Source organism: Micromys minutus (genome assembly GCF_963924665.1).
Source record: "Micromys minutus genome assembly, chromosome: 26".
Taxonomy (NCBI): Eukaryota; Metazoa; Chordata; class Mammalia; order Rodentia; family Muridae; genus Micromys; species Micromys minutus.
In genome coordinates this window covers 658,541-946,898 of record NC_137961.1, presented here as the reverse complement: position 1 = coordinate 946,898, position 288,358 = coordinate 658,541, and the positions used below count along the sequence as shown (strand labels likewise).

The 288,358-nt window shown below is 40.0% G+C and overlaps 3 protein-coding genes across 8 annotated transcripts; 2 read left to right on the top strand and 1 right to left on the bottom strand.

Annotated features, from left to right (window-relative positions):
- The first annotated feature begins 53,999 nt into the window (after positions 1-53,999).
- LOC308437368 (large ribosomal subunit protein uL6-like) lies at positions 54,000-54,668 on the top strand. Its single transcript, XM_080938479.1, has one exon. It carries the CDS (start codon positions 54,012-54,014, stop codon positions 54,588-54,590), a length of 579 nt encoding a protein of 192 aa, XP_080794605.1. The 5' UTR covers positions 54,000-54,011; the 3' UTR covers positions 54,591-54,668.
- Positions 54,669-95,803: 41,135 nt separating this feature from the next.
- Positions 95,804-230,814, bottom strand: JPH1 (junctophilin 1). 4 transcript variants are annotated; one of them, XR_013975565.1, is made up of 7 exons: positions 230,199-230,814; positions 224,266-225,025; positions 174,873-174,991; positions 163,796-164,436; positions 157,606-157,701; positions 97,093-97,296; positions 95,804-96,133 (listed from the first exon to the last, which is right to left on the bottom strand). XR_013975565.1 is itself a non-coding variant. In XM_080938693.1 (6 exons), exons 1-5 carry the CDS (start codon positions 230,575-230,577, stop codon positions 157,621-157,623), a joined length of 1,980 nt encoding a protein of 659 aa, XP_080794819.1. In that variant the 5' UTR covers positions 230,578-230,814; the 3' UTR covers positions 145,734-145,942; positions 157,606-157,620. The 4 variants fall into 4 exon arrangements, 3 of the variants coding, with proteins under 3 accessions (XP_080794819.1, XP_080794818.1, XP_080794817.1); XM_080938693.1 differs by lacking the exons at positions 95,804-96,133; positions 97,093-97,296 and adding an exon at positions 145,734-145,942; XM_080938692.1 differs by lacking the exons at positions 95,804-96,133; positions 97,093-97,296 and adding an exon at positions 155,149-157,176.
- Positions 230,815-259,414: 28,600 nt separating this feature from the next.
- Positions 259,415-285,010, top strand: GDAP1 (ganglioside induced differentiation associated protein 1). Of its 3 annotated transcripts, none has more exons than XM_080938716.1 (6): positions 259,415-259,540; positions 260,936-261,128; positions 278,046-278,219; positions 279,401-279,495; positions 280,784-280,898; positions 281,963-285,010. In XM_080938716.1, exons 1-6 carry the CDS (start codon positions 259,424-259,426, stop codon positions 282,343-282,345), a joined length of 1,077 nt encoding a protein of 358 aa, XP_080794842.1. In that variant the 5' UTR covers positions 259,415-259,423; the 3' UTR covers positions 282,346-285,010. The 3 variants fall into 3 exon arrangements, with proteins under 3 accessions (XP_080794842.1, XP_080794843.1, XP_080794844.1); XM_080938718.1 differs by having other exon boundaries at positions 259,504-259,540; positions 260,936-260,983; XM_080938717.1 differs by lacking the exon at positions 278,046-278,219.
- Positions 285,011-288,358: the final 3,348 nt, after the last annotated feature.

The following is a 288,358-nucleotide window of genomic DNA, read 5'->3' as shown; positions in this document are numbered from 1 at the left end:
TTCATTTCTGGGAATTGAGGGATTGAACCTGTGGTCTAACATGTGATTAGCAAGTAATAGGCTTTAAAGGCATGTTTTTATCTTATTAAATCTTCTATTTCCTATGTGGTAATTTAGATTATATGTAGATAATCCACCTGATCATGTTCTCATCTCTTTCTCCTCTTGGTTCCAGCCAAAAATATTTATTCTATTTCCCCACTTCCAGGGAGATCCATGTATACCCCTCTCTCCTAGTTCCTTTCTCGATGACTAGCCTCCCTAGGTCTACAAATTATAGCATATTATTTATTTTACGTATCAATATTTTATTTATATTCAGATATAAGTGAATACATACTATATTTATCTTTCTGTGTATGCGTTACCTCACTCAAGATGATTTTTCTAGTTCCATTCATTGCCTGCAAATTTCATGATGTATTTTAAAAGAGCTTAGTAATATTGCATTGTGTAAATGTACCATTTTCTTTATTAATTTTTCTACTGAGGAACATCTAGGTTGTTCCTAACTACTGGCTACTGTGAATGGAGCAGAAATAAACATGGTTTAGCAAGTATCCCTGTGGTAGAATGAAGTGTATGACCAAGAGTGGTGTAGCACGATCCTGAGGTAGATCAATCATTATCTTTCTGAGGAATCAACATACTGATTTCCATAGTTTCTCTAGGACTTTTTTTTTAAATCATGGAAGACTGTTGTATTTTTGTCAAGATGTTTCTTTCTGCATCCAATGAGATGATCATGTGGTTTTTGTCTTTCTGTTTGTTTATACAATAGATTGTACGTGTTAGTTTATGTATGTTGAATTATCCCTGCATCTCTGGGATGTTACCCTACTTGTTCTTGGATAATCTTCTTGATGTGTTCTTGGATTCATTTTGCAAATATTTTACTGAGAATTTTGGCATCTACATTCATAAGGAAGATTGCTCTGTAATTTTCATTCTTTGTGAGTCTTCATGTTATTTGGGAATCAGGATAATTGTGGCCTTGTAAAACCAATTGGCAATGTTCCTTCTGTTTCTATTTTGTGGAATAATTAGGTGAATTTGGCATCAACTCTTTAATAGTCTGGTAGAATTTTGGGCTAAATCCATTTGGCCCTGGGCTTTTTTTTTTTGGTTGGGAGACTTTCAATTACTGCTTTTATTTTACCTGAAGTTATAAGTCTGTTTAAAACACTTAATCTGATACATTGTTTTTCTTTTGTTGTTGTTGGTTTCTACTTTATTGATTTTAGCCTTGGGTTTTATTATTATTTTTTATTCATTGTTTGGGTTTAATTTCTTCTTTTTGTTGTAGAGCTTTCAGGTTTCTAGTAAGAGATGTCTCCAGTTATTTTTTTTTTAAGCAGGCACTTAGTGCTATGAACTTGCCTCTTAAAACTGCTTTCATTGTGTCTTATAAGTTTGGGTATATGTGTAATTATTTTAAATTTAGTTCTAGAAAGTATTCCATGTCTTTCTTAATTTCTGTTTTGACCCATTTTTGTTCAGTAGAAAATTGTTCAGTTTCCATGAGTTTGTGAGCTGTCTCTTGTTTGTGAGCTGTGTCTTGTTGTTGACAATCAGCTTTAATCTGTGATGGTCAGATAAGATGCAGGGTATTATTTTTATTTTCTTATATGTGTTGAGACATGCTTTGTGTCTGAATATGTAGTCAGTTTGGGAGAAAGTTCCATAAGGTGCTGAGAAGAAGGTATATTCTTTTATGCTTGGGTAGAATAGTCTGTAAATATCTGTTAGGTCCATTTGGTTTATAACACTGGTTACCTCTAGCTCACATGCATGCACGCATGTGCACACACACACACACACATACACACACTCATACACACATATAAAATATATAAAATTATTGGTGAGAATGGGTGTCTAAGTCTCTCACTGTCAGTGTGTGAGAGTTAATATGTTGTTTAAGATATATTAGTGTTCCTTTAATGAACTTGAATGCAGTATGCTTGTGGTATTGATATTGAGAATTGCATGTTGTGCTGGCTACGTTTGTGTGTAACGACACATCTGAGTTATCACAGAGAAAGGAGCCTCAGTTGAGGAAATGCCTCCATGAGATCCATGGAGGCCTTTTCTCAATTACTGATCAAGGGAGGAGGGCCCAGCCCATTGTGGGTGGAGCCATCCTGGGCTGGTAGACCTGGGTTCTATAAGAAGGCAGGCTGAGCAAGCCAGGGGAAGCAAACCAGTAAGTGACATCCCTCCATGGCCTCTATGAATCAGCTCCTGCCTCAGAGTTCCTGCCCTGTGTGAGTTCCTGTCCTGACTTTATTTGGTGACGAATAGCAATGTGGAAAGTGTAAGCTGAATAAACCCTTTTCTCCTCAACTTGCTTCTTGGTCATGATGTTTTTTTGTGTAGGAATAGAAACCCTGACTAAGACACATGTCCTTTGATGGATTTTTCTTCTGATAAGTAAGCAGTGTCCTTTTGTATCTTTTCTGCTTAGTTTGGCTTTGAAGTATATTTTGCCAGCTATTAGTAGGTACATCAGCTTGCTCCTTAGGTCCATTTACCTTGAATATCTTTTCCCATACTTTTATCCTGAAGTGATATCTTTGATGTTAAGGTGTGTTTCTGGATGCAGTAGACAGACAATTTCTGTTTTGACATCTATTCTTTTAGGCTGTGTCTTTTTTATAGAGAAGTTTTAGACCATTGATGTTAAGTGTATTAGTCAAAATTCTCTACAGGAACAGACTTTCATAATGAATCTCTCTTTATATATAGAAAAGAGATTTTATTAGACTGTTTTACAGGCTGTGGTCCAGATAATCCAACAATGGCTACCTAAAAATGGAAAGTCCAAGAATTCAGTAGTTGTTGCCTCCATGAGGCTGGATGTCTCAGCTGGTCTTCATTATACACTGAAATCCTGAAGAAGTAGGCTGCAGTGACAGTGAAGGGATGGAATTGCTATTCCATGGGGAATAAGAGCAAGTAAGTAAAGAGAAAACAAGCTTCCTTTCCTGTGCCTTTATACAGGCTGCCAGCAGAAAGGTGGTCTACATTAAAGGTGGATCTTCTCACTTCAAAGGATCTGGATTAAAGGTTTATCTTCCCACATCTTAGATCCAGATTAGAAGTTGTTCTTCTTATTTTAAATGATTTAATTAAGAAAAAAAAATCCCTTATATATATATATAGGTAGCCCAGTCATTTGGGCTTTAGTTAATTACAGATTAGCCAAAGTTAAATTGACAAGGAAGAATAGTCATCGCATTGAGAAATATCGATGAACAATGTTTGTTGATTCCTGTTATTTTGCTGTTGTTGTTGTTATGTGTATGTGTACGTACTTTACCTCTTTTGATTCCCTGGTCTTGGATTATTTATTTACACTGTTTTTTTTTTTTTTTTTTTTTTTTTTTTTTTTTTTTTTTTGGATGTAGTTAACCCCTTTTAGTTGGAGTTTTCTCCCTAGTTCCTTCTATAGAGCTGGGTAGATTTGTAGATGGATATTGGTTACATTTGGTTTTATCATGGAATGTCTTATTTTCTCCTTCTATTCTGATTGAAAGCTTTGCTGGTTATAGAAGTCTGGGATGAAATCTGTTATCTTTTAGTCTGCTGCAGATCTATTCAGGGCCTTCTGGATTTTAGAGTCTTCATTGACAAGTCAGATATTACTTTAATAGGTCTACTTTTATGTTACTTGGTCTTTTTTCATTGAAGCTTTTAATATTTTTCTTTGTTCTATACATCTAGTGTTTTGATGATTATATGCCAAGGAGACTTTCTTTTTTGTTATTGTCTATTTGGTTTTCTATATGCTTCATGTACTTTGTTAGGTATCTCCTTTAGGTTCGGGAAAATTTCTTCTATGAGTTTACTGAAAAACTTTTTGAAAATATTTTCTGTGCCTTTAACCTGGGGTTTTCTTCTTTTCTCTATTCCTACTATTATTACATTTATCTTTTCACAGTGTCCCAACTTTCCTGAATGCTTTGCTCCAGGGACTTTTTAGATTTAGCATTTTCTTTGACCAAGGTGTACATTTTTCTCCCATTATGTCTTCAATGCCTAAGATTTCCTCTTCTCTTGTATTCTGCTGGTGAGGTTTGACTTTGAAGTTCCTACTTGAGTTCCTAAAATTTCCATTTTTGGATTACTCTCAATTTGCACTTTCTTTATTGATTATATTTCCACTCTCAGGTCTTGAACTGTTTTATTCATTTCCTTCCATTGTTTGCTGTTTCATAGATCTTTTAGATCTTTCTTTTCTCTCTTTTTTAAACAACTTCAAACAGGGCTTTAATTCCAAATAGACCACAGACCCAGGTAGCCAGGAGAAAGCAGAACCAAAGCTGATGTTCTGACAAGGGCTTGGAGTGTTGAGTGGAGAATTCTGGAAGCTCCTGACCTACCGCTCTTCCTGACTAGGCCCTTTGATGAGCAACTTTATGTGGACAGGTTCTCCATGTGTTTGGGTTTAGGCAGTCTGACTCTAAGCAGTAAGGCCTCCTGGCACCACAGTCCTTGGTCTACAGATTTAATGCAATCCCCATGAAATTCCAACCTAATTTTTCACAGAGATAGAAAGAGCAATTCTCAAATTCATCTGATGATTTTTAAAATTTTCTTAGTTTCTATTGTTAGGTCTCCTTTTTCATTTCCGATTTTGTTAATTTGGATACTGTCTCTTTGACCTTCAGTTAGTTTGGCTAAGGGTTTATTTATCTTTTTGATTTTTTTGAAAGAACCAGCTCTTAGTTTTGTTGATTCTTTGTATAGTTCTCTTTGTTTCTACTTGGTTGACTTTAGCTCTGAGTTTGATTATTTACTCTTGGGTATGTTTACTTCTTTTTGTTCTAGAGCTTTCAGATGTGTTATTAAGTTGGTAGTGTGGGTTGCTTCATAGATTTTTTTAAGGAGTTCACTAATTTTTCTTTAAGAACCTCTATTATTTCCATAAAGGCTGTTTGAAAGACTGTCTTTTGTGCTTTGGGTATGTTAAAGTAATCAATGCCTGCTTTTGTAGGGTTTCTGGGCTCTAGTTGTGACATATTGGGTTTTAGGAATCGACACACAAACCATATAGACACTAATCGCAGTTAAGCAAGAATAGTGTATTGAATGCACACCCTGATACTGAATGTTCAGGATCACAAAAATTGTGGTATTAGTCTGCTCTCAGGATAGACTTTTTGTAGGGAAAGTCAGGTCCAAAAATCTAAATGGCAAAGAGGGAAGCAGTTGCCTACTAGTCAAAATATCATCAGCTAACCTTTAAGCTGATTGATTGGACTCTGAGCAAGGTAAGGGGGGGTGGATGGGTGGTGAACAGGGGAATTTCAGAACACTGACATAACAGAGCAAGGCTATACAAGAATAAGTTCTTAGCATTTGGTCAAGGATTATACCAAATAAAGCAGGCATATATTATTGTCTTCCTTTAAAAAATTTAAAATTATATTTATTTTGTGTTTGTATGTGAGCACATGCCACAGTTTGTATGTGGAAGGGGAGTTGGTCTTTTGCCATGTGGGTCTGGGGATTGAATTTAGGTCATCATATTTGAGTATCAGACTCATCTCCCTTGCTTAGGAGATTGCAGTGTCAGCCCATAGTATACCTGTCTTGACAGGATTAAAGACTCTAAAGAAACACTTGTGCCCCTCAGCTTAGCTATCAAACTATCAAGACAATGGACCCCAAGGGATTAGAATTTCTCAGAAGTTTCATGTTCGGGAGTGGAAAAGGTTGGGGCTCTGATTCAAGACAGCTTGTGTACTGGAAAGAGACTTCACAGTTCAGACAACTCATGAAACCACCTTGCAAGAGACAACAAATCAGTGGCTGGCAGGACCACAAAGTGATCATGTTTGATTAGTTATCTAGTACCACTTGACCTCTGTTCAAAGCTCTGTGTAGGAAGCACAGTGAGCTGTGTGTAAGAAGTACAACTTTAAGAAAAACTATAAAAGTGTTTCTGATTTTATTTTTAACCATTGTTTTTATTGTATTTAAAATATTTTATTATTTTGACAATCCCTGCAAGGGAGGTATAGTGGCTACTCCTGGTTGTCAGCTTGACTATATCTGGAATAAACTACAATCCAGAATTGGAGGGCTCATCTGTGATTCAGATCTCGAGGCTAGAAAACACAAGTTTCTGACTGGGATCTTGGCATAGAGATCTTGAGGCATAGTGGTTATGAAAAGCTTCGGTCCAGGCAAGGTAGTACACGCCTTTTTGTTCTCTGAGTTCAAGGTCAGCCTGGGAAAAAACAAGTCCAAAATTCAGGTGTGGTGGTACACACCTTTAATCTGGGCCACACCTTCTGCTGGAGATCTACATAAGGATATTGGAAGAAGGAAGATTTGCTCTTCTTTGTCTGCTTGCATTTACTTACCAGCATATCTGCTGGAATCTATCTACTTCTACAGAAGACCAGCTTAAACAACCAGTCTCATTGTACTGAGCAACTACTAGATTCTTGAACTTGCAATTCACAGCTGACCATTGTTGGGGAGCTGGACTGTAGACTGTAAGTCATTATAATAAACTCCCTCAATACAGAAAGACATTCCATATGTCCTGTGACTTTAGAGAACCTGACTAATACAGAAGTGAAGATTCTTTCTCTGATTCATCTGATCTGGATTTATAGCCAAGTCCCCTATAATAGAAGAAAGATTTACAAGAGAAGAGCATGAAAATTTATTTAATAGAACCCCGTTTTTTCTCTGTGGGTTGTGTGTGGCACAGAGGAACAAACCCCAGGACTTGTGCTTGTTATTTGTGAATTTTCCCACTGAGCTGCATTTCTATTCCGATCCAATATGCTTTATGTCACTTTGGAGCTTTTATAATAGAATATGGATCTAAAGACCACTTCTTTATGGTTATGTTTGTGTCTTTATGGTTATGTTTGAGCAGTAGACATTTATGGAGACATATAACTGGAAGGAGGGTATTATTAAACTGAAGGAAATGTAGCAGGAACTGGGATTTAGATTTCTCTCTGTGACTCTATGTCTTCAGAGGTAAAACTCTCTCCTTCCATAGGAACTGCTGAGATGGCTCTGTGGTTAAGAGGACTGGCTGCTCTTGCAAAGGATCTGGGTTTGATTCCCAGCACCCATGTGGCAGCTCACAACTATCTGTAACTGGTCCCAGGGGATCTTATGCCCTCTTCTGACTTTCAAGTGCACTAGGTACTCACATGGTACATATACATACATAAAGGCAAAACACACATATACATGAAATAAAAAGAAAAGAAGAATCTCTCCTTTATTTGTTTATAGAGGCAATCTCCAGTTAAGGTCATGTTCTGCTTCAGGGGAACATGCCCAGGGAAGCTGAGGGTGACTTCAAGAACTTGCTTTTACTATTTTAATACCAAAGCATTATATTTTGGGTAGCATACATTGAACCTTGTCTCCCCACAGGATGAACTTGAATCTAGTCCTAGTTTTTTAGGTGTAATTTTATATGTAGCTATCTATATCAATATAAAAATCTACAAATATAGATATATACAGTATACATTTCTACATACATATGTATATATATATATTATAGTATATGTCTTTAAAGAACTTTTTGAAAGGTTAACAATAATATGATTACCATAATAAAAGTTTAGCAATTGTTTCTTAATATCAAGTATTCAAACATTTAATTTAAATCATCTTTACTTTTGTAGTTCTGTCTGCATCAAGATTTTTCACAGAAGTTTTTATTAGCACATATTAACTTACATAGTAATGTTTCATTATAATATTTTCACACATGTATATAGTTTGATCACACTTACCCTATCACCCTTTCTCTTATTAACTATCTCTCTTCTACTTTCTTTGTTTTTAATCTAGTGACTTTAGTGTTACTTACAGGAGCACGAGTGAAGGGTTATTTACAGAAACATGAACAAATTATCAGTGGCTGTACCAGTGAGGACAATACCCCCCCTCCCGCTTTCCCCTCCCCCAGCAATCATTAACTTTCTATAGATCTTTAGGGAAAAGAATCAGATCCTTGTGAGCAAATTCCACTCCATGATTGAATGTAGTTGAGGTCAACCTTGTGTAAGGTAGTCTTAGCTACTGAGAGTTCAGACGTGCAAACTGTGTCATGCCTGAAAGACAGGGTCCCTCAGCACTCAGCATCCTAGCCTTTCTTCTTCTTCTTCTTCTTCTTCTTCTTCTTCTTCTTCTTCTTCTTCTTCTTCTTCTTCTTCTTCTTCTTCTTCTTCTTCTTCTCCTTCTCCTTCTCCTTCTCCTTCTCCTTCTCCTTCTCCTTCTCCTCCTCCTCCTCCTCCTCCTCCTCCTCCTCCTCCTCCTCCTCCTCCTCCTCCTCCTCCTCCTCCTCCTCCTCCTCCTCCTCCTCTTCCTCCTCCTCCTTCTCCTCCTCCTTCTCCTATTCTTTCTACTGCATCTTCTATAATGCAGTCTGAGTCTGAGTCCTATTGACATCCCATCAGGACTGAGCATTTAACGGTCACATATTCTCAGCATTTGAATCATTTATTTGTCCCTGCACCCACTGTAAAGACAATCCTCTCTGACTAGAAGTGCTGACCTATGAACATAAACATAAATGTTCAGAAGGCAATTTGACAGCTAAATCACACCCATTCATCAAGCAACACTAGCAGTCTTCCCTCTCCTCTCATTTGAACCCTCCCTGTGACTCAAGAACAAATTCAGGCTGTGCATGGTGGTGCATACCTACAATCTCAGCACTTAGGCTATGGCAGGATGGTCAATTTGAGGCTAACCCGGGCTACATAGCAAGTTTCAGGCAGCCTGAGGTATAAGACTCTCTCTTGGGACAGACAGACAGATGGACAAGCTCCTCATTCGACACAAACAATGACAAAAAGGAATAAAAAATTCAAAGTAGCCTTCAGTAAAACTCATCTACCTCAGGATTTTCCTTGGATTCCCAAAGACACTGTACAATACTGGTTTGTACTCACCGTGTTAAGTGGAGTAGGACTGGAAGTGTTACTTATCTACGTCTTCCTGTTTTCCTGATCCTTCAGCCTGTATTCATCATTCTGACTGCCCACTCCATCTTGCCAGCACTGCACACATAGGGCACTTTTGTAAGGAGCCAGCAGGGGGCAGCAGAGCACTCATGGTTCTTCCTAAGGTAACCAGTGTTGACCAGAAAGCACAGGCAAGACAAAGCATTTAACAATGCGGCAGATCCATACTGATACAGATGAGGATGCCTGCAACTAACCATCGGACTGAGCACGAGGACGCCAATGAAGGAGCTAGAGAAAGGACTGAAGGAGCTGAAAGTGTTTGCAACCCCTTGGGAAGAACAACATCATCAACCAACCAACCCCCCAAGAGCTCGCAGGGACTAAAGCACCAACCAACGAGTGCACCTGGAGGGACCCATGGCTCCAGCTGTGTATGTAGCAGAGGTTGGCACTGTCTGGCATCAGTGGGAGGAGAAACCCTTGGTCTCCTTTCCCCAGGGGAGGGGAATGCCAGGGCGATGAGGTGGGCGTGGGTGGGTGGTAGTGGGAGCATCTTCATGGAAGCAAGGGGGGGGGGAGGGAATAACATTTGAAATGTAAATACATAAGATATCCAATAAAAAAGATTAAAGAAAAGTTTCCTTATGTTTCGGCTCTGCTCTTTCTTCACTTTGTGCCAGCACCCCTGAGCCTCCACTTTCCTGGCTCAGCCCCTCTATTCTTTCTTCATTAACATTTATGGTCAAATTTCAGAACATCTCTCCACTATTTACTGATGTGGGACCTGTCTGGCTATTTAAAATGGAAGCTAATCTAGAAAAGTTTGTTTTGAAACTAAAGGGTTATTGAATCTGAATGTTTCCTACCCCGAAGAGAACAGCATAGCTCCTGGACTCCTTTCCTTAAATGGCGGTTTGGGGACATTCGCTCGCTGAGACTCGTTAGAGGGGTTGTACATCTTGTAGACTGAACTTTCTTCATCCTCTTTACTCACACATCTTTTGCTTCAAAGTATCAAAACAGCTCCAGCTACATCATATTTATAGGGCCAAGAACAAGAGGAAGACCCTTTACTGCCAAATTATTAAAACTCAGTAACTGACAGCATCAAACTAAGTACTAAGTACAGGACCCTTCTGAGCCTGTGAAGCCAACCCTGTCCCAAATTTCATGGAACAGGCTCTTCTTTTTCCTAGAATATGGGTTTAATACAAGGGTTTTCCACATATGGTTCCCTCCGTATCAGGAACCAGGATCCCAAAGAGTGAGAAGATACATAATAGAAGTGAGATTTTTATCCGACACATGGGCGGTACACACTGTTTTAGGCTCTGGCAATTACAAAGGAAACAAAATGACATCCCTACTTTTTATGGGGCTTGCACTTCGTTCGGCAGGACAACGGGCGAGCGCAGAGGCAGATTCCCGCTGACAGTGTGCCTGGTGATCTTGAGGAAAGGGAACAAAGCAGGGAGGATGTGTTTCCAATGTGGGACAGAGAGGCTTGAGATTCCGCTGAAGGATGTTAGGAAAGGCCACGAGTATAAAATTGGAGAAAAGGGAGTGAGTCGCCCATGTGTTTGAGGAGTGATCATCAAGGCAGAGTAGGCGTCCAGTGCGAAGGCCCTGTGACTTCTCATGTTTAAGGCTGGTGTGGTTGGCAGAGGTGATCTGGGGCTGTGAGGATGGATGAGGAGGAGGGGAAGGACAGATCTTAAAAACCAGGACTTTGGCTTTGGTTCCAGATGAGGATTTACAGCAGAAGAAGGCCCGGATCTCACTTTAAAGAGCTGCTTCTGTTGAGAAGAGGCTTGGAGACATCGTATTGAGAGCAGATGCACTGAAGGGGCTCCGTCAAGCATGCATGGCTTTTGACCAATCTGTTCCTGGTAGAGGCGACAAGACAGACAGAGTCTAGAAAAGCTGCACACCCCAAGAGGGCAGGTGCTGGGTCACTCTTGTCTCTCTGTAATTGTATTGTCAAAGGCATACTCCAGTATATGGAGGTACTAATTAATATGCATTTAATAAATCACCAGTCGTCAAGTGAGTGAATATACATAACTATAGGCTTTCTTATAATAATAGCTTTCTTAAGATAAGACACTAGGAAAGCAGGGTGCCTCGCGCGCAAGCTTTGGAGGCAGAACTGCAATATTCTGGTTCGAGAGTTTTGCACCGAAGCTGGACCCCAGGAGATTAAGCAGAAGACATGTGAAGATGGGGTCTCCTCCATTCAGAATGTCCTCGTCTACGTGGCCCTGTGTTGAGTCACTCCTATAAGGATTAAGGGTCACGTGAATACACGGCCTGAAGAATGTGGTGACGGTTTCTCCTCCTGTCTGCAGATGAATTGACCCAGTAAGAATGACTAAGTGAACATAAAAACTACTTGTTAAGAGCAAGTTGGGCTTTGGGAACTTATTCTCAACTCACTTCTATTAAATCTGCTATAACATTTAAGATCATTTTACATGAAACAAATTCTGCATCTCAATGATACATGAGTCTGAACATACGAACATGGACCACAAACTGTTTAAAATTTTTAAAATTACAGCAATTTATTTATTAGGTGGATAAAACCCAACACTACTGTTCTAAAAGATGTAGCAATAAAATATCTCCTAATGACATTTTGCTATCCTCGTAAATCAGCGCCTTATTCAGCCATCGTTGGAGAAGCTTCCTCTGACAACGGACGGGAATAAATACGAACATGCACAGGCAGACAGGACACAGAGCGAGAGGCGTTGGAGCACTCACTAGGATGTCTCCATCAAATCCCTCTTCTCAGAGCTCAGGGGTCCTTAAAGAAGAGGGAGTACAGAGTGTAAGAAAGAGAGAACTATGGACACCAAGAGAATAAAGCCCTCTGAATCAACAGAGCACAGATTGTGTGAACTCACAGAGCCTGAAGCATCGTGCACAGGGCTGCACTAGGTCCTTTGTGTGCATTTTTAAAAACCTTTCTTCCTTCCTTCCTTCCTTCCTTCCTTCCTTCCTTCCTTCCTTCCTTCCTTCTTTCTTTCTTTCTTTCTTTCTTTCTTTCTTTCTTTCTTTCTTTCTTTCTTTCTTTCTATAGCAGTACACTTCAGACACACCAGAAGAAGGCATCAGATCCCATTACAGATGGTTGTGAGCCACCATGTTGTTGCTGGGAATTGAACTCATGACCTCTGGAAGAGCAGTCAGTCTTAACTGCTGAGCCATCTCTCCAGCCCTTGTGTACACATTTTATGGCTTGCAGTTTAGTGTTTTTATGGAGTTACTGAGCGTGTGAATGAGTGGGCCTCTGATTCTCATGCCTTCTTTTGGACTCTTTTCCTTCCATTTGTCCTGTCCAGCTTTAATGTGATAGTTTTTTTTTTTTTTGTTTCATCTTATTATATTTTATTTTGTTATGTTTTAATATCACCTCTTTAGAAGACTGATGTTTTCTAATGAGAAACAGAAAGGGAGTAGATCCAGATTTGGGGGTGAGGAGATGAGGAAGAGCTGGGAGGGGTTGAGAGGGAGGAGACCATAACCAGGATATATTTTGTGAGAAAAACATCTATTTTTTGATGGAAGGGAAAAATAAAAAATACATTAATTTAATTTAGTGTGTGTGTGTGTGTGTGTGTGTATACAAGTGTGCTTGAGCATGTGCCATGCTGTGTGGCTTGAGCTGGTTCCCTTCTCTACTCGGGGCACAAGGATTCAAGTTCTCAGGCTTGGTGGCCACACGTTCTATTTCCTGAACCATTCCACTGGCCCCAGACTGTTTCTTTAATGTGTGGTATAGGTAATAGGTGCTATTTTTCCCCCTGTGACTTTGGCTCCTATAGGGTCTTAATAATACAGAATAACACATTAAGTGTACTTTTAACTGTAGCACATGACTGGCCTGTAAGAAATTAGATTAGTTTCTCTAGTAACATGTTAGGACTTTGGAAATTATGCATGTGAAACTGACATTTGAGAAAGTCATTCTTCCTTAAGCAGAACATTTAGATGTTATTTAAATAAAAATATGTCTCTATCCTGGAAACAGTGGTGTTTGCATGCTGTATGTGCCTTCAATGCTTGACCACAGTCTTCTTTGTTTCCTCCTCTGTGGGATTCTGGTCTATGCATGTATCTTGTATGTCTATTTGGTTGCTCACTGCAAAAAGACCACAAAGGGTGTGGTGGTTTGAATAGAAATGGCTCCCATAGACTCAGATGTTTGAATGCTTGGCCATAGGGAGTGGCACTATTAGGAGGGGTGGCTAGGTTGGAGTAGATGTGGCCTTGTTGGAGGAAGTGTGTCACTGTGGGGGTGGGTCGTATGTGCTCAAGCTATACCCAGTGTGGTACACAGCCTCTGCTGCCTGCAGTCAAGATGTAGAACTCTCTGTTCCTCTTCTAGCACCATGCCTATCTGCATGCTGCCATGCTTCCCATCATGATGGTAATGGACTGAACCTCTGAACCTGTAAGCCAGGACCAATTAAATGTTTTCCTTTATAAAAGTTGCCTTGGTTGTGATGTCCCTTCACAGCAATAAAACCCTAACTAAGACAAGAGGTATCATTAGATTTACTCTCTTATTGAGTTTATCAAGTGGGTTGGCAGGGCCAGCTGGAACCCTGTAGAGACAGAGGAATATGGGGAGATGCAGTTATATTTAGGAGGCCTAGAGGATTTGGGGTATTTTTCTGACTGTCTCTGCAGTTACCTGTTACAATTGTTACAGTCACAGTTACAGTTACTGTGAGGCCCTGTCAGCTGTTGGATGGGTCTTATTCCAGAAGATAACACCACTTTATACCCCTTGAAACCATGTGACTTACTGGCTCTTTCTTGTGGAAGACCAAACTTTTTGCTGTGGAATTAGTGGCTACAGACTCAATCTATTTTATACCCAGGCCAGAAGATAAAAAAAAAAAAAAAAAAAAAAAAAAAAAAAGGTCTGGTAGAGCCAGGACTTTCCTTTGAGTCAATGTTATCATTACATTATAAAAGAGTTCCCACAAGAGTCCTTAGATGAATCTCACAGCTGTGAATATCTTAGGATGCATACCTCCCATTCCTTCCCAATCTCTCTTGTATTAAAGATCTCCTAGATTTTGATGCTGTCTCCACTATCAGACCAATAAAAGTATCTAGGCTGGCACCTCTGCTTCAGATCACTTTTCTCTCCATGCCTTGTTTCTTTGTTCTTTTGGAATCTGGGGGTCTGTATCTTTGAAGAGCAGTTAGCTGGTTTTCTCTCCTGCTGTAGTTAGCACCTGTCCCCACCTCGCTGTGATGAGTGTAGTTGTCTTGTTCTTCCTCCCAGCCCCATGCTTCCAGAAATAAGGCTCATACTCAAGATATAGTTACAAATACCTTGGCCATATAAGCTAGGCTCTTCTCCGACTAGATCATAACTTAAATTAACCCACCATTCTAATAAAAATTCTACCATGTGGCTGGCTACCTGTGTTCAGGTACCATGTGTCCATCTCCTCACATCTTCCCAGGGAGAATCTCCTGCTCCTAGCTCTATCCCAGAATTCTCTCTGCCTCCTGTATGACCTGCCTTCTATTCTACCCTTTCCTATTGGCCATAAGATTTTTAATTGACAGGTGATGCATCCATACAATATACATGACATTCACTATTGGGGGAGACTTTTCTAACTGGCCAGCTTTGCTGTCTGTCTCAGCTCTGTCTACCCTGCTCTGCTGTCCTCCCCTTCACTGTGCACTCTGCTCCATGGCTTTTGACCAGCAAGTTTGAGGTACGTATCCATCATGTGCCAGCATTGTATGTGTACTTGGGACAGCATGGTACTGTTTGTAGCCCCAGTCTATCCTTAGAATAAATTCTCTCTGGGCTCATTTAGAGCCTGACTTTTCTCTGATATATGACCTTCTCCTGGTCTTTGTCTAAAAGTTCCCTTGAGGTAGGGATGGAAATTGGGACTTTCTTTTTACCTTGCTGCTATTATTTATATGGTGGCTGTTTGTCACCTTTCAGTGACAAGTTAGATCAAAGAACTAACAAACATTACTCCTTCATTCAAGGTTGGCAGGAGGATGGATGCATCAACTATTTTGAAGTGGAATTTTCTGGTTTCCTTGGAAACTCAGTTATGTTATATGATGTTTGCTGGGGCAGACCTTAGATGAGAGGATGCGTCATGTTTAGAAAAAATACAAAATGACCCCTTATTGGTTCACCTTACACTGAGTTGCTGATCCCTTGTTGTGACTTCATAGAGAGTAATATGCCAAAGAACTTTTTGGGATATTCTGGTGGCTTCTTGCTGCTTCTGTGAATTTGGGCCAATTGGCTGTTGGAATCTCGTGGTTCCTTCTGGATTGAACCACCATTGCTGATTCATGCTGGTGTTTGCTAGTGGACTGGACTGCTGATAACAAAGATTGGAACAACCCCAAAGAACTATTTCTAAACAGGTCCTGTTTCCTATTTACCTTTCTTTCCTCTGCTTCTGATGGGTGGTGGGCTAGAAGGGAGGTTGAAACCTTTAAGAACCTTTTTTAGGTAGGCTTTAAAAAATTAAAGGCTACAAACTATGTGCACTGTTTTACAAAGGAGCATGAGATTTCCAGAAGCTCCTAGCAGAGTTCTTTAAATCCTCACTGCTCCTCCACCTGGAAATGATACTGAAAAGTGTGTGTTTGGCTCCAGAGAAAGGGGTTTGGGAATGCTCTAGGGTCAGCTGTCTATGCACATCTGCCCCAAGGCATGCCTTGCTCTATGAGTATGTAAGCATCTAGGTCTTTCCAACACACTTGCTGACTCCAGAGGTGCTATCTCTCTTGTCTCTTGTCGTCATCTTACTGACTTTGACGGTGATTCTTGGCCTTAGCACTTGACCCCCACCCCTTGCATCTCCCCTTCACTCCTGTGTCCCCCCTCTACCCTCTGCATTCCCCCTTCATGGTCTTAGGCAGTCCACCTAAAGGCAAATACTCAGCCCATCTTTGCATCCAGACATGTCTTCTCCAGGCTACCCTCACTGCATTATGCAAAGTCTGTCTTTTCCAGCATTGTAATTGGTACCTCTGGACCCATGCTGTATTATTCCTCTTCTTCCTGAGTCCCAAGAGGACTAACTAGTCCTTGCCTCTTTTCTGTGCTGCTATAGTTCCATTCAAGTCCCAATTTCTCTGCCTATTCCAATCCGTTCTTAATGCCTGCCATAGTGATATCATTATATAATTTGATTTGACTGCTCTTCCTTGGCTAGAAGTCACTCAGTTTCTTATTGCTTCAGTATCAAATAAAAGCATGGCATTTGAAGTCCTTTCTGCCTTCTCGGGGGTGTTCAGCCTGATGACCTCTGTGATTGCCTTTGTCATTCCATCTTCTCAGTTTTTTAGCAAGCTCTCTGGGCTTTGGAGGTGTGAAGCTATTGCTTTCTGCTTTTCTTTATTAGCAAGCTTCTTCAGTGAGCCCAGCTCAATGCAAAGTTTTCAGTGTGGCTTTCCTCAAGGTCCCAGGCACAGCAGGCATCCATGCCACCTTCTTTCCTCCCATTGTATTCTTTGTGCCATATATTTCAACACTAATTCTTATATATGTGTCAGAACAAATGGCACACACCCGGTGACCCCAGCACTTGGGAAGCTGATATTGCAGAAGGAGCAAGAGAACATGGGTTCTCATACAGCTTTTATTCTTAATAGATACTTGCTTAGCATATATGAGGCCCTGGGCTCAATTCTGAGCACACACCACCACAAAACAAAAGTGAAAAGATCTCCAGTTTAGCTTTAGTGTTGCAGTGCCTGGCAGGTGCTCAATAGAAATACTTAATGAACATGTACTTTTTAACCATTGTGGATAGTAATGGGATAAAATTTCTGGATGATGTGTGTTTGGCACCCTTTGAACTGGTGGTACATCTGCATAATGAGGAAAACTTCAGAGAGCAAATGCTCGCCACTGTGTAGAGTTTTTCAGTTTCCAGGATGGGAGGTGGTGTGCATGAGTGGCTGATGTTTTTAGAACTACGCAGTGGCTCAGCCCCGTGGGAGCAGATTGCATGAGACAAGCACCCAGAATTGGGGGGAATGATGCCAGCCAATCTGTCATATTTCATCATCTGCTGGTCCTGGGCTGGGAAGATGCTTAATATATGCTTCGATCTTGTGAGGAGCTGCCTTCACATACCATCTTCTGCAGGTTGCTTACACAACCCAACATCTAAAAATAATATTTTGAGAAAGCATATTATTTATTTTGGGTTTTGTAAATGAATCTTGGTGTATCTTTTTTAAAGCACAGATTTTGATCATTTCTGTTCTGCTATAAATTTTACAGACATGGAGAAAAGACAAATTTCATAGGTTACTTGATACAACAAGAACCACTTTTTACTTTCATTTTATAATGCTGAAATTGCAATTATATAATTATGAAAAGGCAGGTTAGGGTGGAGTCTATTGACTCATGAACAGAGGCAGTTGTTATTGTAGACAGAAAGAAAAGATCAATGATTTTTATTTTCTCAAATCTGGGAAACCTGTTTACTGGTGAGGTATGGGTGTTGGCAAATAAAATGTGTGGGTTGGATGGTTATTTATATATACTTGCATGATGGTGTGTGTGTGTGTGTGTGTGTGTGTGTGTGTGTGTGTGAGAGAGAGAGAGAGAGAGAGAGAGAGAGAGAGAGAGAGAGAAGCTCAGCATTTACAACAAAAGCTCCTAAGTTTAGAAAACCAGTGGGAATGATATTGCAAACTCCTGAATAGCTGAGTAGTGCTAACATGACACACTGACGTTGCCTCTTGGAGTTGTCCCATAGGTGGTTGTCCTCAACAAGTAGATAATATTCAAGACACTCAATGCTTTGAGTTGTTGAAATATCTTCCCTGAACATTACCCTTTTCCTTATTATTACCATTATTGTTATCTGCAAAGCACTCTTTCCAGCCTGCTACAGAGGTCATGTTCAGTTACAGTTTCTTTTCTGTTGGCTTTCAAGCTCTGGGATTGGAGCAGAAGAATCTTTACAGAAACTTCTCTATCCTCTAGCTATGAGAGGCAATGGATGTCATTTCTATCAAGTGGAGACAAAGCAGGTCAGCCATTTAAATACAATGACCTAGGCCTGTATTTCATCTTCTGGTTTAACCAGGGAAACAGGACACTGGAGAAAGCCAATGTTGAGAGGGACTGTTGAGAATTTTTCTTTTTCAATGCAGACCTTCCATTTTTGAGTTAGAAAAGAAATTATTCTGATGGTTTTAAGTCTATCTTCTCTTCGGCATTCACATATGATTTTGTGTGAAAGACAGTTCTAAATGGGAAACTTGGCAGGAATGTTGGTGGTAGAAGATAACTTTACGGGAGACAGGCTGTGATGACAGAAAGAACACGCTTGGCCTTGACCTCAGATGTCTGGACTCCATAGACTGAATACTGAGACAGGGACAGCATTTCTCAATTTTGTTCCTAAGTCCAGGCCACCCTATTAAAAACCCCAATCCACTGCTGGAGCAATGTGTCATGGGCTGAAGAAGACTGTTGCAGGCATCCCTACATGTCACAGATTGAGTCCAGGTTTCATGTGAGTGAGGGCTTAATTGCTGGTAGGTGACCTTTACTCATTTCCTTAAACTTAAAAGATTAAGCTTGATGCTGGGCAGAGCTTGAGAATGAGTTAGTCACTTAGCCACATAATCTGTTGAGTCGTGAGAACATAAAGACTTAAGCATGCACTGAAACATTGAAGCCAGGCATCAGCCCCTAAATGCCAAAAGCACTGTCTTCTTTCCCTCCCTTAAGGCTAATGATAGTTATTTCCACGGGGTGGGAACAAAGCAGGTCAGCCATTTAAAGATGATGCCAGGCACAACACTTTTTTTTCTTCTTCTTACTGCTGATATTTCCTGTCCTTCCTGGAAGTAAAAAAAAAAAAAAAAAAAAAAAAGAAAGAAAAGAAAAGAAAAAATTCTGAAGGTTAACCCTGTCCTCTGCCAGACTGAATGCAAATCTTACCTCTCAGCTTCACCCTTGTGATCTCTCACCAGTAGCTGTTGCTGTTGCTCAGTCTTGTTCAGTAAACATCTTTCTTTTCCTCTCTTATTGCTAAGATGCCAACTTTCCTAGTTAGTCCACCTTCTCTTTCCTCTCAGAGGCTTGCTGCACCTTCCTTTTTCCATGACACACACAGAGCTCAGCCCCTGAAGTAAATCTGTGTCTCTCTTTGATTCCTCCTTTGGCCATTTCCTCTGCCCTCTTGGTTGTCTGTAATGGCCACTCCTGGTGTTCAAGTCTAGCTAACCATTGGGTCTGTCTCATCACATGTCCAAAGATGAGCATGAAGTGGAAACTTCTAGTTTCTTTGGAAAGTTAATTATGTCAAATGTTGTTTTGCTGGGGCACACAGGTGAAAGAATGTTTTCATAAAGCAAATACATGAAAGGATGGTTGATGAACGAGTATAAATATGACCCACAGACAGTGGGAGACAAGCACTGAGCATTGGTTTGGTTTGATCCGACTCACTCTTCTAATGTGGTAGGGACACACATGTATTGGTTCACCTTACCTTGTGCTGTTGAGCTCAACTTATGGCAATGCCACCATCAAGAGAGACCTGCCAAAGAACTACTCATGAGGCTCTTGCTGTTTCCATACGTTCACCTCAGTCTGGTTGGTGTTTGTGTCTGGTGTCTGCCTGCCTAGAGAACTGGTCTGCAACTGCTGAGTCATATTTGGTATTTGCTACAGAATTTCTGAGAAAGAAGACCTAGCTTTCCCCTAAAGAACTGTTGATGAACAGATCCACTTCTCTCACATCCTAATGACTTTTGTCTTCCATTACCTCTGCTGGATAGCAGGCTAGAGGAGCCGTTGAACCCTTATTAAAAGTAGGTTGTAAAAAATTTATGCCTACAGATGGAAGTTTGGTCCTTGCTCCAAGTTGGCATTTCTTGTACTCTTTTGCAACTTCATTAAAGATTGCTTCATTTTTCTGAGTGTGTGGCCAAACATCCCCTACTTCACTCTTTCCCTCATGCATATTTCATCCTTCAAAAAAATCTCTCATGTTTATAGTCTAGACTTCCTGCTGTCTCCATTGCTACTACCTTAGTGTGGTACCAGCTTTCCAACATGGATTATTACAGTTACCATTAGCTTGTCTCTAAGCTTCTATCTTTGTTCTCCACCTCTGAGGTGATAGGAAGTAGTAGTTCTTCCTCCTCATCATCACTGTCCTTGTCCTCATCTTCCTCCCCCTACTGTGTGGGGCTTGTCATTGAGTCCAGGGCCCCATGCATACTAGGTGAACATTCTTTATCTATGCTCCACCCTCAGCTCAATAGACTTGCTGCTTGACTCATCAGGAAAATCAATCTACTTCTCTGTTCCTAACTCTCCAGTGACTTTGTTTTAAACCCCATTGTAAATGTAAAGCCTGCAGACTGAGAGGTCCACATGATCTGTTCCTTTCCCCCATCTGTGTGTGATCTCGTTGGCTTCATCTCCCATCATGCAATACTACAGCCTCTTTGCTGTTCTTTAAGAGTCCAGACAAGTTTCCATTTTAGGATCGTCACACCTGATATTGTGTCTATCTAGAATGTGCTTCCCCAGACATGGTAGAATTAATTCCCACATACCAACCCTTTGCCCAGTTTTACCTTTTTACCATGGCGACATTGATGACCCTAGCTGGCACTGAAGTCCGAATATGATACGCAGACATACAGATATGCATGCAGGCAAAACCAAGCCATACACTAACTAACCAGCAAAGAAAGAAAGAAACCAAAAACTCACAATGAAACACAAAACCCCAAACTCAAAAACTACCTCAGTATAAGGTAGTGGTTAAGAACACAGGCTCTAGTTGAATTATCTGGGTACAAATCCTGCTGTTGACCCTTCCCTTCTGAGGGACCTCAGGATATTCACCTAACTTCTTATGTCTTGGTTTCTTCCTATGTATATCTGGGGCAATCACAGCACATATATCTGTAACAGTAACAGGGGTATTTAGGAAAACAAATCAGGAGTAGTTATATAGCACTTGGACATCTGCTATTCCAAGTGTGGTCTTGTGGTTGCTTGTGGGATCTCTGGCCAGTCACTGCATCCCTTTGAACTTCAGCTTGCTTCTCTGTGTTGAGAGAGTCAGAACGAGTGACCTCAGAAGTGGCTTGCCACTACTCTCTCGCTAGGATTCAATACTGTTCATCAATGCACACTTTACTAAGCAGGGTGTTAAAAATAACCAGAATTTCTTTTAGAAGTTGGATAAGAGAAAAAGGAATCTTAGAAGAATGTCCATGAACATCCTTCCAAATGAAAGCTAAGCAGGCCAGAACTGTAGGATATAAATAAAAATTTTATGAGTACATTTTTTTTTCTGCCATAGCATACATTTGGTTATGCTGTTTAGGGCCAGAAGGCCCCTAGTGCTCTATGTGAAGCTGCTCGGTCTAATTCAATCCTTCTAGAAGAAAAATTAAAACATTTATCAACCTACTCACTGTTGGTACAAAATGACAAACAGGTAATGGTGAATCCTGAGGATCAGCGTGACTGATTAGGGACCACCTAGAGAATTGGTAAAGCATACTTTTGGGTGCCTTTGTGGATTTTGTGGGAAGACTGGCAAGGGGGCCAGGGAACTGAGTGCAGACACCTGTCCTGATGTGGGAGGCATCATCATCTAATACACTGGCACAGGGATGAAAGAGCAGCAGAAAGAGCCTTGGGATCCTGCTCAGGGGAGCACTCCCCTGAACGGATTGTTGCCAAAGAACATCAGAATCCAGGTTCTTAAGCATTTGCACACACTGTCTCCCTAGTGAGGCCTTTGATCTTGAACTGGGGCCTGTCATTGTCTGACTCTTGTTCTGAGGCTTCACTTTTCTGGTTTTCCAAACTATGGACAGTAATTTACAACTCCTCAAATTGTGACCAATTCCTTCCAGTAAACACACTTACATACAAGCATATACACTCATATACACACTCCCACACAAGCACTCACATACATACACACACTTTTACTATCTTACACATATATACTTACTGACACACACACTCTCACACATATTCTCTTATGCATGCATACACTCACACACATACTTTCACACATATACACACTTATATGCAGGTATGCAGGCATGTATACACACACACATATGCAGCTATGTATACACACACAAATGTACACATTGTATTTTCTCATTTTTTAAAGAGAATGCTGACTGATACAGACTTTGTGTAGTAGGGTGAACAGTATAATTCTTACAGTCCATGGCTACTGAAAGTTCAGATTGTGGGGCAGTGGACTAAGCCATCAGACAGAAAACCTGGTATGGTCTAGTAGATTAGGGAATCCTGGCAATTCTCATAATTAAGAACAGTGAGCATTTAAATCTACTCCTGACCAAGTTTCTGTCCTGGAAACTGAACTGTGACACCCCATGGAGAGGGTTGTGACAATCAGTCAAATAGGGACAACACCTGAAGCCAGCTCTTCTGCTTGTAGATGAGGCATCTCATACCAAAGCATCTGCATTTAGATTCCAAGCCACTCCAATATGTTTATAAGACACTATCTACAAGGAATAAAGCACATGAGTTATTTCACTAAAGACAGTCTGAGAGTGCCTGTCTCTGAGAGTGCAGTAACACTTTAGGGAAGAGTGTTCTTTCCCTAAGTTTTAATCTCTAGAAGCTGCTTGATCCTACTGCAGTCATTTCCTGCTCAGTGGCCCCAACCTTGGCCCCTAGCTGCCTGCTGAGTCCTGCTGCCTGCCGCCTGATGGCTGCCACTGACTCCCAGGCAGTTGCCACCACGAAAGAGGCCTAGCAGGCAGCCTGCCTTGCTGTGGCTTCCCCTCTGCAAATCACTCTCAGGCCAGTGCCCCACAGACCCCCATGGATAGCACCCAGTGTGCACACCAGCATCAAATTATGAGCTTATTTGGAAACAGAGGCTCAGGTCAATGATCTCCTGGGGAGCAGAGAATGCAGCACCCCAGGGAAGGTGACCATATCAAGACAGAAACAAACAGCAGGAGCCAGCAGGAGCTAGAAGAAGCTAAAAAGGATTTTTGTCTAGAGCCTTGGAAGGTTCTTGCCTCTGCTGGTGCTGATTTTAGGCCCTGGGCCTCCAGAATTATGTTAGAACAAATTTCTGTGGTCCTTGGCCAACTAGGGTTGTAAACACTTACAAAGGGGATGTTGTGCAGACAATGGGCATTGTCTGACTCTCTTGGGGTCAGTTCTCAGGGACCCTGTGCTGCTTCCCTGAGCACAGAAATGTCCTCTACCAACTTTGAGTACAGCTTGTCCTTGCTCCAAGACTGTAACTCCCGGAAAAGGGGAGGATTATTGAGACAACATAGCATTTTCCACAGAGTCTTGGACAATGTGACCAGTTCACGGTCCCCAGAAATATCTTTAAAAAATTATTTTATTGAATATTCTCTGTATTTACATTTCAAATGTTATCCCCTCCCCAGTCCCATTTCCCCCTCCCCCTCTCATTGCCTCCATGAAGGTGCTCCCTCTCCCAATCAACCTCTCCACATCAGTGCCTTGGCATTTCCCTGCACTGGGAAAATTGCCTTCACTGGACCAAAGGCCTCTTCTCCCACTGATGCCAGACAATGCTATCCTCTGCTACATATGCAACTGGAGCCATGGGTCTCTCCATGTGTACTCATTGGTTGGTGTTTTAGTCCCTGGGAGTAGTGATGGGTTTAGTTGGTTGATAATGTTGTTTTTCCCATGGAGTTTTAAACCCTTTCAGCTCCTTCATTGGCGTCCCCATGTTCAGTTCAATGTTTAGCTGCAAGCATTCTTAGCTGTATCTATATGACTCTGGAAGAGCCTCTGAAGAGGCATCTGTATCTGGTTCCTGCCAGTAAGTGCTTCTTAGCATCAGCAATAGTGCTTGGATTTAGTGGCTGCATATGGGATGGATCCCCAGGTGGGGCAGAAATATCTTAATGGTGAACAGTTAGTTCTGAGGAACCTAGTTTGCCAAGGATAATAGTATCTACTTTTTCTTGGGATGAAAATGCTAGAGCCATGTTGTACGTGTGTGTGTGTGTGTGTGTGTGTGTGTTTTTCTAGTTTAATGACTGTAGAGGCAAACAACAGCATGTGAGAATTTCCCATACCATCAGTTTAGTGATTGTTTATTGAATTTTATGAGAAATTATATTATTGAAGGACAACAGTCCTGGTTTGAAACAAGGTCCTGCTTCATACTATTTGTGCTTAGTTGGATAAGATTCTCTCTGAAATTCAGTGTTGTTAGTAAAATGAGGATAAGATCCCAAGAACTACCTATCTTATGGATATATTGTGAAATGTCTATGAGGTGACCCTGGAAGCTACAGCAGCAGCAAGATTGTGACCCGGGTCAGCCATCGTCACAGTCACACACACAGGGCTTGTATTAGTTTTCCGCTATGGTAACAAATGCAGACATAACCAACTTATAGAGAAAGAGGTTTCCTGTGGCTCAGTTACTGGGGTGTTATAATAGCATCTTTTATTCGCCTGATGTAATTGTTGTTTCCAAACCTACTGCTTCAGTCCACTATACTAGTCGAAGTCCTGGAGGCTTCTAGACTCCATACAATTTAATCTAGGCTCAGAATGTTTTCAGCCTTACTGTTGAATAAGCTCACCCTTCTTAGTTCTTTCTGAACTCTGGCTGCCTGGTCAACTCAGCACTTCTGGCTCAAACTCGTCTCCATGCTGACTGATCCTATCTGGCTTCTTTCAGCTTCTCCCAGAATTGTCCTGCTTGGCCTCAAACTAATCTGTTCTAATCTTCTGGTTCCTTCTCATTTTGTGACTTATTTTCTCTTCAGCCTGTCTCTGTACAACCGTACCAGTAAAACTGCCTCCTTTCTGTCTGCCCTGCTCTCATCTTAAGTAGCTCCAGACCCTACGGTTTTGATGGGTTTCAGTTAGGGGGCTATATATTATGCCCTAGATCAGAGATGTTCACTTTTAAGGCAAGTGGATTGGGTGAAGATACCCAGGAGGAAAATAATAACAGTTCTTTAGTTCAGCTGGAAGAGCCAGAATGCATCTATGATGTGATTGCAAGATTGACAGCCGAGCTCCTGGGCCCAAGGCTAGTAACATGCCTTTTCTGGCCATCTAAGTACCGTAGATTTAAGGGATCTAGTTAACTTCAAGATGCACTTCGCTGTGAGCAGGATCACATGGTTGGCTGCATGAAAGAATGCTCTATTTGTAAAGGGAGTAAACACTGACAGGAACTCTGTTGAGAAGATTCTCAGACTCAAGCTTGTTTTACTTTACAGCAAACAACACTCAGTGAAAGATTTTGTAGCTGTGGCAAAGAGAATGCTCTTAAGGTTATGCTTAGCTAGAAAAAGAAGAGCTACGTCTTTAAATGACTTAGCAGGACATTTTTAAGTAACTCAGCGCTTGGCAGCTTTCACCTTGATGAGCAGGAACAGGTGGGTGGCTCAGGCTTCTCAACCTTGACTAGATGACCCCAGATGACTTTGTGCTTTCGTGATAGCTGCAAGAGAAAATAAAGGTTAATAAAGGGGCTTAGGGGAGGTATGTGTGTTGTTTAGGTGTCAGACGTGGGATAAATAGATAAACAGGAAGAGGTAAGTGTCGCAAAAGCTACATGTCATGGAGCCCAGGGAAGCAGGCAGGCAAAGGGGATTGGGGGTTTGTTGGGAACTCCAAATGCTTTTTTTGGTTCAGGAACAAGGAAGTAAAACTCTAGTGGTCCATGTGCTTACACAGCCGTGCATGCTTTTGTGATTCTGAACCAGAGCTCTCTTCCGTGTTTGGTGGGAAAGCTTGTGGGCCATCTTGTGGGTAGCACTCCATGCTGCCTTGTTCCATTTCTGAGATTGGGAGGCTTTTTAGGGGCTTTAAAGATGGAACTGGCCTGGAATTGTTTCTGGTTGCAAGCATTTTGACTCCATCTTTCACTCTTTCTCCTAAATCTGTTTTCCCCTTGTCCTCATTCTGCTTCTCTCTCTAATCCATGTCTCTGACAGTCTGGATAAAGTTTCTGGCACCTGGCATGTTTGCCAGGAAAATGACAACTGCGGGTGAAGGAGAAACCCTTTCCTGTTTGCTCCACAGCCTCAGGATCCTCATTCTCAGCCCCCGGGACCGCTGTAGTCTCCATGTTCATTGTCAGGGAAACGACTAGTTCATGCCTATTACTTGGGATGTATTCAGTCTCAGTTTTTATTTTTTTAATTTACATTTATTATTATTACTATTACTATGACTACTACTATGACTACTACTATCATTATTAAAGATTTGGCTGTATCTTGCCTATCTTTCTGTCTTCTAAATTCTTGTTTGGTCACTTAATTACGTTCTTAACCTTTTGAACCCGAGAGACTGTGATGGTGAGGAGAGAGCATGCTCTGATGCTTCTTGGGAAAAGGTTAGAGGTTGTAAAGTAATGGAACCTAGGCATCAGGGGAACCTTTGCATCAGGGGATGTGAAGAGTCACAGCTACCTTTCAAGTGGTTTTTAAGATGAAGAATTTGGTTTTGGATTTTGTTTACTTGTAACAAAAATCAGATAATCTGATGTTCAGACCTCTCATTGGGTTTATAAAAGTAAAGATTTGCAATCAAGAGTAAGGTTCATATATTTGTAAGTGTTTAGAGACAATTTGTTTTAAACAGTCTTAGTTTTAGAGTTGGAGAGATAGACCAGTGACAGCACCAACAATAAAAGTCCCTGGGTTTGGTTCCCTGTAGTTTAAAACAAAATTCCAGCCTGTGTTATCTTCCTTTTTCTTTCATAACATCTTCCATTGTTCTGACCTTTTTAGACATTTCCGTGGGTCCGTCTACATCTGTGAAATGAGAACTTAACAATACAGTGCTTTCTCTTTATCATGGGTTACAAATCCAGGTTCTGTATGCCAAAAGCCTCAGATTATACCAAACTCTATGAGCTCTATACATATACCCATAGCAAATGTTCGTTCTTTACTTAGAGGCTTAAAGCTTCTCGTGGGCATATCTAAACTATCAGTATTTGCTCTTTCTGCTCCTGTGGGGCAATATAAAGTATAATAAGGGTAACCCAGTCCCAAGCATGGTCATCCTACAGTATCTGATATGATAGCCAAGATGGCTCCTCAGTGACGAACAGGTCTATGTAGTGTGGATATGCTAGAGGAGGAATAATTCACATTCCAGGCAAGTTGGAAAAGGATGGCTGAGATTTTTCTCATGTTACTCAGAACAACATGCAATTTAAAATTTATGATTTCACTATTCCCGAAAAACCTTCCTACTTAGTATTTTTGGATTACTATTGACTATGAACAAGAGGAAGAGTAGAAGGTGGAATCAAGCATAAAGATGCTGTATTATTTTACATCACGGACCTGCAAAACACTTATGACTGACAGACTGGTGATGGGTTAAAGGTTATAATATCAGGTTTCTCAATTTTTTCTTTCTGTTCTCTTAAGTCATTGTCTTGCTACATAGCAGCCCTGGTTAGCTTAGAACTCATGATACAGACCTAACCTTCAATTCACAATAATTCTCCTGCCTCTCTATCCCAAATGCTGGGATTTCAGACCTAGGGCAACATATCAAGCTTCAGTCTTTAATTCCGCATTTATTTCTCTCTCTCAATATATGTGCACGTATAAAATAATACAATATTTTTATTAATATCATTTATTGATCAAGAGGTTTCTACTATGAAGTATCTTTCTCTTTACAATTAGGAAACAGTTTGTGGAGAAAAACCTCCTAATTATAAAAATGTTGTTTGTAATCAAACTTTCACATACACTGATAATTTTTAATGCCATCACATCAAGTAATAAAGGTAAAAGAAATGCTGGAGTTAGAAAATCAAAACTATTTTTATAGGCGATACTGTGTAGCATTCTCTTTTCTATTCTGGAAAGTATTTTGTAGATGCTAAAATTTACCCAAATATATCTTCAACTATAGCCCAAAGAATAAATGAAATGATAGTGCTTTGTGATTAAATGTACTGTGTAGTTCCATATATAAACTTCTTGGTACTTCTATACCAGAACAGCCATTGAAGGGTTGGGGATGTAGCTCAGTTGGTAGAACACTTGCCCAGAATTCACAGACTCCAGACTTTGGTCCTCAGCCCTGGATAAACCATCATTCCAGCCTTTGAGAGGCAGAAGGAGGAAGAACAGAAGTTCATAGTCATACTCAGCCACATAGCAAGTGTAAGGCCAGTCTGGGCTATAGGAGACCCTGTCTGAAAAAATAAAAATAAAAGCCCACATTAGGATTCTATGTAAGAGATCATACTGGTGGATAGCTGCTGTTGAGGTTATTCTAATGACACCCCAGGGATCAATGCTTTGACTTGCTGAGTGGTTTCAGAGCCACCTCAGAGTCAAGGTCCTATTGAACTTCTGGTGTCTCCCCTTTCTGTAAAGATGATTTTCAATGAAAAGAAATATAACCGAAATTTCATTAATCAGAGAAGACCCAGCTCACACTGGAGGAAGAAAGACACAGTGAGTCAACATACTTGGCATATACTGATGAGGATTCAGGCCACATCTCACTGTCTTTTATTTTGCTTTCATTTAGTATTCCACAGAGAATCACGCTCATCTTTCTGAAGGCCAAATAGACTTTGCCCCAGGCTATTACATGTTCTCCAACTTCATTGAATTACCCTGGACAAAAGTACCTATCCTCTCCTCCCCAATGAACAGGATGTTTATGCTCTCTTATCCCTGAGCTACACTCAATGTTCTTGCAGTATGCCCAAGATTGACAATTCTGAAATGTTGGTGTGAAGATGATGTCATTATGCTAGAAGGCAGGTCCAGGGCAAGGCCTGTCACTGGATGAGAAGAAAGAATGGGCGGGAACAAAGTTCTAGAAGGGAAGGAAGGAGGAGGCAAGATGGAGGAAGAGGAGGACTATCCACTGTGTGTCTCTGCATAGCTACAGGTTGTAATGAATATTTTATAAGGGATGGATTTCTATAGGATGATTTGTCATGTCCAGGTGGGAAAATTATACCCTATTATTTGGCTCTGAGTTTATGGTGTGGACATTTTGTGGAGTGTAAAATTTACTGGGAAAAATCTGAGATAAAGCCATTGTTAAATTACAAGTCTCTGGAGTTTTGAATTTGTTAGGCTGGTTGGAGTGTGGGGTAGGTAAAGTTCGTGGCTGGCCCTCTGCTGGAAGTGATGCCAGAGGGGTGAAGCCGCAGCTGAGATGAATTAAGGTAAATTCTAAATGGCCCACAGGTGCCAGAACGAACACAAGGGACCAGTGTGGTGCCACACTGGGGCAGCTTGTGGACCACGGTTCTGAGGCTTGCATACAGTCTAGGTCAGAAGCAGTGGGGCAGGAGCAGCATGAAGTGGTGACTTGCAGGAAATGGTCATGTCCTTTTTAAGCATTTACTGAAACATTGGTGTATTTAAAAAAGTGCAAGAAGTACTTAATCCAGGTGACCGTAATCTTACCACAGGCTGAGACAAGAGAAACAGGAATGTGCACATTGAGGGTGGTGCACACTTAAACGACAGTACTTGTGAGGCAGAGACAAGAAAATCTCTGAGGCCAGCTGGGTCTACGTATCAGGTTCCAAGACAGCTGATACTGATATGTGAGACCTGAAACAAGCAAATGGACAAGTAAACAGTTAGACAAACAAACAAATCCTTGGGTTTGAGCTATACAGAAAGACCCTGTCTCAAAAACCAAACCAGAAATGTTCTTTTAATTTACACTAAAGATATATAAATTTTTGATAATTATAAATAGATGTTTAATCTGTGTGAAAGCTGGGCAGAATGTTTGATATACCTCCTAAAATCTGGATATTTCATGTAGCACATCTTTGTGAGGTTTCTGTTGCTATGATAAAACACCATGAGCAAAAGCAACTTGGAGAGGAAAGGGTTTATTTCAGCTTATAACTCTCAGGTCACACTCGACCACTGAGGGAAGTGAGGGCAGGAACTCAAGGCAGGAACCTGGAGGCAGGAACTGAAGCAGAGACCATTGAGAAATGCTGGTTATTAGCTGATTCTCCATGGCTTGCTCATTTTGCTCTTTTATATACTCCAGGACCACCTTCCTAAGGGTGGCACTGCGCACAGTGGCCTAGGTTCTTCCAATATCAGTCATTAATCAAGAAAATGCCACACATTTTTGTCTACAGGTCAATCTGATATGGATGTATTTTCAATTGATAGCTCTGTACCCAGATGATCCTAGTTTATACCAATTTGACAAAACATTAACCAGGACCAGCCTGCTCATCTGACGTTTCTGATATGATGCACTAAATGTACTTGACATCTTTCAGTTTTCTAGATAATGAAATAACTCATGAAAATGTCCTAAAGCCCCTTGAGGTGGTTACACTGGTTAGAAAATATTGTCCTACACTTTCTCACAAACATAGAAACCTGTTCACTCCTGCTGCTCCAGCATGTCCTAGTAATTGCAATAGTAGTGATGATGACAGTAACAGTATCAGCATCAGCACAGATGCTAACTTTTCTCTTGGTGGTCCTAAGTAGTTTCTTCATCCTTTGTCTATTTGCCTTATGTCTCTTTAGTTTATCTAAATTGACCTGTGGGTGACCAAGGCTTGGATAATGTATTGAGTTGAGGATTAGGACTTTGGGAAAGTGTGAAGTACCTCAACCCCAGATATATTTCTCTGGCATGTATCTGCCTGCCTGCCTGTCTGTCTATCTATCTGTTCAGCTATCTCCTAGCCTTCCTGTGTACTGAGATTTCAGTCATGTACTACCATACCCTGATCTCCTAGGCTTATTTGAAATTGCTTATTCAGAGAAACTGCAGCCCCCTAAGGACACAAGAATGACTCTGAAAGTCATTTTATTAGAGAAATATACATATATTAAGGATACCTCTATTAGTAAAATAAATAGCCAGAAAGTCATAAGCACGATTTTCTATTTTATATCCACCTTTCTGCCTTGGAAAGATTTTTTTCCACAGGAAGAAAAGATTGGGATCTCTTACTTGACCTAGAGGTGACCACAGGTGGCTGTTACCTAGGAAACGTCATCTGTGTAATAAGACAAACTTCTGTGGCCTTCTCAAGCTCCTGCATCTTTGTTTAACTCTATATAAACATCAATTTCAAGATGTCCTTTGAGTCTTCCTTTGTGTATAGTATGTTCCTACACATGAATAAATTTGTTATGATTTCTCTCTTTGAATTCATCAGCTGTTACTTTGTTTTGTAGTCTAAAATTATTGAATCAGTGGGCAACAAGATATTTTTAAGCTCTAGTTTCTTTAAACATTTTTGCAATTGTATCCATTTATTTATGTGTGTATGTGAATATATGTGTTGGTGCATGGTGGTCAGGAACATGTGTACTATGGGTATGTGGGGGGGGGGTCTGAGGAAACTTGTGGGAATTGTTATTTCTTTCCACTATGTAGATTTATGGATTGAGCTCATATCATTAGATTTTTGTCTTTACTTACTGAATATTACACTGGCCCAATTTTAAATGTAGTTTTTGACAAATAAGTGTACATAATATATTTTGGCATATTTCTATTAATGTCTCTTATTCCTCTCACTCCCTCTGGACTACTTTTTCTTTCAAACAAGACCCCATTGCACCTCTTCCCAGCTCTTAAATGAGCCTTTGAATTTAATTAAGGTTGCTAGTGTGAGATTGGGTGGGGGTATATTTACTGCGGCATGGGTAATTCACAAGTAGCTACATCACTGAAGAAAATGACGCCCTTTCTCTCTGCAACCATCAGCTACCAATAACTACTTATTTGGCGTGGAGACCTTATAAACTCCTCTCAAATCCATTCTGGAGTGCAGACCATTGGGGTTGAGACCTTATAGGCTCCCTTCTGCCCTGCATACATTATGGAACATTGACTGGCTAGATCTTGTATGGATCTTGTGTATGTAGCAGTAGTTGAGTAAGTGAATGGGACAGCCATGTCATGGACAGCAGAAAGCTCATTCTGCAGTATTTCTCTCTGACATCATTCTTGCATACTTTGTGCTTCCTTTTGCATGATGTTCTCTGTGCCGAGAGGGTGGTACAAGTGTTCTGTTCAGGTCTGAGGACTTAACCATTGTACTGTCTGGTTTTGTGTCAACTTGACACAAGCTGGAATTATCATAGAGAAAGGTACCTCACATGAGGAAATGCCTCCATGATATCCAGCTATAAGGCATTTTCTCAACTAGTGATCAAGTGGGGAGGGCCCAACTCATTGTGGGTGGTGCCATCCCTGGACTGGTAGACCTGGGTTCTATAAGAAAGCAGGCTGAGCAAGCCAGGGGAAGCAAACCAGTAAGTAACATCCCTCCATGGCCTCTGCATCAGCTCCTGCTTCCTGATCTGCTTGAGTTCCAGTCTTGACTTCCTTTGGTGATGAACAGCAATGTGGAAATGTAAGCTGAATAAACCCTTTCCTTCCCAACTTGCTTCTTGGTCATGATGCTTGTGCAGGAATAGAAATGCTGACTTTTACAGCAGTCATCAATTCTCAGCACTTTGAGCAGTTACAAATTTTACCAGTTATGGCAAAACTATGCTTCTCTGACTAAGGTAGAGAATATCAGATCTATATATTTATCTATATATCTATATCTGTATCTGTATCTGTATCTATATCTATATCATCTATATCTATATCTGTTTATATCTATGTGTGTGTGTATAAATACTTAATTGAACACAATGTCTATTTAACAAAATAACAATAGTTGGTATTGTACCCCCACCTCAGCCAAGGCCTAGACTTTTTCAGGTTTACAGTACTAGGTATGAATTCCCTCTTCTGCAGCAGACGCCAACTCCAGTTGTTGTAGATAGGGTTTCTATTGCTGTGATAAACCACTATGATCTGAAACATCTTGGAAAGAAAAAGGCTGACTTCATTTTATAGCTTGTAATCCATCACTGAGAGAAATCAAGGCAGGAACCTTGAAGCAGGAACTGATGCAGAGGGTGTAGAGGACTGTTATTAACTGTAGAGTTATGGGTCCTGCGTCCACTCTGCCACAGGGTATGGCCACTGTAGGCAGGACTAGGGAAGTTTGACTGTGCTTATCCCACACCATCACTGGACAGGCGTTGGGCAGTAAGGAAGCTGCAGGACACCACCCCATCTGTGGGGAAGCACAGGCTGAGCAAGGGGGTCTCCAGGCCTGCAAGGAGGCCAGGGTCATCTGGTTCACAGGCGCTTGGACACCCTGGTGCCACTGGATGCTGCAGAAGAGTTGAGGACAGAGTCAAGGCCCACAGGTTGGAACTAGTCTGGGGCTAAGGGTGAAGAGAGGGGGAAGCTCTGTCTGGTCCCACAGGGAGGAGTCTTTGGCTTGACAGTTTAATGCCTGGGTTTGGTGGTGGCCATGGCTGGGAGAATAGAGAGGCCTTCTACAGGAGATTAGATGGCGGCTCTGTAGGTAAAGGTCTTCTTTGTGATTCCCCACAGTGCATCCATGAGAAGAGGCAGTCTATGGTTTCAAGACATTTATTGTCATGGAGGAAGGTGAATGAGTAAAACTTTATCCCCCTTCTCAGAGTGGCCTGAGACTAAATACCTTTTGCAGGGAGGAGTGTCTGGGAAGGAAGGTTCACTGACTAAGCCTCCAGGCATTTAGGTACCTCATTAAAATGGAGATCTGTCTTGAGCCTGTGACCTGTGCTCACATCCTCTATCTGTGGAGAGGCTTGGAACATTGCTCTTACATGACTAATGGCAACAAATCTGTGGAGGGCTGTGGCTAGTGACAGGGCCCCGGTGCCCTGGGAGTCAGGCAAAAATGCCTACTGTCCCTTTAGGGTCACCAGGGTTTCTAGCCTCAGCTCAACCAGGACCCAGGCGGCCTTTCATGGTCCTACAGCTAACTGGCTTCTTCCTCATGACATGCTTACCCTGCTTTCTTATAGCATGTAAGACCACCAGTAAAGGGATGGTACTGTCCACAGTGAGCTAGACCCTCCCACATTAATTGTTAATCAAGAAAATGTGCAACGGGCATGTGTACAGTCTAGCCTGATGGGAAAACTTTCTCAGTTGAGTTACCTTCTTTGCAAATGACTCCCTTGTGTCAAGTTTACATAAAAGTGGCCAACACCCAAATTAGAAAGGGGCTGCTTACTGATAAAATAGACTGCTGTTGTGCCTGTGGGCACATCTTGCCTGGCAAGTCAGTAATGGAGCAGATCAGGTCCACAACTGGGGAGGACTGCCAATTACTTTTTTTTTTTTTTTTTTTTTTTTTTTTTTTGTCAGTCTGTGAACTAGAGGGTATCCTCTGAGACCTCATCTGTGGAGACCTTTGGCCAGGCCCAGTGTGAGGTAAGAGTAGGGAGGAGGAAGTGGCCAGCTGGTGAGTGAAATGCAAAGGAGGTAAAAGCTTCAGGAGGGCTTTCCCTTCCCAGGCAGTGTTACAGCTCTTGTGACAGATTAGGTGATGGAGCAATTTTCACACACATTTATTCCTTCTGGATAGGATTTTATATACAATTTTGGGGTGGGTTGGGTCTGACAGCACATGCTTCTTATTGGCTTGGCATGAGATGCCTCATCATGAGGAAGGGGCTTGAGGGTGCTGCCCCTATGTGATGGATGGCCACAATTCTCTCTACTGGGGGGCTGTGGCTACTTGACAGGAGCCTGGTGCTGGGAGCAGGCGAAGCTCCTACCATTGGGTCCTCAGGGCTTCAAGCCTTGACCTGACCAGACTTCCTCTCACAGTCTGCCACCCCACAACTTTTCTCCTGCAGCTGACTGTATAGCACTTTTTGGTGCTATAAAAGCTAGCTACCACAGAGAAACTTCTTAGTTCAATTCCAGATTGATTTCTTTATGTACTACAATCAGCACCAGGCTCTTTCCACCTAGTTTTAGCCACTGTGTCAGTTACTTTTCTTGTTGCTGTGACAACTTAGGGAAGGAAGGGTTCATTCTGGCGTGCAGTTATAGGGAACATTCCATTACGGCCGGGATTCATGGCAGCAGGAGCTTGAGGTAGCTAGTCACATTACATCTATATTGAAGAGGCAGACACTTATGAGTGCTTAGGCTCAGTTAACTTGCTCCTTTTTATGTAGCCCAGGACCCAAACCTAGGGAGGGAATGATGACTCCCACCACCCCCAGTTTTAGAGTGGATCTGGTCACATCAGTGAACTAATAGAGATCATCCCTTATAGACATCACCAGAAGCTTGTCTCCTAAGTGATTCTTCATCTTGTCACAGTGAGAATATCAAACATCACAGTAATCAAGAGCAATGCTGATGACCTGTATGATTTTGTGGGATGAAGAGTAAATGTTAGCTTCCCTACAGAAGAACATTGTCAACTGCTATGATTTACAATGTGTGCCATTCTGTGGGAGGAAACATAAAGATTAACGACCTGTGGAGATGGAGAGATCACTCAGTGGTAAAGAGCACCAGCTTCTCTCAAGAGTCCAACTCACAGCTCTCTATGGCTGTAATCCCAGGGGATCTGATACCCTCTTATGGCTTCTGAGTGGGTACCATGTGGCACACACACATACATGCAGATTGCAAACAAAACACTCATTCACATACAATGAAAAATTTAAAACTATTTCAAAGTAAAAAAGATTAATGCCATCCTGACTGAGGTAACTCAGACCCAAAAGGACATACTTGCTATGTACTTACTTATATGTGGATATTACAAAAAAAGTATAGAATACTCAAGATACAGTCCATAGAACTCAAAAAGGTCAACAAGCTGAAAGGCCTAAGTGAGGATGCCTCAGTCCCACTTGGGACAAAAAAGAAAGCAACTACAAGAGGGGAGGGAGGAAGGGACCTGGGAAGGAAAGGGGATAGAGGGCGGAGGGGAACATGATCTGGTATTGGGTTGGGGTAAAGGACTGAAACCTAGAGGGCCAGCAAAACAAACAAACAAACAAACAAACAAACAAACAAACAAAAAAACAAAACAAAAACAAAACTGGTGACCTTGGGAAATAGGATGAAAAGAAGGTCCAGGGAAAGACCCAAAAGGGGATCCATCTCAAGGGGAGGTCCCAAGGCCTGACAGCTTTACTGAGGCTATGAAGCACTCACCAAAAGGGATCTATTATGACTATTATGACTGCCCCCCAAAAGACTCAATAAGCATCTGAAAGAGTCAGATGCAGATATTTTCACCCAACCATCCCACAGAAGCTGCTGACCCCTGTGGTTGAAATTAGGGAAAAGCTGGAGGAAGCTGAGGAGGAGGGCAACCCTGTAAGAGGACCAGCAGTCTCAATTAACCCGGATCCCTGAGATCTCTCAGACATCGGATCACCAATCAGGTAGCATACACCAGCTAATATGAGTCCCCCAAAACATATACAGCAAAGGACTCTCTGGTCTGGGTTCAGTCAGAGAAGGTGCACTTAACCCTCAAGAGATTGGAGGCCCCAGGGAGTCTAGAGGTCTGGTGGGGTGGGTGAGGTGGGGACATCCTTGTGGAGACGGGGTGGGTGAGCAAGGAGGAGGTATGGGATCTGAAGCAGTATGAGAGTGAACTGGGAACGGAATAAAATCTTAATTGTAAAAAAAAAAAAGTTAATGATCCCTCAGGTAAGACTAGAATGATGGGCATTTCCTAGTCTGCAAATGAGGCTCCACACCCACTCCAGCCTTCTCTCCCTCACAGTTGGAGATATCCCAAACTTCACTATAAAAGGTTTGGTTTATGAGACTCCTAAGTTTATATTAGAGTCTGCAACAGAAATGTAGTCAGATAATAGGAGTGTCTGTTAGAAAACTGTATTTCTCTACAAGGAAATAAGTATTATCAATAAACACTGTGGTGACCAGCAGTCCAGCTTTGGAGAATAAGCAAGACTGTTCCTGCTATATGCAATGGGATATACCTATGTAGTTCAGGCTACTCTAGAGGCAAGAGGATTGCTTGGATTTGGGAGTCTGAGGCAACCTAATGAGATTCTGCTTCAAATCAAGAATTTTATTTTTTTGTTGTTTATTTTTGAGACTGTATTTTAATTAAAACATTTCTTCCATCTCTTTTTCCTCCAAACCATCCCATGTACCCATCACTGCTCTCTTTAAACTCATGGTCTCTTTTTTCAACAGTCGATATTCTATGCATACATGTATTTATATGTATGTGTATGTGTATATATATATATATATATATATATATATATATATATATATATATATATATATATTCCCTAGTATAAACTGCTGAGTCCATATAATGTTACTTCTATGTATGTTTCTCAAATTAAGTCTTTTCTCAAAACAAGTATAAGAATTAAAATTATTCACTATATCTTATTAGATTATAATGGTATAAAAATAATACTAGACCACTGCAAAAGTTAGGAAGGAGACCCAGCATGGTAGTTCTAAAAGAAAATTTACAGCTATTAGAGTTTATGTTGAAACATCAGAGAGGTCTTAACCTAATGATACAGCTCAAGGTCTTAGAAAAACAAACCAAGAGCAATAGACTGTAAGAAATAACTAGATCAGGGCAGAAATCAATGAACCAGAGACCAAAGGAACAATGAATCAAATGACAAGGCACTTCTTTGAAAACATAACACTGATAAAATCCTAGATAAATTAACCATAAGAAAGGAATATGAGACTCAAATTAATAAATTTAAAAGATGAATAGGAAAATTAAAGCAGATTCTAGTGAAATTCAGAGAAACAATATTTTAAAAACTTCTTTAAAATAACAAACTGGAATTTATAAAAAATGAATAAATACTCCAAACCAAATAACCTGCCAAAACTAAATTTAAAACATATAAAGAGCTTAAATAGATTCATACTAGGCAATGAGACGTCTAATGTCTAAGGGGCAGAAGAAAGCATCTCACTTTATTCCACTCATGTTTCTAAGAATGACATGTAAGATTTTTATAGAATAGTGTATTGAGAACTTCACTCGTCTACCAGACACAGATGGAGCCTGACTTCTTCCTATGTTCTTTCATACTGCTTCATGGGATCCTCCCCTGTGGAGTCTTCTTCTCCAGTGTATTCTGAGATCCTTGATGGTGGTTCAGTTACTGCTGTGTCTTGTGGCAACATGATAACCTATCAGGACAGGGGGGTGAGTTAATTAGTTTGGCTCAGTGTCCTGAGTATTTCATTCAGAATACTAGGGAGGCAGAATGGAATATTCAGATGTCTCCTTGTTTCTTTGCAAGTCTGTTCTGCAGTTGTTTACAGATTTCCCTTTATGCACTGTAGCAGGAGACTGGGTTCCCATGGCTACCACAATGGCCAGTGGTTGTTACAAAGGACTTGGGATGTATAGTTAGATGCCTGGGTTCTTCTTCAGTGTTACTTCTTACCCACTGACATCTCCAGCCCTCAAACCCCTCAGGAATATCTATAGTATAGTGTGATTTTGATGGTCAACTGAAACAGGGCCAACAGAAACAAACAGAATCCTCTTCCAATTATAAATTCAAGAGGTGTTTACATGCAAAACTTTCTTGGAGCCCACATAGAAGAGAGATACATTTTAGTAGTTTGAAGCTCAGGTTTGAATTGGATAGTACATTTCCACTCTGTATTCCAGGGCAGCAAAAGTCTGGGCGTGACAAACAAGCCCTTGTACAAGGGCAGAATGGCTAAAAGCCCATTGCTTGACAATTGTCCAGCTGTCCCATTGTCTCTTCAACCTCAGAATGTTAGCATTTAACTCTTGGCTTTGGATTTGGGCCACCATTTGCTCTTCCCAGTCTTTTTCAGCTTTCTGAGGTTTATCAGTACAAAGCACCCCTATTCTCCCACACCTGGGTTCTGGTTGTCACATTGTCAGGGACAGACACAGAGCTAGAGTCAACATAGCTCTGGCTTCTTACATTCCCACAAATAAGCGCTCATTATTTTATTTATCAAATCTTCCAAGAATACAGGTGACTAATTAGAATAATTCAGGGTATTATCAGTGAACAAAAGTCCATGTCAAATGATAGAATTGGAGGAAAAGAACTGGGTTTGTGGGTCAGTTGATCCTGATAAAGTATGGGCTCTTGTCCTTTTCTTTAGGCTTTAGAAAAATGACTCTACCTATTTACAGTTCAGTTTGTTCATCTGAAAAAGCAAACAATGGTTGAAAAAGGGCAACAATGGTTGCTAAAGTCATATTTTAGGGCTATGATGAGAGAGAAGGTATGTTCGCTTCTCTATCTGTTGGCGCATTCCCCGTGATGCAATGCACACAGGGCAGGTTTGCACTGCCTTCTTAAGCAAAGGCAGCTGGAAGGAGAGTGGGATTTTATCTTACATATATACTTTTGTTTAATCTTCATAACAAATACCTGCCTCTGTGATGGCAATTATTATGTTTCCATACTTCTCAGAGAGATTAAGATGACACGCTGCTAGGTAGCCTTGCCAAAACTCAAGTCTAGGTCATTTGGAACTCTGGCTCTTTGTACAACACCTGCTCTCTCAGTTTAAGAGCAAGTGCAGACTTTGACTCTAGGTAGTTCATTAGTGGCTTCTCTGTTTGGATATGCAGATATAAAACAAAAAAGCTCCCCTCCCCAAATTTATCTTCTCTCTCTCCCCTCTTGATTCAAACAAGACATCTGTATTTGAGAAAGGAAAGGACACGCTTAGGGACAGTGTCAGAAAGAGTCAAAGCTGATGGTTCCTCAGACACCACATCTAAGTGGGTGTTTAATCCAGGAGCATTAGAAGAGTGACAACTGGCCAGACTGCCATGAGATTCCATAGGGACAGTGAATGTCCATCCCAATAGCCCTAAGCCAAAGCAAGTGCTATTAGCAGAAAGGCAGGCAGCTGAGCCTTTGAGTCCTGAGAAAGCACTGGCTCCTGAGAGACACCTTACATAGTTGCCTAGATTTAAAGGAAGCGGTTAAAGGGAAATCAGAGAGCCCAGGGAGCACTGTGTTGAGTGGAAATGTGGTACAAACTCTGTCCATTTTCCTTTCAGGTATTATGACAAGGCTTAAGAATATAAAAATTTCAGATATGCCAACTACCCAAATTGTAGGGAGATAGAAAATAAGTAAAGGAGATGTTTGGTAGGACTTGTTATTAAACTTAAGTTTTTAAAAATAGTTTCCAAACAAAATTAGCTCTAGGCATCTGCTGGAGCTTAGTATGTTTGTTGATTGACTTGTTCACTGTTAGAAAAACAACAGTCGACACATAAAACCAGTTTATCCATCAAAACCTTCTACCCCTGTAGCTTGTTGCAAAACCTGACATTCTTAATCTTTTCCCTAACCATGCTTGTACTAAATCATTCAAATAAAGAAAAATAATGTTTGATATCTTGAAAGAATGAGCCACTTTTTTTGGCTTATAGAATGTCTGAAAAAGGAGGAGGAGAAAGGATTATTATGATATATTAATTACTTTATAAAAGTTTTAAATTCCTGTGCCAATAGTAATATTATCACATGGCCAGACTCTGGAGATTCATGATTTTATTAGATGGGTTTACTGAATGTTCTCTGCTGTCATCTTGTTTATATAAGATCCTCATATCTAGACCTTTCAAGTGGTTCAGACATTTTGTTTCCATTTATGTGACATTCATTATGTGACTGAAGAAACACAGGTGATTAAATGAATAATAGTTAACAAATAACAAATAGCAAAAATTACATTATAAAGACTTTGGTGTTTGGCCATATTCATGGGCTTTTTACATCTCAGACCTTACCTCTATACTCTATTTATTGTTTTCATTTTTGTTTTGTTTGGTTTTGGTGATGTTGTAAATGAAGTGAGGTACTCACACACATTAAGTGAGCAATTTACTTTATCTACATCCCCAGTAGCCAGAAACCATATTTAATGTATTGTGCCCATCTCACAACCTCTAGCTTGAACTGGCCTTTAACTCACTCTTAGTCAGGGTTTCTATTTCTGCACAAACATCATAACCAAGAAGCAAGTTGGGGAAGAAAGGGTTTATTCAGCTTACACTTCCACATTGCTGTTTATCACCAACGGAACTTTATCACCAACATGACTGGAAATTAAGCAGGTCAGGAAACAGGATCTGATGCAGAGGCCATGAAGGGATGTTGCTTACTGGCTTGCTCAGCTGGCTCTCTCATAGAAACCAGGTTTACCAGTGCAGGGATGGCATCACCTACAATGGGCTGGGCCAGGGATGGCTCCACCCACAATGGGCTGGGCCCTCCCCCCTTGATCACTAGTTGAGAAAATGCCTTACAGCTGGATGTCATGGAGGCATTTTCTCAACTGAGGCTCCTTTCTCAATGGTAACTCCAGCTTGTGTCAAGTTGACACAAAACCAGCCAGTATACTATGTATATGTATGTATCTGTATGTATCTGGCTGTCAGTATGGCCACACATGGAGACCAGAAGATGGTGTCAGATTGCTTTACAACAATCAGTTGTGACCCACCTAACATAGGTGCTGAGAACCAAACTCATGTTGGCTATTGTTTGCTGTATATTGCTTTTATTATGTTTAGGTATGGGCCTTGGATTCCTGTTCTTTCCAAGACTTTTAACATGAAGGGATGTTGAATTTTGTCAAATGCTTTCTCAGCATCTAGTGAGATGACCATGTGGTTTTTTTCTTTGAGTTTGTTTATATGGTGGATTACATTGATGGATTTCCATATGTTAAACCATCCCTGCATGCCAGGGATGAAGCCTACTTGATCATGGTGAATGATTGTTTTCATGTGTTCTTGGATTCGGTTTGCAAGGATTTTGTTGAGTATTTTTGCATCAATGTTCATAAGTGAAATTGGTCTGACATTCTCTTTCCTTGTAGGGTCTCTGTGTGGTTTAGGAATGAGGGTTATTGTAGCCTCAAAAAATGAGTTAGGTAGTTTTCCATCTGATTCTATTTTGTGGAATAGTTTGGAGAGTATTGGTATTATGTCATCAATAAATGTCTGATACTATTCTGCACTAAACCCATCTGGACCTGGGCTTTTTTTGGTTGGGAGGCTTTTGATGACTGCCTCTATTTCTTTAGGTGTAATGGGATTATTTACATGGTTTACCTGGTCCTGATTTAACTTTAGTACCTTGTATCTGTCTAGGAATTCATCCATTTCCTCCAGATTTTCCAGCTTTGTTGAGTATAGGCTTTTGTAGTATTATCTGATGATTTCTTGACTTTTCTCAGTTTCAGTTGTTATGTCTCCACTTTCCTTTCTGATTTTGTTAATTTGGATACTCTCTCTTTGCCCTCTAGTTAGTCTGGCTAAGGGTTTATCAATCTTGTTGATTTTCTCGAAGAACCAGCTCTTGGTTTTGTTGATTCTTTGAATGGTTCTTTTTGTTTCTATTTGGTCGATTTCTGTCCTAAGTTTGATTATTTCTTGTGGTCTACTCCTCTTAGGTGTATCTGCTTCCTTTTGTTCTAGAGCTTTCAGCTGTGCTGTCAAGTTGCTGATGTATGCTCTCTCCAGTTTCTTTTTGGAAGTACTCAGAGCTATGAATTTTCCTCTCAGTACTGCTTTCATTGCATCCCATAGGTTTGGGTATGTTGTGTTTTAGTTTTCATTGAATTCTAGAAAATCCTTAATTTCTTTCTTTATTTCTTCTTTGACCCTGCTATCGTTTAACAGAGCGTTGTTTAGTTTCCATGTGTATGTGGGCTTTTTGTTGTCTTTGTTGTTGTTAAAGACCAGCCTTAGATCATGGTGATCTGAGAGGATGCATGGGAGTATTTCAATCTTCTTATATCTATTGAGGCTCGTTTTGTGACCAATTATGTGGTCAATTTTTGAGAAGGTGCCATGAGGTGCTGAGAAGAAGGTGTATTCTTTTTTTTAGGATGATATGTTCTGTAGATATCTATTAATTCCAGTTGGTTTATAACCTCTGCTAGTTTTACAGTATCCTTGTTCAGTTTTTGTTTCCCTGATCTGTCCATTGGTGAGAGTGGGGTATTGAGGTCTCCCACTATTATTGTGTGAGGTGCAATGTATTGTTTGAACTCCAGTAGGGTTTCTTTTATGAATATCGGTGCTTTTGTATTTGGAGCATATATGTTAAGGATTGAGAGTTCCTCTTGACAAATTTCCCCTGTAATGAGTAAAAAGTGTCCTTCCTTATCTTTTTTGATAACTTTTGGTTGGAAATCTACTTTATTCAATATTAGAATGACCACTCCAGCTTGCTTCTTGGGGCCATTTGCTTGGATGGTTTTTTCCCACCCTTTTACTCTGAGATAGTGTCTGTCTTTGTCTCTGAGATGAGTTTCTTGTATGCAACAAATTGCTGGGTTTTGTTTATGTATCCAGTCTGATAGCCTAAGTCTTTTTATTGGGGAATTGAGTCCATTTATGTTAACAGACATCAAGGAATAGTGGTTGCTGTTTCCTGCTATTTTTGCTTTTGGAGGTTGAATTGTACCTGTATGTGTTTCTTCTTTTGGTTTTCTTGCTTAGGAGTTTTCTTGTTTTTATTAGGATGTAGCTCCCCTCGTTGTAATCGGTTTTTCACCTATAATTCGTTGTAGTGTTGGGTTTGTTGTCAGATATTGTGTAAATTTAGTTTTGTCTTGGAATATCTTAGTCTCTCCATCTGTGGTGATTGAAAGTTTTGCTGGGTATAGCAGCTTTGGCTGGCACATGTGCTCTCTTAGGGTCTGCATGATGTCTGTCCAGGCTCTTCTAGCTTTCATAGTCTCTGTTGAGAAATCGGGTGTGATTCTGATTGGTCTGCCTTTATATGTTACATGGCCTTTTCCCCTTACTGCTTTTAATATTTTTTCTTTACTTTGGGCACTTGGTGTTTTGAGTATTATGTGTCGGGAGGAGTTTCTTTTCTGATCCAATCTATTTGGAGTTCGGTAGGCCTGTTTTATGCTCATGGTCATCTCATTCTTAAGGGTAGGGAAGTTTTCTTCTATGATTTTGTTGAAGATATTTACTGTGCCTCTTAGTTGATATTTTTCTCCCTCTTCTATTCCTATTATCCTTAGGTTCGGTCTTCTCATTGTGTCCTGGATCTCCTGGACATTTTGGGTTAGGAGCTTTTTGGTTTTTGCATCTTCTCTGACTGTTTTGTCTATGTTTTCAATGTTGTCTTTGGCCCCTGAGATTCTCTCTTCCATCTCTTGTAGTCTATTGGAAATGCTTGCATCTGTGACTCCTGATTTCTTTTTTAGGTGTTCTACCTCTAGGGTTATCTCTTTTAGTGTTTTCTTTACTGTGTCAATTTACGTTTTAAATTCCTTCTTCCATTCCTTCATCTCTTTGGTTCTGTTTTCCTCTAGTTCTTTGAGTTCTTTGAGTGTTTTTCTTGTTTCCTCTCTAAAAGCTTCTAATTCTTTATGCTTTTCCTCCCGTTCTTGTTTAAGGATCTCTATCATTGTTTTGAGGTATGATTTTAGGTCTGCATCTTCTTTTTCTAGTGTGTTTGGCATTCCGCTGTTTGCTGTGATGGTAGAGCTGGGTACTGGTGTTGCCAGGTTGTCTTGGTTTCCCTGGGGTATGTTCTTTCCCTTTCCTCTTGACATCTTGTTTTCAGTCTTTTGTCCCTGGATCACTGCTGGATCACTGCTGTTCCTGGTGGTGGGTGGTCTGAGTGTGCTCCATTTCCATTTTAAATTCCTTCTTCAATTCCTTCATCTCTTTGGTTCTGTTTTCCTCTAGTTCTTTGATTTCTTTGAGTGTTTTTCTTGTTTCCTCTTTAAAAGCTTCTATTTCTTTATGATTTTCCTCCCTTTCTTGTTTAAGTATCTCTATCATCATCTTGAGGTATGATTTTGGGTCTGAGTCTTCTTTTTCTGGAGTGTTTGGCATTCTGCTGTTTGCTTTGACGGGAGAGCTGGGTTCTGGTGTTGCCAGGTTGTCTTTGTTTCCATTGGGTAAGTTCTTTCACTTTCCTCTTGCCATCTTGTTGTCTGTGATTATACGTGGTCTTGTCAGTGATTGGTTCCTGTCTCTCTCATGTACCTGGCCTGTGTCCCTGGATCTCTGCTGTTTCTGGTGGCAGATGGCCTGAGCGTTTGTTCTGCACACTGTAACCCTCTTCTAAACAGGTGTGGTTTAAATGAGCCTAGCAGGACACAATTTGCCAAAAGGGCTGGTCTTATTTAAATATTTTTAGTGTGTGATTTCTCTATTGAGAAAAGTTACTTTGCCATGGAAAACTTAAAGTAAATATCTTTTAAAAAGATTTATGTTATTTTATTTTCATGAGTGCTTTGACTGTATGTATGTGCACCAGTGGAGGTCAGAAGAGAGTGTCAGATCCCTTGGAGATCCAGATAGTTGTGAGTTACCATGTTGATGCTGTGAACTAAATCCTGTTATCTGAAAGAGCAATGAGTTGTTCTTCACTATTGACCCATCTCTCCAGCCCCAAATAAATTATTACTTTTTAAATATGAGAGGCCTTGGTAATTCTTCTTGTACTACACAAATGCTACTGTGTTTAAATGATCACAAAAAGTATTTTTCAGTATTTCCTGTCAGCAATTGTAATGAAACTAGACTTAATGAATAAAAAAAAAGTATTTTGGTGAACTTAATCCATCTGTGATCTAGTTTATTGACAGCAGTCTCTGCTGTGCTTTGGCATAATTTATCTGCAATATTATTTAAGGATTGCAAGTGAGATTGAAGCATGTGGTTAGCTGTTTATTTCATAGAATAATGTGTCAGTTGATGGGGAAATTAGCTAAAGGTCTTGATAGGATTTTGTCACTGTGGGAACTACAAATAAAATATAATGTGATAAGAAAGTGCACACCATTGCGTTCTGTTTATTGTCAAAATGCATATATTGATTGGACTTATTTCAAAAGGGCACCAATCAGTTTAGGCTTTGGTGTGTTATACCCAGATCACTCTGGGTCTGTGGTGGGCAGAACATCAGGATAGAAGGACATGTAGAATAAAGTTACTTGTTACCTGACATCCAGGCAAGACCGTCTGGGAGGAAGGGGAGAGAGAGGAAGAGAGAGAGGTGGGGAGAACCGCATTTCCTTCTCCCATTTGGATTATCAGAACACTGTGTCTTTCCCCATTGGTTGCTGTTCCATCATCTCTAGATAGTCTCACCCAGACATTTACTTGATTAATTCCTTAGGTATCTCTTGATCTCACTGAGCTGATAACTAAGATTTGTCCACACAATCTTTAGAACAGCTTGGAGGCTATGTAGAGTAAACTGGGTCTCATAGTCTTTCATTGCTGAGTTTGGTCCTGTCTTTATACTACAATGGTCTTCCCTGTATTGAAAATATTTACATATTTCTTCACTTACTCAATGGATGTTTAAGAGACACACACTAAATATGAGGCTGTCTATTTGCTTTAAGTGATGAAGCACTGAGTGAGGCACAGACCTTGCCTTCGGAACTCATGCCTTCAGGAGTGGATGGATCTCAGCAGCAGGCACCAGACATAAGATAAATGGAAGAGCATGTAATAATAAAATTACTCGCAGGGTATAACTCACAAGGGACAAAGATGTATCCGGGAGCTAGGAAGAGTGGATGAAAGAATACTTTTGGAATAGATAATGATAGAGTTGGAAGAACAGAGCTAACTTCTTAAACAAGGGATACATGTGAAGATGGGGTGAGGTCAAAGTGAAGGAGGGGGCAGAAACTCCGAACACCACCAGGGGATGGAAGATGAGGAGGATCACTACTCTAGTTTTCTGAGGCAGGAGATGAAGTGGAGGAGGAAGCAGGGAATGTGAAGAGACAAGCAAGTTAAGCAGAATCCATTCCCTTCACCTCTATACCCACTTCCATCCTTTACATAGCCAAGTTCCTGTCCTAAACCAAGAAACATACGGCTCTCCATCTGTTCCCATATCCTTGATAGTATGCTACCAACTCATAACACACTCAGCTAAATGCTGGACTGTTAAGAATCATCACTATTCTTCATTTAAGGTGATGAGGGTCTGAGGGAGGAGGGTAAATAAAAATTTATTACCATAAAAGGTAGCTGTTACGTTTTCTTTCTGACTGATCTTAACAAGACTTACTTACTTACCTTATAATCACAATTGCTTTTATTCAGCAGCCATTTGCCTCAACTTCTGCTGGCACTTTCCCTGATGATTACAATCAAATGATTGTGCTCCCTGCAAGATTATGTGTTGAATCCCTACTTCATTGTGATATTATTAGGAGGTGGGGCCTTTGAGAAGTAATCAGGTTTAGGTGAGGTTCTGGCATCTTTATGAATGGTTTTATTGCCATTGTTCAGAGTAATGAAGGCAAATATTTCAGCTCCATGGTTTCTGCTACATAATGACACACCAGAAGTCTTCTAAATGTGTTGATGCCTGATTTTATTCTTGACTTTCCCCTTACAAGCCCCCATGCTGTTAGCTCCTGCCCACGATCACCATAGATGTACAATCCAATCATTTTCCCTTTCTTGGGAAGTGAGTGATCAGATGTATGTCTCAACGTTCTGCCTTGAGATTCACATTAACTAATGCTTTCCTGGGAAACCTGAAAACACACACACACACACACACACATACACACACAGACCCATTTGTTGCCAGCCCCAGGCATGTTTCTTCTGTTTTACCTTGTAATAGGAAATTTATAAGAAATCAAAGATGAACTGAGGAAGACATGGCAAAACATAAGTGGGTGTTGCAGGGTATTTGATCATACTGTGCACCCTGAGATTGTATTACTTACCTAAAAAAATGATTTTTAGTTGTGTATTGGCTCAGCCATAACATACATCTTTAATCCAAAAGCTTTCTGCTTGAATATTGTAAACAAGATTAAACAAAGTCAACAATAGGTCAAGAGGCCAAGCAAGCAACAAGTTGACAGGAAGTGAACATAGGATTATTAAGAACAAAAAAGATAGAGTAAGAGGAACCAAGAGGACAGACAGAGATGCACAGGATATAGAAGAGACGGACATTCAATGTGAAGGAGGTTTTTTGAGATCCTGTGAGAGAAGGGATTCTTTTTGGGACATCAGCTGGGGAGAAAGGTCAGGTGGGTGCTTTCTCTGTCTCTCTGAGCTTTTATCCTAGCATCTGGCTCCTCAGTCTTCATTGGTAAAATTGAATGATTGAGATTTTGTTAAAAAATAAGTACTAAGGACCTTCAAGCCTCCCTTCTATGCCTTCTGAATATGTTTGGTTCACCTCTGTTAGGCCATTTTTCACATAGAGTGCACAATCAATTTTATAATTTTTGATGTATCCTGTGGAATAAATAGCAAGTCAATATTATTAATTAAAATTTCAATGGAATGACCACTACTTATTTCCAAGACACAACTAATGACAGACATTTTAGGACAAGTCATCTGATGGCCCACATTTAGTTTACCAGGGCTAAGGAACAAAGTCAAGAGCCCCATTTCAACTGGTTGTTGACTTGTTGCTGACTTGTTAAAAGATCCTTTGTTGCATGGACTGGTGATGTCATCTGTGACTTCCTTTCTATAACAGAAAAGAACTGGTACAGACTTTGGAAGATTCACAGTTAGATGGACAAGTTATAGACCAGCAAAATCAAAGAGATGCAGAATAGAATCATGTGACTGAGATTTGGTGTTAATGGATTATGAGGTGGCTACTGAGGCCTTGAACTCAGTAAGGTACTCATTTTTTTCTTGGGAGAGGAATTGTCTAATATCTCTAAGGAAATATATTTGTGTGTCTTCTGGTTTCCTGCATAGTGCTTTGGCTTAGGATTTTATATATATGTTGAAATTAGAATTTTAATTGAAAGTATAATTAGTTACATACTGTATCATTTCTCATAGTAGGGTCATGATCTTTTCCTATCATTCCACCAATTTGTCATCACTGAGAAAAATGTCTTTTTTCAGACCAAGTATCTTTTCTATACATTTAGTTTATTTGCTCTTCTTTGAGTGTGTAGAGGCACTAAAGTAAGAATTGGCTTCTCTTTGGCTATTTGATTTTCATCTTTGAATTTTGAACCTATTTGGATTCTTTGTCAAACAACTTCCTAAGAAACATTCACCTCCTCAGTTCTTTGAATGAAATATTAATGCAGAAAAATCTTCCATCTGTTAACCTTCTATTTTCTTTCATACATATGAAAGTATCATGCCTAAGTTACACAATGTATTCCATAGATAATGAGCCTTGTGTTTTTCTAAGTGCAAGGTGGCTTTGAAACGTGTGAGATTCAGTTGCTAAAATATTTACAGTTTAGTCAACATACACAAACTTGAAGAATGGTTGGATGGTATCAACAGAGGGGAAATAAGATTATCTTATACAATGAAGTGCCATCCGTTGCAAGCCCTTGCTTCCATGTTTAGAAATGAGAAGTTTTGTTGTTTGACAAGAGCAGGGCATGCTACCAACCAAAAGTGCCATCTGGGCTCAGATCCCAGGGAGAGGGAAAGGCAGAACAAATGGCAGATCAAAAGTTTGGATCAAGATGGTGTGCCTTTGATTTCAAAGACTGCTTCGTGCCTGGATATGTTTGTAGAAGGTGGAACATGATGATCATGGGACTTTGTGACACACAGAGGAACACTGGGTCACCAGAGAAGGTAAGGTGATTAAATCTGAGTGGAAACTGACCATTACAGCTGAACTGAAATTCCCCTAGAAGCCCTGAGAAAATGCAGATGATATTCAACCATGGAGTGGGGATACGTTTGAGCCCCTCGGGAGCTGAGGCTTGTTATATTGTCCTCATGAGAGAGAAGGGGCAACTGTGCTGTTCACCCTCATCTTATTTTCTCACAGTCTAGAGAACTATATGGCTGCCAACTACAAAGGTGGCTGGCTGTCCAAACTTCATTTCTACCTGCAATAATATCACGATGAGCACATTCTACATTAGAAACACGATGTTAGTCTAAGAGTAAGAGAAAGTTCTGTCAGGAACATGAGTCAGGGGTTCTGTTTTCAAAACCAAACAGAGCGATGGCTAAGCATGCATCATGTTCTCCAGGCAGCATCTAGAAATATTGAGTAAGCTTGAATTACCAATTTTAAAATAGATGCTGGGTAAGGAGGTTTCTGTAGAGTTAGTCTAGCTCTTTCAGCATCCGATGAAGCATCCAGCCTTGTAACCAACAGTGCACTTAGAGGCTAGGGAAGGAAAAAAAAAAAACTAAGCTGTGCAAATATTCTTGTCAAGGGAAAGCCAGGATTCACCACTGTCAACTACTGACTACAGTGTCATTATTTTTGTTTCACTGAAGAGAAAAAAATTTTTTTTGTCACCATATCCATGCCCTGTGTACATGGGTATGGGGTTCTGCAGCCAAGTCAAAGTTTTAATTTTAGGTGCTTACAGTTCTGCTCATAAGGTTTAGAGATATAAAAAAACTTAATAACAATGTAAATAGTTAGAACTACCAACAAGAATGAACAGGCCCATATGCTGAATACATTTCATATTTTTTTCTTGTGTGTGTATGTGTGTGTGTGTGTGTGTGTGTGTGTGTGTGTGTGTGTGTGACTCAGAAGGATGGGTCTCGTCTTGAACACTTGGACCTCAGATCTCTGCTTCCAGAGTATTGCATCTCAGAGTGTACTACTATTTCCAGCTCAGCATCTTTTAAGAAAAGTCTTTTTGGAAAACTTTGGGTATCTTTAAACATTTTAGGAGTAAGATGATAGAAATTCTTCCTGTTAAAAATTACTATTATTATTATTTTTTAAGTGTATGGGGTATGCATGTACATGTGTGTGGGACTGTGAAAGGCAGCCTGCTTCCTGGTTGAGCTTAGGCTAGAAACCCTGGTGACCCTGAAGAGACGGTAGGCATTTCGCTTGACTCCTGGGGAACCAGTCCCCGTCACTAGTCTCAGCCCTCCATACATTTGTGGCCATCAGTCACATAAGGGCAATGTCCTAAGCCTTTCCAAAGGTAGAGGACGTGAGCACAGGTCATGTAGGCTCAAGGCATATCTTCATTATAATGAGGTACCTAAAGGCCTGGAGACTTAGCCAATTAAATTTCACAGTTAATCCTCCCTGCAAAAGGTATTTAATCTCAGGCCCCCTATGAGAAGTGGAGTACAGTTTTAGTCATCCACTTTCCACCATGACAACAAATGCCTTACAACCGTGAACTGTCTCTTCATTGAGATCCACCGTGGTGAGCCACGGAGAAGGCTCTTGCCTATAGAGCCACCGTCTAATCTCCCATAAAAGCTTCTCTGCACTCCCAGCCCCAGCTGCCACCAAGCTCAAACATCAAGCTGTCAAGCCAAATACCCTCCCTGTGTGACCAGCCAGAGCCCCCTCTTCCCCCCACCCCTCACCCCAGTCTAGAGGTCTAGATCCAGCTTCCATAACCCCCCTATCCCATCCCCTCTCCCTGCTTCTATGAGGGTGCCCTCACCCACCTACACTCTCCTGCCTCCCTGCCCTGATATTCCCCTATATGGGGGGTCGAGCCTTGATATGACCAAGGGCATCTCTTCCCACTGATGCCCAACAAGTCCATCCTGTGTTACATATGCAGCTGGAGCCATGGGTCCATCTATGTCTACTGTTTGGATAGTGGTTTAGTTGCTGGGAGCTCTGGTTGGTTGGTATTGTTCTTATGGGTTTCAAACCCCTTCAGCTCCTTCAATCCTTTCTCTAACTCCTCTATTGCAGACTCCACTCTCAGTTTAACGTTTGGCTGTGAGCATCTGCCTTTGTATTTGTCCTGATCTGGCAGAGCCTCTCAGGAGACAGCTATAACAGGCTCCTGTCAGCATGTACTTCTTGGCATCAGCAATATAGTCTGAGTTTGGTGGCTCTGTGTGTGTGTGTGTGTGTGTGTGTGTGTGTGTGTGTGTGTGTGTGTGTGTGTGTGTGTGTTTGGGTCACCTCACTCAGGATTATATTTTTTAGTTTCATCCATTTGCCTAAGAATTTCATAAAGACATTGTTTTTAATAGCCGAGTAGTGTAAAAGTACCACATTTTCTGTGTATTCCTTTGTTGAAGGATATCTGGGGGTTTTCAGCTTCTGGCTATTATAAATAAGTCTTCTATAAACATAATGGAGCTTGTGTCCTAGTTATATGTTGGAACATCTTTTGGGTATATGCCCAGGAGTGGTATAGCTGTGTCTTCAGGTAGTACTATGTCCAATTTTCTGAGGAACCTCCAGACTGATTTCCATTGTGGTTGTACCAGTTTGCAATCCCACCAACAATGGAGGAGTGTTCCTTTTTCAACAATGTAGAGTGTTCTCTACATCCCTCCAGCATCTGTTTTTGATCTTAGCCATTCTGACCGGTTTGAGTTGGAATCTCAGGCTTGTTTTGATTTGCATATCTCTGATGATTAAGGATGTTGAACATTTCTTTAGGTGCTTCTCAGCCATTTGATATTTCTCAGCTGAGAATTCTTTCTTTAGCTCTATCCCCCATTTTTAATAGGGTTATTTGATTCTCTGTAATCTACCTTCTTGAGTTCTTTGTATATATTGGATATTAGCCTTCTATTAGATGTAGGGTTGGTAAAGATCTTTTTCCATTCTGTTGGTTGCTGTCTTCTACTAATGAGTGTCTTTTGCCTTACAGAAGCTTTACAATTTTATGAGGTCCCATTTGTCTATTCTTTATCTTACAGCATAAGCCATTAGCATTTTGTTCAAGAAATTTTCCCCTGTGTCTATGTGTTTGAGACTCGTCCCAACTTTCTCTTCTATTAGATTCAGTGTATCTGGTTTTATGTGGAAGTCTTTGATCCACTTGAACTTGAGCTTTGTACAGGACAATAAGACTGGATTGATTTGCATTCTTCTACATGCTGACTGCCAGTTGAACTAGCACCATTTGTTAAAAATGCTATCTTTTTTTCCCATTGTATGGTTTTAGTGCCTTTGTGAAAAATCAAGAGACCATAGGTGTGTGGGTTTATTTCTGGATCTTCAATTCTATTCCATTGATCTACCTTCCTTTCTCTGTACCAATACTATACAGGTTTTTATTATTATTGCTCTGTAATACAGCTTGAGGTCAGGATGGAGATTCCCCCAGAAGTTCTTTTATTGTTGAACTGAAATTTCATGGGGGATTGCATTAAATCTGTAGATTGTTTTTGGTAAGATGGCCATTTTTACTAGGTTAATCCTGCCAATCCATGAGCGTGGGAGATCTTTTCATATTCTGTGATCTTCTCAATTTCTTTCTTCAGAGACTTGAAGTTTTTGTCATACAGATCTTTCACTTGCTTGCTTAGAGTTACACCAAGGTATTTTATCTTATTCGTAACTATTGTGAAGGGTGATGTTTCCCTAATTTCTTTCTTAGCCTGTTTATCCTTTGAATAGAGGAAGACTACTGATTTGCTTGAGTTAATTTTATATCCAGCCACTTCATTGAATTTGTTTATAGTTAACTATAGGAGTTCTCTGGTGGAATTTTTAGGGTCATTTATGTATACTATCATATCATCTGCAAATAGTGATATTTTGGCTTCTTCCTTTCTAGTTTGTATCCCTTTGATCTCCTTTTGTTGTCTAATTTCTCTGGCTAGGACTTCCAGTACTATGTTGAATAGGTAGGGAGAGAGTGGGCACCCTTGTCTAGTTCCTGATTTTAGTGGGATTGCTTCAAGTTTTTCTCCATTTAATTTGATGTTGGCTTCTGTTTAGTTGTGTATTACTTTTACTATATTTAGGTATGAGCCTTGAATTCCTCATCTTTCCAAGACTTTTAACATAAAGTGGTGTTGAATTTTGTCAAATGGTTTCTCAGCATCTAATGAGATGATTATATGTTTTTTTCCTTTGAGTTTATTTATATAGTGGATTATGTTGGTGGATTTCTATATAATGAACCATCCTTGCATCCCTGGGATGAAGTCTACTCGATCATGAAGAATGATTGTTTTAACATGTTCTTGCAGTTAGTTTTCTAGAATTTTATTGAGTATATTTGCATTGATGTTCATGAGGAAATTTTGTCTGAAGTTTTCTTTTTTTGTTGGGTCTTTGTGTAGTTCAGGTATAAGTAGTATACCTGAACTACAGGTAGTGTTCTTTCTGTTTCTATTTTGTGGAATAGTTTAGAAAGTATTGTTATAGCCCCCATCTACTGCGAGAATGAAGACCATTCTCAGCAATCAGACGGTCGACATTCCAGATAATGTCGAAATCACTCTGAAGGGGCGCACAGTCATTGTGAAGGGCCCCAGGGGAACTCTGCGGAGGGACTTCAATCACATCAATGTAGAGCTGAGTCTTCTTGGGAAGAAAAAGAAGAGGCTCCGTGTTGACAAATGGTGGGGTAACAGAAAGGAGCTGGCCACTGTCAGAAACATCTGCAGTCATGTTCAGAACATGATCAAGGGTGTTACACTGGGCTTCCTTTACAAGATGAGGTCTCTGTATGCTCACTTCCCCATCAACGTCGTTATTCAGGAGAATGGGTCTTTGGTTGAAATCCGAAATTTCTTGGGTGAAAAATACATCCGCAGGATTCGAATGAGGACAGGTGTTGCTTGTTCGGTCTCTCAAGCCCAGAAGGATGAATTAATCCTTGAAGGAAATGATATTGAACTTGTTTCAAATTCAGCGGCTCTGATTCAGCAAGCCACAACAGTTAAAAACAAGGATATCAGAAAGTTTTTGGATGGCATCTATGTGTCTGAGAAGGGAACCGTACAGCAGGCTGACGAATGAGACCTCAGTTTCCTAGCTCCAGAAACAAGACCCTGATCACAAGTACAATTTGGGGACAATAAAAAATTTAGATATTAAAAAAAAAAGAAAGTATTGTTATTAGGTCTTCTATGAAGGTCTGAGAGAATTCTGCAGTAAACCCATCTGGTTCTGTTTTTTTTTTTTTTTTTGGGGGGGGGGGGCACTTGATCACTGCTTGTATTTTTTTTAGAGGATATGGGCCTATTTAGATGGTTTATCTGTTCCAAATTTAACTTTGGTACCTGGTATCTGTCTAGAAAATTGTTTATTTCATCCAGATTTTCTAGTTTTGTTGAGTATAGGCTTTTGTAGTAGGATCTGATGATCGTTGGAATTTCCTTCGTTTCTGTTGTTATGTCTCCCTTTTCATTTCTGATTTTGTTATTTGAATACTGTCTCTGTACCCTCCAGTTATTCTGGTTATCTATCTTTTTTGTTTGGGTGTATCTATCTTTTTTGTTTGTACTTGGTAGATTTCATCCCTGAGTTTGATTATTTCCTGCTGTTTACTCTTCCTGGGTGCATTTGCTTCTTTTTGTCCTAGAAGTTTAGAAGTTTTAGGTGTTCTGTCAAGCTGCTAGTGCATTCTCTCTCTCTCTCTCTCTCTCTCTCTCTCTCTCTCTCTCTCTCTCTATTTCTCTCTCTCTCTCAGGTACTCAGAGCTATGAGTTTTCTTCTTAACACTGCTTTTATTGTGTCCCATAAATTTGGGTATGTTGTATCTTCATTTTCATTAAATTCTAAAAAGTCTTTAATTTCTTCCTTGCCCAAGTTATCATTGAGTAGAACATTGTTCAGCTTTCATGTGTATGTGTGTTTCTTGTTTTTTTGTTGTTATTGAAGACCAATCTTAGTCCATAGTGATCTGATAGGATGCATGGAATTATTTCAATTATCTTGTATCTATTGAGGCCTGTTTTGTGATTGATTATATTGTCAGTGTTGGAGAAGGTTTTATGAGGTGCTGAGAAGAATGTTTATTCTTTTGTTTTAGGATAAAATGTTCTATTGATAGCTGTTAAATTTATTTGTTTCATAACTTAGGTTCACTGTGTCTCTGTTTAGTTTCTGTTTCCATGATATGTCCATTGATGAGAGTGGAGTGTTGAAGTCTCCCAGTATTATTGTGTGAGGTGCAGTGTACTTTGAGCTTTAGTAAGGTTTCTTTTATGAATGTAAGTGCCCTTGCATAGCACAGATATTCAGAATTGAGATTTTATCTTGGCTGATTTTTCCTTTGACAAGTATGAAATGTCCTTCCTATCTTTGTTGATAACTTTTTGTTGAAAGTTGATTTTATTTGATATTAGAATGGTTACTCCAGCTTGTTTCTTGAAACCATTTGCTTGGAAAAAAATTTCCCAGCCTTTTACTCTGAGATAGTATCTGTCTTTGCCACTGAGCTGTGTTTCCTATATGCAGCAAAATGTTATATACTCTTTAGGTGTCTAGTCTGTTAGTCTATGTCTTTTTATTGAGGAATTGAGTTCATTGATGTCGAGAGATATTAGGGACCAATGATTGTTGTTTTCTGTTATTTTTGTTGTTAGAGGTATTGTTTGTGTGACTGTCTTCTTTTGGGTTAGTTGAAAGAAGATTACTTTCTTGCTTTTTTCTAGGGTGCGGTTCCCTCTTTGTGTTGGAGTTTTCCATATATTTTTCTTTGTAGGCCTAGATTTGTGGAAAGACATTGAGTAAATTTGATTTTGTTGAGGAATATCTTGGTTTCTCCACCTGTGATGGTTTGCATATGCTTGGCTCAGGGAGTGGCACTATTAGAAGGTGTGGCCGTGTTGGAGGAAGTATGTCACTGTGGGTGTGCACTCAAGACACTCACCCTACCTTCCTGAAAGTGAGTCGGCCATTAGCAGCCTTCAGATGAAGAAGTTGGTACCAGGAACTAGGATACTGCTGTGATAGGTCTGACTATGCTTTTGCTTGGAAGAATGTGGATTTGGGGACTTTGGATTTGGAAAGCTGTAGAAGGTTTTAAATGGAGCTTAATGGGCTATCCTAGAAAGAATATGGAAGACTTTGTCACTGAGAGTGATTTGAAATGCACCAACTTGTCCCAAATGGTTTCAGTGGAGAATTTTATTATGTGGCCTAGAGACTGTTTTTGTAATATTTTGGTGAAGAACATGGTGCTTTTTGCTCTTGTCCAAAGAGTCTGCTGAGGTTAAGGTAAAGAGATTTAGATTAATTGCTTCAAAAAAGGAAGTCTCAAAACAGCCTGGTATAAATTCTGCTGTATGGTTACTAAATTTCACTCTTATGAAGAGCATTTTAATGAAAAGGAGCAAGTTGAGAAAGGAAAAGTATAAAATTTATGCTTCGAGTATTAAAGGAACACCAGGAAGTGAAATGAAGCTAAATTCTATGTTCAAGAATATTAAACTGAATTAAGGGAGTAATGACCTTGGAGCAAGCTCCCACCCAGCTAAGTTAGCTCCAGGCAACTTAGTACAAACCTTTAATCCCAGGAGGCAAAGACAAACAGATCTCTGAGTTTGAGGCCAGCCTAGAACAGAGCAAATTCTAGGTGAAGAAAAGCTTAAATCCAGGTGTGGTGATATATACCTTTAATCCCGGGGGACAGGTATACAAATCTCTAAATTCAAGATCAATCTACAGAGCAAGATCCAGACAGCTAAGCTTAGATAGTGAAGGATTCAGAAATAAGGAAGCTAGTGATGATGTAATAGAACAAGGCGGACAGGTTCCAGCTCCTAGAAGCAGCAGAACTTGGCAGCTTCGGCCACGTGTCTCTGGCTTTATGTTCAAGAGGAGAAGGAGACTATTGGGACAATTGATGCTGGTTAGCCAGAGCTAAGAAAGTAGTGGTGATTAAGAAGAGACCAGCTACAACCACCCTAGAAATCAGTCTGGTGGTTCCTCAGAAAAATAACCTGAAGACCCAGTTATTCCACTTCTGGGCATATACCCCAAAGATGCTCCAACATACAATAAGGACACATGCTCCACCATGTTCATAGCAGCCTTATTTATAATAGCCAGAAGCTGGAAAGAACCCAGATGTCCTTCAGTAGATGAATGGATACAGAAATTGTGTTCTATTTACACAATGGAGTATTACTCAGCTATTAGAAACAATGACTTTATGAAATTCCTAGGAAAATGGATAGATCTAGAGAATATCATCCTGAGTGAGGTAACCCAGTCACAAAAGAACAGACACAATATGTAGTCACTCATAATTGGATACTAGCCTCAGAAAGCTCTGAATACCCAAGAAACAACTCAAAGACCATATGAAGCTCAAAAAAAGAAAAAAAAAAAAAAAAAAAGAAAAAAAAAAAAAGGTCAAAAGTGGAAGCCTCAATTGTCTTAGGAAAAAAAAAGTGTATAGCACTCTCTCAGAGTGGGGTACACCTAGACCTTAAATCATTAATAACTCAAGAGCTAAGAGGATAGCCTTGTGGCAATTTTTGGTAGTTAAAAATTATTATGTTTAATCTTTACACACCAAGAAAACTTTGACTATTTCCATGTTACGTTTTGTTTTACATATACTTTATGGTCTTAGTAAATAGTAAGATTTCAATGCACACTATCAAACCTTTAAAAAATCAAGTACTGACAAAAATATTCATGTATATTTATGCTAAAATGCTTTTAATAATCTGTACATGTATCTTTGTTTTCTAAAATAAAGTTGTAAGAAAAAATATTTAAAATAAAAATAAAAGAGAAGAGACCAGCATCACTGAGATGATATCTGGGAAATGTTTTTTGAGGGCACAAAAAGCTGTGTTCCAGAGACAGCCAAGGTTGTACCTCATGCTGCAGCTGTACTTGGTAATGTGTAAGAGTCACTCAGGTGGTACTGGTTTTGAAAGCATAAAGACATCATGAAGAATAGCTGAGACTTGGCACTGTGAGAGGCCACTGAAGGCCATTGGTGTGTAAAGTTTCAGTTGTAGTTGACAATCTAGGATTGAAGGGTCATGCAAAGGTGATAATTGGCACTATGAAGGGAACCAATGAGAAGCTATTGGTGAAGCCTAGTTGCAGTGGAACACCCCATTGTATTGGAGATGCCAGTACCATGGGATAATCACTAAGAACAGCAGCAACAGTGTAGTAGATCAACCTGAGCTTAAAGTGCTACAGAGGGCAGAGCTGGAGAAGTGACAACAGCCCTTTGGAGGAATGCAGAACATATGTGTGGATCCCAGACATTGAAATAAGAAGCTGTAAGACTGAAGTTGCCTTGAATACCCAAAGATGTTTAAGATGTCAGAGCCCTCAGATACCTGCCAAGGAAAGCTGCTAACAGGGAGTAGAACCAGTCAAGAAAAACAAGTTTGTTGCAGTCAACAAAGATGAAAAAGGAGATGAAAATCTGAAGGTTGCTTTAATATCAGACATGGAGATGGCAGAGTTTGGAGTTTGCCCAGCTGGTTGCCTGTCTTAATTTGGGGATTACAGTTAAGTGATTGGATGGATCTCAGAAGAGACTTTGAACTTTGGTCTTTTAACATTGTTGATACTGCTATAGGCTATGGGGACTTTGGAAGTTGGACTAAATGTACCTTTTTAATTATGCTATGTTTAGATATGGCCCCCATAAACTCATGTGTTTGAACAAGCCTATTGGGGACCAGGGAGTGGAATGTGATAGTTTGCAGATATTTGGCCCAGGGAGTGGCATAATTAGAAGGTATGGCCTTGTTGGAGGAAGTTGTCACTCTGGGGATGGGCTTGAGACACTCCTACTAGCATGCCTGAGGATGCTTAGTCTGTTCCTGGTTTCCTTCGGATGAAGATGTAGAACTCCCAGCTCTTCCAGCACCATGCCTGCCTGGATAATTACATGTTCTAGCCTTGATAATAATTGACTGAACCTCTGAACCTGTAAGCCAGCCCCATTTTATTGTTGTTATTTATAAGACTTGCCTTGGTCATAGTGTCTGTTCATATCAATAAAACCCTAACTAAGACACAATCTATGGTAATTGGAAGTTTTGCTAGATACCTGGGCTGACATTTGTGTTCTCTTAGGATCTGTATGACATCTGCACAAGATCTAGCTTTCATAGTCTCTGTTGAGAAGTCTGGTGCAATTCTGCTAGGTCTGCCTTTATGTGTTACTTGGCCTTTCCCCCCTACTGCTTTTAATATTCTTTCTTTGTTTTGTGTATTTGGTGTTTTGACTATTATGTGCCTGGAGGAATTCCTTTTCTGTTCCAATCTATTTGGAATTCTGTAGGGTTTTTTATGTTTATGGGCATCTCTTTCTTTAAGTTAGGGAAGTTTTCTTCTATAATTTTGTTGAAGATATTTACTTAGCTCTCTTCTATACCTATTATCCTCAGGTTTGGTATTCTCATTTTGTCCTTGATTTCCTGGACGTTTTGGGTTAGGAGCTTTTTGTATTTTAAATTTTCTTTGACTGTTGTGTCAATGTTTTCTTTGGTATCTTCTGCCCCTAATATTCTTTCTTCCATCTCCTGTGTTCTATTTGTGATGCCTGTGTCTATGACTCCTGATATCTTTCCTAGGTTTTCTCCAGGGTTGTCTCCCTTTGTGATTTCTTTATTGTTTCTATTTTAATTTTTAGATCATGAATGGTTTTGTTCAATTCCTTCACTTGTTCGATTGTTTCCTCTTTAAGGGTTTGTACCTGTTTACCTGTATTGTCCTGTATTTCTTTAAGAAAGTTATTCATAACCTTGTTAAAGTCCTTATCATCATGTGTTGTGATTTTAATTCAGAATCTTGCCTTTCCAGTGTATTGGGGTATTCAGGACTTGTTGTAGTGGGGGAACTGGGTTCTGATGATGCCAAGTGGCCTTGGTTCCTGTTGCTTAGGTTCTTGGACTTGCCTCTCACCATCTGCTTATCTCTGGTGTTAGCTGGTCTTGTTTATTCTAACAGTGGTTTGATGCTCCTGTGCTCTCAGGTTTTTCAGCACTTCTGTGGGACTAGTTTTCTCCCAGTGGGTTCTTGGTATAGAGAGCTATAGCACAGGGTCAGCTCCGGGTGCAGGCAGAAACTGGAAGGATTCTGTCCCAGACTGCCCCTCGGTTCCTGTGTTCTCAGGGCTCTCTGGATGGGTTCCTTTTGGACCAGGAATTTTCACAGAAGTGGTAGTCTTCCTGTGTTCTCAGATGTGTCAGCACTTCTATGAGACAGGTTTTCTCCCAATGGGGGAAGGTACAGAGTGCCCTGGCACCAGGTCTTCTCTGGGCACATTCTGGTGGAAACTGGAAGCATATGTTTAAAATACTTTTGTATTTTTCCACTGTTGAGCAGTGTCTCAGGACAATCTTTTAGGGTATCATCCAAATAAGTAAGTATTTTTTTTTGTCATCTTTCCTGCTAATCAGCACACTCAGTGCACTTATTTCAAAGACTAAAGTTCTGCTTCCAAGAGTCTCAGTTGTTGTTCTTAATAACTTGGTTTAATTAAAAGTACCTATTATATTTTCTTACTACTTAGAGGGTAACATTGAGCATGGTTTAAAATATCACTAGTTCCATTACATTAATTCCTCAAATGACTGTGTTATGGCAAGAATGGGAAATGTCCTCCACAGCTTATGTGTTTGAACACTAGGTTCCCAAACACTGGTACTATTTGGGAAGTGTGATGAGCCTTTGGGGGCTGGAGTCTTGCTTCAGAGAGTAGGTACTGGGGAAAGGGCCTTGTGGTTTTATAGCCTGGACATACTTTCTGTCTTCTCTCTGCTTCCCGACATCAGTTGCAATGACCAGTCACCTCCTGATTTTTTTCACCCTCCCTCCCTCATTCTGAGACACTGCAGCCCCTTAAACCATGAGCCAAAAGGAAGCACTTCCATCCTTAAGTTGTGGCTCATCAGGCATTTAGTCACAGCAACAGGAAACTTAACTAGTATAGCTAGTTTGCTCATATTGTGAGAATACCACCTCCTTTAGCACCTCATATCTCTGTTTTTGCTGCTGTTGGCTATGTGTTCATCTGGAACCTGAGCTTCTGCACTAGTCTCTGCTCCATCTGATTACCTGCCCTGTGTTGCAGTAAATAATAAAAATGGCTTATCATTTTACTGCCCGCCCCCCACCCACCATGGTCTTACTCCGCGATTGCCCGAGCACACACATGCAGTTTCCACACCACTTGGCACTCCAGGCCACCTCTAAGGTTCACTCCATCGCCCCTGTTGTTTCTGTCTGGGGTGGATATGACTGTCCCGGCATTTTCTTTCTTCCAAAACCCTCTATACAATAAGATTAAATCCAATGGACAAAGATACAAACTTCCCTTCTATATAAGATAAAAGACATATAGAATCCCTTAAAACATTCATATCTACCTAATGCCAATAAAGTCCACCTGGATCCAGATCACCCTTCTCAAGCTCCATCTTGATTTCTCCCCCTTCCCTCTCTACCCCATCTCTCCTTCTGCCCTTGCCTTTCCCCAACTATTTTTCTAATGTCCAATCATGTATCAACTTAACATAAATCTACAGCTGTTTCCAGTCTTCCAGGCTGTGTTGTAGCCTGTCGCCCCTTTGGAGGTAGAGGCTTCCTCTTTACCTGGATACTAGTGAATATTGTCTCAAGTTCTGAATTCAGGACACACATGGATGTACATTTTTCTACCTTGGGGCACAAACTTCTACTGGACCTATTGTACCAGAAGGAGGGAGGGACAAAGAGATCAGAGTTCTTCCATACCTGCTTCTACCTTGATCTTCTGGCTAATCTAGGTTCTCTGTTCTTATTTCTCTTTTTACCTCTCAGCCTGGAGCTGAAGACCGTTTACTCTCTGTATCAGAACTCTCTTACATCTGAGTTAACTATTATTCCTTTTTTTCCCCAAATAATATCATTTGCCTTTAATTTTTTCATGTGTATGTAATATCTGATTGTAGAACACATACATTCTAATGCTATTTCAAAAAATTGTCTTATTTATGGGGAGCCAAGATGAGAGATTTTTAGTTTACAGACTTGATCTTATCTCTGAATGAGTCATGATAAAGCACATTCAAGTAGCTTAAAGGAAGGACTTAAGTTCATCTGGCAAGTTACACTTGTTCCAAACATTGATACAAGTGAAAACTTGTGCTATGAGTGGATGTTAATCTATAGCAATACCTAGTCTACTGCTGCTGGGTCATGCTTTAATGTGACCCTTTAAGTCCTGTGGCACACACTTTATAAGATGGGGGGGGGCAAAGAAAACCTAAAGAGGTGATTTATTTTAGTCCATCAGATAGCAAGAGATAGCCAGGGTCTATCTCTCTGTATCTTACTATGACAGCAGCTGCCTTTCATTAAAAGGCATAAGGTAACAATAATTAGTATTGTCTTTACTGAGGGATATCAGCAAAATATTTTCAGCACTCCCATCAAATCATGACATCAATAACTACCAATTAAGAAGGATAAGTTAGCAACAAATCATTGAGCTGACTGGAGCTTTTCAAATTTCATTTTATTGCCTTGTCAATAAGATTTATTCTAGGAGCAATTTGTGAAGTGTTAGTGTATTTTTTTCAGTGGGCTGCACGCATAAATGGCATATACATATTGGTAAACATTTCACATTATTGGCAAGTTGTGGTTTCTATTTTGAATAGACTTTTCTTGTAGCTTTCAGCTGAGGTTTATTTTCATATAAGCGGTAATTATCAATAATGAGTTCCTCTGAAGGTGAATGTTGTTGCTGGTTAGAGAGAATCACATACATTATGTGGCATGCTTTGATTGCTTGCTAGAGTTATTTACAAAAATTATTTCCCAGTAATTATAATAATGTGGGATTCAAGGTCAATAAATGCACAGAGTAGAAATGGTTTAAGCTGTTGTAAAATCCATATTGTTTTGTGTAAGAAGCATTTGTTTTTAAACATACCATAATAAACAGTTGGGAATACATGAGTTCCAGAGGACTTAAAAATAACATGGTGTTGTCAGAATACAAGATGTTTTAAAGAAAGAGGCAGTGTGGAGTGTGTGCAGCAAGAGCAATGTATCCTTATAAACATGTCTTGTGATAGATGTTGTAGTAACAACCTGATAAACCCATTGTAACTTGAAAGATCACAAGTCAGAATTCCGTTGGATGTGCCAAACTGTCGCTACTGTCTCTGACCAGCAGAAAAGGAAGGACAACACAGCGTTCTTCTCAAAGCGGTTTATTCAGGAACCTTACAGCATGCCTTCTTTTGTCTCTTTCTTTCCCTCCGTCCCCATGCACAGTTCCTTTTATCCTCTCTCAACTCTACCTCCTCAGTCCATGTTGCATGGCTGCAGTTCATAGGTCCGCGTCATCTGGCCTGGTCTCCCGTCATGGGTGCGCCTGATCAGCTCGCTTGGTGTGAGTGGCTAATCTCGGGGCGGGGGCAGGAGGAAGTCAGGTGCTAGTCACAAGGCTTGGCCAGAGTCCCAAGCGCCATCTTGGGACTGCCGCCACACCTGATCTCCACACAAATTGAGCTCGTTTTCAAAAGTAAGCTTTGTATCTGACTTGAAGTTCTTTAGAAATGTATTGAGCACCCCAATATCTTTTTACTAAGCAATGTTTCCAGTTAATCAGCCACTTAACTTTTGCTGTTTATAACTAAAGGCTCCCTTCCCTTGGCCTTTGTTTTGTGTTGGGATTGAGCCCCTGACCTTCTACTAGCTCACTGAGTTATAACCCCAATTCCCACTGCCAGCTCTTGGTAGACAAATAATCTGCTGTGATTGAGCTCTTCAGCATGGCTCATTGTCAAAGAATAACTTCTCTTTCCCCATATAAATTAATGAAGAATTTAAGGCTGAATCAATCCACCAGGCAGCAAATATTATCATGTGTTTTTAGTGTATAAAGACTGCATTAGGCCCTGAGGTCTGAATAGAGATGATTCCTATCTCCAGGAATTTGAAGTCTTGCAGCCAAGCATTAGCACATAAACTTAATGTACTGTGTCAGAGGGATGAACCAGATCTGACCTCTGAGTGTGATTATAATTGACAAAATGCTGGCAGCCATTCCTGGCCAGCTGGCAGGACAGCTATGGGTAATTTATATTAGAGTGGTTTGACTTATGTAAGGAATCTCCATGTCCTCTTCTTTTTTTTTTTCTACCTTGAGACAGGATCTCACTATATAGCCAGATTAAGCCTCAAACTCATGATTCCACTACTTTGCCTTTCAAGTGCTGGGATTCTGGGCATGTGCCACCATGCTCAGCTGACAAGATTTTTCTTCAAAATAGGTAGGGACATAAGGAAAGTCCAAAGTCAGTCCAGACTTGAAGCTCACTATGTAGACCAGTTTGACCTCTGTACTTGATGGTTTTGTTTACTAACTTGATACAAGTTAGAGTCATCAGAAAGGAAGGAGCCTCGGTTGAGAAAATGCCCCCATGAGATCCTGCTGTAAGGCATTTTCTCAATTAGTAATCAACAGGGAGGGCCCAGCTCAAGGGGGCGGTGCCATCTCTAGGTTGGTGATCCTGGGTTCTATAAGAAAGCAGGCTAAGCAAGCCATGGGAAGTAAGTCCATTAGCTGCACTCTTCCATGGGCTCTGCATTAACTCCTGCCTCCAGGTTCCTGTCCTGCTTTAATTCCTGTCCTGATTTCCTCTTATGATGGACTATGCTGGAAGTGTAAGTTTAATAAACCTTTTTCTCCCGAACTTGTTTTTTGGTTGTGGTGTTTTGTAGCAGCAATCGAAACCCTAACTAAGGCAGCCTCATAGAAATCTGCTGGCCTCTGTTTCCCAATTACTGGGATTAAGGTTGGGCAATACCACCCCAATCTGACTGTTTTCTTGTCTTATATTTTTTTGGCAACTGGTATAGACAAGACACTAAGGCTTGTAGATGACTTGATACTGGAGAGGAGGCCAGAGTTAGAGTATGGATACTCACTTAATATTAATAATTATTTGACTATAGGATAAAAGAGGTACAGAAAACAAATTTAGGCTCCATAGTATTTGTTTGCGGGGGATGGGGGTGGGGGGCGATGTGGGCCTCATTTTGTGGTGCCAGCACCACGAATAGCTACTCCGAACTGGGCGGAGGCCTAAGGGTTTGAAAGAAAGACACAAGTCCATTATTTATGTTACCAGAAAGTTTACTCCATCTTGAACAGCAGCCTCTCAGGACTGCCTGCACACACACACACACACACACACACACACACACACACACACAGATTGTGGCCCCAACCCCACTCAGGTAATTACAGGAGAGGTATGCAAATTCCCTAGCTGAAGTCTGTAAGCTGAGGCAGCTGGAGACAGGGAGGCCAGGTGTGGAAATAGCCTTATGACTGGGCCAATTAGCATAGCAAAAGGGGGGCGTGTATCTCTCTGGGGTCTGGGCACAGCAAGCAGGCAGTATAGCTAACCCTAAGGGGATGGAGGGTTGGCAACATTTGTTGACTACCTGAAGCCCATCAAGCAGTGGTCCACAGGTTTTCTGAATACTGCTTGAACCAAAACCTCACTTTCTCCCTGGATATGTGTAGGAGTCCTTGAATTGCAAGTGGAAGAGGCAGAACTCAATTAGCATGAGCTCAAAGACTGTTGAGGCTCATATTTTAAAAGAAGCTTCTGTTTTAAAAATATTTTTACATTTATCATGTATGTATGTACACGACATGGTACATGTATAGAGGTCAAAGGACAACTTGTAGAAGTCAATTCTCTCAAGCATGTGGGTTTTGGGGCCCCAACTTGGGTCACCAGGCCTGGTACCAGTTGCCTTAGTAGCTAATCTATTTTGCTGACAAAGGAGTAGATTTGGCGGCAGAGGGGAGGTGGGGGGCGGGAGCAATGATTATATATTGCAGTCTATTCTTGAACTTTCTATGGAGATAAGTTGGCCTTGAACTTATGATCCTTCTGCCTCTAACTCTTGAGTCCTAACATTACAGTCTTAGAAAGGATTCTTGAGAATTTGTGTGTTTTCACCCTGGTACTATTTTCCTTATTGGTTTGAGTTTTTTGGTGTTGTTCCACCACAGAAGTTGATGAGATATCCAGTGTCATTTTCTATCAGACTGACACTAATAGAAGAGAACCTTTTTTCCAAGAATGAGAACAAAACCCAGGTTTGAGCCCAAGCCTACTAGGCAAGGACAGCTCTAGTTTTCATTAATTCAAGATATTAATGATATCAAATTTACTTTGCTTAGTGGTAGTGTTTAAATAAGATTGTTTCCTGTAGACTCATGAATGTGAACATGTATTACTCAATATGGTGGTTTGAATATGCTTGGCCCAGGGAGTGGCACTATTCATAGGTGTGCCCTTGTTTGAACAAGTGTGTTACTATAGATGTGAACTTTGAGACTCTCCTAGCTGCCTGAGAGGTTCAGTCTTCTCCTGTTTGCCTTCAGAACAAGAACTCTCAGCTCCTCCAATGCAATACCTGTGGATGCTGCCATGTTTCCCACCATGATAACAATGGACTGAACCTCAGAATCTGTAAGCCAGCCCAATGAAATGTCCGTTATAAGGATTGCCTTGACCATAGTGTTTCTTCACAGCAGTGGAGACCCTAACTAAGACACCTAGATAGTGGTCAGTGCATCTTTGCTGGAGGGAGTACATCACTGGGGCTGGCATTTGAGCATCTATATCTTGACCTCAAATTTTGATTGTTCTTTCTGCTTTTTGTGTAGTTGAAAGTGTGGCCAGCCAGCTTCCTGTTCTTGTCTGCTTGGTATGATTTTCCCACCATTATGGACTCTAGCCCTTTGGAACTGTAAGTCAAAATAAACTTTCTTAAAGTGATTATAGTCATGGTATTTTATCAGAGCAATAGAAAAGTAACTAATACATTGCTTAACTGCTCTATAGATATCATTGCCATTTCTCTTAGGCAATAGTACCAAACACCACACCTTAAGACAGTGTTTAAAAACAGAAAGAAGGAAGTCCTTACTTGGTGTCTTCTCTTGAGAATGCAGGAAAACTCTTCAGAAGTGACAATACGGCCTTTTAAAAACATCTCACATATCAGAGCTGTATTATAGTTTTGGGATGTAAAATGCTTTCCAAGGAGAATATATTCACCTGCATAGCTCTTTAGCTAGACTTACCAATATTTATATCTTAGGACTAGGTATGTACCATGCATGTTGCTCATGTCACTCAATAACTTAAAAAAATAAAGTTAAGTTTTTAGAAAAAAAAGAGTTAGTTGTTGGGTTAAGTGCCCAAATATATCTATTAAAGTCTCATGGGGGTTACTCAGCTTAAATATCCATTTCTGAATCATTCAGTGACCATTCTTACCTATAGATAGTAGTCATGGTGATAGGTTAAAACATCACATCAGTGTATTGAGAGCATGTGAGCTGGGTGTTTGCTTATGTATATGTCCCAAGGCAATTCTCATAACTTACAGAAACATAAAAATACTTTACAAGATTATTGCTGCCTCCCCTTCCTCCCCACCACCTGCAATCTTCACTTCTTCCTCTCCCCTCTCTTTCTCTCTTTTCGTCTTCCTTTATGTGGTGCTAGGATCAAACAGAAAACCTTTTGTGTGTCAGACAAAGGTTCTGCTGCTGAGTTATATTCTCACCACACAACACCCTTGACCAAGTTTTTAGCTTGGGGGGGGGATGTCTGTTTTTTCATTATATCTTTCTGTACAACAAAATGTATACTTTGGAGTTTCCATAGACAGAATTCTAGGTGGTCAAGGATAAAGGAAGGCATGGATTAAGTGGGAGCTATTATAAAAGACATATTAAAGGCTGCTCTGCAGAATACTGCTATTATAGGCCATCTTCAGGAACATGGATATAATATTTTATAGAATTATTTTTTTTCTTACCACTTTATTTTTTAAAAAAAGAGGGATACATATACAGATTTTTAAAGGCATTTTGGCATAACATTATATGAATATTTTTGTCAGTACTTAATTCTTTTAGAGGTTTGATAGCATGCATTGAAATCCCAGTAGTTACCGTAAGCATAAAGTACATGTAGGACAGAACATAACATGGAAGCAGTCAGTTTTCTTGGTGTGCATAGATTAATCTTTGAATACCAAAAATTACCACAAGGCTATATTCTTAGCTCTTGGATTATTAATGATTTAAGGTCCAAGTGTACCACACTCTGAGAGGGTGCTATACATTTATTTATTTTTCCTAAGAAGGACTGAGGCTTTCACTTTTTGGCCTTTTTTTTCTTGAGCTTCAAGTGGCCTGTGAGTTGTTTCTAGGGGTGTTTAGAGCTTTCTGGGGTTAGTATCCAATTATCAGTGACTGCTTATTATGTCTGTTCTTTTGTGACTAGGTTACCTCATTCAGGATGATATTCTCTAGATACATCCATTTTCTTAGGAATTTCATAAAGTCATTGTTTCTAATAGCTGAGTGGTACTCCATTGTGTAAATACACCACAATTTTGTATCCATTCATCTACTGAAGGACATCTGGGTTCTTTCCAGCTTCTGGCTATTATAAATAGGGCTGCTATAAACATTGTGGTGCATGTGCCCTTATTGTATGTTGGAGCATCTTTGGGGTATATGCCCAGAAGTGGAATGTCTGGGTCTGCAGGTAGGAATATGTCCAATTTTCTGAGGAACTACCAGACTGATTTCCAGAGTGATTGTACCAGTTTACAACCCCACCAACAGCGGAGAAGTGTTCCTCTTTCTCTGAATCCTCACCAGCATCTGCTGTCATCTGAATTTTTGATCTTAGCCATTCTGGTTGGTGTAAAGTGGAATCTCAGAGTTGTTTTGATTTGCATTTCCCTGATGACTAGGGATGTCAAGTACTTCCTTAGATGTTTCTCAGCCATTTGATATTCCTCAATTGATAATTTTTTGTTTAGCTCTGTACCCCATTTTTTAATAGAATTTTTTGATTCTCTGGTGTCTAACTTCTTGAGTTCTTTGTATACATTGGATATTAGACCTCTATTAGATGTGGGGTTGATAAAGATCTTTTCCCAATCTGTTGGCTGCCATTTTGTTTTCTTGACAGTGTTATTAGCCTTACAGAAACTTTGCAATCTCATTAAATCCCATTTCTCGATCTTTGATCTTAGAGCACAAGCCTTTGGTGTTCTGTTCAGGAAAATTTCTCCTGTGCCTATGTGTTCTAAGGTTTTCCCTACTTTCTCTTCTAATAGTTTCAATGTACCTGGTTTAATGTGGAGATCTTTGATCTACTTGTACTTGAGCTTTGTACAAGGAGATAAGAAAGGGTTTATTTTCATTCTTTTGCATGCTGAGTGCCAGTTGAGCCAACACCATTTGTTGAAGAGGCTGTCCTTTTTCCATTGAATGTTTATAGTTCCTTTGTCAAAAATCAAGTGATCATATGTGTGAGGGTTCACTTCTGGATCTTCTATTCTTTTCCATTGATCAACATGCCTCTCTCTGTACCATGCGGTTTTTAACACAATTGCTTTGTAATATAGCTTGAGGTCAGGGATAGTGATTCCCGCAGATGTTTTCTTGTTGTTGAGGATGGATTTCGATATTCTAGGATTTTCTTATTCCAGATGAATTTGCAAATTGCTTTTTCCAACTCTGAAGAATTGAGTTGGAATTTTGATGGGGATTGCATTGAATCTGTAGATTGCTTTTGGTAAGATGGATTTTGGTCATTCATACTGGTGAAAGATGAAATCTCAACGTAGTTTTAATTTTCATTTCCATGGTAAGTAAGTGTGTTAAATATTTTTTAAGTGTTTTTGAGCCATTTGTATTTCATCTTTTAAAAATGACTAATAAATGAATCCCATGAAACTTAATACTTCTATATGGACAAGAACACTATCATTTGAACAATTGTCTTAGTTAGAGTTTTATTGCTGTGAAAAGATGCCATGATTGGGGCTGGCTTATAAGTTTAGAGATTCTGTCCATTATCATCAAGGCAGGAGCATGGCAGCATCCAGGCAGGCATGGTGCAGGAAGAGCTGAGAGTTCTATATCTTCATCTGAAGGCCACTAGAAAACTGACTCCCAGGAAGCTAGGATGAGGGTCTTAAAGCCCACATCCATAGTGATACAGCTATTCCAATAAGGCCACATCTACTGCAACAAGGCCATGCTTCCAAATAGTGCCTCTCTCTGGGACAAGCATATACAAACCATCACAATGGTCTACAAATGGGATCCCCCCCACTGATTGTTCACAAAGTTGGCAAAACATTGAGGAGGAAGGGAATAAGGAAAACTTGAGAGGGACATGTTCTTTAGCTTACCAAGCATTGGGATTATAGGCTTTCATGTGCCCCACAACTACCTTATCACTCTTGAGTGATGAACTCTATTTCTTGAGGTCCTATTCTTTATCTCTAGCAATATAAGCCCATTCAGACCGCTGTCATCACCTATTCAGACTGTTGGAGTGGTTTTAAGTATATACCTCTTGTTTAGGGTTCATTCCTTTCAACCCACCATCTTGCCTGTTGACCAGAGAAGATAGCTTATACTACTCCTCTGCTGAAAAGCCACCATCCATTTCTACTTTTCTGCCATAAGAAAATCAGACTTCTTAGGTTTCAGTGTCATTATTGATCTATTTTAGCTAACTCCTAGCTATCTAGTTTTTTTTTTTCTGTTTAAAAGATATGCTTTAAAATTAAATTTTTTTTTTTGAAGAAGAAATAACACTAATACTCCTGCTTATTTCAAAAAATAGAAAATGAATGCACATGGTGCCTGTCTTGTGTAGCTCAGCAGCCCTGGAACTGCTAGGCAGTGGTGTTGGTCAGGGTACAGACAGTGCAGCAAAGGTATGACTCTGAATATGAAAATTACCATTTGTAAGTTTGTTCTTCATTGTTAACCTCTAGAAATGGGAATAACAATGGTTCCTCTCCCTTTGAACTGTCAGGAGTCTGCAGTGGCTGAATCTAGAAAAACTTTCATAGTAGTTCTTTGCAAGAATCTTGATAAAGATTCTTGGAAGTGCCATGTATTAAAGGCTTGGTTCCCAGTCCATGGTGTTGTTGTGAGGTGTTAAGATCTATAAGAGGCAAGTCTAAAGGTGTCAAACCTGTTGACATTGTGACATGATGTTTTCATTTGCAAATGTGTTGGGATGTATGAAACCCAGAGGCTGCTGATTGGATATCTGGTCATAGAAGGTCTTCTGGCCATGGAGTATGCCCTGAAAGAGAATATTTAGACCTTAGCCTCTTCTTTCTCCCGTTGTTTCTCAGCTGTGGTGGGAAAGATGCTCATCCCCAAGTCCCCTCCATGATGCTCAGATTGCAGGTCTTAAGCTAATAGGGTCAGTGCATGGTGGGGTAAAACCTCATCAACTGCAAGGCTTTTTCTTTTTATAAGCTGTCCTTATTATTTTGATTATTAGTTTTAGGGAAGGGAAGTAACAGATACATGTACCAGATGCTTGCAAAACATTCCTACTGTTTGGCTGCCCATTCCATTCTGTATACATTGTTTTGCTTGCTACTTGAGGGCCAGTTATTATTCAGTTGGCTGCAGGGGTATAGCAGAGGTGTGTGAGTAATTTGTTAGCAAAGCTCGTTTGAAATTAATTATATCCTCAAATTTCAAAATTATGATTTTGATAATGACTCTATTTATTATTAGTTTGCAGAATATGATGGGATTCATGGGCAGATGAACATTAGACTGATATAATAACTGGTGTTGTTTGGACTATCTATACTTCGAGATCATAAAATGATTAGTCTAGTCTGTTGCTAGAAAGATAAGTATCATGCATTCTTCCTTCTGCGCTGTAGACTGTCTCTGATGAACAGTACAGGTTTTATTTTTAATTCTCCCTTGTTATACCTGCTACGGACCAGCATTGTTCTGAAGGAGGAATTAGCACAATGTTGAGCTCTTCTGTGCCATGTTAAACTTTCAGAACCAACTAGAAGAAATGCAAAAGTGGCTGGCTTAGATTTGTAAGTTAATGTTAATTATGGAATGTCAGGGGCAGTATATTGAATGTCTTTAACCCATTTTTAAAAAGCAGGTCAGATTCAGCATCTAGAGAATAGCTTGTAATTTAGTTGGAAATAATTGAGCAAGTTTGACATGGAATGAAATAAAGGGGTCAGGGATATTCTATGTTTAAAATTTAGATAAGTTAACTTAGCCTAAGACTTTTGTGAGGTGTCCTTTCCCACTAAATACAAGAAGGTACCTGGTTTTTGTTTGTCTAGAACTCGTGTGTCTTGTTCAAGAAGACTGTGCTAGCTTAGCATGGTGGTACAGGACTTTATTCGCAGCATCCAGAAGGCAGACACAGGAAGATCTCTGAGTTCCGGGGTAGCCTGGTCTGCTTATCAAGTTCCATATCAGTCAGAACTACATAGATAGACCCTGTTTTGAACAGAGAAACACACGAATAAACAAACCAACTACACAAGAAGAAGGCTGATAAACCATCTATTTGGAAAGACATTGAAAAGTGGTGGTTTCTCCCATAACAGGTGAGATTGCAGAAGTGTTTCAGAAGAAACGTATACCATAGCATATGTTTGAGCTCACCACTTTGGTGAAGAAGAAAGGAATAAAATTATTTGTTTAAGTGGCATTTCCCAGATGTGGACTCAGGTTTAAGTCAATAGAATGTATTTATTAGCCAGCTGGCAAGTACACTGGGTGTTCAGAATCACAATGTAGACTAAGCCTTTCTTAGAATGAACTTTTAAGCATAAAAGCCATATCCTGGGTTGACAAGTCCTGAGTTTTCTGGTGGATACCAAAACCCCATGTGCCAGAGCTCTCAAAAGAGTGAGGGTGACCAGGGGTTCTCCCATCTATTGCTTGTCTACTCCAATTTACTAGTTCCCTGGCTACTTTGACTTCACAAGCACATATCCATATCTTTTCATTAACAAGAACGGTTAACCAGAAGTGGAACTAAAGCCAAAAGGCAAGGTTAGTACATTTGGAGACTTTCCAAGAACTATGACCTTTTATGTATTAGATCTTTGTTTTAATTTTGTCAGGTGGTACTTCTACATGTTGAGTTTTCTGCCTGAATAGTACTTCCGTCTTGGAGCCAGTCATGCTAAGGTTTGGGGGCTGTTATAGGCTGTGGGTCAGAGTTGTCCCTTTTATTTTCCAGTCCCTGTTAGCTATTGGCTAAGGTTGTAAAGGAAAGGGAAAAAAACTTTGGGTCCACAAAGCTCCAGAAACTTCAAGTATTCAATGATGCAAGCAAAGGAGATAGCAGATCAATAACAATCCTACATGTTAGATATTGAAGATAAAAGCCAGGAAAAGTCAGGGCTCCCTCAAAACGGAGAAAGGGGAGCTAAGAAGACCTGGGCAAAGCATAGAGAAGAACAAAGACTGAACCCAGGCTTCTCTGTTTTCTCCTTGCCTTCTCACCTTTGCAGTCAAAACTAGATGGGGTGGGATCCTAATAACATCTGCATATAAGGAAAACATAGGGTGGGCTACAAGCCTAGCTTTCACCAGAAAATGTCCAGCATGGTTAGGAATAGACTCATTGTCATGGGGTGAAGATTGAGTTTAGAGTCATTTCCTTTTTTTATATATACTGATTTTATTGGATACATTTTTATTTACATTTCAAATGTTATCCCTTTTCCCAGATTCCCCTCCATACCCCCATCCCATCATCCCATCCCCCTGCTTGTATGAGTGTTCACTCACCCACCTACCTCCTTCTGCCTCCCAACCCTGACATTCACCTATACTGCAGCATCAAGCCTTGGCAGGATCAAGGGCTTCTTCTCCCATTGATGCCCAGCACTGTTATCCTCTGCTACATGTGTAGCTGGAGCCATGAGTCTGTCCATGTGTACTCTTTGGGGAGTGGTTTAATCCCTGGGAGCTCTGGTTGGTTGGTATTGTTGTTCTTATGGGGTTGCAAACCCCTTCAACTCCTGCAATTCTTTTTCCAACTCCTCTATTAAGGACCTCGTTCTCAGTTCTATGGTTGGCTGTGAGCATCTGCCTCTGTATTTGTTATGCTCTGGCATAGCCTCTCAGGAGACAGCTATATCAGGCTCCTCAGAGTCATTTTCTGGTCACATTTCTGTCTGTGTAGCAGGAAAGATGTACAACACTGGTGGATTGCACTGGGTAGCTGGTCAATAGGGAGTCTATGGATCTCAGGTGTGCTCCGTGGTGCCTGCTGTGAGACCCAAGGGTGAGAAAACAAGCTGTTAGCCAGGGAAGGTTGTAAGGTCATAATGTTGGGGTCATGGGCACAGGTATGGGAGGCATGAGTAGACTATCACAAAGGCAACCTGGAGGTCTAGCTCCCTTCTTTCTTATATTACTGTCTTTTCCTTGTGGCTTTCTGTTTGTAAGGTTCTCTTAAAAGGACCTTAACTAATTAAATTTAATAAATTTTGTTTAGACTAAGCTAAAGGGGGGAAAATTATTTACAAATTGAGTAGCACCCAACATAACCTCAGTGTGTTCTGAGAACTCCAGCCAGAAACATTATTAGACAACATATAGACAATATAAGAAAGGATGAGAAATATATAGAACCTCACAGTTAGCTTCAGCTTACCTAATTAATTGTTTGTAGCTTTGTCACTTACTTGCTCTGGGGCCTCTGTAGCCAACCAGTGCTCAGAAAAGGTGTCAGGTTCAATTCTAAGACCCTCCAAATCTTAAGTGTTCTATTTTTTTTTAAAGATTATTTATTTTATGTATATGTTGTAGCTGTCTTCAGACACACCAAAAGAGGGCATCAGATCTCATTACAGATGGTTGTGAGCCACCACATGGTTGCTGGGAATAGAACATAGGACTTCTGGCAGAATAGTCAGAGCTCTTAAATGTTGAGCCATCTCTCCATTCCCAAATGTATTCTATTCTTTAGAACACAAAGGATTTGAACAAAATCTAGAGGACAGAAGCCAAGGAATGCTTTTACCTTAAATTCAAGGTAATGAAGTACACCTTTAATATCATAAGAGGAGAAAGCAAATCTAACCATAGTTCTAGATGAGGAGCCAATGAATCCAGCTGTAGGCTCTCTTTTCTAACCTGCTTTGAGGGCTACTAGGAGAGATGCCATCTGGAGGGAGGTGTTGGTCATTTTTATTGTCAATATGATATAAACTGTAGTCATCTGGAAAGACAGAACCTTAACTAAGTAGTAATTGCCTGTATCAGATTAGTTTATGGCTATGTCTATGGGGATCTGTCTTGATTATAGATTAATATAGCAGGGCCCACCCTACTCTGGGCAGACTATTGCTCAGGCAGGCAGGACTGGGATATATAAAAAAGCTATCCAGGGGAATGCCATGCTAAACTCCTGTCTGCAAGAACAACAGAGTATCATTAATAGTTTCAGGGATTGGTGCTTGCCCATGCATGGGATGAATCTCAATTTGGGCCAGTTATTGGTTGACCATTCCCACTGCCAAACAGTGGATGGAGCTTGGGAACTCTTTTGGAAGAATAGGAGGAAGAGTTGCAGGTACTAAAGGGTCTTCCACAGGAAAACCAACAAAGTCAACTAACCTAGACCCTCGGAGCTTTCAGAGACTAAACCACCAACCAAAGAGCATACAGGGGCTGGACCCAGGCCTCTCAACTCATATGTAGCAGATGTGCACCTTGGTCTTCATGTTAGTTCTGAATAACTGGAGTGGGGCTATCCCAAAAATTATTGCCTGTATGTGGATATGTTCTAGCTAGGCTGCCTTTTCTAGCTTCAGTGGGAGAGAATGTGCCTAGCCTTGAAGAGACTTGATGTGCCTGGGTTGGAAAGACACCCAGGGAGGCTCCCACCCACTCAGAGGAGAAGGGGACAAGATTGGAGGAATAAATTCTAGGAGGGGGACAATGAGTGAGATGTAAAGTGAATGTTTTTTTATAAAAAGCATCAGGAGTGAGCCAGTAAGCAGTATTTCTTCATTCCTCTGTGGTTTCTGCTTTAGTTAATGCCCTCATTTCCCTTAGTGATAAACTGTTATGGGAAAGTGCATGCTGAAATAAGTCCCTTCCTCACCAAGTCCCTTTTGGTGATGGTGTTTATCACAACAACAGAACCAAAACCAGAAGAATGGACAAGGCTGGCAGAGCTGTGGATGGAGTGAGTGGTAATGTCTCAATGTCTGCTTGTACAAAGCCATTTCTTTCCAGTTGTTTTTTAGATGACAATCATAAAATTTTGAACCATACTTTGTCTGGCTTCATCTCATGGAGAACTATTTCATCATGTCCCAAGTTATCAAATGTTCTATTTCCTTGGGGCTCTGATAGCAGCTGGCTGTCTCTCTGAATGATTAATGGGAGATATTAATCCATTCTCTCAAGTTCTTAGCTTAATGTGCTTCTGTTCCCAAGGCTGTTTCTAAAAATAATTAACTTCTTTAATTTTATTTTAGACAGTATCTTGCTATGTATACCAGATTGATCTCAAATTCACAACCTTTCAGCCATAGTCTCCCCAAATCCTGGGAATTACAGGCTCATATTTATTGTTTATTACTGTAAAAGTATCTCAGTCCTTTTGAAAAATACTTATGTAGGAAAAGAAAAAAAATGACCAGTAATTGTATGGTGCAAGGAAATCAATGTTTGTTTGGTTAGAGTTCTTCTTATCTATCTATCTATCTATCTATCTATCTATCTATCTATCATCTATCTATCTATCTATCTATCTATCTATCTATCTATCTGTCATCTATCTATCATCTACCTATCTACCAAGAAAATATTGATATACTAAATTTATTCCCACTTTAACAGTATTTTTGGAGATGTTGAAGTGAATATACTCCATTGAGGTTTGTGTTGTCCCTTCTGCTTGCTATGGAATCTTCCTTTTGGAAGAAAGGATCTTGGTCAATTAGCCAGAGGGTATGTTCTTTGTTTTGTTTTGGTAAATTGAGGTTTTTAGCCTCTGTTGCACACTAGGCTCAGATGTTGGTCATAGGGTTGACAACTCATATAGCACAGAGCACATTAAAAAAAGAATAAAAACAGAAAAGTGAAGTTTGACATAATCCTAGATTGGATTTCTAGTGGGTTTTGTTGCCTGGACAAGGAGTCTGAGTCAATTTGTGTTCCCTGAGGGCTGAAACCCACCAAATTTCTTTTGTTTACCTATTGAGGTCATGTAACCCCTTGTCTTTTTGTAGACATTTAAATTAAGTATAATCTAGTCACGGACTAAGAATGTATCACAGGTTCGTTTCCTGTGCTGGCTAGTGTTATATTAATTTGACATAAAGCAGAGGTTATAAATGTTTGGAGCAAGTGGTTCCATGTGCAAAATTGGGCTCTACATCTATGTCTTTCATAGACTATAGGGCAGACCAGTGAGTGGGTACAGGTGGTGGCCAAAGTTGTTCCAATTTAATTCATAGGCCTACTACTGTGCAGTTCTAGCAGAACACTTTTCTGATGGGCTCTGGATGTTGTCCTATTTAGATATTCTCTCCTCTAGAGAGGAGGCAGTGTCTTCGTCCTAGTCTGGCTTACTAGCTGCTGTGGCTAAGGACTTATGACAAATGTCTCAGTGATTCATGTTGAAAGGAGATAAATGCAATAGACAAGCTATCTGCAGAAGGTCTACCTGATGACTTTCTTAGGACTGTAGTTTATACCTGCTGGTCTGATAAAGTTAGTAATAGCTCTCACTTGCCTCTCCATGTGTCCCCATCTATATGATGAACACAATGGTCTCCATCATTAGAACTCTCATAGTTTTTTTTTTCCCTCCTTTCCTTCCTATTTCTCTTATTTCTTCTAGGGCAGAGCTTCCAACAATAATATCAGAAAATGGAAGGCCAGTTACTGCTGTTCCTGAAGGTCTGTGCCCTTGCTTATGTCAGGCTGATGCTGGCCATAGTCTCACTTCCTACCAAGTGGCTTTCCCTGGATGATGTTATAACAGTTTGCTTTGCTCGTCTCCACTCAGCACTCATTTCCAGAACACTCAAGGCACTGGAGAGGCATGTTAGAGAGGGTGTTGGCATCATAGTGTACAAAGAGCCATCAGGACACTGAAGTGCAATTGGATGATTAAAGACTTAAAAATAAATTAGGAAAATATTCATGCACTCTAAAAGCAGGACTAGTAATTCTGTCTTTTTGCAGAGTTAGGAGAATAGCACGTGGTGTTGTGTACAGAGCACAGAGCACAACACCAGGCATGCCATTAGCATAGTCAATGTTTTTTTTTCTTTCAGTAGCTATTTTCAGATTATCAGAAGCTCCTGGTGGTGATAATTGTGACCCTCAAATCTTAATCTGGGTTGTTTCATAACCAGTTCCTGAAGCCTACTAGATTTTTTCATCGGGTTCCAACTAATCTCATAGTCAACATCTTAATGAATTTCCCTCTCATTATTCCTCTCCTAAGTTCTTTAGTTACATCCTCCTAAATCAGACCTGCAATTATTTCAGTTTCCTACCTGGAATCTTCTGAGCCATCTTTCCTGCTCTTTCTTTTTTTACTACACAGATTCTGGGGGTTTTCACCACACCTGCCTGGTTGATTCTGTCTCTGGAAGCATTTCTTAAATATTATTCTTCTTTTCTTTATTTTGGCTTTCTCATTCTTTGTCAACTCTTTTGTTACTTAAGAGAAATCTCATCTAGCTTCCAGAAGAACTAAACTTCTCAAGGTGTGTGTATGAGAGAGAGAGAGAGAGAGAGAGAGAGAGAGAGAGAGAGAGAGAGAGAGAGAGAGAGAGAGAGAGAGAGAAGCAGAGAAATTAGGGGAGATTTGAGTTTTCTTTAGCTTCCAGCTCCCTCTTTTGCCAGATCCCCACCAAGCCTTGACCTATCCACAGTTCCACACACATTTGTTATTTTCTTCTGTAATTTTCTTCTACTTTTCTCATTTCCCTGTAAAATTTCCATAATTTCTAAAGGCAGTTAAAAGGCTCTGACATGTTATTTTATTTACACATAGCATTTAAAAACATTAAAGAATGTGTCATTACAAAGTAGGATGTGTTAATGCTAGATGGCACCATGAACTCTTGAGTTCACATACCACTCTTTGAGACTACTGGAAACCCAGCTCAGGCATCAGCATTCTTTTCCCACCTGCTATTTAAAAAAAAAGTCTCTTTTATTTATATAATTAAAACTTATTTTCAACAGTCAATTCTTATTGCATGCCAAGCAGTCACTGGCTTTGAATTATTTGTTACATATTTAGTTCAGAAAGTTCCAAACCACTGAGATGGTGACTTCCTTTTTTGCTTTAACTTTATTTTTAATTCATGTACAGCTGCAAATGTTTAGGGAGTATAATATGATATTTTGGCATACACATTTTGGAATAATCAAATCAGGATGACTAACATATCCATTATTCTCCTAATTTTTTTTGACAACTTGACACAAACTAGACATAATTCAGAACAAGAGATATTAGTGAAGAAAATACCTTTATAGCATTGCCCTATAGTTTAGATCTGTAAGACTTTTCTTGATTAATGATTGTTATAAATGAGATCCACAAACTGTGAGCCATACTATCCTTAGGCAGGTGGGCCTGGAGTATATAAGAAAGCAGTTTGAGCAAGCCAAGAGGAAGCCAGCAAGCCGCATTTTCCCATGACCTCTGTGCTGCCTTTTCCCAGTGATGGACTACAAGCTGTAAAGTTAAATTAAATCCTTTACTCCCCAGTTTTTTGTTTTTTGTTTTTTGTTTTTCTTATGGTGAGTTGTGGTTTGAGTGAGAATGGTCACCGTTGGTGCATATATTTGAATGCTTCAGTACTGGAATGGCACTATTCGAAAGAATTAGGAATTGAAGTCTTGTTGAAGTAGATGTCTTGTTAGAGAAAGTGTGTCACTGGTGGTGGGCTTTGAGGTGTCAAGAGTTCAAACCAGACCCGTGTGCCTCCTCTATGCCTCCCTACCATGATAACCATGGATGAAATCTCTGGAAATGTAAGCCAGCCTTAATTAAATGCTTTTCTTCCTGAGAGTCACTGTAGTCATGGTGTCTCTTTACAGCAACTGAATACCCACTAATAACACACTAATAGAAAAGTAACTAAGAAAATCATTAAAATCACATCATTTTGTGATAAAAAACATTTGGAATTTTCTCTTTCAGCTAGTTTGAAATATATAAATTTGTTTCTGATTTTAGTAAAAATACTTTGGATTTCTTTTAAGTTTATGGGGTTACTGTAAGCTGCCTTTATTATGTTGAGGTCCCTTGTATTCCTGGTCTCCCTAGGAGATTTATCATGAAGAGGTATTAGATTCTGTCAAAGGCTTTTTATGCACCAAATGAGGTGATTATGTAGTTTTTTGTCTTTCTGTTTGTTTATATGGTGGACTACACTTATTGGTTTATTTATGTTGAACCATCTCAGAATCTGTGAGATGAAACCTGCTTGATCATGGTGGATGATGTCTTTGATGTGTTCTTAGATTCAGTTTGCAAGTATTTTATTGAGAATTTTTTTATTCATGTTTATAAAGGAAATTGATTTAGAATACTCTTTCTTTCTTTGTTAGACCTTTATGTGGTTTGGTTATCAGGTTAACTGTGACCTCATAAAGTGAATTGACAATGTTCTTTCTTTTGTCACAAATGAAACTTTCAATACTGGTATTGGCTTACATCTAATTGAGTTGTTAGCCAAAGGGGCCTCACAGGGATCCCTAAACAACCTAAGCTTAGCCAAGCCTATAGATTGCTCTCTGCAAACCTTTATCTACAGTGGTGTATTATTGTAAGATATATTAGGACAAAAGTGGCACAAAGCTTGTGGGAGTACCATAACAATAACCAATTTGGGTTAAGACCTGCTCTACTAGATAGACCCATATTCAACACAGCTTGAGTGATACCAAACCAGAGACTAGATAGCCCAGAGAACCAGGGTGAAACCAAATAATACTGGTCTTTAAAGAAAAAAAAAGCAATGGTAAATGGATCCTAATGATATTCTGCTATACCCATATCCATAGATCAGTGTCTTGTTCAGTCATCTTCAGAGAAACTTCTCTGCCCCAAATGGGAACAACAACAACAACAACAACAACAACAAAAACCACAGCGAACACTTCTGGAACACTTATCTCTAAATGGGATGTCTCAATCAAATCTCTCCCCTAAATACTCCTAAGGAATAAGAAGCAGAAAGATTATAAGAATGGGAGCCAAGAAAACCAACATGACTAAAGCTCATATGAATTCTCAGAGACTGAAGTAGATGCATAGAGCTTGCATGGGTCTGCACCAGGTTCTCTTAGTATATATTATAGGCTTCAAGTTTAGTGTTTATATGGGATTTCTGAATATGCAAACAAGTGGGTCTCTGATTTTTGTGCTTTCTCGTGGACCCTTTATTCTGTTGGAGTCCATGAGAAAGCACAACTTTTATCCAACTTTGATATGATAGCTTTTGTTTTATTTTAGCTTTTATTTTGTTATATTAAAAAAAAAAAAGAAACCTAGCCACTCAGGTAAAGGTGAAGAAATGAACCATCACTCACTGCTGGAGTGGGAAAATCTGTGTTCTATTTGACATAAAGTAAACAATATGGGTAAAAGGTCTCTATGTTTTTATGCTAAACAACTAGATCAATTATATATTTTTTTAAAATTTCTTTTAGGAACAAAGAGTATGTAAATTAGCTCCAAGTGACAACATTTATTTAGAGCACAATTTTCACTAGAAGTATTTAGATAATAAACCCTAGAGTCTTGAATTTGAGTCTAGAGGCAACAGATTGACTTGATCTTTCATAGAATGTGTTAATTCTTTGGTGCTCCAGCAGATTGAATACTCAGCTTAGCAGTTAGAAATTGCCTGGAAGAACTTTGACTGAATATGTAACTAATTATTCTGTACTTAAACACATGGCCTTTAACTCTCATAGACTCAAGTGCTTAAGAAGATAATAAGGGTTTTATTTCTTGGGTATAGTAGGGGGAAGTCATCTGATTCCATACTAAAGTTTGTCTGCCTTTGTCCCAATTCAAGTCCCTAAGACCCAGGTTGGCTGACTTCTGGCCCTCAGTGCATGGCTTTGGGTCTATGTTTCTCTTATTTCTCTTCATTGTGTCTGATATGAAATGGCCAAATGTTCCATACTGCAGTCACCCGAGGATGTCTGTGGTGGTGGTATTTCTATATCTACAGAGGGAATTTTTACCAATGTGTAAGGCTAACAGAAGTACTAGGATATGTCTAGGAGCATCCCTCTTCTAATGACTTAATTTCACAGCTTCTTTGGCCTTTGGGTAGAAATAACCCATTCTGTGAACTCTCCCAGACTTTCTTGTATTTTCAGTTTTAAGTCCAGTTTAACAGCTGAGCTTTCATTCATTCTTTTGTTTTTTCTTCTTTCCTTTCTTTCTTTCTTCCTTTCCTTCTTTCTTCCTCTCCTTCTTTCTTCCTCCCTTTCTTTCTTTCTTCCTTCCCTTCTTTCTTTTTTATCTTGATTATTGTATTTGTTTTTATTATATTTCATATTTATTATATTTATATATATTATACTTATTAAATATTTATTACTTAAAACAATTTTACATTTAAATATATTTTGATCATATTCTGATCCTACTATCAATCCCAAGCCCTTCCAAATCCTTTCTCCTAGGGTTTCAGTGGAAGTACCCATGGAAGACATCAACTCATTGATACACTGACTTCAGATTCCCTTCATTGCCTCTTTTTAAAGCTCTCCTGTGCTATACCGGGAGACCCCCCAAGTGGGACACAAGAATGGAGTTCAGTGAAAATGCAAGAGTTTTTTTTTTTTTTTTTCCCAGTGCATCAGGGGTCGACCCTCAATCAGCTCCCTCTTGGTGATTGACTGGAAGGCAACCCCAAATGGCTATAACAAGCAGTTTTTATACTTTTTTAGGGGTACAGGTTACATCAGCAAGGTTACCATTTAAACTTATTGGCTAAGCATATTGACCTTTGAATCTATTGGCAATCAAGCACAAGCACATTATGACATGCATTCAAACTCTATCTGGGACCAGAGGGTCAGATAACTACCAGTCTGAACATTCTGTGGTTTTTCCAAGAATGTTCCTGCTCTTTCAGAGAACTGTGGGTAGAGAATGGAACTTGGCCTATCCTTGATCTGAGGTAGTGGGTGTAAGGTTGGAAAAAGCCCCTAGGGCCCTTTACTTCCTGCTCCCTGTGATTACTTCCTGCTCCCTGTGATTACTTCCCATAAACTTATGTATTCATTCATTCTTTGTCTCAGGTGCCCCTCCCTGGGATTCTAGTCTAAGGTTTGGTGTCAGGAGTAGTTGAGGGCTGCAAGTCCTTTGGATGATATCTTCAAGTTGAACACAGTAAGTTGGTTGATTGCTGCCAATGGCCATAAAAACTATACATGAAGATGGTTTATTCCAATGATCCAGTTATCAATTCCAGACAATATGTGAGAACTAGAATACCTTTAAGGAGGCCTCAGGGCTCATTTTCTTCAGTAATAAGACACCCTGTCATCAAAGTTCAGGGGAATCTCTGGTTGAATGATAGGGACACAAAAGGTAAAGATAATAACCCTAGAAAGCCCTCCCCCCATTCTAGAAAAAGGAAAAAGGGAACCCTTGAGATCTGGCATGCACATGTTTATGTGTGAACTTTGAGATGCCCCTGACATAGTCATGGGAATGAATATGTCCTACCATGTGTGTGTCAGGGCTGCATTTATGTGTTTCTACAACCCATGTAGCTTAAGACAGCAGAGATTTGGTCTCTCACAGCTGAGAAGGCAGAAGTCTGGATTCAAGTGTCTGCAGGGGTGCTTTGTTCTAGGGGCCTCAGTGATAGATAGGATTTGTGCCTGTCTCACACCAAGTCTCTGGTGGGTATTGTCACTTCTTGACTTAATGTGTCACCTTATTCTTTGTTTCTCTTGTCACATGACATTGTATCCTCTGTTTTGCATGTTCTTCTTTTCTTATAAAGACACAAGTCATATGAGACCAAGGCCCACTCTGCTCCAGAATGACTTCGTCCTTACTTATGCCTGCAAAGAGACTCTTTCCAAACAAAATCATATACCACATTTTTTTTTGGTCTTTAACTGTTAGTATTTGTATACATTCATGGGCACATGGACAACATTAGATACATATAATATCAAATAAGAGTAATTAGCATGTTTATTTTCTTAAACATTGAACATCTTTTCTGTTAACATGTAATAACTACATATTTATGGTGCACAGTGTGATATTTCAATAAACATATAATGTGTAATAGTCAAATCACCTTCTGTTTGGAGCCTTTGAAATCCTCCTAGTTATTCATAAAATATAGTTTATTGTGAACTTTTGTCAGCCCACTGTGCTATTTGTGTTGGCATGGTTGCATTTTGAAGAGACACAGTTCCATCTAACATATCTGGAGACCATGTTTCCAATGGGGACACACTTTCCCTATTACAAGGAGAAAAGGATAATTCATCAAAAAAGAATCTACATTTGGAGATTGACCTTGAGAGTCTGAGGAGTTGGAGGAATGAAAGACTAATAGGAGACAGTATATGAAATGGGAGAAGAATCTTCTACATTGGCAAAAGCAGTTAGAGCCAGGTTTCACTTGCTCCACAAACAGCTATGTGAAACACAGAAATCACTGTGCAGTAGCTGAGGTAGGTGTGACAGAATCGGAAGATAAAGATGTAGCACAGTTGGTAGAATGTGTGCCTAGAAATCACAAAGTTCTGGGTTAAATCCCCAGAATTTCATAAACTGTGTATGCTGGTATATACCTGTAATCTCAGCATATGGGAGTGGAGGCAGGAGGATCATCAATTCAAGGTCATGCATATGCTTGGCTTATTGAGATCCTTTGTTTAAAAAAAAGGCTTGGAAAGCTGAGTCTGTCTATTAATTAGAATGAGAGCTCTGATGTAGACATGGAACCTCATGAATGAAGAATGGAACAGCCTGTGGCCTGATGGGTTGTTCAGTGGTTAGAGGTGTTTGTACAGGCCTGAAAACACAAGCTTCATCTCTGCAGTGTTTATGTGCAGCACATGAGCACGCTCTCTCTCTCCCTCTCCCTCTCTCTCTCTCTCTCTCTCTCTCTCTCTCTCTCTCACACACACACACACATACACACACATTAAATTAATAAAATTATTAATTAATTTTTATTAATTAATAATTATAATTATTAAATTAATAAAGTGATTAAAATTTTAAAAAATAAGACTTAAGGTATGAAAAACTGCTAAGAGAAATGGTTTCTCTGCATTTAATTTGAGCTTTCCTGACATCATTATTATGAGAGATCATAGTTAATTTCTGAGCCAAGTTATAGTTAGAGCTATATATTACTTAAAGATACTCTTATGGCAGCTTCCTTCTGCCACCCACATCCCTGTTATGGTTTGGACAGGGATCTATCTTCTGGACCTGAGATCCTCCAGCTTTGTAAGTTTCATTGGAAGAGTGTAGCCAAGTTTTTCAGTTGTCTTTCACCTTGCAGTCAGGAGAGTTGTGTCCACTCTGTGCTATGGATTCTCAGTAAAGACTCTTGGCAAGAGGCAGCTCATCAATCAGGTATTCAGTTGGTTGGGCTCACAGGCACAAACCCACTTTCCACACACATTTTCCCCGAATTGCTAAATGCCTTTCAGTTGGCTTGAAAACAGCTACTTAGCTTTTTATCACATATGCAGACACATTTATTAAAACCTTAATTATATTCTGATCTCTATTAAGTGGTGGATTTGTAATTCACTGCAGAGAATCTTATTTTGCAGGAACAAATGTACCCAAAGTCATTTCTCTCCTATTTCAACTATAGTAAGGGGAATCTTCAGTTGCAGCATGGGACTGGCTGCAGAAACAAGCTCCTACTGTGAGAGCAGGAGGGGTACTGAAGCTCCTACTGTGAGAGCAGGGGACTGCTGTGGTGGCAGCTGAGCCACCCAGATGGGAATACTGACACTGCTTAATTTAACAATTGCTTCAGCAACTGGAGTTTTACATTTCCTTAACAAGACCATCAATTACCATAAAATCAGAACATACTGTGTTTCTTGCATTTGAAGCAATACTTAGCAATTAGGGGATGGGATCTATTGTGTTTGGAACTGAAGAAAAAAAAAAAAATAAAAAGGATAAAGCTCAAGTCCTGACTGCAACTTCAGTTCATTTTCTTGCAATATTCTTCCTTGGAAAACTGATTTAAACCTTGCTGCTATTCTGTGTAACTTAGGGAATTGGGGTGACACCTTTAGCTCTGACAGCTCCTTGCCGACCTCTCTGTTCTAGGAGTCGCACCTGTTTTGGCTGTCCTTTGGGATAGTATTCCCAGAGGCTTCTAAAGGAAAACTGCAGGAGGAGGTTGCATGTATAGCATTTAGAGGAGGTGCCTGAGCAGGGTGTGGAGCAGGTGATGCTTCAGAAAAAACACAGCAACTGATCCCTGCAGTTTTTATTAGGCATGAGGATCTGTTACATTCATGGTCACACATCTGGTTGGTAGCTCAGTTAGCATAAATTCTGTCCATCAGCTTTGATTTATGTTAGCTGTATGTGATTAGATTAAGAAGGGGCAGGCTGAGCACATGGCCTCTAAAAAGCATCCTATTGGGCTTGTACATGTGCCATTAGGCTGCGAGTGAGAAAATGCCGCCGTGTTATCATTTGTTGATGACTAAAGTGGGATCTGACCCATTGTCTGTGTTTGGAGGTATCATCACATTCAGACATACATAGAGACAGTGGATTTGTTGAATGTTTATCATGTACTTGGCATTGTATGGTCATTTAGAAACAATTCAATTCAGTTTTACATTGCCTAATGATGGATATACGGTCTATGAAACAGGTCATCAAGTCACTTTGTTCCCATAACACATACTATGTTTATGTTACTGGGGAAATGAGCCTTATTTAGGCTCACTAAGAACCCCATTTTCATTAATAAGAGAGTTTTAGAATAAACTCAATAGAAAGCTTGAAGAAATTTTATTAGAATTCAAAAGAAAAACATCAGGGTGGGCAAGCTGTAAGTCTGGTAGTAGCTCTTGGGATTCTGTAAATCCTACCCCCCAGTTACCTGGCAATAGCTAGGTATGCTCTGCCCCAGTTACCTGACATTATAAAAGGGGCTGCTTGCCCCCTCCTCTTGCTCTCTTGTGTTCCTGCTCTTTGTTCTTTCACTCTTGCTCACCCCCTTGTTCCTCCTCTCCCCATTTCCTACCCCACCCCTCCACATGCTCATGGCCTGCCTCTACTCCTCTACGTCTCTATTCCTCTCTTCTTTTTCTCTGCCTTTATTACCTCTTAACTCCCCCCCATGACCTGAATAAATTCTATTCTATACTATACTGTCATGTGGCTGGTCTCTCAGGAGGAAGGGATTCCCAACACAGGTCCCCCAGAGGTACCTTCCCCCCTTGCCCCTAGACCTTGCTGAATTTCCATGGGCCATATCCCCTTCCATTCTCTTCATCTTTTTCCTAACAGTAGCTGGTAAAAAAAAGATGGAAAAGAAGAAAGCAAACCATGCCTTTAGAGTTAGGGTCCAAGAAAGCCAGAAGGCTCAGTGGTGGGAATAAACAAGCAGCTGCTTCGTAGAAGCTGTTGTGGTGGTGGTGTTGGGAAGTTGTAGAACTAGTGAGAAAGCCCAGAATATCTGAGAATTTTGGTCATTATTCAAAAGGAAAAGAAGAAAGAGGAAAAGTTAAGCCATATTAAAAGTTATGACAATAGATAAAGTACAAGAGTTTAAAATGACTTGTTTATCAGGAGAAAGGGTTATTATAATCTCCCCAATCTACTGTTTGCTTTACCGTCCAAGATTAAAAAGATGTGTGAGCCAGGTAGAGCAGATATTTTGCAATAGAGACAGATGGACTGGACATATTCATATTATTTTTTTTCTTTTTTCAGGTAGAGAAGCCTTTGTTAAACATTTTTTTCCTTTTTTATTGCATATATTTTTACATTTCAAATGTTATCCCTTTTCCCAGATTCCCCTCCATAAATCCCCTATCCCATCACCCCTCCCCTTGCTTCTATGAGGGTGCTTCCTCCCACCTCCCTGCCCTGACTTTTCCCTACATTGGGGCATCAAGCCTTGGCAGGACCAAGAGCTTCTCTTCTCACTGATGTCCAATAAGGCCACCCTTTGCTACATGTGCAGCTGGAGCCATGGGTTCATCCATAGATAGTAATTTAGTCCCTGGGAGCTCTGGTTGGTTGGTATTGTTGTTCTTATGGAGTTGCATATTCAAGCACAGCACAATTGGTGAAAAATTTCCTGGTGATAATTAATTCAATCTTATGTGCACAATAAAGCCTAAGATGTGATTACATTGAAATTTATTGTAAAGAACATGTGACACCTTCCATGACAATAGGTTACATAGATTGACTACATGTGACACCTTCCATGACAATAGGTTACATAGATTGACTACATGTGACACCTTCCATGACAATAGGTTACATAGATTGACTACATGTGACACCTTCCATGACAATTGGTTACATAGATTGACTACATGTGACACCTTCCATGACAATTGGTTACATAGATTGACTACATGTGACATTTCCCATAATGGTAGGTTTTATAGATTGATGAGCCCATGCAAAGGGTCTGGAGGAGGATCCCATATGATCTAGGCCCCACAGGTGACCAGGCTATTAACCACATCTATTTCCAGCTTTCTGGGTATCTAACAGGTCATGCATCTCTCACTGTGAAAAGACAACCTAGTGTGTTTAGTATTCCTGGTTTCCCTAGTGCTTATCTGAGAACACAAGGTCCTCTGTGTCTCCCACATGTCCTGATTTCCCGACAAAGCACACATCTCTGAAGATTCAAAGCTAATATTTCCAAATAATAAAAAAATATGCAACATTTGTATTTGAGGGTATGGTTACCTCATTCTGAATGATAATTTCTAGCTCCATTCCCTTACCTGCAAATTTTATAATTTTGCTTTCATAATAGCTGAATAACATTCCATTGTGTTAATGTACCATTAATTAACGGGGGAGTAATCCAGTAGGGAGCACCCTCTATGGCATTGTGCAGGAGCTCCTACCTCCAGGTTTATTTCCTACTTGAGCTCCTGTCCTGACTTCTTTCGATGACAAGCCGTGATGTGAAAATGTGAGCCAAAATCCCCTTTTCTCTCCAAGTTGCTTTCTTTTTTTCTTTAGTATTCTCTGTATTTACAATTCAGGTGTTATCCCTTTTCGGCCAATCCCATTCCCCTCCCCATCCCATTGCCTCCATGAAGGTGCTCCCTCTCCCAACCACCCTCTTTCACCTCAGCACCTTGGCATTCCCCATACACTGGGAAAAGGAGCCTTCACTGGACCAAAGGCCTCTCTTCTCATTGATGCCAGAGAATATCCTCTGCTGCATATGCACCTGGGGCCATGGGTCTCTCCATGTGTGCTCATTTGTTGTTGTTTTAGTCCCTGGGAGCTGTGGTGGGTTTGGTTAGTTGATAAATTTTGTTCTACCAATGGGGTTGCAGACCCTTTCAGCTCCTTCAGTTCTTTCTCTAGCTCCTTCATTGGGGTCCCTGTGTTCAGTCTGATGGTTAGCTGCAAGCATGCTCATCTGTATCAGTATGACTCTGGCAGAGCCTCTGAGGAGGCATCCATATTAGCTTCCTGCCTGTAAGCACTACTTGGCATCAGCAATAGTGCTTGGGTTTAGTGGCTGCTAATGGGATGGATCCCCAGGTGAGGCAGTCTTTGGATGATCTTTTCTTCAATCCCTGCTCCTCTATTTTCCAAGTTGCTTTGATCATGGTGTTTCATCAAATAATAGTAATGCAAACTAAGACTACCTACTAGCAACTTTTTGAGGACTCTTTCCACTGATTTGCATAGAGAATAAAGCAGTTTATACTTGTCAGCAGTGAACAAGTGCTCCCTTTTCTCATATCACACATATGCTATGTTTTTTTGTTTTTGCTTGTTTGTTTTTGTTTTCTAATTCTGTTTGGAATAAGATGAAAGCAGTTTTTAATTTTGTATTTCCCTCATGAGTAAGGATGTTGAATATCTTGAAAAATATTTTTCAGCCATTTGTATTTCAACTTTTGATACCTTGGCTTAGTTCCGTGCCACAATTTAAAGTTGGCATTTCGATGCCCAGTTTTTTGAGTTCTTTGTATATTCTAGATGGCAAACATTCTCCCCACATTTGTGGGCTACCTTTTTATTTGAGTAGTGGTGATTTTTGTTGTAGAGCTTTTTAGCTCCATGTGGTCCATTTAGTTGTTCTTGGTGCCTATATTATCTGGGATCCTACTTAGAAAGTCTTTCCTGTGCCCCTGCATTTCCATCTGAAATAAATTTTTAAAAAATTTCTGTGAAGAATTGCACTGGAATTTTGATGGCAATTGTATTTAATTTTTAAATTGCTTTTGATGTAATGGCCACTTATATTAATCCTCTTAATCTATACATGTAGAAGATCTTTCTATCTTCTGATACCTTCAATGTTCTTTTCCAATGTTAAATTTTTTATTGTGCAAGTCTTTCACTTTTCTAATAATATTGCAAATTGATATTTCAAAACTCCCATGAAGTAAAACACCAACCTCTGTGCGCACTTTGAGAAACCTATTGATCCAGTTGCATATGTAGCTGAAGATAGCAGTGTGTGGCATCAACGTGAGAAGAGACTTTTGTTCCAGAGAGGGCACATTTTCCCAAAGTAGGGGAATGACAAGGCAATGGAGTGGAGAGGGGGATCAGAAGGGAGTGCACCTTTGTGAAGGCAAGTGGAGGGGGATGGGAGCGGGGTAGGGTAGAGGTTGGTTATATAGGCTGGTCTAGTCTCGTACTCACATTTCTCTTTCCTTATCCTTTCCAGTGCTGGGATTAAGGCATGTGCTAACAGATTCCACTTAAATTTTGCATCAGCATTTCTCCATTTTACACATGAAATGAAGGACTTGACCAGTTGTGTGAAAGCTTTGCAAGTAGCTATGGTTGACTTCCTAAGAGCTAGTTTAATTTTGATGACACAGAAAGTAATATTTGAAGCCAGTAGGTGAGAAATGGGAGGGAGAAGTCCCTTACATGGTTAGAAGACACAGTAATAGATCTGTAAGTGACTCTCACGCACACCTGTAACTTGATCTGCTGATGCAAGAAATTATGGGCTGCTCTGTGCTGGGGTGAAGCCCAGGACTTTGGAAACTCCCCAAGCTTTCACTGTTGTTTATTTGAGCAGCAGTTAGGAGAGTGAAAGGCTCTTAAGAAACTATAACCTCATGAGTTCATTTTATTTTATTTTTTTATGAGTTGATTTTAAAACAGCTGCCATGTCTGGAAGTAGCAGAACACCTTCTTTCAGCTTGTTCTTCATATGCTGGGAGAGCTAGGGCAAAAGACAGTGTTTCTAATATTTTTAAATTAAAAACTATATGTTATTTAAAATTATATCTTGACAAGCATGTGAAATTATTTTCTTAAAAGATGATTGGGGATTTCAAAGCTAGTGTCATTATGATAGTATCAAAGGAGTTCAGCAGTCATCAGCAGCTTGTTGTCTTTCAGTGATGGCATTGTCTGGAAAAACTTCCTAGGATGTCACTACTCTGACCTCTCACCAGGGTGTCCTGGCCTGGACTGCAGAGGAATAGCCTTCTCTCTGACCACATTGCTTAAGTTTGGGGCCCAGTAGATACGCCCCCTTCCGCATACTGACTTTGTTAATCATTAATCTCCTCCTGTTTTGCAAATCCAGAGGTTCTACTCCATTCTTAATTTTACAAAATGGTAGCAATTGGGACAGGTTTTTAGTTCATATTTTTGGGTTTCTTGTGAGAATCAATGAGAGAGATATTCAGTGTAGTACCAGATTAAGTGTGATGTTGGTAGTTAACCATAGGGGTTATTGGGTATTTTTAGACATCTTATTTTCTCATCCATAGGAAGAGTGCATTGTGTCTGTTTCTTCAAGCAGCTGACTAAATACAGCTTAGTATGCACAAACATGAATTGGTCCTTTTTACGACAGTGTTCTAGAGTGTATACTGAGTTCTAGTAGTTTGGGTTTTCTCCCACTGAACTCTCCTGGTTTTGTTTGAGACAGGGGTTCTCTTTGTAGACCTGATAGGCCTAGAATTCAGTATATAGACCAGCTTGGCCTCAAACTCATAGAGATGTGCCTGCCTCTGTCTCCCGAGTGCTGAGATTAAAGGTGTGTGTCCCCAAGTACTGCTGAACTCTGCTGTCTTAAATGTCTCAACTTGGACAAAAGAATGCTGACGAGCTCCATGGACCACAGGCAGAGGGAAGATGCTGACTGGTGCAGAAGCTGGAAGGATTCACACAGGACAGGCTCAGGAGTGACAGACTGTGAGTCTGCCAAAAAACAGTGCAGGGAGCTCCTTCCCTCACACTACTAAAAATACTGTTGGGAGAGTCAATTCTCTGGTCCTATTTTAGAAACCAAAGACAGATCCACCATATTTATGTTTGGATCCTGGTCAGCCTTCTGGTCTGAGTTTTAAATTCCAAGACAGATTTTTGTGGAAGAGACAGTTAAAATAGCCTATAGAGTTTGAAAATTCAATATGAAAATAAGTGTATGTTGATCATCATTTGGGAAATTACTAGTATTTTTGGAAGGCTTTATTAGAAATAGTCAGAGTGCCATAAAGAGAAAATCTTTTTAGCTATTGACCTGCCCATACATCTATGGTTGTGTGTGTGTGAGTGTGTGTACAACACGTGTGTTCACAGTCTTTCACTGTGGACTTTCATTCACTAACTTTCCCAAGCATTTATTGAGTTATTATTACCAAAAACACTGCATCAAGTCCTTGAACAGAAGTAGGAGAATATAGAGAAGTAACAAGAGATTCCTATTCTCAAGTGATTTTAGAGTGTTCTGGAAGACATGAGGCTTCAAACCCAACACAAGGAAACAGGTTGGGTTCAAGGCCTAGTCAGGGAGGTTGTGTGTCAAAACAGGCTAATAATGTAGGCTGGGGAGAGGGCTCAGCAAGTTCAAACAGTTGCTGCTCTTGCAGAAGACTAGTTCCAGTTCCCAGCACCCATATGATGGCCTACAATTGTCTGTAACTGCAGTTCTATGGAATATACTGCCCTTGTTTATTTGCTGCAACCACCAGACACACATAGGCAGTATATTTATATACACACAGGCAAAACACTCATACAATAAGACAAATAAGCCTTAATGACAACAAAAGAAACAGGTCAATTAACTAAACAGCAACGTGTCAAATCACTTCACCAATTACCAATTACTAAAAGACCAAATTAGCCACAATCAATTTGCCATTGGCCCAGGGCCACTGAGTGTTGCTATAGAAAGAATTTGCTTATGGGACTCTGTAAGAAAGCTTTTTATTAGTATTATTTAGTATTGTATTTGTATTAGTAAAGTGGTCATTTTAAACTTCAACCCATGTCATATTTTTGTGGTTGCCAGTCCTCTTGAGTTGGGCAATGGGAAAGCATTGTGCATAGCAGATTTCAGTAACCAGAAGTGTAGTTTGCTTAAGTGAATCAGACTACTTTAAGTATGCAGATGGACCAGTTTTGTTTTCAGTAGGAAACAGATGCCACTAAAGGAAAAGCTAGCTTTGTAATGGTGCATGTTCAGAAGTGTGGGAAGGATTATGGAAAACAACAATGGTGGTTACCACAGACGCAATTGTGAGAAGCCATGGCTGCATGGAAGGGATGGAATGGTGGCAATAACCTTCCACATCTCACCTCTAGCAGGTACCTCTCACTGCTCACAGCCAGTGATGAGCAGAGGTAAAGAACTGCTAGGCAGGAGGAAGGATCAGAGTAGATGCACATGGTGCTTGTCCTATAAGAATAGAGGTATAAGGCATAAGTCCTATAAGGTGGTTTTAGAGAATCTAATGGACCATCAGTTTGGCTTACTAAAACCCCTCTGCAGACCTCTTGAAACAGAGACATATATGCATTGGCTGCTGTGGACTTCCCTAAGGTTCAAAAAAACTTTTGTAGAGGACTGGGGTACAATGTATGGCTGAAGCTAGAATCCTGTTGGCTTGATTCCGACTCAGGAAAACTGTATCTTAGTGTATCAGCCTGAAGCAAGTGGGGGTGGGCACCACTGTTGATGCAGGTGTAGCTTACTGTGATCATTATATCCATACGTGACTGATGTTTAATATCACATCATGAGTGATAATAGCACATAATGGTGATAGGGTTGAGGCAGAGTACTCACAGCAATTTTATTTCTCACTTTAAGCCTGGGTTTCCTTTGGATTGAGTGAATCTCTGAGGTTCTCGGATAGTGAGAAGAGGTTATCCCCAAGCTGGAGATAGACTTCCCACTAATAAAGGCACACGGGTCTTTGGATGATTTAGTAGCAACTGAGATGCATGTCTTAAGTTGGTAAAGTAGTTAGTTCATACTTGGTACAAGACACTGTTGCAAGGAACAGAAAGGCTTGAAGTTCATTAAATACCATGGACCATCTTTTGAAAGCAGAGGCAGGAGCAGCAATTGCAAGGAGAGAAATATAAGAGCAAGACTAATTTATATTATAGCTATGCTACTTATGGTTTCTCTATACTCACAGTTTTCATAATTTGCCCCCCCCCCCAAGAGCCTTGTCTGAGGCTGCCCATGTTCTAGGACAGTGCCTATGCCCTGCTGTAACTTTAATCATTAGAGAGATCTCTGATAGGTTTACTCACCCAGCCTAGCCTTGCCCTTGTCTCTTTACCAGAATTATGAAGAGGGTCTGGGCCTAGGCAATCCTAACAAGCTAGACTGAGATGCTCATCCTTAATAGACCAACTAGTGAGACAACATATTAGTGAAAAGCAGAGAAAGGAGATGTATTGAATGTGGCCACTTTGGGAAAAGAAAGAAATAGAGAGGCCCAGTGGCCCCTCCAAGGCATCATTAGTGTTCTGTCATGAGGTTTCAGTTTACATAGAGGGCAAGAAGCATGCATAATGAAGCAATTTCTGAGAGCCCATTATTTCAACAGTCCAACAGCCAAAGGGAAACAGAAGGGTCTCTTTAGAATACTTTTATTACATGCTCTAATGAGTATATAGGCAATGCAGATTAAACTTGGTGTATTTTTTAGGGGTGGGGAGGGTGGACCTAGGAGAAATTGCAAGAGAGTGTGATCAAATGCATTGTATAAAGTTTCCAAGTTGTTAATAAAAATATATGTTGGGGAAAAAAAGAAAACAGCAACAAAGCATATCTTTATTCCTTCTGGGATTGTTAGAACACTGATCTATATTATAAATATCTTTCTGGTGGGTTGTTTCCTTTATGTACAGTTAGTTATCTGTACTGCTGGACTTCTCTTACTCACTTTTGAGGACTACAAAGGTCTGCGGATGGATGGAGATTACTCCATCTTCCCACTTTCTCCTGACTCGAGAAATTTGTCATTGGTTCATTTTATTCCACCATTGCAGAAAGTCTTCCAAACCCCTGTCTCAAAGCAGCTTCAGATAAAAAGCAGTTGTGTTCTAAGTCTAATTATGCTTCCAAGGCCAAGGTTCTTATGTGAAGCTCTTTTCCAGTTCATGATGCTCAGCTTCTCCAGAGGCAACTTTAGGTTCTCCCGACTTTGTCACTTAGCTGAGGTTCACCTAGAGATCGAACAGGTAATACTGCATTGTTACAGGATATTTCCCTGGACCTCTTTTCTTGCCTAGGGATGCCAGGAGGGTAGGAGGCAGAGAAGATAACCTTAGCTTTGGGTTGAGAAATCCCAAGGTAAGTTTGATATGTGTTTGCTGGACTAAAGAACCATGCAAATGAGGAAAACTTGTCTAAATAGAAGAGGTTTGAGTTGTCCCAGGTCACTGGACTGACACTAGTGTCTCAGGCCCTGGAGGGAAAGGGATATTTTTGAGCATATTCCCTCACCCAATGGGCTCTGTATACTGAGGTGGGGGAGGGGACATTATGTAAGAAAAGAAAAGAGCTGTTTTCTCACAACCTTTGAAATAACAGAACAAGGCAAATTGTCCTGAGAGTCATGCCATAGACTAACACAACAGGGAACAATGGAGTCCCATGGCCCTGGGAAAACTTATGTGGACTGAGGCTGTGGCACTTTGGTGGCTCCTATCTGTCAGTGATACCTTCAATTCCACTGGCTGCACAGCTGATTGCTTCTGAAGTGGCAAAATTGGAAAGGAGATGAAGAGAGAAAAGTGGATGAGAAGGCAAGGGGCAGGTGGGAAGCTTTAGAAATAATGGAAATGGTGTCCTTGGCACGGATACACATCCATTTCCCCTTAGGGAATCAGCTCCAGAACCAGACATACTGTTCTGTTCTGACCTACTATAATGGCTTAGGGTACATTCCTGCATCATTGACAACAGGTCATCATGTACCTATAACAGGAGTGTGGTCTCTACAGAGGGTCCTTTTCACATCTGACTCATGACTCACACCAAATGCAGACAGAAAGAGCTGCGTGAGCAGGGAAGAAGAGAGGAAGTCATTCTTAAGAACTTAAGATATGAAAATAATTGTGAAGGGAACTTTGCTGGGAATTAAACACTCAAGTTTAGGGGTCACACTTAGAATAATATTCACCTTTATACATGAGGACAATGGATGTATCGGTAGCATCTGTATGTACTTGCTTATAATTTATCAGAAGAAGAGGAGACAGGAAGACAGATGAGAAAACTTTCTGCAAGGAGAAGTCCTGGAGATTTGCTACAAATAAAAATCCCAACATGCTGTGGGATTGTAGGATGACATCTCTGGGCACAAAGTCGACATTTAAAAGATTTTCTGGAAAAAAAAAAAGAATATATTTTAATTAAAATAGAACTGTATCACATCCCCCTTTCCTCCCTACAGCCCCTCCCAGTTTCTCTCCTATCCCCTCAAATTAATACCCTCTTTTCCTATATTACTGTTACATATATACTTATGTGTATGTATATGTACCCACAAATACTTAATTACAACCTTAAAAATGTATTTGTATACTTTTATGAAAAAATCCTTAAAAATTTGTACATTTATCTTTGTTTTTTTTAAAATAAAGTTTTTCAATAAAAAATATACATACATACATAAATAAATAAAAAAACAAAAAATAGATTTTCTGGAATTACAACAGTTGCTCTAAGATGACACCATTGTCAGCTTTTCCTTGAGATGTCTATTTTCTTTTCTTTCCTGACAAGGTCTCATGTTTTCTAGGCTGGCCTCAAACTCACTGTGTAGCTAAGATGGTTGTAGACCCCAGCCACTACCTTCCTAGTGCTGGAATTACAGGTGTGCACCACAACAAGCCTGAGGCAACTTTCTGGAGGTGGGAAATTGATCATTTATTTTCAGTTTTGCCCATTTGATTTAGTGTCAAGCAACTAAAATGAGACATCAGAAATCTGGCATTCATAACTTCATGATTGTGGGTTTTTTTTTTTTTTTTTTTTTTTTTTTTTTTTTTTTGTTGTTGTTGTTTGTTTTTGAGATTGCGTTCCTTCATGGAGCCTTTGGTATCTTAGAGCTCACTCTGTAGACTAGACTGACCTTGAACTCATAGAAATTTGCCTGCCTCTGCCTCCTGAGCACTGGGACTAAAGGTGTGTACCACCACCACCCAGCTTGATTTTGTTTTCTTAATTGTTATAGGAAAATGTAATTCTAAAAAGAAGTGAAACTGTAATGAAATCCAGAAGACAAAAAATACTGTCACCAGAGATACTCTGAGTTGTCTTATTTTGGTGAAAGTAAAGGAACCAATGTACATTTTTTTCAACTGCTAGAGAATTCCACAAGATTACAGCTTCTGGCCAAAAATGAATGCCTACAGAAGTAGCAATGAATGCCCTAAAAGGGTTACTCTCGTTTCCCAGCAAGAATGCCCTTGGTGCCTGGTTGACTACTGATATTTGAAAGGTTCACTTACAATAACTAATACTGATGGAGTCATGACATATTTTAAAGTTATCCTTCATGTCTTTTAATTCACAAAGCAGGAAAGCCTGTGTCCTGAATGCTAAGAGGTACAGGGGCTAGTGGAGTGACACCTGTAGAACCCTTCAGATCCCCAAGCACTCTTTGAAGTGACTGAACGACTATTGCCTATACTATAGGGTCATCAGGAACTGAGAGGAGGCATGGCAGAAGATGTTTTAAATTATTAAATTATGGACACATTTAAAAGTGACTTGGAGTGTTTAATTGTATGAAGGGATTCATATACTTACATTAGTGCCTGGGGTCACAGCACTAAATGGTCTAGCCTTGCATTTTACCACACTGAAAGGTTTAGTCTGTTCTCCTCAGTGTGACCATCCCAAGTGTTTGGCTGTCTAATGGAGATAGCTGCCTTGACATCTGATCCTCTAGTTCACATCTATCCCTTACGACCCAGCACACACAAACTTTATCTCCCACTTCCTCCTTTTTTAGCTGTTGGTGAGAAAAAGGAGTCCTCTGCTTTTATCTTCTCCAGGCTGTCCCTGCTCTGTGAGCCATTCCTTAAACCTTTAGCTTTACCCAAGAGCTGCATTATCCTGAACCCTTTTGTCTAAATTCAGAAAATTCAGTGTTCTAGAGAGCATTTTCAAGGAAGAAATGAAGGCCAATGTTTTTGAATGGTTAGCTTTGTTGATTTATATCTTTTCAAGAGAATGAAATTATTGATTATACATGATAATGGGATTCATAGACTCAAACAAGATTCATTCCCATATGTTATTATTTTATTGATACCACTATTTTTGATATTGCCTAGGATGTGCCAACAACCATTTTATAAGTGAATTGTGATTTTGCTTGGATGACCTTTTCAATGGTAAAACTCATTAGTCACTACAGTAACTGGCAGTTTAACTACCCCAAGCTTTCTAAAGACAATGGTTTCTCTACCCAAACAATCATAAATAAATTACAAATGCAACTTGGCACCACCCTGAAGGAATTCTAGCTTCATACTGTTGGGAAATTTGACCAAGATGGCTTCAGCGTATACTAAGTTTATAGAGCACATAAAAAACAACACATTTATTCAACATCCTGATTATACTATTATGTTTAGTAATCAACAGCAGGGGTGAAAAGTTCTAAGATAAACTCTTTGTTGGAATGCCCTAACTTACCCCTGAATGGAAACTAAAATAGCCTGTTACACAATTACTCACAAACATGAATATTGTCTAAAACACATCTTCTTTGTAGCAGCTAGGCTGTGCCACAACTGTGCATGGCTGAGTTTACAAACCTGTGGTAACCTGTAGCTTCCCTGTCACTCTCTGGCTCTCTTCTGCCAAGCTTTGTTTCCTGGCAGTAATTAGAACTTCCTGCCACCATCACAGGGCAGCTGAGGCTGGACCCACCATAGCCACCTTGGTTTAGCAAAGCAATGGCTTCCACCTCTGTGAGGGCCATAGCTCCTGCCCCTAAAGATTTTTCCCTTTATTGTTCCAAATACTGTAGACTTTCTGCAATAATTGTCAAATTGTGGTTGCTTCTACCATTACTAGATCCATTATAGTTATCCCTATTGCCAACAGACATGTGCACTACAACCATGGTTACCACCAAGCCACCATGACCAATGACATTTCTTCCTCCACCAAAGTTGTCATTGCCACCAAAACCACCTCTCTGACCCCACACCAAAAGTTCTGGAACTACTTTGCACTCTTTAGCTGGACCAAGCCCCAGCCATCTTCTGCTTCTACAGGGCTATTCTTACTTCACAACTGTATGGCATTTCTCAGTTACAATCTTATTCAGAGAATCACGCTCATCAAAGGTAGAAATAAAGCCCCTCTTTTTGTCTCTGTCAGGCATGGTTTCAATCATTTCAGTTTCCCCATACTGGTGTTGTATTTTTCAGTCTCTTCTTTAAGACAACCAATAAAGATCTTTTTCATAGTTAAGATGACACCTGGTTTCTGAGACTCATCTCTTGACCCAGCCCTCTTTGGTTCCGCAACTTTCCATCTACCTTCTGTGATCTTACATTCATAGCTGTACCTACTTCCTCTGCGGTGGCATACTAGTCACTTTCCTCCTCTCATTGCTTGGTGTTTGGCTCTTTTATGACCACACAGTCCATGAGTGTTCCATATGCTCAAAATGGCTTCTCAGGTGCTCCTTCGTTGTTCCATAACTTAGCCTCCCTTCCAGAGCATCAGCAGCTGACCTGGCTCCTTAGGAGACTCTGACTTAGATGTCAGGCTGGTAGATAAGAACCTTCAGCCATGTTTCCTCCGCCAAACCGAGAGGCAGAGAGCATCACTTTAGATTTTGATTCTGGCTTATTCAAATATTTGCTTGTTCAGCATGATTTTAGGGCACCTCTTTCTAGAGCTTGTCTTGATTTCTTAGCTTTTTATTCCTCATAGGATCCTGGGAACCTGCTGCTGATCTAGGGAGAGGTAAGTACTTTATTGGGTGTTTGTTCAGATCAGGGAGATTTAACTACTTTGTTGAATAGTTATCCATATTTAAGTAGTTCCTATTTAGTTCCTCAGCTTGATTCTGTAATCCTATGGTTCTGAAGATAGCTATCTGCTTCTCTTTAAAAACAAAACAAGTAATGACCCATACTTTTCTTGATCACTCACTCTAAACCACATACTATATTGTATGCTAATATATAGAAAGAAATATGAATGTGAACCATAATTTATTTACTGCTTATGGATCATAAGGAATAATACTCAAATAATTGCAGTTGAATAGCACAGGAACATTTGGTAAAGTCTGGGGCATAACTATGCACATGTATTAATATCACTCAGGTATGCAGGAAGCAGGAGTTAGAGACTTCATAAGCCTCAGATGTAAAGCAAGTACCTGCTTCAAAGACCACCTAAACAAAGGCATTACCCCACACAATACCCCTTTTTTATCTTGAGAGTTTGCTGGAGGTTAAAAGTGCCGAACTGGACTTCCTCTGTTTTCATACAAACTACAGGGATTCTTTGATGGTCTTGGAATAACATACCTGAACATGCTCACCCAATCTAATGATCCTGTCTATAGTTCAATAGTCTAGGTTGAAAGAAAGTATCCAAATAACAACTATTGAAAAATATTTTAGAGACTGTGCCATCAGTACTGAGGCTAGACAATATATGGTGTGTGGTGTGAGTGTATGTGTGTGCTCATATTTTGTTTGAAATAAAAAACTTTAATATAGGAATTAGTAAGCAAGAGACAACAGAACACCCAGGGAGAGGGAGAAAATCCCAAGCTGGGAGCAGAACAGTGAAAGTTCCATTATAATTACCCACAGTATGCTGACTTGTCATAAAGTAGGTTACTGCCTTGGTCACCTATGAGCAAGTACCTACTGAAGAGTAGGGAGGAGGAGAGTGTCTGAGGTTTTGCTGGAGTGCCCTGGCAGTAAACAGAATTAAACAGGGGGAAAACTATGCACTCAGAAGTATGGTTGCTGATAAACAACTTCAGCAAAGTGGCTGGATACAAAATTAACTCAAACAAATCAGTAGCCTTCCTATACTCAAAGGACAAACTTGTGGAGAAAGAAATTAGGGAAAAGGTACTCTTCACAATCATCACAAAAACTATGAAATACCTTGGTGTGACTCTAAGCAAGTGAAGGACCTGTATGACAAGAACTTCAAACCTCTAAAGAAGGAAATTGAGGATGATCTCAGAAAATAAAAAGATCTCCCATGCTCATGGATTGAAAGGATCAACATTTTAAAAATGGCCATCCTACCAAAAGCAATCTACAGATTCAATGCAATCCCCATCAAAATTCCAACCCAATTCTTCATTGAGTTGGAAAGATCAATGTGCAATTTCATATGGAACAACAAAAGACCTAGAATAGCGAAACCCATCCTCAACAACAAGGAAACATCTGCGGGAATCACTATCCCTGACCTCAAGCTATATTACAAGGCAATTGTGCTGAAAACTGCATGGTACTGGTACAAAAATAGGCATGTGGATCTATGAAATAGAATAGAAGATCCAGAAATGAGCCCTCACATATATGGTCACCTGATTTTTGACAAAGGTGCGGTAAACATTCAATGGAAAAAGGACAGCCTATTCAACAAATGGTGTTGGTCCAACTGGCACTCAGCATGCAAAAGAATGAAAATAGACCCGTTCTTATCTCCTTGTACAAAGCTCAAGTGTAAGTGAATCAAAGATCTCCACATTAAACCAGATACACTGAAACTATTAGATGAGACAGTAGGGAAAACCTTAGAACACATAGGCACAGGAGAAAATTTTCTGAACAAAACACCAAAGGCTTGTGCTCTAAGATCAAAGATGGAGAAATGGGACTTAATGAGATTGCAAAGTTTCTGTAAGGCTAAGGACATTGTCAAGAAAACAAAATGGCAGCCAACAGAATGGGAAAAGATCTTTACCAACTCCACATCAGATAAAGGCCTAATATCCAAGGTATATAAAGAACTCAAAAAGCTAGACACCAGAGAATCAAACAACCCTATTAAAAAATGGGGTACAGAGCTAAACAAAATGTTCTCAGTTGAAGAATATCGAATGGCTGAGAAACATCTGAGGAAGTGCTCGACATTTTTAGCCATCAGGGAAATGCAAATCAAAACAACCCTGAGATTCCACCTCACACCAGTCAGATTGGCCAATATCCAAAACTCAGATGACAACAGATGCTGGCGAGGTTGTGGAGAAAGAGGAACACTTCTCCACTGTTGGTGGGGTTGTAAACTGATACAACCACTCTGGAAATCAGTCTGGTGATACCTCAGAAAATTCGACATAGTACTACCTGAAGACCCAGCTATTCCACTTCTGGGCATATACCCCAGAGACACCTTAGTACACAACAAAGATATATGCACCACAATGTTCATAGCAGCTCTATTTATAATAGCCAGAAGCTGGAAAGAACCCAGATGCCCTTCAGAAGATGAATGGATACAAAAATTGTGGTACATTGACACAATGGAATACTACTCAGCCACCAGAAACAATGACTTAACCAAATTCTTAAGAAAATGGCTGCATCTAGAGAATATCATCCTGAGTGAGATAACCCAGTCACAAAAGAACAGACATAATATGCAGTCATTGATAGTGGGATGCTTAGCCCAGAGGCTCGCACTGCCCGAGAAACAACTCACAGACTGTATGAAGTCCAAGAAAAAAAGAAAACAAACAAACAAAAAAAAAAAAGTCATGCTCAATCCTTATCCACCCAGAACACATTGACAAATTCCGGGTTGCACCCTATATTACATGTACTGTTTGCTCATTGTAAAAAAAAAAAAAAAATCTTTACATACCAAGAAAACTTTGACTATTTCCAGGTTGCATCTTGTTTTACATGTACTTTGTGCTCATTGTAACTAGTGGGATCTTGATCACACTATCAAACCTTTAAAAAAGAAAAAACCAAGTACTGACAAAAATGTATTGTATACTTTTATGCAAAAATGCTTAAAATCTGTATATTTATCTTTGTTTCTTAAAATAAAGTTGTTAAAAATAGTAATAATATAAAGTAAAAAAATAAATAAATCTATGAATAAAACAAAATAAAACAAAACAAACAAAAAAAGAAGTATGGTTGCTTGAATGTTACATAACCAGGCAGAGACCAGACAGACCCTTTTCATGCATGAGGGTAATGGGAAGAGGAGTGTGGTGATTTTCAGAGCCCTGAAGGACTATAATAAATGATGCACTCAGTGATTAGATATCAGTGAGTTTGATTCTCTTTGGGAGTCATAAGGGCCAAGAACATGGACCATAATTTGAAGAATCTGTCAATGTATGGTAATTTTTTAATTATCCTTCCTGCATATTAGAACTCAGTTGACAATAAGTCAGAGAAGAGACCATGGTAAATAAATGCTTCTCTAAAGGGTCTAATCTGAGGGTAGAACATTGAATGGTAGACTAAGCTACTTGTCTGAAGGCTCTTCTGCTCTATTTCTGTGTGAATCCAGTTCCTTTTGGTCTTAACTCTATCACATAAATCCCTTCATTGCTACCTGTTTTGGTCTTTAAACCTGTGAACAGGGTAAAACCAGAAAGAAGAAGCTGCCATGGCCAAGGATGGTGGACTTCGGTTCACTTAGACCATTGCATTCTAGAAAGTAGATGAGAAAGTGAATTCTGTTGGATTGCTTCCCAACCAAAGAGTGAGGAATCCAAATTTTATTCAGACAATTTGTTGGCATCTCTTTTGGAATCAGTGTACTTCCAACAGCTGAGGATCAGGCTAATTTTTCGCTTGATAAATATGAAGGAAAAAAAGCTGGCTTTAACAGCAGCTCACATCAAACTGATGTGCTAAAACCTTTTTAAGGAGGAGGAATTTAAAGCCCTAGGAAGCAGAATCATGTTTAAAGCTAATTTGCCCTTTTCCTCTGCTGCGGAAGGAATAGAGGACCCCCTTTTGAGAAATACATCTAGGACTGGAGCCCTGGATCATTCAAAAGCTTTCACATCCAGAAGGGATGATAGACATTCTATCATTGAAATTGGGCCTTTGATTTCAAAGTCAGGTCAAGATGAGGGGTTTGAAGAGGCTACACAGGGACATTTAATCCCAGCAAGCAATGCTTGAGCATACTTCCTGAAAGGTAGCTGTTGCTCTTTTTGGCCATATTGGTGATGGAAAGAAGCACTTATATGACATTTAATATCTTCTGAGTGTGCTTGTGCACCGGCAGTGCTATCATGCAGAGGCTTAGGAGGTTTGTTTTATGATGAGCAAAATAAAGCTAGAGGGATTAGGAAACTTGTCCAACAAAGTGGATGAATGGGTAGAACTAGAAGGCAGTGTTGTTGAGTAAAAAACACATTCTATATGTTCTCACTCACATATGGATGCTAACAAAGTTGATCTTAAGAGAATAGGATTGGTGTTGGAGAAACAGAAAGATCTGAGGAATGGAGGTCAGCTATTTACTAGGGCATCAAAACAAAATTTGATGGAGTTAAGAGTTCTAGTATTCTGCAGTATCATAGGGTGACTATAGTTTACAACAATCTATCACATACTTTAGAAAAAGAAGAGAATCATCTGAAAGCTCTAAACACAAATAATGATATATAAGGATACAGAATTATTAACTACCCCATTTGATCACTACCCATTCACATATGTAAATGTATAAAATTAGATTGTATCTCATCAATCTATACAGTTCTATGCCAATTAAATATGATAAACACATAAATGTAAAATAGCCCCTATTTTATTACAGAATTCTGTTTATTGTTTTAGGCATAGTGGTACATGTAGGTAATCCCAGCTCTTGGGAGGTGGAAATAGGAGGATTTGGAATTCAAGGTCAGCTTTAGCTTCATAGCAAGTTGGAGGTTAACCTGAACTACATGAGACCCTGTCCCAAGAAATAAAACATAATGCCTCCCCCAAGGAATTTGTTTAACACATTAAAAGTTGTTCAAGATTTCCCAGCTATCAAGTTATAAACCAAAGAGTCTAACCTTGTACAGTTGCCTCCTGGGTCCAGACTTTCCTGTACCATGCCTGATGTTGGAAGTGATCTGTGGCTAGATGTGGATTTGCTATGAAGCTTGAGTTCCTTTCCAAGGCCCTGCACTTGATCATATGGTCATATGTTTGATAAAATTTATAAAAAGATATCTAACCTGCAACTGTCTGTTCTCTCTGGGTATTCTTGATTTCTGATAGAATTTTCCATGTTGCTTTGAAAAGAACTGGGAATATCTGGGGAAATTGGGCTAAGTGGTGACTAATCTGGGTATATACTTAGTTTAGTTTTGTGGCACATGCCTTTGTAGCTTGTAGTAACTCTGCTAACTTTCCAGTGTTCTAATATTAAAGGCAACTGCATGGTTGTATATTAGTTCTACTCACATGTAACCATTAGTGTTCATGCCTGACAAAGGTAATACGTGGCTTGTATAGGAAAATGAGTTTTGATGTGGAGCCAGAAGGTACTCTATGAAAATCTTTTCCTACATCAGGTGTATGCAATTAGATGTAGATGGTTCTCTGATCATGAAAACATAGTTAAAAATCAAAGCTCCTTCTGTCAAAAACACACTTGATAGTATAACATATATAGGTACTTTTTTGACAAATGCATGGTTTTGAGGAGAGCAAACTATTGTTTACCAGAATCCCTGTGTTTCAAGAGCACCATTTGAGGTGACTATTTATGGTAAAACATGCTCAAGTAGAATTTTTTCCCAGACACAAGTAAATACAGAAGATTTATTTACCATTTAGCCTATGACTTCTTTATTGCCACAGTTTGGTGTGAAGCAGATGTTTGAACAAATTTCCTCAGTAGCTGCCCAGATGACCCAGAAGTGAGCCATACCTAGGGCTACGCTCTTGGGTTACTAAAATCAAGAACAAAAAGAAATTGGTAGAACAAATGGATGCATAATAGGATCTTGTGTACTAACTGGGATCACATAACTACTCTCTACACCTTGACACTGTTAAAATAAGAATGAAAAAAGTTACTTTTTATTCTTTGACTCAGAGTCTCATACTATGCCCAGTTTGGCCTTTACCTAGCGATTTTTATATGAGGACCACTACATTTTGTTAGAAAAATTGATGAAAGTTGTATTGAATATTGCTTCAATAATAAAACATAAACAAAGCAAAACAAAATGAACCCTTCTTTCTAGTTATGTTTCTACTCTATAACAGCACACCGGTGATAGACTAATGAAAAAAAAAAGGTTATTTAGATCCAGATTTGGAGGCCAAATGTTTGCGATCAGGCAGTTTTATCTATTTAGTGTCTGGTAAATTCCTTGTGTCAGATGCTAACAGAGTGGTAAGATTGGGAGACAGATTTGGTGAAGTGGTGGTTTGAATTGAAAATGGCTCCCATAGGCTCATATGTTTGAATGCTTGGTTTCCAGTGAGTTGAACTGTTTTGGAAGGATTAGGTGTGACCTTATTGGAGGAGGTGTGCCACTGGAGGTTGGCTGTAACACACACACACACACACACACACACACACACACACACACACACACACACACACACGTAACCTTATTGAGATTGGCTTTTTACTTTGACATTTCTATTTAGTATAAAGTACATCATCATAAAGCATCACTGAGTAACTTTGTCTTTGATAATTTGATGGGTAAAAATATTCTCACTTATTTTTTTCAGTTACCCAATATTTATAATGTAACATCTTTAATTTGTCATTAATTATAAATTTCTACTTTGATTCATCTAATTCTATGTCTGTTTTGAGATTATTTTGTTAAAATGTTTTCTACACAGAGGAAAAATATGCATGTTCAAATTGTTACATTTCTGTTAAAACGTATTGTTTTTTAAATTTTATATTTATTATTTACTTATTTATACAAAAAAAAAAAAAAAACAAAAAAACCAGCAAGCAGCTGTCTATACTTGCCTACTAGTTGTCCTCTTTCCTGGTCTTCTAGAAGTGTAAGTGCCATTTTTTGAAATTGGTTTGGTGTATTATTTTTAGAGGGTTTATCTTTACAGCTCAAGGGAAGTGAACTGTCTTTTAATCACAGTATGAATGGAAGTAAACATATGATTTAGTGAATATACATGTTGAAAGAACAGTGTTTGGCTTTTCAAAGCGTATCTTTGATAGATGTATAATAGGAATCTGCAATCTTTGGACAACTCATGAAGATGACTTTCTTAGTATACTAAGATAAGAGATAAAAGGAGCCACATCACTAGTGGCTTTCCTTGCCAAAGTGTGATAGTAGGATCTTATTTTTAGAGATCATTTGTGTAGACATAATCTTGGTTTGACTAGATAGTCTACTTGATATAGATAAGATGTTGGCAAGGATTTTTTTTTATGAAAGGCCAGATGGTAAATATTTTAGGCTTTGCTGGCCATCTATGGTGTGTTTCTTCCCTCCTTCCTTCCCCACTCTCCCTCCTGCTCCTCTCCCTTTACCCTCCTCTTCCTTCCCCTGCTATTCTTTACTCCTTCCCATCCTTTCCCGTTCTTTCTTCCCCCATTTTGCTCTCTCCTGCTTGCCCTTTCCTCCTCCTTCCTCCCACCTCTTTCCTCCTCTTCTCCATTAAAAGGTGGAAGTCATTTTCTTTTCATGCAAAAAGAGTCTGTAGGATGAATTTGGTCTATGAGATGTAATTTGCTAGCTTCAACTATAGATGCCTGTCAGTCAGGGTAATGTGGTATGCACTACAATTACAAGTTTTCTTTGTGAAGAAAACCTTGCTGTAACACATTGACTATTTAATGTACTCTTACAGGTCAGGTGAATTCCTTCTACTTTAAGCTATTGGTTCATGTGAGTAATAGGTTGGTTCTGATAGGATAAGGTTCTAATAGCTCAAAGCTCTGCCCCAGGGTTAGTGCTAAGGGAGGCTTTCATTGTCAGGTTCACAAAGGTCTGCTGTCAAACTGAAGGGGAGACCTGTGTGGGTCATATGGGGTTTTTCTCTTTGTAAGGTTTCACTTTTCAGAACAATCTTAATTGTAAAATAATTGAGATAACAGTGTAGGGTTCTAGAACCCTGTACTCCAGCCCCCTTGTTATCACCATCTTATGTTGTGAATACTTTTCTTGCTGCTTGGCCCAAATACATGACAAGAAGCAAGGTAAGGAAGGAAAAGTTTATTTGTCTGAGAGTGCACTGCACTGTAGGGAATAGATAAGTGACATCTTTAGTTAATGTGCATACAGTTGAGAGTGCCAGTCTGTGGGATGTTGCTGCTCACACTCAGAGTGAGTCTCCCTCCCGTTAGATGTTTTTAGAAACACCCATATAAACAAACCCAACGTGTTTCACTGGAGATCCTAAGTCTTGTCAAGACAGTCAAGACCAACCCATCACAATTAGTATGCTTATTACTAGCGAACATCACTGGTCTATACTTAGACTTCCTTGATATTTTAAGCCAAGGCTCTTTCTCTCTTTTTCTCCCCACTCTGCCACTCCTTCTCAAGGTAGGATCTCATGTAGTTCAGGCTAGATTTGAACTCATTGTGTAGCTAAGGCCGTCCTTAAATTCTTGATCCTCTTACCACTACTTCAAGATTGCTGGGATTATATGTGTGTGGTCCAACACCCAGCTCAGTATCCTCTTCTGATTCCAGGCTATATATTCATGCAGCCAACATGTCCCTTTGGCTCCATTTAACTGTGAAAGTTTCTCAGAGTTTTCCTTGTGTTGAAAGTGAGCTGGACAATTTAGTCTCATGAGGCAGTTTGGAAAAATGTTCTCCTGATGGAATATGGTGTTTTTTTTTTTAGTTACTATTTGTATATTTAGGGGATGAAGACTATGGAGGCAAGGTGCCATTTTATTACATCATATGAAGTCTATGTTCTATGAACACTATTTTTCAGGCTGACTTTGATCATTTAGTTGAAAGAGTATTTGTTAAACACTCTTCCCCATATTAGATTCTTTGGGTAAAGTCACTGTTGTGTCACCTTGACTTCATTAAGAAATATCTAAACAAAAACAGAATTCAACAAAAAAGAAACATCTGGAAATCTGATTGTTTTGGTGTATGTTGGTAAGAGTGTTTGCATAGATGATAGTGTGCATCTATCTGAGGGACTAGGTGAGGAAGGCCTCTCTTCACAGTATGCAGGCATTGTCTAATTGATGAAAGCAGAAATTGAAGAGAACAGAAATATGGAAGACTGCTGTTTCTAAATCATTAAGTCCAGGTCCCTACCTCTTCTGCCTTTGAATACCAGAACCCCACACTCTACAGTCTTTAGACTTGAGAGCTTACACTACTGGCCATATAGGTTCTCAGGCCTGAGGGTTATACCACTGGCTTCTCTGGTTCTGAGGACTTCACACTTGAGCTAGCCACACTACCACATTTTATTTTCTCCTAACTAATCTCTCATCTATCTGTCTGTCTTAGTTTAATTTCTCATTGTTGTGGTAACATACCCTGACTAAAGAGATGCAAAAAAGGCAGTTTTATTTGTTTCATAATCCCAGCACATCATTGTGGGAAAGGAGAGGTAGCAGGAAATTGAAGCAGCTGGTCATATTATATCCAGAGTCAGGAGTAAAGGGCAATGCCTTAGTGCATGCATACTAGGGCTTGGCTTTTTTTTCCCACTCATATAATCTAGGATACCTTGTCTAGGGAATGATGCCGCCACCTGCAGTGGCTGGATCTTCCCTCTTCAATAAGATAATTCTTCATAAACATATCCACAGGTTAACCTAGTTTAGTCTTTCATTGAAAATGCCTTCCTTCCCTTGTAATTCTAGATTTAATCAAATTGACACTAAAAGTAACCATTATAACTCTACTGTTTGTCAACTTGACACTGAAAAATATGACTTTAAGCCATAACTTCTACCCTTTGTCTTCAAAATCTCACATCTATCTCAATATGTAAAATACAGTCCAGCTTTAACAGCACAAGCCTTTTAAATCTGAGTACCTATAAAGTAAAAAAAGTTATATTCTTCCAATATACAACATCACATTAAGGCAAAACCAAAATCCAAATGGATAAACACCAAATCCTGCAGTATCTAGGACTTGCTTTGCTGCAACAGTGTTGCCATTACTATTGTTCCAGCATTGCCGCTTCTCCATAGAGCTTCTCTCTTACACTTGGACCAGATCTACTCCACACATCTATGGCTCTCATTGACAGATAGTCCATGCTTCTAGCATCTTCAATATCCTTGACTTTATATTGCAACTGAGGCTTTATCTTCATAACTTTTCACAGTGGCCTCTCATGTCTTCCCCGTAGGCACTTTTATCTTGCTATGCAATGTATCCTCCATGTATAATCTGGATTCAGAAAAATGAAAGACATATTTTTAATTACACAAAACGTAATTTAAAAAATCAACTGTTCCGTTTTGAGTAATAGGTCTTTCACTGTATTTTAGGCTCAGTTGAAAATGTCATGGTAATAATTTCTTTGTGCTTAGAACTAGGGAAAACATGCTTTCCATTCCCTAAGACAATGCTCCTCTAAATGCAGATGTCATTTGCGATTTAATATCACATCAACCTAAATTTTAGAGAAGTCCACAAAGTCTATCACTGTCGAATTTCTTTAGAGATCAGTATCTGGTCAAGTTTCTTTCATCTACAGCCATTTTTTAAATATTTGACATAGCTGTCATAAATATATTATGCATTCATATCATCAGTCAAGAACATGAACATATGATGTCTATTTCTGTTCCATCTTCAAACTGGAAGGAGAAAGATCCTCTTTTAATTCAGGTCTTCACAGTCCACTGTTTTGCTTTACTATGTGAGTCAAAATTGAAGCTCTTCTTTCACTTAGTGCCAGATGTGCTATCTATGCAAAGTCTTAATAGTCTTGAGATAACTATCTTAAATATAAAAAAACTTCAAATGATAACAACACAAGGCTAATCCAAGAAGCATTAACAGTTTCCTCTCCATCCACTACAAAGGGAAGCATTTATGTAACTAATTAGTTTACCATAGTAAATAATCCACTGACATTTATGAGAAACATTCCAATTGGACCCTGGAGTAAATATTATGTTACATGGTAAACTATAAATAGTGGTTCCAAGCTCAATTTTAAGATGCTATGGAAAACAAGTAAGCTGTCTGGGTAAAATGGGTCTTACTTGTCCTCTGCATAGAAGTCCTCAGCTGCCAGGCTCAGGTTTCCAGTAGCCCGCTGGGGAAATGTGATGATTCATCTCAGTTTCCAGCAAGATTCCTACTGGAAAAAAGCCAGGAACCCTCTCTCTTGGGAAGAAAAGAAAACAAAATTTGCAATTGATTGAAATGTGGGGGTTCCTTTAAGTTTTAAGTAAAGGAAGAACACTGTTTCTTTTTAAGATGAGATTTTAAAGTTTCTGCTTAGATGATTTGAAGATTTGAGATAATGAAAGCCTTTGTGTTTCTGAAATAGTGAACACAGCCTCCAAAGTTTCCAGATTTAGTAACTTTCTTCAAGATTGCAGAAATGAGTGACTAATTTTTTTTCTAAATAGAAGATAGGATTTTGAGTATTTATTTACCATAAAGGAATTATACATAATTGAGGTCATCAATATGCTGAATAGTCAGATTTGATCATTGAAGTGTGTGAATGGTGTGTGTGTGTGTGTGTGTGTGTGTGTGTGTGTGTGTGTGTGTATGTGTGTGTATAAGTAAAGAAACATCACACTCTTCTGTATAAATATTCAAAATAATTATGTGTCATTTAAAAACTGCTCATCAAGTGAAAAAGTAGTCTGGGGTAGGGGGTGGAAAATCAACAATAAAATGAAATCTCTACATGGAGAAAATTTCTTAAACCCCAAGATTTGGGTCAAGTGTGTGACCCAATTAAAATCTAATTCGAGCAGGGGAGAGCATTAGAAAGGGGGTGTGTCATGGGTTTAGTTCATCCAGACACAACCAAGAAAGCAGCTGCTTGTCAGGGATGTAACAGGGCCCCACAGAACTGTATTTGCTCCATTCCTCAAATTCCCACCAAGAGTAACATTTAATTAGATTCTTTTCAGTGAATGAAGCTATTTCTGTGTGTGACTGGCTACTTGTCTACTCAACCAATTATTCATTGATTGAACATTGACATGACCTATTGCTTGGCTTATAACCAAGTAAACTTTTGATATTTCCCACCTCAGTAAACTGAGCGTCGTCTATCAGAGAACATAAGAAAATAAGCAGAGGCTTTTAGTGTGGCAGGTGCTTTGATAGAGATGATTACAAGTGGTTGTTCAAGGGATGGGGAAGTGAGGACTGAGTCTATAATATGGGCGACTGCTTTTACACAAATACCTGTCTTCTAAGTTCTCAAGAAAAGCAGGCTTTACTCAAGTTCTCACCAGTGTAGCTACTGAGGATGCTGTAATCCATCCAGATTAGTCCATGTGCATCCACAAGGCTTGTGTTGCAGAGCTCCTGTTGTGTGAAGATGCTGGAGTTAAGCCAGTGGATAAGGCACATGCTGAATCTTGTCCTCAAGGAGCTGACAATTGTTTAGAAAATGAAGGATAGTGAACCACTGGAATAAGCTGAATCTCTTCTAAGACTATTCTATTAAAGCCTGACATCAAAGACAAATTGGATGCAATTGAAAGATAACCAGGGTTCCCTTTAAGAAACCTGAAGATTTTTATATTGCACTTATGTACTTCTATATGCTTTAACCTTGTACGAGTTACCTTTGTGATTATGAAAACAAAGATATGAATAATACATATATGTAATTTGTGCAACAAATAATATCACCATGATTTCTGCAAAGATAAAAAGTGGTACCTCTGTTTTCTGGGAAAGTGTGCTTTTTTTTTTTTTTTCCTCTGCTCACTGATGTTTAGGTCAAAGTTCTTTCCCACACAATTTTAAACATAACATGTCTTGAGACTTTCTGTTTCCTTTGATTCTATTCTTAGAATAGCTAGCAGGCATGACCGAACTAACTATATACTATTGGAAAACGTTTTTAATCCCTCACACAGGACTTTTCTGGTTAAAGCCATTTTGCTACTGCCATGGCTTCTTCAATGTAAGTCCTAATTTGTTCACCATTCACGGATTTGTGTTATGTGTTTTATGCTCTCTAAATAAAGATATGGTCAAGCAAACGTAGGGCATATTCATCAGTACTATGCTAGAGAAATATGAGGTGCCATAGAGTTATACCATACATGTCACGGTCTAAATGTAATTCATTCAAACCTAGTGAAGTGGAAATAACAGAAATTTAAAATATCATATATAGCTGGTTAAAGTTTAAAGCTATTTATAATTGAAATCATTTTCAGAGTTGCTGGAACACACATCATGTTGCCTATATGGACCTGTGCTCTGAGTATATTTTTGATTATATTTTCTAGATAAGACAAAAGTAGAAAGTTGTAGAATATTTAGCAAAGAAATAAAGCGAAATAGTTACTTCAGTGAAGCTCTTTGGATTTGAGTGAAAATAAAATCCTAAATCTGGGTCTGGACAGATGGCTCAGTGGTTAAGAACACTTCCAGGGGTCCTGAGTTCAATTCCCAGCAATCATACGGTGGCTCATAACCATTTGTAATGGGACCTGATATGTTCTGGTGTGTCTGAAGAGAGAAGCAGTGTACTTATATACATTAAGTAAGAAAATAAATAAATCTTTTAAAAATCACAAATATAACACAAACCATAATTCAAGGAGCACCACATCACATTAGACCTATGGCCCCCAATGCTTCTGGGGCTGGTTGGTTCTTAGGTGTACAAAGACCCCTTACTGGGAGATAGTCACTGAAAATCTCAAGGGAGAAGCTTTCTTTCCAGTTAGGCTTTCTTTGCCCTAAAGCTATGGAAGGGAGGCCATAGCAGCTCCTGATGACCTCAGTTGACATGACCACATTACCAATAGTCTTAGAAGAAATATGATTAAGGGTGACAGTAAAATCATGATAAATGGCCCTTCGTTAGAAGATTGGCTTCTCAAATTTTTGGAGAGCTTACATATCCACTTGGCTGAGGCTGCTTTGTAGCCTACTGTTTCCATCACCTGGAATCTTTCTGGGATGAGGAGGAGGCTAATAGTGGTCAGCTGCAGAGCCCCATGAGGATGTTCTTGGGAATCCCTTTATAATGAAGTCAGTGACTATTATTAACTTCTTACATTCGGAGGGCCTCAGGATGGGCAGGGTTGATACTTATACCCAGTGAACCTTTGCCTCTGACCACAGGCTCAGCCTTTAAGTCTCTGAGGCCACATTGGGACAAAGCATGTCTCTGAGGTGATTCAAGGTTGCGGGTACTAGAGAGTTCCATTCCTTTTTTGGTTCCTGCTGTCTAAGTACATCTGACTGGGTAGAGAGGCTGAGCCAAGATTCAGACTTCCAAGCAAGAATGCTGAGGGTTATTCTATACACAGTGGTTATTATGAATGCCACACTCTACCAATGCTAGGGATACAATGACTGAAACAGTGGTAGGTGAGGCCACAGAGAATCCTGCTGTGGGTTTGACCTGGCCTGCCAGTGTTGTGCTAGCTAACTTATTTTGCTACCTGCTTTGCACTCTCCAGGTTATGAAGGAAAAAATAAGCACACTATTTTCTGGGGAGTAAATCCAGTCACCTCACTGTTTAGGATGACTGAAGGATAGTGTTAGTTGCTTCCCAAGGGTTGCCATCTCACTTAGTATAGAAGCCAGATTTCTTACCATGGTCTTGATTGTTGCTATAGTCTCTGACTTATCATGCTGGCCTCTTAGCTGACCCCAGAGAATGCTAGTGGAGTCTTGCATCTTGCTTGGGCTTGCCATTCCCTCTCCCTGGGATATTTTTATGCGCCGTCCAGATATCCCTGCTTCCAGTTGAGAACTCCGATTCTGTGTTGAGGCTGGACTCCAACATTTATTCAAGCATTTAATCAAATGTTGTCTTCTCAGAGACCACTCTACCCCACAGACTACTCTTCTTTCCGTACCTCTTGCTCTCTACTCTCTTTTAGACTGTTATGGTTTAAAAATTAAGTGTTCCCCAAATCCCTATATTTAAGGCTTGGTAATCAACTTAATAGTGTGTAGGGAAAAGGCTTCATGTCTTAAAGGTAAGACCCAACAGAGAAAAGTTTGCTAATACTAAGAGATGTTTGTTGATGGTAAAGGTAATTTTTTCAAAAAAAGATAAATCTATTTTTACCATCTTGGCTTACTTACCCAGTACTCATTTTGTAGTAAATGACACTGACACTCTGTTGTTCTCAGCTTCTATTTGACTTGACTTTTCTAATACAATTTATGCTATGGAAAAGTATTTTGTAAGCCATGCCTTTGGTTCTTATTTCACTCACCATTTAGCACTTGTTTGATCCTAGATAATATATTTCACCTTTACTGGCTACAGTTAAATCAGAAGTCTAATAACTTACAAAAGTTTTCCAGGCATATTAAGTAAGAAAACATATTTAAAATTCTCAGTAGAGGACTGATCTGAATATATCATCAAAATTCAACAAATGTCCACTTTGTTCTATTTTTTTCTTCCTTTATCCTCCTGTGATTCTACCCGCTTCCTCACATTTCCTCCCATAGTTAGTAATTTCTTGGTTAATCTTTGTATATACATGTGTGTATATACATATATTCATGTGCATGTGTACATGTGGAGATTAGAGAACCACTCGGGGTTTCATTCTTCACCATTTACCTTGTTTTGAGACAATATCCCTTGTTTGCTGCTGTGTACACCAGTCTAGCTGGCCTGGAGACTCCCAGGGATTTTCCTGTCTCCTTTTGGCCATGTTGCCATAGGAGTGCTGGAATTTCAAACTTTTGCTATTGTTTCTGGTTCTGGGGATCCGAACTCTAGTCCTCTGCCTCTGAGGCAAGTGTTTTACATCTGCACTATCTTGCAGCCTTTCTCACCTCTTTATTTGCCCTGTCAATCCTTTGCACTGTTGTTATTTGTCAAACTTGTCCTCAGCTTTGTTCTCTTTTTCTGTTTGGGTGTGCTTTCTCAGTTCATACTTAATGAAAGCTACCATCTTACAATCCAGTTTCATTCCAGCTCTTTCTCCTGAAACCCTAACTCATTTCCTACCAACTACTGGCAACTCTATTCCCATGTCCTGTTGGCTTTCAAACTTTGTTTCAACTCAACTCAATACTTTCTATACAACCCTCATTTCATTGGTATTTTTCCAGCTTACTGGAAATCTATGTTTTTATTGTTTTTTTCTCTATATCTCACACAATTTCTGAATTACTTCTGATTTACTGAATTACAGACTTATTTAAGATGCATGAAGAACTTCCATAAATAGGTTAGTAGATTTCAGATTTTACTGTGGCTAATAATTTATAGATACAGAGTTACTATTTGTCTTAGTCACTGTTTCTATTCCTTTTCAAAACTTCATGACCAAGAAGCAAGTTGGGGAGGAAAGGGTTCTATTCAGCTTACATTGTCCACATTGCTGTTTATCACCAAAGGTAGTCAGGACTGGAACTCAAGCAGGACAGGAACCAGGAGCTGATGCAGAGGCCATGGAGGGATGTCACTGGCTTGCTTCCCCTGGCTTGCTCAGCTTGCTTTCTTATAGAACCCAGGTTTACCAGTGCAGGGATGGCACCACCTACAATGGGCGGGGCCAGGGATGGCACCACCCACAATGGGCTGGACCCTCCCCCCTTGATCACTAGTTGAGAAAATGCCTTAAAGCTGGATTTCATGGAGGCATTTCCTCACCTGATGCTCCTTTCTCTGTGATTAACTCCAGCTTGTGTCAAGTTGACACAAAACCAGTCAGTACACTATTGATTTTCTGAATTACTGATTTATTTACAGCTCGGTTTCATTAATTCAGTTTATAATTCTTTATCAGTTTATAATTCTTTATCAATTACTTGACTATCATTGCTTTAAACTTGTTGCAGTGAATATTAAAAATAAATAGCTTATCTTTTATTGGCCCCTGTGGTCTCACTCTGTGAGTACTGCTTAATATGGAGCCGTGTGCATGGACTCTGTCCCTTGATTCACATGATGCCCCCTCCACACAATTTCCTTCCCAAGTGGTTCACTTTGCCTGCCCTGGTGCTTCTGCCCTGGTATATTTCTTTACCTCACAGCCTGGCACAAACATTGACTCTAAGGCCTGAAGTTTTTCATCGGAGGTTAAATATATCAAACTCTCAATCCAGAAACCCTCTATACCATAAGATTACATCAAATGGACAAAGACACAAACTGCTCTTCTATATGAGATAAAATAACCTACACAAACCCTTAAAATATTCCTATCTACCTATTGCCAATTACAGCCACCAGGATCCAGGTCTGCTTTCCCTAGCTCCATCTTGATTTTTTTTTCTCTACATTCTCCTCCTCCTCCTTCTTCGACCTCTCTTTCTACCTTCCCTTCCTCTGCCCAATCATCAGCTCTCACCTTTAGTTTACAAATTAAAATGGGAAGAAGATTATGATGAGGTCACCTGAGTATTCAAGTAGGCAGGCCTTCTGGGGGAAGTGGAATTAGCATCAAAATACAAATCGCTGCAGGACAATCCACATAAACTAGTATCATTTGGTGTATGTTCTTCTAAATAATCATTTGGCATGAACTTTATAAGAAAAAAATATGGTCTCATTACTCCCATTTAAAAATAAAATCACTTAATACTTACCTGTCATCTTCAGGATCAGATTCCAAACTCTTTTGTAGGACAGGCATGACTTTCTGTAAATTGGTTCTATTCCAAGCTATAAATGAGGTTTTCCTGGTACATTGTGCAACTGCAAAAACCCCTGCCTTGGACCAAGCTGTTCCTATTGCTTAGATTGCTTCTCTCTTCCTCTCTTCCATTTGGCAATCTCCACATAAGCCTTGTAGGACTTAGTTTCAATATCACCTTCCCTTTGAAGCTGTGTTGACCTTTTCGAGATGGGGCAAGAGCCTTCCTTGGGAGTTCCCTGAGTCACAAATGCATTCTCAGATAAAGACTTACCACACACCTTAGTAATCCACCGCTTTTCCTGGGTCTTCTGCAGTCTCACAGGCTAGCACATCATGGATGCTCTCAGCTGGTATTCTCTAGGATTTTCTGAGGGTCCTCAGTGAATAGCAGTTGGTACAATGAAAGGCAAGATTAGTGTTTATTTAAGAAGAGAAAATTGGCAGTGGTCTAGCTCTCTTTTAAAGCATGGAAGCTGTTGGAAAACTTCTCTTTGAGTCTCCCAGATATTCTACCATTCATTACCCATTTGAACTACAGGTGAATTGGTTGGAACCTTGATGTAAACTTTGTCTATTTGCTTATATATTATTGTTGTTCCTTTTTAGAACTAGTTCAGAACATTGCCATTGAGTGGCTGTAGCTTCCGGCACAAGTCACTTAGCCTCTTTGATCTTCAGTATTTGTTTTTGTACAATGGAGGAAACATTAAAAAATATTATTGGGATCTGCACCCAAAGTTAGGATCAACCTACTAGGACACAAAACCTGACAGCAGAGAGTTGATGACCCAGGAAGGCTCTCACTCCTAAGTCCATAGATGAGATCTCACTTTCTCTCCACTGACTGTTCAATGAGAGACCTGCCAGGAGCTCACAGGGCACAGGAATCACTGGGCTGCCTGGAACTGGAATCTTCTGGTCTCTACCTGTGAACAGAGTTAGGGATGTCACACTGCCATTAGGACACAAAATCTGCCAGCAGAGGCCTGATCACCCAGGAGCATTCTCAACCCCTAAGTCCACAGGCTCACAGGAGGGACAAGCTTCAGTCAGAGACAGCAAGACAAAATAACATCACAGATAACAAGATGGCAAGAGGCAAGCACAAGAACCTAAGTAACAGAAACCAAGATAATATGGCAACATCAGAACCCAGTTCTCCCACCACAGCAAGTAGTAGATATCTCAACACATCAGAAAAGCAAAATTTTGGATTTAAAATTACATCTCATGATGATGATGATAGAGGACATTAAGAGGAACATAAATAAGGAAATATAGAAAAACACAGGTAAACAGGTCAAAGCTCTTAAGGAGGAAACACAAAAATCCCTTTCAGAATTACAGGAAAACCAAACAAACAGGTGAAGGAATTGAACAAAACTATCCAGAATCTAAAAACGAAAATAGAAACAATAAAGAAATCACAAAGGGAGACAACCCTGGAGATAGAAAACCTAGATAGAAATCCTAAGAGATCAGAAGTCTAGACACAAGCATCACCAACAAAATACAGGAGATAAAAGAGAGAATCTCGGCAGAAGACACCATAGAAAACATTGACACAGTAGTCAAAGAAAATGCAAAGAACAAAAAGCTCCTAACCCAAAACATTCAGGAAATCCAGGACACACTAAGAAGATCAAAACTAAAGATAATAGGTACAGAAGAAAGTGAAGATTCCCAACTTAAAGGGTCAGTAAATATATTCAAAATTATTGAAGAAAACTTTCCTAACCTAAAGAAAGAGATGTCCATGAACATAGAAGAAGACTACAGAACTCCAAATAGATTGGACCAGAAAAGAAATTCTGCCTGACAAATAAAAATTAAAAACACCAAATTCACAAAATAGAGAATATTAAAAGCAGTAAGGGAAAAGGTCAAGTAACATATAAAGACCTATCAGAATTACACCAGACTTCTCAAAAGAGACTATGAAAACTAGAGGATCCCAATTTGTTCTATGAATACCCAATTATGCTTATGACTAAACCACACAAAGACCCTACAAAGAAAGAGAACTTAAGACCATTTTTCCACTGTATGGTTTTAGCTCCTTTGTCAAAGATCAAGTGACCATAGATACGTGGGTCCAGTTCTGGGTCTTCAATTCTTTTCCATTAATCTACCTGCCTGTCTCTTTACCAATACCATGCAGTTTTTATCATGATCTGTAATAGAGCTTGACTTCAGGAATGATGATTCCCCCAGAAGTTCTTTTATTGTTTAGGACAGTTTTCACTATCCTGGGTTTTTTTGTTATTCTAAATGAATTTGATTTTGCAAATTGTTCTTTTTAAGTCTATGAAAAATTGAGTTGGAATTTGATGGGGAATTTCATTGAATCTGTAGATTGTTTTTGGCAATATGGCCATTTTTACTATATTAATCCAGCCAAACCATGAGCGTGGGATATCTTTCCATCTTTTGAGAACTTCTTCAATTTCTTTCTTCAAATACTTGAACTTTGTCATACAGATCTTTCACTTGCTTGGTTAGGGTCACACCAAGGTATTTTATATTGTTTGTGACTATTATGAAGGGTGTCATTTCCCTAATTTTGTTCTCAGTCTATTTATCCTTTGAGTAGAAGAAGGCTACTGGTTTATTTGAGTTAATTTTTTATTCAGCCACTTTGATAAAGTTATTTATCAGCTGCAGAAGTTCTCTGGTGGAACTTTTGGAGTCACTAAAGTATATTATTATATCATGTGTAAGTGGTGATATTTTGACTTCTTTCTTTCCAATTTGCATTCCTTTGACCTTGTTTTGTTGTCTAATTGCTCTGGCTAGGACTTCTAGTACTATAGGTAGGAAGTGAGTAAGGCAGCCTTGTACAGTCCCTGATTTTAGTGGGATTGCTTCAAGTTTTCACCATTTAGTTTGATGTTGGCTTCTGGTTTGCTGTATATTGCTTTTTCACATCATGTACCCCAATCCCACTCATCTCCCCCTCCCCTCCAACTCAGCCCCTACCCTTGCAACCTCCCCAACAGAGGAAAATAAATTCATGTGGAAGCTGTAGTGTATCACAGTGTGTCTTACAGTATATCCTTTTGCCCACACTTCTTGGCTTACAATTGTTCATGGTAATGATTTGTTGGCCTGTTATGAGGCCTCTGGCTTTTGCTACACTATCAATATTGGAACCTCACTGGAATTCCTCTCTGCTATCTTGTTGTTGTCCTATATTATAGAGATCCCGTAGTTTTGGATCTTTAGAACTGTCTTCTTTATGTATTCCAGCAGTTAATCAATGGGAGTAGATGTTAGAGTGGCCTATTCAAAGCCCTTGATCAGGGCCTCAGAAGTATCTGGATTGGTTAGACCACCAGCTCTCCCAGCCTCATGCCCATGGGAATAAATAGCTCACCAGCAATACCCCCAACTAGGGTCATCCCTAACTTGCTGCACGTCCTGCTCTCCTAAGTGCTGCAGCTGGTAAGGGGCAGAGACAGTTTTCTTGTTCTCACCACCCCAGGGTCAGCTCTTCCACTAGTAACAAAACACAAGGGTGGGAAGAGCATCTCTTCTTTGTCCATGCTTCCCAGTAGCAGACAAGTTGTAGGCAAACCCTTTCATAGTCACACCCTCAGGGATGGCTTACTCATACCCTTTCCATCAGGGTCAGCTCTACTGAGTGTTGCAGCAGGCGAGAGGAAAGAACAGGTCTCCTGCTCTCATGATCCCAAGCTGCCATGGAGGCAAAAGGGAGGGGGAGGAGAGCTCTCTGTCACTTATGCCACCACATAGCAGACAAGAGGTAGGGCTGGCTCTCACACACTTATTCCCTTTATGCCCTGGGGGCTGGCTCACCTGCAACCACCATATCTGGAGCTAGTTCCATTGTGATGCCCAGGTGAGGTGCAGGGCCTGCTCTTCCAAATGATGCAGCTGGTGAAGGGCAGGGACAGCTCTCTTGTTCTCCTATTCCCAGGGCCAGCTCTTCCATGTTGCCCATGTGAGGGTTGGGTTAGTTTTACACAGCCCTCAGACATCAAAATGGCCTTGGTTAGCACCACAGACTGTGGACATCACCTGGCCTTTGGTGTTAACAGAACCTTGCTACTGCAGGGCCATGAACCAGATATGGATGGTCCCAGGTCACATCACTGACTACACACACTAGGCTGTTCCTCACTATTCTCTAGTCTAGCTTTGCCTCTCTTCATTATCCACACAGCCTTCTTTTTCTTTTTCATTTTTCTATCTCTTACTTAGCACTCAGGGTCTCTGAGTGTCTGGGTCATCTCAGGAGTGGTCTCAGGAGTGCTGTGCCCCACTCGCGCATTATGGCTCTGGGTAGGGGTCACCTTGGACTCCGTCTGCTTCCCAGCCCCCAGACCTTCACAGTGCGAGACAGGACTGGTGCTCAACTCAGACTAGCTCCCTGTCTGGGTCCCATAGTGCTAGCCAGGTGTCTGTCTTGGGCACACTCTGCTGTGGATTCTGGGTCTGCCCTGGCATTGAACTGGTGGTTGTCCTGGGGCTTGATTCTTTTGAGGGAATGTCATTCTCCTAATCATTCAGATGCTCACAGGCCAGAGCACTGAACATAGACCTGGCATCTCTCTTCTCTGTCACCTACTGACCCACATGTGACACAGCAGCCACACCTGCAATGTTACTAGGAGAAGGCACTTTCAGAATCTTATTGCCTTAGATGGCATTACCTAAAGTAGAGTCTGAGGTGGGGAGTGAATGTGTTCAAGATTTATTAACAAGATTCCATTCAGTAAACTGATAGAGGTGGAGAGAGTCACACCAGAGTATAATGTCAGGTGAACCTGGCTTTTGCTTGATCTGCAAGGGAGCCTGGAGGGTAAACTGAATTGCAAAGTTTATGCCTTGAGGCAAATGTTGAGACTCTTATACTGAATCCCACCTGAGATTGGCCTGGGCTACCAAGGTTTGCTAAATCCCAAGTGTGTTTTGTAGCAGATGTCAAAAGGCAATCTGGAAAAGTCACTGACATGACAGATTAGTTTAGGAGTAAGACACTGGGGAGAGGGGTTCACCCATAAGTTATACACAGCTCAGAGGATGGGCACATCCATGAAACACGACCATCCCTGAGACTGGAGTGAGTTACCAACAGTGTGTGCTCCAGCCACCTCCTTTCCTCACCTGAATTTCCCCAAGTGAACCTTCGTGTTTATATGTATGATAGTTTAACTGTTCGGTCTCTTTTACTAGAATATAATCTCTCTGCAGGTAGAACTTGAACATAGGATATGGTTTCTATGGTGAAGGCTCAGGGCTTGTAGCTAGTTACTATTAGGATTAGTTGCTGAGTAAGTGGGTCAAATGAATGAATGGAATCCACCTCTGATTTAGATGACCACAGTCTCTTTACTTTCATATCTCCAAGCTTTTAGCTATATTATTCCCAACTGGTTTATAGAAGCTTTCCTTTCTGGCTTCCTTGAATTGCATTTATTTACCTCTACTCTAAGAGTCCTACATCTAAATGTTCACATTCCTTGAGTGTTTGTTCAGAGAACTGGGACCAGCTTGCCTTTGTAACAACCCGCAACTGCTGTGAGGCTTAAAGAAAGCATTTGAGTCTGCCACTGCTGCATGGCAAAGCCAGTGACCAAAGAGAAAGATTTATGGGTAAAGAAAGGGTATTTATTTGGCAGCCAAAGAATGGAGAACTGGGGACTCTACTGGCTGATTTTGTGTCAACTTGACACAAGCTGGAGTTATCAGAGAGAAAGGAGCCTCAGTTGAGAAAATGCTGCCACCATGACATCCAGCTGTAAGGCATTTTCTCAACTAGTGATCAAGGGGGGAGAGCCCCGCCCATTGTGGGTGGGGCCATCCCTGGCCCAGCCCATGGTGGGTGGTGCCATTCCTGGGCAGGTTGACCTGGGTTCTATAAGAAAGCAAGCTGAGCAAGCCAGGGGAAGCAAGCCAGTAAGTAACATCTCTCCATGGCCTCTGCATCAGCTCCTGCTTCCTGACCTGCTTGAGTTCCAGTCCTGACTTCCTTTGGTGATGAACAGCAATGTGGAAGTGTAAGCTGAATAAACCCATTCCTCCCCAACTTGCTTCTTGGTCATGATGTTTTGTGCAGGAATAGAAACCCTGACTAAGACCAGTACAGTGGGGTATTCCTGTGACAACATGACCATGTTTTGGGGGAGGACTGTGGAAGGACTTTGGAACTTTGAGCTAGAAGAGCCATTGGAACATTAAGAACTCTGTGGGATGTTCTGTAGGAGCTTGAAAGATAATGCTGAGAACAGTGCAGAAGATGGAGGCCTGGCTTGTGAAATTTCAGGGGGAAGATTAAAGACTCTTATCAAGGCGGTTGCTATTTTGTTTGTGAAGATTCTGTGGTTTCAGTTAGCTGGGGCTGAAGAATTAGTTGAAATTAACAAGCTACAAGAACTACTAAAGCAAAACTTTTGCATTACTGGGACTATTGATGCTGGTTAGCTGGAGCTAAGAAATTAGCAGCGATTAAAAAGAGTCTAGCATTACTGAGGTAAAATCTTCTGGGAACTGTTTTCTGAGAGCACAAAGAGCTATTCAGAGATAGCCAAGGTTGTATCTCGTGCTGTGGCTGGACTTTGTAATGTGTAAGAGTCACCCAGGTGGTACTGGTTTTGAAGGAATGAAGGGGTCATGGAGAGCAGCTGAGGCTCGGCACTGTGAGAGGCCATGGAAGGCCATTGGTGAAGGTGCAGCCTCAGTCGCAATTAGTGCCCCAGGACTGACAGTAGTGTTTTGGAGATGCCAGTACCATGAGATGACCACCAAGAACAGCAGCAGCAGTAGAAAACAGGCAGCTGGAGCCTAGAAGTCAAGGTGTGTGCTACAAAGGGCAGAGCTGAAGAAGTGACCCAAGCCCTTGGAGGAGCCCAGAAGCTTGTAAGTGGATTCCCAGACACTGGATGGTTAGAGATTGATTTTCCTTTTGATTGTGACTGTGCCCTGATATTTTTACCTCTTGAAGGAAAAAGTGGAGCCCACAGTTAAGAGACTTTGAGTTGTAAAAAGACTTTGATTTTTAAGAGACTAGATATTTTAAAGGGATTACAATTTTAATATGTAAGAATTTGTAAAGACTATGGGACTCTTAAGGTTATTTAGATCTTGGGGATGAACAAGAAAGTAAGGGTTGAGGCTTAATAGTGTTGTTTGTGTGTCCAGTTAACAGGGGGTCAATTGTATTGGCTGGTTTTGTGTCAACTTGACACAAGCTGGAGTTAATCACAGAGAAAGGAGCTTCAGGTGAGGAAATGCCTCCACGAGATCCAGCTGTAAGCTATTTTTTTCAACTAGTGATCAAGGGGGCAAGGCCCAGCCTATTGTGGGTGGGGCCATCCCTGGCCCAGCCCATTGTGGGCGGTGCCATCCCTGGGCTGGTAGACCTGGTTCTATAAGAAAGCAGGCTGAACAAGCCAGGGGAAGCAAGCCAGTAAGTGACATCCCTCCATGGCCTTTGCATCAGCTCGTGCTTCCTGACCTGCTTGGGTTTCAGTCCTGACTTCCTTTGGTGATGAACAGCAATGTGGAAGTGTAAACTGAATAAGCCCTTTTCTCCCCAACTTGCGTCTAGGTCATGATGTTTTGTGCAGGAATAGAAACCCTGACTAAGATAGGGACCTTGGTCTGCTCACAACTTAGCTTCCCCCCCCCTTCCCCAAGTCTGTTCAGAGTTATAGCTGTAATGAATGTCGAGGGAGAAGGAGATTAACAGTGGAGTTAAGTATTTATGTCTTTTTTTCTTGAAAATGGCAGGTATCTTTCACAAACTGCAATGAGCCCTCTTTTCTGTCTCTTATGGTCTGATTTGCCTGTCATGGTAGTTGGTAGATATCCTTAGCCCCAAGTTAAGGCTTCAAAAATATATACAATATAAAGACAGAATTTAAATCTTTTCATCTTGCCTGATTAGGGGTCTTCAACTCTCAGTGAGTAGTTGATATTTCATCCACAGGGGACTTCAAGTCCCTGAAAAGTAACTCAGGCAACGGTTACCATCATAACCCACACAACGAGGGCACTGTGTACAGCAAGGCTAGCAGGAGATGAAAAAATGTACTGTCTATGTGACCTCCAAAACTAAGGATTTTAAAATGTCAATTAGAAGTAAATGAAGCTAGAGGGTTTATTTTGGTTTTTATTCAACAACACTCAATATTCCTCTCTGGGTATTAGGAGAAACATTGGTAAATTACAATAATTTGTCATAGAAATTTTTATTAATTTCCAGTGAACCATTTGCTACTTATTACTTCCTGGCTTTATAACTATTTAGACTGTGAGAATTTAATTGTTTTAGAATACTTACTTAGTATTTGTGTGAACATGTGTGTAAGTATTACACACGTGAAAAAATATATATACTAACGCTTGTGTGTGTAGGTCATAGGACAGCTAATGAGAATTTATTTTCCCTTTAACTCCATGGGTTTGGGGCTTGAACTCAGGTCATCAGGCTTAGTAGCAGGCACTTTAACTCATGAAGACATTTTGTTGCCCACTGAAGAATTTTATTTTTCCTGACCTGTCCATTATTCATTGTTACATAGATTGTTAGGAAACCAGAAGTATATGTTTTATAATAGAAAAGTTTGAGGAAGCTTAAATGTGTTTTAGTAGGTTGACAGAATTGAGTAAATGGATAATATTCCAGAAAACAGAATATTTTGAAGCACACATAGTCTAAAATTCTAGGATTGGCTCTCTCTAGTGGATTAGGCAATATAATTTCAATTTACATTGCTTTGCAGTGTGTGTGTGTGTGTGTGTGCGCGCGCGCGCGCGCGTGCGCACATACCCCAAGATATAGATATTCTTGAATTTTACTATCCAAGCCTGCTCATAAAAGACATTCTTTTCTGTTTTTTGATACACTCTACCTTTTGATAAGTCACAATAGCATCTTTTCTTAGCTGTGGGCAGTCTCGTTGGGCCAAATTGAAAACTATGCCTTCCTGAGCCCATTTCGTTATTTATGAAACAAGAGGGTTGGAGTAAATGTTTCTAGTTATAAAATTCTCTGGGGACTTTATTGTGAGTCTATCATATGCTGGGTACCTTTGTGGTATGTCTCTACCAACCACGTTCATAGTGAATCTCTCTGGAGTTGCTATTATCCTTGACACATGGGAAAGGGTATTGAAGCTTTAGACATGGTCTTTCCCCATGGTCCCATATCAAGTTAGTGTGAGAACCAGTCATTAGCTATGACTTCAAGTTCGGTGCTATCAGCTCCCTTATTACAGCTGCTTCTCATCTTACTCCAGTCTCTGCCACCATCAACCCTGCAAAGTAACTCTGATGAGATTCATAAAACAAAGAAGGCAAAACTCATCTGGAATGGCTATTGATATTTTGATTTAAATCATTGCCTCTATCCACTATTCCACATTTATAACATTGGCCACCAGCATCAGAGGAGATGGGGAAGCCCTGGGTAGGGACACTGTGTGCATAGGATCATGTTGGGGTCCAGCCTCAACACAAGATCAGAATTCTTAACTGGAAGCAGGGATATCTAGAAGGTGCATAATAAATAAACACAGATTACTTTTTGGGTACAAACTGGCAGGCAATTTTTTAAGGCTCAAAATGACCGTCCCCCCTCTCTCTTCCGTCCCCCCTCTATCTTCCGTCCCCCCTCTATCTTCCGTCCCCCCTCTCTCTTCCGTCCCCCTCTCTCTTCCGTCCCCCTCTCTCTTCCGTCCCCCTCTCTCTTCCGTCCCCCTCTCTCTTCCGTCCCCCTCTCTCTTCCGTCCCCCTCTCTCTTCCGTTCCCCCTCTATCTTCCGTCCCCCCTCTATCTTCTGTCCCCCCTCTCTCTTCCATCCCCCCTCTCTCTTCCGTCCCCCTCTCTCTTCTGTCCCCCTCTCTCTTCCATCCCCCCTCTCTCTCTCTTCTGTCCCCCTCTCTCTTCCGACCCCCTCTCTCTTCCGTCCCCCTCTCTCTTCCGACCCCCTCTCTCTTCCGTCCCCCCTCTCTCTTCCATCCCCCTCTCTTCCGTCCCCCTCTCTTCCGTCCCCCTCTCTTCCGTCCCCCTCTCTTCAGTCCCCCTCTCTCTTCTGTCCCCCTCTCTCTACTCACTCACTGCTTGAGGCTGCACACACTCTGAATTCTCTTGCACTCTGCTTTTATCCTGTGAGCTTTTCTTGAATCCCACACTCCTGCACACCCCTGTCCACTCCGCTTTCACTCTCCCACACTCTTTACACACACCTTGAACATACCTCACACACACCACATGCACTCTCCTTTCATGCACCATACACACCTCACATTCTCTCTTCACTCACTCTTTACGTGCTCTTTACATGCTCTCTCCCTCTCCCCCCCACATGCTCACATATGCTCTCACACTTACTCACTAGCCTTTCTCTTGTCCCAGTCTTTTTTAATACTTCAAAAGCAGGTAAAAAAAGATATTGTTTAATCATTGCCAAATCAAATTCAAAAGAATAACCACATTCCACAAAGAAGTAAGAATCACAATTGTTCCCCAAAGCTTCAAGCTTTCCCTATTCCCAGGCTTGTGGCCAAAATAATAATAATTGCAAACTTATCATTATTTAAACTTTAACTTTTAACTTATTATACTTCAGATCCAAGAGCTTCAAGGTCAGCTACTTGCATTTTCCTGTGAAGCTCTAATGATAAATGACATGGAATGTTCAGAAGGAATCAAGTTAAGCCTTAATTCAGTAGTTCTGCTAGCTTTCTGTTCCTGCACATTGTACACAATGACTCTCCTAAGAATCCCAGTATTTTGACTGAGTTTTACTAGTATAAATTATATTCTAGTTTCACAGAATCCAGTAGAGCAGAAGGAGAAATAGGAAAGTCAGATGTAATAAAATAAGTGTGTAGTTGTCTAGGGCTAAGGTCAGGAGAAATGGGAACAACTGTTTTTTTTTTGTTTGTTTTGTTCTGTTCTGTTTTGTTTTATAACAAAGAGTTGCTCTGGGCTTCTAAAATGTCTCCATCCCAGCCTACTGCTGGCTGTCCCTGTCATGGTATGCTGTTCCCAGCAGGATCAGGATTTGAGAAAGAAGTGGCCATCCAAGCACAAGAAGTACTACAAACCTTAGGTTTGCTTAGAAAAGAACCTCTCTATGAAACATAATCAAATTGGGAAAACTATACAGAAGCAATATTAAAAGCTGTAAGAATCTGAGAATGGCAGCTAACTTTTGTAATTTCAGTGTTCTGGGAGGCTTTGAGTTTGAGGCTAGTCTGTGCTCTATATAGTGAGGTGCTGTCTTACATGTAATAAGAGCAAATGTATTGAGAAAAAATTAATTTCTTTATAAAGGCAAACTCTTCAGCATAATATCTAATCTGTCAACACACTCTAAAAACCAAAAAGAATAAAATGATATATTTTAATCCATGAAAATAAAAATTGCCAACTGAGATTGCTATACCTGACCATATTATCTTTCATAGAAGAATAATACTGTTTCAAGAAAAGTAACAAATGAAAGCAATTCATAATAATCAGAAGGATTGCTAAACATAAAGGAAAAAGGAACAACACTGAGCTAGGTAACAGTCAACAGGACAGCTCAGCCAAGCCCTGATATAAACTAGAGAAAAGAAAACAAAAAAACACAACCAACTAGAAAAATGAGTGTAATGGTTTCAATTTTTCAGTTAAAAGATGTAGGCTAATTGGATTAAAAGTAACAATCTCTATACAGGTGTGGCGATACACAGTTGTAGTTACAGCTCTCGGGAAGTGGAGATAGGAGTAGTAGGTATTCAAGGCCAGGCTAGGTTACTGTTCTGGTAAAGTTTTTCTGTCAACTTGACATAAGCTAGAGTCATTTGAGAAGAAGGAACCCCAAATGAGAAAATGCCAGCACCTGCTTTGCCTGTGAACAAACCTGTGGTACACTTTCCTGATTAATGGTTTATGTGGGAGGGTCTAGCTCACTGTACCTATTGCTACTCCTGAGCCGTTTTGCCTGAATGTATTAATGTGTTCCATGTGTACGTAGTGTCCACAGAGGCCAGAAAAGACTGAGTTACAGTATAACCTGCCATGTGGATGTGGGAATCTAGATCTCAGGAAGAGCAGTCAGTGTTCTTAACTGCTGAGTCATAGTTCCAGCCCCATAACAATTAAAAAAGAATCTTAGTAGATCATAGCGAAATAAAACTAAAAATTCAAAGGCAAGAGAAATGATACAAATGTATAGAGATAGAAAACTGCAGTTTTTTACAATAAGGGAGCATAACTGATTGTTTTATTTCAGGTAAAAAAAACTCAAACATTACTTTTAACACAGATACATTTCTTCTAATTATGAATGACCATTGATATTATTGAAATTAAATCCAATAAATTATCCAGTTTAAAAGTACATGAGTGCTTGCTACTCCAAAGCTTGTACAATGTTTTAACTTGAGCCTGATCTGTGGAGTTAGGTCTACCATGATATTATTAGAAAATATCAAACTAAAATTTTCATTGTAGGCCATTTAATCCATGGGAGGTGACAGTCCCTGGCCAGTGTGAAAATATTCTTGTTGCTTTGGTGAACTCTGATGTGAAAATTGAACAATCTTAAATGGTAGATGAGCCATTGGTAAAACCAGGGATGAAGTGAGCATGTTCCTAGAATCCTGTGAAAATGAAAGCATAACTAATCAGCATCTTTGGGAGATAACAAAGGCATGTCTAAGGAAATAGTTGTGGATATTTATAAAAAATCATAGATTTCAAATAAATCACTTATTGATGTACCTTAGAGCCTTAGATATCTAAGAATAAGCCAAATAAATTGATAAATAAAATGAGTGAAATGAAGACTAAAAGTATAAAGCAATGAATCAATGACACAAGGAGTTGGCTCTTTGAAAAAAATTAATAAGACAAATACTCTTAGCTAGACTAAACCAAAGAGAGATCCAACGTAGAAATGAAAACGTTACTATTGCAACAGATAACAGTGAAATTGTAAGGGTGATTAAGAAAGACTTTGTCATCTTCAATTTCCTGCAAAACCAGGAAAATGTGTAAAGGTTCTAGAAACATAGTACCTTGAAAAATTAAAGGAATATATATATATATATATATATCTTTCTTTTTAAAAATATTTATTTAATGCACATGAGTACACTGTCGCTGTGTACACCAGAAGAGGGCATCAGATCTCATTACAAATAGTTATGAGCCGCCATGTGGATGCTGGGAATTGGACTCAGGACCTCTGGAAGAGCAGTCAGTGCTCTTAACTGCTGAGTCATTTCTCCAGCCTGGAATATATATATATATATCTTAAACAGATCTAAGGTAAGGTTCAGGATGAACCTTTGCTCAATTACTGTGGTCCTAAGAGAAGAGCTGTTACTAATGCTTCTCAGTTATTTTATAAAATAGACTGGAAGAGAGTAACATCAAACTCATGTTATGAAGCTACTGATTCCAAGACAGATCAAGATACACATAAAAGAAAACTATAGATTAATTTCCCTGATGAACATAGTTGCAAAAATTACTTACAAACAAAATTTAAGAAAACGTCACACCTAATAATCAAATTGTTTTTATCCTGGTGATACAAGGATAGTTAAACAGACAGAGATCAATATATGTATTATAACACATAAATAGAGCCAGGGAAATAAAATCACATGGTTATTTTAATAGTTACAGAAAGGCCTTTGTCAGCATTCAGCATCTCTTTAAGATGAGGCCCTGAAGATATTAGGAGCAAAAGGGACATGCCTCAACACAGCAAAAGCTATAGATAGTAAATCTAGAGTCAACTAGTAAAAGTGTTGAAAAAGAAATCAGGTCCACTCTCTTAATTGTTATTTAATATAGCGATTAAAGTCTGAGCTGGAACAATAAAGCAAGAAGAACTAAAAGAGAGAAAAATAGGAAATAAATGAAATTATGCCCATTTGCCTATGTTCAACTAGAAAACTTTTAGACCTGATAAACTTAGTAAAGTAGTGGGATGCACAATATATAAAAATATAACTCTTGAATATACCTGTAAGAACTTAGAGAGAAGGAAACTAGGAAAACATTCTATTTGTCATAGCTTTAGAAAAAAAAAATAGCCAGAGATGAATTCAACTGAGGAGAAGGACTGCTCCTACTTTAATACACTAAGAATAGACTCTGAAGAAGACACTAGAAAATCCGAGGACTTCCAACACTCTTAAATTGGCTGTGCTAGTATTGTGAAATGGATATATTGCTGAAAGTGATCTACACTTTCAAAGCAATCTCCATTACTATTCCAATGACATCCCTTGGAACTAGAAGCAATAACCCTACAGTTCATAAGAATACAAAAGATGGCAAGTAGCTAAAACACTAATCTGAAAGTGAATAGAACACCAGATTGCAAAGTACAGAGCAAAGGCATAGTAACCATGGTGTCCACAAACATGTAGACCAGAACAATAGAATGGACTCAGAAATAAACCACTTTAAAAAAAATAGTGTCTTCAAAAAATGGTCCTGGGTAAATTTGATATACACATGTAGAAGAATGAAACTAGATATGTATCTTTCACTCACAAAAATCAACTTAAAATATAGTGATGACCTTAATTTAAGACCTAAACTAAAACTGCCAGGGGAAAATGCTTCAAGACATCGGCATAGATAAGCAAGGACTTTTTGAAACGGGCTCTGATAACTTAAGAAAATTTTGCAAGAATTAACAAGTGGGATTACATGAAACCCCAACCCTAACTGTACTTCTTCTGCACAGTAAGGAAAACAGAGAGAAAAGACAGTATACAGAAAGAGAATGGTCTTTATGCATCTGGCAGAGGGTTAATATACAGAATGCTTAAAGCTCTAAAAACATTCTGACTTGCCTTGGGCTATGCTCTCTAGCCACTGTGCTGGGGTCAGTGACAAGGAGTTCCTCACAGCATCCCAGGGCTGTGCTGATGATGGCAGTGGAGGTTAAAAGTAAACTAGGGGACACCCAGAGACCTGTTGACCACCATGTCATGTAGTGTGAGAGGGGTAGAAAGGAGGGGAAGGGGAGACACCCTGGACTCTCATCAGCTCTATAGTCATGATGACAGTGATAATTATTTCATCAGGATTAGTAAAGGTTGGATGACCTGGAAGGAGGCACAGCAGCAATACAAAGTGTTGACCAACACTTGTTTGATTTTGTTCTCTGTCCTGGCTTTCCTTGTTGGTGGATTTAAACAGTGAACAGGACACGGTCCTAAATGCTAAACAGTATTTTTTGGTGCCCTGGTAGCCAGAGCTGTTCTTGACTTGTGTGCAGGTCACAAAAAATTCTAATTCTTAATGCTCTGTTCCTCAAGATTAATATTACACAGAGAGCAAAGAGTTTATAAATGGAATAACGCATTTCCCTCTTGTAGAACTCCAACCTTCGGTTCATTTCCTCACCACACTGCATTTCTGACACCTGTACTGCACTGTCAATGACAGGGCACAGCCCACACTTGACTCGGGAGCCTGACTGACATAGACTTACAGTGTGAGTGTAGTAGACTGCTTGTAACAACTTTTTTTTTTTTTTTTTAAAGACAGAGTAACTCTATTATTCCTATGATGGTTCTGAGACAAAACTGTGTGATATGGAATGTATAATTTCTGGACTATTCCTTTGGGCCAGAATGTTGGCATAGTGGGAGAGGGTTATAGCAGCCATATCAGACTACAAAACAGAAGCTTCATGCTGATAATGGTAGAGTACCATTGAAAGAGCCTGTGTTCCTAGCCCCATGCAACCATCTTACAGGAGAAATCACTTCTAGTGTCCCATAGTAAATCAGCAACAATAATTACATATTCCCATATAGTTAGAAAGGAGGATTTTCATGCATCCAGTGGAGAGAAGTGATAAATGTTTGAGGTGGTACTTATGCTAATTGCCCTGATTTGATGATTATATATTACATATACATCTTAAAGACATCACACTATGCCACATTGGGTTGTGCAGTTATGGTGTGCCAGTTAAAACTTAGACCGATTCCACACTGACTGCTCTGTAAGGGAGGAGTTAGACTATACTTAGTTTTAGCTTCTGTTCTCTTCCACTGCACTTTTATTGGGGTAAGTCTCCATGAGGATGAATGGCTCCATGAATGAGAGAACCATTTTATGGAACCATCTGGTAGGGTTGTAAATTAGTGGGATAAGCTCAGTTGCTGTTATTGAAAGACTACTTTTGTATTGCTACATTATAATTACTAGGCAACGTGTTGACAACTTTGTCTCTATTACCTTATTTATAAAATAGTTCCATGCATGACAAAGCCCAAAGATACTGGAAATTCCCTTCTGTTGTTCTTCTAACTTATTCTTTGGGGTGAGTTTTTTTTATTAAGATAATGGTTTTTTATTAATTCTTGAGTATTTCATAGAATATATTTGGTCATGTAATTTTTTTCTCCTCCAACTCCTCCCAGGTAGTCTCTCAAGATGAGCATTTTAGTCCTCTTAAATTATTCTATTTAAAACAGGTCAATATGTCTTAATGTATGCTACTCTTGTGTCTAATATCTTACAAGCCTGAATTTATAGACATGGGTGTTTGGGGAAGATTGTAAGCATCTGTGTTGCCTCCGTAGTAGGAAGGGCGAGCCAGCCACAATCCCTGCTGTAGCAAGACCTTACATTCTAACAGGGAGATTACACAGTGAGTAAGTAAACACTACTGTGAAATTAGCAGCTGTGATATGACACCAGATACAGTATGTGCCTGAGCAGTTATTTAAATAATCATAACCATTTACAGATACTTTCCTTATTTACTTTTACCAAGGTTTACACATGCTTGGAGGAATTTCAAGTTTCTCACCTTTTTTTTATTTTTCTTTTATTTTTTTCTTTCATTGAAAATAGATTTTTTTCTCATATAATATGTCCTGATTATAGTTCAGAGGACGTTGTACAGACTCAAGTAGGCACTGTCCTTGTTGCTTTAGTCCCTGTGAGCTCATACGCTCTTTGCTTAGTTATTTCTTTGGTGTCGTTCATCCCCTCTGGCTTTATCTTAGCTTTCTGCCTCCCCTTTTCTGGGTTTCCCGGAGCTCTAAGGGGAGGAATTTGATGTCTGGTTGTGGGTCTCTGCATTGATTCCCATTTGCTGCCAGAGGAAGCCTTTCTGATATTGACTGGATAAAGCACTATGACTACAGAAGAATATCATTAAGAAACATTTTATTGATTTATTTAGAGCAGTCATGCTTGGTTTTACCTTAGGTCTCTGGGCTAACTAGTCTCTGGTTCTTGGTTACCTAAGTTGTGTCAGGCATGGAAAAGCCATGCTTGTAGAGTGGGCCTCAAATCAGGCATTGGTTGGCAATTACAACAATCCATGCCACCATTGTTCTAGTATATTTTGCAGGCAAGACAGATTGTAGGTTAAAGGTTTTGTGGCTCAGCTGATGTCCACAGTTCTATTTTGATAGACAGCAGAGTACCTTCCTGTACTAAAAAGACTGGAACATAAGGGCTACAGCTCAACTTCTCCATGTCTGATGAGTTGTCTGGGTGCTGTTCTCAGCAAAAGGGCCCCACTGTCAGTTTGTGGAGAACAACCATTGTTTTAGCAATGTCTTAGCATTGTCTTAGCTTGTTTGGGAATTTTCATTGGACCTCCTTGGCCAACAACTCAATTTATTGTAGCCCAGGCCTGTCACTGGAAGCCTTGCCTGACAAGAGGCAGCCAGCTGAGATTCTGTATCCATCATTACTAGGAGTCCTCATTAGGATCAGCTGCATTGATTCCAGGAAGCTTCTACTGCACTAGATTTCCACACCTCCAAATGCTCCCCAATTCCAGCTGCTTTTCCCCAAACTAGCTCCCTCTTATCTGTTCCCTAGCCTGATTCTCCTTGTTCCTGTTCCCACCAGCTCCCAGTCGGCCTATAAAATCTACTCCCTCCTAGGGAGACCCATGCATTCTCCCCACTAAACCCATCCTTTTTACCTAACTTTTCTGGGTCTATCATTTGTAGCTTATTTATTTAATGGCTAATATCCACTTTTAAGTAAATACACATCATATTTATCTTTCTGGGTCTGTTACTTTACTCAGGTTAATTGTTTCTTGTTCTACCCATTGAGGCAAGGTCTTTTTAAGTATATCCAGGCTCACCAATACAGCTAGACTAGATAGCCAGTTTGCTCTAGGAATACCTTATTTTTCCTTCAGAGACTGGAATTACAAGTGAGCAGCTGCCACATTCATCAGCATATATGTGGATTCTGGGGATCCTCTGGTCCTCTTGCTTGCATGGCAAGTGTTAACCATCAAGCCATCTCCCAAGCCTTGGAACAGACTATTTTAAAGCAGAGTATCTTTGTTCAAAGAACGCTTTCTATATCCTGACCTAAACGATTTATGTTAAAGACATAAATTTTATTGCCTTCATATTTTTAAATATAACTCATTGGTATAATGTGCAGTTATCCTGTTATGCAGCCCCCACTATTATTATCCATTTCCACAATTGGCTCATTATCCCAAACAAAAATTTTAGTTTTATTACAGGTAATCTCCCCCAACTCTCTGTGACCCACTTGGTCAACAATAGTCTATTCTCTGCATCAACAAATCTATTTTCAGGACCCATAGAGGTAGACTCACTAAATATCAGTTCTTTCTGTTTGCCTTATTTCACTTAGCTGAATGCCTTGAAAGTTTACATAGGTTATAGCACATTCTAGAATTTCAAATCTAAATAATTTATGTATGTAGCACGTTTAGTTTATTCATTCACTGATGGGCATTGGATGCTTCCATCTTCTGGCTGTTTCATATAGTAATAGCACTGTGAACATGGGGTACAAGTTCTTGACTTGGTGTCAGGGCAGCAGTTTGACCTCCTGTCTCCAACAGGCACCTGTCAGCACATTGGAACTGGCCCGCAGTGTTTCTGTTGGAGCCATGCATGGAATTTGGATGGTTCATGAATGCCTAGACACAACAGCTGGTCGCTGGCACAGTGGTGAGAATGTGTACAGGGTTCTGCCATGTCCTCTCTTTGTAAGAAAGGACTCTAAGGGACAGAGAGAACAAGAGCATAATGACATTGAGGTATGGGTATAGTGTGCATTTTACAATAAATTTATCTCTGTCTCTGGGTAAAACTCCATTCTCATATTCCTGGCTTGGATTGAGAGGTGTTTCATGTTTTCTGATTAAGGAATCAGAGATGGGAACCTTGGAGCTGGAGGTCATGGCCTTCCATGCCCCAGCCCTGTAAGTGTGTTTGGTCGATAATCCTCTCTCTCTCAGTGTTGGCTCCTTGCTGTAGTTCCAGAAGTGAATAACTTTGAAGCTGTGTTAAGCAGAAGAGTGTGACTGTTTCTTTATCTTCTGAGAAATGCCATTATGAGGGATTCTCACTTGGGTCATCTAGCCCAGACATGGCTCATTTTGCATGCAGTTTTTGCTTTTTAAAATGATTGCTGCCAATGAGTTTTAAAATTGGTGTCAAGATAGAAACTACTGCATGGCCTTGGAGTCTCTTAGGTTGAGTCTGTAGTCTGAGAGATCAGATTCCAAGATGAGAGGTTTCTGACTGTCTCTAAATTCCAGACCAAGTCAGATGAGGACAGCATAGGCAGACGTTCTCCTATGTCTTTGATTTGGGGTTCTGTCCCTTTAAGTTTTAATAATTAAGAATTGGGATTCTTTTATGTATTGTGCTTTAATCTTTGTGCTTTTGTCCTTTCTAGATTCATAAGGAATATAAAGAGATTTGATTCTGTTAGAGGGAAAATGGAATTATATTTAAAGTTTTGGTTAACTGCATAGCTGGGTAGCTCCACGTTCACTGGCTTCGGACCAGTTCTTGTTTTTTGTTCTGCTTACTGGGCTTTTAAAAGATTAGCTAGTTCTCTATTTAATTGGAAAAAAAAAAAATCCGTCACATTGCCTTAGCCTGGGAAACAAGATCTGAAGAAAAGCTTAAGCACCGTTGTTTAATGTTGCTCAATGTGTGTTGGGAGCACCTGCAGGTAGGGAAGGGTCAGATGCAAATACAAGGTGTGTGATAACCCACAAGATGTCAATATGCTAACTGGTGCCTCAGAGATTTGTCTAGACATCTTCTCTATCAGTGGTTCTACACAAGACTTCTCAGAGGTCTATTCCCTGAGGGAGCACAACTTAACTCTTGGCTCTTTCCTATCTTCTGTTCTCTCACTATCTAACTTTGCCACCTACATACCTGTCAAGTCGCTTGACTCCTTAGCAGCTGCTGCTAAAGTCATGCAAAATGATTCTTTATCTGAGGCTGTGTTCACTTTACCTACCAGGTCTGGAGGATAGTTGGAGCTAGACTCAGTGTCTGTCTGTCTTCCCCAGGTTAGGCAAGTTCACATCACTATCTTTCATCTCCAGTTACCTTAGTTACTGTGCTAAAATACATACAGTATGGTATGGGCCATTTAAAGCCTTTGTGGGAGTTCAGTTTAATGTCATAAAACAGATGTGTGGTGTCCTGTACTCATCAGAAAAGTTTATCTATCTAAACCCAAACATCATTGATTAAACACTTGGCTTTTTGAAATTATGAATTTGATTACTCTCAATCCTTAAATGTCATCAACCATACAATGTTCACACACAAAGTCTGGTATCCCAGTATTTTATTCAACCTTATGGCTCAATGGTATTCCATGTTCTGTATTTACTATTTAGCTATTATTTTGTTGATGGGCTTGGATGTTTCCACCTACTTTCGTGGTAATGAAAAATGTCTCTATAAACATTTGACATTTGTTTATATCTGTCTGTTTGTGTCTAATTTTAATCTCTTTCTCTCTCTCTTTCTTTCTCTCTCTCTCTGTGTGTATGTATATGTGTTTTGAATTATGTCATAGGATTTATATTTCTACCTTTTTAGGAACCACCAGACTGTTACCCACAGTGGCTACTCTGTCTTACATTCCATAACCCAAAGGTTATGATTTTCCCACATCCTCATCAACACCTGATATTTTCTGATTTTATAAGACTAGCCATCCTAATATGTATGAAGAAGCGTCTTAGTATGTGTCCAAATTTTGTTTCTCCAATAACTAGTCATACTGAAGATCTTTTAAGTATTTAGTGACCACTAAAATACCAATTTTTTTGAGAAAACATTTATTCAAATTCTTTGCCCAGTTTTAAAATTTAATTATTTAATTATTTTGCTATTGAATAAGAAAAGGGTCTCACAAGTAACAAAAGTCAGGAACAGCCCTCTGCTCCCTCTGTCAGGATTCCCACAAGAACACCCAACTAATTGGCTATATGTATGTAGAGGACCTACGTCAGGCCCTTCAGACTCCCTGATCTCTATGAGCATGAGATTCAGTAAGTTGATTCTGTGGGCTGTGATCTTGTAGTGTGCCCCTAGCACCTCTGGTTCTTCTGATCCTTCCTCCACCATTTCCCACAGGATTCCTTGAGCTTTACCTAATGTTTACCCGTGGAGCTCTGCAGGCAGGACAAACTGTAGGTCAAAGATTTTGTGTGTGGGTTGTTGTCTCAGTCCCTCCTCTTGAAGCCTTGGCCATTTCAGCTCCATGTCCCCATTACTAGGAGTCTTTGCTAGGGTTACTCTCATAGAGTCCATGGAGTTTCCATTGCACTGGGTTTCCACCTGCCCCCAAATGCCTCCAATTCCAGTCATTTCTCCCTCTTCTTTTCTAAACCCTTCTGTTCCCAATCCCACCTGCCCCCAGTCCATAGGAGAAATCTATTCTATGTCCCCACTTCTGTTTTCCTTGTTAGTTAGCCATTCTGGGACTGTGGATTGTAGTGTGTTTGTCTTTTAGTTTGCAGCTAATGTCCATTTATAAGTGAATATATACTATGTTAGTTTTTCTTGGTCAGGCTTACCTCACTCAGGATGATCTCTTATAGTTCCATCCATTTGCCTGCAAATTCATTGATTTTTCTTTATTTTTCAGATGAGGGACATCTAAGTTGTTTCCCATTTCTGGCTATTACAAATACAGCTGTTATGAATGTAGCTGAACAAGTGTTCTTGTGATAAAATGGAGCTTCCTTTAGGTATATGCCACTATAAAACTTCATTGACCCCAGCAACTATTTTTCCCAACAATGCTCTATCCCCTAAAGGTCCCATAATGCCCAGAAGGTACCACCAATTGAGGATCCTACAGTAGCTGGTGATATAACTGCCTGCAATATCAGCAGGTCCCTGTGCTCTTCTCTGGCTAGCAATAGGTTGGTCCAATACAAATCGATAAGCATCTTAGAAAGAAAAGCTGAGAGTAAGGAATCAACCAGGGACCCTGCTTTCCTCTCCAGCTTATTCCTATTGCCTGCTTGTATGTGGTTCCTACCTGGATTGAAACCCTGTTTATCTCTTTCTAGATGCAAAGAGACTTGCTTTCCTGATGGCACCTCCTGGTGAAAATATTATAAGAGGGCAGCAGATGCCTCAAAAGGGGGAAACACTGCTTGTTAAACTTGTAAATGCAGATAATTGGTGTGTTTCCTTTTGTCTGCCAACATTGCTTGGTAGCCAAGATACCATCAAATGAGGTTTTGCCTCAAGGCAGCTGTGGCTTCTGGCACTAAGAATTTGTTCTCTGGAAATGAGAAACACTGATCTGAACTTTAACTGCTTGTGGCTATAGACAATAATTGCATGTGCCATCTAGAGGCCCTCACGAGCACATTGTTTGGCCACTGATTCTTTAGATGATGAAGCAGCAGCCATTGCTGCTTTTTAACTTTTGCTGTACACATGTGTCTCATCCTTGTGGCTGGGGTCAGAGTCAGAACTGTTTATCTCCTTTGGTAAGGTCTTAGATGAGGGGCTTTGCTTTTGTGTTTCCTGTGGCACCTAGCATAGTGTTCTTACAGAAGATGAACTAGCTCAAACCAACCCTCCAAACTAAGCAGCCTTATTCTGAGATGTTAGATCCTTCACCATACCCTTACTGCAGCATTCTCGGGTGATCTGTTGGGGCTTCAGGAGGGCATCTCAGATCAGTTTCAGGGTCTCTAAGGAGGGTGGGCATCAGGTTTCCCTGGCTTCTGGTAGGGAGGGGTTGTTGAGGGACCAGAGGAAAAAAAGGAAGGACCTTAAATTTTTTCAAGGCCCAGGGTAGACACTCATTTTTCCAGGTTCCCTGAGGAAGATGAGGCTGAAGAACTATGGGTTGCATTAGTTTCATTTGGTGATCTCTATGACCCTAACAGGCAAGCTTCTTCTGTGAGCCTCAGCCCAGTGACTGGTTTGCCATACTGACATGTGGCTGGGCTGGACACAAAATCATGAAGAGACAAACCCAAACAAGATGTTTGACCCAGGTCGGTCTTTCAAATAAAAGTCCTTCCATCAACAAGGCAAAAAGGAACTGTAGCAAAACAATGCTGAAGATTCTCATGGAGATAAAATTAGAGCTGCAGAAGGGCTTTCTGAAGAAACTAGGGAACTATAGGTATATTCTGGAAGAAAGTTTGTCCAACAGATGTATTTGCATATTTACCTTTATATAAAAATATCCCTAATGCTAAGTACTATGAGGTTGATGATGAGTCAGATTATCACTTTTTCTTTTAAAATATTGAAAAAAAGGGACATGAGTAAATAGACATGGTACAAAGGGGGATGATACAAGATCTTATATGAAGTAGAAGTACGATGGCTTTTTGTATAGCAGAAGGTGGGAATTCTAAATGGCAGTCAGGTAACCAGGACCAAGAAGGTCCTGTTTGATCTGGCTGTGAGAGATGAGGATATCCTTAGCAGAGGCAATGAGGTTCTGATATGCCATGGAGGTGTTGATGGAAAGTAGTTTTGCTCTACAGGTGGAGAAGCATTAGGTCCAGGACTTTGGCATTAGTGTAGTCAGGTCTCAGGACCTGCTACAATGCTTTCAGCTATGTGACTATTTGTAATGACAATGTGGATTTAACAGGATACTGAGGACTAGAAAAGATGTAAATAAGAGCCATTGGACCTTGTGCCATCTTGGTATAGGTAAGCTGTCTGTCTGGATAAGCAAACCAGAGAGGCATAGGTTAAGTGTCTGTTTTGTCATTGAGAGATTTGGGGCTGGACGAGTTTAAACAACATGCCCATGCTGCCCCAGAAAGTAAGGCTTGTCCTGGGGATTGAAGTCCAAAACTCATCTTCCTTCCCCATCACACAGTCGCTGGAAGACAAGGTGCAGGTGGGAGGCAGTGCTAGTAACAGTGTATGTCTTGCTTTTGGAAAGTATGCGGTTGTCTTTGGTTAGTATCAGAAGCTGGATCTTGGAGTAGAAGGGCCAGAGTTGGGATGTAAGAGAGGCTCCTGGGGGGTGCAATTCTGTAAGTGGAAGTGGTGTGGGCCAACCAGAGGAAGTGAGTTTAGCTAAGGAGGGAATTTCATGTCCATTGTAGATATGTCAGGGGCATGTGCCTCGGTAAGCAGTATATGGACATCAACTGGAGATACTTGGATATTAGTTTCTATCACTGGACTGGGAAGACGTCAGTATGAAAGGCTGACGTAAATGCAAAAGGTCACTAATGTACTTGTATAGAATCTGTGGTTTGTTTTTGTACCTTACCTTCTATCCATTCTTCGTTTTTCTTTGGAACAGGTATGTTTCTTTATGGGACGTGGGCCAGATCTGAGAAGTCAGTGTGTGTGTGTGTGTGTGTGTGTGTGTGTGTGTGTGTGTAGAATGGGAGACTGCAATGAAGCAAATGTTGCCATATGTCTCTATGTGTTTGGCAGCCTGCCGGATGAGAAGAGGGAGAACAGAGCACGGGAAAACAGAGGCAGAGCCATATTGAATGAAAGGAGAATCATACCCCAAGATAAATACTTGAGTGGTCTCAGTCTTCTTAGATTTGTGCTTACTTTCTTCCTTTGCCTTCTTCAGTGCTTGCGATAGAACCCAGGGCCTTGCAGCTGTGCCCACTTTTGATGTGTATAAAAATATAATTTATAAATATATATATTTTCATGAGTGTGATTATTTTCTGTAGTTTTTTTAAAAGTTTTGATTTTTTTGGTATACTATATGATATTATGAAATCTTTTTTAATAAGAAAATGGTTACTATAGTGAAAGGAATTTTTATATGCATGGAATCAAAACATAGTGAGACAGGTTTAAACAGGACATCCCAAGGGAGGAAACAAATAGAGAACTCGTAGCTTAAAGGATAGAGGAGATGCAGAACCAGAAGACCGCCTCTCAAGAATGAGCATTCCTCTGGGGTTTATTTTCTGTAGTTTGAATTATGGAGAACAGTTAATCTTCAGTCCAGTTATGACTATGAAATGACTAACCTTAAGGCTGCATCTCTCCACTGAAAGTGCTGTCATAGGACGGAGCACAGCAGCCTGTGCCCACACAAAGCTGAAATGGGCTGGTCTGGTCTGCAGGGATCTCCCAAGAACTCAGGGACCCCAGGCAGTATTCTTGTACAAGGAACAGGATACAGGCTGATGGTTTCTGAGGGCAACAAAACAAGCTTGTGGATGAGGAGACTGCTCTCAAGTTTCCTGTGAGCTTGAGGACTGATCAAGGTCTTGTCTTGCAGAGTCCCCAGGGCCAGTTGGAAAGATAAGACTCTGCAGGGGATGAAACCCAACAGCATGGTAACCATTCTTTAGGCAATAGGCACTGTGCATCAAAAAGTCAGAGTTTGGGGGCCAGTTTCTACTAATGTCATGGGGGTGTGTGGCAAAGAAGCTAGTGCATATCTTTGAATAAAGTTCTGGCTTGGGTTGCAGTTTTTGAAAGCTTTCATTTTGGGCTCTAGTGATTTCTGATATTAGTATGATTGAAACAGATCAGAGGCTGACAAAGACTCCAGTTTGGGTGTGTCAGAGATCCCTTCAGCTAACAAGCTAAGCTGGAGTAGGAACAATGGACATGGAAAAGAGGGGCTCATGAGTGATGTGTGGAAGGAATAATGGTTTCTGCTTGGAGGTTCAGTGACTGGCAATGCTGTTTATCTGGGAAGCCAGCTCTTACGAACCCTATGAGACAGGCTTCAAAAATAGAATTTGGTTTCAAATTCTAGCTGAGTTACTTAGTACAGGCCTGTGTAGGTGCCATTGGGTAGGCAAGCCACCTATGCTGTCTGATTTGTTTTTAATTAATAAAATTTGGAATGATAATGGTTATTTCATGTTATTCATTGCCATGAATAAGGAAAATAGTCAATCATTCATAGAGCATTTGTGACAGGCCAGCCTGAATATCAGAGTTGGGAAATTGGTATCCAGTGCATAGGTTGCCATTACTGTCATTTGTAGGGCTGTAGCAGTGGCCAGGCCTGCAGAGGATGGGACATTTCTAGTTAGGCTTGGGAGGTGGGCTCAGGGTAGTGTGGTGTCAATTCAGGGTCTTCTGTGTTTTAGAAGAATAGCTCTTTGAAGCACAGAGAGGAGTTAGGCTGTTAACAGTTTCAAACTATTTTTCATGTAGGTACAAATGACAAACATGAATATGACTGATAAGCTTTGTTTTTTTCCTTTTTATTTTAATAACAGCTACTACCTTGAAAGGAGGGGATTAGACTGCAAGGACATATTTCTTAGCGTGAAGAATTCAACAACGGTATTAAAAGATCCAGGCTTTCCCCAACTTTTTGCTTTCAAGTCTTCTTGGGTTTTGGTCTTATACTTGTTGCCTCTGTTGCTTCTTGCTTGCAAGATCACAGCCATAGCATAATGTATCACGTCTATATTCAAGATGGGCAAGGGCAAAGGAAAAGGAGGGACGCACAGGCAGAGAGTGAATCTGAATGAACATGAGAATGGTTTAGCATCATTGGCTTCTCTGATAGCCACTTCTCTTTTATCCAAGAAACAAAATGTTTTCCAGAAGATCCAACTGAGTTGAACCAGAATGAGATCACACGATCCTAGCTGTCACATTAAGTGCAGGAAGTCAACTTATCTGGTACGAGAACAAGGATTACCCAGTGATAGCTTGTTGCCATACAGAGGTATTTCAGCAGCTGAGTTTTCTAGCTACCTTCCAGTGATATCCTGTAGATCAGTTGACTTCACACACATGGAGGAGGTGGCTGTTTTTTCCAGTGGATAAGAACTGAAAGGCCATAAGAGAAGAGGAAATTTTGACACTTTTGGTTTCCCATGGCTCGAAGGAGCTCTGATTCTTCTTTTTCCAACTTCTTCCTCTATCTATAGGTAAGTTAGAGGATCTCTCCAAGTAGATGACAATACTGGTGTTGCTACCTTCAGCAGGAGGCTCGGATGCAAGGGAAGCTAAGAGTATAGGAAGGAGACCATCACCAGGTTCACCTGGAGTGGGAAGGGGGATGCACATGGAGATTATGGTCCTGTGAAGCCCATGTTCCAGCTTATCAAGAAAAAGTTTCTAGACCCTTTACAATTCAGTAAAAGCTAAACATCAATAGCCACCCATAGAAGTTTCATTTTCAATTTCCTTGTTATAAAATGAATTAGAAAAACCATGTATTTGTGATTAGTGACATCAACTTAAGGGATTAAAATAGGTTATTGTAACAATTTCAAATATTTTTATAATATTAAAAGTAAGCACTGTAGATTTTTTTTTCCCTTAAGAGAAGCTGTAAATCTGGGAATGGTGGCACATGTCTTTAAACGCTGCACCTCAGATACAGAGGTGTTGATGCAGATCTCTGTAGTTCAAGTCTAACTTGGTCTACACAGTGAGTTCTAGGGAAGCCAGGGCTACAAAGTGAGGCCCCTTATCAAACAAATAAACTAACAAACAACAAAACAAACTACAGAGAGAAAGGCAATGAAAATAAGCTCAAAAACTCCACTGGAGATGGATGGTGGTAACAGCTAGGAACAACATGAAGATACCGAGGGACTTGCTTGATACCAAGGGAGCAGGAAGAATACATTGTAATAGGCAGAACAAGTAATAACTTAAAAATACATGTTTCCATGCTACATTCAGTACATATCTGGATCCCCTGCATAGTGTTCTTGTGTATCCAATGACATTCCATCTAACTGGCATGTCTCAGACACCTCAGGTCCATGTCTAAAGCTGACTTCAATATCTTTGGTTCATTGGAGGTCACTTGCTCCTCCCCTCCTACTCCCTGTAGTTAAGGGCACCAGAGAGTTCAGCTGCTCAGGCCAGGGATGCCGTTCTTGTGAATCTTTCTTTTCCCTTACTCTCCACACCAGATCACTCAACACTCTGATCGAATTCTCTCCACTTTAATCTGCTCATTTCTCTTCACCCCATAGTTGCCAGTGTGAAATAAATAAGGAACCAGGATCTCTCACCTCTGAAATAAACTCCTGGCATCCATTATGCCATCTAACCAGCTTAGTCTTTTCAGAGTGCTGAGAAATCATTGGTGCAGCCATGGTGGATCTGCTGGCCTTATTAGACATAGGAACAAGTTGCTCACCAAACCATTTGCAGAAAAGTACTCAGCCGCAAGATTTGAAAAGTGGAAGCAAGTACTTTTCTAAATCTCAAGATGTCTTTCTCTCCCTTAAGTCAACATCCCTTCTCCATGTAGCACAGAGGCACTGGCAATGAAAACCAGAACTAGATGGTAGGGTCCTCAAAGCATGTTGTAAAAAATGGCGACTTTGCAGGATCTTGAGGATCCAAGGGCAGTATTGTTTAAGCATTAATCAGCTAATAAATGCTATATGTGTGTGGCATTGTTTCAGACAATAGGGCATAAGGAATAACTGTCTATTTCTGTTAGAAATGAAGCTTTGGGTAGAAACAGAAAACCAGAGGATTGTTAAACAGAGGACCAACAGGGTACAGTAGACAGTCTCTGAGGAATGGATTCTCTACAGCATTGGAGAGCTGTGAGCAGGAAAGCTGCCTGGCACTGTTCAGTAGAAATGTGAGTGCCCAGTTTAGCTCTCTTCAGAGACTTTTCTTTTTCAGCCTAGGATATAATCAATATGGCATCCACTAGATTTTAATAGTATCATTTGAATTTCTGTAGCCACTGCTGAGAATGAGTATTTTTTCCAATTTATTAACCAGTGCATTTTCTTTTCTATACATGGCCTATTATCATCAGACTATGGAAAAAATCTCAGGCCTGAGGGCTCTGATGCAGATGAGGAACTTATCTTTTCTTTTTGAAGAACTGTCTCCTTAAGTCCTACACACATCTGTGGACAAAAATAAGGAGCAGGATGTTTTCTCAAAAGCAGACATGCTTCCTGTTAGTGTCTGCCTTCCTCTGGCAATGGAGCTTCCTCTTCTAGGTCAGTGGTCACCGAGGGAAGTCAGAAGGATGTGATGGAATTTGTACATGCAAACACCATCGTCATCATTAATGATGTTTTGTTTCCTTTAAAAACCAGTCAAAAGCAAGGGAGAAAATCTACACAGATGGACAGAGGGAGTTGTATGTAGGCTGAGGAATGTGAGAACTCTCTGATAAAAGCAAAGGATCTGAGTGTACAAATCTTACAAGGATGAGGTCCAACATCCTATCTGGTTTAAGAGAAATGTCTATAGAAAAACTACTACATGTATTTGAGATCGACTTATGTACCAACAGAATATGCATCAGTGTCCACCTCAGATATTAATGTCAGGTTGCACCAACACCATAAACTCATCCTTCCTGCTTAGCTTGGCAGTAAAAGAGCTCTAACTGTGCCTGGTGTTTTAACCACTTAGTGGCCAGAGAACAGAATCTAAACTGCCTGAGACAGAGAATAGAGTGCACCCAGGATGTGAAACTTGGGCCTGCAACTTGGCAGGTGTGTACTATAAAACAGTCCTGTCTATCTTCTGAGCCTTGGTGTTCTTTTATGCAAGCAGGAGAAAATTATTGGCTTATTAAGTTTCTGTAAACATTAAATACTATGTTGATATATATGTCTGCATTTCAGTCTTTTATTTATGCAGCTAAGCTGAGCTTATGAAGGCAGGCGCTCATTGATACTTGTGCACCTCTTTGGGTTGCGGCACCTTTGTCAAACCTCCATCTCCAAAAAGTATTTGCATTAGGATTCACAACAGTAGCAAAACTAGTTATGAAGCAGCACTGGAAATAATTTTATGGTTGGGGTTCACTGCAATAGAAGGAACTGCACTAAAGGGTCACAGCATAGGGAAGGTTGAGGACCACCTAGGGGACTGTTAGTAATGAAAAACTCTAAGCCAGGCTTATGGATGGCTAATGGCAGTCACTCTGAACTTTGAGGAAGGAGGAGCACAATTCAAACCTGCCTAGACTATAGGACAAGTTCAGGACCAGTTGAGCAATATAATGATGTTTTGTCTCAAAATAGAGGGCTGCAAGACAGATAACAGTAGCATACTTGCCAAGCATGTGTTAGGTCCTGAGTTCAATCCCTAGTACCGCTAAAACACAAAACAAAACCAAGAGGAAAAAATATGAAAGTTCTTGGACTTGCTCTTAAGAAACTATGCCAGAAAAGGATGAAAGGAAGTGCCAACACTTATTAAAGTTTGAAAAATCACTTAAGAGTGTTTTCACATTTGTATTCAATATAATATGAGATAGGGTGAAAGAAAAAAAGTCTGTTTTAATGTTATAAAAGTTATTTAAAGTTTCAGTAGATTATTTTTCAGTCAGGTTTTCTTTAAAATAATGAAACAAATTCAAAGTAGAATTGCTTCCTATCAATTAGCAAAGGCAAGCACAGAGGTGTGGCTAACGCTGGACTGAAGATAAACCCTCGGACAGTCGTCACTGAGCAGTAGCAGATGTAGCTTTTAACCATTTTCTCGATGGTAGAGGTTATAAATGAGTGGCTGCTATGCTACACGTTACTAAATGATCTAACAGCATCACTTGTCCATGCTATTTCTGATTAAATAGATTCTAATTTTTATTTAAAGCCACAAGCATTTGCCTGTGTTCATAACCATGACAATTCTAACACTAGGCTTGTTAATACTTGCTGCCTATCAGTGGTAAGACTGAGGCCCCCATGCACCAATCCCATAACCAAGCACCATCAGTAGACAGACCTTTGCCAAGCTCTTTCCTTATATACCTTAGCTGTATCATTTTATCATTCAGTTTGTGCAACAGGCATTAATGAGTAGGTATACTCAGTCTGAGGAGTCTTCAGCATTACTGAACATTCCTAGGCCTATCATGTGAGATGCATCAATAGGCCCAAATATACCTTCTCATGACCATACATTGCTTTGCATTTTTTTTTTTTTTTTTGCCACTAGCCTTTGTGAAGAAACACATTGATTTGTATGAATTTCAAGGGTTCCATATACAGAGGACATTCCTTCAGGCAAGATTAATGACTTAATGGCCATAGGCTGGTGGAACTGCATGAATTAAATTATATATTATATTGATGGCAAAGTAAAAATTACTAAAACCAAAAAGGTTATTGTTAAAACGAGCCCGTATATACATTGAGACTATACATATATACATATTCCCCTTTGTTGCAAGGAGTAAACTGAAACTTTGATTACAAGCAAGCAAACAAGCAAACAATAACAACAAAAACAAACCCATTCAGGTTTTCATTTCATAGATACCAAAATAATTCTTGGGTCCAGTGACTTGCCCAACTTGGTGGGATCCATCTCATGGGGATGCACAAAGGCCTGACACTACTTTGCTATGATGTGCTTACAGATGTAAGCCTGGCATGGTTGTCCTCTGAGAGGTCCTACCTGCAACTAAGACAGACGCAGATAGCAGATACACCAACCATTGGACTGAAATCTGGGACCCCTATGGTTGAATTAGGGGAAAGATCGAAGAAACTGAAAGAGAGAATGACCCCATAGGAAGATTAGTAGTCTTAACTAACCCAGGTCCCAGGGAGCTTCCAGATACTCAGCTACCAACAAGGAGCATATATGGACTGGTCTGAAGCCTCTGGCACATATATAGCAGAGGTGTACCTGGTCTGACCTTAGTGGGAAAAGATATGCATAATCCTTGAGAGACTTGAGGCCCCAGGGAAGGGGAAGTCCTGCTGGGGTTGGGGAGCACCTTCTCGGAGGCAAAAGGGATGAAGAACTGAGAGGGGAGACTGGGGGTGTGCAGCAACTGGAATGTAAATAAAAATGTATTGTAAAAGAGACACGAGCTTGGTGAGAATAGAGAAACTGGTATGTTATGGGAAGACTTGAAGGAAAGCAAATGCTTCGCATTTAAGAAAAAGGGATGCCAACATGTTTGAACTCATGACCTGCCTTTTTCCCTCTCCCCTTCACCCTCTTTCATTTGTGGTGTATGTGTGTGCACATGCCTATGTGTGATCACATGGAGACTACAGGTCATCATGAAGTTGCTTCTACTTTCTCCACCTATTTTTTTTTTAAGGTGAGCTCTTTTACTTAATCCAGAACTCTGCATTTTGGCTAGACTGGATGAACAGAGGATTTCTAGGACTCTCCTGTCTCTGTCCCCCATTCCCAGGAGGGGCTATAGACATATGTCCCCAGGCTTAACTTTTGTGTTGTACTAGGGATTCAAACTTAGATCTTTATGCTCTTGTGGCACTTTACACACCGAGTAATCTCCCTTACCCAACTTCTTATGCCTATTTATTTGAAGTGATATCCCCATTTATCTGACCACATTACATGAAACTGGACTGGGAGACACATAAGGCACTATGGTTAGAAACAATGAAGAACTGAGGCTTTTCAGGTTTGTAGTGAGCACACAATAGGGGTATAATTTCTGCAAAGTTGGGAGGTATATCGAGGTTGGTGTGCCTTCTTGGTAACAGGTATTTAGATCATCAACACAAATGTAGATAGATTGTTAATAGTTTGGACAACCCAATGTTATGTTATGCTAGGATATTCTAGATTAGTCAACTGATTTCTAAAGAATACAATGGACAGGGTTATCACAAAATAGGGAAAGACTACATTGAACAGATATTTTGGAAGAAAATAAAAACCACCAAGTAAGGAAATACTGAGGAAAGCACAGTACACATGAAGGGTGAGACACTATGCCAAATCCTTTATGCCACATGCATCCTTACAAATCAGAGTGTCCTTAGTACTGTCTGTTGTGGTGATAAGACTCCATGGCCAAGGCATTTCACAGATAAAAGCTTATTTTGTGCTTACAGTTTCAGAGGGTTAGAATCCACGACAATCATGGGCAATAGTCAGGCATTCATTGCACTGAGGCAGTAGCTAAGAGTTGGTCCACATTGATCTATAAATGTAATTCAGAGAGAGAAAGAGAAAGAAAGAGGGAGGGGGAGGGAGGGAGGGAGGGAGGGAGAGAGAGAGAGAGAGAGAGAGAAAGGGAGGGAGAGAGAAAGGGAGGGAGAGAGAAAGGGAGGGAGAGAGAAAGGGAGGGAGAGAGAAAGGGAGGGAGAGAGAAAGGGAGGGAGAGAGAAAGGGAGGGAGAGAGAAAGGGAGGGAGAGAGAAAGGGAGGGAGAGAGAAAGGGAGGGAGAGAGAAAGGGAGGGAGAGAGAAAGGGAGGGAGAGAGAAAGGGAGGGAGAGAGAAAGGGAGGGAGAGAGAAAGGGAGGGAGAGAGAAAGGGAGGGAGAGAGAAAGGGAGGGAGAGAGAAAGGGAGGGAGAGAGAAAGGGAGGGAGAGAGACTGGGAATTCCTGGGCTTCTGAAACCTCAAAGTCTACCCTTAGTGACATACCTTCTCTTCTAACAAGGCTACACCTCCTAATCCACCCTATAAACAGTTCTACCAATTGAGTACAAATTATTCAAATCTTTCTCCTTGGCCGCCATATAATAATGCAAGGCATGTCTAGTGCAACTTAAATGATAATTGTACACTTTCATATAAGTGACGGCTGTTAATGTTTCTAACCTGATAACTTTTTATTTGAGCCAATCACTTGATGTAAAGCTGCTCGCTCTTATTTTACTGTAGCTCAGGCTGGCTTTGGATTCTACCATTCTACTTCAGCCCTCTGAGTGCTGAGATTGTGGGAGAAAAAGTTGCTCCTAAAATGCCATTGGTAGTTCTTTGGTCTTTCTGTCAACTGTTTGCCCACTAGACACTGCTGTACTAGTTAGATGCAGTTATCCAAACACCCATAGAAAATGAGAGTTAGATGACTTTTGACCTCTCTTTCCACTGTGTTCACCTTTACTGCACAGGATGCTGAAAGTATTTATTTTTTTCTACCATGTGCCATAAATGATAAAGTTGTAACATATACAGTCCTGAAATGGGACCTCATTGCTTTTGTTCAGGAAAAAACATGGATTTTACTGAATGCCCAATATCTTCACATTTTTACAAGTTTGCCTGAGAAAGCCACTCATGGGAATCAGCATGACAGTTGCTTAAAAGATGGAAATTGATCTCTTGTGGGATTCAACTATACCACACTAGGGGGATGTGCCCAAGGGACACTTCATCCTACCACAGGGACACTTGTTCTACCATGTTTACTGCTGCTCTGTTCATGATGGCCAAACTTTGGAAATGGTCCTGATGTCTCTCAACAGAAGAAAAGATAAAATGTGATTTACAGAATCAAGTATTATTCAGATATTAAAAAAAAACACCACAAATTGGTAGGCAAATAAATAGAACTAGATAAATCATACTGAGTTGGGTATCTTAGACTCAGAAAGGCAAATATGGTATTTGTTTATATGTGAATATTAGTTGTTAAGTCAGTGTTAGCCAAACTACAATCTATAGAGTCAAAGAGGTTAGGTATAGAGTAAAAGACTAGAGGGTACAGATAGAACTTGGTAGGAAAGGGGATCAGAAATAGATAGTTATGGACAGATGAGTGGGGGGTTGGAACAGAAGGATCAAGTGGAAAGGGGAGAGGGAGTTGTAGGAGGGAATACAGGTAGAAACAGCTAAAAATTCAGGGGCATTTGAGGGGTAGTATGGGAGCTCAATACAGTAGAAACTCCTTAAATTAAACAAATAAAATGTAATCTAAATGAAATTTCCAAATTTGGGGGGGGGGAGACAGAGTCACAACTAGCTATGTCTTGTCACCAAAGAAAGCTTCCAGTGATGTGACTGGGTTACATCTAATTGAGTTGTTTGTTAAAGGAGTCCCATGGGAATTCCTAAACAACCCAGGCTATGGCCAAGACCATAAGTTGCTCTTCACAAGCTGACACCAAGTCCCATTGCTGAAGACAATACTCACACAACTCATTGAACATAGAGACATTGAGCTGGTGCCAACATATAGCCTTCAACCCTGTGTTCTAGTGTTGCTGGTACAGGAGCATACTCTGCACACTTATTACAACCAAACCAAACCACAACTATCAAGGCAGCCCAAACCTTTTGGTCTACAGTGGTGTCCTGCCTGCAAGTTATGTTATTGCAATGGTGGCACAGAGACTGTGGGAATGACCAACCAATAACTGATTTTGACTGAAGGCCCACTCCAAGAGATAGAACCCATACCCAATTCTGCTTAGGTAACCAAGAACCAGAGGTTAGATAGCCTAGGGACTTAGGGTAAATCCAAATACTACTAGTCTAAAACAAAATGAAACAAACAAATGAACAAACAAACAACAGCACCAACACCCTCCTCCCCAGAAACACCATAGTGATATAATGACTGCTAATGATATTCTGCTATATTGAAAGATCAGTTCTTTGCTTAGCCATCAAAGATGCTTCCACCTGCAGCAGATGGCAACAAATACAAAGACCCACAGCCAGGTGCACAGAGACCTTGCTACACTGTAAATGGGATGCCTCTATCAAATCCCTCCCCCAGAGGAAGAGGAAGGAGTGTAAGAGCCAGAGGGGATGGAGGACACTGGAAGAAAAAAAAAACCAAGACCCTCTAAATCATCATGAAAAAAGCTCATGAACTCACACAGACTGAGGCAGCATGCACAGGGCCTGCAGCAGCTCCTCTGTGTATATAGTATAGCTTCCAGTTTAGTGTTTTTATGAGATTCGAAGTGTGCAAATGAGTGGGTCTCTGTGATTTCTGTGCCTTCTCGTGGGCGTTTTTCTTTTGTTGGTTTGTCCTGTTCAACTTAGATGTGATAGTTTTGTTTTATCTTTACACTATCTCTTACAAGCCTGTTCCTTTTTAGCTGACAGAAAGGGAGTAGATCTGGATTGGAGGGGAGTGGTTTGGAGGAGTAGAGGGAGGGAAAACCATATTTAGGATATATTACATAAGAAGAGAATCTATTTAAAAGGAACATAGAAAAAGAAAAGAGAAAAAGTCCTGGTATAAAAAGAAAGGAGACACAGTGCCTACTTTTTGCTCCATGGCTGTGCTGGGCTTTGTCTCCTATTGTTAATTCTTCAGCACATATCTTTTGTAATTTTTTTCAACTGATTTGCTTTAATTGTGGGCACGTGTGTGAACTCATATGCCATGGTTTATGTGTGGAGGTCAGAGGACAACTTTCATGATTCTGTTCTGTTTTTCTACCGTTTGGGTCCTGGGGATTGAACTCAGGTAGTTAGGCTTGGCAGCAAGCTTCCTAACCTGCTAAGGTCTCTCTTTTAATACCACCATCTCTAACATTCCCCACACCTCAGTCAATAATCCACTCACAAAGGAAAGACATCTCCAACTTTATTAATAACCAACATTTTTATTAGGGCAGTTACAGTTGTGGAAACTGTACATTATACATTTTGGTTTCAAGGATTATAAATTAAGGAACCCACTGGTAAGGGGGTTCTTTTTCACAGCAAAAAAACTTTAAATAAACAAAGTCATGTTTTATTAAATACATTGGCAGACTTCATGTGCTGTCCAAAATGTAGAGTACAGTATAACAACCCATTAGAAAGATCCTTCATGGAAAATACAGCTGTGCACATTTTAGAAAAATACCCACAATTTGAGCTTTGTTTTAAAAAAGCTTATAAATCATATATATATTTATAAATGGAGCCAACAAGCTCACTTTATAAACATCCTTTAGTTCTCTGTTGCCCATTATTCTCAAAGCATTACACATTTAAATAAACACTTATTAATATTAAATATTCTATTTTCTTAAAAAAAAAAAAAAAAAAAAAAAAAACAGCCTTCCCAGCATAAGGAGCATCAGGGGTAGGAAGGGGCAGGGAGACTATGGGGACAACAGACAGACTTAGTTTGTTCTTGAGTAAAAATGGACTCCCTAATTTTAAAAGTCAAAGCAAAATGTAAAAAATAAATATACAAGTTGTAATTTTATTTTTCTTTGCTCTCTTTCTGCCGCCTTTTAAAATCCATATTGGTCATATCCAAGTCTCAATATATTGCACTTCTGCACAAACCACCACTGGGTTACTACCTGTAGGTGACGAAGCATGTGGTCCTCATCTGTGCTGTCAGGGGAGTGTCACACACTGTTTTCTGATCTGCAAAGGCCTCTAGTTAAGAGACTTGGCTGACACCATGAAATTCTGGATAAAAGTTAGGAAGACTTCCCCCTCCACAAGGTAATGCCTTTAAGAGTCTCAGACATACCTTTCCTACCCTGATTTCTTTTTAAATAATAATTTTTTAAAATAAAGATCATGTAGTTTCCCTAATTAAGCATGCTTCTGAGTAAATTATATAATAGAAAAAAAATCAACATCAGAACAATACAGGACAGCAAAGGACAAATATTTAAAATAAAACCATCTAAGCCTTTAAAATTTAAAATAGAATTACAAAACAACTTTGAAAAACATTGAAGGCAGAGATGGGGCAGTGACTTAACAAAGCTTTACTGTCTAACCAAAAGGCATTCAACCAAAATTCGAGTTGGGGGTGGGGTGGAGAAAGAGAAGAGTAGCTATTAATAGATCTTGCTTAACTTTCATGGGAATTAACAGAGCCACTGACAAGATTTTATTTGGTTGTAACATACGTCAGCAATGAAACCGAACCCTTAACCACTGTTTACTTCAATCCATACAACATTTTGACTACACTTTTTAGAATTCTGTTGTTTTTCAGCCTTTAAAATTTAGCACCTGAGTGCACTAACAATTCACCTCAATGATGTTAAAAATATTTTAAATTAAATTATTTCATTGGAAGGTATAATACCTTCAGATCACTATATTTTAAAGATAAATAACCTTTTATTGGTTTTAAAAGAATAAACATGAAAACAATGTATTGCTATTAAAAATAAACACTATGTATTTTTTTTAACTAGTCTTTTGTTGCTTTTCCTTGAGATGCAACCTGTGTTCTCATCCAGCTAGGACTGCAGGTGGAAGATGACGTCATGTTTAAATAAACAGCAAAAAAATGAGCAGAGTCGTACACAAGCAAATGAAACATTCCCTTCCAGAACATTCCAGATGATGTTACAGCAGCAGGTCACAACAGAAGACCGCTGAGTGATGCTGTTACCTACTTCTAATGAGATAGGAGTGAATGTTGGAACCATGCCCACAGCAACACAATCCTCAGACTGCATTCCTCTGGCAGCCTTCTTTCCCCAGCTCCCTACTAAAAACGTCAGATGGTAAAATAGTAAGGCAGCTGTTGACTTCCATCAAAAAAAATTGCAGGTCCATACATTTCCAGTTTAGTCACACTCTGCTAGGACAGATGGAGTAGCCAATGCCAAGAACTTCGCCGGATGGGGCTGCTTCAGCAGATTTTAAAAAAGAATCATTATTAAGCTTTGCTTTCCAACATGGCTGTGTGCTTCTGCTCCCAGAGGACCCCCAAAGACACAAAGCATTCCTGGGGGACCTGAAAGGTCCTCTGGCTAAACTTTTCAAGTTTGATCTCTCTTGTGATCCCATCCCAATCAAAGCCTCTTTGCCTGTGTCTTGATTCTGGGGTGTGGTGGTTAAAGGGATGAAGATACCAAGACAGAACTGTGGGCTAACTTGATTAGTTGTCATGACCTCACTGAAGGGTCAGAACAGTCACAGCAATAAGTAACCATACTGAGTCACATTCAAAATTAAAGTGAAGGACAATGCCATTGTTTAAAAAGAATTGTAAATTGGAATTGGAGAAAACGATGTTATTGTGACTGATTTTCTATAGAAATTAAGGCTATGCTTACCTTTCCCAATTCCAATCAAGTCAGAAAGTGAACAAAAAGAATGGCCAACCCAATATTCAACAGCATGACCAGGACAATCATGATGGAATTAGGGCCCTGAAGGAGAAACAGAACAGAGCAAGCACAATATTTTCATGTCAGTATTGCTGCTTGACAGAAACCCATCACCCTGAACCAATGAGCAGAAATATAAGCATGCAAACACTGTGGCAGAAACTAAGGCATGAAATGAAAACAGTAATGCTATGTTTAGACGTTGTCACTGTCCAACTTACACTTAAAATTAGTGTAGGTATGAATTATATTAAAAAGTGTCTTTAAGCTGTGCGAGGTGGCACACACCTTTAATCTTAGCACTCAGAATTCAAAGTCAACCTGGTTTACACAGTGAGTTCTAGACAAGCAGGGTTGCATAATAAGACCCCATCTCAATATTTTCTGTAACAATGTACTCTATTCATTTCCCACACTGGGAAGGGTCACTGGAAAGGAACTGGGAGGTAGTGGGACTCAGTTGTCCTTAGGAAGTGAAAGAGTCAGAAAAGAAGAGCAGCCACTCATCAAGGCTGTTAGAAAATAATGAAACCAGAGGGTTTTATTCCTCCAAGGAAGAATTCAGAACACTCAGAGGTGCTTTTATTTTTATAGGGTCTCATGTAGCCTAGATTGGCCTTGAACTCTTTATGCAGCTGAGGATGACTCTCAATTTACAATCCTCCTGTCTGTGCTTCCTACTGTGCTGGGATACAGGTGTACAACACCACTCCTGGTTTATGTAGGGCTGGGGGCTGAATTCAGAAATTTGTGCATGCTAGGGAAATACTCTTATCAGCTGAGTTGCAGGCTCAGCCCTCAGCTCAACTCTTGCTTTTTTCTGGGCCTCTTTCTGGGTTCTACTCCCTCCTTCCTACAAACAGGAAGTTGAATGCTTACAGAAGATAGTTTTTTCAGGTCTAACTTTTTATTTCTTGAATCATAACCAAACCACTGTAGAATCAAGTATATTGAACCAACAGTAGACTCCTATTTTGATAAATCTTACTAGAATAAGTACCAAATAACCTTAAGGTCACTGAGCTTTTATTTGTATAAGTAAAGCTGACGTGGTCTAGTTATTCAGGCTTGGTGGTACCTAAAGAATCTGCCTTTATTCGAATTATAAGACCTTGGCATTAAAAAAAATTATTATTAAAATAGCACATAATTCTTAAATAGTAGTGTTCTAGAATGCCTCTCTGTCAAATGTAAATTAATTGACTTTTGAAAAGTTTATTTTTATGTGTATGAGTGTATTGCCTAAATGTTCATGTGTGTTGGTGGGAGTTCACTGGTGTGTGTGTGTGTGGTCTCTGCATACATCACAGCCTGTGGAGTACTGATCTGTGAGAGTCAGGAAAGCAGTTTAGTTGAAAATGACTCAGTAGATGTTTAAAACTTCAAGAGTCTGACCTTAAGTAATTTATTTTAGGCATATTTAAACAGCACAATTTGGAAAAAAGAAGGTTTCCTGGAGATAATTCAATTTTGTGTGCATGGCGAAACTTAAGATTTGACCAAGTATAAGTGATATCTTTCATAAAAGATGGGTTCTATAGATTAACAGATCAGCTAAAGATAAAGGTTTGAGGGAGGATCTAGTGTGGTCTCAGTCACACAGTACAAAGATCAGGAGGCTTTTAACCACACCTATCTCCAGTCTTCTGGAGAGAAAAGGGGTTATACATATCTCCCTTTAAAGAGATAACCCGGTGTGTTTAGCATTCCATAGTTCCCCATTACTAACTTATGAATACAAGGGCTTCTATGTCATCTACATGTGCCCATGTGTGTGCTTGGTCTGTAGATGCCAGAGAGGGTGTTGGATCTCCTGGAGTTATGAGCTTGTGTATGCCATCATGTGGGTGTTGGTAAGTAAACCGGGGTGTTCTGCAAAAGCAGCAAATGCTCACAACTGTGAAGCCACCTTTCTAGTCAAAACTAATTGTTCTAATTAAATACACACCAGAGGAAGCAGTCACATTCTGAGCACCAAATAAGTTTGTGTGGAAACAAGGTTACAGGGACATTGATTGTGCTTTCTCTGGTGACAGGATTGAACAGGGAAATCTGGTCAAGTGTTCATCTTCCAGGCTGGGGTTTAGCTTAGGATACCTACCCCATGTGATCATGGGCTGCAGCTCTCTGGTGGAGGTCACAGTGCCCTGTTCTTTCTCTGTCATGACACTTGTCACAGTCTACTGCCATCTGTTGCTGTATTGTCATTTTCCTACCTAGTCTCAGTGCCACAGTATCAAGAGCTTTGACCTCTTCCTCACTATGTATCCAGTGCCTGACTCTTGTGGTGTCTAGTTCATTCATGCAGCCAGAGCTTAAGAAAAACACACTGCCTCTGTAGGAGCTCTCTCCACAATGTTTAACAACACAGGTGAAATCACTCCATTGAAGAACAAGTGCATAGTTAGTAAATTGGGGTGTGAGGACTGAAAACAGGGCTCTTTTAGAAAAGAGGAAGCAACCCCCACTTCTTAAGCCCCAAGTACATGGAAGAAAAAAATAGGGTTTAAATGCTAGGTAGTAAACTAATAAGTAGATTATCACCTAGGTTTTATTTGTTCTGCACATGAGATTATTAGTTCCATACTAAAGGGCATAATGAAGCTAAGTGTATTATTACAAACTATTTATGAACCCAGGTTCTTTAGAGGCAGAATTAAATATCATGCTGTCCACTGGGTACTCCAGGCTCTTTCCTCTATCTCTACAAAAGCTCAGACCTTAGTTTAAAAACAACTCTAATGAAGATATGCAAAGTAACATTTCTACCTTTATCTTTCAACTCTCGAAGAAACAGAAAATCTTACTAACCTCCAACTATTCAATAAATAGGTCCTGGTGGTTCATGCCTGAAACCTTAGCATTCTGAAGGCTGACACAGGAGGAATGCTATCAGTTCAAGGCCAGGCTGGCGTACAGAATGAAGCTAGCTGCAATAAATGGTGAGTTCTAATCCATGTAGTTTCTCAACTAGGACAAACTTAAGACATAGAAACTCTTAGAGTTCAAAATACTAGATAATGTTTCAACATCATATCTGAGCATAAAATATATGCTATGGCTATTCATATTTTGGTTAATTTTGCTTTTTTAAGTGTACAGTTTAGGATTGTGTCAATTCTTTGGGGCTAACACTTTTAATTCCTCCCCAAGATAATGAGTGCATGAAGGATGGAGAAAAGTTTGGTAAGAACAAACCTGTATAAAGTTCAGGGCCAGAGAGGACCCAGGACACAGAATTACAGTGTGCCTTAGAAAACATAGGACTGCATACTACAATGGTGGAATGTCTTCCTAGCATGCACAAGGTCTAGGACTCAATCCCAGCAAAAAGAAAACAAACAAACAAATTTAAGCCCCAGGTGAATTTTTAATTCCCATTTTATAAATCCTGGCAAGATGATGTGAGTTTACATGAACTCTTTTGAACTGATTAGTACTCTGGGCTTACAGATTGTCTTGGGTTCATTTTAGTACCTTAACTCTCTCTCTTCAAAGGCTTGGCCAGAATTTTATTTTACTTATAATCTGGCATCAATGAATGACCAATCAATGTGTTATTCCAAATGAAAAATGCATACATATGTATTTCCTACTCAACACACACACATATTTATCCTGTATATGTCCTAATACACATTCATATTCAGCCCACCAGTGTAGCCCCATTTATGGTGCCATTGTTAAAGTTCGCTCTAACAGCCACCAGGTGGAATAGAAAATCTGGGATGCTAGGTTTAATTGGCAGGTACCAAGCTGTTACCTCGGTTTTCTTTAGACACCTTGGGTAGGCTACTGGGTGGAAAGCTTTACGGTGAAGTGCCATAGATATGGCTGTGGTGGCCAGTGGTGGCTTAAAATAGCAAAATGAAGAGAAGCTTAGTCCTGTTTCCCCAGACTGACTGGGACAGGTGTGATGGGAAGAAGCAGGAAGGCAGATGCTAGTTTACACCAGAAGAAACCTTCAGGCAGTTAGGAAAAAAAACAGAGGATGTCAAATTATGAGCAGATATCCTGCCCATGTTAGGGCTGCGATCTGCGGGGACCCACCTTCTCATGCCTGTTAAGTAACTAATTTACTCTACGTGTCTATCTCAAAAAATTTTCTACATTTTCTAGACACTTTCCAGGATGAACATAAAGAAATGGAATCTATTGAGCCATTTATACTTCAACTAGTAAGCCATTGCTAATGATAATAATAATGTCCCCTGAGCATTAACTTCACTCAGTCATACATTAAGAACATAGCAATTTCTACTGCTGTGCACACAGAGTACTGGCTGATTTATTATGGGCATGCTCTATATGCTTGCTTTTGTGTCAGAATTTTAAACTGTTCATTACAAATGTTGAACTTGCACAGTGCTCTTGATTGCTCAGAACAGTAGGCAGCACTCCACTGTCTCAATGGTCATTCACTAACTATTGTCACCACCTAACTCCAGGAAAGAGGGCTGGCACTAGGAACACAAGGCAGCTTCTTGATGCTATTAGGAAAGAACCATTTTTTCTCATGGAGGGCTAATCAATCTGACTCCTGGGACTGGACTATCATTCACAGGGGAAGCCTCAAGTTCAAGGGGAATGTAGGGCTACTGAGGCCATCTCATACATATACAGCTTGGGTTTTGATCAAGAAGCCTGAGCTGGAAGTTGCTTGGCTTACATTAAGAACCTATATTAAACACCCGGTGTATGTGTGTGTGGTGGTGGGGAGACTGCAATGTAAAGTGAATAAAAGATTCTACACATTACTAAAACCTATGCTTTTTCTAAATACAGTGGTAGTGCGTTTACCAGCACATAGTACTACTACAGAGTTTATAGGTAATATAATATTTTTTCCTTATCATAGACTGATGAGGGGGATGCTGGGTCCATGCTTCCATTGTGGTATATGGGAGATTAAATCATATTTATTTGCAAAGGCACCGTTTAGATCCACCCCTTATTAATCAGGTAAATGGATACTATATATACAAGAAGCCCTATTCATTATAAATATTCACGTTGAATGTCTAATAAGAACTGATTGTTTCATACAATGTTCAAACATGTTATAACAAATACTTACTAAATATTCAAGCATCTTATAATTAGCCTGTCTTAAAAGCTATTCACTGCCACAGAAGTTGCCTCTTAGGACATTATTAATATAGTTGGATCTGATTAAATTATACTTAGCTAATAAAAAGTAGAGACTTAAAAAACAATATTATATAGAGACATTAAAAATTGTATTTCATTAACCCTATGGAACAAAAATAAAAAACTGATAGTCTATATTCTTATTGACCAGGATTCCAGAAATACATATTTCTCAAATTGCCTATACACACCAAGTGGTGGTATCTTACTTCTTGAATTGTATTTCATAGTGAAAGGGATCACCCAGAGGCATACCAATATAATATAACAATTTTAAATCATTTACTTAAAAAGATTCTAAAAAAACGTTTATTTATTCTACAAATTCCCAGTTCCATATAGTACTTACCAAATCAACTTCACGTCAAGGAACACATAGTAGACATTCATCAATAACACAAAGCTTACTGGTAAAAATAAATCTAACCTGTTTAAGACTCATCAACAATGGCTAGCATCTACTAGACAGTCGAATCTAGGAACATCTGCATCTGGAGATGTATTATATTGTAAAAGTTCCTCGTTTGGGATGAAAAATATTCTTGCTGCAGATCCTGGCTCATTAAGTAAAATACAAATTGCATATTTATGAGAATTTACAATGGCTGCAAGTGATATTCCTTTGTATAAAGAACCAAAGGAAGGTTCAGAATTCCTAGTTGTTAGACAGAAAGGTGCTAGCTGTGGGAACTTGGCCTTGTTTCCCTTCTAGGGGCCATTGAGTAGGTAATTAAGAAGTTCACCAAGACATACTGATATTCACTTGCTAATGTATCACAGGGCTGGCCAGGCCTGAGTCTTACCTGAATTGTCTGCAGTGGGTGGCTGAGTAGGCACAGGGTTTCTGCTCAGAGACCTCATTTTCTACTCTAAACAACCCAGTGAACTGAGAATCTTTGTCCCGATGTGGTCAAGCCATAAAACCATTCACGACATACTACCCCTTGAACAAACCCAAGGGAAAAAAAGCTCATGCAAGACTTACAGAATTAGCTTCTTTTTCCGAGGAAGGGCAGGTATCTTTGCTTGCTAGATTCTTTGGTATAGCAAGTTCAGACTTCTTTGCTTTTGGCTCAGTTTTGCTTTCTTTGGCAACTGATTTTGTCACAGATTTAGGGGGACTCCACTTATTAGATGATGGTCTAGGTACCAATGCTGAGGAAGACTGGCTGACTCTGCTGTCATCCTCCCTGTCTTCTGGAGGATGCTGGGGTGTGTTCAGTTTCACATAGTAACCGTGGTACTGAGAATGCAGCTCCCCATTGCTGGGGTTGGGGACATAGTGGCGGCCAGAGTACTTAGACACAGTTGCTCCCAGTTCCTTTGAAGGAGCCTTTGACATCAAGGGCTTATTGACAATGGCTGTCACTTGTTCCTCAGCCATGCTCCTTTTATCTTGACTTAGTCTTGCCCCTGAGCTGGGGTTTTTCTTCATGGACTTTGGGGAGGAAGGCTGGGGAGAGTGGCTCTGTTTGGGACTTCCCTCAGGAGACCTGGGGGGTGTGGTGCCTTTGCGATAAAAATGAGGAGATTCCTTTGGTGACGGAGGTTTTTCTGGGACCTTTTCTTCTGGATTTTCTTTAATATCTACCCCCTCCTGAAATCTTTGTTTGATATAGTCAGGGCCTGGAAAAAAGGAACAGAAAGGACAATGAAAAAAAAAGGTTCTAAGGCTTCCAATCTAGATGACTATCATATCATTTTTTGCTAATTTAATCAGTTCCCTTTGAAGATATTTACAAGGTGTGAACTTGTTTCAGTGTACAAAGGAAGGATTATTACTAGAACATGCTTTTAAAACTTGCCACTCTTTATAGTATATTGACACCATAAAAATATCTAACACTTTTTACTTGAAGAACATGGTTGTTTGGCACAGGGCAGAACTCATGTTGGTCAAACCCAACTCATTTACCCTATAATTAAAGTACAGAAAGCATGAACTTGAATAAAGAAATAAATTTGTTTTTGTCTGATCGGCAGTTTAAAGAGGTCTGCATTGTACAGGCAGAGCCTGCTAAGAGAGTATTCTTAATCATTGCTGAAACTTTCTGGTCAAGAACAATGTCTGCCTTTGGGCTGTGCTCTTTAGAATGACTTCTGTACAGTCCATTCAGAGCAAGGACACTTTACCAGCAGTGTCCAAGACAAGGTGCCATCTTGGGCTTTGTATTCAATCTTTTAATTAAAAGTAGCAACTAAAGTGTTTGCCACAAAAGATTGAGGACCTGAGTTCAGTCATCAGAACCTACATAACAAAAGCCAGGTAATACTGGTTAGGACCACATTTAAAGCTATACATTTTAGTGTCTATATATGTATATATAAAAGTAACATTTGAATGTTAACACTTTTAAATGTGCTTTATAAATAGTTAAATAAACAACCTTCTACATCATAATTCATACTTATGAATCTCATTAGGAGCCTAAGTTGAAGACAAGCTGCAGTAATATAGACCCATGAAATCCAAATTTGGATTATACCAAATGTACTTATTTAATTAACTCCTGATACTGGCCTTGGCATTTCTGTCTCCTTTAGAAGTCTGACATACTTCTAAGATGAAAAACTTTGCAAAGAAGTGGTATCAGGAAAGGTCTACCTAGCTCAGTCTCTTACAACTAAGGCTTTTCAGAGATGTTCCGCTACATCTATTAACTGAGTTGCTGAAATCTGCTGCACTCAAAGAAACTGACAGAATACTGGAAGTATACCCAGCTATCAATGTTCAGATTTAAAAATGCCTAGCGTTATGTCCTTATGAAAGCTTAAGGAAAACAAATGCAGTCCCAAGCAGTGGTTCCCATCCCTGTGGTCTATCAAACACATCCCAGAGGTTTCAACTCAATGGAAAGCAGAAATCTAAGCCAGAGTCATTTGAATTTGCGTGCTCCATCCAGGTGGTTCTACACATTAGATATAAATGACTGAAATCATGCAAAAATTATGGGTGTCAAATTGGCCTCTGCCTGATGCCAGCCTAATATGGTTATCCCCAATGGGAAGTGGTTTCAACATGGCACATTCATGTGAGCATGGGCCAAATATGAAGATACACAGCTTGATTTTTCTAGAGCAAGATTCAATTCATCTTAAGCCAAACAGCTAATGTAATGCAGTGGGCAGAGTTTTTCCTGGACTCTTTTCTCTTGGAAGGCACATTTGTTCTGTGTAGCAATATGCACTACAGTGCAACAGCAGCTGCATAAAGCTGGTGAGTGGTGGCAGCTCAGGACCAGCCATTATTGCCAGGGAGGGAAACTAAAATAAACATTGAGAGTTTGGCAATGTTTTTATAGGCAGAAACTGTGAATCCTTTGAGAGGTTTTCACCAGTCTGGGGATTCAACTTGGGAAAAAGTCACCTGGTCTACAACATTCTACATTTGATAACAGCCCCGCTATCCCACACAGAAAGGAAATCTACACATTTGGCACAAAGACTTAGAGCAGAAACTGGCAAAGGGTGAGAGCAGGGAATCCAGTCTGAACTTCAGAAGTGAGTGTTGCAGGACTGTCCTAAACACACAAGTTCAATTCCCACGTCGAAGGCTTTACTGCAGCAATAAAGAGTCATTCAACCAAAATCGGTTGTTCTCTCAAGACTGCCAACCAGGAAAAGAGGAACAGGTTGAAAGATTATAAATGACATCACATTCCCTGAAGAACCTTCTGGTAAAACCATCTGTAAAAGTCCTGCAGTATCTGTGACTAGTCAGATACTGTTCACCCCGACACCCTGTAAGCAGCTGTCACTCACTATACATTTGTGAAATTGAATACACAATTCACTTTGGTCAGAATAACCAGTAGGCCCAGGAATCATCACTTTTACAGCTAATAGACTATTCAGTTTTCTTTCTTCATGGAAAAAAAAATGGAATTTTAGATTTGGAAGGTGAGCTTAGAAGCCATCTATCCCTGGATCCTTCCCTTAACCAAAAATAGTAAAGATTAGTGGTTGGCACAGGCCTTTAGTGATAAACAATACCTTGACTTCTAATTTATGAGAAATGCAAGCATAGTTAACATTTAGTAACATAGATTAGATGTTTCACTTTCATGTAAATAATCAACAATGCAATGTGTGAGCATATACACTTCAACCCGAGACCACAAAGCTTGTTAAAGATGTTGCTTAGGGAAGCGGCTGGCATTCTCCTAAAAGGGCTCAAAGAATTTTACCACATTCCAAGGCAGTGTTTCAACTCATTCCCACTGATAAATATGACTTGGGATTAAAAATGAGATAAAAGCACTGAGGGACGGAGTTTGGGAGATGACTCAGTAGAGTGCTTGCCATACTAGTATGAGAACCTGAATTTGGACCTTTGGCACCCAAAGGTGGAAGTGGTGGTTTCTGTTTGTGATCCTAGGATGAGGCAGGTGGATCCCTGTAGCCTGCTGGCCAGCTAGTCTTATGAGATTTGTTAGTTCCAGGTCAGTAGGAGACCTTGTTTCAAAAAACCAGGTGGAGAGAAATCAAAGACACCAGTCATCAATTTCTAGTACGCACACACACAATTACATTCTTCTACACCCCAGCAAAAATCATGACTGGAGGTAAACTCAAATAGTGGAATGAAGATCCATTAAAACAGTTTCTCAGCTATTCTCTAATCTCTTGGTCATCCTCAAAAGCTGTAGCTCAGTCCTCTTGCCTTAGGAACTTGAATTGTTAGCACAAAGTGCTTGGGACAGACTCCCCTTTATGAAACATACTATAAGTCCAACTCATTTATCTATAGTGAGCAATATCAAGGTCCATAAAGTGCATGACTTTTACTGATATCGCCAGTAAATGCCATTCTCAAGGGTAGAACCATGGCTCCATAATCACTGGGAAATCAGGATGAGGAATAGGAGATAAATCAACCATGTAATAATATCAGGATGAGCCAACCTGATGCATCTATTTCCTTGATCAGGACAATGATGCTAGTGGGGCATATACCTGTATTGCGGCTGTAGTACTCTGCCTTTGGCCACATAAATAGAAATATTCTTGTCAATGCAACTGTAGTAGTGTGGGGTCTGGAAGAACAATGCCAGTGTTTGCCTCTGTGACTCACTTTTCTCTATACTTCCTAGGCTGAGTTTTTATATACCCAGTCATGGTATAAGGCTCTGTCAGAGCCATACTGATACAGATGAGGATGCTTGCAGCTAACCATTGGACTGAACACAGGTATCCCAATGAAAGAGCTAGAGAAAGGACTGAAGGAGTTTGCAACCTCATGGGAAGAACAACCAACCGAACTCTCAGGGACTAAAGCACCAACTATTGAGCACACATGGAGAGAGCCATGGCTCCAGCTGCATCTGTAGCAGAGAATAGCATTGTTTGGCATCAGTGGGAGAAGAGGCCTTTGGTCCAGTGAAGGGGAATGCCAAGGCACTGAGGTGGAGAGGGAGCAAGTGGAGGGAAAGAAGGGGATAACATTTGAAATGTATATACAGAGAAATCCAATAAAAAACCTACTACTGAAGATTTCTTGACTGATCTCCATAATATTGTGGCTCATTTTAGGGGGCAAAGTTCTTCTCAGATTCTTAGTAGGTAAGTCACTATTCTCTCCTGCTGATTCCATTTTAAGTTTTTCCATGTGTATGGGAACTCAACACCCCTACACTCTATTTTTGTCTTGCAATTTTAACTGGTCTATATAATACTGGGTTTCTGAACTAAAGCCGTGAGATTTCACAATGCTGAGGATAGCGCCAGCTCCGAAAAGTAAGTAATCTGCCACAAAAACTTTCAAACTGCAAGCTAGCAGCCACCACTTTCCCAAGGGTCGAAGCATATGCCTTCCAAATAATGGTGATGCATGCATCTGAGATGTGCAAATTAAATGAGCGGGCTTTCAGGTAGCACTGGAAGTCTTTCTGCAAATGCAGATTGGAAAGCATGTGCTCCCTTGAAGATCCATAACACCCAGCACAGAACAGGCCTTCTGTACAGGTGCTGAGGGAAGTGCTGGCTGTGGGTCAAAGGGGACTACAGTTGTCCCCTTATTTCTGGTCTCAGAGGTTCACTGTCATCTCATGCTACTGGAATATATTCATTACTGATGAACAACTTGCTTATATGAATATGCTTAGCTAAAGGAGGGTGGAATTACATTTTCCCACCATATTTCTTTTCCATCAAATGCATTTCCTCCATAGAAAAGGCTTTTAAATCTAGAAAACTGAGATGGCCTTTGGTATCATTTATCTCATGGGTAACACCTAACACAAGTCTAGAGGGACTCTGCTCTGCAGCAGAGCTGAGAATTAGCATCTGCAGACAACAATGCTAAGTTTGTCTGCTTGCAAAGCAGTTCAAGCCCACAGTCTCCCTACTGTGTAGCTTCCCCAGATGGCAGCATGGCTGGGGGCACAGGACAAAACTTTCTCACTTGCTGAGCTCTCCCTGTGGGGTTCACACTCTGGAAGGTCTAATTCGCCAAGGTATGGGGGAGTTTATTCATCATCAAAATGTGCAAAAGGTCCATTTCTTAGTAGAATATACCTATGTATTTAAATGTTTTAGATAAGATGTACACAAAGGGAGATATTCATTTTATCACTCTTGAAGAAGTCACTCTATCAAAGCACTGTGTCAGCAACCCAGTGGTATAACCTGCATTTTACAGTCTTTTCTTCTCTCCTACCCTCCCCACTGTTCCCTTTCTGTGTGTGCACATGAGCATTGCTGCTCCTAGTTGTTCAGACTAGAGATCTGATATTCTGTTTTCTTCCTCAATTGATCTTCACACCTTATTTTTATTTATTTTTGAGACAGGGTCTCTTGCTGAACCCAAAAATTCAGCGTTGTTGGCTTGCCAGCAGGTCTCAACTAGCCTCCTGTCTTTTCCCATTTATTTTGTAGTATTGCTGAGATTTAAAAACATAGACCTTTAAAGGAAAAGATCCAGCCCTTATTGCTCCCAGGGGCACAACATGTGGCACAGGCTAGTTGACTTCTCCATTCCTCTTCCTTCCAGACTCATCTGATCCCAGCCTTGACTGCTTGCAGGGGCCCTGTGGGCACACCTACTGTTACAGGCTGTGCTGATATCAGGACTTAGGCCACCTGGGCTTCCCGTCCCTATTCTTCCCCTCCAGTTGTCTGAACTATATCCAACCGCCAGGTCTTACTCAGGTCCAGTTGGTGAGTTCCCTGAACTCTATCCTTCCTGCACCCTCTCCAATACCCAGCCTTAGCCTGGACTATACCTACTATGTGCTGGCCCATTCTAATCAGGCCCACCTGAGCCATCTCAACACCCAGGCTCCAGTTACACATCCTGTGTGCTGATCCAGTGTGTTGAGTCCCCCAGACACTAGTCTGCATGCAACATATCCAGCCTCCAGGCCTGGGTCATACACCTGTTTATGGATTAAGCCTGTTAAGTCTCTGGAACCTGGCCAGCTTGACTATCCCCAACCCACAGTCTTTGCTTTAGCCACACAGTTGAAACAACCAATCTAGCATGACACATCACTTCAGACACACAAGCAGTGAAAGAAACCTACACAAGTCACATTGTAAAAATACAAACACAGGCTTTCTCCCTCTCAAATCTACCAGTGTATTAGAGGTGCTCCTCAATGGGAATTACACAGATGACCCCAGGACACAAACTTAAAAGAACAATCTTAAACTTCAAATAATTCAAGGAGTTTAGATACACAAATAGCTCAGTAAAGTTAATAACAAAAATGTCTCAGTGAAGTCCAAGAAAACACAAACATATAGTCAAATGGAATGCCGAAGACAATTAAGGATTTAAAACTAATTCAGTAAAGAGATAGAGATACTGAGGAGAACATAAGCTGAAATGAAAACTTCAATAGCCCAATTTGAAGATTCAAAGGGAAAGCCTTCGAAAGAATGGTTCAAGTAGAAGAAATGGTGGGGTATGAAGATAAAGTAGAAGATTTAGAACAAACAAGAAATAAACAGCAACATATGCAGAAACTATGGGATACCATGAAAAGGCCAAAATTTCTAATTATAAACGCAGATGAAAAATCCCAGGTCAGTTGCGTAGACCAGATTTTCAACAAAATCATAGAAGGGAACAACCCCAATGAGACAAACCCAGTCAGACATAAGCACAAAACAGCAACTTGACAGGAAGGATCAGAAAAGAAACTTCCCACAGCATATCATGGCCCAAGCACTGGATACACAGAACGAAGGATGACTACTGAAGGCTGCAAGAGAAAGGAAAAGTCACATGTAATGGAAAGTCCTTCCAAATAATAGCTAATTTCTCAATGGAATTTTTGAGCTTAGAGTGATTACTTCAAGTTCTAAAAGACCATGGAGGCCAACCTAGACTGCCAAGCCAAGCAAAACTATCAGGTATAGCTAAGGGAAGAAAAGAAATTTCCATGATATAAACAGACTAGAAGAAAATATGCCACCAAACCAGCATGGGGAGAATGGTAGAGGCACTACTTCAGATTGACGAAAGGAAAAGCACAGAGGAGAGACTAAAGAAAGAAAATAAATGAACCAATAATTACTGAAACATAAAATAAACACAAGACAGGACCAAGAACATAAAAACAGCTAACAAGCTAAAATGCCTGAGATCAACACACACTTTATATAGTAATGACCTCCACTACCCTGTCGAAAGACACAGTCTACCTTTCTGCCGTCTACAAGAGATTCATCTTAGCTCTGACTATAGGCACCTCCTTAAAGAGAAAGGATGGACTAAAATATCATGAGTAATTGGGACCAGGAAGCATGAGGCTGTCACTGTCCTTATATCTGACAAACAGACTTCAACCAAAACTAGTTAGAAGAGATAAAGATTAATTACACTGTAATCCAGGGAACAATTAACCACAAAGACATTACAAACATAAGCACATATGCACCTGACTTTATAAAAAGCACACTACTGAAATGAGAGACACAAACTAAGTCAGTTAAAAACAGGTGATTTCAAAACCCCACTTTTTACCAACAGACAGGTTATCTAAATAGAGAAACATCAGAACTGAATGACATTATACATCATATAGGTATGTACAGCATATTCTGTCCAGACACCAAAGACTATACATTCTCCTCAGGAAACTACAGAAAATGTTCTAAAACATATCACACAATCTGGGAAACGTATCTTTAAAACTTCAGTAAAATTAATTCCATGTGTCATTTTGAACTGTAATATAATGAAACTTAAACAGCAAAGGACTGAACATAGACTCATGAAGATTAAATGAAACCTCAGCATAAGAAAACCTCCAGGACACACTGCACTTCTACAATGTGAAGTTTTACCTCCAAATGTTCACATTAAAATACCAGAACACTCCCGAGCCAGGAATGGTGGTATATACCTTTAGTCCAAGCACTTGGGAGACAGAAAGATCTGAGTTTGAGGTCAATCTGGTCTACAAAGCAAGTTTTAGGTCAGCCAGAGCTGTGTAAATAGACCCTGTTTTACCCCCACCGCCAGAAACATTGAAGCTGCTAGAAGAAAACATGGGAAGTATCCACAAGACACAGGAGTAGGAGACGTTCTGAGTGAGACTCCATGTGCTCAGGAATTAAAGTTAACAAATGACAAATGGGACCTCATAAAACTAAAACGTTTTTGCACAGTGAAGGAAATAAGTAAAGAAGCCCACAGAGTGGCTGAGAATTTCTATGCTACATATCTGATAGACAATATCTAGAATATATAAAGAATTTAAATAATAAGTCCAGACAAAAACAACCCAGCTATAACATGGGCTATAGATATGAAGAGAGTTCTCAAGAGAAGAAATAAAAAATGGCTAAAAGAATCTCAAAACATGTACAACGTCCTTAGCGACTAGGTGAATACAAATTAAAATTAATTTTAGATTTCATCTTACACAGTCAGAATGGCTAAGATCAAGAAAACTGAACTTTTTGTGCAGGAGCCACCTTTCCTGGCTAAGTGTAGCTACTACCCCTCATCAAACAAACATATCTTTATAGCCAATGGAGGCTCATTATAGATATATCAACTTGAAACTGTGTGGAGGGGAATGAGAGGGGCAGGATAGAAAGTGATAAAATTCTATTTAAATAGAAAAAGCACATTAAAAAAGGTAAAATAAAAAATGTTAAAAACTTGTGGTGCTGGATAGATGGTTCAGCAGTTAAGAATGTGCACACACAACAGAGCTGGTCCTGGTGGTGGGGGCCAGGTGAGTGGACCTGAGGGTGTGAGTACAGAAGAGCTGGTCCCATTATTGCCTGCAGTGAGGTAGCATGAGCTCAGGAGAGACGCCCTCATCACCTGTGGCAGGTGGATAGCACCGAGGGCCTGAGAGTGGGAGAGCTGGCCCAGCTCCTTTCTAGACATGGGATTGTGTAAGCTAGCTGAGGCAGCGTTGGAAAGACTGACCTGGTGGTGTCGGTGCAGGAGAGCCAGTGGGCTGACCAGCTCACTTACTACCTAGGCTCAGATCCAGGGTTTCAAGTTAGCCCACCCAAAATTTACCTCATCTGTGAACTGCTGGGGCCTGTCCTGCAGACCCAAAACTACAGGATCTCCACGACACAAGGAAACACCAGGATATCTGAGAGGAGTCCCTGTGAGGATCCAGCATTGATAGTATAGCAGAAGCCAGAGACCTCGAAGCAGAGTAAATGACTCATTGCAACGAACATTTGTAAATAAAGTGGACAAAAGGGTGTACTGTGGGACACACTGTGGGACACTACTGATTCCACAAAGAGATTCTTTTCTTTTTATAGTTTTTGTTTGTTTGCTTTAAATTTGTGTTTTTTCTTTTTTATGTTCTTTTGGAGGGAGGTGACAAGGTCAGGGACGGGGAGATGAGTGGGATTGAGATGCTCGATAGGGAACTCAGAGCATCAGTAAAAAGTTTTTAAAAAGCACGCATGCAGCTCTAGTAGAGGACCTGCAGTCATGTGCACACACCATGTCCCCCATGATTTAAAATAATAACAATAAAACATTTTTAGAAAGAACAACTGACAACAAATACTGGAGAGGATTTGGGGAAAGGAGAACCCCACTCACTGTTGATGGGATTGTAAATGGATACAGCCGCTGTAAATTAGTGTGAAGAATTCCTTTGTAAAGCCCACAGACCGAAACAATAATTGGACTGGGATAAATTCCACAAAGGGGCGAGAGTGGCATTTTCATCTTGGAGAAATCCAATAGCTATCTATGTGGCCATTAGGTCCACCCCACAGGAGAGAACTCATGCCTAATCTTGCAAATCCAGGTCCACAGCCAGTGAGGGTATGGATCCTGTAAGAGCAGTATTGTTTCTATGCATCCTAAATACTTCTGTATACTCAAAGGTAAGTGTGTAGCTTTCACTCCCCATCATAGCATCTTTTGATGCTTTGGAGTGGAGACCATTACAGAGATCTACAATTGGTCAAAATATAGAGAGTAAGTTCCTGGGTGATGCCCAGCTACAAGGATACAACTGCAGTGGATACAACCCAATGCTGAAAGGGGAAAAAATCTCAGAAGAGAATGTGGAGAGGTTGTGAGAGTCAGAGGTCCAGGATGCTGCTGTTTGGAGTAGCTCCCATACATAATAAGAAGAATGCACCCATGAACTCCCAACAATATGGTTTGTCTGAACGAGACCGTCATGATGAAACCACTAGTTGACATAATAGGACGAGGGAAATTCCCCATGGTCCTACACCCAGACGAAGAGCTATTAGGAGGCTAGTGACTGCTGAGGGTGGGGAGAAGCATGGATGATGTATTCCTCCATGGATGAGTTCTGACATAGATTGTCCAGTTCTGAGTGGTCAGCCCTGGACACACAAGCAAAGCAAATAGACCCAATCAGTTAAATATACATGGGTGTGCATCTATGCAATGCATATTTATATATGTACAACAGTAATCACTGCAGAGATCATGTACTTTGAGAGGGAGACACAGGAGAACTTGGGGAAGGCAGGAGGGAAGTAGGTGTCCTGCTCAAATAGGACATTCTCAAAAATATAAATAAAGCACAGGAAATGAAAAGCCCATGCTCCAATTTCCCCCGGAAAAGGGAGGAACTAACACTTACCTGGTTGGTAGAAATCGGGTGACAGCTCTCTGGCCACAGCTCTCGCGATGTCGCACTCCTGGCGAGCAGCCAGAGCAGCTTGGTCGGCAGCATCAGCTTTTGCTCTGGCATGTGCAGTCCTGCATGGGTATGAAAAGGTTGGTCAGCAGAGAAGGCATTGCATTAGTTAATTAATTAATTAACTACAAGCAAACCTCAATGTAGGGAAGAGAAATGTTAATGATGATCATGGCCTGACACTTGGCAAGAGCAACTTCGAGTTATAGTCCTGAGACCTCAGCAACAACCACAACACAGATGAATCACTGGAGTCCTGCCTCTAAGGGAAAAGAAAATCATAACCAAGGTCTCTATGATTGCACACTGTGTCTGCTCATCAGAACTCAATGGACCAACCCTTCTGATGATTTTTTATCCTAGTTCCCCCAACACCAAAAGACAACCAACTAGGTTGAGTAGAGTAGGGCTTGACCATATGAATTAGCTGTGTTCATAACCAAGTTCCACTGGTAGAGGTGATTAAGAATCTGATGAAGGAAAGGTTGCCCAGTGGCAGAAATGAACAGAGCTGATACTGGCCGATTCCCATGTGTGAATGTCCCTGCTGTGGTTATTTCAGGCCATCAGTATAAAGCCACTGGACATGTTGCTGGGAAGAGGCCTAGCACACCACAGGCTCTCACCAGTATGCCCTGGAAGGCTATCCACTTACCTGATTAATTTAAATTAGAAGTTATTTGTGTGTGCATATGTGGGTGCTAGTAGGAGGGTCAAGAGATCATAACTTGTGGAAACTGGTTCTCATTCTACAGTGTGGCTCCTGAAGACTGAACTCAGACCATAGAGTTGCTCTATATGCCGAACCATCTCCGTGGTCTTGCCTTTGCCTTTTTTTTTTTTTTTTTTTTTTTTGTTTTAAGAATGGATCTTGAATCAAATAGAAAGGAGCCAGTGAAGCAGAGCTGGTAAGGATGGAATGGATTTTTTGGTCTTCTCTCCCCTCCCTGGTCTATCCTCATATGTTAAAAAAAATCTCACCTGTTAGAGGGGAGAACAAGTATTGAACTTCCTGGACTGGGTTGATAGCCCAGTTAGTAATATAGTTGTCCTGTAAGCTTTAAGATCTGTATTTAATCCCCCAATGTGCACATTAGCAAAGGAAAAAGGCAGGTAGAGTGGTTTACACTTGTAATCTTAGTGCTGGGGAGGTAGAAACAACCAGGTCCCCAGGGCTCACCAAGTTCCAGTCTGGTAAGGGACCCTTTCTCAAAAATGGGGGGGGGATGCATGCTTTTTTGGCCTAGTTTTGAGAGGGGGAAGAAGGAGAGAAAGAAAGAAAGCATGGAGTTTAATAGAGACTTGGGGAGGATCTGAGAGGACACGAGAAAGGGAAAACTGTGATCAGAATATAAATTATGAAAAGAATTATTTTCAATTTAAAAAATGAAGTGAACAGCGTCTACCTTAGAGTGCCCAACAGAGAAAACTGTCCCTTTTGTCCCCATGTGTACAAGCACACTTAAATACACATGATCACCTGCATGCACAGACATGTGCACACATACAAAAGCATTGAGCTTGAGATAGTGATAGCTCAACACTTGCTTCCAAGGCTGGCAATGGGAGTTTGGGTTCCCAAACCTATTTAGAACAAGAGAACTACCTCCCACAATATGTGATCTGATCTCCATAGACAATGTGTTACACACACACACATAGAATTGGGGGAAAAAAAGCTTCTTAAGGATAGAGCAAACAGAATGTGGAGGGGTGTGTGTGTGTGTAAGAGAGAGAGAGAGAGAGAGAGAGAGAGAGAGAGAGAGAGAGAGAGAGAGAGAGAGAATGAAAATATTGGGGTGTGTGTATGTTTTCTAAATTCAAGACTTTCACTTGGTGTTTAAGAGTCTAGAGTGCACACATACTCTAATATCGTTGTAGAAATTCTATTATGTTTTACCAGCACTAGGCAGAACTGCAGATAACTAGCAGTAAAAGCTTAAGAAAGTCTGAAAGCAATGCACACACTCATGTCAGACAATAGGGGAGGGTGATCCAGGAAATGGTACTATGCCCCAGCTGGTCTTTGGGGATACACAAATAGCAGCTGGGGATCACCAAGAATCTGATTCCCCCAGGGTAAACCACTAGAATTAAAATAGAAAGGCAGGGTCTGATCTGAGACCAGGGTTCTAGCTAGCAAGAGGCTCCACTATCTACTTTTTCCACACACACACCCTTTTATCCTGGACTCTCATGGTCTCATTTCACTTCTATCTCAAACTGAGCTGGACCCAGAGATCTAGAAACTTTGCAAAGACTGTGGTCTTTCGTACTTTGCTGCAAACCCAGGGCATGGACACAGTATTAACTGAGAGCCTAACTTTCATATAAATGAATTATAATTCCTTAGGAATAGCTGGGCTGCCACTTAAACTAAGTGAACTAAAGAATCTATTGTATGAAAAACATCTATTTTCAATGAAAAATTAGTACACCAGAAAACCATAGGGATGTTAAAGAGAGCATGGCTGTCAGGGTTCATTAGTGAGGGAAACAGGTAGAGCAGAGGGTGTATCTAGGGAAGAGAAACAACTCATATGACACTAGTGGATGATATGCATGTGCCAAAGCTGGTAGGACATACAGAATCAGGATGGATGCTGATCTGAGCAATGAACTTTACTTGACAAAGTGCAGGCACTTCTGTGAATGAAGAATGTTACTGTAGATGTGTCAACATTGCTTCAACACTTACATCAAATTTACCCAAGATGTCAGACAAGCTGCATGTGAGCCCAAGGTGGGAAGAAAATGTGTATAAGAACACTCAAGTCTCTGGTCAGCTAAAAACTGTTTTACAAAGACTCAATTACAAGCAAATGACAAGACTGAGCATGTTATATTTATATAATTAGGAAAAGTGTATGTATGGATATCTATTATCTATTCATACACACACATACATACATACAAGAAAACAAACCATGTACTTGAGAACAAGGCAGATACATGGTATAAATTAGAAGGGGAAAAGGGAGGGAGGGAAATTATATAATCAAAACTTTGAAAAGCAAAATGTATTAAAATGAAAGGATCACGTCCATATATGCAGATAGTTATTTTTATATCATGCAGGATATTTCTGATTGTTTCTGTCTACGCGGCATTATTAATTTGAGGTGAAAATAAAAGCAAGAACTTGAAAGAACACATTCTGAAATGCTTGGTTGCAGTGACCTTGTAAGACACTATCCTTGTTGATTTGAGGGAGGGGGTATTGAGTCTAATTCTAGGCCTGATAGCCAGTCTATACCCTCCCCCTTTCATGTTCTTTCAGCTTCTGAATTCTTTTTTTCCTTCCCAGAATGATTTTCCATTTTATCTGCTATTCTTAGCTAGAGCCTAATTATGTCTAGGGACCATAATTAATGAATCTCTAAGAGTACAGCCATGATCCCTTATAATGTGATTTCCTGGCACTTCAATAAATCTATAAAACTAAACAATGTATTTTGATACAATTGCAACACACTTCTGTCAAGCCAAATACAATGGAAATGTTATCTCTACAATGTCTTATAATTCATCAAACTGGAGAGTAGACTACAGCTTACCCTTCCTGTCAACACATCTTGGAAGTGCAGTTAATGGAGCTGCATTCACTACTCTTGTACCTAACTTACTTTTTCACTTGCTCTTCCCCGAAGATCCAGCCAGACTGACCCTTTCTGTCTAACCCAGCTACAGTGTCAGTCAGGATTACTTATACCTCGCCAGATGAGCAAGACCACACCCACTCCTGTACCCATACTGCTTGAGAACTTCCGATGATTCCAACCATGAGAAATGGAGTACATTCAGGCTTCCTGGGGTCAAGGTCACTGGCATGGTTAGACTTTGGAGGTTGCCCTGGCTTGTGTATGAACCCATTTATTTAAGTCCCAGGCTAGTTCCAAATCTACAAATGGTTAGTCAGACCTGCTGCTGTTCCTGGGGCCAGGACCAGACACTCAGTCTGAGGAAATCAGTTGAAGGCACTTAGCACTGGTTCCTCCCAGAGCTGGTTGTATGGGAAACACATAGACATTTATAGAGACAGACAGACAGACAGACAGACAGACACACACACACACACACAAGATCCTTTTCACTTCTTAAGACCCTTGATGTATACAAGTCATTGGCTCTTTACAGTTTTAATCTACACACACTATTCTCACACACTTTCCCCAATGATGTAGAAGTCACACCTATGAATGAGGTGGCAGCCACTGACCTCTTAGGATGTCACTTCTGCAAGTCTATCATGCTTTAACTTTAGGATGAATTACTAAGAACAAGAGCAATTCCCTTTGGTAAGTCTACAGTGCTTTAACTCTAGGATGAACAGGTTAAGAACAAGAATGGTTTCCGGATGGAGAAGGCTGGTGGCTGGCTTGCCTCCTTTCTTGGGCACAGCCACATGAGTAGCCAGAACTTCTGGGTGCTATATATTACTCGTAGTCAGAGTAATTATAAACTAGTTTTCTGAGCAGCAACTTGAACTCTAAAGTCACTTTACTCTGAAGAAAATAATCATTTCCTCAATATTCTTCAACTTTAAAAAAATTAACCATGGGATGTTCCTTAAATATAGCAATGCTTTTACAAAAAGTACATTCAACTATTGTCCCCTTAGACTCAGTATTCATTCATTCTTCTAAGGAACACACATGGCCCTTAGATGCCTACCCAACTGCAGGCTTTTACAGATAGAGCTGATGAAAATTTGAATCCAGAAGGAAACATGATTTTGCTAAAGGTGAAACTACCTTTGGTGTTTACCAAGTTGCTACTTCTACATTTTATCCGCTTTCTTCCCAACAATAAAGTGTTTGAAAATACACCTGCTTTTTAAAAATATCAAATATAGTAAGTCATGGGACTCTTGCAAAGGCCGCCATCTGATAGGTTCAGGGTCTGTCCTTGGGATGCTCTATGGCATCCAAATGTCTAAAGAATATTATTATTTAGATAATTTAAAAACAGACAATCTGGCCAGTGGAAACCTCGTCCTGGTTCAGAACCACACTGCTCTGCCAGAAGCTAGCTTCCAAAGTGCTTGCCTCCCTTGGGTGCTGCCTTGGTGGAGCCAGACCCTCCAGTTCTCCCCCACTAACACCCCAACAAATTCTAATTCCCTCAGGTTCTCCTGGAAATGCCTGGCAATAACAAGAAATTACTTCTTGGGCTTTGACATTATGGGTGATAAAACGCAAAAGAAAAATGACCTGTTGGCCTTTCTTTTGGACTGTGACATTATTCATTTATGTGAGACCTAGATTTGAGAAAACTAATTATCTCATGCAGACAGTTGCAGGACTTGCAAAGAGGAAATTAGTCTGTGGAGCAAGGAATACTTTGGGTAGGAACAGAAAGCAACTGGCTCTGCAGACTTAGGTAAAAATGGGGGCTTCATTCTCAGGCACGAGCACTGAGTAAGCAAGTTATGCTTTACTTTTGATTTGGTCTCCAATAAGACTGGCCCAGCAAGATTCAGCACGTAGTTCCTTGGAAGAACAACTTTCTATCTCTTATACACTTGCTAACTGTCACAGACAATGAGAATTTCAATCGAGAACGCACAAGATCCTGCCACTATCTCACCCTGCTTCAGAGGACCACGTCTGAGTTGTCTTCCAACTATCAGTTCTTGAATGTTAATGTTCTTCACCATAAAAGGCCTTAAAAACCACCACCACCACCACCACCACCACCACCACCACCACCACCACCACCACCACCAACAACAACAACAACAACAACAACAAAAAACAGAACAAGACTCACAGTGGTAACTTCAGGACTGAGTTCTTAGGCTGTTACTTTCAACAAATAATTTAACAGTGAATCATTAATTTAAAAACTTCCTTTTACCTGAAAGCAATAGCCAGTTACTTATATATAATATGGGGGCATGAGAGGGAGTGATATTGAGCTACTTAGATATATCATAGACATGAAGAGACATAGTATTGTTAGTAAAGGTTGCTATTTGATACTTCCAGGGCTTAAACCTTTGCACAATGTGTTAGAAGAAATGAGGCTTTGAAAGCATTTAGAGTTAACACGTAGGCCAAATCCTTTCAGAGCCTCAAGTGATCCTTGCCAATGAGCTTACAAGTGAGAGCATGTTTTGTATCTGAGAAGTGTCTACATACTGCAGTAGTTAGTACCATACCCCTGGCTTCTGCTCACGGGGGATGGCTGGGGAGCCAAGGTCCATCTGAAAACTGTTTACAAACCGTTAACAAAACGTTTTCCACTCTGTTTCCACTGTCAGTTTTATAACGAGCTAGGGGATACAATACTCTCCATGTTTAGTGGGAGGAACAATTTGGTGCCTGATAATAAACTGGTTTGCTTCCTACTATCATACAACCCAAACAATATCATCTGTTGTTCTCTTTTTGTTAAAGGTAGCAGGAAACTCGTAGTGAGATAATCCTCAGTCCGCACACACAGGTACCTTTATAGTTGTATAGTTATAGGGTCCTCACTGCCCTCCCTATGCCAGGAATTTTGGTATGTACATGACTAGTCACCATGTACCATACATGCTTTCTGGAAGCTGGCAGGATGTTTAAACAGAATATAGCCAAGTCCTCAAACAATAAACTGGTGTCTTACTAAAGTTTCTCAACTTTGGCCCCACAGTGCACTATTGCCCTGGGGACATATGTAATGATTTGGGGGGGGGGCTTAGAGTTTACCTTTCAGTCTTCATTTATAAGATTCCTTTTTCTCTATCTAGAAAACTTTACACCTTAGAAAAATAAATCCTCATTACAAAGTCCTTTAAACTTTATTCCCTAATATTTGCTTAAAGACTTAATGAGTTGAAAGGCTATATACATTTGTTTTTGTTTGTTTGCTTCTGTGAACATGTGTGTACATGTCATGCTATCCCTGTGGAGGCAAAGAGCTCTGTGAACTTGTTTCTCTTTTGTTATATTTGTAGCAGGGGTGAAACTCAGGCTGTAGGGCTCCACAGCAGGCATTTTTACCTACTGAGCCATCTCAATAGCACCATGAAAGACTTTTTTTTTTTTACAGCCAGGCCAAAGAACCTATCTAATTCTTCTCTAGACTATATGACATCTTTTACTTTGTTTTTGTTGCTAGTGACTGAACCCAGGGCCTTGCATGTGCCTGGCAAGTGCCTTACCACAAAGCTACTTATCTTTTTATACAGTGTCTTGCTTATATAGCCCAAGCTGACCTTCAACTCACAATCAAGTGCTAGGTTATAACTATATTTTGCAATGCTTGGTTGCCCTAAAATTTGTTTTGTGATGTTTACCCTAAGATTTATCTTTAGAAATCCAATAGAAGAAATTAAGATGTATTATTCTTAAAATTATTTGTGGAGAAAAGTTCTTTTAATTAATGAGGGCTGCTCAAGTTCAAAAATACAGTTGTTAAGTAAGATTAAAACAAACTTTTAAACTGTAGCTACCTGTAATCGACTGGATGAAGGAAACTATAGCAAACCAGAAACTGATGCTGGTATATAGACCATGTAAGCATTTCTGCAACTCAACCAAAGAGAAGTACAAATTGCCAGTGAACAAAAATAAAGATGCTTAGAATAATTAGACATGGGGGAAATAACAATCAAAAGCAAAACAAAATGCCCTACCTCGAACTCATTCAGTATGTGTTTATGATACACCAGTTTGACAAGCAGGGTCTCAATAATTTGTTTTTGTTATTAGATTCATGATCAGCAAATCCTTTTAGTAGAAAGTCAACCATATATCAAGGGACAAATAAAAAAATGTAGTAAATAATACAAGCAGATAGTTCAGCTTTTAAGGAAAAAAAATGTGTATATGTGTTACTATCTGGGTAAACCCTGAGTATCTTAAACTACATGAAATACATCACAAAACAAGTTTCATAAGTAGTACATACAATAGACAACTGTGTAGAAAGAAAATGAAAGATAGTCCCTGGGTGCTGGAGGAAGGGAGAGACAATGGGGAAGGGTATATCAGGCAGTGGTTTAATTTTTCTTTTTTTTTTTTTTTAAATGTTTTTCTTTCTTCCATTCTTTTTTAAAATTTTTATTGGATATTCTCTGTATTTAAATTTCAAATGTTATACCCTTCCCCCCCCACTCTCCTCCCTCCTCCCCCTCAACTTGTTTCCATGAAGGTGCTCCCTCTCCTAATCACCCTCTCCACTTCAGTGCCTGATGATGATATTGTTCTTCCCATGAGGGTGCAAACCTTTCAGCTATTTCAGTTCTTTCTCTAGCTTTTTCATTGGGGTCCCCATGTTCAGTCTGATGTTTAGCTGCAAGCATCCTTATCTGTATCTGTATGACTCTGGGAGAGCTTCTGAGGAGACATCCATGTCTGGTTCCTGCCAGTAAACACTTCTTGGCATCAGCAATAGTGCTTAATTTTTCAACACAAAAGACTGGCGACTCGTATTATGACAGTATGAATGAATGCTATACTCAATAAGGCTTGTGTTATAAACACTTTGTAATGAAGAAGAAAACCAGGGATTGGGAGGTATCTACAATAGTTACAGAGAGTTAGTTACAGAGAATCCGATATGTCCAGAAAAGGCAAATCCAAGGATGTTCTGCCCTTAGCTGAGAAGTCACTGTGCTAATCCCAGCCCACAGCTAAAATTCTAATGAAGAAAATGCCTTTGATGGGAAAACTTCTTTAGTAGACAATTCAGGGAAGATACAGCAGATATTTGAAACATACCCATTATGCTATCTTTTAACAGAAATCCTGGCATGGAGACTGCCTTTAAAAATATTTGTGGATAGACAAATGGATGAGGAGAGTAACATCCCGGATAACCCTGAGGTTTGCAATTAGGTGTCCAGATGCATGGCTTCACTACTGGTGGTGACGAGCTATGCTTTAGACAAGCAGATATTTACATGACATAGGTATTTATAGTTACAAATACAGTGCTAAGGTTTAAGGAATAAACAGCAGCATGAAGACTGTGAGGGGTTCAAAGACATATGGCTGAACTCAACAAGTGAATCATAAAAGCTGAGGACTGAGCCCAAGGTGACCTAGGGACCCATGGAGTAAAGAATATTGTAACGGACAGGTGGCTGCATGAAGTTAGATAGTGAATTTCCAAGGGAGCCCCTCACAGTTCTTGGTAAACCATGCACATCTTTCAGGAGTTAACTGGGCCAGAGGCAAATCTGTCTTTTCTCTGTGGTAGCTTCGGTTTCCTCAGTCTCAGTGACTGATTAATAATGGGCACACTCTGGAACAAGTGTGGATAGACTCATAGGGCAGGATGGTCTGTCAACCCCAGCATGTGCTGGTAAGAGGGAGGGCTGACTATGGGCAGCTGGGTCTGACAAGACCCTACTGAGAAGGCAGTCTGAATAAGGAGGCCACTGCTGAGGACAGATGGAGGCAAACTGCTGAGGTACCGGGTGGAGGAAGCAGAGGAAGCAGATGTGGGCCACATACTAGAGACTTTTGACCCAGAAAGGAAGAAAGAAATTTGGACAATAACCAGAGGAATTAGCTGGGTCAAGTGGAATGATTTGCTCACATTTTACAAAATGAGAGTGACTGGGAGGTAGGTAGAGAAATATTTAATGAACAGGAGAAAATGAAGATACTCTAAGACAACACAGGGAGTTATGTCATAGAAGAGGTGGGAAGATACCGGAAAAAAGTAGCAATACTTTGATCCAACATGGAGATTTCTTTCCTTTCTTTCTTTCTTTCTTTCTTTCTTTCTTTCTTTCTTTCTTCCTTTCTTTCTTTTTTTTTTTTTTTTAATGAAGCTAAGGCTTAAAGAAAATTTTGGGCTTTGGAATTAGTCTTAGTTTCTCACCCCAGTTTATCTCGTGTTAGCTTACTTGTTCTGACCGGTAGGCAATTTTATCTCAGAATTGCTGTGGAATCAAGGTTGAGCTATTTAAACTCTCAAAATTAATTCAGTATACTTAGAAAGTAAGTGTCCGTTCTTCTATTCAGCAGAAAGGAAGGGACGGTGGGGGAGAATCAGGGTAGCTCAAAAGGTGATGATTTGAAAACACTTTACAAAATGTCAGCATTGCTCAGCAAATCCAGAGAAAAAAAGCTTCAGATAAATGGAATTTTTCATCTCAAGAAGGGCTTGAAGCAGAGACTTGTGACAAAGAGAATATGGAATAAGATGAAACTCAGTCTAGAGTCCTGGGCAGGAGAACCTGTTCCTAGTTAACAGCTGCCACTGCCAGAGACAGCAAAGGCTATGGTAACTTGATGAATGCCTACGTCATATACATGGGGACAGTTCAGGGTGGTTTTTCAGTTGATTACAATACAGCTCCTGTCCCTTCTTGTGGTACATTTTGTAGAAACAGTATTATTCTGAATGTGGCTTTCTGGTGAAGGTGTTAGTTTTCAGCCGAAGTTCAAATTATCAGCTATTAGGCCTTTAGAAATAGGTGAACTAATTTTTTTTAAATGAATGCATATTCCACAAGATCATACATAGGATCATTAAAACAGTTTCTCTTTGGCATTTTATGGAAACATCTGGTTATTCCCGGTAAAGCACCTGGCAACCTTCAGAACTTAGGTAACCATTGAGAATTGGAAGTGTCAACACCATTTGTATTTCTTATCCTTTTCTGATGGTGCGAGTTAAAGTATGACTAAGAACAAGAGCAACTTAAGATGATGTAGGTCAGGAATACAGGCTGGTGGCTGAGATTATCCAGTCATTGACAAACCAACGAAGTGATCAGTTCACAATTGATCTAGTGCCTACATATTCCCATTAATGCTTCTGCATGTATGCTCTGCAGTGCTCAACTGAAGCCAATTTAGAAATATTTATACATTAAAACATCCCTGGGTTGGGAAATGACCTGACAGGTAAATTATAAGAATGAGGACCAGAGCTGGTGCTCCCAGCACTGTTTAAACGCTGGGGGTGGTGGTGGCTCACCTGGAACTCTAGCTTCAGAAGTGGGTTTGGCTGCTAGGGGGCTGTGAGTGGCTAGTCAGACTAGCCAAATCAGGGAGCCCTAGGTTTGAGTGAAAAGACTCTTCCTTAAATCATAAGATGGAGACTGATCAGGAATATATCTGGGGTCTAGAGAAATGACTCAGCAGTTAAGAGTGCCGAGTTCAATTCACAGAATCCACATTAGGCAGCTCACAATTGCCTGTAGCTCCAGCTCTAGGAGCCAAGGCTTCTAATGTTTGAGGACACAGTTAAGTACTTGCCTCAGCCCACTCTTACATTCTCTCTCACACACTGTCCCCCACTCTTAAAATAATAAATTAACCCATCTCTTGGGAGATAAAGACAGACAGGTCTCTGTGAATTTGAGGCACACTGGTCTACACAGTGAGTTCCAGGCCAGCCAGCTACATCACAAGACTGTGTTTTACCCCAAGAACAACAACATAACATGGTGTAAAACATTTTAATATGAAAATATCCAGCATCTATCTAGGACCTACATATGAACACACACATGCAAAGAAGGGTAAGCAACGTCCCTTTACTCTTTAAAAATGATACAAATGTTTGAGAACATCTCTTAGCTAACAAAACACCCATTTTCTATCTGAAATGGCTCTCTAAAGATTTCAAGAGTCCAGTTTCCAGTTTAGTTGGTTCCATTGAGATGGGAACAGTAAAGGGACCTATTCTTTTCCTGAGCATCCGTTGCTGCAAGTATGAACACATGCTATTGGGATTAGTTACATAAAACCTTTGTTTTGCATTTTAAGCTCTCTGTGTTGCTTTGTGAGAAATGACCAAACATGAGGGCATGGCTGTTCTCTCACCAGCATTTTCTTTTTCACTTTCCTTTCCCGGTGTGCAGTTTTGTTACTTTTACTGCACACCTGGCCTGTGAAAAGGGATCATGCAGCAGTTTAACCAAGATGTCCTTGACAGTATTTGCTTTAAAATGCCAGCCTTTTGGTGCAATAGACATTTTGGAAAACGAGAAAAATGCCATAGAAGTATTATTCAGGTAGATTGACTTTGGTTTTAAAACAATGCTTCAAACTTGTCTTACCAGACATACTTAGAAACACACTTTGGAACTTAGAAAGACATCTGAGAGTTCTGTGGCCCTGCCCCAGCCACCAGATAATTACTTTGCTTTCTGTTGGGATCTGAGACGTGGAGGGGCTAAAACATGTATTCATTCACCCAGGTAGGACCAGTGGCATTGCCCAGTGAGTTGCCCCTAGGACTGCTAATATGAATCCAGTCCCAGGGACCCACATGATAGAAAGAGAGATACAACCCTCCTTCAGCCAGCTCCCCAGTCAAAGGTATAGGTTAGGCCCAGGTACCTTAGCCCTTAGAAGGAAGACTATTGAGACTACCTTGTGGAACAGGTTTCTACATTAGCTCAACAAAGTTACTTACACAGTTTTCTTAGGATTTTGTTTCTATAACATCCCCATTCCATGTAGAGTGCTACAAGGGTAATTTCAAATCACATTCATTTTCCTTTCTACTCTGGCCAGATTTCAGTGTATGCCTAGATCCACAGCAGGACCCAGTCCTATGGGTGGTGTTTTTCTAATGTACTAATTAGTGGTAAAGTTTAACCTATAAGTAAGGCACAGAAAGAAATTAATACGTTAGTAATAAAATGGAACACTCATAAAAAAGCATCAACATAAGATTTGTTAGTGACTCTTGGAATGTTGGTTTCTGGTGTTTTCCATGTAGTTCTTTAGAAATGAGATTGCCTGTAGGTGACTGAGGTTAATCTATAGATGAGAAAGGTTTCCCTTACTGCATAAACTGGCCTAGAGACGAACTATTCCATTTGAAAGATGAGCCTGGCACTTCAACACAGTTCAAGAGAAAAAAATGTCTGAGAATCATTCAAATATCTCAAAAGAGAGAGAGAGAGAGAGAGAGAGAGAGAGAGAGAGAGAGAGAGAGAGAGAAAATGTTCATTTCCCTAGCAATTAGGGGAGGGAAATCAAAACACCTATGAAAATCTTACCCTAGTCAAATGGCAAAGATCAACAAATCAGCTGACAACAAATGCTAAAGCATGTGGAGAAAAGAGAACTCTCATCCAATGTTGATGAGATTGTTTGATATTTCACACTGGTCTAGCCACTGTGAAATTCAAAAACCTAAAAACCAATCTCCCATGTGACCCAGGGAAACCACAGACAGCTGCTCTGCCATGTTCACTGCTTCTCTATTCATGGAAACATAGGTAGGGAATAGATAGGGAACAGAAACAAGCCAAGTGTCCTTCAACCAACACCTGAATAAGGAAAGCACATATACACTATGGAATTATTCAGCTCTTAAAAAAGTGGCATCATGAACCTTGAAGGCAAATGGATGGAAGTAGGAGAGATTGTATTATATGAGGTAATGCTGACCCAGAAAGTCCAACATTACAGGTTCTCTCCCACCAGAGGCTCCTAGCTCCGAGGCTGATGTGAGTACATGTCCTGGAGCAACTGCAGAAACCAGGAAGTCAAAAGGGAGCGTTGCCAGGGTGGCAGGTGGGGAGCAAGAGATTAAAAGCAATAGCAGAGTACAAACGGTCTCCTCAAAGAAAGGGGAGAAAGGAGTGAGCACACTAATTATGGAGGAGGAAGGAGATAAGTACAGAAAAAGGAGGGTGAAATAACAGTAAGGATGCCTGGAAAAAGTCATAAGGAATCATACTATTAACTATTTACTTAGAAAACTACAATTTAAGAAGTCTCTGTATAAAAATATACATATATATTTAAAATGAAATGTTCTGATCTGAGCTGATAATGCTGCTTTTGAGAGCTAAAGGCCACCTAATAAAATCCCAGTATCAGGCATGAGAAGTTCTCTTTTGAGTTGTTGATAAAGACTAGTCAAGAAAACCCTCAAACATTACAGGTTATTGGTTTTGCACTTGATTGACACCCCTCCCCCAGAGGTGGAACATGAGTCCCTATTGCTGAAGACACCATGCATTTCAAACAAATGGCCTAGAAGTTATAACTGACCTAAAAGTCTACTCCCTAAGAATTACCCTTCAGGATACCAGAAAGTGTCATGCAAACTTCCAAATGAGGGAAGAAACCAACAGCTCTACTCAGCTAGAATGCCTATGAACCACAAAAATAACCAGTATGCCAATGTAACTTAAGGCTACAATAGTGGGGTGTCTATCTTGGCCCAGAAAGCCTATCTACAAGTAATATTATACACACTGAGCAGGCCATATTTATATATTTAGGGATATATGTGTATGCGTATGTAACAACAATTAATAAAAAGATGCCATAAATTTGAAACAGAGCAAGGAGGGATAAATGAACTTGTGGGAAAAGGGTAAGGTGCATGTCTTAATTTTAATTTCAAGATAAAAGAAATTATTAAAAAAACCTGCTTTGTAATCATAACTGTCAGTTTTAAGCATATTAATTGTACCTATCAATTAAATTCTGTAAGATGATAAATTCTTTGTATTATTAGACACCAACAACTATAAGCCACCATTATTGGTATTTGAAGGTGTTTTGTCTCTGTTTGGGCTAATACTAACTGCATATATTCTTCTCTCATAAATGTCTTCTGTTTTTGTTTAGAGCCAACAGAATAGGATAGAATTGAAATTAAGAATAACTAAAAATCTGCAAGACAAACATTTTAGGGATGAAGTGTTTAACCAACATTTAGATTCTGTGTTGACTAATCACTCTGTTTTGGCAACTAGTTAAGTCATAGTTGCTCAAACTTTTAAATTATGACTTCATTAGTTGAAACAGCAGATTGTTTTGTCAAGTAAGTCTTTATTACAGGGCTACCATGTAATTTAATTCATGGGTTAATAATGTCTCTTTTGCCTGGAAGTCTAATTGCAATGGTACTGCCCGACTTCTGACATGAAATCATTAAACTGGAATTCAGTCATGAGATCTTATTTTTAAAACAATATAGACAGTTTCTGCTTAGTTTTGGAAACAGTCTTGTGGGTGTTTGAGTTACCAAAGACCTCATCATGCTTTGGGAAGCATGGTGGGAAATGGAAACCATGGAAACCCACCAGGAAGATCACAAGGTGTCCCATCCTGCTGCATTCGAACCCTACTATCCAGCTCAAAAGCCTGTGTTTTCCCATCTCTTTGCCATCTCTTGGCAAAGGGCCTCATTCCCTGCCACCTGCCACTTGTTCTGAGCTATTTTAACTCTGGACAAGTTGTGGTAGTAGGCTATATTTAAATTGGACAGCACTGTGAAGAAACAGCTAATGCACGTGGCACCTTTTCCTTTTTTTTTTTTTTTTTTTTTTTTTTTTTTTTTTTTTGACATAATCCAATTGTGCTTTGGCTGAAAGTCAAATTGTGAGATTCTGTATCTTATGCCCCCTATCATACAAACCATCTCTACTCCCACTCCTGGCTCCTCAGGCATTTGCCCCTCAAATGGGGGCCATGGGAATCTTCTGGACTTATGAGCTGTGACAGGGACCCACACTGCTTCCAGGAGAAAACAGAGACACATGGGCAATAACGAATGGGAAAGCAGAGACCCACCGGCTCCAGGCTGAGTGGCTGGAATGCCAGTGAAATAATTTTCCAGGGACCAAGTTCCAGATATGGATTTCAAAAAATGTCATGTATCCATTGTGAGCACTGTCAAAAACACAGCACACAAATGCAAAGCCAGCGTTCTCATGTGTCTGAGCTTTGAAAAGGGGGACATAAGAAGGGGCATGGTGTCTAGCCTGGTCCTCTGTCTCTGTCCCTTCACATGGTTGGACTAGACTTCTGTGCTCAACAGGAGTGGGGATTCTTACCTGGAGTTACACCCTTGCTTTGCAGAGAAAAAACACTTTGAAATGTTTTTCAAATGTCCTCAAATAACTAAAAGTTAAAGAAATGTAAAATAAAACACGTTGTGAAGCCCAGGTCTTTAGGTTGATGGTTCATATTGGTCTAAAATTCAGACTTAAGACTCCACCCCGAGGAATTGGAAGACAAGGAAGCTTTGCAGAAGTATTTCACAGACCTAGGACTTTCATCAGATCTGAACCATGTGATGCTGATACTGATACACCCATTTACTCAGCACTGGCTGGAAATCCAGGTGAGGCACACCATTGTATTTCCCTGAGAGGCCTAGGAATGCATAAGCTGAGACCAGAGTTTTTCCTTGTTTACTTTTACACTATTTACTTCCACTGCTTGGGTTATGAGATGTTTCCTGCTATAAGCCAAGTTTCTATCTGGTTGGTTTTACTGAATAACTTTACAATCAAGCCAAGATACAGCTCAGTGACAGAGTTCTTGTCTAGAATGGACAATGGCTGGGTGCAGTCTTTAGCTCTGTCTTCCACCAAAAGGAAAAAAAGAATTCATATCAAAATCAAAGCTTGCTACCCACACAGGTAGTGAACAACAGCTTGTGCTCTGTCTCCTGGAATAAGCAAGAAAACCACTTTAGAAATGTTATATGTTAAAATAGTATTTACTCACATAGACTCAGTTAACTTGAAACCACTTTTAACTATCCTTAACAAAGGAAGATCTCTTAGCAGACTATTTTGATCACTTGTAGTCAGGGATACGGATTTTCAAACTTAGTTTCTACAGTGAGAAAGCAGAGATGAAGAAAACTGACCAATACAGATGTGTTTGTTTTGACTGAAAGGCACATAAGTGGCACCAAGTGCAATTATGATTTGAATATAAGCAAAAAACATCTCAAAATAAATCTCATATCTTCAGTGCTCTGGGATTTTAGTCTGTTAATTCTAAATTTTAACAGATCCAATGTGATGCCATTTTCCTCCTGAATGCATTTCTAGTAAGAAAAACGACCAGTTCTAGTTTTGTCCGTTCTTTCTCTAAGGTACGTGAGTTTTTGCCCCAATCCCTTATCCTGGGATAAAACCCATGTTCACACCACTTTACCAGACAAGTGTTTACTTCTCAGCCCTATACCCACATACCCAGCCCCAGGCTCATTATTAAAAGGAAATATGACAATGAAAAGTATGTGTGCCCTTTCCATGGAATTCTGAGTAGCATTTGTTATCTTGATCAAGCCTTTGCATGTAAAGTCTGCACCCAAAACCTGCCAAGGCGATGCTGCTAAGGGCACATGATCAAGGCCACACAGTGCAGCAGGTGAGGGGTGCACATCATTCATACAGGGACACTAGATGTTTCAAAGAGATCTCTTCAACAGACATCAGGCTTTCCTCAAAAAGCAACCGGCAAGAGACCCCCTCATCTTTCTCTAAGAAAAAGGTCTCAGTGACTTTAAAAAAACGGACACAATCAAGCATGAAACAGATGGAGACTAATACTAGTCTGGAGAAAAAAACAAAAAAAAACAAAAAACCCCGGAACGATCATTAGAATGTATTTATGTGCCAGTACAGATTCACTAAATTTTATTGGTTTAACCAGCTGTATGCTTATCCTTTCATCAACTGATACACAGATACGTTGGTGATGATGTCAATTAACATTTTGACTTGTATTTTACATGTAGTATCTTTTGTAATTTTGCCTGTTCTATCAGTTGGTGGGAGGTTAGGAATGGGTTTGAAGAAACCATTTTTCATCTGCACACCCGCACCCACCGTGTTGGTCAGGCTGTGCAGTAGCCTTTCTTCCCACCGCTTTTCTGTATTATAAGATGAGCATTCTCTTCTAGGTATGATTTTACGTTTTTTCTTTTTCTTATGCGATGATAGCCATTACTATTGTGAGTTGATTCTTTCACACAATAACCTTTCAGGAATAAGCAATTCTTATTTTAAACAAGTCCAAGAGATTGCTCTAGCCTCCAGAAACAAGTGACTACCAGCTATGCTTAACACTCCAAAGGGTTTTATGTCTTGGTATGAAGCTTGGTGCCTACAGTACCTCCCTTTGACCCTTGCAAGGTACTGCCAGCCTGGCTCTTTTTTTTCCCTACTGTGATTGAGCAGGTAACACTTGTCAAACCATCTGTAGCTCTTGCTCCATGCTCTTGAAGTGCCATATGAAGTTGTGTAGCTGCCAGGCCACCCCAAGGCCACACTTGCATCCTATCCTGCTCCCTGCAGTGTCCAGGCCATCTGGAGGCTCTGACTGTTCCCTCCCCCACCTACTGCCCAGGGTACAGCCTTAGGTGTCTCTGCACTTGTTAAACCTGGCACTGAAGATCTAGCTGCTTTAAGCCACAGCATGTTATTACAACCACAGTGTAAAGGTAATCCTTGTGCTCAAATAGCACAGTGGAACTTACACAGCCTCTCTGTGCTTGCCCTATGGATGTGGACACATCATTTAGGGTGCACAGACCTCAAAAAACCAGTCAAACTAAAAATAACTCTCATTTCTTACATTTAGAGTCGAGCTTCTTGCCATTTGGCTAATCCATTCCTATACTTCTGTCTGATGTGAGTACTAGTTCTCACCATTTATAAGCATGTAGCCAGGATTTCACATTTCACTCAGCTTGCCTAGGTTTCACATTCTTCATCTGGCAAAGCAAACAGCAGTAGAATCTGACTTTAGACTTTTACAAGGATCACAGATGTGGTAGGTAAAGCCCCAGATCTCACCCAAAAAAAAAAAAAAAAAAAACAAACAAACAAAAAAAAAAAAAAAAAAAAAAAAACACCAAACCAAACCAAACCAAAACGAACAAACAAAAAAAGAAAAACCAAAAACCAGTATCATATATGGAGGATGCATCCCTTGATCAACCAACCTTGCATCTTTGAGTCACTAATATTAACCTAGCTACAGCTAATCGACATTGGAACCAGAAAATGGTGATCAAGCAAAAGATAAGGTAAGATATTGTGACGAACACAACCCCTTAACCTTTATGAAGGATAGTGGTAAATCTAGGGTCAACGGTAAACAGGGCAATCAGAGAAAGATGAAGTTGGGGAAATCTGGATGTGGGTCCTGCCTTGCCCTTTGCAAGCTGTGCAATGCTGGGCTGGTTACTTACAGTTTAGAGGTAAGGAATTGGTATTGTCAATGGGGATATAATAAAGTAAGTGTGTGCAAAAAGCAGAAATGCATGTGCCTATCTATGCCTGTGCATACAGTACAAACACACAATATCACCCTTTACAAGTTACATAACCTACAAGACCATCCTTCTCTTCAGGACCCATCACTGTGGGGAAGAACCCCATTCTCTTTGTGACTCAGTAGTTGGGCACCTAGAAGACATCCCTTGCCTATAGTCACAGGATCTACTTTTCCTTGAGCAACAAAGACATGTGTGTAATTCTCTCTGTGCCTGTATCCACTGTGTTCAGGCCAATGTAGGTTCAGTTTCTTTGGAACCTCTAAGTTTTATCTGACTTTAGGCTTAAGGTCTGAGAATAAACCAAAGGCAAAAAACAGATGGTAAGAGCAGATTTCACCAAAGACTCCCAGGCAGCCTGGAGTCCAGGGGAAGTTCTGCTCAGGAGCTTTGAGAGGTTTAGATTAGGATTCTTTTCATCACTCATATCTTCTCTTTACAATAAAAGACCTTTCCCCAACCTGTGATAGGTCATTCTGCAATTGAAAAATGTAGTGTTTACAATTAGAACCATTCTAATTTGTTTCTTGTGAATTTAACATGCCAGATGCCCTCATTTAAAAAAAAAAAAAAAAACAGACACCAGTCTGGGTCACAAATACCTCTCTCTCTTGTCTACTTCCCTCTGCTTCCTCCTGGCTACTGCAAATACACCTGGAAGCTCAAAAAAGGCACTTTGAAAACCACACCACAGCACTAGGAAGAAAGCAGGAGGTTAGAATCTCAAGATGGTATTTGGTCATCCAATAAGTCCAGCCTCTGTTACTCCAGACTCTGAGAGTGCGCGTGCACACACACACACACACACACACACACACACACACACACACACACACACACGCACGCACGCACGCATGCACGCACGGAGGGGTCAGAGAACATTAGATAAATACTGAAAATCTCATTTTAGGGTAAATAACTTATATAAATAAAAGCTAGGCACCTCCCCTTTATTCCTACTTTTGTTTTCCTATGAAATGACTTACTTTACTTTGCTATATGATGTAAGAGCCATTTTAGGTAGGGAAAGGCAAATATACATTCTAATTGAATCTTTCCAATTATCTGAATAAAAAACCACCAATGCCCCCTCCATACAACAACCAAATAACATGTTAAGTAACATCATCTAGAAAGTCTGGAGACCAAGAAAGAGCTCAGAGACAACTTAGTTCAACTCTGTTATGGAACTGCCCATGGTCCAGGGAGCTGAGACCTAGCACAGCTAAGGGTTGCATCTCCCTTGCACCTATCAGTGGTGTCTCCATGATACATAGATGGTTTCTACTGACATAAAGGCATTAAAGCTCCATTCTGCTCAGTTCCAGCATACATAGACAGCATGACAGGAATGTTGCAACAGAGCCACTCAGAAAACAAAATATGAAGATTCAGTAGGCTGGGCAAAAGGTATTACTTCCTCAGCCACAGATATGAAAACTTGTTACAGGGGTAGTCTGCACTGCTGGTTGTCTGACTACCAAGAACCGGGTTACTCTTCAGCAGACAAATGTTTTTATATTTTTGGTTATTTTGTTTGTTTTTATATTTCAGCTCTATTACTAATGTATTCACCTTTCTTGTCAGTAATAGAACAAATGCAGGTGGGAGAAAGGGAAGGCTCAGTCTAGGGGAAAATAAAAGGATGCTGGGAAACAGAGGAGGAGATACCCAATATGTGTGTGCAAGAGGAATAGAGCACCAAACTAGGAAAAGATTTAGAGTTCAACTTAACAATGAAAACCTATCGGAGGACCACAGGCATGAAGATTATAAATTTAATATTTATATAATAATATACCATGCATGAAGCCACACATACTCTAATAAAATGGGGCATAAGAATTCTATATATAAATACTGAAAAAAATCTCTACTAAACATGGTATGAACAAAATTACTGTGGTGAACACTCTCAATGACACAATAGAGCCATTATCCCATTTCCTGTGTATGAGAAGATGCACCAGTAAGCAGTGGTGTACAAAAGAATCAGGACGGAATTCACAGGCTTAACACAAAGCCCACCCTTTTCTCACCGCATTATCTTCTCAGCTAGAGAGAATCAAAATGCTATGGGGGTAAATCCCATTTGCTTATAGCAGCTTTAGTGTTTTAAGTCTTAAATGTTTTAAGCTTTTTTATTTAGGTCTTATACTTCAAATATAATGAGCTTTCACTATAACTCAGAGAAAAAGGATTTCTATCAATTGTAAGAGTCATATATGGAAGTTGACTAGTATTTTTAAATTCTGCTTGCCAGATCCTCCCTGGATAAGAATGTCTTCAGTAGTTACTTGGGCATGTAAAGTTTGCTTTAATATAGTAAAAGAAAAAGCCCACTGATTTCCCCAGTCAACCAATTTGGTTAAGACAGCCAAAAATACTAAGTTGGCCGATGTGTTTATCAGTTTTTTTTCCAGTCTAACAGACCCACCCTCAGCATCCAACAAACTGAAGTTTAGCTCATACTTCTCTAGAAGTGTCCACCAACAACATTCAATCTGAAGCTTGCTAAGAATGTTCTGTTTTGTCACTGCTGGGAATCAAGGACCAAGCCCTGGGATCAAACCATCTGCCCTGTGGTGGTGGGAGCCATCCTGTCCCTGCCCCAGCTCATTCCACACTAATCTCATGTCCATACTCCGAGCTCTTAGGTCATCAGATAATCTTACCAGTCTCCTCCTTCCAGCCCCTGCTAACCCTGGAACGGTCCATCAGGAATATAAGAGAGGCTACACCCAAACAGCACAAGACTTCAGATCGAGGCTTGTAAGCATCCAGTCACTGTGGTTAGGGGACTCAGTCAGCACTCCACAGCTGCCACCTTTGAAGCCTCGTGGCATGACAGATGCCACTCAAGATCCATCTCATAAAAATCACCCAATTCTTTCACTTCTATAACTAGAGCTCTTATAAATACACTAATGTTATTGACAATGACATGAAGGCCAAGGGGTATTTAAATAACTTGCCCAAGGTGGGGTCAAGACTTTTATTTCAAAGCATACATTCCTCCATGTCCTGTTAAAATTAAATCACAGAGTATGAGTCAGATTGTTTCCTCTTACTTGTCTGTCTACCAGCCTAGAATCTTTCACCAAGTTTTCCCAAAATACAATTAGGGAATATGTGTGACAATTTGATCCTAAACCAGAACACCCAGCAGCCATCTTTCTAACCACAGACTACATTCTATACTCTCAGAATGTTTAAGTATTTCTTTGTACCCTGGGGATGGAGATCTTAAAAATTTCGGTGAATTCTAGGAGTCCACTGTGGGAAAAGATTTTAAATTAAGAAATTTGAAATGTATATAGTCGCTGTAAACATTTTAGTGAAGGCATTTTAGTGAACAGCATCTTCATTTTTAAAAGACAAATGAGATGATCACTACAGTGGTGTTTGGGCTAGAGGAATATTGGGGAACTTATGGGCCACTGAAAGAAAACCTCAGTGAACACAGTACCGGCTAGTTTCTAGTATGTGACAGTCAAGATCAATGGACCACAAGTACATATGGTAAGATGGATAAATCTGAAAACATTATGGAGAACATACAAGTTTATATGTATATATGCATGAACATAGAAAAAATTGCTAATGTATTTTTTTAATTACAACCAAAGTGGGCTGGATAGCATGGTGCTGAATATTTATATAATTCAAATGATGCAGAGAATACCACTATTACCTTCAGCTTACCCATTATCAGGGAATAATAACAGATATACTTTACTACGTGCAGTGCTTAGAGAGAGGAAAGGACAGCTCTAAACTGATGGCCACACACAGAGGTCAGAAGCCAAGAACTGTGAGTGAAACTTTACCCTTCCTTAGGGAAGGTTATGAAAAGCAAAAGAGGTGGCACATGCCTTTAATCCCAGCACTTGGGAGGCAGGGGCAGGCGGCTCTCTGTGAGTGTGAGACCAGCCTGGTCTACAGAGTTCCTTGACAGCCAAGCCTGCACAGAGAAACATGTCTCAAAAGGAGGAGGTGGAGGAAGAGAAAGAAAGAAGTAGAAGAAGAAAGAAGGAGAAAGAGGAAGATAAAAAGGAGGAAGAGTAAAAAGAGTAAGAAGAATAAGAATAAGGAGGAGGAGGAGGAAAGGAAGAAGAAGAGGAAGAGGAAAAGGAGGAAGAGAAAGAGAAGGAAAAAGGAGGAGAAAGAGGAGGAGAAAGAGGAGGAAAAGGAGGGAGGAAGAGAAGAAGAAAAAGGAGGAGGAAGAGGAGGAGGAGGAAGAGGAGGAAAAGGAGGAGGAAGAGAAGAAGGAAAAGGAGGAGGAGGAGAAGGAGGAGGAGGAGGAATAGGAGGAGGAAGACGGGGAGGGAAAGGAGGAGGAAGAGGAGGAGAAAGAGAAGGAGGAAGAGGAGGAGGAAAAGGAGAAGGAAGAGGGGGAGGGAAAGGAGGAGGAAGAGGAGGAGAAAGAGAAGGAGGAAGAGGAGAAAGAGAAGGAGGAAGAGGAGGAAGAGGAGGAGGAAAAGGAGGAGGAAGAGGAGGAGGAGAGGGAGATAGTGAGAGAAAGCGTGTGAGGGCAAAAACATGTGTGTGCAGATAGAAGAGGATGGGCATAAGTTCCAATGCTGCCTCAGAGCTTTGGCTCACAAACCATTTTTATTGTTAGTTATATCCTTCCAAGCCCTACCCTACACTAACTGCTCTACTTTTTGTTTGTTTGTTTTGTTTTGTTTTTTTTTTCAATAAATGCAGACGGGTAGCAGAGAGATGGAGAAATAAAGAGCAGTGAGCTAAGGACTGGCTGGGATTTCCCATCTGTGTTTTTGTCCTCTTTGTCCCATGCCCCCTCATCCAGTGACTCCAATGGGTGGTAGTGATTGTGAATTTTCTTCCCTTGAACCTCTACTTTTAGAGTTGTCCATCCCTTAACCTGAAGCCAGCAGGGTTGCACAGTGAGGGCTAGGGTAAAAGTGGAATAGGGAGTGCTTCAGGAGCTAGGGCTGGTGAATAAACTCAACAAACCTGACCCAGGACTAAAAATAAGCATGCTTACATGCAAAACACATTTTTGGAACACTGAACTGAATCTTTCCCTGAGACTTAGATGTCATTCTTATTTGGCTTTATATAAAACACAGATGCAACAACTCTCAGTGCTGGGGCCAGTAAGTTTTGATGTGACAAACACACTTCTGTGAGCCGAGAGCGAAGACAGTGGACAGGCCCAGTATATCAGCTGCTTGCCCAGATTCCGGTCAAATGCTGATAAGGCTCACTGGGGCATTGCCTTATTTAGTCAGACTTCTGTACCTAGTACTGGGGCACAGTGACAACTGTGCATGCTATTACAAGTTCTCCTCCTTTCAGCCATCTGCTGACACACCGGTTAGAGAAAGTGTCTTCACAGTCCAAGCAGAGTGCTGGCTCTCTACTGCAACTTTCCCACAGGAATGATAACAGGACACAGCAACCTGGTTAGGCTGCCTGGCAGTGGGATCCCCATGATGAGCAGTAATACCAATTACGGTCCCTTCACCCCCAACACTGAACAAATTAGCACGCAGAATACTTGGCTTTTGGTTCTAGCTCTGGGGTTGGGACCCAGGTCTTGTACCTGCTGGGCATGGAGTACATGACCAAACTACACCCCCAGACCCCAGTGAGTCAGTTGTAATAGTTTATAGACTTGTGAAGTCATTTATTTATTAATGTTAGATGAACTGCAATGTCTATTGTTAAACAGCAACAAAAGCAGAGTACAGGCAGTGTTTTACCCTGGGCTACCATGTTTTACCCCAGGTTACTGTCCTTTATCTGTAGTTCTGAAATATAAAAAGCTTAAACAAACAAAAATCAAAACAAACATCCATATACATTTCATACCAAAAATTTCACAGAACACCTGGATGCAACTTCTGTGAAGGTGTTCATGGCTCTCTTTTAATCTACTTAGTGTGCTTTAAAATTTCCATAGAGAATCAGTTAATGTGTTTGATTTCTTGGCAGTACTTAGCCCCTGAACCACCAGAGAACAGCAGGAATCCATGCTTTATTTCCCACATTGCTTTTCAAAAAGCCAGTTAGTGTGGAAGGTAAAACACATACCTTTACTCAGCAGGATTTTTGTTTGTTTTAAAGCTGAAGGTCTATTTGTTTCTTTATGTCCCAGTAGTGAGAATTGGATCTAGGATCTTTCAACTGCTAGGTAAGCAAGCACAATACCACTGAGCTATCTTCCAGCTCTTTTCTTTTAAATTTACACAAGCATGTACTGTACTAGGTATCTGTTTTTTACAGACTCACTGGGGAGTCCAGATGGGCTGAAGGATTTCCATACTTCTGTCCTAGCCTAAGACAATAGCCTCTCCAGAAAGCTCTAGGTAGTAACTGTGGATTTGTAGTATGTTGGTATTTGTATAAAAGGGGATAAATATATATGTAGGTACAAATACCAGAAAAAAAATACACAAGATTAGCAACATTTGCTGCCTTTGGGAAGAGCACACAGTCAGCCAGAGTCAGGAACAGGGAGGACATTTATATACTTGGTCTGTGCCATCTGATAATTTTAAGATTGTGAATCATGAACATTACTCATCTTCAGAAAATAAAGAAAATTTAAAAGTACCACCCCTTCCATTCATATGGCAAGAGCCCAACCTACTTACAGCATTCCAAGCCAGCAGGCATTTGTAGAGAATGCTACACTTCCACAGCTGGAGATAGTTCTGGCCAGCCCTTCCAGATCAACCGAAATCCAGTTTCTGTTTCCTTTAAGCCTGTGTATTTCCAGAGCCTCCCTCTCTCCCTTTAAAGCACAGTCGATTTCTTTGGTGATTCTCTCCTGTCCCTAACCTCTCCGTGGCCACTTCAGCTCTGGCTGTAACTTCACCGTGGCTCATCAGATAGATGCTCCTTGATTTGTTTTGTCTTTTTTGAAGTAAGGATAAATAGCCTGCCTTTAAGATTTCACTTGTTATAGTATTTCTTACACTTGTACTTTATTATATGCTGTGTGTGTATATGGTCTTCTGTAATAAGCCTTCCCAAATAGTGACAGTTTCTACACTGAATCAAACATAAAAATAAAACCACTGCCCACAGAAACTTCAAAATAGAATAAAAGGAAAAAAAATCACTATGGGTGTTTGAAGACTCAAATACCACCTGTTATTACAAATGTACATGAAAAAGATGAGGCCAGGTAGACAGGGAGATACTGAGCCCACAATATTATAATGCTAATATTTGTGCTTTCAGTGAAGGAAATCCATTTACATTTCAGAACTGGAATATGGAACATGGAATATGACCATGTGAACAGCCCTAGTTAAGTTACTATGAGTTAAACATTGCATTTGTTCCTTGGGATATTAAAGAAAATAGTCATCTAATTGTTATCAAGAATCTAAGGCACCTAAACTAAGAGTGGGAATCTTTCAAAAGTCCTGGGCCACTTTTTTTTTTTTTTTTTTTTTTTTTTAAGAAATAACCTAGATCCCAAACACACCTCAAACTAATTTTGAAATAGATCACCACGTTGCATTAGTATGCATATGCAACCTAACAATTAGCTAATGATTTAATTATAATACAATTCATATGCATTTGTTCAATTTTTGTTTCACTATACATATTTAAGTTAACAAATTTAAGTTAAGTGAGCAAATATGTTTGTTTAAGGCAAAAAGCAGAGACTTTTGAAGTAGGATGAAATTCCAAGTGGTGCAGTGAAATTTCCCTCTGACTATTAAGTTTACTTTTAGTCCACTGTTTTGTTTTTATAAATAAAATCCTAAGAAGAATAAACAACCACCACCACAAAAACAAAACCGTGAATTTAAACAATCACTCACAAAAGTACATTTTCTCCTAAAAATTAATCCCACCTGAGAGTTGCACATTACGTCCCAACTTTGTAAAAACAAAAGAAATACAACACTTCAATATAGCTTGCAATACGGATATGCAGTTAGTTTAGCCGACAGGGTATTTTTTAAGCCAGTAAATTTTTAGAAACATTTATTGTTTTTACTTTACACTATAAACACTAAACCTAGAGAAATTCTCCCACTGGCTGTGCTGTTGGGGGATATCTATGTATTAAGAAGAACTGGCAGGATTTACCTAGAGAACAAGGTTGAATATCACAAATCACAAGTCCAGTCCAAATACTATTGTGTGTTACACCCATTCATAGAAGCCCGAGACCCCATCCTGTGACTCTGTTTTTGTGAGTCAACACTGCTGAGTTTTCATGGGCTTTGTGTGAGCTCCAATCATTGTCTACCTGTCCCCAGGTAGAGCAGGGAGCCCTCGGTCTCGGGCACTGCCTAGTTCCACGTTCACATCCTCCTTAGGTCTCTGAGCCAGCCCCTTGCTGCCTCTGCAGAATTTCAGGAGCACCTGCATTCATACCCATCTCTTTAATAACACATGTAAGTTGACACTCCACATCTGTTAAATGAGCCCAGTCAGTCAATGAGTTTGGGATAAAAAAAGTCACTTTAGAACTGGCCATTTAGAGAATAGTGGGTGGAAAGCAGGAAAAAATAAGGAAAATGAGAGGCAACTGGGAGGAGCCAAGGAAAAGTAAGAGGAACATGTGAACAGCCAAGGACACTTTGTATAAACTGAAGCCAAAAGAAGTTTCTCACTTGGATAATGTTTCAGGAGAGGTGAACCTGTGGACCATCACTGGAGACCACCAAGTAAGTCAGGGTAGGAAACTGGAGCCTGACATAATTTTATTATTTGTGTATGCTTGAAGATGTGCTGCATACCCAAGCATGTGTGTGTGTGCACGTGCAGGCATATGGAGAACAGAGGTCAGGTTTGGGTCTCTACTTCCATCACTCTCCCTCTCTATTGTATAAGACAGACTGAACTTGCTATTTGCAGTTTCATCTAGATTATCCAGTTAGCAAGCCCCAGGGATCTGTCTGTCTCAGGTCTCAGTCCCTTCCTACCAACACGGGGATTACAGGTGGGGGTCACAGGTAGGTGCTGGGGATCTGAACTCAGATCCTCCATGATTGCATGGCAAGCCTATTTATCTACTGAGACATTGCCCCAGCTTGACTTAAATAATCTGAACAATAGTCTTAGGTGATGGAAATGATGTTCTGTTTGTATATTTCAAGGGAAAATGCAAATCAATTTTTAAATTGTATATAGATAGAATGTTTAAAAGTGATTACTCTTGAATGGGTATACATGGACTCTGGGCAAACACTTCATCCATACCATAGCAGAGTAGAAACTGACAGGTTCCAGCAACATGTGCTTACCATCATGGTTTGAACCCCTTAATAATAGACCTGCCCCAAAAGAAAAGGAGAATTTCTTTCTACTGAACCTTTCTGTCTGAGAAAATGGAACAAACCATTTGGTTTGATTTTATTTTTTGCAATTAAAAAAAAAACAAAAACAAAAACAAAAAAAAAACAACCCAGCAACTTTGGTGGTTTAACCTAAATGCAGTTTCAGCATCAACTAAGGTGTCCAGCTGAAAGCATGGTCATCTCAGCTTCCTGTGGTACCTTGGAAGTGGGAATGTGTCCAGGTAGTCCCTGGGGTCCCTCTGGACTGACACCTGTGTGTCTTTTCTACTGAGTAAGTTCTCTTCCATGTGTGCTCCTAAATATTCCCCTGGCTCAAGATCTGACTCTTACCTTCTTTCCTCTGGAGACCTTTTCCACTGTTTCCTCCATCCCTCACCCCCACCCCACCCCCATCCCCATCCTGGGCCCCAAGGACACATTCCTTTGTTCAGTTAAACTTTGGCAATGAAAGCATTCTGAAAGCCACAGAAATCTACCCTGCCCCATATTCCTCTCCCTTGTAACACAGAAATGTGCACCATTTTACACTGGCATGACTGGCACTCACACGAAGCCCATGGAAACTCAGCAGTTTGACTCATAGAAACATTAGACTAACGGATGGGGTCTTGGGCTTCTATGAATTGGTGTAACAAGCAATAAAGAGCTCATACACTACTGACCTGTACCTCCTGATTATTGAGTGAAAACTGCTGTCATTTAGTGAATGACAAGCTTCTCCTAATTTTGGTTAAGTCTAAGCTCATACATTTGGGGAGAAAAAGATGTTTTAATAAAGTTAGGACAGATACTTTGCATTTATCTTTTTAAAAATATAGTAGTTTAAGGAGAGTTTCTTCACAGTTTGAAGTTTGCTTATTTCTTCTGAGCAGGTTGACTAATAACCATCTGAGGAGGAACACAGACATGCAGCTGTTGTAAGTGGGAGAAGCCCAATTGAGTCCTGCTGAGCCAGGCAAGAGCTATGACAAAGACACAGGTGTGTTTCATTCAAAGCTGTTTAAATACCCATAGCAGATGGCTGGCAATGGTAAATCAGGCTGGCTCAAGTTTTAAAAGAGAAACCTGGATCACAAAAATCTGTCTCTACGGTCAGAATTTGTACACACCCCAGCGCAGCCTTGAGGAACTTCCAAACATTAGTGTGGCCACGTGTGCAGCAGGCTGGGACTTTTGTTCATATTTGCAGTGAATTAGGTGAAAATAATTTATCCCGAACACGATTGGGGTGGGACTATCACCAGTTTTCCTTTTGGGAGACCTATGAGCGCACATAAAATCCCATTAGCCTCATAACTGAATATACATCTTACCCCAAACACCATAGAAGCCTTGTATAAAGCCTTAGGGGCATCACTATATTCCAGGACATGACCCAAAACATCTTGATATTTCTTCTACTGATGAGAGCTCCCACAGAATAACCACACTCCAAGGAGCTCACACATGTCAATCTAGTGAGCCTTCCCTAGCTCTCTGTGAGGTTCCATCAACTATTACCCCACGGTACAGAGGAAGTTTGGAGAAGTAGATTTCTTGAAGTCACTCTGCTCAAAGGTGACAGTGCCAGCATCTCAAGTTGTTCTAGCTCCTGACTCTTCTCTTTCTCATTACTACATGTTACAGAAAGAATTTTTAAAAATTTCCTAAATCTCTCTGGACAATGTAGGTTGTCATGCTGAAGATATGTCACCCTTTTGCCTTTTTCAGTCTCTTGGTGACAAAGCACAAGTTAACATCTTCATTAATTCCAGCATCCATAAATAACCTAGAATTGACTTTCTCTTCTCCAGGATCAGAGTGATAAAAAGGGGCAGGGGCTTTATTGGGTGAGAGTGTGAAACAGTGCCAGAATGTGAGGCATTTTAGAAAGAACCAGGATAGTTTGGACCCCACAGTTGGAATACCTTGGGGACTTTCACCGAATCCCCTGGGGAGGTGCCCAGTACTCCTTGTAACACCGGGACTGGAACCTGTTGGAGATCCTGATCCTCATTTTGGACAGGAAGATGGTGGAGTCACTGAAATCCACAGCAAATAAGCAGAAACAGCATGATTAAGCTAGCAGGGGAATTCTAAGAATGAGTCCCCAAGGCCTCAGGACCACTCTGAGGATCAAGTTCCCCAGCTTTTGACATTGGGTCCTGCATGCTATACTCCTGTCTCTGGTTGGTAGGCAAATAGAGCACTCCTGCTCTGTTCTTGTTGAAGTCTTGTATCCAAAGAAGCCATATGAACATATTCAGGTGGATGGAGACGAGCCAAGATCAAGTTGGCCACAGGGATTGAAAGATGGCCAAAAGCAAGTCTGGGTGGGCCTTCCCTGATTCCCACACCAAGAAAAAAATTCTGCCTTAACCTCCCTTCTCCCGAGAATGTCCCCCCCCTTCCACAGAAGGGATCTCTCTGGTAATGCTCTTACACATGCCCTTCTCTTTCACCAAACTACACATTTCCCAGAGACCAGATATTGTGTCTTTTTCCTCTGGGGATCCCACCAAGGACTTACTCTGTTCTTTCTTTATATAAAGAGGCAGTTGGGAAATGTTGGCTGAAATTATTATAACACTTAACACAGTGCAAACATTCAGTGCCTAGTTTTTGCTTAAGTATATTAACTCTTCTCACCTTTGCAATGCCCCACTGAGCAGCTATGACTCTCCCCTCAGTCTGCAGACGAAGCACTGTGAAGTATGCATAGGGTAAGCTGTGTACCAGGCTCAGCTTCACACTGTTGCCAGTCCCAGATTTGAGCCCAACCAACAGATTGCAGTCCATGGAGTGTGTGTTCCTAATCAGGAACCCCACATAGAGGTGAATGACAACAAATGGCACTGATTTCTTTTTCAGGAAAAAAAAATCTCTATCTTCCAGACTCTGCCAAATATGGGTTCCTTCGCTTGGGAAACTCATCTGCCCCTCTCCACTTCTGGAAGAGCTTTGTTTCCTCAAGTTCCTACTCAAGGACTGTCTCTGGAAGTCCCCCTAACCCCCAGGTTCCTCCTGATGGCCAGGGATCATGTGCAGGGTTCTTAGATATAATGCCTTTTTGTTCCAGCTCAACCCTCACTATCACAGACAATCTGTTAGCTTTTCTTTTCAACCTCTTGACTTAGAATGCAAGTCTCTGGGAAAGAGGCCTTTTTATGACATGTAGTCTGCACACACTCAATAACTGCTTAATCCTTCAGTGAGCATCCATGACTGCTGCTCACCGTAAGGACAATCACATATACTTAATGTCATACAACTCTCCCAACTTCCCCAAGCTATTCTTACAAGGCCACAAACTATGGCCTTAGCTCAGTGTAGTAAGGTAGAGTCATTCAGGCATTCTTATCCCCAGACTTGGGACATGGCCAGTAATCCAGGGAAGACCAGGATATTCTCATGTAGTTTGCCTGCAGGTGAACCTTAGAACCCGTTCCTGAGGCCTGTGAACTGAGTGGATACAGTTCTGGGGTCTGAGGTCAGAATAGCTCCCTAATCTGTTCATTTCATGTTACACAAGGGTCACATGTGCTGAATATTCAAGGAAATCAATGTCACTGACTATTAAAGGACCTAGGGATGAGTAAACTCTTCTACTAAGCTGACAACCTTTTATGCAGCAACCCCAGTGAGGCGCTTAAAAGATATCTCTAATATCTGTAATGTTGAACTGATGATCAGTGAACTGCCAGACCTCATTAAGTCTTAGCCTCATGCTGAATATTCTAAATATTTAAAGAACAGTCACCCAAAGAATATAAATCAGTCAAACACAAGTATTTAAAGGGCCCTGCATGTCTTGCCATTTGTGTTAGATTTCATGTAAGATCCCAAAATAAACAGACAAACAAACCACAAAACCTCTCCTGGCCTATAGTATACATTAATAAACATAAAGTAAGCCCCTGAAGAAGCATGATTATCATTTCTTTCCTACTTACTATAGAAGTAAGTATGTTTATTCTGTCATCAGCCATATTGATAAGGATCCAGATTCACTTCATTGAGTCACTAGGAGGAACCTTTCAGAATCTCTATCTGGTTTGGTGGTACATTATCACAATACTTATTCAGACTTCTAAAAAGCTACCCAGAATGTACATAAACAGAATTTTACATGAAAACAATGAATAGGAGAAAAAGAGAAAATCCAGTTCTGTGCAGCCTATTTTAAATTTCAACAGGTCTTTATAATGCTTCCGAATATGACTTGCAGGTATAGTAATTCTGAAGCACAAAGTTTCACTTAGTCTTCACAAGTAAAACACCTCTACCCAGAACTTTATTCAACTATAACTTCCAAATGAAAACGGATTATACTTTACAGGTAAAGTGGTTTCTTACCCATCCACATTGTGGGATGATTAAGCCAAATTAATATATCTAAGAAGCTCCTTCTAAACTTAATGGATTAAAAATAAACTTCTGTATCTTTGGCTAATTCAAGATTCTCATATAGACCAAATGTGTAAGACATGACTTGCAGGAGTATCTCATATCTGGGCAGTCTGATAAAGCAAGTAATATTCTGATTCACTTGATTATGTTTTGTAAATGTTCCAAAAGACTGTTGTTGGACTAGAGAACATCTTAACAATTAATATACTCCTGACAGAAACAATTAGGATGCCTGAAGACTTCTCCTAGAGCTTGCCTGCTCCTTTGAAGAGGTGAGGTTGCTCAAACAGGGATCTGTTAGTACCAGGGAGCCATGAAAGAGGTCTGCTAGGGTGGCTCTCAGAGCCTGCATAGTTCTCTGTCTTCAGCCAGTGAGGAAGGCCAAAGAAAGCAAGCCCTCACAGGGTAAGAGAAGAGATAGACCCCAGATGTTTGGCTCTCCTGGGTTTGCAAGCTGAACCCAAGTGCTTGGTGCAGAACTCCTACCTCATTGTTCATATCCCTGACTACACAGTTACCACATGTCAGTCAGATGTTCTTCAGAGGTTCAACACTGGGCTGTAGGCTTAGGGGTCTGCATTATCCAGTCAGCATTTTCTTCTGCATTTAACTGTAAGAGATGTAGGCATGTCCTTACTCTCTGAAGATAGGCCTTTTGCACGAAGTCAGTGTTAATTTTATCCTTTTAGCCAAAAGACCAGGCAGAGGGAAGGTTTAAACTTAGAGGGCCACTGTACTGATTCTGCCTTATAGAAAAAGGAGATGTCAATTGTATTAACTTTTGGTGGGATTAGGTAAATAAGTGACATTCACAAGCACAAACTGTGTTTGACCCTGCCTCGGTACACGACAGTTTCCTGTTTCATTACATCTGTCTCACATGCTTCTGCAGACATCTCTACACACTTTCCAAACAAACATGCATTCTTGATCTTCAGGAATCATTTCTTTAGGAAACCCTCCAGTGCTCAGGCCTCATAGTTCCATTGTTAATGTCATGTTCCACGATGAATCTCTATGCATTGTAAGATGTATTAGCTTGTGTCCTACCGTCCTGCCGCCACCCAGAATGCCACATGCTTCTGGTCACAACTTCTGCTGCCTTCTGTCCAGTGTACGAACGGCTAAACTCAGTCTCCCGAGACAAAGCTTTGCTCATGTTACTAGCTTCTTCTGAGCTCAGAGATGGTTTCCACTTGTGTGCCACTCTGGATGCACCTAACCACTCTCATTATCACTAAGCAGTGTTCAACACTGTGGCAGAGTGAAGCCCAGCATTGAATTATACATGCTGAAGGAGACACAGAATCAAGAAGGGTTTGTTGTGTTCTTTTTATTTTAAAACATTTATTTGCATGTGGGCACATATGTGGTGGTCAGAGAACAACTGTGAGAATTGGTTCTCTCCTAACACGTGGGCTCTGGGGACTGAACTGAAGACTATCAGGTTTTGGTAGCAAGCACCTTGAACTGAGAAGCTATCATGCCTGGAAGCGCATTCTTATACATACACTGTAAAGACTTTGCAAGTGAGGATGAAGCTCAAGGCTAAATATTATAGTGAGTCCGTACCCAGTCTTCTAGTCTATTTTAAATCAAAACACTCTTTTCTACATACCAACAACACAGATTCTCAGAAGTTTTGGAAGTAGTACCACTATTTGCCAAACTCTTAGGGACCTTCTACAGGAGGAAGGTGTGTTTAGGAAAGACCCTTGTTTCCAAAATCTATTGGCAGTAAGAGCTACTCTGAAACATTAACAGAATACCAAAAGCCCAAGTACCTGTGACTCTAAGACCCAGAGCTCTTCTACAAGCTATGCTGGTAAGCCCACTGATTTTGGGTGTGTCCCTTCTCCTTAGGCTATGAACCATCAGGTACATTACTGCTTTCCTGAAAATGTTGCTCCCTGATCAATTTTTTTCCCCCGAGACTGGCTCTCAACAACATAGTACAGGCTGTTCTTGAACTCATGATCCTCCTCCTGCCTCCTGAGTGCTGAGATTACAAGGCTTGTACAAGGCTCTGTCTTGAACAAATTCTTTATGACAACATGTCCAGCCAGTTTTACCTAGCCAAGGTATGTTTCCTATGACAGAATTCCCAGGATTCACACCTCTTTACTGGCCATTTCTTTGGGGACAGCATCTACCCACGAATGTTCACCAGGACCCTGGTGTGGGAGGTTGCCTGTCTACATCTTCTCTTTTGTGGTTTATCCTGTTTCTCTTGAAATGTGTTTCTGATATGCTGTAAAGGCTCAACAACTGTGACAAACACAGCAGCTGCAATTTAAACACTTGTAAACATTAAAGCTTAGCAACTGAACTTTAAAACCAAAAATCAGACAGCACAGAAAATGCCAAATCAACAATGCAAAACAAAAACCAAAACCACTAAACCAATTTTCCAAGTATGCTTTTCTTACTCTGGTTTTCACCGGCGGAGTCAAACACTACCAGCGATTGCCTCCTTATTTGATAATTAGATTTCAGTAATTCCAGTAATGGGTTGAAAGTTACTCTACTGAAGAGCGGAAAGTAAACTATTTTTTTTTATAGCTATGGATATAGTGCAGAGATATAGAGCACTTCTCTAGCATGCTTGGACCCCAGATTGAATCCTTAGCACTCCAAGAAAAAAACAAAAACCAAACCAAACCAAACCAAAATACCTTATTGGGCTATGTAACCAAGCACAGCAGAGCCATTGGAACAGCCTGATAAACAAGTCAATCTACTCAGTTTTAATCCTCTAAGAACGATTGTTTTGATATTTATGCAAACTGCCCTGAGACTACTGTAAAGTGAGGTCAAGGACTGGTAAACATATGCTGGATAAATTGCTTTCATTTCATCTGTGTTAACTCTGAGTTTTTGGAGGGAGGCAGGCTCACATTTCCTTTTCCTCCCTCGTGTCTAATACAATGTGGAACATGCAAGTACTTAATAATAATTTCTGAGTTGAGCAAATGACTAGTTTTGGAGCCATGCTTTTGGCACTTCCAAAGAGGTTTCAGCTTTCATATTTCTGTTCCTAAGAGTTTAAATAAATGTGGGCCTGCCATTCACTGGTTCAGGATGCCATACCTGAACTTTAAATGGGCTATCCCAACAGGCTACCCATCTTTCCCTGTATTTACTCTTGGAGGTCAGGAGTCATGTTTCCCTCAGTATCTACATCCAGTGACTTTCAACCAATGGGAAGAGGTGCTTACCTACCAGCATGAGGTGGTGGCTACCAAGGAGCTGGAGACCACTGTATACTTGGAAATTACTCAGTCCCTGGGGGCTATCCTGGTACCCCATAGTCAGGGGACATACTATCAAATCCTGGAGGCCAAAGCTTTGAGGCCCCACTCGGTGAAGCAGGGTTTTCAGGCCATCTATAGCCAACTGCAGAGTTTCATGGTCATGGATCAGCCTAGGATCCAATACTAGGTGGTTTTCCTGGAGGACAGATGCCTTCTCAGTACCTTGGAGGACAAACTGCTTACCTTAGTCAGCTTGCTACAATTATTCAGGGCATTCAAGGGACAATCTAACCAACCTCCAACTTTGATGTAATGAGAGATACAGGATCCCTCTGAAAAGCAATGAAGGGGATTAGAACAGATGAGAAATTGTGGCTGTTGTGTCCAACCATTCCAATGACCACAGGCATCAAATGAAGGCAGCTGTTGAGACCATGGATGGTAAAGATTTAATTAAAGATCTCAAGTCAGAGTTGAGTGAAAAAAATGGAAGAATCAACCTTTGCCTTGTTCATGCCTTCTACATACGAGTTTACAGGGAGCAGAAACTCAGGAACACGTACTCAAAGATTTTATGCACAAGAAACCTAAAAACTTGAGACATCATTAGATGTTATCACTTAGAATTTGTATGAGACCTTGAGAAGGACACTAGGTCAGACACCTCAGAACATTTTGAATGTCTCCTTGGTCCTGATGAGAACCAAAGTGCAAACTGCCAGACAGTCCAGGAAGACAGCACCTCTATCAGGCTGGTTGAGGGGAGACTAGGAATGGACGAGTCCTACTTTAACATGGTTCTCACACAAGAAGCTTCCCTCGACTGAACGCCACCATGGAGGCTTATTCCAGGATTATCAAGATTGCTAAGCAGTGTGAGCAGAGTTTTCCAGATATATTCAAAGTGGTTTGAAGGACATCTTGTAGTGTGTCCTTAACCACCCTACCTTCTCTGCAGACCTCTATTAGTCTCTGAAAGATGCTGGCACAAGTGACTCCTCCCTGCTCACTACTGTCACTCAAATCAAGACTGACCTTGCTCAGATAAAACAGATGCTCACCCAGATGACACTAAGCACAATGGCTGTAAGTGACATGAGGGGGTTTCAGGCAACTGTTGGCCAGTGGGGAGAGATTTTTTTTTTTAATGATTGAAGCAATTTAGAGGGTATCCTTCCAAGCAATGAGACTTGCATTCAGGCATGTCAAAAAACAAAACAAAACAAAAACCCACCTAACCTTTCTACTAAGGACTATGCCAGGGTAGTGAGCTTGGTCTGCACATGTTGTTACTGCCTTATCTAATGCTTTTTTTTTCTATATCCAACCACTGTATAAGCCACGCCAATGATATTGTAAGTTTGCAGTATTTGTAAAGCTTCGCTCTCACTATTTTTATTTTCTTTATCAGGATTTCAAACTGAATAAAGATCACAGTAATCTCTAAAAGAAAAGTTACATAATAAGGACTGTTCCCTTTTATCCCACCAACTGTTGACTGAGGATGAATCTGCAATTAGAAAAGTGGAATGTCAGGCTGTTTTACTTTACTTCCTGAGTAATTTCTCTACAAAAGTTAAGTCTGGTTCAAAACCAAAAGAAAAGGAGTCTACATTTCGGGAGAGAGTTAGACTTGGGTTTTCCTTAGTAATCTGGTTCATATTACTAATAAGAGAAGAATCAGAAAAATGACTTAATATATTTGATAAAAACGCCTGGGAAACCTTTTGTTAACCTCACAGGGACATTAGAGCATCAGACACACACCTTTGGTTGCTTCTGCTTCTAGCTCATTACTTCCCGTCTACCAAGTCTTGTTAAATGGTCAAGATGCAAGATAAGATTCTTCACCATCCCTACCCTTGACTAGAGTGTTTATCAAAATCTCTACAAATGCACACATACCATAAAATAGAAGTTGCAAGGGGTAGGGATGGGTATGAAAAGGAACGGAGAGTTCCAGAGAGAGTAAAGACAAAAGAGAGGGTAAGGTGGATGGGAAACAAAAAATCTTTCTCTGTCTGTCTGTCTGTAATATGCCATGTGATGCAATCTGCGCCCATGTTGTTGGGCTTTGGTCACTCATATTTGGCTCAGAATAATCTAAGGTGAGAGCTGTTTTGCACTGCAATACTATTGCTCCCGGACAGGCCAGCCTTTATGAACCTAAGAGGGGGACATGACTTCAAGAAAAAACACCCAGCCCAATTTTCAAAACTCAGAGGATATGAAACACCTTGGTCTGATGTTAGGACCAGATAACTGATCAAGATCTACTGGCTCTTCATATGGCTGAATAGTATCAGCCAGGATACTATCTGCAGACCAAAGAGGGAAGATCACGATTTAGTGCTTCAAAAGCATAGAGGACACTTTCAGTGTTGTTTGTACTGCCTCATCTGGAAATAATACCAAAATTAATTAGCAAATCAAATAGCTGACTTTGAAATCACTGAATCCAAATACCACTAAGAGGATCCTACTACCCCTAAAAATTCTAACAGATTTCAAATATAATTAACTCCCTAAACTGTAAAAATGATAATTTTGAAAGGCTCTAGGAAGAAGGGAGTGGGAAGATTTTGAGCACCAGAGAACCAGAGTGCCTGCAGCAACCAAGGCATTTGCTTCCAAGCATCAAATGAAATCCTGTTAAGATTATGATCAAATTCATTTATCTTCAGAGACATTTTTAGTGCCAAGCATAGTGGCATACAATTTTAATTTAGAACTTGGGAGGCAGAAGCACATGAATCTCTGAGATCAAGGCTAGCCTGGTCTACAGAGTGAGTTCCAGGACATCTGGGGCTACATGGCAGATCCTGTCTCAAAAAACAAAAGTGAATAAGGAGGGCAGTTATTCAGTTTCTGTACTTAGCTACACTTCATATAGAATATAACCACAAACTCCTAAGAGAGGTTACACAAAGAAAGATGGTCTTAAATGGAGATATGTTGGCTAGAGAAAGCCAATTGTAAAGAGCCCACAGTCATGTGTCTGAGACGAACTTGCTAAGGCTGTCAGTTGCCCCCTTGGTTAGCCCTCCATGGCCCCTGCAATAGTACATTGGGCTAGGTGTTTACGTTTAAGGACAGGTTTTATTTCTTATTCATCTCTGCACCCACAGGGCTTAGTGCCATATTTGAATAGAGCTTATACTACATAAATGTTTGCTCAAGGTATTTCTGTAGCATAATACTTTTCAAGGGCGATATTTTATTCTAGGATATAGCCAAGAAAAAAAAAAGAAGAAGAAGAAGAAGTCCAATAGCACAGATCTTGCTCACTAAGTAGGTCTCCTGAACACAAATCTTAGAAAGCATAATTCCACAATTTCAAATACCTGAATTACATTGTCTTGAGGCAACAGATTTCTAGCTATTTGATGTGAGAATTGTTCGATTTGTCCCTTTAAGAAAGGTATGTCGGAATTCCTTTTCCTGCATGACCTATAAATATCTTGGTTCCTTAAAATTGGGATCTGAGCTGTGGAAGTAGTGTGTAAATTTCCCGAGTTCTTCCCCATTAGCACTTAGAAATCCCAGAATTCTACTAACAAAATTGGGCTAGGCCTGGTGGTGAATGCCTGTAATTCTAGCCAACACCCATGTAGACACAGGTAGAACAACTTTGCTTTTTATTTCTCTTTAAAATAAATTTTAAAAGAAAAAATCCAATATTCTGAGTAAGTAGTGCTGCCATTTGTTTAGGTGGCCAATCAGAAACTCACTCTTTCCACACCCAGATCCTGGTACATCTGGCTATGGACTTTTCTCACCACCCCTCACTGTCCTGTATAGCTCACCTGTGGCTTCCTGTCTTGGGCAACAGGTAGCAGGTGACTGTGTCTACTGCCCCTTGCTTAATCTTTACTACCAGCACCCAAAGTAAGCTTTTTAAATATGATCATTTAATTCTGCTGAACATTTATTAATGGTACTCCCTTATGTGTACAGTAACACCTCAGCTTACTCTCAACATGGCTCCAATCATATTAAACATTTACCATACCTCCAATTAGTGGATGTCTTAGTCAGTGTTTCTATTCCTGCACAAAACATCATGACTAAGAAGCAAGTTGGAGAGGAAAGGGTTTATTCAGTTTATGTTTCCACATTGATGTTTATCACCAGAAGAAGTCAGGACTGGAACTCAAGCAGTTCAGGAAGCAGGAGCTGATGCAGAGGCCATGGAGGGATGTTGTTTACTAGCTTGCCCCTCCTGACTTGCTCAGCCTGTTTTCTTATAGAACCCAGGTCTACCAACCCAGGGATGGCACCACCCACAGTGAGCTGGGCCAGGGATGGCTCCACCCACAGTGAGCTGGGCTCTCCCCCTTGATCACTTGTTGAGAAAATACCTTACATGGGGGCATTTCCTCAACTGAGGCTCCTTTCTCTGTGATAATTCCAGCTTGTGTCAAGTTGACACAAAACCAGCCAGTACAGTGTATTATTGTTTTGTGTACCCTTCTCTGTCACTCCACCTTCCAGGAGATATCCACTTATCCTGTGACTCTCAGACTATATGCCAGCTGTGGAAGCCTGCTTACAGTTTTATACTAGAATAAAGGTCCTCCCACATGCTTAAATTCATAGCAATACTTCAATTCTTCCATAGTTAATAAAATTTAAATTTATCCCAACTAGAGTCCATAAGAAAAAGTCTCAGTATTAATTGTACATTTTGAAAATTGATAGGTTCAAAGAATGATTAAAAATTCATATTTCACTAAGAATCAAGTCTTAGGAAATGGATTGGTTAACATGTATCTTGTGCTGGTTAGTTTTTGTCCCAACAAAACTAGGGTCACCTGAGGAAAGGGAACCTCACCTGAAGAACTGTCTCCTTTAAACTGGTCTGTGTGCATGTTTGTGGGGGCGCTTTCTTGATCAATGATTGATATAGGAGAGCCTAGTCCACTGGGGAGGTGGTCCTGGGCTGTATAAAAACTAGGCTGAGCAAGCCATGGGGATTAAAACAGTAACAGCACTTCTCTATGGTCATCTGCTTCAGTTCCTGACTCTAGGTTCCTGTCCTAATTTCCTCAGACCTGGTAGTTATAAAATGAAATAAACCCTTTCTCTCCAAGTTGGTGTTGGTCAGTATTTTATAACAGAAAACAAACTAGGATGTTTATTTTCTGAGATTCCACATAAAAGTATTCCCAAACTTAGTAAGACATGACAGCTAAGGGAGGGGTAAACACTATTCTTCAGCAGCATCTATGTCTTTTAAGGCACACAATGGAACCATCAATTTTCAAGTTGCTGTGCTGAGCAGGAATGAGATGGGGAAAATCAGAATGGGCTGATATTAAGATGACTAGTGTCCGTTGCCTGATATGGCTTTGTTCTCACACCAGAGCCATAAATTGCTGGCCTCGGTGGTGTATATGCCTCCATGTACTCCGACTAAACAGTGCCTCAAATATATCTCAAACCTTTAATAAATGAAAACAAAAGTATGAAATCTTGAAATTAAAAAAAAAAACCAAATTAATAGTTCATACCAGTGCAGCAGTAAAACAATAAAAAAAGACTTGTAGCAACTAAAACCAAAGTTTGATTAGTTTGATACTGTTAAATTTGAAAAACGTTTAACCTTAACTCAAGTTGACTAAAATTAGCAGAGACCAAACAAAAATTTTTTAGTTTCTGTAATTGTTTAAAAGTGATGGAAAGTGAGTGCACGCACACACACACACACACACACACACACACACTTCAGTTGGCTTTAATAAGTTTCTTCTGGCCCCCACGGAACTCCTAAGGAGATTGCCTTCAAAAAAGTGCAGCACTTTGGAAGCCATTCTTGACTCCTTACAGATTAATTAAATTTCTCAGAAAGCAGCTTAGTTTGAATTTAGCATATTATAGAACAAATGTGAAACACCAACTAAAACAGAAGGTCAAAATTCTGAAAAGCTGATTTGATTTTATTCTCTGGAGGCCGCTGTACAAAAGCTGAATGACTTACATAAATACCTTTGGCATTTTCTGGATCCTGTTCCTAAACACAATGTTCATATTTCATCTATAATAAGAAAAGCATCTCAAAGATTTGCAAGGCACTAGTCTTGCGAGCGTCCAGTTTGGTGTCTTGAGTAAAGGGAGATTGGCAGAGTCAGCTTAATCCATAATGGAAAGTTGTGAGTGGGGAGCTTGGGCTACTGGCAGCTGCTGCTGGGAGGAGTCCACAGCTGTACTTACTTGCACATACAACAAGGCAAGCAGCTCTGTCTCAGAGCAGAGGTCAGAGTATACACAGGACAGAGTTTCAAATGCTATCACAATTCTGAGGGGCTTCCTAGGGACCATAATAGTTTATGGCTTTCATTATAACTGAAGCTATACTTAAATGATTTTACTGCTTCAATTCTTCATATTTAGATATAAGGAATGTGGTCTAGTTCACCCTAAACAAGATGGAATTTGTCAAAATTTGTACAATGTAGACTCCACTGCTGCAGTTGAAAGTCAACAAATGACCTCAAACTTAGCTTATGACTGCAGTCTTTCAGCTTGTTTGTTCTCCTGTTTTCAAAGCTAGTTCTCACCACACACATCTCTGCAGGATTAAATATTGCCTCAGACCCATTTGCACCACATAAAACATCTTCCCTTTGCCTTTCTTGTTTAGTCAAACTGAGAGCCATGCTTATGACTTGGGTTTTAGAAAGAATGGCTGCAACAGTCTGGTTAACAGTGTAGCATTGACTGTAGCCCAACATTAATTTTCACTAATTTTTTTACTTGGTTACTTCTACTTCTGTATTGAAACACATGTCTACCTCACTGGCTCAGAGTTTCCCAATAAGCCAAGACAGGTTTTAAAAGGATCCTTAGAATCAAAGACAGCCTATTGAAGGTATGAGAAGGCCCCTCCTAAGAGTGTGTCCTTGAGTTGTGTCAATGGCTGGCTAAATGGTAGTGTTGTGGTGTAATATGAGGGCTAAAGGACAGAACTGCCACAGTAGTTTCTCTGTGTCCCCAAGTTGTGCCTCACAGCCCTCCAGCAGCCAAGCCTCACTCCTGGCTTGGGGGCAGGACAGAACTGTCCCTTAGAGGTCATCTTTCTGGTTCCAGCTGTTCTCTCTACACACCCACAGTCCTAGGATTCTGGGGACAGTTTCAGGGCCCTGATACAGAGAAAGCAATGTCTGTCACTAAACACACCATAGACAAGTAAGTGGGAAGAAGTTAGGGCCAGCTCCTTTTTTCCTCCCACTGGAATGGGCATTCTTTGGTAAAGAGAACTATATCTTTTAAAATTGCTTATCTTCCTTGCCTGTGAAAAAGATAATTGCCTATAGACCATATGTTAACTCCATGGGGGGGAGAAAAAAAAGGCTGGAAATGGGATCTTCTTGTGTGTGCAATGCTGAGTATCAAATCCATGTCCTCATTCCTATTAGGCAAGAGCTACTATATACTGAGCCACTTCTTCAGCCTTGTGGAACAGGATGGCATTCATAACTGTGCACACAGGGTCTACTTGGCAGAGAGTATATAAGTATAATGGTGTCAAGAACATTGGCAGCCAGGCAAGGATAATAAACCATGCTCTGTTCAGCAGAAAAAGCCTGTGTGTATTCTGTTGAGTAGCCTCCTCATTAAGTTAGTTTTGAAGTCACTAGAATTCCTTTTCATGCAAAAATTACTGTGTTCACACCTAAGAATTAACTAGGCTCCCACTGGAAGAATAAACAACCACAAAAATCATACAAAAAGTAGCATGAAATTGCTCTTAAAAATAAGACTTGAGATGGTGTGTCTGAAACAGGAGGATTACTAGGTGAACAAGATAGCAGCAGAACTGTCTCACAAATACTAAGTAATGGAAAGCCCACTAAGATAGCAAAACAGCAACAACAAAGCAAACAAGCAAACAAATAACCCCCACAAAACAACCAACCAAAAAAGACCCAATAACCACACCCACACCCCCAAGGGAAAAAAACCAAGGAGAATGCACATTTTTCATTTTTGACTCTCAAAAGAGAATGATTATTCTTCTAATAGAATTAGACAATTTCAGTGTCTTGATTCTCCACAACTTGGCATAGAATAAGGACCGCCCACCCCCCCAAAAAAAATCAATAGTAATTAGTTTTAGACCCACAGCACACACTGACACATAGACAGATTTGGATTTTAATTACCCACAAGTGAAGTGTAAATTAAATGAAGTATTTTTATAAAGTGTTGACCAATCTAGCCAACTTCATGGGCTATGCTCAGATATGATTCAGTTTAAAAAACTGGCCCAGAGAAAGAAGCAAAAACCTAAAAAACTTTAAAAAATAAAAATAAAAATAAAGTCAGCTGAATTCTCAGGAATCACTGACTCTTAGGAGGCAACATGTTCTCTTACTTTGACTTGCTGTATACTTTGGGGTTGTCAGATGCACAGAGTGAACTGATATAATCACTATGCACTGAATTCCTGATACTGCTAATCTGTAGAAGACTTAGTTATTACTGGACCAGCTCAACCCCCATTGAGAGTGGAGACATCTCGTCAACTTACAGCTCTGGCTCCTAGCCATACCCTATGACTCTGTTGGTTTCATGATGAAAAGGAATACCTGTGACACTCAGTTCTGCATTTTCTAATCAATCATACTTGCCTATCAAATTATGGCACAGCAAATTATCACTGAATTTTCTGGCTTCAAACTATAGTTCTAAGTGTACTACAAAAGCATATCAGAACCTTGAGTGATGAGACTTTAATTATCCATTATTCCCTGATCAAAGCTCGTGTTGGGAACACAAAAGGGGCCAGAGCTACCAGTGGGGTCAGCTCTTCCCAATTCACTTGGGGAGAGTGAGTCAACACATGCCTGTCATGCAATGAGAGCCAAGATTAACATGAGAACTTAATCCATATTGAGGAGGATGGAAGTGGGGTGGAGAGAATGGGGTCTTGGGTAACTCCTTGAAGATTTATACTGACATCTGAGTGAGTCTGCAGCAATGACCAGGGGGAGACAGGGCAAGGCCCAAGTAGGGGGGGCTTTCCCACTCAAAGAAACAAACATAGCTGACTCATTCTTAGGTAGAACTGTAAAAGTATAGAAAGCAGGCTTTAAAATTCCTACAGGAAAATCCTACAACTCGTAAGTATGAAATCTGCCCTAGAGTTATGAAGACAAATACAGCAAGGTGACCTGTGCATGAGGTCACCTGAACCCCAGGGCCTCCACATGTACTCTGCTTGCACATTTTCCATAGCCATACCTGGGACAACACGGCAGGGAGGAGTGATCCTCCTGACTTTATGTGTTCAGACACTGCTCTGACAGTCACTAGACCTGGTGATCATGGTCAGGATGTGGTTTATGGTGGCAGCCATTATTCTTGTTACCCATAATTACCAACAGTTCCATAGCCATCGATATCTCAAGACTAAAACCTGGGTAGCCACACACCAGTAAGCTACTAGCTTCAGTGAAATGTGCCAGGGCGAAGATTGATTTGTAGAATGAGTAATTCCTGAGAACTCTCTAATCCACCACATTCTTGCCTCTTCTTGAGGCTATGGAAAGCTCACATTCTCTCCTTCGGTGGTTCTAAAGCCATGGAGAGTTTTCCTGTTCCTCTAACACTTTCCCAATGTGTCATCTCTCTTTTATAAGGGCTGCTTTCCAAGACTCAGTTTATCACAAAACTCTGCTTCTGACTAGATTTCTTCTGAATATCAATCATTTCTAAAGAAGTATGGCTCTGTAAATGACACTTTTTACTTGTTCTTTCAACCAAATACTTTCCTTTTCTTACAATATCTTTCCTTAGCAGCAGGAGCCTCCTTGAACCTCTCACCTAAGGCATTACTGGAGCCATGACAGAGTGAATAGTGACCAAATAAGAAACAGAAGGAAAGGAGGATACCAGAAGTGCTAAGAGAAGGGTCAATAGGTGTTGGAAGCAGGTCAGGCAGAGGGATAGTGGGGTCATGAATAAAGCCTCATCACTATCTCTGAAAGAGGAGTGCAGCACAGAAGATATAACAGCCCTTCAAGCTCTGGGGTTGGCAGCTTTTCAATACAAACTGATCTCTATAACACAAGCCCAATGTTATAAGGGATCCATTCTCAGGTATAGTGCTCTAACTATTTCAGTGAGTCAAAAGTGTGCCCAGCTGGTTCCATCAAAGGGTAAACATGGGTGAAGGAAAGGCATGGGACCTAGGTTTGGGTGTAGGCATGTTTCTCTTCGATTTGAAAGTCTCTCAGAGGGTACACCCATCTACATAGCGGGGAGGCTGAGTTCAGCATAGAGGCTTAGGGATGGCTAGGCCTGCTCACGTCTTGAAATAATCACAGCCGCTCCCTATCTATTTAACATGTCGTAAGCAACAAAGCTGAGACTGGTGTTACTTACTGATGATGAATTTTTACCCCAATCAAGACGAGAAGAAAAAAATGTCACTTTTGATAATACGTTTCAATCAAAGCAGAAACCTGAGGAAAAGTTCTATAGGCCAACAAATTATTAGCATCCTTTATAGTTTATACTTTAAATGAAAAACAAAACAAGCATTTGTTTGTGTGTGTATATGTGGGCATATGTGTGAAAGTCAGAGGACAGCTTACAGGACTTGGTTTTCTCCTCCCACCATGTGGGGCCGGGGATCCAGATACTTAGGTTATCAGGCTAAGTGGTCAGTACCTTTACCCACTGGGCTATCTCTCTGGCTCTACTTTTGACTTTTAAAAGAACTAATGTGTTAGTAAGCCATCTATCTACATATAGTCTATCTACTCTGTTTAGTATATACCTATTTCATAAACCTTAAACTCAGCCATTCCATGGGAAATGTTAGTCCAAACTTAACTATTTATTACATGGGAAATGTCAATCTGTTAGCTACTTTCTCAAAAAAAAAAAAAAAAAAAAAAATGCCAAAAGTCTATATTGAAGCATCAAGGAAGGGCATTGAAAAGTGAAAGGAGATATAAATTTAGATGAGTGTTTTTATTTCTAATTTTTTTTGTCTGATTTGTCATCTAAATACCATCTTTATGTTGCAGCAAAACAAAAATAACTCATACAACTCCAGTCCTCTTAAAAAAGATTTTTTTTTTTTTTTTTTTTTTTTTTTTGTGCACAGTCCAATACTGTGAACTACAGGTGTGTCACTGCATGGATGTGAAATGAATGACACATTTCACACATCCTCAACTGCAGAGGCATAGGCAGTAACTCCTCAGCTCACCCACTTCCTGACAGCTACCATTTTGGCCTGTTCGATGGTCTAAGTAGGATTTGTCCTCTGCCACTCTGTTATTTCACTTAACATAACGAATCGAATATTTTTAACATGCTCAATGAAATCTCAGCTGCTGAAAGTAAAAGGCCTAAAGATGCCTGGACTACTAACTATATGCTACAATTTCCCCAAACTATATGCTACTGTCTCCAAGTCTTTCAGGAGAGAATGTGGCTCTGATTTGGGAAAATATTTTATGATGTCAGGATAAGCATATACATTCCCAGTGTGCAAGCATGCTCACTTCAGTTAGGTGGTCTCCTCTAATATAAACAGATCATAAAAACCAACACTTAGAATGCATCATTTGCAGTGGTGTTCCCCACAGGTTTATTTTCCATCTACTAAGCCTGAACATGCCTGTAATCTGCCAGTAACTTGTAAGGATAGCGTGAAATGGAAGATTGAAGAAGTGCATTAGGCCAGAGTTAGGACATGGTAAGCGAAGGGAGCCGAGGGCCAGCGAGACTGCGTGAGCCAAGCACCCTGAAATGCATGCAGATCTAGTGCTTAGCAAAGAAAACTGTTATACCAGAGGATGCTCAGAAAAGAGGGCAGCAAAGTCCTGCATGGAAGTTTCAGTTGAGGAAAACCATGAGGGCTAAGAAGTCTCCATTTCACTTTCTAATTAGTGTTTCAGATGCAACCGTGCTCCTAAAACAGGAGCATTCAAAACAAAGCAAACCAAGAATTCTGGAAGTGTTACCTTGAACTGTTGTGAAGCTACCATTTTTGTTTTATTTATTTATTTATTTACTTATTTTTGAGCATTAAAAGTTCAGATACTGGGGCTGCAGAGATGGCTTTAGTGGTTTACAGCATGTGCTACTCTTGTAGAGGACCAGAGTTTGGTTTCCAGCACCTATACAGTAGCTGACACCTACTTATTGTTCCAGCTTCAGGGCTCCAGACATCCTCTTCTGACCTTTGAGGGGACCCATAATGGTACACATACCCCCATGCAGGTACATACACATACATAAATCTTTAAAGAAAGTTTAAGTGCTCTACGTTTACTAAGGTCCAATCCAAAGAGGTAGGGGATTACTCACTGAATATTAGCACACAATATTATATTCAGTGCTACCAATAAAGATCCCGAAGATGTGCTGACATTGTGCTCAATCAGACAAAGGTTTACTAAGAGTATTACTGAGGTGAAGACCATATTTTAAATATTGTATGCCAAATGTATGACTGAAGTCACACACAGCAGTGGCCAGTTTTAACCCATAAAACTAAAAACTCTAAGCAAACCCATCCCTTCCTTTCCTGTCTGATAGTACCTATCCTTAATAAACCTTTATCCCTACCAGGTGCTCAGTCCCTGTGCCGAGCTGCCAAGCCTGGTTTCTAGGGTAAGATTCACCCATGCCCACATGCATCTCTTTGTCAATCTCCTACCGACCCATTTTCTCCTGCTTACGCCAGCCCTCCTCTCAACTGCTCTACTTTCTTCCAACCTTGGCACAGAAAGAAGCCCATCTGTCCGCGTCAAGTTCTCTCCAGCCCCTTCCTTTTAATACACCAGTGATCTAATCTTTCCTGAACAGACTGGAACAATCCTTCACAGCCTTGGTCTCCTGGTCTGTTCTTGAGAAGAAACTCTGGCTTTCAACATGCATCTTGTCACTATCTGCCTCGCCTAGACTCCCTTGTGTCTTTCTCAAAGTTGGTTTCACCTAGAAAGACTCAGTGAACACAATTCCTATTTCATAAATTAGAATAATCTTATTGGAGAGTATTAAATATGTCCAATTTAAAATTATAAAGATATATAATCTATATTGTTAGGTAAGTTTGTACAGAAACAGATATTTTCTTTTAATACACACAAAGCAGTATTTCAGAGGCCCCTTTAGAAATATTAACTTTCTAGACTTAGAAAGATGTTCGGATGAACTCCATCAGGTTGTAATTTAGAAGAAGAAAGATACCCCATGTGCCTTCAACAGTTTTTGAAAATGGTTTCTCTTGGAGTCATTTTCTCCCAAGTGTACTGGGAATCTATTTGGTAATGCCATCAGCAGACAGACGAAAACTGCAATGTTTTGAAAAACCTCCATCCCTACCGATGCCAAACTGCCCATTCTGTATTTACATACCTTGAGTTTGCTATTTCCACTTTGGTTCTGGCCATGGCTGCTGCCCTTTGTGCACCTTCAATGGCTCTATCCACCTTCTCTCTAGTTTTTGTATTTCTTATTGGTATAAGCTGCTTCCTTATTCCACGGACCAGGATATTATTTTTGTATTTTCCCTCTTCCTTGGAGCCGTCGGGAAACACAGTGCAGCCGTACCCGTGCCTCTTGTTATTGGCCCACTCGCCTTCGTACTTCATGCCGTTGGAGCGTTCGCTGATGCCGAAGCCATTGCGCTTATCGTTCTTCCACTCGCCCATGTAGGTTTCCGTGGTGGTGGCATCCACATGATCTTCAACGGGGCAAAAATCACAGTCGACGTCACCGAAGCTGATGGTGGAGTTGGCATCGCTAGAACTGATTCTGCTCATGGCTGCATCACTGCGGACCGAGCTGCGCTTGCTGGAGATGGAAGACTTGGATTCGGACTTGCGGAGTTTCATGCTGCCGAGAAGGGAGCCCCGACGGAAGAGGCCACCCTTCTTCTTGCCCAGCTCTGTGTCCGCATGGAAGTTGAGCACGAAGCCACCTCTGGTGCCAGCCGGGTTGTCTGCAGCTGCGGCTGCAGCTTCATGCAGCACGCTGCCATTGCTCTGCTCGCTGCGCAGCGAGGCCAGGGAGGTGCGAAGCGGGGAGCGGATCACCGTGGCCATGCCATAGGGCACACTCTGGCGTACACCGTAGCCATGCCGCATACCTCCAGCCCACTGGCCCTGGTAGGTACCTTCAAGAAAGCAGATCAGCATAGTGTGAGTCTTCAGGGACCTCATTTGTATACTAAGAGTATAGTACCCTGGACAGGTAGGGCCAGGGTCAAATTTAACACTTGGGCAACTGTGGTAATGCTTTTCATCCACTTCTGAATAGCTCTCTGGTGACTTTGACTTTTATGGCTTTAATGTATAAATTTCCTGATAGCCTGACTTCTGCTTTTTCTTTAAATTTTTTTAAATAAATTATAGGCATACATAGGAACCAGTGTTTGGTGTGTTTCTCTGGAGATTAAACCTGGGACCTTATATACACTAACCTAATGCTCCATCAGTGAGCTACACCCTCAGAGCTGTGAAGCATTTGTTTTTCTAAATACAAAGGCAGTGATCATTAGAAATTATCTTTTCCCACCTGAAAGCATCAAAATAAGGTAATAGTGCCTCAGCAGGAAAAAAAAATATCAATTCTAGTCATGGTTTCAAATGTTTAGCTGAAAAAAAAAAAGCTTTTATTACTTGCTAAATCTGGTTTCTCCCAGGCATTGTCTTTATATGTCTTCCCAGTCTCTGTCAAAGCTTTGAGTTTCACCATACATCATACTGGATGTATTTGAGCGCAGGAACTTACTCTCAAAAGAGGATAATTTTTCGATTCATGGCTTATGTGTTCTGTGGTCTCTGGCTGTCTGAAGCTTTAAGAAGCTTTAAAGAACAGGCAGGATGGGAGAAGAGTTTTCAAATCTCAGAGGAACACTCGGAAGTGTCCATCAAAATTCTGTTGACTCAGATCCTTTTTTCTATGAATATTACACTTTTTGGGAATAAGATAAACTCTATAAATAGTCCCAGTGAGTTCTTCTACTGAATAACCAATGATAACTTAAAACAAAAAGAAATAAAACAAAGCATGGTAGAGGTTTTTAAATGCTCTTTGGAAGCAATGAAGGCTAAACTAAGAAGCTCGGGATGTTCTAAGTGAAAGCCATTTCCTTCAATTAAAGGCAAGCTTTGCATCCTAGTATGCACCCAAAACAGCTATCTGGAAAAAATTTCAATGTAATTACTTTGATGTTATTCCTAACAATTCCCAATGTCAAAGAAAATAAATCCTGATTATAGTCTGTGTTGCCCTTGTTCTGTTTTTGATTATATGCTGTACTGTAAGTTACCTTGCAGATTTCCAGTGACTGGACACATGTATTCTTAATACAAGAGATACTGCTGTTGGGTACTAGTATTTCTGAAGATGGTTCTTAGCATGTGCAGTCTGGCCTGGAACTCCCAGTCTTCCTGCCTTAGCCCCGGAATGCAGATATTACAAGCGCACATCACCACGCCTGTCCAGTGTTTTATGTCACTGTATAAATAGGAACCATTCCTATGTCAATTTCAAGACCCCTTCTCATGCTGACATATTTATATTATCTAAAGCAACAACAACAGAATAACAATTAAATACTGAGGGATCTGGTACCATGACTGCCATATCCTGCCTGAGAAGACCCGGAGTCTTAACTTCATGCCTATAAATTTCTAAAGAGGGTAGGGCACAGCTCTCAAAACAGGGTAAGATTGTTATATACAAACATTTCAGAAGTTAAGTGTGGGAGTATCTGCCTACAATCCTAGCATTTGAAAGACTAAGGCAGAAGGCTCCTATGTTTAGATCAGTCTGGGCTACTCAGCTGGACCTTCTTTTTTTTTTTTTAATGTTAGCAGGATTTTCCCCTAATAAGCTTTCTACTGAATAACAGGTATCTCCAATTACCCATTGGTAATTACACAGCTGCCTCAATAGGAAAAAAAAAAAACAATGAATTATTAGAAACTTTTAACTTTGATTTTTCCTAGGTGAACTCTAAATAGTAGGGATAAGTTAAATAACCTTATACACACACTAAAGCCTCTGTATTTAATATTTTGTTTTGTTAAAGTGCCCTATTCCTATCATTCTAGCTTTTCTACAGAATGATTTTTTGCTAAAATAACTTGTAAAAGATGCTACAGCATAAGAAGTTATGCTTTTAAAACACTACCGTAACATTTTAGTAAATCATAAACAGTGATGGAAAATTAAAGGACACTTTCCTCCAAAGGACAGCTCCAAAGTCAAGCCCGAATTTACTTTCTCCCCAAAACTGCATGAACACTCACTCAGGCTGCTTAAAGTACAGCAAGGATTAGAAAGTTTAAATATCTTTGGGACTATCAAACAGACTGGTGCAGGGAGCAAAGGTATCAGTGACCTTCCCTTCTGGGTGGTTACTATATAGTATTGGGGAGAATCTCTCCAGGACATGCACAGCACCACTAGAAACTAGTTTGTTTAAAAAATCTAAGCAGTTGATTTGAAATTTTAAAGAGGTTTGGTTTAGACAAGGAACCCAGAAAACAAGACCCACTTCTCTATGAAGCAAGTGGTCTCCAAGTTTTTGTCCAAAAGAAGTTGTGACTTACTATTCTCTGTTCCTAAGACACACAGGGCATGTTTAACACACAGGCAAATATGTATTGCTGTTGTTTTCTTTTCTCAGATCTGCCCATCTTAACTGCATAATACTGTTGGGAATAGCTTCCGGGTCAGAATGATTTTTAGTCAAATTTGAACTCTGTGTGCCAAACTTAAGTATATCCTTCAAATGGCTATATGCAACTATAAATCTAGTTTAAAAACAATGGCTGGGACTGAGAGTGTAACTATTGGTAGGTAGAGTACTTTCCTGGCATTAATAAAAGCCTTGGAATCCATCCCCTCCTGCTCCTGGTCCATAAACCTGGTCCTGGAAAGGTAGAGGCAGAAGGCTTATTGTTCAATGTCACACTCAGCTTAAAGCTAGCATAGGCCACAGTGACCCTGTCTGAAATACATAAATAGCACAGTGGGTCTTCCTAGATACCTTCCATAGCTTTATAGTAGGTTTATAAAAAAGTATAACAGATCAGAATTTGCACAAAAGAATCTGGGCATCTGAACTTGGATTTCATGAATATGATGCATTTAGCTCTTAATATTTAGGGAGTTTCTATTTGAGTGACACTTTACAAAGAAATCTCTAGTGAAATAAAGTGAGAGTTCTCACATGGAATTATTCCTTCCTTCTCTACTGTCAATAAAAATACATGGGAAGGGAGGCGGAGTTAAACTAATTCAGAAGTAGAGAAGCTGGTATTCCTGCTTGGACTAAAACCTCTGAATGAATAAACTTGTATCCATATAGATCTGTTTTTTAAAATTGTGAATTTTCTGATAAAATGTGTTAACATGAGAAAACCCAGGAAACTGACCAGCACAGAATAGGCATTCAAAAGTGACTTACATGTTTAACATTTCTTTCCTTCGTTCTTTTTTTCTGATAACATAGGAGGGTTTTATTTGTTTGGTAGAAGAAGAAAACCACAGTGCTATGAGGATGCCAAATTTTGTCTTCTTAAGTTTTCAAAGTTGGTTTAAAACACAAGGCAGATTATTCATAGTTATTTGGAGATGTATTTGGCCTTGTGCAAACAACAGACACATTGATTTTACTGTGTTCTCTATGTTTTGATTACAAAGCATAACAAATGCCCTAAATCACTAGGTTTTATTTAATGAGTTTTAACTTTTAAAGAAAGTCTATTTGTCATTAAATTATAAAATGAGTCTATTTTATAATCTTTAAAATAAGAGCTATAAAATGATCACATAAAACCAAACCAAACAAGCAAACAAAAACCCCAAATTTCTACTGTTGAATTCAGCATTTTGTTATATCCGAGCTAGGGCTTCAATATAATCTAGAAACAATATTCATAAGACTGCCAGCCATGGCATTTTATTCTGGTTCTGAACAGTAAAAGGCCCGTTAAACTACCGAGCACTCAGGGCTCAGCCCAACTAAGGCACACCCCCCCACCCCTTAATCTATGAGAACCATATCCTTATTTATACTGAAGGACAAAATGTTGTCCCCCCCCCCCAAAAAAAAAGGAAGAAGCAAATCCTACCATTCTGCTCTTTTGCATTTGAAACACAGCCCAAGTGTTCTGAGCAAGTGAAGTGTACAAATTGTATAAGCTTTTATATAAGCAACAGCATAACGGAATTCCTGTGGGCTGGAGAAACTTTTAATTGGATCCCTTTAATATCCTCCAACTCTAAAGCAGCTTAATTCCAAAAGGTGACATCGCCTCCTACAACCCTTTTCAATTAAATATGACTATGTTTATTATAAGAAAATAGACTTTGCCCAAACATAAGCCTTTTCGTCTCTCCCAGCTGTTTTTAAAGAAATTGATCTATCAAGTTTTGACACCTGTTTCACTAATGTATGCTTTCCTAGTGGAAAAAAGAAAACGAACCCACTCCTATAATATATAGAAATTACAAGGCAGACATTGTTAAATCGCACCCAAGCTTACTGTTTAGGCCACACCCCTTAATGTATATCGAGGATATAGCATTCTATTTTAACTTTAAAAAAGTTTTAATGAAAACTTCGGTTTTTTCCTAAAGCATTTCCCAAGATCTCCAGGTCAGCAAAGATTACAGTTCTGCTGATTCAAAAGTACTTTAAGGAGCCAAATGAAAGTTAGGGAGAAAATTAGGAATGTCACTTGCTTTGGGCGGTCGCTCTGCCTGTAACTAGGACTCTAGAAAATACAGCCTCAATAAGGTCCAATTCCCCAACATCCTACTTATGGGGTTCTGGCTTCTATCTTTAGGCTAACTAGAGGACCAGAAGCGAAATACGAGACTCTACGTGAAACCAAACCGCGCGGCGGTCAGCACCGACCGGCAGCCACACAGCCTAAGGCGTCTCTCTAGCTCCACGGGGGTGGCGATTTCAAACACGGCCGGAGGGAGGGATCAGGAACGTAATGTGACGGGCTCAAGTGACAGCGGCCTCTCCCCTGCCCAGCCCTCCCGGGGGCAGCGCGGCTCTGGTCCCCGCCAGGTACCTGCACGCCTAACTCCCCGGGTAAGGACACCTCGCCCGTCTACTCCGGGAACCGCAGACACTCGCAACCCAGCTGCGTGCCCAAGCGGTCTTCCTGGGGAATGGGGAGGAGGGCTAGAGGGAGGGTAGACTCCCCAGGTGTTTTGGCGGGTTTCCGAACACGTGCGCCTCGTGTCCTCCCCACTTTCCCGCAGCCCGGTTAGAGCCCACCGCGCCAGCCCGCGGAGACACCCGCGACGCCGCTCACCTCCATCCCCGTAGGTCTCCACGCCGTACCCGTCCTGCAGCCCGTTACTCCAAGTCCCCTCGTAGCGGGCGGGGGTGCACAGGCTCTGCCGGACCCCGTAGCGCCCCTTGAAACCATGTGACCACTCCCCCCGGTACATCCACTTGCCCTTCGTCTCCACCCCCAGCCCATGCCGCTTGCCCTGCGCCCAGTAGCCCTGGTAGGTGTTGCCGCTGGGCCAGGTGTAGCCTCCAACCACCTCGAAGCCGTGTGACCAGGAGCCAGAGTACTCGCCCTGGCCCTTGGGCCCCGTGCAGATGCCATGCCCGTGCGCCTTGCCCTCCTCCCAGCCGCCGCAGTAGGTGCCGCCATCGTCGAAGTCGAACCTTCCGCCCGTCATTCGGGGGGCAGCCCCGGCGCGCTCCCCAAGGGGGCACGGACGCGGGCAGAGCTGGGCACCGCAGGGTGTAGCGCGGGGGTGGGGGCCCAGCGGGCGAGCTCACGACTGCGCCCCGGGCAGCTCGCACCGCCGATCGGCTCCAGTACGACGCCGCCCCCGTCTCCCCCTCCTCTTTCGCCGCCGCCACCGCCGCCTCTCTCCCTCCTCCGCCGCCGCCGCTCCGGCCAGCGCCGCGCCCGAGAGGACAGCCCAGTCTCCGGAGCGGACCTTCAGCTGCTCCCACCCGCCCACGTGAGCCGGGCACCGCCCCGCGCCCGCCCCTAGTCCCCTCCCTGGGCGCCGAGGCCCGGCCCCGCGACGCGCCTGCCCGCTGGGCCCTGCCCCCAGCCCCGGGAGCCGCTCTTCCCCTCCGTCTGCTTGGCGCGCGGGCTCTGGACGCACGTGTGTCCGCTCAGTGGGCTGTGTCTGGGAGGGCCAGTGTACTCTGAGACGTGCGACCGTCAAGCCTGGGCATGAAGGTGCGGCTACCAGTGTTGAGGGCAGGCTCTCCGGTGCGGGAACCTCAGGTGTTTAGGCTTTTCAATTGTTCAGTTGTGTTTAATCTTCTACAAGTGAGGCCACGTGTGTGTGTGTGTGTGTGTGTGTGTGTGTGTGTGTGTGTGTGTCTGCATGGGGTTTGTAGTTGCATTTTTCTCTAGCATTCCAACTTGTGCTCTGTTAGATTTGCCATGCGCAGCTGTCATCATGAATTAATATGCTCCAAATATATGTCTGCATGTGATAAATCTGTGGCAGCCTAGATATAATTGTGCAGAATGTTCTTTTACACCTACCCATTTCAGGGCACATGTGTTTGCATTTCTTTTTAGGAAGATTCTGAGATGGAGAGGGAGACAGAGGGAGAAGATCGGGCTGGGGGGGGGGCACATGGCATGAGTTGTTTGGGTTTTATTTGTAATAATAATAGATAATGATGGACTTTGTAGCCGGCTTTGCAGGAGCACAGGGCATTGTCTTTTACATTCCAGCCTGGTCCCTCATTTGTTCACAACTTCAGAAATTCCTCAGCCTGGAGCTGTGTACCCAAACAAGCCGAGTCTGTATATATTGTTTGAGTGCCTGGAATGCACCTGGACCTCTCCACTGGTGCCCACTGTTTAAGAAAGTAAACAGGATAAGTAAAGCAGTAGGTCCTCTAAAGGAACAAAGAAGCTGTGACCTACTGAACCCAGGACAGGTTGTCAGCTGATCCCCTCTCCTGGTGCAGCACCGCCTTGTTGAACTCACTTCAGACACCTCTGATCCTTCTCACCATTTTCTCAATGGAAAGACCAGAATTTGCCCTTCCCTTTCTGTGTTAGGGAATGACTTGGGGGGTATTTCAATGGTAGTACTTGTGAAGAGTTCAAGAATTGGTAACAGGATAGTTGGGTCACATACTACATACAGCCTCTTCTAGGAATGGCATTGTTCTCTCCTTCACAATGCCAGTGGGGGAAGTCCTCCTCCAGCCACAAGAAGGCCCCTCAGAGAGTGCATTCCTGCTGTTTCCTAGGCTGAGAGGTTTCTGCATGACAGGCGAGCACTTAGACCTCTCACTAGGTAGTTGGTAATTAGGTTAAAAAAAATAAAACCTGCAAGGATAGCCAGGGAAAAGGAGTCTTTCCTGAGCAGAATTTTCTCTCTCAGAACTGGAGCTGTCCTTTCCCACTTATCTGTCTAAAAGAAAGAAAGAAAAAAAATTTTCTGTTTACACTAAGCCAAGTCACCAAAGAGAATTAGGAGCCCTCATCCATGGTACTGCTTGTGGAGTGCCAGGAATAGTGCTTACCCTAGTGGCCTGAAATAATTAGGCATCTTGCTCAGCACCCAGTCCTGGACTGGGGATTGATTTAGGCCACTGGGAAAAATGAGGACCCAGGGCTTTGCAGCTCAGCTGTGGCTCCTTTTCTCAGTCATAGGAAACTGAGCATTGGAGGCTCACTCAGATTGATCAAGTCCCACCTGTTCTGAGGGTTTGGTCTTACAGGAAAAGGAGTTGTTCAAACTGATATTTCTTTTTTTTTTTGTCTTTTAACTGGTTTTCTTCTCAGAATAAGCACTTACGCTTTGGTTTTGTTGGGTGTTGGTTTGGGACCTTCTTCTAGTGTTAGGATCCCAGAGGTTTTTAAGAACTTTATTTTCCCTTGAAATGTTCATTTTCTTCCCCAATTCTCCAAAAATGGGGACTTTCATGGAGTCCACTAGACATTACAATTTTCTGGCTTCTGCAGTAGCTACGTAGTCATTTGTGGTGTAGGGAGAGTAATGGTAACTCTGTGCCTATCTGGGCAGGGTATGGAGGTTTGAGTAGGATAACAGACACAGCTGTTTACCTCTTGATCTGCTCTTCTGCCTAACCGTCCTTGGGAAGAACCCTAAGTAAAACTGAGAACCTTGCAGTAGGAATGAGCTGTTTAATCTCAACAAAACTTACCCCTAACCTAACTGCCACTGACTCCCATGGAAGAAAGTTAGTGTTGAACTTTTACTGTCTCCTGAACAATTTTTCAACCAAAGAAGGGCCTGAGCCATGTTTCCATTTACCGCATGCCACCACACACAAAGAAATGCCTGTGCATCCCATAGATGTGTATATAAAGGTAAAGATTGAGGTTTGGTGGCCATGATGGGAGAACAGAGGGCAGAGGAAGAGGTGCAGAGCAAGCAGATCCCAGTGGTGGAAGGAATACTGTGGCAGTTCAGAGTCAGGGTTGTAATGTCCTTATGTTCCCTCTCTCTCTGAACCTTTGCCCTGGATAAGGGGGAGTTGAATTTAGCTTTAAGACTGGATTAGTAAGAAGAGAATGTGAATGTTGGTGTGACAGGTGGAATGGGGGAGGTCAGTGAAGCCCAGGGGCCAACAATTACCACTCTTAGCAGCTTCTTTTCCTCTGTGCACAAAGCTCAGCCATTACAAGTTTCTCTTCTAAAGAATTATTGAACAGTAAGCTGCTTCGGTATATGTCTAGTTCATATGTTCGTAAGGATGTTTTGCTTACAATTTAATGACCTTATTTTTTATTTAGTGATTTGATTTTATGAGAATTACTGAGGGTTTTAATAAAAAGTTTATAAATGACAAAGGGTTTGAAGTATGAGTATTTATTGTTTCAGGAAAATGAATTTAAGTGCATAAAGAAGCATATAGAGTTAAAGTGAGACACTTAATTCAATGAACATTATTAGCTTGATTTATAAAGTCAAGAAACCCAAATGATTCATTTATGATAAGTGTTCATAAAGTTTAAGTTGTGCTTAATACATTTTTTTTTAAAATTTAGAAGATCTAAGCTTTCTAGACAGCATGAAATCAGAATTACAAAGTCACTGCTTTTCAAAATTTTTAGGGCAAAAACTACACACAAGAACTTGTGCTGAAGTTTTTAAATCTAGTTTTTTTTTTTTTTTTTTTAATATATACTATTGATTGAACCCAGGGCTTAGTGTATGCCAGGCAAGCACTTTACCTCTGAATATATTCCCAGCTCTTCTTTATTTTTCCTTTGGAAGAGGGTATTAGTGAGTTGAGTGCCTTGGCCTGGATAATTAAATTCTCCTGCCTTACCATCCTCCCCCCAAGTGTTGGATTATATATGTGCCAATAACATATCTTCAGTCTTTTAATACTGTTTTTATTGCAGAGCACTTTGAAAGCCCTCAGGTGGATGAAGGAAATAGCCTGGGTGTGAAGAAGTAAGGAGGGGTGGTAGAGATGAGTTTTATTTTTTGTTTAACTGAATGTTTAGTGCCACTGTCTAGAATTTGAATAACAAATTAGAGTAATTAGAGGAGTTGGCTATGATTTCACTCATGTTGGAGTGGAAGATTCCCCAACTTGTGCAAATACACCAAAGCTGAGGTAGCTCAGGGGTACTGTGCTTGCCTAAGAAACATGAGGCTCTGGGTTTAGATCCCTGCACAGCAAACTCTAGAAATACACACCAGGACACAGCAAACAGTTGAGTAGTAGTAATAAGGATAAAATTCCTGAAACATTTTTTTTCCCTTTTCAGTGGTGCTTTCTTTAGAGACTCAAACTATTTGATCATGCCTTCAGAGGCCTACTCTTGTCTGCATCTTTAGGTCTCTGCCCTGTGCTCTAAAAGGAATGCTATTCCACAACCCCTCATCTGTGTGCTGTCCCCTGCCATTGTCTTATACAGCCTTACCCTAGCATCTGAGTATCTTACTTTTTGCGGTGTCATGACTTCCATCTTAAGAGTTCACTTCCTGAGACACAACAACATTGACTTAGATATAGGCCGGTTCTGACAATTGGAACTTTACAGTTTTACTCGGTGACAGCATTCCTTTATATTTCCCACTGTCCCATAAGAAACCAGTGACTCTTATCAAAGTTCCCGCTCCTTGAGTCCTGTCTGCCTCACTGGCACTGGCACCCAGTCACTTTTCACAGTGGCTTCTTGAAGGCTTTGATTTTGCAAAACCTACTTTAATAAGGGTTTTTAAAACATTTCTACCTCCCCACATGGGAGGGAAAGAAGAAGGCTTATAGGAAAAAGTGGATTGTGGGCCTATGTAGTTCTTTGGGGCATTACTATTCACTGTCAGGATATCAGCAATTCAGTTCAAAACATCAAACATGAATCAGTAGTAGCTTGATCCAGAAGAAACCTCGAGGCTCTGCCTAATCAGCAAGGGTCCTTGGAAGTGACAGGAAGCAGCTAGAATACCACGAGGAAGTTCTTTGGCACAGTTTTCTCTACATAGTCACAGCAAGCAAAGATCAGTGAAGACCAGCAAAGTGTTGAAAGGCGAACCAGTGCAATAGTGGCACCTCGTTGTCTGTGGGATTATATTTATATTCTTTCTAAAACATCATGTGCACTCTCAAGTGTCTATTTCAGTAAAACATCATATACCCTCTCACAAGACAGCTTCCAGAAAAACACAGAACCTCCTCATTAATGAAAGAGGAGAAATAAAACTGGCTGATTTCGGACTGGTCAGAGCTAAGTCAGTTCCCACAAAGACCTACTCAAACGAAATTGTCATGCTGTGGTACTGACCACCTGATGTGCTTCCAGGTTCCTCAGAGTACTCAACACAGACTGCCATGTGAGGAGTTGGCTGTATTTTCTTTGAAATGGCTTCTGGGAGACCACTGTTTCCAGGATTGACCGAGGAAGATGAACTGTACTTAGTATTTTGACTACTAGGAGCTTCACCTCAGGAAACTTGGCCAGGTGTTTCTTCAAATGATGAAATGGCCTTGTCTTTAGCTCCTATTCTGCTAGTGACAGCTACAAACTTGGTAGTTGTAAGAACTTATCTCCTTGTGGAACCCATCTTTCTTGTGTCTTTACCTTTCCTCTCCCACCTCTTTAGCTCTGTTTTACTTCTGTTCTCCTTTGTTTTAGGCTGGTTGCCATGTTCCAACCTATAACGTCATGGTACCAGAATTTTAGTGCAGTTGCTGGATCTTTGTTGGCTAGTATCTAGCAGTCCTGCCCTGGAGGCTAAGTCTAATTTAGAAACAGTCTTAGTTTCTATGTAAAAACACCAGCTGAGCCACGTGTAAATCTCAAGGGCAGCGCTTTGGTTTCTTCCCATGACTTGTCCCTGGGGCCTTCTGCCTGTTCTTCCTAATGGGGTAAACTACATGGAGACCTAATAGCATCTTTGTCCAACAGCAAAGCTTACAGTGTCTTTCAAAAGTGCTCTAGGAATGAAAAGGTAATAATAGAAAAAGTAATGAGTAACAGTCTTACTAAGAGTTCAAAGCGAGAAGAGGCAGAGTGAATCTCAGGTCTATTCTGACAACCAGGAGCAGCTGGATATGATGATGTACACCTGTAACAAAGACACTTTTATACAGAGGCTAGAGGATTCCTGTAAGCTCCAGAACACCTGGATACTTGTTGTCTGGTACAACCAGATTGCCCTACAGGAGAGGCTAAATGTAATTTAGAAATAGTCTGATTGTTGCATAAAAACAACTGTTGAGTCTTATGGAAATGGCAAGGGCACAAATTTACACGGTAAGTTGTAAGGTAGCCATAACAATATAGGGCTACTGTGCCTCCAACAAAAGCAAATAAACAAGTAATTAGAAGACCTGAATCAGAGCTTAAAATGTATGCATGTGTATGAGCATCTGTGCTATCTGTCTTAGATTTGTAGATATATGTATGGGTCAGATTTGTATTGTAAGGTCTTTGGGAAATATCTCTAAAGACACTGGATATACAAAGAAAAATAATATAAAAGCATACAGGGAAGAGTTGCAAGTAGCCACATATCCTAAGATTTCAGAGAACTGAGTGATCTTATAGACTATTGTGGTTGAACTTGTCTTGGGGAGTCATATAGCAAAGATCATCCTTCCAGACACTGCAGTGGATTGAACTCCTAAAACTTAGACACACTACCAAGCAAGGTATGAGAAGAATCCATGTCTGAGATGCTAAGGAAAAGAGACCTGCTGAAAAGGGGTTGCCTGCCTCTGAGAGGGCAAGCCCTGTCTTACCTTCATCTCTCACACACAGCATGTAGAGTCATGGAGTTGCTTCGCATAAAAGGCAGCTCACAACTTGAAATACCAAAAAGTAGGGATGGTAAGGGACTAGAGAAGTATATTTGGAGTATTGGCATTATGACTAAAATTTGGGAGGCTAAAGAAGGGAGGCATACAATATTATGGAAAGTACAACTCAAGAGTAAGTTAAATGACTTAGAGCTGAAGGAAAAAAATCAATTACTGTGCAGTAAAAGAAATGTAAATTATAAATGAAGAGTGAGTAGCTCTAAGAGCGTTGTGATGAGGTCTGAACAATGGGCAAGCATAGAGATAGCTTTCCTCCAGCCTAATGACAAGGGGGTGTTTTATCTTCATCAAGTGTTGTGACCCCATCTGTCTCCTCAGCATGTATAGCACAAAGCACACATAGGGCTCTTCAGGTAGATAGAAAGCCTACATTTCTCCTCCCCATCTTCATCAGGCTCCAGCGTTTTTGTTAAATGCTTACTCTTGCTTTAAATTGCCCCCCTTTTTTGGCTTATTTTTGTTTTAGATTATGTGTTAAAGCTCAGGCAGACTTCAGAACTGTTTATGTCCATAGCCTTTGTGGCTCTTTGCTCAGATGTCCCTTCAAGAGAACCTACAGTGAGGAGCACACTAGCAGACAGCCTCCAACTGCCATTGATCTGCTGCAGTGCTTATATCAGGGCCAGGCTCTGCCCACAACATCCCTCCGACACAGAAAGGGACTTGGTGCATTTTGTGTCCCTTATTACAGAGCATACTGAGCACCAGACAAGCCTCTTGGGCTTTGGATCCACATGTAGAACCTGTTCCATCTTTAGTGGAAAGTGACATGGTAAAAACTAGGTAGCATTGAGAGGACTCAGGAAGGACAGCATCTTGCCAGAGGCAACCTGGGGCTCAGTTTGTGATTTAAGCTGCTCTACCTGTTAGGTTACTTGCTCACTCAAATTTGAAGGTATTGGTCATATTGGTGGTGATAAAGCATACATAGACACAGTGACAAATTCCTGTCTAGCACAGTGTAGATGAGTAGGAATCTAAAGCAAGGCCAGATCATCTGCAATGAAAAAAATGCTTATCTTTTGAAGAACAGCTCTTGGTAAGTTATTTAGTCTCAATAGAAAATGGACATTTGATCATAGGACCTAGTGCCACTCTTCCAGAAATTTTCATAATGATTGGGGTCTTGTTAAACCTGTCACAAAAAAGTTCTACAGACTCAAAGAAATCTGTTTCATATAGTAAAACCAGTATCAAAAGCCCAGAACCAGATGGTTTTAGTGCAGCATTCAATCAGACCCTCAAAGAAGACATAATACCAGTACTCTTCAAACTGTTCTACAAAGTAAAAGCAGAAGGAACACTACCTAATTTATTCTATAAAGCCAAGTTACGTTGATACCTAAACCACACAAAAACCCAACGAAGAAAGAGAGCTTCAGACCAATTTCCCTCATGAATATTGATGCAAAAAATCCCCAATAAAATTATTGCAAACTGAATCAAAGACTACATCGAAATGATCATTCACCCTGATCAAGTAGGCTTCATTCCAGGCATGCAGGGATGGTGTAATATATGGAAATCTATCAATGTCATTCACTATATAAACAAAATCAATGAAAAAAAAAAAACCCCCACACAATCATCTCATTAGATGTTTAAAAAGCCTTTGAGAAAATATAACACCCTTTCATGTTAAAAGTATTGGAGAGATCAGGAATTCAAGGTCCATACCTGAACATAAAAGCAATACACAGCAAACCAATAGCTAACATCAAACTAAGTGGAGAGAAACTTGAAGCAATTGCACTAAAATCAGGGACAAGACAAGGCTGCCCACTCTCTATTCAGCATAGAGCTTAAAGTTCTAGCCAGAGCAATTAGACAACAAAAGGAGATGAAAGGGATACAAATTGGAAAGGAGGAAGTCAAGATATCACTATTTAACTAACCAGACCCTCCAGAGCTCCCAAGGACTAAATCACCAACCAAAGATCTATGGCTCCAGCTGCATATATAGCAGAGGATGGCATTGTCTGGCATCAGTGGGAGGAGAAGCCCTTGGTCCTGTGAAGTCTCGTTTCCTCAGTGTACAGGAATGAGAGGGTGTTGAGGTGGGAGGGGAGGGTGGGAGGGGGAATATCTCATAAACGCAGGGAGAGAAGGCATGGGAGAGGAGGAAACTGGGAAAGGGGATAACATTTGAAATGTAAACACAAACTATCCAATAAAAAACGATATCACTATTTGCAGACGGCATGATAATACACATAAGTGACCCCCCCAAAAAAATCACAAGAAAACTCCTATAGTTGATAAACAACTTAAGCAACATGACTGGATACAAAATTAACCCAAACAAATCAATAGTTTTCCTCTACTCAAAGGATAAATAGGCTGAGAAAGAAATTAGGGAAACGACACCCTTCACAATAGTCACAACTAATATAAAATCTTGGTGTGACTCTAACCAAGCAAGTGAAAAATTTATTTGACAAGACTTTCAAGTCTCTAAAGAAAGAAATTGAAGAAGACCTCAGAAGATGGAAAGATCTCCCATGCTCATGGATTGGCAGGATTAATACAGTAAAAATAACCATCTTACCAAAAGCAATCTACAGATTCAGTGCAATCTCCATCAAAATTCCATCTCAATTCTTCACAGAGATAAAACCAGCCATTTTCAAATTTATCTGGAATAACAAAAACCCAGGATATCAAAAAACATTCTCAACAATAAAAGAACTTCTGGGGGAATTATGTCTGACCTCAAGCTATACTACAGAGCAACAGTAATAAAAACCACATGGTATTGGTACAGAAAGAGTCAGGTAGATCAATGGAATAGAATTGAAGACTCAGAAAAGGACCCACACACCTATGGTCACTTGATTTTTGACAAAGAAGCCAAAACCATACAGTGGAAAAAAGACAGCATTTTCGACAAATGGTGCTGATTCAACTGGTGGTCAGCATGTAGAAGAATTCAAATTAATCTATTCTTACCTCCTTGTACAAAGCTCAAGTCTAAGTGGATCAAGGGCCTCCACATAAAACCAGATACATTGAATCTAATAGAAGAGAAAGCAGGAAAGAATTTTGAACATATTGGCACAGGGGAAAATTACCTGAATAGAACACCAATGGCTCAGTCTGTAAGATCAACAATTGACAAATGGGACCTCATAAAATTGAAATGCTTTTGTAAGGCAAAGGACACCATCAATAGGACAAATCAGCAATCCACAGACCCAATAGAGAGCTAATATTCAAAATATACAAAGAACTCAAGAAGTTAGACTCCAGAGAACCAAATACCCTATTTTAAAAATGGAGTACAGAGCTAAACAGAGAATTCTCAACTGAGGAAGATAGAATGGCTGAGAAGCACCTAAGAAATGTTCAACATCCTTAGTCATCAGGGAAATGGAAATCAAAACGACTCTGAGATTCTACTTCACACCAGTCAGAAAGGCTAAGATCAAAAACTCAGGTGACAGCAAATGCTGGCAAAGATGTAGAGAAAGATGAATATTCCTCCATTGCTATTGGGATTGCAAGCTGGTATAACTTCTCTGGAAATCAGTTTGGTGATTCCTCAGAAAATTGAAAATAGTTCTACATGAGGACCCAGCTACACCATTATCTGGCATTATTGGGAGGGGAGCCCCTTGGTCCTGTAGTGGCATGGTGACCCAGGGTAGGGGAATGCTAGGGCACTGAGGCAGGAATGGGTGGTTGGGTGGGGGAGCACCCTCATAGAAGCAGGAGGGAGGGAAAGGGGTAGGGGGTTTGTGGAGGGAAATGGGAAGGGTGAAAACACTTGAAATGTAAATAAAAAACAAAACCAACCAACCAAACAAAACATCCAAAACCAGTATCAAGCTGAGAGGAACAAAGGACACAAGAAGCAGGCAGGACCAATTATCCAAACCTCCATGTTCCATTCTGGGTTGTTCTTGCATCTTTTCTCCAGCTTTTCTCATGGCTAGATTAGGATTTATACTGTGAGGTAAGAAGGAATGAAGGATGCATTTTGTTGGTGGACAGAAAGGCTTGATGTATCTGAGAAACTGAAAAGGAACAGAGGCGTATTACAGCATGAAAATATAGACAGAAAATGATCCAGTGGACTGAGCTGTAACAGCAGTAGATCTCACTGTATGTTTTATGTGAGTGGAAAATGTTCAAATACATGTATTTTTTTTTTTTTTAAAGTGGCCTGCAGTCTGGACATGTGATTAGAGACCTTGAAAGAGAACATTTGGAAGATGGAATCATGGAGTTACCAGGCAAGGATATGTAGATGAATGATGTTTGTGTGTGTGTGTGTGTGTGTGTGTGTGTGTGTGTGTGTGTGTGTGTGAACACTCTAGAGATTCATGTGCTGCTCTTGTTTTTCCCTAATGCTGATGCTGTCCATTTGACAGCCATTGAAATCCCAGTAGAGTTTAGGGCCAGGACAGTTAATGTATGCTTTCTTTATGTACCATCAGAGATCTAAAACAAGGAGCCCATGAATTTATCGGCCCCAGCCAGTCAAGGTCAACTTAGCTACTAAAGACTCTCTCTAGTCATCATGTCAGCAACAGAGACTCTCTCCCCAGGAACAGATCACCTACTTAGTGTCAAGTTGACTTATCTGGTTGCTCCTGCTTGCAAGCAGGAATGATTTCATTCTGATTGGGATAGACAATTATTCTAGGAGTGAGTCTAACTTTTCTGCTTAAGTTCTTACAGGGGCTTATGGATTGGCTAATCCAAGAGCATGGAATTTCATACATGTTCAACTGGGGCCACTGCATAGTGAAGGAAGTTCTAGAATGATCCCTGATTGTGGAGTCTACTGGCTTTATCATATACTGCCATATCACATTTCTATATTATCTATGAAGAGCCAATGATGGAATGATTTTCTGAACTCATGGCTAAAGTTCAGCTTGATAACAATAATATGCAGAGGTGCCATGTCCTCTTGGATTTTGTACACTCACTAAGTCAGACTACTCTTTGGGGTCATCCTTAATGGGAACAGCATGTATACCTGGGAACTAAGAGTTTGGAGCAGCAGTGTTCTTCTTACTGTCAGATTCAGTGAGTTTCTCAGGATTATTCTCACACATGATAAACAATCAGTCTCCCACTGAATTACTTTGTAGCCTTGCAACTTTAGACTCCCTGAAGGAGAAGCATTGTTAGCACAGGACAAAGAAAGAATACTGTTGAACTTCAGACACTTGTTGCTGCCTGGAAATCCCCATTGCCTTATGCCCTCAGGTCAGCTGGTGAAGGAACTGTCACCATACTGGGATTGGTCCATCCTTAGGATCAGGAGGGAACTTTTATATAATGAGGACAGAGGAGAGTATATGAGAACCTAGGTAGTTCATTAGGGTGCTTTGGGCTGTTTGTATATATAGGTACATACTGCAGCAACCCTAGTTGGAGAAGGCTAGGAGTTCCAAAGAGTCTAACTTCAGAAACCACTAGAAAGGCCATCAGTACCTATTAATGTGGTAGCTAAGAAGGAAGAAGATAAAAATCATTTTGACTTTGAGAACAACTGACAAGTCAGGGGCTGCTGCTGTCTCATTGCATGTTTTCAAAGTTTTGGTGAGAGCTGCTCTGAACGTGCAGATATCTTTGCAATGTAAGAGCTTCTGGTCATGAATGTGTACTACTCAGATCTTCACATGCTGACAGTGGGGAGGTAGGAGAATAGTGTCTCAATGGTGTCTTTCTGGACCTTAACAGTAATTTATATTAAGTACATATACTTCCAAAGCTGTAGCTAGCCAATCACTGAGAACAGTGGGATTATAAGGGAGTTTCCCATTCTATTCCAACACAGGCTTTCTTGACTAGTGATAGTTTCTGTATCAATTGGTCTAGCTGAAACTTTATAAGGACCATTGTGGCCTGAGACTTCTCTATACAGTTCCTCCTTTATAAGCATCAGGATGTAAGTTCTTCCTCATTTACCTCTACTCCCTTTGGCCATAATGCTTGACCTATGTTCCTGCTGGTAAATTTCTTGTATCTCTAATTCTGCCCTGATGTGTCTGCTTTTTGGAGCTGAGGTTCCTCATGATTTTTGAACACACACACACACACACACACACACACACACACATACACACACACTTTTATTTACAGGTTCATCTTAGTTAGAATAATAAAGGTGAAAAGTCTAATTCAGAACTTTATAAATCAAATTAAAGGAAAATATGGTTATTAGAAAACAATTGGGAGAAAAAAGAGAAAACAATTGGGAATCTTTCTGAGTACTGGCATGGAAAAACCACCAAGTTGTACTAGGTAGAAAAAAGAAGGTACACAACAATGCATGTACTATGTAGTTGTTTGTATGTGGAAATATTCAAAGAGAAGTCAAGGGCATGGAATGGGAGCTTCTCTGAAGAGGGATTTGATCTGCTTTTATTTTGAACCTTGAAATTATACTGCTTATTCCCATCAGCATTTTTTTTTTTTTTTTTTTACTTATTTAAAGATCAATACTGTGTACAAGATTGCACAGGACTGCCAGTGTGTAGATGATGTTGTAACATGGGTAAAGCCATGTACAGGCATGGTGACTATCAGGACCTCCTCAAGATAACTGTCCCAAATGGAAGCAACTTCTCAGGCCATCCAGTAGGTGTGAATGAGTTGTAACTCACCATTCTTAGACGGTGGGCCTGCCTGTGACAGAAGTGGACACTGAGTCATTCCACTCTTTACTGATTTAAATGTCATTCTAGCTGGATTTCTGGTTGAAAGTTGCGCCTTTTCTAGAAATCAGTATGAACCATCATTTTCATCCACATAATGGCCTAAACTTAATTTTACCTACACTTAGATGTATGCTAAATCTCTTAGGCCTGAGTTTCATTGAAGTGATAAACACACCATGTAAACACTCCGTAATGAACATTCCAAAGGATGTTGTGCAGGTTTAACCTCATTCTAAGAGATTTCCATGTGGTCTTAAATGTATTTTTCTTTTGTATCATTTTTTTCCCTTGCTGACAGTGATTTGGGGCACATGTTAAGCGTACACATGCTTAGGTTCGTCTCTTGATGAATTCTGAGTCTCCGGGTTTGTATTCAGCTTATGAACTGGTTTTGAATAACTAATACTGAGTATTCTTCAGGAAAACATTGCTGTATTTTATTATGGTTTTCTACACTGATCAGATATATTCAAATTGTCTCATGAATCCTAATATAATTTCAACTTTTTAAAGCATGAATTTTCTCCTCAATTACTTAGTAAATTATAAACAGAATCTTCTTGTCAGTTTAATAGCAATTCAAAAGGGCTAGAACATGCCTCTTAAATAGATATACAATGGGCAGTAAACATTTTAAAGACAGAAAAAGCATTAACTAGGAAGCCTTGAAAGCCACTTATTAATAAAATCCTGAAAATAATAGCTCAGTGGGTGAACTTGAAAGTCCTCATCTCCAGCACAGCACCTCAAATGCGTTTTCCCTTGGGACTGATAATTGTAAGATGAGTGTCACTTTTACCTACTTTGGAGGGAAACAGCTCAGGACCTGGGCTAAGCCAGAAGAAAATCTTCCCTTGGGTAACCATACAACAATGTCCATGTCTAGCTACTGGGGATCCTAGCTATCTGACAGTTGTAGCTTTGATCTGGCTGGCAGATCTCAGGGCCATGCCCTCCTCAGGTCTGCCAGGCACACTGGCTGTCTCCTCTTCCTGTGTGCCAGCAAAGGCAAGAGCTGGTTTTCCTTCATCACTTCTACACATTTGGGTTAGTTTGAGAACAGGAGAAGCTCAGAAAAAAAGTGCATCTGAAGAACTTGCTTCCCCTTCTTGTGCTCATTTTTAAAGGTATTTTAAAAATCATATGATAAAGGAAACAAATGTTTGCTGCTATTATGAGAAATTAGTTTGTTGAACACTTAAGTATATACACAGAGCTGTTCTGTCTAAACAGTAATGGACTAAATGCCATTTTATAGTGGTTTTAGGCTGTGAAATAATTTTTCTTTTCTTTATGGGCATGTTTTATTGATGTTCTGTGTATAAGTGGGCTGTCCACAAATGGTTTTCTTTCATTTTCCTTTATTCTATTTTTAAGGACAGACTCTCTTTTTTTTTTTATTGAAGAACTTTATTTTTTTAAAAAAAGATAAATGTACAAATTTTTAAGCATTTTTTTTTTTAAGGTTTGATACTCTGCATTAAGGTCTTACTAGTTACAATGAGCAAAAAGTACATGTAAAACAGGATGTAACCCGGAATTAGTCAACGTTTTCTTTTTTCTTTCTTTTTTTTTACATATGACCAAAATTATTATAGGTTTACTAGTTCAACTTTTTTGTTTTGTTTTGTTTTGTTTTCTTTTTTTCTTGGACTTCACACAGTCTGTGAGTTGTTTCTGGGGCAGTGTGAGCCTCTGGGGTTAGCATCCCACTATCAGTGACTGCATATTATTTCTGTTCTTTTGTGACTGGGTTATCTCACTCAGGATGATATTCTCTAGATGCAGCCATTTTCTTAAGAATTTGGTTAAGTCATTGTTTCTGGTGGCTGAGTAGTATTCCATTGTGTAAATGTACCACAATTTTTGTATCCATTCATCTACTGAAGGACATCTGGGTTCTTTCCAGCTTCTGGCTATTATAAATAGAGCTGCTATGAACATTGTGGTGCATGTATCTTTGTTGTATATTAAAGTGTCTCTGGGGTATATACCCAGAAGTGTAATAGCTGGGTCTTCAGGTAGTACTATGTCCAATTTTCTGAGGTATCACCAGACTGATTTCCAGAGTGGTTGTATCAGTTTACAACCCCACCAACAGTGGAGAAGTGTTCCTCTTTCTTCGCAACCTCGCCAGCATCTGCTGAAGGACAGACTCTCATGTAGCCAAGAATGATCCAGAACTTCTGTTCTTTCTGCCCCGTTTCTCTTTCCCCGTGCTAAGATTGCGTGTGTGTGCCTAATTTATGCAGTGATGGTCATTGAAGCCACTTATATGTGTTCCTTTCATCTTTCCTGTAGGCATCACTTAAATGGCTTTTTAAAAGGCAGGACACCTAAGCAAAACTTTGAAGGATACATAGACAATAGCTGGCAAGTAGACTAGCTGAAGAAGAACCAAATTTGCTGTGCAAAATTCCTTTGACATTGAAAGGGGAAATAAAGATAATTAATGTGAGTTCTGGCTCATTGAACAGGGGAGAGGTGGTCTTGGTGAGAGATGATGCTGGGGAGGAAGGTAGAGATTAGGGCCTGTTTGTGATTTTATTGTAAGATCTCAGTAAGAAACCTGATTAATTACCTCCCCCATAGCTGGAAGTATGGCACAGCCAACTAAAGAGGAAGATGGCTAATATTAGAGAATTTGAGAAAGGTGTTAAAGTCCACCCTTTCTACTTAGTCTAATAGCTACTAGCAAGATGAGATGAGGCTCCTTTTTCTAGAACAGCAGTATCCTTGAAAGAAAAATAAAGCTATGTCTATGTTTCTTTCATATAGTGATTTGAAGGTATTAATTTTGTTTGAATATACAGCCAATGTATATGTGTACCTTGAACTATAAATAAGGTTTCCCTCTATGTGCTTTTAGCTTAATTGTCAGTATAAAGCCAGACTAATTTGAAGCAGTAGTATTAAAAGTAAGAACCCACATTTAATGTGACAGATGATGTTTTGAATTGTCAAATGTTAGGGCACTGCTCACGAAGGCAGTTTCAAAGACCAGACTTGTATTCTTTAGGATACCTGGAGATTCTACCATGTGGTTTTTCAGGAAGCCTTTGCACAGCATGCCAGCCATGGCTTGGTGGAGATGTAGCACTTCATAAATGCCCTGTCTCTCATTAGTTAGAAATCATAAAAATTCGGCACCAAGGTCTGCATAACTGCATAATTAGCTCCTCAAACCAAGTAACAGCCAGTACAAAAGAGAAAAAATTTAGAGAGATTTACCTGACCCCTTAAGATTATTGGATGAATTCCCATGGGAAACTAGACTTCTTTGTGGAAAACAATCCTAAATAAAGAGTGCATTATTTCCAGACTCCCTGCAAGTGTAAAGGGAAACTATTTCTTCTCATATAGCACTATGGTAACAGGATAAATTGTTCCTTCTAACACTCTGAAAAGGATCTTTAGAATTCATAGTTTTAATAAAGTCTCTTATGAGGGTCAAGAGTGATTAAGATGCGTATAAGGACAGACTGAGTGAAGTGACAGGTGACGAGATATGAGAGAGGACAAAGGATATGCTACCAGAACAGTTTGGGGAGGTTTGGGACCTGTTGAATATAAATAGAAATATCCAGATTTACCCATGGATCTAGTAAGGACTTGACAGATGAAATGTCCTAATCATTTCCCTCTTGTACATCCTGAAGAGTAACATCAACCTCATAATCAACACTAAACCAGGGTGAAGAGGTCATGAACTCTGGGGTACCCACATAGTAGGTCTTCACATTCTAGTTACAATCCCTTCTTCAATGTGCACTGATTTTTCTGTAGTTCCAGAATTTCTTGTAAATTCAGCTTTGGGCCTTCAGGGCAGGTCTACCCTCTGTGTCTGTTCCACACAGCCTCTTTCACTTTACTGTGAGTGATGGTGAACAGGACACTTGCCAATAGGCATGTATATTAGTCAGGATTCTCTAGAGTCACAGAACTTATGGGTAGTCTCTATATAGTAAGGGAATTTGTTGCTGACCTACAGTCTGTAGTCCAACTCCCCAACAATGGTCAGCAGCAGCTATGAATGGAAGTCCAAGGATCTAGCAGTTCATTAGTCACACAAGGCAAGCAGATGAAGAAGAGTGTATCTTCCTTCTTCCCAGTGTTCTTATCTATGTCTCCTGCAGATTTGTCCCAGATTAAAGATGTCTACTACCATACCTTATCTGGAACTTGTTTTGCCCCAGATGACCTTGAACTCAGATCTTCTTGCCTTAGTCTCCTGGGCTTTTTAGCCACTATTCCTCAAGATTTCTATGCCAAGATCCAGTTCAGAAACTTGTATCTCCCAGCCTCAAGATCAGGATCGAAGGTGAGCCTTCCAATTCTAAGTTGTAGTTCATTCCAGATATAGTCATGATGACAACCAGGAATAGCCACTATAGCCTGAAAGCAAATCTCATTTTGTATCAAGGGGTGCATTAGCAACAACAGATCTCTTTGGGTCACCTGAATTCTAAAGTCAAAGTATGAAGAAGCCTGGCAATAAAGTACTCCTACATAACATGGATAAGAATGATACATTGGAAGCTTATGGTGGTGCTGTGTGATAGAAGGGTAGACGGATGATAGCCTTATATTTCAGAAGCATAGAAGCAAGATTAAGCCAGTATTGATGGGGTGCATTGGACAGCCACATGCTGACCATGCATTATTATGTTGGGAAATGACTATGGGTGACCTAAGATATAGTTTTTTCTGCATCAAGGCCAGAGGTCAAGTCCCACAGATCCAGCTGGATAAGACACTACAAGAGAGGCCAGTGAGAACAGATCTTTTCCCCAAAGCTGGTACCCTAAGCCCTTCCATTGAGAACAGAATGCTGCAACACTAGAAAAGTAGATCCATTCTTAACCTTCTTTCCTATCTTGGAGGTTAAGAGATGATTGGATATTTACCAGCCAACAATGATTTGTTTTATAGTGGATGTATTTGAATTACCTGGACAACACTGAGCTTTTTCATCTCATCAAAAACAGACCTCTGAGGTTAATATTTTAATGCTATACAAAATATTTAAGTTTCTACACATATGTGATTCGGCAAAACAGAAATATACATTTGAAAAGAGGACAAAATAACAACAAAATCATGGCAAATAAGTTTATACACATCATCTCTATTTACATATTTATCACTGTAAGAGCAGGCTCTGTTATAAAGTCCTTCTGCCTAAATAATTCTATAGTTTATGGGCTTTGTGGCTGAGAATTAGTCAATTCATTTCTGATAGTATACATTGAATAATACTTCTGCACCCAAAAAAATACCAATTCTGGAGTACCAGTGCATGTATTGGTGTATGTGTATGAGTGTGTGTATGTGTGTGTGTGTGTGTGTGTGTGTGTGTGTGTGTGTATTGAACCCAGGCTCTTATACATGCTAGACAAATTCACTACCACTTAGGTATAGCATCAACCTTGTGTTGTCATCTTTCTGAGTTGACAGATAGGTAAGGATGAATTATGAGTGATTTAATCCAAAGGACATTTGCTAATGAGAAACTTCGATGCTATTAAAAGTATTATTTTTCTGCCTTTAATTTTTCAATTGCTTGTTGTTTTCCAAGAACCCCACAAGGTAGTTATTTATCACTTCAACTTAATAGAAACTTGAAGGCTCAATATGATTCTATAACTAGACTCTGGCCTAGCAGGGATTCAAACTCAGAGTCTGTGTTTCTTGATTCAACAACCTACCATACTATATACAGCTCAAGTGGAAATTGTGGAAAAGTAAAAGAAATATGTAGGAGTATTTAAACTTTGTTGTGATGGTTTACCAGGTGAGTCCAAGCATGGAGGGTTAGGAGTGCTGAGAGATTTTTCCAGTTGGTAATGAGGAACAGTTAGTAGTTAAATTCGAATTTCTCTTCTCTGGTCTATCACCCAGTGCATATTATAATTGATTATTTATGTGTCTAAGTTCTTCATTTAGAAAACCTGTATATAGTTACTTCCCAGGAGCCATTCCCTTTATTCCATATCCTTGTACCCTTAATTGGCATATCTGTGGCTTGTTGGTTACTCCCATTTACATCATAGGAATGTCATAGGAAGAGTGGAGAGGCTGAGGTTGCACATAGGTGAATGGAAAATCTTGAAACCTTCTGGCAACATGTGAACATTCCCAGCACCCAACAGTGCAAAAGTCAACATTTGCCGTGATGAGCAATGGAGTTGTTGTTTCCTCTTTAGCCAAGCTGTTCCACCCTTTGCCATGTTTCCATTCCTCTTTGAAAATCCTTGTTTAGGGTAATAGTGGGATGCTAACAGCAATCATTTTAAAGCAAGGTGGCAGCTTTGAAAGATTTGATGCCACAACACACATTTATTTGGAAATGCTTAGGAACTTCTCATTTTAGCTTTCCTCTTCATGGAATCTATTTGTATCTCTGGGTTTATCCCTGTAGACTTGGAGGGAGTGGTGAAAGATGAACGGGCAGTGCTCAGCCACAAGAGGAGAAAAACGTCATCCAGCCCTTAGAATAGCAACAGCAATAAATATGGTCATGCAGTTCTGCTGCTGAGGCGGAAAGGCAGGCCGGATCGCATTTATGCACCAGCAAGCCTGCTTGGCTGACATGGGTTTGTTGGAATCATGCACAAAAGTCGATGCCTCCTTGGATGCTTGTTTTTTGATCTGTGACTCAGCAAAGAAAGGAGGGCTCAGAGCACAGAGCCCACCACAGAGCGAGAGGGAATTTCAGCACCCTTCTGGCCCCAGAAAGACACTCTGGATTTACTTTTGGGACAGCTGGCTCCAGGCTCTGGAGAGCTGAGTCCAAAGCTTCCCAACACTTTGGTCTGAGAACTTGATGTTACCCGCAGCTGCCCCAGCCATCAAGGCATGTACGTAATGAAGAAGGTGGAAATGAGTCTCTTGTTGGTCATCAGTTATTTAAAGAAAGCCCATTGGATTTCAGCCACTGATTGAACAGAATCAGCATCTTTGGCCTGGAAGGTCCAGGAGGAACAGCCCCTCATCTGTCTTTCTCAGCCAGCACCAGCTATTTCTGGGACCTACTTACTTCATCTTATGTACCCATTTTCATAACTGTTCCTCTTTCACGTGCAGCTTGACCATATATGGCTGTGGTTTTATCATCTTACCTAATTCTGCCAATTGCGATTATCAAGATCAGGCATATTTATAACTTGCACACAACAGGAGTCTTAGAATGCAAGTTTTTAGGCTAAGCCGGGCAGCCAGTTCTTACCATGTGCCTCTAAAACCCAAAGCATCACCTGAATCTCACCTCTTCTCTTTTTCTGTTAAATATCTCTGCTCTAAGATGAGAAAGCCAAGCTCCTTCTCTGTGTGATCTTTGTGGTTCATTGATCTCTCCAACCTCTCTCCACAGGAAGCTTTGGAAGCAGGCTCATCTTAACCAAATGCCACCTGCTTTTCTTATGAAGCCTTATTAGGCACAGGCTCAGCCCTGGGCTGTCACATGTTTCAGTTACATGCTGAGCATTTATGTCCATCTCTTCTCTACAGATCACAATATTGTTGACTTGAAAAAAAAATCATGCTTAAAAATTTAAGAAAAAAAGTGCTTCGGATACAGACCCAGCATGGAGTTCAGCTCTGTATTCTGGTTAACTTTGCAATGTGGGATCTTAAGACCCACAGGGTAAGGGGAACAGGTTTTTATAGCACTAGGTTCTGTGTTTATTTTGTCAGCATCCCTGGTGACATAGGTGACTAAGAAAAAATCATGCCATTTTGTTGAAGTTCACACCACAGGAACAGAGATGACCATTCAATGCCCAGAATCTTCTCTGCTTACAGTCTTCTCCTGTCCTATTTTTGTATCTGCAAAGCAAAATCAAGCAATGCTCAAAACATTAATACTTTCTCTAAAACTATGTTTCTGAATTTTTGAACCCCCTTCTCATGTGCCTAGAGACAATGAAGACACAAATTATGCTCCCAACCTTCTATTTAGCAACAAAAAGAATTTGCAAAGATATTTGCAAAATAAATCTCAGTGTATTATTGAATATTTTAAATTTGAATCACAGAGACATGTACTAAAAGATCTTCCATCTCTGGAAAGATTCTCTTAAACATAAAGAGGGAAATGATAAAGTGCCTGGGAAGAGTCACTCACTGGAAAATAGTAAGACATAGGCATATTCTTGGCATTGTGTAGTTTTGAGGACAGGATACTTAAAATATACACAAACACATTTTAAATTAGTAGGAAAGCACTTTAGGAAACAACCAATTAAAAGCTACAATTTAAAACATAGGCATTAAAAATAAGTAAAATATAGGCATTATATAACCTCTATGGAATACCCTTGTCCCAAGATTGTATCTGACATGTCCCAGAGACATTCACAATTGCAATCACATATTAATAGGCCTCTTAATATCAAAACAACAACAAAGGAAAGGTGGATGGATGATCTTACTAGTTTTATAACAATAGTAGAACACATTGGAAAGAGACTTTCTCCATGTTCCTGATGTCTCTTATTTTTGTTGTATAAGTGACATTATATAATATTAATACAACCACATATTGGTGTTTGCATAATAATCTACCAAGCCAAGCATAAAATGAAGAAAGGAGCATACAAGGAGCTATGAGTAGCATCTAGGGATTTTTATTATTTGTTGCCTTGTATCTATTTGTTACGAACTGTAATACTTCACAGTAATTCAGATTATTTCAAATGTATTTTTGAAAAGTATGAATAACTGAAATTTATTTAGAAAATAACATTTGTTTTGTTTTTGAGACAGGGACTTTCTGTATTTGGCCTTGGAGTTGTGATTCTCCTGTCTCTGCTTCATGAGTACTGGGGTTACAAGTATATGCTGCCATGTCCAGTTTAGAATTTATAAATAGAAAGTTTCAAAATCTAGCTGAAATGCACAATAGAGCTCCTATTACTAAAACATATTTACACAGAGTATTAAAATTTTTGTACTATCTTGTCATTAATACTTACTGTAATTTTGTGTACTAAATTCTTTGCTTAAGAAACTGAATTCTATAACACAATGAAGGTGTTATAAGTTACTTTGCTTAGTGTGCAGAAAAGAAAGCTAAGTTCATGATCACAAAGTTGAGTGGTGACATCAGAATTTGAATTAAATGACTGTAGAGTCTAATCTCTTGCCTTCCATGTGCTAACTAATGTGGACATGTAGTAGTAGACCAATGCACTCATTCAATATTGATCATACCCAGTCAACATATTGAAACTCATCATTGTAAAGACAAATAGATGAACACAAGTCAGACTGTTGGTGCCAATATATAAATGCAGACAGGACTCTAAAGTTGTCTTATACACAACCAAGCTGAGTGGTCTATGTCAATAATGTTCTGGACTCTGGTAAATGTATGTGGGATTTGGAGCTGCAAGCCATTTCCATTCCAGCTACCAATTACTAGAAGCAATGTTAACTTCCTATCTCAGCAATGATGCTTTAGTTAGATGCAGGAGTGTGTTAGGATTACTCAGGTGAATATTTTGTGTAAAGGACTTGTTGAAGGTTTAGGAGGAAACCAGACTTTGAGTGATGGTACAGCTTTATAATAGACATCCAGTTACTTTTAGGAGCACAGTCTCTCTATCCTGCCCCTTTCAGATTTTTTCTCTGAATGCAAAAGTGTTGAACAAGAAAGTTATAGTTAGATAATCAGTGATATAAGGCTTCAGTAATATTTGCATATGAGACAGGAAATTATGGCTGGTAGTGCTGGCTAGACCTGCTACTGGTAAGAGTGAAATTTCTAGACCAGAGCACTGAGTTTGACTCAGTTTTAACATCCGTACTAACAGTGTGAGGTTGAGAAGTTTATCCAACTTCTCTGTACCTTGGTATTCTCATCCATTAAATAAGATTATGTCTCTCTACCTCAAGAAAATTTTGCAAGTGTTAAATAAGATACTCACAAGAAGCCCACAAACTCCTCTTTTGTATGTATATTAAACATAACAAAATCCTTACAGCCATGTAATGTAAACATTTTCTTGTTTGATTTGCTTATGGCTCATATTCACATGTTTATTCTGAATATGTACATCATTTGTTATTGTAGAAATAGAGAAATGAGGGTGAGGAATGTCTTAGGGTTTCTATTGTTGTAATAACACTAAGACTGAAAACAAGTTGGGGAGAGAATTTAATTTCAGTGTACATGTATGGTCACAGATCACAGTCCACTTTGAAGTGAAGGCAGGTCAGGAACCTGGAGTTAGGAGCTGATGTAGAGGCCATGGAGGGATGGTGCTTACTGACTTGATCCCCATGGCTTAGCTTGCTTTCTCATACATTCCAGGACTACCTACAGAAGTGACATTGCCCAGGGTGAAATGAGTCCTCTAACAGCAATCATGGATCATGACAATACCCCACACTTGCTTATAGGCCAATTTGATGGAGGCAATTTCTCAATTAAGATTTCTTCTTTCCAGATATGTCTAGGTTTAGGTTGACAAAAAACATTATAAGAGAGATAACCAATCCTCTCCACCAGAAATGAAAGTCAGAGTGAATTCTCTACTTAAAAAAAAAAGGTGGGAGAGGATTTGTGGATTGCTAACCTGAATAGTTATTCTTTGGGAGACTGGAAAATTAGATTATTATAAAGTATTATAAAGTATAGTAATTTTGAAACGAGAGCTCTTGGATTAATAAGCTTGGTGGAAAATGTAATTGTGTGCGCTGAAATCTTGAAAGCAGATAATTTTGCAGCTGCAAGGCAGGATTCTATGTTCTCCAGTCACTGTGGCTTTTTCCTATAGGCTACAAGGGAACTGTTTTTGCCTTTTCCAGCATCTTAGGGTTTCCATTTCTACAAAGAGACACCATGACCAAGGCAACTCTTATAAAGGACAACATTTAATTGGGGCTGGCTTATGGGTTCTGAGGGTTAGTCAATTATCATAGCAGGAAGCATGACAGTGTCCAGGCAGGCATGGTGCTAGAGGAGCTGAGAGTTCTACATCTTATTCTGAAAGTAAGCAGGAGAAAAGACTGTCTCTCAGGCAGTTAGATGGGTCTCAAAGCCCACTCCCACTGTCCCACAGTGACACACTTTCTCCAAAAAGGCCACAACTCCTAATAGTGCCACTCTCTGGGCTAAGTATATTCAAACCACTACACTAAAGTAATGTAGGTCTTGGCACCTACAGCTTGAGAACTCTAACTGGTGACGTGTACCACTGGGATTTTCCTGTCTGTTTTGGATTTTTTTCAAATTATTCAGTGTTTTCTTATGATGAGTATGAAATCAGTCTTTTGACTTTCAGATGCTGCTCTGCTCTAAAAGTTTTACTGATGAGACAGGAAGTTGAAGAGTTGCTGATAAAAGATACATTTAGTAGGCTCTCAAATTCTATGTTTATCAGAAAACCTGAAGACTTGTTAAAGCACAAATTGCTGGGTCTTGTCTCCAGAGATAAGGGCTCATTAAAATGTATACAAATGTAACAGGTTTCCAGTAGCTCATCAAAAGGACTGCTTTTTGGGAACTACTATGATAAACCAAATATGGAAGCCAACTTACACTGAACTACTGAAGTTCTTCATGAAATGAATACATTTAATGAGCTGTCTAGCATCTGACTCAGCTAGACAATACTTAAACAATGTCAAAAGCAGATGTCCAAACATTAAAGATCTCTTACGTACTTAGAGACTTAGAATTGTCTCCACCCTTTCTCAATGGCAGCAGTGAGTGTTAATACCAACTGAGCAGCCAGAAACTGGGCTGCCTGCTCTGCTTCAAGTCATGTCAGTAATTTAGTCCAATTGAGTCATGTAAGATTTGTTAATGAGTGGGGGTCTCTAATATATTTCATCTGATCTTCCCTCCAAGAGCAAGTTGAAGTTACTGTTGTTACTTGTAATAATCTAATTGATTTTCTTTCTTCCAGAAATGACTAACAATTTTAATACTAAACTAAATTCTTTATGCTCTAGTAGTAGAGATAGTAGAGTTTTATTCTATCTGATTTTGTTCACATTCAAGTTCAAAAAGAAAGAAATTAAGAAAAGTGCTCCCTAGTCTCTATCTGCCTAACTTCCACATACTGGTCACAGGATACCTTTGTTATAGAATAGATTTGTCATGGCACTAATCCTTGGCTATCTTGTTCAGTGTGCCTTTGTCACATGGTCATGTCTTGGTCACATGGTGCTTTCTTATGCTAATGTCAGTATGAATAAATGTTTTCCTCTTTTTTTCTCATATGTACTTCACTTCCAAATCCTACATGATTCCCAGGAACTAGATTCTTCACGTGGCAATCCAGTTCCTAATTGCTTACTATTAATGGTGCTACCCTCAAGGGAAAGTGGAAAGAATCAGATTTTCCTACATGTACAAAATATGTCTTTTTTAATTTGGAAAACCTGCCTTTAATATTTTAATGAGTTAAATATATTTTCTGGAAAATATAATCACTCTGTTTTCTAATTTATCCAGAAAGAAAATTAGCAAGGGATGTTCTTTTCTTAAAAGCTAGAGACCTCTTGTGGCCATTCAGCATAATACTTTAAAAACAGAAGTATTCGAATTTGTCAGGTTTTGAATTTCTGGCTTAGGTGACATTCATTTAAAAATATAGTTATCACCTAACCTGTGCCAAAGTACATCAGATCAACAATAGGATTATACACTTGGTAAAACATATATAAACACACATATAATCTAATATGTATAGTGCTAGCAATACTATTTAATAAATTAAAACTTTGTTAAGTCAAATACAGGAATGTGCAGAAATCTTAACTGTTTAGTAAAAAAAAAAAAAAAAAAAAAAAAAAAGCCTTTCCAAACTGTACGTTTGTGTACCAGAATATCTGGTAAAGTTTTAATTTATAGGTGAGGTGAATGAAGTTTAGAGAAACTGTGTGATGTGCTGTTTTACATTATCAAATCCATCTGGACTTCACTCACTAAGGATTATATAACTATCTAGAAATTACAGACACAAATGACAAGGCATGTTGTCAGTTTACAGGACTATGATTCTTAATTCATTTTAAAAGTATTTTTTTCTTTTTTTTATTATTTTAGAATTTTGTATATGCATGTAATGTGTTTGTTGTTGTTGTTCTGAATTTTGAGATAGGGTCTCACCATATAACTTTGGCTGGCCTGGAAGTTGTGCCGTAGATCAATCTGACCTCAAACTCATAATTCCTGGGATCAAAGGTGTGCACCAATACCATTTTCTTGTTTCAGATGTAATATTTCTTTGGCAGTGTGATCTAATTTATCTGCTTTGTCTTCAAGTCCTGTTACTCTTTCCTTCATCTAATCCATTTTGTTGATCTTCCTGGAGCTGGTTTCTTAGCTTCAGCATCCACAGTGATGAAATGATGCACATAGGTATGAAGTACACAGACACTTAATAAAACTATAAATAAGCATGCAAGTGAAAAAGGGCTTTATTACTCTCAGGTGGCTTTTATTGGCCTGGAAAAGGAATTTTAGGGACAGCAGGTTCCTCTGAGTTTGTTATGATAAAAACAAAACAAATAAACCATTTCCCCTTATTATTTAATAATATTCCTGGATTATTTACTTTTTAAGAGATAAAAGCAACATTTAATATAGGAAATTTAGGAAATAAAAAGTTTAAAGAAATAAAAGGAAGCTGCATGCCTTTAATCCCATTGGGCCAGCCTGGTCTACATAGTGATTTTCAGATCAGCCATGACTACATAAACCAAAAACCAAAAACCAAAACCAAAACAAACAAACAAACAAACAAAAAAAAACAAACTGAGGGGTAGTGGAGGACAAAAGGAGTGAGGGAGGAACGGAGGACTGGAGAAGAATTGGGGCAGGGATGGAGAGAGAGATCTGTTACCTATATTTCACATGCTTGATATGTTTGTGAGGACAAACAAGAAACATCAAATAAGCCTGCCTTAAAGATAATGTGTTAAATATAATTGCAGTCTACTTTTGGGTTATGTGTGGGAGAAGCAAATCTATGGCTATTTGGGCACTGTTTGGAGAGTTGGATCATTAGTTAAAAGGACTAGCTGCCCTTTCAGGACCTGGGTCAATTTCTTGAACCCACATGCTGGCTCACATGTAAAGCTTCAGCTCCTGGGGATAGCCTCATCATGTTAGTCAGCATCTTCTCTCAGGATCAAGGATACGAGGCAATGTCTCATCCAATTCCCGTGCCAGTTAGTGTAGGACTATATTTTTGTATGTCTATATTTTATCTAAATACAAGTAAAGGCTGCAAGAGGCCTTAAGTTAGAAGTGAATCTAGAATTTAACCCTACTCTGCCTGTGTTTAAAGTTTGGTTTCTTTACTATGAGCATGAATTGATGAGACTATGTGTTTGTCTCTGTGGTAGAAGCCCTGAGCATCCTCCCACCCAAAACGACTGATCCAATTAAAAACCTGTCAAGGAGCTCACTTCTACTGCTCAGAGATGTAATATATTGTAAAACCCTTCAAGTCATAAAAGAAATATGGAGGACAACAAATGAAGTAAAGGGGAGGAAAAACTCCATAAGCCTTTTGTGTCTTTCAGGAACCTTTCCTCCCTGGGCTGCCTGCCTGCCCACCATGTCTTTCCTCTTCGTTATTCTGTGTGTTGGCCCTAAAGCTATCCTTAGTTGGATCCAGCAAAATGCCTAGAACATAGTGCTCAAATATTTGGTAGTAAATTATAATGAAATTGTTTCATAATAATATGTATATTTGCTAATGGAGAAATTTTTTTAGTTTTCTATGATTCCAGAGTTTAAGCAATATGCAGTTATAACTAGAGTTAGAATACAGGGTCTATAGTCACCATTGTTTCTGATCATGTTTATAAAGAGACTTAAAAATAAAGTCTTATGTATTTTGGGCATATGGGTACTTTGACTATGTGTGCATCTTCACTTCAGAACACCAGAGAGTCTGAGCTGCCATGTGGTTCCTAGGAATTGAACCTAGGACCTTTGGAAGAGTGGTGAATGTTCCTAACCACCGACTCATCTCTATATTTCAAAATTGAAAAAAAAGCAGGACATAATCCAAGATATTTCTGGTATGAACTTTCACACTTAACCAATAGGCACTTTTACATTGCCATTGTTGATTTATTTATAAAATGCATATTTTGTACTCCATTGTAATATCTTCTAATGAAAATTCATTGATACTTAATACTACTGCTTTGCTCACTGGAACTTTCCTATTTAAGTAAATGCCCTGAATGTCTTGTGAAACTGGTGCTTTTATGCCTAAGCAACGTCCAAAGACCACGAGTAATTTGCTGTCATCATTTTTTTCTTGCCACAAAAGCCAGACAGTTATATTTTAGAAAATGTCTCTACCTAAAAGTCATCCCATTACATCTCACAGATGACCTCTCAAGGGTCTCGGCCCACTAGGCAGCACAGTTTCCTTGGGTAGAAACTACATTTCCCAGAAGCCAGTTCGTCCGCGGAGCACGTCCTTTACGCAGCAGGGGACCTAGGGAAACCAAAGGACGCCGCAGTAAGCCTCTGTAGCGAGCTGTCCTACTGACAAGGCTGCCTGAGCCCCTGCACCCCGAAATGGCTCGGAAGCAGGACGAGGCACGGGCAGGCGTGCCCCTGAGGGCGGAAGGCCAGCCGGACGCGGAGGTCCCTCTTATTTTGTACCACTGGACGCACTCCTTCAGCTCTCAAAAGGTAACCGCCAGTAGTCGAGGGCCGCCCTCGGATTCAGCACCGGGACAGCCACCCTGGCGTGACCAGAGGGCTTCCAGGCAGCCCGTCGCCTGGGTTCTGTCAGAACTGAGGTGCGCTAAGTGCAGGACCAGCAGAAGCGAGAAGACTCCTAAAGGCAGTGCCTGCGTCACTGCCACTTAGGACACGCCACTAAGAAGCATCGCGTTCTGCTTTTGGCCTAGAGGTTTTGCCTTGGAGAGTGAGGGAAGAAAAGTGCCTTCCTGGAACCCCTTGATCTACTTTACTCCCAACCCCCCCAGAAGGAAGGAAGAAAGGAGGGAGGGAGGGAAGGAAGGAAGGAAAAAAAATTATAGTTTTGAGACAGGGTCTGGAGGTGCAACCCTGCCCAACCAACCTGAACTTGTTGGGTAGACCGAGCTGGCCTTGAATTCACGCCAACTTTTCTATCTCTGCTCTTCTACTGTTGGGATTGCAAGTCTGGGTCACCATGACAGGTTCTTCCTTAAAAGTAAAATAAAATAAGGAAGTTAGGTGTTTAGCTCAGAGAATACTTGCCTAGCAGGCCCAAAGTTTGGTAATCCCTATCATCTGAAGGGTGGTCTGGCGTGGGGGCAAGATAAAAACATGTAAAGGTACTGCCCCTCACCAAATGGATGACGTTGCTTCTATTTCCCTACATTTGCATTTTTTAACAAAGGCATACACACACACACACACACACACACACACACACACACACACACACACATATTTGTACTTAAGGTGGTTTTTTTAGTGGATTCATCTAGAGCTGGAGTTAGAGACCCTTGTGAACCACCCAGTGTGAGTGCAGGGAATCAGGCTTGGGCCATCCTCAAGACCAGTACATTCAGTCAAACCAGTGCTTCTCAATCTTCCTAATGCTACCCTATAATACACTTCCTCATGTTGTGGTGAACACAGTCATAAAATTATTTTCATTGCTATTTATAACTGTAAATTTGCTGCTGTTATGAATTGTCACATAAATATCTAATATGTAGGATAGCTGGTCCCCCCCCCCCCCCAGTGAAAGGGTTGTTTGACCCTCAGGTTGAGAACCACTGCCTTAACTGCTATGCCAGCTCTCCAGTCCTGTACATCTGCGGAGAACACATAGTTTGGTTTAGGGCACAATGACCACAGTGGTGATGAAGAAAGAAATGACTGTAATGAGGACAAAATACTTTTCATTTCTGATATTTTTCTTTTGTCATGTCTAGCAGTAAGCTGCCAGAATGGTTATTTATTCCTTCTAGGAACAGACTTCATTGAGTGAACTTCTAAAGTGCTGCTGGGCTTAGGAAGCCAACCAGGGTTGTATAGCTGTATCCAGGGAAGGTGAAAACAGTAGTAACCCCATGTGAACTCTTGCAGGTGCGCTTGGTAATTGCTGAAAAGGCATTGAAGTGCGAGGAACATGATGTAAGTCTGCCCCTGAGTGAGCACAATGAGCCCTGGTTTATGCGTTTGAACTCAACTGGAGAAGTGCCTGTCCTTATCCACGGGGAAAACATAATTTGTGAGGCCACTCAGATCATTGATTATCTTGAGCAGACTTTCCTGGATGGTAATGTTAAGGCTATTTGTGATTTCTTGGCTTTATTTTGAATATAAGCACCCCCATTCTCTTTCCCTCCTTCCCTCTCCCTCCCTCTCTATTTTATTATGCTGATTTAGTGATTTAAAAACCTTTTCCATTTCCATAAGCACAAAAATGTAGGCCTAACACAAAATTCAAATCAGCCAGTGCAAATGTTTGAAAGAATCTTAAGTGGAGTTGCAGTGTTGATATCAAAACTTTCAAATTCACTTTCACTTGTCATGGTGGCAATTTATTATCTTTAAAGTATGATTCATGATGTTGATTCTTAGTGTATATTGTGTAAATCAATTTCATCTTAAAAATGAGAAAAAGAAGAATCAATACTAGAGAAGGGAGAATCGTTTGCTTTCATTACTTTTGCATGGTTTGAATTCTTATCCTTACTACAGAATTTCAGGTTTAAACATGTATAATGTTTTAAATTATTGATCACTTATGATTGCTTATGTGCTAGGCATTCTATATTTTGATTTTAGTCAGTTGCCACATGAGCTCATTGGGAACAGGTGTGGAATGTGAGAGAGGTGAGGAGACTTGTCATCCCATTTTGCATGTGAGGAAAGAGAAGTAGAGGATTTGTCTAAGGTAATGTAGCCATTTGTGATGGGGTCTTTGGGCTTCAAAGTTTTCGGGCCTATGCCATTTGCCATTTTCTTTGTCACATTCAAATGGTCTTGTTTGCTTCTGTTGATAGCTCCTGAGGTCAGTTGTAGCTTGGTGACAGGGCCAGATTGGCACAGTGGCAGGGCTGACCACTAGCAGACTTGAGAGTGGAGCCCATGGCTCCAGGCTTTCATTTTAATTCTCTGCCAGACACTGCTCTCCAAGTGATCCAGCTGCTTGTCTCCTGCTGTGCTGGTGCTACCTGGGCAGTTAGGCTCAGCATACAACCCAAATGGAAGGAAATTAATGGGCCCAAAAGCATCTGAGGTACCTAGGAAGAAAATGGTTATTAGACTTCATAGGGGAAATAGACTAGGAACTCATAGTCTTTATTTCAGTGGAGAAGTGCCATCATTCTCAATTTAAGTGTTAATAATGCAGAACTCTATTGGAAGATTTAATTAAAGTTGGCCTTGGCCTAAACCAACCAGTGTAAAAAGCTACTTTTCACCATTACTAGCTATTCTTATATGTTTATATGCTGAGGATTGTGCTGAAAAAATGAAGAAAAATAGATTTAAGATACATTTTCTTAACTTGAGCTTTTTGGAAATGGATAAGACTGTTATTAATTTATATTTCTTGGGAAAACTGATTAGAATAATAGGAACAAAGCAAAAATAATTTCATAATAATTCTATTTTAAATGACTAAAATTTAGATAGTTAGATATTATTTTTCTTATATACAATATAATGTTATATATTATATAATCATATATACACTACCTATGTAAAACATGAGAAATAATACTTAAACATCTGGAACATTACTTGAACTAATAATATAGCTTATATCATTATTCTGGGTCTTTCTTCACTTTTGCCTATTCTTTACGTCATAAGAAACAATGCTTTATATTAAATTATAGGTGCTTACTTAACATTTTCCTTAGCATTTGCTTTTATTATATGATAGTAAAGCTAAAAATATTCTGAGTTTTGCTAAGCTGTATATAGAGCATGACCAAATGGGGTAAAATAGATTTTGTTGGTTGGTTTGTTTTTGAAGTAGAATTCAGTAAGTAGCTCAGGTTGTTCTCAGATACTATGTGGAAATAACTATTTCTTTTGATCACTTTATTGCTGAGATAAAGCACTGTGGCCAAGTGACAGGATGGGAATGTGGGAGTCATGGGCTTCAGTTCTGGTTGAGTGTCTGGGGTAGAGCTGTTAGTTCTCACTTCTAGCTGGATGCTGCTGGTACTCTGTTGAAGATCTTTTGTAACCAATGGACTGGGTGGTGGAATTTGCCATTGTAAGGTAAAACAAATCCAACCTACTCTTACTTCATGTTCTGCATTCCCAGGGGAGTAGTTATCCAATTGGAGAAAATTAAAAAGATTGTGACACCTATAGTTTTGGGCAGATATGACAACCAGACCAGTTTGCAGGTCAAGATAGAATTTACCTCAGGATACTGAGATTTAAAGAAACAACAAACATAAGCATTACCACAGACAGCTAGTATATACCACTAAGGACTCAGAAAAGAGGAAAAGAGCCAAACAATATATAACCAAATGCCATCCCATTGTCAAAGAACAGAGCAGCTGAAGTACAAACCCTTATCAAAGTGTGTTCCATCACTAGCATCGCCAACACCATCGGCACCATCTGAGGGATTGTTTACAATGCGGAGTTTTTGACCGTATAGAGAGTCTGTTGAGTAAACTCTTGTTGTCTGCAGATTACTCTATCTGGCAAAGTTCTAGAATGTACTGTCAACTTTTTTTTCCTCTTTCACCCTTTCCAGTTGGAAAACTACCTTCTTGGGAAAGAGGAATGAGTGGAATACTAGCTGGTTGGGACTGTTTATTTCTGCAACTGATAATGTTGCCAAAGTTTAAAAGAGAACTTTATATTTTCAGTCTTTATTTCTGTTAGTAGAAGGAACTAACTTAAGTTATATATTGCTGGAGAATGTTATAAATACCTTTAAAATGTGTTTACTGTGTGTAAGCCATGGTTCACTCTATAATGTATCTTGATCCAAGTAGAATCTTTGAGATTATAGAAAATTCCTATGGAATAAAGCGACAGCTATGACTAAGTAAAACTCATCTGCAGATGAATTAATTGCCACACTGAAGAATACTAATGACAGACTTAGTATATTAAGTTGACCCTTATAATATAATATAATAATAATAATAATAATAATAATAATAATAATAATAATAATAATATAATAAGCTATAAACCCTTATTTTACTTATTGATATTTGAATTACTTTTAACTCACTGTAGGTCAGAAACTACTTTATTCAAAACTGTGCCCCTATGCTCCCTTCAAGTAGGTACTTCGGAATAGATATTTAATAAATAATATTGAATGAATAAAATGAACAAATTATTGAAATATCTGCAAGCCTGGATGGGGTTTTGTAGTGCTTTTTATTGATTGGTTAATTGGCTGATTAAAGTTTTGGGAGTCAACCCACAGCTGATTTCATGCAAATGGTCTATCACTAAGCTACCCTGCTATCCCCCAGTGGTGGTTTTTTAAAGTTTCTGTTTCCCGAGTTGAGCTTAATATACAAATGAGTAGGGATAGTAAAGAAATGGTACTGGGGTTAGAGAGATGGTTCAGTGGTTAAGAGAACTGGCTGCTCTTTCAAAGGATCCAGGTTCAATTCCCAGCACCCCCATGGCAGCTCACATTTGTCTGTAACTCCAGTTCCAGATTAGTCATCCTCACACAGACAGACATTCAGGTAAAATACTAATGCATATGAAATTTTAAAAATTAATTAAAATAAATGGTGCCATATTTATGAATGATGGAAAAGCTAGGATCATTAAAATGAAAACTATCTTATGCAACATTTCTTGTGGAATAAGCATAAACCAGAAAACCAAGAGGTTTAACAAGGCTAATGTAACACATGAATTTTGGTTTTAAGAATTAGTTGCAATGTGTAAATGACCTGATTGTTAGTAAGTTGCCAGGCTAGAGTGGTCTTAGGTTGTTTTTAAAAGTATTGCTTCTGTCCAGACCAGAAACTTGTAGTGCTCTGCATTCTAAACTGGTCACAATGTTTGCCATTTGTCTCTCTAAAATGGACTTTACAGGACTAGTAGGGTGATAGATAATGAGCTTGGTTTTATGAGGTGCATCATTATCTGTAGTTATAATTAGAGCCCTGTAGGTATAGTCATTTGACTAAAGACCAGAATGTTGTGAAGTGGTGTCTCTACTGTGAGTTATTATCCTTTGTTAGCCAATCATTGAGAATTATGCTAAAAACAGTGTTTTGCTCAATCATTTTGTGCATCCATATTCAGATATTCACATCCTATGCTTTTGGGATATCTGTTAAATAATTGGCACTTGTACAGATCAGGATGTTCTCTTTGAGTCTAAAACTAAAATAATGTTTGTCTAAGTTGGACAATAGAACCTTTATTATTATTATTAATTATTATTATTATTATTGAAAGTAGACTCATGGAGATATGATTGATATTCCCAAAGGCAAGACTTTGACTAAGGAAGAATTTAGGAGTTCTTCATTATAACTTCTCATCAGAGTGTCAGCTGAGAGTGTTCTTTATATCCATTCTCTCAGGACCATTTAACAGACATTAATTAGGTGTAAGTTCATGGGATGTGCAAGGATAGTTCACAGACCTCAAATCATTAGAAACCTTTTAGTCTTCAAAGATACTTTCTATCTACAGTTTGACAAGAATACCTTACCTGTCCTTAACATGTGCATATGGTGTTAGTATTCAGTTTGTAGAATGTTTTATGTCCATGACACCTTTTTCTTTTTTTTAAAAAACTTTATTTTACAAAACAAAGATAAATGTACAGATTTTAAGCATTTTTTGCATAAAATTATACAATACATTTTTGTCAGTACTTTTTTTTCAGATTTTAAAATAATTTTCACATAAAACTGTATGAATATATTTTTTAGTCAGTACTTGATATTTTTAAAGGTTTGATAGTATGCATTGAAAACTTAATAGGTACAATGAGCATAAAGTACATGTAAAACAAATTGTAACATGGAAATAGTCAAAGTTTTCTTGTTGTATAAAGATTTTTTTGTTTTGTTGTTTTGTTTTCTTTATTTCTTGGACTTCATACAGTCTGTGAGTTGTTTCTGGGGCAGTGCGAGCCTCTGGGGTTAGCATCCCATTATCAGTGACTGCATATTATGTCTGTTCTTTTGTGACTGGGTTATCTCACTCAGAATGATATTCTCTAGATGCAGCCATTTTCTTGAGAATTTGGTTAAGTCATTGTTTCTGGTGGCTGAGTAGTATTCCATTGTGTAAATGTACCACAATTTTTGTATCCATTCATCTTCTGAAGAACATCTGGGTTCTTTCCAGCTTCTGGCTATTATAAATAGAGCTGCTATGAACATTGTGGTGCATATATCTTTGTTGTGTACTAAGGTGTCTCTGGGGTATATGCCCAGAAGTGTAATAGCTGGGTCTTCAGGTAGTATTATGTCCAATTTTCTGAGGTATCGCCAGATTGATTTCCAGAGTGGTTGTATCAGTTTGCAACCCCACCAACAGTGGAGAAGTGTTCCTCTTTCTCTGCAACCTCACCAGCATCTGTTGTCATCTGAGTTTTGGATCTTTGCCAATCTGAGTGGTGTGAGGTGGAATCTCAGGGTTGTTTTGATTTGCATTTCCCTGATGGCTAAGGATGTCAAGCACTTCCTCAGATGTTTCTTGGCCATTCGGTGTTCCTCAACTGAGAACGTTTTGTTTAGCTCTGTACCCCATTTTTTAATAGGGTTATTTGATTCTCTGGTGTCTAGCTTTTTGAGTTCTTTGTATACCTTAGATATTAGGCCTCTATCTGATGTGGAGTTGGTAAAAATCTTTTCCCATTCTGTTGGCTGCCGTTTTGTTTTCTTGACAATGTCCTTAGCCTTATAGAAACTTTGCAATCTCATTAAGTCCCATTTGTTAATCTTTGACCTTAGAGCTTGAGCCATTGGTGTTTTGTTCAGAAAATTTTCTCCTGATGACACCTTTTTCAATCCGGCATAATAAAGAAAATTATATTAAAGGATCACACTAATTAAGCTAGGTGAGATACTACAGTAAGCAAACACAGGAATAGGAGACAGGACAAGATAAATAAACACACCAATTCTGATATTTAAATTCAACTATGTCTTGTGATATTTTAAATCTGTCAGTAAAATTTAATGAAAGACAGAGCTGGGGCTGTCCCACTGCCATCGGGACACAAAACCTACCTGCAGAGAGCTAATCACTCAGAAATACTCTCACTCCTAAGCCCACAGGTGGGACCCTACTTTCTCTCCAATGACTGTCCAAAGAGAGACCTGCTGAGAGCACATAGGGCACAGTAATCTCAGGGTGCCTGGGACTGGACCCTTCTGATCTCCATCTGCACCTAGAGCTGGGGCTGTTCCACCACCACCTGGACACAAAACTTGCTTACAGGGAGCCAATCTCCCAGAAGCACTCTCACTTCTAAGCCCACAGGTGAGACCTCAGTTTTTCTTCACTGACTGTCCAAAGACAAACCAGCCAGGAGCACACAGGGCACAGGAATCACTGGGCTACCTGGGACTGGATCCTTCCAGTCTCCATCTGCGCCCAGAGCTGGGGCTGTCTCACTGCCATCTGGACCTAAAACCTGCTCACAGAGAGCTGATCTCCCAGAAATATTCACACTCCTAAGCACACAGTGAGACCCCACTTTCTACTGGCTGTTCAAAGAGAAACCCGCTGGGAGCACACAGGGCACAGGAATCACAGGGCTGCCTAGGACTGGCCTCCATCTGTGCTCAGAGATGAGGCTGACGCACTGCTACCAAGCCCAAAAACCTGCCAGCAGAGAGCTGATCTCCCAGGAGTACTCTCACCTCTAAACCTATAGACTCAACAGGCCCACAGAAGGAACAAGCTCTAGTCAGAGACAGCAAGACCAACTAACATCACCAAAAAAAAAAAAAAAAAAACAAGATGGCAAGAGGCAAGAGCAAGAACCTTAGCAACAGAGACCTGGCACCATCAGAATCCAGTTTTCCCACCACAGCAAGTACTGGATATCCCAACATACCTTATTTTTTGTATTTGTATTTAAAATTTGTATTTTATTTTTGTATTTAAAATCAAGATTTTATTTGTATATTAAATAATTTGTAAAAGCAAGATTTGTATTTAAAATCATACCTTATGATGATGATCAAGAACTTTAAAAAGGACATGAATAACTCCCTTATAGAACTACAGGAGAACACAGGCAAACAGGTAGAGGCCTTAAAAAGGTAACACAAAAATCAACCAAACAAGTGAAGGAATTGAACAAAACCATCCAGGTTCTAAAAATTGAAGTAGAAACAATAAAGAAATCACAAAGGGAGACAGCCCTGGAGATAGAAAACTTAGAAAAGAGATCAGGAGTCATAGATGCAAGCATCACGAACAGAATATAAGAGAAAAGAGAATCTCAGGTGCAGAAGATACTATAGAAAACATTGACACAACAGTCAGAGAAAATGCAAAGTACAAAAAGCTCCTAACCCAAAACATCCAGGAAATCTAGGACACACTGAGAAAACCAAACCTAAGGATAATAGGTGTAGAAGGGAGAAAAAAATTTCAACTTAAAGGCCCAATAAATATCTTCAAAAATTATATAAGAAAACTTCCCTAACCTAAAGAAAGAGATGCCCATGAACGTACAAGAAGTCTACAGAACTCCAAATAGATTGGACCAGAGAAGAAACTTCTCCTGTCATATAATAGTCAAAACACCAAATGCACAAAACAAAGAAAGAATATTAAAAGCAGTAAAGGAAAAGGTAAAGTAACATATAAAGGCAGACCTATCAGAATTACACCAGACTTCTCAACAGAGACTATGAAACCTAGAAGATCCTGGATAGATGTCATACAGACCCTAAAAGAACACAAATCTCAGCCCAGGATACTATATCCAGCAAAACTCTCAATTACCATAGATGGAGAAATCAAGATATTCCATGACAAAATCAAACCAACACAGTATCTCTCCACAAATCCAGCCCGACAAAGTATAATAGATGGAAAACTCCAACACAAGGAGGGAAAGTACACCCTAGGAAAAGCAAGACAGTCATTTTCTTACAACAAACCCAGAAGAAGATAGCCATACAAACATAATTCTACTTCTAACAACAAAAATAACAGGAAACAACAATCTCTATTTCTTAATATCTTTTAACATCAATGGACTCAATTCACCAATAAAAAGACATAGACTAACAGACTGGATACCCAGCATTTTGCTGCATACAGGAAACCCATTTCAATGACAAAGACAGACACCACCTCAGAGTAAAAGGCTGGAAAAAACTTTCCAAGCAAATGGTCTCAAGAAACAAGCTAGAGTAGCCATTCTAATATCAAATAAAATCAACTTTCAACCAAAAGTTATGCAAAAAGGAAGGACACTTCATACTCATCAAAGGAAAAATCCTTCAAGATGAACTATCAATCCTGAACATCTATGCTGCAAAAGCCAGGGCATCCACATTTATAAAAGAAACTACTAAAGCTCAAAGCATATATTTTGCCATACACAATAATAGTGGGAGAATTTAATACCCTACTCTCATCAACAGACAGATAATGGAAACAGATACTAAACCAAGACACAGTGAAACTAACAAGTTATGAAAAAATAGATTTAACAGACATCTATAGAACATTTCATCCTAAAACAAAAGAATATACCTTCTCACCACCTCATGGCACCTTCTCCAAAATTGACCTTATAATTGGTCACAGAACAGGCCTCAACAGATACAAGAATATTGAAATAATCCAATACACCCTATTAGATCACTATGAACTAAGGCTGGTCTTCAACAACAATATAAACAACAAAAAGCCCACATGGACATGGAAGCTGAACAATGCTCTACTCAATTACAACTTGGTTAAGGAAGAAATTAAAGACTTTTTTTTAGAATTAATGAAAATAAAGGCACAACATACTCAAACTTATAGGATACAATGAAAGCAATAGTAAGAGGAAAACTCATAGCACTGAGTGCCTCCAAAAAGAAACTGGTGAGAGCATACACTAGCGGCTTGATAGAACACCTGAAAGCTGTAGAACAAAAAGAAGCAAATATACCCAAGAAGAGTAGATGGCAGGAAATAATCAGACTCAGAGCTGAAATCAATCAAGTAGAAACAAAAAGAACTATACAAAGAATGAACAAAACCAGGTGCTGGTTCTTTAAGGAAATTGACAAGTTAGATAAAAGCTTTAGCCAGACTAACTAGAGTGCAGAGAGACAGCATCCAAATTAATAAAATCAGAAATGAAAAGGGAGATATAACAACAAAAACTGAGAAAATTAAAAAAATTATCAGATGCTACTATAAAGGCCTATACTCAACAAAACCGGAAAATCTGGAGAAAATGGATCATTTTCTAGACAGATACTAGATACCAAAGTTAAATTGGGCTCAGATAAACCATCTAAACATTTCCATAACTGCTAAAGAAATAGAAGTGGTCATTAAACATCTCCCAACCAACCGGAAAAAAAAAAAAAAAAAAAAAAAAAAAAAAGCCCAGGACCATATGGCTTTAGTGCAGAATTCTATCAGACCTTCAAAGAGGACCTAATACCAATATTCTTCAAACTATTCCACAAAATAGAAACAGAAGGGACACTACTCAATTCATTCTTCTCACCATAATTATGCTCATACCCAAACTACCCAAAGACACTACAAAAAGGAGAACTTTAGAACAACTTCCCTTTTGAATATTGATGTAAAAATATTCAATAAATTTTTTGTAAACTGAATCCAAGAATACCTCAAAATGATCATTCACCATGATCAGCTATGTTTCATCCCAGGGATATAGGGATGGTTCAATGTATGGAAATCCACCAACATAATCCACTATATAAGCAAACTCAAAAGAAAAGAAAAGAAAAGAAAAAAAAAAAAAAACCTACATGATCATCTCATTAGATGCTGAGAAAGCATTTGACAAAATTCAACACACCTTCATGATAAACGTTTTGGAAAGATCAGGAATTTAAGGCCCATACCTAAACATAATAAAAGCAATATACAGCAAACCAGTTGCCAGCATCAAACTAATTAGTGAGAAAGTTGAAGCAATCCCAATAAAATCAGAGAGTAGACAAGCGTGCACACTCTCCCCCTACCTTTTCAATATATTACTGGAAGTCCTGGCCAGAGCAATTAGACAGCAAAAAGAAGGCATAGAAATACAAATTGGAAAGAAAGAAGTCAAAATATCTCTATTTGCAGATGTTATGACATTATACTTAAGTGACCCCAGAAATTTTACCAGAGAATTCCTACACCTGATAAATAACTTCAGCAAAGTGACTGGATATGAAAATTAAATCAGTAGCCTTCCTCTACTCAAAGGATAAACAGGCAGAGAAAGAAATTAGAGAAACAACACACTTCACAATAATCACAACTAATAAAAAGTACTTTGGTGTGATCCCAGCCAAGCAAGTGAAAGATTGGCATGACAAGAACTTCAAGTCTCTGAAGAAAAAAAATCAAAGAAGATCTCAGAAGATGGAAAGATCTTCTATGCTCATGGATTGGCAGGGTTAATATAGTAAAACTGGCCATCTTGCTGAAAGCAATGTACAGATTCAATGCAATACCCATCAACATTCCAACTCAATTTTTCATAGACTTAGAAATAGCAATTTGCAAATTAATGTGGAATAACAAAAAACCCAGGATAAGGAAAACTATCCTCAACAATAAAAGAGCTTCTGGGGGAATCACCATCCCTGACCTCAAGCTGTACTACAGAGCAACAATAGTGATCAAAACTGTATTGGTACAGAGACAGGCAGGTAGATCAATGAAATAGAATTGAAGACCCAGAAATTAACCCACATACCTAAGGTCACTTGATCTTTGACAAAGGAACTAAAAACATTCAATGGAAAAAAAGACAGCATTTTCAAGAAATGGAGCTGGTAGAAGTCAGCATGTAGAAGAATGCAAATTGACCCATTCTTATGTTGTACAAAGCTCAAGTCCAAGTCAATCATAGATAAAACCAGATGCACTGAAACTAATAAAAGAGAAAGTGGGGAAGAGTTTAGAACACATACGCACAAGAAACATTTCCTGAACAGAACACAAATCACTCATGCTCTATGATCAAGAATTGACAAATGGGACTTCATGGAAGCTTCTTTAAGGCAGAGGACACTGTCAATAGGACAAATTGGCAACCAACAGATTGGAAAAAGATTTTTTACCAATCCTATATCTGTATATATAATATCCAATATATACAAAGAACTCAAGAAGTTAGACTTCAAAGAATCAAATAATCCTATTGAAAAAATGGGCACAGAGCTAAAAAAAGAATTCTCATTTCTTTGAGTAATTCTGAATGGTTGAGAAGCACCTAAAGAAATGTTCAACATCCTTAGTCATCAGGGAAATGTAAATCAAAACAACCCTGAGATTCCACCTCACACCAGTCAGAATAGCTAAGATCAAAAACTCAGGTGACACAGATGCTGGCAAGATGTGGAGAAAGAAGAACACTCCTCCATTGTTGGTGGGATTGCAAGCTGGTACAACCACTCTGGAAATCAGTCTGGTGGTTCCTCAGAAAATTGGACATAGTGCCACCTGAAGACCCAGATATGCACAGACGATGCTCCAACATATAGCAATGACACATGCTTCACTATGTTCATTGCAACCTTATTTATAATAGCCAGAAGCTGGAAACAACCCAGATGTCCTTCAACAGAGGAATGGATACAGGAAATGTGATACATTTACATAATGAAGCTATTAAAAACAGCGACTACATGAAATTCTTAGGCAAATGGATGGAACTAAAAAATATCCTGAGTGAGGTAACTCTGTCACAAAAGACTGCACATGATATGCACGTACTGATAAGTGGATACTAGCCCCAAACTTGGAATACCCAAGAAATCATACACTGTCCTTATGAAGCTCAAAAAAAACAAAACAAAACAAAACAAAAAAAAAAAACAAAAAAAAGAAAAGGAAGACCAAAAGTTGGATGCTTCATTCCTTCTTAGAAGGGAGTACAAAATACACACAGGAGGAAATACAAGAACAAAGAGTGGAGCAGGGGCTGAAGAAAAGATTAACCAGGGATGGTCTCACTTAAGGATCTATTCCATATTCAGCCACCAAACCCAGTTACTATTGCTGATGCCAAGAAGTGCTTACTGACAGGAGCCTGATTCGGATGTTTCCTCAGAGGCCCTACCAGAGCCATACTGGTACAGATGAGGATGCTTGCAGCTAAACATCAGACAGAACAGGAGGACCCAATGGAAGAGTTAGAGAAAGGACTAAAGTAGCTGAAAGGGTTTGCAACCCCATGGAAAGAACAACAATATTAACCACCCCCTTCCCCTGAGCTTCCAGGGACTGAAACACCAACCAATGAGTACATATGGAGTGATCCATAGTTCCAGATGCCTATGTAGTAGAAGATGGCATTGTCTGGCATCAGTGGGAGGAGAGACCTCTCATCCAGTGAAGGCTGGTTTTTCCAGTGTAGGGGAATGCCAAGGTGATGAGGTGGGAGTGGGTGGTTGGAAGTGGAACCATCTTCATGGAAGCAAGGGGATGAGGGAGGGGGAATAGGATAGGGTGGAAAGGGGATAACATATGAAATGTAAATACATCGAATATCTAAATGATAACAAATAATATTAAAAAGTGGCATGAAATATATAGAAAATACTAGAACATATGATTTTTATTATTGCCAAATATCTCATTGACAACCTGCAATCCTGGATGTTATAGAGTGGTTTTTTTTTCTTGGATATATTTATATTTTAAATGTCATCCCCTTTCCTGGATTCCCTTCCATTCAACTTAGTTCATCCCCTTTCCCCCTGTTTTTATGAGGGTGTTAACCCACCCGTCCACCCCCTCCCACCTCTCTGCCCTGGCATTCCCCTACTCTGGGACATCAAGCCTTGGCAGGACTAAGGGCTTCTCCTCCCACTGATGCCCAACAAGGCCATCCTCTGCTACATGTGCAGCTGGAGCCATGGGTCTGTCCATGTGGGCTCCTTGAATAGTGGTTTAGTCCCTGGGAGCTTTGGTTGGCTGGTATTGTTGTTTTTATGGGGTTGCAAACCCCTTTAACTTCTTTAGTTCTTTCTCTAACTCCTCCATTAAGTTCCCTGTTCTCAGTTCAGTGGTTGGCTACAAGCATCTGCCTTTGTTTTTGTCATGCTCTGGAAGAGCCTCTCAGGAGACAGCTATATCGTGCACCTGTTAGCATGCACTTCTTGGCATCAGCAATATTGACTGGGCTTATATTGGACTGTATATTGGACTGTATATTGGTGGGGTAGTCTCTAGATGGCCTCTCCTTCAGTCTCTGCTCCAAACTTTGTCTCCATATTTTTCCTGAGAACATTTTTCTTCCCCCTTCTAAGAAGGACTGAAGCATCTGCACTTTGGTCATTCTTCTTCTTGAGCTTCATGTGGTCTTTGAATTATATCTTGGGTCTTCCAAGCTTTTGGGCTAATACCCATGTATCAGTGAGGTTTTTATTTTGTTTTGTTTTTGTTTTTGTTTTTGTGATTGGGATACCTCATTAGGATGATATTTTCTAGATCCATTCATTTGCCTAAGAATTTCATGTAGCCATTGTTTTTAATAGCTGTAGTACAAAATGTACTACATTGTCTATATCTATTCCTCTGTTGAAAGACTATAGTGTTTTTATAATTTCATATATAATAGTTTTCAGAAAATCATGTCTGCTGTCTGTATATCATTTAAAATACTGCTAAAAAGTAGGATTTGGTTTGCAAATAAATTGTTCTGGTATAATAAAAAACAATATAGAAATATGTTTAGGAAATATAAATTAATTTTAAACACAATTTTGTCACTACTGAAACTTAAACATAACATTAAAAGAATAATAATTCTGAAATCATCTTATTTAAAACATTTTATATATATCAGTGTTTTAGGTATTTGAGATTTAATCCAGGGCCTTGTAAATGATTAGCAAATATTCTTACTGAACCAGCCCCCTAGCTCCCATTTATTATTCTTCAAGTCACTAAACCTAGCTCACATTATTGCAGCCTTATTTCCAATGCTTTCACCTCCTTTTATTACCGGCTTTTACAACCCCCTCACTTCCTTTCCAGACCCCATATGCTTTATATTATCCACACTGCTGACAGAGGGAGAATACCAATATATGTACTTTAAAAATATCTTTACAGTGGCACTCTATGGAAGAATTAGAAAGTAAACTGGAGGGAACATGTATATAATTCAAGAGAAATATAATTTAACACTGGTCTTTTTGTTCGGTTGTTTGAGTACTCACTACATAGCCCACACTGGCTGCTAAATGCTGGATTTGCAGGCATACGACTTGCTGTCTTTTGAACTTTCCAGAGGCAGTGAATGCTGTTGTGCTTTGTTCTCAAAGGAGGTGGCCTACGAAGCGCCGGACAGGGCCTGTGAAATATTTGGGGAAAGGGATCTTGGACAAGGGCATGGGTGAAGTGGGCATCTTAGATTGTGCCTGACAAAGTTCTTCAGCAGATAGTGACACTACCAGTGGGCCACTACATAGGAGAAAATTATATCCATGGCTTTAAGTGTTTGTTCTCTTTTGAAGAAGACAGACTTAGCCAGAAAACAGTTAAATGTTATTATTCTTTCTCTCCATCATTTTCCTGGGAAGGAAGTGGTAGATTCTTTTGGAGAAAGCTCCAGGGCTTGGCACCAGAAAGCATTTCTACCCAGGAGCCATAAAATTGTCATTTGGGAAGTGTTCAAAAATGTACTGTTTATGGTTATTAACCTGAGGCTCCTGGACTGCCAAGGCAGTGCTGCTTAAGGGTTTTGGATCTCTTTGTCATTAAAAACTATTGAGGACACTTGAGTGCTTTCATTTATATGGGTCAATATTTACTATTTAGAAATGAACCAGAAAAGTTTTAATGTCCCAGAACATTCAAGTGTCCAAGACTGCCACGTGTCACAGAGCCAGTATGTTTTATGTGGCCCCTGGAAAGCTTGCTTATAACTGGAGATGTAACAGGAGTTAAAAACCATCAGTATCACGGTGTTACTTTAAAATGTCTAGAATTTGTGAATTCCCCCAATATGCTTCTGGGAAGTCTGTGAATCTTCAGGTCACACATTGAGAACTCTGTGGATCTATGAATGGAGGGAGAATTGAGTTCTTAGATGGGTGTAAAACTTGTCTTTAACTTTATATATTTCTAACAGGATTCTGCCATTCTTTCATTACTAATATAGGCAGCCCAAAGCAGTTAAGAGTGCATTGACTTTGTCACCAACAGGAATCAGAGATATGTCTCTAGCGTAGAAAATTATTATAGATATTTTGATATTTTTATATTAGGGAATTATCAGATCTGATTATGGATACTCATAATGTATTGAAGAAGTATATGTCAATATTATATAAATGAGTTTATTTTGTTAATATATTTTAATAACCTCTGTAGTGCCATGTCTTTTATTTTACACATCTAAGGACATTATTATTTTGAGACAAGCTCAGAGGCATATGCAAGGGCAAGAGGACTTCAGTATTTCATAGCTTCTGGTTTATTGTCTCATGGAAATGGATTAGTTGGGGGACTGGAAATAGTGATGAGGTCCTGAAAAGTCTGTGTAAGGAGCTAATTAAGGCGTGTAGTGTTGAGAGGCTGGATGTATTATAGGTTGCTTCCCTGTCTTTTTCTTACATGGGGTCTGTAATTAGGTGGTGTGTTTCATGCTTTGCTATTATTCTAAGGCAGCCTTTAGCATTGTACTGTCTAGCTGGGGAATCAGACAATTGCCTACTGGTCTGAGGAATGAATTATTCTTTTCTTTTTGAGAGTCAGAAATTGCTGTCTGGATTAAAATGCTTGTTCTTCTTTGTCTGGCATTAGAACATCTTGCTTGAAATGCTCTGTTAATGGTAACCAACTCTGAATTGTCAGTCTTTAAGAATGAATGTAAGATGCTCAGGGCATTCTGAATTAAATATAGAACCTGAGCCAAGACACGAGTAAATAAATATTGAGGCTCTTCCTTGCATTAGTGGAAGCAAGAAGTTGGTATTTTTCAGAACAGTTTAATAGGCAGACTGGGAAGTGATTATGAAGTGCTATAGCCTTGCCCTTTGGGTTTTATCCTTCACTTTTTTTTCTTTGTGGATACTCTTTGAAATGTAAGTTCTTAGAAAATATGATGGTGTCATAAGTAGAGCCTAGTATTATTAGTAGTGACCAGGATACATTTGTTTTGTTTTACCTAGAGTAGCTATGGGATGCTGGGTTAACATTCCAGTATCATATTCTAGCCTCTATACTAAGTACTACAGGACTTCCTAGTGTAAGTAACCAAGAGTAATTGGGAACCTGAGGATGTGCTCACTTACTATAATTTATCATGTACTAAGTATGTGTCAAAGCTTGAAGGGCTTAATGAAGCATGTTATGTGCTCCCAGATCACAAGGGGTTTACAATCTAGATTTTTCACTATGTAGTGAAGATTTAGGCAGAATGAATTTGCCAGAGTTAAATTGCTAGAAATCTAGGAACAGTGAAATGATTTTTTTGAGAAAAAGCCTTTCCTACTTTATATAGATTGTTATTTCATGCTCACGTAATATCAGTGGGGTTACTCATGGTGTTGGTTGACACACAGGAAAGAGTGGTCTTCGATTGTCTTTCCTTAATAGCTACTAGCTACCCTTTACAGCCTAAACCATAGTTTCTTATCCTCGAAGCATTCATGAAGTGGAAAGATGCAACTATGTACAAAGTGACAGGCTTGTAGCAGAGCACAGTTGGGTTTTATGGCATGTATAGGAAGGTACAACTGAGACAGTTGGGTATAGGAGGTGAGGGCATGTTTCATGAGGAAGTGATGGACCTGAGGGTTGGACTTGAGGGTTGAGCAGGAATTACAAAGGGGGAAAGATGAGAGGGCACTGGCAGGTCATGGTTTGAATTCTGATCTGGAACATTTCAAATGTTGAATGTCTGGGCTAGAAAGACTTCATTTTGTGAATGTACAACTACAGTGAGATGTTAATAATGGAGCACTAGGGTTTTGCTTTTTAATGTTCTATCTTATTTGTAGCTTTTTTTCCAATTTTGTATTTATATTTTCTATGTGTGTTTTAGAAAGAACACCCAGGTTAATGCCTGATGAAGGAAGCATGTATTACCCACGGGTGCAGCATTACCGAGAGCTTCTTGACTCCTTGCCGATGGATGCTTACACACATGGCTGCATTTTACATCCTGAGCTCACTGTGGACTCCATGATCCCAGCTTATGCAACCACAAGGATTCGCAGTATGTAAAAATCTCAGAGGCCAGGGACTGATTCTACTTGGAGTTCTGTATCATTTTTGAGACTTGCTATATCTTCTGGTCACTGAGGGAAAATGGGGGAATAGGATTGCTGAATTTGCTTCATGGCTATGCATGGGACTACATCAATTCAATAACCCGTCAGGTTAACCTGTTCCTGAGTTTAACTAGATATATATTATCTATCAGGTCTAATTTGTCAGCTTTTGATCTTGAGGCCAAACTTGGATAAAACTTAGAAAGGTAACTGATAGAAAGGTTGAGAACATGACATGTTCTCAAAAAGAACTGGGAACCAGAATGACCGACAACCTCTTGGATGTGTGGTAACTCAGTTCACATATTCATGAAGGGTGGAAGCTGGTTGAGAGGCTGTCTAGCCAGCGCCTCTGTGATTGATGATTGGGAATTTTCTGAGATTGAGTTATGATCCAGCTTATTCCCTGCTTCCTGTCTTGAGGATAGGTAGTGTCAGTGTGTGAGATGTGGAGTAGGGGGAAAGTGTGTTTTGCAGCATGGTTGATTATGGCTAGGAAGGACAGAGTGGGCACTGGTCACACTCAGGAGTGTTTGGAGACACTCAATCCCAAGTCTTCTAAACACAGAAACCATGGCTTTTTCTTAAATGATGTCTTACCTGTTGGTTCTATTACTTTTTCCTTGTTCCCATTTGATACTTTTATCCCCCATTTCTTATTTCCTCCATTTTCCATTCTTCTCTCTCCTTTCTCCTCTCTTCTCCCCACTGCCCTCTCCCTAGCACTCTTTGTCCTTATCTTCTTCCTTCTCTTCCTAAGTATTTATAATACGATTTGAAATACAAGCTGGCTACAACCTTATTACCTATAGTTAACATTATTTTAAACAAGGTTTTTCCTTCCTTTCATCAGAAGAAGTGTAAGACAGTCCAGTGTCATAGAGCACGAAGGTGCCAAGCCTTGCTGGAGCTGCCCACAACAGTTTCTTATGAAGTCCTTAGATTGTGTGCTAGGCATTTTCTCAATACATTTTAAATGAGGAAACTGAGGCAAAATATGTCCAAGGTATCGGCAGGCCACCAGTCCCAGAACTCACATTCTCACCAGGAAATGTTTTTACTTCTCATTATGTTTGTGCCATGAGGAGGAGAATATTTTTTTCATTTAAAATGTTTTTATTATCAGGTCAGATTGGTAACACAGAGTCTGAACTGAAGAAACTTGCTGAAGAAAACCCTGACTTACAAGAGGCATACATTGCCAAGCAGAAGCGACTTAAGGTATACTTCATACCACTTATTCTTTCTGAAAAAGAAGGATGCTGTTTCTAGAACATCTTGTATTATTGTAGATTATTGGTGCATGTGGTTCCTGTGGCATGTGCTCTACTTTTAGAAATACTCAGCAGCATATGAGCCAGGAGGATCACTGAGTTCTAGGCTGTCCTGGAAAGGGAGATACAGTATCAAAAACTCCCAAACAAAAAACAAACTTTCAAACAAAAAAAAAATTCTTTATTATGTTTGATAGTCAGACCTAGTGATAATTATGGTAAGGAGCTATTGAGGCTGGAAGGTGATATGTATAAGTTTTGGTTAATAAAATATAAGAATCTCTCAGCAGTTAATCTGCCACTTTAAGACCTTTGTGTCTTGGGTGACTTGTTCTTCTCATTATAAGGAACGTCAATAATCGTCATTCGTTTACCTTCTGTTGGTTCTTTGCCCATGCACAGACAGCACATGGAAGGTTTCCTGTTGTGTGTATAACAAGCAGACCTTGCAACTCTCCCTCAGCTTCCTGACTTCCTTTTATACGCTCTTAGCTAGATGGGCTCAGAGTACACCCTCCATAGTCATTCTCCTTACCTTCTACAATCATGTTTAGACTTCTCTTATATTCTTTCTTTCCCCTTTTGGTATGTGTATATGCATGTGCACATTTCTGCATGTAGAGGCCAGAGGGTAACAATATGTGTTTCTTGGGGGCCCCCCTACCCCCTATTTTTGAGACAACATCTCTTATTGACTTGGGTCTTACTGATTTGGCTAGGCAATCTGAGGTCCAGGGGTCTGTTTGTCTTTGTCTCCTCAATCTGGTGTTACAAATGTGTTCTGCCACTTCTAGTCTTATGAAAACAGGTTCTGGTTCTTGAACTCTTGGTCTTTATGCTTTCAAGATAAGCATTTTACAGACTGAGCTCTCTCTAATACCTGCTTTTTTCTTGATGCTCTCATTAGTCACCTAAGGTGTTTGAAATTCTATTCTTGAGTTAAGTGCTAGAGGAGAATCTTTTCTCATGTTATTTGTCCTTACTGGTTAACTGGCCTCCCAGGAGTGGCCATTAAATACTGGGTCTGCTCCTGAGCTGATCTCACAGCTGAACTATTTCCTTATTTTGCTTTAGCCCTACAAAGTTATTTTATATTTCCTCATTAAAAAACTATGCAAAACGAATAGGTCTTGATTCTAAAAGTATGCATGTATATGTATGTGAAATCGACTTTGTGTATAGTTTACCTGTTGTTGTTAGGAGCATAAATAGCTTCTTTTTGGGTTGTTAATTAGTCAAAGCTGCTTGATCATGACAATGTCAAATACTTGAAGAAAATTCTTGATGAGTTGGAGAAGGTCTTGGATCAGGTGGAAACTGAGTTACAAAGAAGAAATGAAGAAACTCCAGGTAGGTTCTCATTGGCTTTCTTTTTGATGAAACACTAAGGGCATTTGTAGGAACATTCTCAGACCCCTCTAACTATGTTCTATAATCTGTTTCTGGATTTTTTACTATTCAGAGGCAGTTTTAAATATGCTATTTAATTCAGAAGATCTATGGTATCTAGTTGTAATCTAGTTTGTATCTATGAGAAATGTGACTCAAGAAAGGCTTTCTGCATAATTTCAATGATGATTGGGAGATGTGTCCTTAACTAGCTTCTCAAGTCAAACCTTTAGAGAGGTTTGATTGAATAACCCGGATAATTTCTTGTATGTCCTCTCTGTTTTTTCCCCTCAGTTAGGGAAATAGCTTGACTCTAAAGTATAAAGTGGAAGCAAGTGGAAGCAAGTGCATATAGTAAGCTCCAGAGCATTTCTAGCTTGCTTCAGCAATCCATGTTTATACATGGGGGCTATTTATGCATCTTAACCAAAGACAGTGTTACCCAAACAACAGGGGCACAGCTTGGTTTGACAGCTCTGACCTGTCATCCCCGTACTTAGAAGGTTGAGGCAGAGGCATTACCAGCAGTTCAAGAACTTTCAGAGATAGAGTAAACCCAGTCTTTAAAAAAAAAGTCTTAAAAAAATAAAAAGAAAGAATGACTTCCGTCTGCTTTAAGAAAATGTAACTATTCTTCTGTTCCATGAGGGCTGATTGATTTCAGGAGCAACTGAAGATACCATACTTCATGGATAGTCAGGTCCTTTATATAAAATGATTTGGTATTTATATATTTATCCTCCTGTATACCTGAAGTCATTCTTGATTACTTCTAATAATAGTATGATGTGAAGGGTATGAAAGTAGCTTTTATGGTGTATTATATAAATGATAATGACAAGAAACAATGGAACGCTTGTGGCTGATATATGTCAAATAAGTCTCTCTTAGTTTAGGATAACTGCATGACTGTATGGTCAAGTTGACCTGTGATTGTCTTTTCCCTTAAGGCTCAGACTGCAAATGGGAGCTGTAGTCTGTCTGTATAATGCTTGTCCTAATTCTCATTCCCTTTCTCTGATTAGAGGAGGGTAACCACCCTTGGCTCTGTGGAGAATCCTTTACACTGGCAGACGTCTCGCTGGCTGTCACGTTGCATCGGCTGAAGTTCCTGGGGTTTGCAAGGAGAAACTGGGGACATGGAAAGAGACCGAACTTGGAAACCTATTATGAGCGTGTCTTGAAGAGAAAAACATTTAACAAGGTTTTAGGACATGTCAACAATATATTAATCTCTGCAGTGCTGCCAACAGCATTCCGGGTGGCCAAGAAAAGAGCCCCGAAAGTTCTTGGCAGCACCCTTGTGGTTGGTTTGCTTGTAGGAATGGGATATTTTGCATTTATGCTTTTCAGAAGGAGACTTGGCAGCATGATATTAGCACTTAGACCCAGACCAAATTATTTCTAGGTTTGTTGGCCTCTGTGGCAGCAGCACGTCTAACCATTCCACTAGACCCTCATCCACTCTTCCAGACCCAGTGAAGACTTATCCTTGGCAACTAGTAGAAAGCATACTTTATATTATTCATTGGGGAGTTCATGTGGGGAAAGGAGCTAATGATGTGTTTCCCCCTTTCTTTTTCTGTCTCTTTTCCCCCTCTCTGTCTTTCTGTTTCTCTCTTTGTCTGTCTCTCTCTCTCTTTATTTATCTCTTTCTTTTTCTCTCTTTCTCTCTTTCCTTCCTTCCTTCCTTCCTTCCTTCCTTCCTTCCTTCCTTCCTTCCTTTCTTCCCTCCTTCCTTTCTTCTTTCATAGACAACATGACTAACTTCTGTCCCTGCTGACAGATGGATGAGAGACCTTTGATAGAAATTGTAAGTTCATGTTCTCAGTTATCTTTGAGAGGTTGTAATTAGGAGCAGACAGTAATACTAACCAATGACTACACATGGTGCTTTACCAGAGAGTGACTGAAGTTCTGGGTGTTAAGCAGTTGCAGGATCCTCTTCTAGGACTCAAATCATCTTTGTTACATTTGACAGGGTTCAGATACCAACAGGACATTGTACTTTTTCATCTACCACTAGCAGCTTTAGGCATAAATAAAGAAGAAAAATGGGAAAGGGGAGAAAGAAAATGAGAGAATGAAGTACATTTAGTGTAGATGGTCTCCACTGCTGCCAATGGTTGTCTCTCTTCTTGGGAAACTTTACTTGTGATCATGTCTCCTCCTTAACTGAGAACTGCTAGGAGGGAGGAGAGGGCTGGGAAGTTAGTAGGGATAGTATACTGGGGAGAAATCTACACATTTCATAGAAAACACTTTATTTGACCTTAATTATGAGTTATACTTGTTGCTTTAATAAGATAAAGCTAGTATGTACTTGATTATGAGATGACCATTGGAACATATGTCTAGCATTTATATGAACGTGTAAAGGGATAGTAGGGTGGTCTTCATGGCTCCATGACCATGTGAGATACTTTCCTGTGGATGACCGTGTTCAGTCCTGGGAACCTTGGCCTCTACATTCCTCTTTATGCATATAAGTAAAATGTAGATGAATGTCTCAGGTAAATATGGCTTATGACTGGTAGTGGATAATTTGATGAGAGGTAAATGTGCTTATTTTTATTTGCGAGACTGGTACATTCATGCACAAACTGTTGGCCAGGGTTTGTATTTGTTTATGATTATTGGCAAAGCTTTATACCAAAGAGAAAAGGAGAAGCTAGCATTAGATATCGACAGTTAATTTGGTAGGGATAAAGTATATAGCTAGTGATGCCCACCCATATTCATTTGTGTATGTTTAAGTATTTGGGGTATATCTCAGTCCACACGGAAGAGAGTTCTCAGATGACCTAGAAACAACCAGTGGACTAGAATTCGTGATTTGTGCTCAGGAAAAACCTCCAATTGAAGCAGGGAGGCAGTCTTCCTGGAGCTGACAGTCAAAGCCTTAGGAGAAGCTTCAGGAATCTGATGAGAAACTTGTCCAAAAACCGTGAGTAAAGAGAAAGCCTGCTTGGATAGCCTCAGGTGAACTGTGCACATAGCTAAAGAATGTACTGACTTTTTATTAATAGGAAAATGCCATGACTAGCAAACAATGGCTTTCTGATGGCAAAAACAATTCTGCAATTCCATTTTGATTTTTATTCCATTTCATAAGCCAGATGTACTAAAATAAACCCCATATAAGCAGGATATGCCCTGTTTGTAAAAGGAAAACAACAACAAAACAAAACAAAAAACTAATAGCACTCCCAAGTGAGCTCACATCCGTGATGATGAAATGGGTGCAGCTCTCATGTCTCCTGCTGCCTGTCAGAGTGTCGTGCAGAGACTTTGAAGCTGCTTGTTGCTGGGATATTGCTATCATTGTATTTATACAACAACCATAAAATTAGCCAACTAGTAATTTAGAATTTCTTACAATATTCGGATAGAAATAAAAAGAGCGGCACCAAGAAAGGGTATTTATTTACCTGTGAAAGGATTGTTAAAGAATGACTTTTCAATATATGTAATTATGGAATCGGGAAATCACTGGGAAATTATAATTTTTATATGTAATTTATTTGGAAGTAGATGTGTGCCAGTGTTAAAGGCGAAGCATCTGAGCCTCTTCACTGTCTTATAGGTAAGTATTCCTGACATTAGTTCTTTAAAAATATTTGTCTAGTGATAACACGCTGACCACTAGATGTCGCTGTTCACCCAGTAGTCTAAGACCGTGTTCCATTAGGTTCAGCATGTGTGAAGGTTTCAAGTGAAGATAAACATCAATGACCTTAAGTTTCTGAAGTGAGGGCATCTTCATCAAGATTAGTCATCTTTGAAAAAGCTTGAGGCAAATATAGTGTTGATATTTTATGCTTTCTGAGTGATGACAGGACAGTATGATATCAAACTAAGGAGATACACAGCCACTGTTAGCCAGAGTGGATGCATCTTCTTTTTCAGGATCATTGGTAAATAGTCAATGTGCTTCTTGTGTGGAAAAAAAATAGTATAAATGTTACAGATAGGCAGTAAAATGTTATGTTGTCTATTTCTTTCTTAACACATGTATACTATTTTATTGATACTGCCATTATATACCTTTTGATTCTCAAAACTGGTGAACTGCTTGCTCAAGTTTTAGTAACTATTGTTATTGATATCAAAGTTGTAATGGTATTGTTGACTGTCATAGGAAGTTAACAATATTATTCTGTCTGTAAGATCAATAAAAATAATTTAAAAATAAATGTTTTCTTGGCCACAAAGAGCTACTTCAAAATAGTCTTTAAAAATTACATATTTTCACTTAAAAATAAAATCATCTGGATTGGGTTTGCTCAGTGGTGGAACACTCATCAACATTCAGAAGGCTCAGATTTAATCCCAGCACAACATTGAAAAAGAAAGGAACACAAACGATGAGAAGTAATAGAGGGAAGTAAGCAGTGTGGTTCTGAGGACATGTAGTATGCCATGTTTTCCGTGTAAGTCACCAAGTCCATTGAAATACACACTTTATGGCTATACTGAGTGGCAGCCTAAAGAGGAATGTTGATGTTATTAGAGCAGGGCACTTAAGTCACATCCAGGATGGCGACCGAGTTTTTAGTAAGTTTTATGGATTGCTCTCAGGATAATTTATATTTTTGACACAACCATGTCTTTTCCTTTAGTTGGATATGGATGGTGAATGTAGAAACTACCACCTGCATTTCCAGCCTCCGTAAGCCTAGCAGCTAGAAGTTGAGTACTATTTTAATGTTATCCTGACACAAGCAAAGTAAGCAGAAATCTTCTTGTCCTTATCTTCCTTGAATTCACCAAGCTAAAGGCAATACCCGTGGAAAGCCAAGTGAACATGTAACTCATGTCAGAGGAGAAAAAGGCACCACTGTAAAAAACACAGAAGGAAATTTAGATTTATTTATTTTACTTATATGAGTACACTACAGCTGTCTTCAGACACACCAGGAGAGGGCATCAAATCGCATTACAGGTGGCTGTGAGCTACCATGTGGTTGCTGGGAATTGAACTCAGGACCTCTGGAAGAGCAGTCAGTGCTCTTAAATGCTGAGCCATCTCCCCGGCTCCACAAAAGGAAATTTAGTGCAACAGAAATAGTGTTAGATTTAAGTTGTGTATTATTTATATCAAATGTTGGGTCATTTATTTTGTTTTCTGCACTAACATCAGACAGTTGGTTTAGAAGGTAAGGCAGTAGATTCTAAGGCAATTGAGCAAAGTCAATAAAGTACAAGGATAGTGGTTTGTTTTACTTATTTGTTACATTATGAAAATGAAGCAAGATGGAGAGGAAGAACTCACTGGAGGGTGAGCACACCCAAGAAAGCTGAAGTATGGGTTCCGATGTTGGAGGACTGAAGAATGAAGTGGGTGAGAAGATAGAGGGAGCAAAGTAGAACAGACTTCCTGGTTGAGACAGCAAAGCAATGTCAGTCTGGAGACAAAATACACATGCAATGGGCAGTGATCTACTCCTGTGCAAGTAGAGGGGTTATAACCACATCATGGAGGCTTTACTCATTACCTAAACATCACCTCCTCAACAATAGCACTGCAGTGTTAAACTCACACAGTGTGAGAAGGCAGATGTATGCATGAAAATGTGAAGTTGTAAGAGAAATATAATGTAAACTGTTGGGGTTCCATGATAAGAGAAAAGCCACATGTATACTTCAGTCCCCAATCAAGTCATTTTGGGTGTGTGGAGAGGTGGCAAATGTGTATTTATATAGCTTTATATGAGATTAAATTATATTTTGAATTTAACAATTTGGTAACAAATAGCTACCCATACAGTTTTCAAACCATTACTATGTTAAAAAGCATATGAAATTTGCAAGCATTTTACATTTGTTAATTTTGTTCATGAAACAAACACTTTAATACAATTAAAAGCAGAAGATGCTACATTATAAAAGTAGCTTCTAAGTCTGTTCTTGTTGACATACTTTCTCCAACAATGCCACCTCTGAAACCTATACTTTCTCCAACGATGCCACCTCTGAAACCTACTCAAACAGTGTCACTTAGATGCCTGAGAATAGGGGGGCATCTCCCTGAAACCACTGCAGCGATCAAATGCAGGCTGTCATGTTTGCCAGGTGGGCACTTTGCTGATGGGACTATCCTCTGCTCCCGTTACACTCTCTATTTCCCATATTTACAATTTCATCTCAGGATCTATGTTCTAGTTCCATGGCTTACAATCACATGTACAAAAGTCACACACCCCAATTTTAAATTTAGGCTTTTCGAGTGTGACTTATTTTAGAATTTTCAATTGCATATATAAAGGAATTTAATTCATAGTAATATTTTTTCTTCAAAGAACACTCAAGGCCCAGATGTAGCCATTGATAATTTCTTCATATTTTCAGTAAGTAATCAAAGCTCTACACATACTTTTCAGAAGACAGAACGAGTGGCTCTAAATATTCTTTATGAACATTTTTTTTGTGTTTTGGGACTGATAGAAATTTAAATACATTATGTGAGAAGGACAATGAGCTCACATATGGACTCAAATTCAGTGGTAACTCATTAGTGTCTCAGAAGTCCCATCAATCACTAATGCCCTGATCTTAAGAAGGCATTTTCTTAATTAAGGCTTCCTCTCAGATGACTTTAGCTTGTGTCAAGTTGACATAAAACCATCCAAAACATCCTAGAAAGTCTGAGATTGAGATTAAGTTACCTGGTGGGAGACTGTATTTTTTAGAAAAACAAAATCAAAACCCCAAATAAAACCAGCCTCCTTGCAGTTCCAGCACAAGGGTCTGGAGCATCTCCTTTTCCCCCCCAAAAGTCACCTGATCAGGTCCACTCCTTACTTTACAATACTTGAGGTAAGTATGCACGTGAAAGCTCTGGTCTGGAGCTACTCTTCTTTTTCACCGAAGGGCCTGAGAAACTCATATGCATGCACCTCAATCTGCTGGTCCAAACTTTGAGCATGTTGACACCACCAGCTTTCTCTTGGATACTTCTGGATTTTTACAAATGCATGCTAGCAGCATGCTTCACTCTGGACAGGACTGAAAAGAACCATATATAGGTTCTAGAACTGGGTTCAGGGCCAACAGTGCAGGGAATCTCATACACCCACTACTTGGGTTACAGATTTGAAATGGTACTTTAGGCTCCTGTCCTCTTGGTTCTAATGCCATGCAGAAGAGCTTGTAGCTAAAAATCAGAGCAATCTTTTATTAAATTGAGGTTTCAAAGGGGTCCAAGACAAGGCTGCCATTTGTCTCTTAGGGTGCTAGTGTACATTAAGTAAAGAGAATTGACCTGAATTTTTGAGAACTAAGCCTTCATCTCATCGTGGTATAGATGGAAAAGTAAAAGCCACTGAAATTGTTAAGGTGTCTCTTGATTTCACAGCAAGATGGTAAACCAGAGACCATTAGACTCCTGAGAGGAGTTTGAAGGATTAGGTTTCTCAAAA

Coding starts and splice junctions, on each gene's coding strand:
- LOC308437368 (XM_080938479.1), top strand. CDS start 54,012: ATGAAGACCATTCTCAGCAATCAGACGGTCGACATTCCAGATAATGTC.
- JPH1 (XM_080938693.1), bottom strand. CDS start 230,577: ATGACGGGCGGAAGGTTCGACTTCGACGATGGCGGCACCTACTGCGGC. Junction 174,992..224,265: donor GTGGAAATAGCAAACTCAAG/GTATGTAAATAC, acceptor ATACCCATGCAG/GACTGCACATGCCAGAGCAA. Junction 164,437..174,872: donor ACCCGATTTCTACCAACCAG/GTAAGTGTTAGT, acceptor CCTTTTTTCCAG/GCCCTGACTATATCAAACAA.
- GDAP1 (XM_080938716.1), top strand. CDS start 259,424: ATGGCTCGGAAGCAGGACGAGGCACGGGCAGGCGTGCCCCTGAGGGCG. Junction 279,496..280,783: donor CCAAGCAGAAGCGACTTAAG/GTATACTTCATA, acceptor GTTGTTAATTAG/TCAAAGCTGCTTGATCATGA. Junction 280,899..281,962: donor AAGAAATGAAGAAACTCCAG/GTAGGTTCTCAT, acceptor TTCTCTGATTAG/AGGAGGGTAACCACCCTTGG.